This window comes from Pantherophis guttatus, chromosome 2 (assembly GCF_059756535.1).
Source record: "Pantherophis guttatus breed Tessera chromosome 2, ASM5975653v1, whole genome shotgun sequence".
Taxonomy (NCBI): Eukaryota; Metazoa; Chordata; class Lepidosauria; order Squamata; family Colubridae; genus Pantherophis; species Pantherophis guttatus.
In genome coordinates, this window is record NC_142064.1 from 118,764,857 (window position 1) to 119,053,214 (window position 288,358).

General features: G+C 41.2%; 4 protein-coding genes across 18 annotated transcripts in view; 3 read left to right on the forward strand and 1 right to left on the reverse strand.

Annotated features, from left to right (window-relative positions):
• Nucleotides 1–4,193: 4,193 nt before the first annotated feature.
• BGN (biglycan) lies at nt 4,194–60,530 on the forward strand. The gene is made up of 8 exons (XM_034434199.3): nt 4,194–4,777; nt 36,819–37,072; nt 43,301–43,413; nt 44,016–44,229; nt 48,406–48,516; nt 50,090–50,183; nt 55,211–55,349; nt 59,574–60,530. The coding sequence occupies exons 2-8, from the start codon at nt 36,835–36,837 to the stop codon at nt 59,769–59,771; spliced, it is 1,107 nt and encodes a 368-aa protein (XP_034290090.2). The 5' UTR covers nt 4,194–4,777; nt 36,819–36,834; the 3' UTR covers nt 59,772–60,530.
• Nucleotides 60,531–82,084: 21,554 nt separating this feature from the next.
• ATP2B3 (ATPase plasma membrane Ca2+ transporting 3) lies at nt 82,085–213,664 on the forward strand. Of its 7 annotated transcripts, none has more exons than XM_034434193.3 (23): nt 82,085–82,199; nt 82,776–82,839; nt 130,336–130,501; nt 130,602–130,906; nt 149,383–149,580; nt 151,689–151,946; nt 152,750–152,875; nt 156,436–156,561; nt 163,213–163,254; nt 166,406–166,570; nt 167,930–168,144; nt 169,234–169,476; nt 170,488–170,729; nt 172,688–172,922; nt 174,508–174,687; nt 175,644–175,731; nt 175,948–176,054; nt 182,778–182,969; nt 188,822–189,035; nt 190,523–190,734; nt 192,160–192,267; nt 192,853–193,035; nt 212,539–213,664. In XM_034434193.3, the coding sequence occupies exons 4-23, from the start codon at nt 130,702–130,704 to the stop codon at nt 212,860–212,862; spliced, it is 3,663 nt and encodes a 1,220-aa protein (XP_034290084.2). In that variant the 5' UTR covers nt 82,085–82,199; nt 82,776–82,839; nt 130,336–130,501; nt 130,602–130,701; the 3' UTR covers nt 212,863–213,664. The 7 variants fall into 7 exon arrangements, with proteins under 7 accessions (XP_034290084.2, XP_034290085.2, XP_034290087.2 ...); XM_034434194.3 differs by lacking the exon at nt 82,085–82,199 and adding an exon at nt 82,230–82,324; XM_034434196.3 differs by lacking the exon at nt 82,085–82,199 and adding an exon at nt 201,473–201,626 and having other exon boundaries at nt 82,360–82,839; nt 212,539–212,705.
• A 22,642-nt stretch (nt 213,665–236,306) lies between these two features.
• On the reverse strand, nt 236,307–246,389 carry CCNQ (cyclin Q). 8 transcript variants are annotated; one of them, XM_034434187.2, is made up of 6 exons: nt 246,104–246,389; nt 243,971–244,082; nt 243,118–243,301; nt 240,070–240,202; nt 239,647–239,874; nt 236,307–236,722 (listed from the first exon to the last, which is right to left on the reverse strand). In XM_034434187.2, exons 2-6 carry the CDS (start codon nt 244,056–244,058, stop codon nt 236,636–236,638), a joined length of 720 nt encoding a protein of 239 aa, XP_034290078.2. In that variant the 5' UTR covers nt 244,059–244,082; nt 246,104–246,389; the 3' UTR covers nt 236,307–236,635. The 8 variants fall into 8 exon arrangements, with proteins under 8 accessions (XP_034290078.2, XP_034290082.2, XP_034290079.2 ...); XM_034434191.2 differs by having other exon boundaries at nt 243,118–243,262; nt 246,104–246,368; XM_034434188.2 differs by having other exon boundaries at nt 245,902–246,359.
• Nucleotides 246,390–280,382: 33,993 nt separating this feature from the next.
• Nucleotides 280,383–288,358, forward strand: part of DUSP9 (dual specificity phosphatase 9) — a 17,143-nt gene continuing 9,167 nt past the window's right edge. The window contains exons 1-2 of one of the 2 annotated variants that reach the window (XM_034434185.3): nt 280,383–281,213; nt 284,661–285,521. In XM_034434185.3, the coding sequence (XP_034290076.1) occupies nt 285,164–285,521 (358 nt within the window). In that variant the 5' untranslated portion in view covers nt 280,383–281,213; nt 284,661–285,163. Of the gene's footprint in view, nt 281,214–284,127; nt 284,560–284,660; nt 285,522–288,358 lie in introns of those variants that run through there. The other variant, XM_087886588.1, reaches the window with a different exon arrangement.

The following is a 288,358-nucleotide window of genomic DNA, read 5'->3' on the forward strand; positions in this document are numbered from 1 at the left end:
CAGCCCTCATAAATATCAGTCAGTTGCCAAGCATCTGACGTTCTGAAATGTGAAAAACGGTCATAAGTCACTTTTTTTCCAGAGCTGTTGTAACTTTGAACAGTCACTAAATGAACTGTTGTAAGTTGAGGACTATCTGTAAATGCATCTTTTTCTCAAGTTCACTGCAAGCAAACTATCTCCAGAAGAACTACATTGTCAAGGCATAGAAGCTACAGGACCAGGATAGAAAGGTCTAAAGTCTAAGAAAACCTCTTTAGGGAGAGTCCAATCTGAGTCAGACATAAAGATAACCATACAATATGCCAACCTGAAAATGTATTTAACCATGTATTGTATTATGTATTGTAACTACGGGTATGTATAGTGTTATGGATGGTTCTTTCACTACAGTTAGCACTTTATCCTGTTAGCTATACTCCAAAAAGACATTAGAGTTTGTAACATAAGAAGAGGGATGTGGTGGCTCAGTGGCTAAGACGCTGAGCTTGTCGGCCATTCAGGGGTTCAAATCCCTAGCGCCACGTAACTGAGTGAGCTCCTGTTACTTGTCCCAGCTTCTGCCAACTAGCAGTTCGAAAGCACGTAAAAAATGCGAGTAGAAAAATAGGGACCACCTTTGGTGGGAAGGTAACAGGGTTCTGTGTGCCTTTGGCGTTTAGTCATGCCGGCCACATGACCACGGAGACGTCTTCAGACAGCGCTGGCTCTTTGGCTTTGAAATGGAGATGAGCATCGCCTCCTAGAGTCAGGAATGACTAGCACATATCTGCGAGGGGAACCTTTATCTTTACCTTAACATAAGAACAAATCTTGTGTAAACAGTCTAGGTTTGGGGGGGGGTCCAGACAACTTTATTAACTGTATTCATCAGTTTGCTGAGAAACTGATGTCCAACATACCTAAAAAACATAAAATTAAAGAAGGATGATCTAAACCAGGGGTGTCAAATTCACGTCGTCACGGTGGTGTCACATGATGTATTGGGACTTTTTCCCTCTTGGCTAAACCAGGTGTGGGTGTGGCCAGCGCATGACGCATCTGGCCCATGGGCCGGGAGTTTGACAGCCCTGATCTAAACAGAGATTAGGTTTTGAGACTTATAATATACAGTGCAAACATTTTATATTCCAAATGTTCAAGTATTGTGAACAAAATTCTTCCCTGGGATCTTCTATCTCCAACTCACAATTCTGATGGGCACTTTCCAACAGCTGTGCATGTCCTTTTGAGGTGCCCCAATTCCTACTTTTGTTTCCCCCAGTGTGCCTTTCGGATCGAGGTCATCTACAAACCCAGCTTATTGGGAAAATTGGTTCGATTCGACTGTCAAAGGAAGTTATATACACTGGATAAATTATGCTCCAGTAGTTGGGAACACATTTAAATAAGGTTATCAGATCTGAGCTACAACAATGAGGACAACCATTAGATGGCAGCATGGAACTAAGAGTTTTGTGTATTCTTTGGGTGCCCCCTTTTGATCATGGGATTTTTGCAGCCCAGTTCTGGGAAACCTCATTGAGGCACTCAGAGTTTATGATCGGTACGCATGGATGTGCAAATGTGGGCTTGTATGTTCTCAGTCAGTGCCAGCTGTTTTGATGCTGAGGTGGCTTGCTCACAAGAAGAAGAATGATAATAAATTAAGTGACTGTGTTTGGCAGGCAGGATTTTGGCATCCACAACCCTTTGTTTTGCAATGTTATCAATTCATCTTTGCAAAAATCTAGCCAACCAGCTGCTCCAATTCATCTTTAAGGGACAAAATTTTTATAATATTCTCTCAGGGCTAATGTTGCCTATAGGCAAAACGATGTACATGCCAATCGATATTGGTTTGCTTAGTTCTGATCTAGTATGTTGGCTGAACTCCGACATTGTGGTACATAAAAGATGGTTTATAGCTTAAGGTGTTCTATGAAGCCAGCCAATTATGGTTTATCCAAGAAAGCATGGGTAAACAAGCCATTGCTCGATGTAATATGTAAACCCTGTCATACTTCTTTTCCCATATTGCCTGGGGTAAAATGCAGCATCCTTTGCACAAATAGAATGACTGACTGCTTGCTCTCCTTTAACAGCATTCAAATTATATCAGCATAGGGGATTTGTAGTAGTGAGAAGTGAAGCTGCTTCTCCTGTTTATTGTGTTGGGTGGAAATGAGCTGAAATCAGTATTTCTGGAAGATACCAGGCTAGGAAAGGATAGTAAAGAATAAAACGAGCCTGAACGTTTTACTTATTTACTTATTTGCCCAATGTCAACTTTCTACTATCAATCAGTCATGCCGTAGTCATCACCCAAATGAACTATTGCAATGTGCTCTACAGGGAGCTGCCTTACAAGAGTATCCAGAAGCTTCGGTTGGTACAAAATGCAGTGGTATAGGCAGTTATTGTGTGCTCCAAGATCTGTACACAATACACCTCTACTATGCAAGCTGCATTGGTGGTCAGTTTGCTTCTGGGTTCAATTCAAAATGCCTTTAAAGCCTTACATGCAGTGGTGGGTTCCTACTGGTTCGCCCCAGTTCAGGCAAACCGGTAGCGGTATCTGCGGGAGGCTCCGCTCACCCTCCCGGACATCATCACGGATGCTCTGTGCATGCACAGAAGCACTGTGCACGAGTGAAGTGAGCACACACGCACGTACACGCATGCTCACAGTTCTGAACCAATAGCAAAGGTAAGTGAAACCCACTACTGCTTACATGGCATGTGACTGGGATATTTGAGGGACTGCCTCTCCCCATACATCAGGTTTGGCAGGGAAGGCATGTTGTGGGTCCCATTGGCTAGGGAATGTTATTGTATGGAACCTAGGAGGAAACCTTTTCTGCTTAGCCTCCTCCCTGTGGAACATCATTCAACTCAGAACTACTACTCAGGGTCACCTGGAACCATGAGATGGGCAGCAAATAAATTTAATAGCAATAAATAATAATCATTCCCCCCAAAATAAGGTTGAACCCAAGCCTATTGGCCATCAGGGAGACCCTTAAAATATGGCTTTGTCAGCCAGCTTGGGAATCCCATAGTAAAGTGGAACCTGTTAGATGGTTATATGGATTAATGGAATACACTCTCTATATGTTTTCCTTGCACCTTGTTTTTATTTGTTTTTATCATGTTTTAATTTTGTTTTAATTCCAATTGGTTGTTTTCAGAATTTTGTGTGTTTTTTATTGTTACTGTGTACACCTCCCAGAATCACTATGTGAGCTGAGAGACTATACAAATGTGATTAAATACTTTATTGTTGAATCTTGTCATTTCGCTCACCCATAAGATACAATCCAGCAAGAATTGCTGCTAGTAAATCTCACTGAAACCAACCAGTGTATACAAGAGCACAAGTGGTACAACATATCTTTAGGCTAAAGATGGAGCAGGAAAATGGAAAAAGCATTCGATTCATGATCTAACCACTTGCAATGATCCTTTCACACAGCCACTTCCTACCAAATTGGAAGGGAAACTATAAAATGGCTGATTTCCGTAACAACTGTGTACATCCAGGTGTGGCAATCTGTTTCCATCCTCTGCTTGTTTCTGACAAAAAGGTTGCCCATTGGTGGGATTAGAAACAACAACAATAAATCATTTTTCCAAGCTGGCACCTTCCCAACTCCCATAATTCTCAGAGGATTTAACTATAGATTTTGGGATTTGTAGTCCACAATAAATAGAATTGTAGAGAGCTAGATAAACGGATGCATAATTCAGCAGAGTTCTTATGTTTCTGTCTGCCTCCCGGGGAGAGGGGGAAAAAGGGCCCTCTGGATATTGTTAATTACTATTCCTCTCATCCATGTCCAACAGCCATTAGTTACTCTGGGCTGCTAGAAGCTGCACTCCAATGAATTACTATGCCTCAGCCTAAGCCTCTCCATCTTTATTCTATATAAAGAATGCGCTATAATCAACAATTCATCTCTTTCCCCTCACCCCCCTCATACTATATTTCTTATTTCTCATTCTTTCATATCCCGGGACTTCCCCTCACCCCCTTTATAGTTTATCTTCTTCCACTTATTGTTTCTTCAAAGCACAGAACCATTTCTTTACCAACAAGATGGCTTCCTTTCTTCTATGTTTATCACAAGCCAGGCTCTCCCAGTCAGGGAAGACAAATATTTTGCATGGCCTTAAACCAACACAAAAGCCATCCTTTCTGGCGCCACTAAGTCAGAGAGGGTTTTTTTTGTTGTTGTTGTGTTGTCCCCCTCCCCCCTCCACCAACTTTTTTTGGGACCAGTTTTGTCTTCTTGCTGTCCTCTCAACCCACTAACTCTTGTGACGACTTTGAAAAGAACAGGCAAAAAAAGTATGTCATTTTGGAGTGGAGGAGAGAAGTGGCTGAAAACTTCCATCCTTGAGGTTGAGCGGTTTTTTCTCTCTCTTTTAATTTTTTTCCCATTTTTGGCAGGTGGTTGATGGAAACCACATGATGGTTCAGCCCCTGAAGTCATTTGTGTGTCTGTGTGTGCGAGCGTGTGTGTGAGCTCTGTACCTCATTGAAACCAGCTTGCCTACAAGGAAGTCAACCCCTCTCAATCCCCTCTAGTACAGTACAGCCTCCTCCAGTCCTGCGAAGGGCTTGACACACTCAGCTCCAGTCTGCTGGCAAAAGGGGGGAAAAAAACCATACAAAAAACAAGCGGAGGAACAGAAAAAAGACGGACTTTAACAAGGCGGCCAAGGAGAAGTTGCTTGGGTGGAGAAGAAGGATCTGCTTCAGGTGTGATTTCGAGGACCAAACTCTGATCTGAAGGTACTTTTTTCTTTTTCCCTTTTTCTTCTCTCAACTCATTTTCCAAAGTTTGGTGGGTTTTTTTTTTTTTTTTGTTCTCTCTCTTGGAGAGTCTTTGGGGCAAATGGATTAAATGCAGTGGACCACACAGGAATTTCAGCCACGGAACCAGCAGAAACTGGGAATTTGGATTTTTAGATCCCTTGCTCTCACCCTCAACTTAAGCCACAGTGTTCTTTTACTCTAACCCCATTAGAACTTCCTCCTTCCTAATTTTTTTTAAAAAAATCCGCTCTGTTCCATTTACTGTCCTATCACTCTGTCTCCCCACCCCCTGCTCTAACTATTAGAGATCACTTCTCTTACGCTCTCAGGAATAAATTGTAAGAGTCCTGCATATCTACTTCTCACCCACCCTTTCTCCAGCTGCATACATTTTGTGTGTTCATAAGGGGTGGAATTGTTCTCTCCAGTTGTCATTCCCTACATTTTGCTCCCCCTCCCTGTAAACTGAAGAGAATCCTACTGTTAACAGCTTGCTCTTAAGCTCCCTTATTCTCAGGTTTCCTTTCATCTACTTGGCAGCTGCCTAACCTTATAAGACTTATTAGATTGTTTCATTCTTGTTCCCTGGAAAAGCTTTTAAGGAACCCCTGCGTTGTAACTGGAAAGGAACTACGATAGGTGTGTAACACAAGGAACCTAGGCTGATCTCAGCAGCTGGCCACACTTTATTCAGGCTGCCTTGTGGTGCATCCCCAACTTTTTTGAAGGATGGCTCAAACCCTACTAAGAAGGGAATTTGGGACCGTCATCTCAAACACTGTGTTTAGTCTGCACTTACGTGTGGCTAAGTAGGAGACAGAACAGCTCTGAAGCCCCAGGATCTAGTTCACTGGGGAGTTCAGCCTTGAGGAAGTGAGGAGAAATGGCACTTATTGTGGGATGGAAGTTGTGTATGTTCATTTATATTTTTGCCTTAGTTCCCAACATTTGTGGCAGTGGAGATCCCTGAATATGGATCTTTCTAATTTCTAGGTATAGATTTTCTGCAACAGAGTAAATGTAGGAACTGACTGGGGTGGATCCTCAACGATTCCCATAATTAACCAAGCTGGAAGTATGGAATTATAGCTGGAGCTATATTTGTGCTTATCTAGCTAATATATCAAAGGTCTCCGTGCCCAAACTCCTTGTATCCAAAGAGAGAGATGAACTGAATGTACCAGATTTTTTCTAAAGCAGGGCTTCCCAAAGGATTTGGTTTTGAAAGCACCTCTCTTTTATTCGTTTCGCTTTCGTGTCTTTCCCTTTCGTGTTTTTCCATCTCAGGGGTAGATGCAATCTCCCGTTCTCAGCCTCTGCAAACTAGTAAGTTAAAATTAAAACAAAGGGTGAATTTGGGGGGAAATGCAGCTCCAAAGGGCCTTTCTGAGTTCCCATGAAAAGAGAGCCTCAGACATGCTCATTGACTCTAGCGCCCTCTAGCTCCACTTGCAACTATGCAAGGTTGGGCATCAGAGGAGCGCCTTTTGGTCCAGGTTTGATCATATCCCAGGAGCAGCTAGAGGACTCTGCAAAACTCGCCAGAAGGGCAGAAACTGCCTTTCCCTGATGTTTTTCTTCAGTCTCTCATATTCAGAGTTTTTACTGCCTCTGGTCATGGTGATTTTAACTAGCTTCCAAGTCACTGCCTTCCCCGTCTAAGCCCCTTGTGGAGTCATTTAGCCTCCCATTCCATCTTGCGGGAACAGCTTCCCTAAACGAAACACGGGGTTGCAAACTATAAAAGAGCACTTTTATTTGTCTGTCTTTCTGTTTTATTGCTGTGCTTTGATTCGGCACTCTTTTGGATTTTATCTTCCCTAGCCAATCAGCACCAGATTTTTCTAGTAGTTGAAGAGCGTAGAGACAGATATTTATTGTTAAATTTATTTGCCGCCTATCTTGCCAAGGGGTTAACACTGAGACTCCCATCTTTTGCTAAGGGTATACAGAGAAACCCTGTATTCTCCTCTGTAGTTTCTCAATTTAGCATAGCATTTTTTTAAAAAAAATTCTTTCTTAAATCCAAGCTGTCTTAGATTTGTCCAGTGTGAGTCGAAACATGAGCACAGCAGGCTGGAAGGGTTTTTCATTCATAGCCAGCATAAATGTTTGCAAACCGGGACTGCAAAGCCAGCAGTGTCTCCAGGAGCTTCCTATTCCCACCCTTGGAAGCAATTATACAAGGAGGCCCCCAGGGGGAATAGGAAACCCACAATGTCTGCCAATTTAAGCAAAGCCGCCTCAATCCTTTTAGCGGATCAAGCACTAAGGAGGTGGGGAAGATGGTTATAGATGTTAGAAAGAGAGAACGAGAGGGAGAAAATTAAGACAGACTGAGCTGATCTAAGGTTAACACAGGAGAGGCATCCAGCTAAAATGGGAGATAGGGAAGAGTTGGTGGCTTTCACAGAGAAGGCAAGAGGGGAGTGGCAGAAGTGCTTAGGCCAACAGATGTGATAAGCAGCTCCTGACTGCTGCCTCCATCTTTGGGAGAGCAGATCCAGCTGGCTTGTGGAGGAAAGGCTGCTTGGGAGAAAAACTATATGCCTGCTTGCCAAGTCTGCATCCTTGTGCCAACTCTGCCTTTCTTGGCCATGCAATTTCCTTGGCAGCCCACTGCTTGCTGAGCTGGCAGGCATGACCCACTGCCTGCCATTAGAATCCTCAAGCTGGCTCCACACAGCCGCAGATATCAAAGCCACACGGGCTCCTCTGACCCACAGCATGTGGCATTCCCCATTCCCACCCCTACAGGCTTCTTATTTTTAATTGGATTGTTCCAGAGCTGTGTTGGTCAGTCAATCCTGCACTTGGTTTTTCCAGTCACCATCTTTTCCCCTTCTCCCATGATTGTACCAAAGGCCACATTGTCATGACTGGAATCAGGATACCTGGATGGATTCCAGCATCCACCGCTCGAAGCTGGCAGCCATAGTCCTGAATGGACTATGGAATTCACGTCCTGACACTTGAATTCTGTCCCCATTTTTCCTGGATCCTTACGTCATAGGGGAGAAATCAATTTGTCAGGCATTGTGTACATAATATCTCAGTCCTATGTTTTTTCCCATTCTTCTAGGGCTTTTTTTAGGCATACAATATCTCTATGGCATTGTGTTTTGTTTGGACTCCTTTAAAACATCCCTGCAATCTGGCAAAATAGCCTTACAGGTTCAGAGGATTTGTTTTCGTGGGAGTAAATATGAGAGGCAGGAGTGCTGCGCAGGCCATCTTGTTTTCCTGACCTCGTAGGAAAGTGGGTTATAAAGCAAACGGAGAAATGAGTAAGTAAAATGTTTCTGCGGTGCAATGGCTAAGAATGACATTAAGCCAATGTCACCAATGGTTAAGGTGACATTGGAACCAAAGTGTCCCAGCTTTGAGGCTTTAAGTTGCAATTAATTTGGAATTAAAATTTGCCTTTCTCCCCAAGTGACTTTCAGCCTCATCCAAGCATTATGACTTGAAGTACAACAGTAACAAAGGCAGGCTTGATTAATAGCACAGGGATGATGGCTACCACTATAAGATATCACAAATCACTAGGGAGGAAAAGGCCAGGGACATTCAATCTACAAATTGAGTGCTTTAATTATACACTCTCCCTTGCGGTAGGTTGACACTGTTGATCTAGACTTGTCAACTCAAAGAAAGCCCTGTTAAATATAAGTATAGGTAAGTATGCCTAGAATTTCAGATTGAATATCCTACAGAACAAGAAAATATATTGAGTATATACTGTAACTAGTATTTGTTCAGAAGGGAGGAAATCATTAAAAAAGCAAGAAATGCAGCAATAGTGACTAATTTCTTTATCCAATATGAAAGTAGTCTAATTATGCACATCATTCTCATGATATGTCAAAATTTCAAGCTGATTTATTTATCACACATATATATTTCACCTTTCCTCCAAGAGCTTGTGGGGAGGCGTTATTCCTTCTGTCTTTATAACAATCTGTGAGTTTCTTAGGCTTAGGGATGGATTCGAACATGCACACAATTCACATGAAACATTGGATAAGCATCATTTCTTGACGAGCAATACAACCAATTATGGACTAACGACACATCCTAACAAGGAGTAATCCAAGTAACAAGTAAACAACTCAAGGAATATTGTCAGGTGTAAGATATTTTTTTTTCATTCAAAAAGCAAAAGAAATACAGTTTGAAAACACAGGAATTTTCTGATTATTAGTCTATTTGGCCTATCATTATTTATCATAATTCCTACAGTTACTACAAGGCCTCCTATTTGAACATTTTTAATTGGAGATACCAGAAATTGGAAATAAAATGCCTCACCATTAAGCTACCACCTGTTCCTGCGTACACCCACCCATCCACCCACCACAAAATTGTCTCCTGAAACTCAGATATATGCTTCCATATTCTTCTTCTATAGCGTCACCTGGAAATGGTTCCCCTAGAGGGGAGTCATGAAATTCTTTGTCCCAATTGTACTTAACCATGATGCAAACATAATAAGAATTGCAAATACTGGTAATACCTAATCAAGATGAAAAGTATCTTGTTTTTGTTACATCTCCACGACCTCGCCCTCATTTTGTTCCCAACCTTTAATATAAGATTGTATTGCGACATCCTGAGCTGTACCTACCTGGGTTAGCACATCCGCCCTCCCCTTTATATATACAGGTAGTCCTTGACTTACAACAGTTCATTTAGTGATGGTTCAAAGTTACAACGGCATGAAAAAGGTGAGTTATGACCATTTCCCACACTTACGACTGTTGTGGCATCCTCATTGTCAACCTGAACAAAATTCAAACTCTTGGTAACTGACTCATATTTATGACGGTTGAAGTGTCCCGGGCTCATGTGATCCCCTTTTGCAATGTTCTGACAAGCAAAATCAATGGGGAAACCAGATGTTGGACTCAATTGCGGCCGTAAGTCGAGGACTACCTGTATTCTGACACTATCTTAAGGGCAGCTTCAAGATCAGTGGTGGGTTTCAAATTTTTTTACTACCAGTTCTGTAGGCGTGGCTTGGTGGGTGTGGCTTGGTGGGCGTGGCAGGGGAAGGATACTATAAAATCTCCATTCCCACCCCACTCCAGGGGAAGGTTACTGCAAAATCCCCATTTCCTCCCGATCAGCTGGGACTTGGGAGGCAGAGAATAGATGGGGGCGGGACCAGTCAGAATTTTTACTACCAGTTCTCCGAACTACTCAAAATTTCTGCTACCAGTTCTCCAGAACTGGTCAGAACCTGCTGAAACCCACCTCTGTTCAAGATGTATAACATGTAGGAGGCTTTCTCAGTCATGCCTTGGAGGGAGGGAACTCAGGGGACTGCAGTGATTCTGAAATAGGTGCAGCAGAGGCAGGATGGGGATCAGCAGTGGGAATACTAAATGTGATGCTGGTATAATTTTTTGCCTCTAATATGGATGCAGAATGTTGCAGCATAGCAGCAAAGAAAGGTCCAAAGGAAGCCTCATGCAGGAGATGCAAAAGAACAAAAGAGCTCTGCATTTATTTTTTAATAGTTCCTTTCATCCAACCGGAGCAATTTAGCCTCCCTTTTCAACATGCCCCCCCCCCCCCACACACACACACATTACTGAAATCTGGAATATTCCGGCGTCTTAGCCAGCTGGTTGCTGGCACGCTTATGTTGCCATTGTCTTCCAACTGGCACTATTGTTAAAAATAAAGTTCAGACCCTAAATGAGCATTTTGTATGGACAAGAAGCCAAATGATTTGAAAGGCAAGCTCCAATTTTGATACTTTATGTTGGAAATGGGTGAAGAGGTCTGCTGAGCTGCAGTGCATATGAGAGTAGGAACCAAAGCTCTTCTCCTCTGTTCATGAAAAGCAGAATTTGGCTCTGGCATGGTGGCAGCCACAGGGGGAAATGCCTGTAATTGACAGCTTCATGTAGAGCACTGCATGATGTTTGGGGAAAGCTGCAAGATCAGAGCCAAGATGTGAACATGTTCAAGGCTGGTTCAAGATCATTGGTTGCAGGAAATCCACCCCTACACGCTCTAATTAACAATCATGGAGAGCACATTCCACTCCAGAAAGGCTGCTGAGAAAGTGTCATTGAAATAAATAACAATTGCAAAATAGCTCTGCAATGGGGCACCAAGAGTGCAAGGGAGAACTTCCAATTAGTTCAGGAGTCTGTGCGTTGGCTAAGGTTGAATTAAAAGTCACTCAGTACAGGGGTTCTCCACTTTGCATAATCTTCCTTTCCTATCCAGAATGGACCAATGTTTCCTCCTGGTCTCAAATCTGCTAAAGAGAAAAAATGGAATAGCTAGTCCCTAGTCATTGGCTTTTGATGGGTAATACTCAAAGTCTTCCATTACAATTCTCCTGAAGGAGCTTCCAGATACAAACAGTCTTCATGTAATGACTGCCTTGTTTAATGACTATTCAAAGTTATAATGGCACTGAAAAAGTAACTTCATGACTGGTCATTTCACTTACATTGCACAATCAGGTGTTTGAGATTTGGGTCTTTGCAACCAGCAAACATTTATGACCCATGCAGCGTCTTGTGAATACATGACTGCTATTTGCATGCTTCCTAGCCAGCTTCTGACAAGCAGAGTTGGTGAAGAAATCGGCAACAAAATCGCAAGCCGCAGTCACATGATGTCTTGTTCAACAACTGGGTTGCTTAGCAATGGAGTTGTTTGTCCAAATTGTGGTAGTTAAGCAAGGACTGCTTGTGTGAACATTTCTATACCTTACCAGTCAAAAATATGATGTGCCTAATCCACGTTTCCATCCATAGAAGATCATTTTTTTTTGTCAGAATTAAAAAGGCCAACAAAGGAGTGGGAAAACACAGGCGTATTCCAAAGGGAGAGGATAAAATTTATGCACACATCTGTGTATGCACACGCTCACTGGAGAGTAGTATTCCAAGAAATAGGGCAAACACACAATAAAACCCTTGTTTGGAAAGCTCCTTCGTTTACATTTCTTTATATCGCATTCCTTATAACATTCCTCCCTATTACTGTCAAAGTGTGTTAAAAGTTAAACAAACAAAGAAAAGAGAATTTGGTATTGCCAGTTCTCAAGGCTGATGTGAAAGTTCAAATCTTATTAGTTCTTGCTTTGACATTCACAGCATGGGGCTGGTCGCTGGAATAGCTCTGTTTTCCCTTTCTAGGCCCTTTCTCCTGAGATTCCCTGCCCCCCCCCCAGTTGGAGTAAAATCATGCCATCTTAACATTGGCTGTTTGCATCACCAATTCCTATCCTACATCTGCAGCAATTCCAGATGCATGCACACTCTTTCCAGACCCTAAGGCTTTGCAAGTCACCAGCATGCAAGCAAGCACCAACCAGAGGGCTGCAGCCTGAATAGGGTGGGCCCGATATTCTTGAACTGCAAGACAATGCTTTGGGTTTCCCAGGTTGTCTGCTCCTCTTCTGACATCCTATCTGGGCATTGCATACATTATGATATGAAATGAAGAAACTTACAGGAAATCAAGCATAAAAATGTATCTACAATTTTTTTTTTCCTGTACTACGGTATTATTTTTTATTGAAGAGATTCTTTACAGAGTAAAAATAATATCAACTTAAAGAACGAAAAACTAAACTGATAAGTAAATAAGTAAGAAATAAAAGAGTAAAGGTAGAAAAGAAAGAAGAAAAAAGAGATACAAAAAAGCAGCTTCTGATCTTTACAGCAGTTACAGTAAATGCATTTATATTTTATCCTCTCTATAGTTATATTGTGGCTTTGTTTTTTCCTTATTCTACCCTAGCTATTTCTCAAACCCATAAATCACAAATTAGTTTTTTTTATAGTTTTAGCAAAAAGTACATAAATGGTTTCCAGTCAGAAAATGTGTCTATAATTTTTTTTTATTAACTGAGCAGATTATAATTTGGATAGGTAGGGAATGGAAAAACAGAACAGTAAATTCAGAGGGCTAATGACCAGATGGAAGAAAGTTATCTGTACCGTCTAATGCACCTCTGGTCATGCCTATATCTTGGTAACTTTGCCTTTGTGATCATGGGTGGTGAAGGGCTATAAATTCTATATACCTAGCCCGGGTATTGGCAACCCACAGCTCCAGAGCCGCATGTGGCTCTTTGACCCCCTCCTGCAGCTCCCTGCTGACCTGGTCACGTGACCTGCTCTCTGCCCCGAGACACTGGCCGAACCCGGCTGTGGCCAACACCAATCTCGCTAACATGAGGGCTGGTGGGGTGGGAATGGGATCTAGGAGGAGGGTACGACAGAAAGGGGGACAGGCCTGCAGCTGAGGAGCGAGCACAAGCCGTGGTGGCAGCTTCCCCAAAGATAACCCTCCTCCTTCTCCTCACGCGGCCCCCTGGCTGGTAGTTGCAGGGCTGGGAGGGCGCACAACCCTAACCCTCCTCCCGGATCTACGCACCTTCCGCCGCATTCTCAAGACCTTTTTATTTCACCAGGCTGGTCTGGCCTAACCTCTCCCATTCTCTTTTTAATGTAAATTTTAATTTGTTCTTAACCTGAGGTTTTAAATTTGTCTTGGGCTAAATTGATTTAATTCGATTTTACTTCTACTCTTAAATTTTTGTATTCTATGTGTTTTATCTAAGGTGACCAGACGTCCCGCTTTTGGCGGGACAGTCCCGCTTTTGAGCAATTTGTCCCGCGTCCCGCGGCGTTTCAAAAAAGTCCCGATTTTTCTTGAGCCCCAGCTGATGGCTAGAAGAAAAAAAAACTGTTTAAACTCTTGCCCGGGGCTTCAAAGGGCCGCCCTACAGGCAATCAGTGTAAAGCAGTTTTTTTTCCCCCTACCTAAGCTTCAGAAACGAAACCGAAACCAGGGTCTTTGGTGCAGGGTGACAAAATGAGGCAGAGAGAGATTTATTTTTATTTTTATTTTTCCTCTCCAAAAAAGGTAGGTGAAAAACTGCAAACAATGGGAAATTTAGGAGGAGAGTTCAAGATTTTAAAACACAAAGGAAAAAAAGCTGTATTTAACTAGGGAATTGTAATAATTGAGATACTATTAATTGTATATTGTGTTGAAAGCAGAAATGGTTAAGTTGTGGTTTGGAGGAATATATGGGAGAAATTATTTGGTTTATTATTATTGGTAAATATAATTAATTGATTTGTAAGAAATTGGATTGCATGGAAATAATTGGAATATTCATGTTCATATTGATTAATATACAAAAAAGATAGTTTTATAACTAATTGATTTATATTAAAATGTTGAATTTGTATTAAACAACTGTATTACATAATTACATAATTAACCAATGTGAGGATGGATATAAAAATAGATGACAATGGGAAGGGGTATAATATAGAATAGAAGGGAAAAATTGAATTTGATTAAGATTAGAGATGAGGATGAAGGGTAATATTGGTTTTTTTAAAAAATAGATGAGGAATAAATATGGCAAAAAGAAAATATAGAAATTGTAAATTTAATTGAAATGACTAAACGCTGTTTAAATTTGTGAACCAGCCAAATATTCTGTTCAAAGAAAATACATTGTATGTTTGTATGTGTGTTTCTAATTATTGCTATTTATTCATATTTGTTCTCTTTTATTCTTTAAAGTTTAACAATTCATTCTTTATCTTAATATCTTTATATTTGCTTGGGGTTGGCTTTCTTCCCTTTCATCTTTTTTATTGTACAGCAATCTTTCTCCTCAAACCTACCACCTCTCTCTTTTCTTTCCTTCTTACTTTCTCTTCCCCCCACCCTCTTTTTCTCCTCCCTACTTCCTCTTTCTTTCTCCTTCTCCTCCTCTCTTCCTCCCTCTCTTACCCTCACTCCTACTCTAATTTCCATTCCTTCATCCCTCTCTATTGCTGTAATCCTTTAATGCATATGGACTACTCAGAGGGCTGAAAAAGTTATTTTTGACTGGTCCTCACACTTTTGACCAGTCCTCGAACTTACGACTGTCCTCACATTTTACATTTTTGCCCTATCTTGTCACCATGTTGAAGAGAAGCAGTTGTGAAATGAGTGACATGGTTGTTAAGAATGCTGCACGGGCATAAATGTGAGGATGGTCATAAGTGTGAGGACCAGTCAAAAGTGCGAGGACCTGTCAGAAATGACTTTTTTCAGCTCTCTGGTTAGTCCTTTTGTGCATATGGACTACTCAGAGGGCTGAAAAAGTTATTTTTGACTGGTCCTCACACTTTTGACCAGTCCTCGAACTTACGACTGTCCTCACATTTTACATTTTTGCCCTATCTTGTCACCTTGTTGAAGAGAAGCAGTTGTGAAATGAGTGACATGGTTGTTAAGAATGCTGCACGGGCATAAATGTGAGGATGGTCATAAGTGTGAGGACCAGTCAAAAGTGTGAGGACCTGTCAGAAATGACTTTTCAGCCCTCTGAGTAGTCCCTATACACATAGCCATGGCCACCCGGTCACATGACCAGGTAGCCACGCCCACCCAGTCACATGGCCTCCAAGCCACGCCCACACAATAAGCCACGCCCACAATGGTGTCCTTCTTACCAATGTTAAAATCTGTTCACCTTACCCTATAGACATAGCCATGGCCACCCGGTCACATGACCAGCTAGCCACGCCCACCCAGTCACATGACCAGCTAGCCACGCCCACAAAATAAGCCACGCCCACAATGTCCCTCTTTACCAATGTTAAAATCTGGTCACCTTAGTTTTATCCTGTGCCTGTTCACCGCCCTGAGTCCTTTGGGAGTAGGCAGTATACAAATTAAATGAAATGAAAAATTTCTCTTTCGAAAAATGCTTCTTGGGGTGACAATCATGAAGGAACTTTAGGAGTCAATGTCTATGGAGATTCTCAGTCATCCAGGTCATGGTTGTCCCAAAGGTGCCTTTTCAAATCAATCTTGCTTTACATCTATTCCAAACCTTCAGGATGGCATGCCTAACAAAATGATTTTGAAAATCAACATTATCTTTAACTGAATCACTTGTCTGCCCCAACACCTCTTCTTCCAAACAGTTAGGCTTCCAATTGCCAATTGCTCAGCTGTTTGTCTTTTTTCTGCGAGAGAAAGACATCAGGTGAAGACTTACCCACTTTATCCCCAGTGTTGTCACTTTGAACCCCACAGGAAAATGTAAAAGGATGCCAGATGCTCCATATGTTGCTGGCCTCTAATGTGATCTTTGACGTCTATGGTGATCCTAAGCTGTATTAGTCCTACCATTGCCAAAGCATCAGCTACTGGAGTCATTGAGAGGTTTCCCTCCAATGCAAATAAGGAGCTATGGGTCTCAAATCCAGAATGACATTGCAAAGACCCTTTCAAATTTGGGAGCGTCCATATTTGCAATACAGGTAGTCCTCGACTTAGAACAGTTCACTTAGTGGCCATTCAAAGTGGCCACTGAAAAAAAAGTGACTTATGACCATTTTTCACACTTATGACCGTTGCAGCATCCCCATGGTCACGTGATTTACATTCAGACACTTGACAACTGAGTCACATTTATGACCGTTGCGGTGTCCTGGAGTCATGTGATCACCTTTAGCATCCTTCTGACAAGAAAGTCAATGGGGAAACCAAATTCACTTAACATCCGTGTTACTAATTCAACAACTGCAGTGATTCGCTTAACAAATGTGACAAGAAAGGTAAAAGGGGACAAAACTCACTTAACAAATTTATCACTTAGCAACATAGATGTTGGGCTCCATTGTGGTCATAAATTGAGGACTACCTATATTCATAAGGGCAGCTGTGGGGGAGGAACTTAAAAAAGTCAAGATGGAGTCTTTGATCATGTGATCAAAAAAGAGGTGTGACTTAGAAAGGGGTAGGTATTTAATCATATGTTTGCTTCTGCCATTTTGACTTTTTTGAGACCCTTTCCCCCAGATGCTGCTTAATGTGTATTTAAAAAACGCCAGTTGCATAGTTGCTAGTTAACTGACTTCCCATCTACTTTGACTCTGAACAAAAGGGAAGATCCGAAGGAAAAGCAAACTTGAAAAAGGGAGAGGTATATTTGTAAATGTGTAAAGTGGGGTCACACCAGTTCAAGAGACAGCGCTGCCAAGTCTGGTTTCAATATGACAGAAAGGCTAAATTATTAAATGCACATGGGAGAAACTTTTTAAACATATTTCATACATTTTAATAAGGTTTAAATGAAATGAATTCCATGTTAATTTTTTTTTGTCCTGGCCCTGTCTACATTTTTGAACTATGGCCCCCAGGATGCCATTCAAAACCCACATGTGGGTTCTGCTCGCAGAAAAAAAAAACAAAAACAAAAAACCACCACACCCTCCTTCTTAGGGTAAATGGAGAGATGCTTCTCTAATTGGATGTGGCACCAGGAGGGGATTCCAGGCGGCCTTTTGAATATTTTATCATAGAGCAGTGTGACTCAACCTTAGCAACTTTAAGATGGGTGGGCTTCCACTCCCAGAATTCCCCATTCAGCAGTGCTAGGGAATTCCGGGAACTGAAGCCCACACATTTTAAATTTGGTGAGGTTGAGCAACAGTCATAGAGAATGCACCATGGCAATGAGTGCACTATTGGAAGACATAAAATATCAGTCTAGGCCGGGATAGATTGTCTTACAGAAAAACTATTGATGTGGTCACTAGGAGTAAAACATGATTTGATGGCACAATCAATCAGTCACCAAAAAGAATGACAGCTACAGGAAGTACCATTTTTCTTCTGAATCTGCCAAGTAATGGCAGCTAGTATGGTAAAGACTGTGGATGGACCTTAACCCTTTCTGAAACCCACCCTACTCTTATAAAGAAGGAAACATGGTTTAATCAGGGCTGGGATTTTGAATTATGGGAGGAGTGTGCTGGAGAGTGTCATATCACAAACTCAAACCACGTTTAATGAAGTCCTAGGAGAGAAGCCAAGTAAACACTTGTGGAAACATCAGTGCTTTCTTTTACCTCAGCTTACTTTTCTCTAGAGTGGTGCGGTCAACCAGAACAGCTTTCCCCCAATGTGGTGTTCTTTAGACAGATTGGGACTACAATTTCCAAAATAGCCTATTAGTTATTCATGATGGTTGAGGATTCTGGGAATTGGAGGTCCCAGGTTGAGTACAGCAGGCCTATTAAATATATGCAAACACTGCACCTGGAAAGACTGCAATGAACCGGGTTTCTGTTCTATGCCCAGTTTTTAATTCTTGGAATTAACCCAGAAATATATGAATACCGTTTCTTCAGTCTCTGGTTCTTGCAGCTGGTGATTAGTTTCGAAAAAGAAAAATGCCAATGCTCTGTCCATTATGAAATGAATTTGTCTTAATCCCAGGGCTGTATGAGCATGAGCAGTTAAGCCACAGAAGCTCACTGAAGGACCTGTGTTTAGATTAGACCTTTTGAAGTGTTTTCTGTCCACAGTGGGCTCCCACTGTTTTCATCAGAATGACAAAAGCAGCATCAGAGCCTTGTGCATCAGGGTGACATGGTGTTGTGGCCCGCCAGCGGCCTGCACGGATCATGGCTGATCCCGACGACGAGGAGGCTGGTGTGGGGTCGCGCCAGCAGCCTGCGCTGCCGGCGCTCGCATCGGACAGCGAGGAGGCTGAAGAGGATGTGGTGCCAAAGGCAGAGACTCAGCCAGGGCCTTCAGAACCTCCAGAGGCTCCTTCAAGTGGAGAGAGCGAAGTGGAGGAGCCTCTCCTCAATGCTCGAGCACGCAGGGCTGCCAAAATGCAGGAGGAGGAGGTCTCCTCGAGAGTAAGGTTTGAGGATAATTGGACACTCCCTTAGCCTATTTAAGTCGCACGCAGTTAGTAATTTCTTGCTGGAAACAACTTGTAATTATTACAGAGCATTTTGGAGAGTGAGTGTCTTATTGTATCTTGTTTTCTGGGCTGGTTGCCAACCTTTGCCGGACTTTGTTTATTCTTGGTATGTTATAACTTTGATAAGGACCGTTGGTGTGTGTCATAATCCTTGGGAATCCGGAGCTGGGGCAGAACACATGGTCATAAATGTAGCAAACAGGTAGAGCTTAAAGTCACAATGCCTCAATGCTGCTTGCATTGCTATGATCCACCTTCCCCCTCCTACAGACCACACTGCTCTCCACCATTTTTGGAGCAGCATAGGAGTAAAGTAGTTTAATTAGGACACTGGGATATAGGTTTTAATACTTTGCCAAGCCACAAAAGTTACTAGTTGCTCTAATCCAGGGCTGTCAAATTTGCGGCCTGTGGGCCGGATGCATCACGTGCTGGCCATGCCCATGCCCGGTTTAGCAAAGGGGGAAAAAAGTCACAATATGTCACGTGACACCACCATGACAACATGGGTTTGAAACCCCTGCTCTAATCCGTCATAGAATTACTTTGGGGATAAATGTGTGGATATATCTATAATATAGATATGCTCTGAGCTTTCTTGGAAGAAAAATAAAAGTACATTTCACAGCTGGTTTTTTTTTTCGAAATGAAAACTGTTCTTTGAACTGTTCATTTAAATGCTGATCAAAGATCGTCTGAGAAACAATGGCTTTCGGCTGATAAAAATTAGGGGGATGAAGTGTGGTGCTACTCACAAAAGGTTGGCCTACCCCAACTGGGAGTCCTTCCGCTGTGTTGGATTACAACTACCATCCTACATCCTATATCAGTGATGGTGAACTTTTTTAGCGCTGAGTGCCCAAATCAGAACACGTATGCATGTGTGTGTGTGTGTGTGTGTGTGTGTGTGTGCATGGGCTGGAGCACTGAAAACCTGAAGACCAGCTGCACCTGTTTTTTGGCCATTTTCAGACTGTTTTTCGGGCCATTTTCAGGTGGTTTTTGGACCATTTTCAGGCCATTTTTGGGCCTGTTTTTTGGCCATTTTTCAGGCTGTTTTCTGGTGCTCCAGTGCCCGTGAAAATCAGCTGGCCGGTGCGCTTGTGTGTGCCAGAAACCAGAAGAGCAGCTGGCGACGCTGTGTATGCCCACAGAGAGGGCTCTGCATGCTACCTCTGGCATGCGTGCCCTAGATTCGCCATCACGGTCCTAGTTGGATGTGCTACAGTTTAAAACTAGGTAACCTGGTAGCCTGGATAAGTTTGGGACTGCATGAATTGCAGCTTTGGCCATACTTAGTTAGGGTTCATGGGAATTACATGAAGTAAGGTGGCTGGGAATTGTGGGCATTGAAGTCTGCAAGCCTTAAAGTTGGACACCCCTGCTCTACATTATCTAGGGATATCAGATTGCCAGCTTCTTCTATGATCCAACCTATCAGCAGGGCCTGAGTCCCACATTTCTGAGGCAATTAAGCTACTGCAGAACATTAGAGGCTGCTCTGAAGTCCTACATTGGTCTTTTTAGAACTTAATTTCTTGTGTGGACTTGAAGCCTATCTTTTTTATATGGAATAAGATGAGTAACAAAATTTTATTTCCCAACAATGGACATAATAAAAATCATATCAAAGGACCACCAAACACGTCTCATCCACCATCTGCCAGCAAAACTCCGGATTCCAGAATACTACTTGTATTTTTTTTCCTAAAAGTGCTTAATCTTGGACTCTGGCCAGACTTTGAATATTAATCATCTTGTACAAATTGTGCATATTTGCAAATGCTTCCTAATATTGCATTAATTAAAGCCCTGCTCCCCTTCATTTCAGAGAGGTTTGAGAAGGAAACCTTCCAATACATCATGTTTCATATTATTGAGGGGCTGGGGCCAGGCTTGGCTGGGGCCATCTCGCTTTTATGCAACAGTGGTCAAACTGGGTTGGTCAAGCAGCGCATCCTCTTCTTCCTTCCCCAGCATGTCCACACATCACATCATAGCCCAAGCTGCATTGGCTTGTCCCAGGCCCAGTGTGTGTACAGGTAGTCCTCGACTTACAAAAGTTTGTTTAGTGACCATTCTAAGTTACAAGGGCACTGAAAAAAATGACTTCTGACCATTTTTCACATGACATTTTTCACACAGTCATACGTGTGAAAGATCTGATCTTGGCAATTGACTCATATTTATGAGGTTGCCGTGTCCCAAGGTCACCTTTCATGACCTTCTGATAACCGAAGTCAATGGGGAAGCCATATTCCCGTAACAACTGTGTTACTAACTGAACAACTGCAATAATTCATTTGTTGCACCACTGTGGCAAGGAATGTCGTAAAAATGGGGCATAATTCATTTAACAACTGTCCCGCTTAGCAACAGAAATTTTGGGTTCAACTGTGGTCATAAGCCGAGGACTACCTGTACAGCCAGGGAGAGTTGCTAAGGGAGAGAGAGACTTCCACCAGCCTGGCGTCAGTTCCAGAATTGGAATAGAAAACTGGGTGTGACGCCACCTATAATCGCAACCATTTGGGACCTGGGATATAAAGGCTGCTATTGTGGGCTTTGGAGTGCGTTGTGGGTTTGGAAGGGACACGGGAGATGCTTGCTGCTTGTAATTGTTGGCTGCAGCCTGGGTGGAAAGCAGCTTTTACTGGAAGTAGCTCTTTCAGGAACGCAATCATTCATATTTTGGGCTGTCCCACTAAAGACAATCTGCTTGATAGAGTTGCCACCTTTCTCCCTGGCTTTGTTCCTGTGCCATCAGCAGAGCGGTCTGACAAGGAAAAATAAATAAATCATTGGAAGCTGTCTCCAACATGGAGATTAAAGGAGAGGAAAAAACTTCAGGGCTTATTTTCTCCCTGGCAGGCTGCTGTTAAAAATATAAGAGCGCAGATATTGGGAACAGATAAAAAGAAGGAAGGAAACCTCAAGTGTGTAACAAGGAATATTTTATTGAGGCCAATATGTTTGGAACAGAATAAACCTTCAGAGTCACTATTAAACATAACTAGTTTAACCGGATGTCAATCTGTATGATCATATAATATTATCCTGGCATTTTGATATCTAGCTCACTCATGTGACGTGTGATGGTCCCCATCCTATTCTTTTCCTTTTGTTTCTCCTTTTATATTCTATCCCTCCTTTTAATAAAGGTTTCTGCAGAATATGCTTTCCTTACATAATTAAATTACATACATTCTTATCCAAGACATAATTCATTAAATCTTATTGGTGGGAATGTATTTAAAAATATAGCATTTGCTTGACATAATTTTACTTTATCTTTCCCTTCCCATTCTGGCAAACTAGAAATCTGTGATTGCTTTTAATCTCCAAGACTATTTTTCTCTGCGATCTACACAAATTGGGCAGCTTTGAATAATAATACTTTGAATAATATTTTTGAATATTATTTTGAATAATAATAATATTGAATAGTATTTTCAAGCCTGCATATTTTTACCAGTTGCTTGTGTCTATGGGTATATAGCTGCCATGTTAAAAAAGCAAAAGAACAAAAGACATGCACACCCCAACATGATTATGCAACATGATTGGAATAAAGAAGAAACTAAAATTATGGTCTGAACTGGAAGTCGTTTTGTGCTCACATGCAAATAATATGTCAATTAAAACACTAAGGACACACTAAGGTGTGTGACATCAGGTTGAGTAGCAAAAGCAATGGGAAAATATATTGTATTATTCATTAATTAACATTCATTAACATACTCCCTCCAAATAACAATTGCAATTTGAACAAAAATAAAGCCAACACCTTGATAGCACCCACCAAAACAGAAAGTGTTCCAATGTAGGTTTAGCCCTGTTCTGTTCACGCTTTGTGCAAAATAAAATACCTTTGTGTAGGTATAAAAGTGTGCAAGCATGTGTTCTTCTGGTATGTCAATCACCTCAATATGTAAATGTAAATTACCCTAAGTGTAGTTAAAGACAATGGAAAAAGAACTAGCTATTGAAATCTGTCATCTCACTCAGCTGTTTCATTCTGCTTCACGGTTAAGCTGTTGGCTCTTATCTCTGTGGTTTGGTTGTGCTTTGAGTTGCTCCAGGGGAAAAAAAGCATGTGCAGAAAAGCATGGTATTAGTTTTTCAGTGACAACTGGGGAGAATGCTAAGATCATCTGGTTACACAGCCCATGAAATCTGGTCACTCCATGTCAGCAGAGTCTGCTTTAGTTGTAAATCTACCCATTGTTATTTTAATTTTTGTACTCTTTCTGACCTTCTGTGCTGTTTTTGTCCTCTTGCTGTCTAAGCCAAAGGCATTGGCAAGTACAGAGGAGCTCCCAAAGTCTCAGGTGATCCCTTTGCTAGCTACATTTGCACCACTTAGTCCGATCCATGGTGTCCTTGAATTGTAATACAATAAGCCAAGGTTAAAACTAACCAGGTTTACTGCCTTCAGCAAGCTGAGGCCAGCCATGAGCCAACAGCACTGCAGAGCCTTGAAGGGAGGGGGAAATAGAGCATAATTCACTAATTACTGCCCTCTTCCCAGATGTTAGTTTCTTGCATAATTTCAGTAGATCATATTGAAAACATTAGAATAGGAAGCAGATTCTAAAGGGAATCTGTTCACCACAATTTATAGTCTGTGCATGCGCTGAGCGTCTGTGATGACATCCGGGCAGGTGGGCGGAGTCTGCTGCCACCGCTACCGGTTCACTTGAACCGGGGCAAACCAGTAGAAACCCACCACTGGCTGGTACACTTATGCACACCCCCTTACAGACCTCTTAGGAATGGTGTGAAGTCCACTAGGGATAGTCATCTGAAGAAGTGGAATCTAGAAGCTTCCCTGGATGAATTCTGCCTCATATATAAGCTTGAATTAGAGAAAGATTTTAAAGCCATTTTTTGGGCTCAAATGATGGTCAATTTTGCTTTGTCAAAGTGGTCCATGGGCGAATCAGAAAATCCCTTAAACAGGGGCCCCTCTCTAGAAGAGACATGTGCCATGTCAACATTCCCCGCTCCCACCAAGTTTACACTTTCTATATTTAGATCTTTATCTTTCTCATCTTTCTCCTAATAAATTCTGGCTGTGAGGACTGAGCAGGGGTGTCAAACTTGATTTCATTGAGGGCCGCATCAGGGTTGTGTTTGACCTTAGGGGTCCAGAGTGGGTGTGGCCAGGGTGGGCGTTGGCCAGCTCGATGTCACTTGTGCTGGGGGCACCTGTGGTGGCCCAAGCTCTCTGCCAGAGAAAATGGACTCCCAAGCTCCTCCTGCAACTCTCTGCTGGCGAAAACAGATCTTGGGAGTACTGCCCGTGGCCCACACGAGATCCGTTTTCAGGTGCAATGGCTTCCTGCAACCCTCTGCCAGTGAAAACAGAGTTTGGGAGTACCGCCCGCGGCCCTCACGAGCTCCCTTTTCAGCTGCCATGGCTTCCTGCAACCCTAGTTTTCTTGGCTACAAAATATTGGGCTAATCTGAATCCCCACTCTCATCATTATTTTTCGAGGCATGAATGGAAAAGAGAAGATGAAACTGGCACAATGTGCTTATCGAAATGTGACCAAGAGGAAAAGTGATTCTAAAATTCTGCTTTGCTTTTATCAAAAGTGGTCTGTTTCCTAGCTCTTGAAAAGATCCCTGAAAACAAATTAAAACCAGTATTCCATAAATAGGACAAATCTCTACTTTCCCCATTATTTTGGGGGAATTCATTATCCTTCCATTTAGAGGACAGTGAAACAATGCGCTAAATACCAAATGTCCCACTTACAGTCAGCATTTCCTTTTGGGTTGTAAGGAATGTTTTGAAATATTCCATTCAAAACAATGGAAGGCATTCAAGACAGTAATAGAAATCTCAAGAGGATATAAACTTTCCTCAAAGGAAATTTGCTTAAGCATACGATAATATTTTCTCAGGCAGAGGTGATACTAACATTGTACTGTGTGAGAGAACAATCAAAACTGAAATCATTAGATGCTGAACTGGACTGAAGGAAGTGCTGCTTCCTTTAAAGCAGTGGTGTTCAATTTTGGCAACTTTTAAGATTTGTGGACGTCAACTCCCAGAATTCCCCAGCCAGCCATGCTTGGACACCCCTGCATTAGGGTGTCCAGCAAAATAACTTTTGCCCCTCTAAAGCTTAAGCCTCATATTCTGAAGAGCCCAAAGTGAAACCATTCTCAGAAATGAGTTGTCAGGGTTGGCTGTAGGAAATTCAGTTCCTTGCTAAAGAAATTTTGTTGCATAAAGAAAAGCAGAGGGTGACACTCATCTCTGCTACAGTCAATGTTTTCAACAGACTTGGGACTCCTTTTAAAGATCAGTTCTTGCCTTCATCTCTCCCAAATCCTTCCTCCTAAAATAGCCTTCTCCCTCCTGCTGTCTGGTAAGGCCAGGCCTGAATTTGCTTAGGCAGAAAAAGGGTTGGATAATCTCCTATGTTTGCACAGACACAAATTCGAGCCAGAAATTAAGAAGGAACAATTGGGCTTTTATTTCTAGAATGTGATTTCTATCATGTTTCAACATTTAGTTGTAAGGGGGTGGGGGGAGAAGCAAATTGGTAACAGTACATTATACTGGAAAATAATTTCTTAATTTTTTGTGTACACTCATATAATTCTAAATCCTCTCTAGAAGTTAAGAATATAGTTTTGATTCCAAAGATTTTTAGACTGGGCATTAACAATTTTGTCAGATCGCCCCCAACCTGTTGAAACTCTTGTGAATAATAAATTAGTGAAATTCATTATCACAAAATGCCAGTCTTTCAAGGTAGGTTAAGTCAACCAACAGATAAAGCAGTAATTCCAGGAATGGCCTTTATGTCCACAATGGAGCCCAAAATTTCCATTGCCAAACAAAACAGTTGTTAAGTGAGTTTTTCCCCATTTTACAACCTTTCTTGCCACAGTTGTTAAGTGAATGACTGCAGTTGTTAAGTTAGTAACACAGTTATTAAGTGAATCTGGCTTCCCCATTGACTTTGCTTGTCAGAAGGTCAAAAAGTAATCACATGACTCCAGGACAGTGAAACCATCATAAATACATGCCAATTGCCAAGCATTCAAATGTTGACCTCGTGATTATGGGGATGCTGCAATGGTTGAATTAAAAAAAAATGTCATAACTCACTCTGTTCAGTACCATTGTAATTCCAAACAGTCGCTAAACCAATAGTTGAATGTCAAGGATTATCTGCAATAGGGTAGAAGAGCAGAGTCTTGAAAGCCTAGTATAGTAAGAGTTTCTGACTCATTCTATATTAAACAAAACCAAGGCAGGTTTATTGTGAGTTTCTTTCTCACCCTTCCCCCTTACTCTGGATCAAATAATCTTTCCTCAAAGTCCCACTTCAATGGCCTATTCCAGGGGTCAGCAACCTTAAACACTCAAAGAGCCATTTGGACTCATTTCCCAAAGAAAACAAAACACCGGGAGCCACCAAACCCTTTCCATGCCTGACTATTTCACAAAACTAGCATATGTAGTTGAATTAAACATTCTTTCTTCTGAAACTTTTCTTTTCTTGGATTTATCCATGGTTGGCCTACCGGGTGTTGAAAAGCTCAATAAATTGTGTGCCAATGGGTGTCACACATTGGCAGTTGTGACTCATATTTTGAGCGACAGGGAGCTGCAGCAGAGGGATGAAAGAGCCACATGTGGCTCCAGAGTGCTGACCCCTGACCTATTCTTTTCTTCCATATGCTCAAAGCCAAGTCTACCTTCTTTTACAAAGGTATAGTGGTGGACAGTTGCTTGAGTGGCTTTGAAAGGAAGTTGAATAAATTCAAGGAGGGTGGGTCTCTCAAGGCTATATTAGTTGGTGTTTCCTCTAGATTGGGGTCAGTACATTTTCAAACATCACTTGCTGTGGGAGACTGATGGGAAAGGCATTATATTTACGTCTCACCAGAGGTGTCTGGTTGGCCACTGTAAGAAACAAAATGCAGAACTAAGAGGCAAAAGGGCTATTCCCAAAGTCTTATGTTCTTACTGTAATCTTGGGGTAGAAAATAAACTGGTTTTACTGAATGGGGATGGATGTATATGTTGTTGAAAGAGACTGGAGCATTTCGTAGGTATATTCTTCTTCATCATATTCCAATGACATTTTCCTTTCATGGCTCCCCAGCACTAATAATAACTTGAGGGGACAATTCTTTTTAACAGGGCAAAGCAGAGGAGAATTCCCTTTCCAGCAGCACCATCATCCTCATGATCAGTGAACACAACCTCCTCCCATATGCTGCTATTTATAGTAACACAGCAGGAACAGCACAAGTGACAGGTTTAACATCATGTGCAACTCAGTCCTTTAATACAGATTTACCACCTCAGTGACAAGCCTTTGTGGTAACAAATTACATCCTTTCACCTCACTTTCTGCAACTTAAGTATTGAAACATGTCATATCCAAGTCCCAAATTGCAACTTACAAAAGTGCACGAGTCGCCTGCTGCTTTTGACTCTTCCTGGCAACATGGGAATGAAAAGAAACTACCAATGTGGTATTGTTGCATCATCACCTAGAATAGCTTCCCTCCACTTGATGCTCTCCAGATGTGGCTAGGAATTCTGGAACTGCATTGTGGCATATCTGGAGGGCACCAGGTTGGAAAAAGCTACTTCTGGAGTATCGATCAATTGAACCGATCAGACAGCACAGCAATTGCTGGTGCATTGTGGCTGCATCCCTTTTTCTGCAATACATTAATGCAAAGTTGCAGGAGCTGTGTAAATTGGCAATAGTTGTTGTATTTTTATAGTTTGGTTGCAATTCTCTTTTTCATGTGTGAATCAGTCATAAATCTGTCCCAGAAGCATTCTGGCTTCTAATCTTTTACAGACTTGAAACATTTACCACAGCTATACTGAAACAATTTTAATCATAGCTAAACTTGAACTGAAATGAAGGATATTAAATGGTTTGATTCTTCCTGGTCAAGTTTAAAAAGGTTAAAATTAAAGGAAAGTAAAGAAGGGTGCTTTAGTGGACCAGCTGCCAAGGAGAATTTGAAAGACGGTTATAGCATACTGTAGAACCAAGATCCCTGGAAAGTCATGATGAATAAGAAAAAAAGATTGCTTCTATTGAACATCTGTACTCTGAATTATTGGATATACAGGAGTTTTAGTATCCCATGCAGGTGGATATCCACAGTGTTTGATATTCCATCTGAGTTAATAGGTTCAGGACTAAGACCCTGCTGGAGCAATGCATAAAGAATACTGAGTGATCACCATGATCACACAATTAAATGCTTCAAGCTTTAGAGGCATAGTTTCCAGGAAATGTTGAAATCTGGCATGCATTTCTTAGAGTAACCATCTGTCACTGGCTGCAATTAAAGCCTAATGTGATGTTTTGAACATTTGAACATTCATAGATATGCATAAAATAAATACAGGGAAGAAAAATGCTGCTGCAGAAGACAGAAGGAGTTCAACAGCAGAGGAGAAGTAGCTCAGAAACAGACGTTTGCTCAATATTTCTGTCCTTATCAGGGTTGCACTTTCTGTCCATCTATATTTAGTTGATGGTATAGTACTGTAGTTATTTCTCACCATTCAATACTTATTCCAGCCTCTAGAAAAACTGGCTTTCTCCATCTACATATCCAGAATATTGGATTACAGTCAACCTTAATTTGCCATCACTCCCTTCTCTAACACCAAATTAGGGCGTGTGTATGGGGTGGCGGGAGTTTAAGAATTAAAGGTAATGCTTACCTACTGCATTCCTCTGAAATGCTCCTGCTTTCCTCCAAGAAGGAGGACTTGATCTTCACACAGAGCATTTCTAAGCATGTTATGGGATATGTCAAAGCAGTTGCTTGTTTATTATTATTGCTCAAAACGTTGCAGGGATGTGGGTGGGAGGCATCCCAAGGACAGCTTCTTTTGCTCCAGTCCAGCTTTTCCCATCCATCTTTTTTTTTTTTAACCAGAGAATTTTTCATCTCCACTCACTGTATTATCAGCCTGTCTTGAATAGTTGCAAAGATAAGGGTGTGTTTATGCAAATGATATTTTTATGGTTTCCTCAAATGGTATGCAATTTATTCAGCTTCTTCTAGACCAGGGGTGTCAAACTCGATTTCATTGAGGGCCGCATCAGGGTTGCTTTTGACCTTGGGGGGCCTGGGTGGACGTGGCCAGGGTGGGCATAGCCAGCATGATATCACTCGTGTCAGGGGCTCCTGTGGTGGCCCGAGCACTCTGCCAGTGAAAATAGGCTCCTGGGTCCCATTTTTGGCCACAATGGCCTCCTGCAGCCCTCTGCCAGTGAAAACAAAGCTCGGGGGTGGGGGGCACTTCATTTTCGCTGGCAGAGAGCTGCAGGGGGCTTCTGTGATTGTACTCTTAGGTTAAGGAGGTTGGAATGTGTTTTCCCAAGCATTCCCCATTTTTCTTCTTTGGTCAGAGGAAAAGAAAGGGGGAAGCATTTTTTACTTGTAGAAATTATTGATGATTATAGTACTTGAATAAGATGAGGTATATTTTGTAACCCTGAAAGTGCAAAGAAATTGTATTAATACTGGGACTGTAAAATTTGAATTGTAAAATAGTAATTATTTGAAGGGGAAAGTTGGAATGAAATGGAAGTTAGGTTTACTTAAAAAGGGGGTTATAAAAGTGAATGGGAAGAATTGTATTGTTTTGGGTAAAATGGTAAAATGATTAATGATAAAGATGGTAAAACAAATATAAAGAAATATATACTTAAAATGGTTAAATAATGGATAAAGTAGTAAAATAGGATAAAATTTGGTCCGTCTTTGGGAAAAATTGACACTAAAGAAATAATTGTGAAAAATTAAATGTTTGAACGACTGTGCTTAAAGTAAGGGGTTTCAATAGATTAAAAAATTGTGATAGGTCAAGATAAGGAGGCGAGGGCGGATGGTAATATTGATTATATATTCTATAAAAAAATAGATAAAAGGGGGAAAGTAGAATATTGGCAGAAATTGGAGTATATATATAGTAAATATGGAGAAAATAAGCTGTATGAATTTTGACTTGGTCAATACTCTATTCAGAAAACATGTAATTTATGTTTGTGTGTCTGAAAAAAAAATTAAAAAAACCCCAAAACCCCCCCCCCCCATGTTTAGCTTCAGGTTGGAGACTGCTGCCCTGCTTGCCTGGTGAAAGGGCCCTGGATACACTTGAACCATAATCTGACATCTGCTCTCAAGAGCCCCACTTCCTTACAGACGAAAGAGAGGTGTGGATCTCTACAAGAAAGGAACACAATGATCTCAACTCTCCAGGCATTGCCTCTGGGAAGTTATGTCTCATTGTAGTTTTCCACATCTAAAGACCTGGGCACAAGCAGGGAGCGGGGAGTGGAGAAAGAGAAAAGGCCAGTGTGGATTCTTTTCCCTGTTTTTCCTGTCCATGGCTTGCTTTTCAGTCCAAAGTAGCCCCCCAAGGCAGCTCTGGGGATCAAGGGATCTGTCTGTTTCTCAACACCACAGGCCTACTGGCAGGCTAAAATAACGGCCAAATTACAGCCTTTCCTTTATGCAATTACAGGACATCTGCTTACTGCAAAAACCCAGGGAAAGCTACCATATTTTCTCCCAAGTATTTATAAACAGTTATAAACATGCTGATTTGCTTGCAATCTGAAATAGTAGCATAGATAAATCTGGGGGGGACTGGCCTCTCATTTAGTTGACTGTGGGTGCGTTTTCGATCTGAGATTCACCCGCATTTCAGCCTTTGCACAGTCTCCTATATAGCAAACAAATCAGGTCATAAGTATTAAGAAATTTGAAGGTATGGAATATTTTGATTCTATTCGGGGAGTGAGCAGTGGAGGGATCGATCCCTCTTCACTGCCTTAACTAGGGATTCTATGCAAGAACTGATTGCGCTGCCCATTATCTTTCTTTTTGGGTCAGAAGGGAAGTTGGCAGTTAATTAAACGGATTGTTATGCAAAATGTACTTTAAAAAAAAAGCTTCTAATTCTCATGACTGAAATGTAGGGCTCTCAGATTTCAAAGGTGAAAACCTGATTGACCAATGATAGTCAGCAAATCCTTTCAGTTTTCTCACCTAGCATATTATGATGGCGCAACATATTGTAATATGGCAGAGAGGTTATCATCAACATCCTAACTCATTTTAAAATTATTTTTTTAGCAGTATTTTTGGAAGTGGTTGGCTTTTGCCTTTATCCCAGAGCTGAGAGAGAATCATTAGCCCTGAGAGACCCAGATGACTTCATGCCTAAAAATCTCCATCTTCCACCAGTTTCTAGCCCAGAGCCTCGAATCGCTGTATCAAACTCAGTTGTTGTTTTTTTGTTTGTTTGGAGGGCTGTTGCTGTTGATTTAACATTAGTGGTTTGGAGCTGGATGTCACACTATGCAACTTATGTACTTTTTGTGATGTCATTATTATAACTACAAATCTACATTTAAATTTTATTTTGTTTTGGTTCGCTGTCGTCCTTTACCTGAATCTGACTGCAACGTTTCCAGCAAAGCTTTGTCTGAAAAAACTGGAGGATTTATTAAATGTAAATACAGGACTGAAAATCCTGCAGATTGTACATTCCTAACTGAAGCCAAAGCTGTGTAGGTTAAGAGCCTGTGTGATTGGTAAAAATGGCATATCTGTGGTACAAGGGGCAAAGTCAGCTCAAATTGGATATAGCTTGAGATTTTTTTTAAAAAAAGATTTATTTTAAATTCCATTTTCTTTTCTCTGGCCATCTACCTTTTCCTGTTTTAGTCAATCTTAAAATCATAAAATTTGGGAGAGAGGCAGTGGTGGGTTTCAAAAATTTTTACTACCGGTTCTGTGGGTGTGGCTTGGTGGGTGTGGCTTGGTGAGCGTGGCAGGGGAAAGATACTGTAAAATCTCCATTCCCACCCCAATCCAGGGGAAGTTTACTGCAAAATCCCCATTTCCTCCCGATCAGCTGGGACTCGGGAGGCAGAGAATAGATGGGGGTGGGGCCAGTCAGAATTTTTACTACCAGTTCTCCGAACTACTCAAAATTTCTGCTACCGGTTCTCCAGAACTGGTCAGAACCTGCTGAAACCCACCTCTGGAGAAAGGGTTTACACATTTCTTCAAAACTGGCAGCAGCTGCTTGAAGCGCATGGGCTGCATAAAAACCTGGGATGGCAGGCGGGGAGCTGCAGCTTTTGTTCCCATGCTCTTTCCACATCCTAACAATGCAAAAATGACATACGGTCAGTGTAGGCATTTTCAGCTGGCAGCTCAGTCTCCTGACACATCAGAAAAAAAAAAAAAACGAAGAAAAGATGGGAAATACCATGCTAAAAATAAGCAGGAAGTATGTTCCTTTGACCCTCTTTTCTTTCATATTGCTCTTTGATCGCTCACTTTTTGTGAAATATCCAAGGAACGTCATGTCATTCCATCCTGTTATTTCTTCTTCTTATGAATTTCCATTTTTGTGGAAATTTAGGGAATGGGGATGGCTGGTAGTACAATGCAATGGCAAGAGCAGTTCTTTTAGTGAAATGGACATATACTACTATACCAGTTGTAGTGTCTTTAATTAAAGAGTACTTGTTTCAGGATTCAGAGTTTTATTGCCATACACAAAAAACAACCCCCCTTTTTTAATACTACAAGACCTTTATTCTGAATAGCACTTGCCTGTAAGTAAATTTTCTAGGAGAATCATTTTAGGAGAATTGACATTTGCTTTCAGCTAAATGCAGAACATTCAGCCCATAATGACACTGAAGGACTCTGATACGAAAATAACTGCAATTAGGATAACGTGGAGGAGAATTTGAATTTAAAATTATAATTGCAATTAACAATTCTTAGACTTGTAGAGTCATAGAACTGTGGACTTGGAAGGGAACATAAGAATCTCACCCAGTCCTCTGCAAAAAAAATCAGTTAAACCACCCACCCCTCATATCCTGGACATAAATTGTTTCAATTTCTACCCTCAAGATGATGCTATATAGGGCATTGCATACCAGAACAACAACAGACACAAGGACAGTTTTTTCCCTATGCCATCACTCTGCTAAACAACTAATTCCCACAACACTGTCAAACTATTTAGTAAGGCTGTATTACTATTATTCTTCCCATCTTTCCTATTACCTCTCCCCTTTTCTACTTATGACTATAATTTTGTTGCTTGAATCTTTATGATTTACATTGTTTTTATTTAGTTTCCTAGTATGATTTATGTTGATTGCTTATTTAGTATCCTATGACTACCACTAAGTGTTGTATCTTATGATGTATGATTAATGTATTTTTATGATGGCTATGATCATGATTTATCACTTCTAGCTTTTATGTACGCTGAGAGCTTATGCACTGAAGACAGATTCCTTGTGTGTCCAATCACACTTGGCCAATAAAGAATTCTATTCTATTCTATTCTATTCTATTCTATTCTATTCTATTCTATTCTATTCTATTCTATTCTATTCTATTCTAAAGATGTGGCTGATATCTTATCTCCCCTCAATCTTCTCTCCCCCCCCCCCCCCCCCCAGGCTGAACAATCCAAGATCCTGCCACCTATCCTCATAGTCCTTATATTAACTCGGTTGGTGTCTTCCAAAATCTTTCTAACCTGTCAATATCTTTTTGGAAATTTGAGTGGTAAAAAAATAATCCAGGTGTGTTTTCACCAGTGGAAAGCAGAGGGGAATAAGCACTTCACTTGTTGTTCAGGCAGCAAATCTACGATGGAGCCCAGAATTGCTTTAAACATTCTAGCAACTGTCTCACTCTATTCACTGATGTTTAGCTTGTGGTAGGGGCCACGCCTTCATCCCTTTCCAATCTAGTGCTTTCAAGCCATCAATCCTATATCTTCTATATGTTCCCTATAGTATTTCTCTCTCAGGTGTAATGCCTCATGTTTCTTCCTGTTAAGGGGCATCTTAGTCCAGTCTTCCAATCTATCCAGAGGGTATTGGGCATTGTTCAGGCCTCCCTGCACATTTGATTACCTTTTAATTAACTAAGTTATTAATAAAAAGATTGAATGATATTGACCCGAAGACAGTTTCCTGTGAGTTCATTGATTACTGTTTTCCAGTTTGGTGTAATTGTTAGGGCATGAGTCTAGAGAGCAAGAGATCATGAAGCCAGCTGGGTGATTTTTGGATTAGTTCCTTTTTTTTTAGTCCTGAGAAGCAAGCAAGGGCAACCCACTTCTGAAAATCTCGCCAAGAAAACAGAAAGGTTTAGGCAATTACCAGAAGGCAAAACTGGCTTAAAGGCACAGACGCACAAAATTTTGATGGTGATATTTTGAATGAGATGATTTTTCACCTTCTGCTATATGCTGATTCCACTTTGAAATGTTTTTTTTCAAAGACACAATCCTGTGTATCATTGATCTTTAAATTTTTATTTATGTGTTTTGCTTTCGCTCCATTTGTGCACCGCCTGACTCCCAAAGAATCTGCACTGTAAAAATCCAGCTTCTTCTTCACTCTTGCTATATGTGATAAAGAAGGTTCCTAATCTATTTGTAGGCTGTATATAATACTTTCCTCAATGATGCCCCCCAAATGTTTAGCAGCACAATTCCCAGAATTTCCAGGAAGCACGGCTATTGGCTGCAATTGCTGAACTTGATGAGGATTTGTTTGTTTGCTTGATCATATTTCTAACAATCCTGGATGGTTTACAGTAAAAACAACCAATGATAACTCCCCATCCCCCAGGAGAGTCAAACCAGATAAAAAAAAAACATAAATTTTAAAAAAAGAACAAGACCTAATCATGCATATCATCCAACAAAAAAAAAACCTGTCAGGTCCTGGGAGGTGGGAATTCTATTTTCAAGGTTCACTTAGAAGATGAGAAGGTCAAGGCAATGCAATACAAACTTCAGGAGGGAGGGGACTAGTATTCCAGAGGACAGGTGTCACAGTAAAGAAAGCATACTTAGGTGCATTGCTTCAAAGATGGGACCTGCAGAATGCCCGCTCTGCTGAATCTTACTAGGGTGGTGGGTAAAAAACATGTGAGAAAGTCCATTCTTTAGGCAACCAAACTATATGCCATGGATAGGTCATCACCAATTCTTCGAATTGAACCTGAGGATCATGGGATGCAATACAGATTTTACCGTGGTAGGCACCAAACAGGGACAGCTGCCTCTGCAGTTATAGAAATGTTCTAAAGGCAAGGAGAGGAAAGATACGATAGAGAAAAGCAGATTCCATGATGAAGACTAGAAGAGTTAGAAGGATGAATGGCAATTGTTCTAAGTAGGATTAAAAGGAGAAATAACTGGCTGCATTGAAAATCTGTGGGGTATTCCTTTTGTATCCTGTACTGACTAGAGAAGGAGAGTCCCAGCAGGATAGCTGAGAGGACCACCAAGGCAGATAATAGAGATGTGGCAGGCCAGATGTGAGGTTAGCTCAGATCTGAAGGATGAAGCAGCTGCTGTGTAGAGGACAAAACTGCTTGACGGTTGCTTTGGCACAGGAGGAGAAATGAGGCAGAGGTTGACTGCTGTCTAGATGGTAAGGTACCTCATATAACAGAAAGTGGGGAATACATTTAACCCGGTCTACTGCCCTGCCAGAAACTGCTTTCGTTCAGTTACATAAACAAAAGTAAGGCAGCCTTTCATTAAAAGACAGTGCCTAGAACTGCAAAGCAGAAGTCAAAAACCAGAGCATGAAGCAATAAGAGGCTCCAAATGCAGTAACTAGAAGCATGGAGGAATTGTGGGCCAGGAACTAAGAGGCACTCTTTGTTCCCATCTCCCAGAAATGAGGATAAGAGAATACCCCAAATTAATTAGAAAAAGTTGGGTTTGAAAGATGGAGGATCTGGGTGATGGCCAGAGAACATATTGCCTTTGGTTGAAGTATGGTGTGGTTAATAATTGAAATAAGCAAGCCCAGAGGGCTTTAGTAACAAAGAGGTTTCCCCAGCTCAGCCTGGTTTCCTTTTCACCCATTTCCTTTGCAAACAAGAAAAAGCAAAATCTTCCATCAGTGCTCTCAAACGAGTCTTTCTTGGCAGACCGAGTTGGCACCCTCAGAGAAGCAGTGTTACAGCTGTTTGCAGGCCCTGGACTGAATGAAACTAAGCTATATGTTGCCAAGTCAACCCAGCTTTGGGGGATAGGCCATTGGCAAGGATTCAAGTGGTTACTCCAGCAATTCTGGGCTGAGTTTTGAAAGATATTTATTGCACAATCAACACTGGAGTGAGTATACTCACTCTCTCCCACATTTTCTGATGTTCCCGACTCATCACCCATCCCTCCTAGTTCGTAAGGGCTTGGGTTTTGTCTCGTCTCCTTCGTATAATGAAATAATTAACTGTACAAAGTCTCAACTAGGAACTGCTTGATTCAAATCTGGATTCCATTATGGAGTCACTAGGTTGCCACATCCATGTCAGTGTTGCATTAATTAAATAAAGTTCCCTATTAAAAACTAAACTAAACTAAATTAAATTAAATTAATAGAGTGTTACTGAAAATATCAGAAATAAATAAAAAATAAAGTTACAGTAATTTGTAACCTCCCTTATCCTGGGGCTGCCAGTAGTGTTGGCTGTCAGGACTCTGTCGTCCTACTAGATGGGTTTGATGAGACTCAGTTCAAACTTGTTTCTTAGCACCTAGCATCAGAGGGCAAGAATTGAAAATTATACCCTCTTGAACTTTCTGGAGAAAAAGTGGGTCCATTGCATTTCCTTCCTTCCTTCCTTCCTTCCTTCCTTCCTTCCTTCCTTCCTTCCTTCCTTCCTTTCCTCCCTCCCTCCCTCCCTCCCCTTTCTCCTCCCTTTCCCTTGGCTATCCATGGCAGCAAGATCTTTGTTGCACCACAGTTTCATGCAAAAGGACAACAAGGGACATTTCCATTTATCACATGGTCATCTGGGGATGAGAAGAAGTGGGGGGCAGCAACTCCAGATCTCATAGAGCGGGGAAAACGGGGGAAAAGTGGATAGTTGTGACAGAGCAACCAGTGAAACGGGTAATGTGGGGAGCTGTAGAATGGGCTTGAGCAAGGTTTGTCCCACCTTTATAATGTCACTGAAGAGGAACAAGAAAAATCCAAAGATTAGCTATGGTCCTCTTACCAAAGTATTGGGCTGTGCTAGGTGCCCAATGATACCATGCTTAGAGTTATTATTGTCAATAACAAAGGAAGTCTGATCCTGAGGACCTCGAGAAACTCAGCTCCAAGCACTCTCTGATCTCTGCCTATCTTTTCCATACCTTAGCCTGGGACCTCCCACTATGGAGCACTTCCTTCTTCTGCTACCCCTCCTGGGTCTGGTGAGCAGCGAACTGCCATTTGTACAAAGAGGATTCTGGGACTTCTCCATGGACGATCCCTCGGTCCAAGAAGAGGAAGAGGCTTCTGGGATCTTCCCTACTTCGAGTGGAGCTGAGGCAGAAGACATTCCTTTCTACCCAGGCCTCTGTCCCTTTGGCTGTCATTGCCACCTAAGGGTGGTCCAGTGCTCTGATCTGGGTGAGTCTCTTTCCTTGGGGGTGGGTGGGGGTGGGCAACTGGGCAAGTCTGTGATCAAGCATTCATTCTGGAGATCCTAGTGCTATGAACAGAGGTAAACGTCTATTGTTGGAAAAATTAAACATAGGAAACAAAAGAGTTTAAAATATAAAATGGTTGTTCCAAAAACTATTAGAACATTGAATAATAGGGTTGGAAGGGGTCCTTGGAGGTCTTCTAGAACAACCCCCTGCACAAGCAAGAGATCTATACCATTCCAGCCAAATGCTCTCAAGTGTGAGAAATCAGGAAACCCAAGCAGTTCAAATGAACATAATGGTTTATTGCAAGCTTAAACTTCTCTACAAGAATCTGAACTACTAAAAGTCAAAGCAAATTGGCAGTAGATAAGAGTCAATGGAATTCAAGGTGGGCTGGACTTAGATCTCTTGTGGGCATGCAGGGACGCAAGACTGATGACACATTTGACCTTACCCTCGGGCTCAGCCTGGTCATCTCCTGCAGCAATCTTTTCTTAAATAACTCCGGTGACGGAGCACTCATAAGTTCTGGAGGTGAGCCATTCCACTGGTTAATTGTTCTCACAGTCAGGAAATTTCTCCTTAGTTCTAGATATGCTTTTAGAAGATGGATGGATGGGTGGGTGGGTGGATGGATGGAAGGAAGGAAGGAAACACAGATAAGAGCAACGATCTGGAATCTTTAGATCTCTCCATCAGGCAAAGTATTAACAAATACAGGGAAGTGACATACTGCTGAAGTCTGCAGTGCGTCTCATGAGCCTTGCCAGAACTTCCTCCAACAGCTCTCTATCTGGCTCCCTTTTCCTTGCCCCCATTCTGTCTGTCAAACAGGCTTCTGAGAGTAAACAAAGACCTCTTTGGCAAACTCTAGATGCAGCTGAGGAAGAGAAGAGGAACCTGGCTATGTGGTTTATCCATTGCGCTAAGCCACATTGTAAATTACAGTTGATTGGGTTCACACCAAAGTAGAATTTCATAAGCTAGTTTGTCTTTTTTTTTATTAGATGAGCTGTATGAACAAAACAAGCCATTCTAATCGATAAGATGTTTACAACTTGTGGTCAGAGCATATCTTTATTAGGAATCAGCATTTTCTAGATTGCCAAGTAAGACATACTACAAAACATCCTTGTTACTTATTTCACAGCTATTATTATTAGCATTTGTGATAAAATAATATTTTGAATATATGAGATGTAGGGCTTATATGTACAAAGAGAAATAAAGTTCTTTTCCAGGGCTTTCTTCAAATTCTTCCCAACCAGGAAATATAATAAATGGTGCATCCAGGCAAATAAAACCACTCTCAGACTAAGAAAAAACAATACAATTAAATCAAAATCGAGTTGGCAGATTTATTCAAACATTAAGCAGTGATACATTTAGAAATAATTTGTTGCCTTGAAATTAAAATAAACTAAAAGATTAATCAGCTAAGGCCTAGTTGCCTCTTTGAAAATTGTTCTTTCCGATTAAGATTTTGCTGAAATGAAAGGGATTGTGTTACAAGAATTCTAAAGTATTTTAAAACCAATATATCTTTGGATTTGTTAAGGTGGAAACTTTGGGTCTCTTTGATAATGAGGAGCCTTGCAGCTGATTGTTTACATTAGGTCTCCAGAACTGTCTTTACAGTCTGGAAACTATTTCTTCTACTTAAACTTTAAAGAACATGAACGGGAAATCAATTTCTTAATATAGTTGCAAATGGAAGAAGGGAGCACTTGAGCTTCACTTCTTTGCACCTGCTCAAAGTCGCATTTCACATTCAATGATATTTCCGTGAAATACATGGCAGTTCAGTAAAGTCTCAAATTATTTGTCTCAAATTATTTTACTTCACGGTAAGTTGGTCTTCCCCCTCAAGTAACTCCGAGGAAATCCAGACCTTGGCTTGACAAAAGAAAAAGTTTGGCTTGAGAGTGAGGGGCTACAGCTGTCCTGATGCTCTTCACTTTTCCCTTGTGTTTCTCAACGGGATGAGTGTTTTGCAGGTGTAAAAAGTGCAGGGCTGCATAAATCATAGCTCAGAGTTGAGACAAGGGCACCATCCTGAGGATAAAAGGTTAAAATAGGATTGCCAGGCCATTCCAGTGGCTGCTATTGAAACACTAGTAAAACAGAGACTGTCTTTTTTTGTTTGTTTGCTTAAATAACTCTATTCAGTTTTGTAAATTAAAGAGATAGAAACTAACAAATACTAATAATTAAGACAGAATGTCCTGCAAGACTGATTGTGCTGTCACTCCTTTGCCTTCTCATACTAAATCACATTATATGATTTGTTATTCATATAATAAATCAGGGAGGATCTGCCTGAGCCGCTTCCTAATGTTATCTCATTGTTTTGGACTTATAAAAGGTTTCAGCTCCTTTCCAGGGTTAGAACAATGTGCATCTATGTATCTATGTACCTACACGTGCATGTATCTCCATTAGCAATGATAGGCAAATTTCAGGATTATGTGATTTTCAGTTTCATTTTTAACTAAAACTCCCATTACCCCCACCCCCACCCCCAACAACAACAAAATCTGGAGCCTTAGTTGAAATATATGCACTTAAAAGCAAAGAATTTGGAGACCAGAAGTTTGTTTTCGTGAGCAGAACTTAATCGAGCTGACAGTTCTTCCGCCTGATAATTCCAATCTAGTGATATTGTTGCTGCTGTGGTCAAACAGTGAGGACTCAGATATCCTTATTGCAGCTCCCCCAGAGATTTACCCTGTGTTCTTCCGATTGTACAAAAGGGCACACTGATTCCAAAGCATTTACAGGTACTCCTCAATTTTCAGCCGTAATTGAGCCTGGAATTACAGTTGTACAGTGAGTATCATTAAATGGGTCACTATATGACTGAATTTATAACCTTTTGGCGGTGGTGGTCATTAAGTGAACGAACACCTTGATGGTTAAATGAACCCATTTTCTTCAATTTGCAATTTTTTGACAGAAACTGGAAGTAAATGCCAGAAGCAAACCCACAAAAAATTGCAGTAATGTGGCTGTGGGATGCTGCAAACTGCTGTAAATGCGAGCCAGTTTTCAAGCGTCCAAAATGTGATCACATGACCACAGGATGTGTGGACATCAGAACTCCAGAAGTGGGATGCAAGCAGCTCTAGGGAAGTTTATCCTAACTTTGAATGGTCGCTAAGTGAGGACTACCTGTATAATCTAATAGAAATTACAGAGGAGGCTGTCTGAGGGGCATACCAGGGATGGCCAAGTCAACAGACTCTGAATGTGAAGCAATTTTTCTGGTTCCTAGGTCAAGATGTAGCCAGAATTAGCCAAGAAATTGAGTACTTAAACAAAGATTCCCAAAGAATAAATGTGAGGGAAAATCTTTATTTTAATGTTAATCTTTCAATGACTTTTGTCTGTAATGCGCAGCTGTATCTGAATGCATTATTTTGATATGGTTCCAACTTCTGTATAAAAAGAAGAGGGTGCTAGGAATGAAATTCTGATTGGCAGGTTATCTGTGTATTTGTGAAACTCACAAAGGCTTCGGAGCAAGTAATTTTCTCTTTTGGAAACCTCTATTTTGCTTCTGATTTTTTGAAACAGTCATTTACAGTAGTTTATTCATTCTTCATTGGCCGAGCTCATTAATGGCCTTGTTTGAAGCGGTCAAGGTAAAATACAATTCACTATTGACAATTCTGAGCTGTGCAACAGGATTTCTTCATGCTGTTGTGAGTTAGGCCATCTTAATCACCGTAAATGAATAGTTAAGACTTAGAGAATAAATCAGAGATAGACAAGCAGACATGGAGCAGGCAGACATTCAATAGATGCAGTTTTTGCATGAATTTAATGTTCATTCCAGACAAGGCATCCCCAACGCAATTGATAAAGAAAACACAAGATCTCTACCACAAACTTTTAATACAGCAGCCACAATCCTGTGAATATTTTTCAGGCATGTGCAGACACAGTATTTATCCCTCCTCCCTCCTGCAGCCTTGAATATCGTTTGCTTCTAGCACATTAATCACGCATGAGCCACACCAGATTTACCAAGCGTGACTTAGCATTGTGTGACTGTAAACAGGGTAAATAGATGAATGCAGTATGTGGGCAGGGTCACAGCGAATCCACGTGAGGATATTGTGACTGTAATAGCAACCCAAAATACAGCATGGTTTATTGTGATCCAGAACTCAGATCAGAATACGACTGTAGTGCCAGGGCTCAGGCCTGTATTTTACTGAGCTAATGAAGGAGTAACCTCTGCTGCCAATATTGTTCCACCCATGTAGGGAGAGAAATTCCTTGGAAAACTGACATCTGTTTGTTTTAGACATTAATCAGAGCCCAGGCACAGCTTGTCAGTCCAGATTGTAAGATTTGTTGGGAAGGAGGAGGAGGGGGAGAAGGAGGAGGAGGAGGAGGAGGAGGAGGAGGAGGAGGAGGGGGAGGAAGGACAGCCGGGTATGGAATAGCTCATGGTATATTGTACATGTGGAGCTCTAGGTCATAACATGTGTTGGGAAGATAATCAAAGGACGCTTCTGCATGGATTCATTTCCCATCTCCAACCGCTGCAAAATATTTCAGCGCTGGCCATGCAAACATCTTCGCTGCTGCTCAAAATGCTGAGATCAGAGCTCTCACCAGCTGAGCCTCGAAGGAGAGCCAGAACTGGCATTCCGCCAGTGGCCCATTTTCTGAGCACAATAGCTCCTGAAGCAACACACTTTTTGTTTTTTTGCTCTGTTCTAGAGAGAAAGAGGACAATCAAATTGCTGAAGGCATTTATGTTTTATCTACACCAGTTCTAGCTGGTGGTGGCCGTGTCCTTCCAAACTCTCAATTGGAGCTCTGCCACCCCCGCCCTCCTTCCCATCAGTTTCTTCCATGTGATCCATTTTTGGCTGCAGAGAGCAAGGAAAGAACATGATGTTTTCTGCATGCAAGGCATTTGCCCCTCTGCCCTTGAGCTATACACCATCCTTAAATACGCAGCTCCCCTGTAATATGACACGAAACAGCTTCTAAAGACAATTCAGGGGAGCCCAGCTCTTGAAAGTCACCAGACCATAACTGTTCTTGAAGAAACAGCAAATCTTGCAAAGGCGGCTTATGGCTTCCTATGGTTCAGTGGCTTAGGTACAATAGCATCAGCGAGGAATAACTGAGCAACAGCACTTGGTGGATCGTATGCCCTCTGCATATTGATGCAGAGCTACCGGTAACTGTAAGGCAGTGTGATACTCTAAAAGACGGAGCTATCCCATCTTTGTGCTCTCTTTCTTGTGGACATTTGCAACCGTCAAGTTGTGAATGTGATGCTTCTGTGCTGGACTGTCTCAAGTCATTGGCTCACAGGTGTGTGGAAAACCCACACACTGCTGCTTTGTGTCATACGTTGTTAGTTGGCAAGGAAACAATTGCAAGCAAAGGGAGCAAAGAAACTGGAAAGCATGCTGGACTAGAAGTGCTGCCCTTTTCAGTTCCCCTGGCCATCCATGATGCTTTCTACCTCACCCACCCACCCCAATCAGTGATTACACTTCATGGTATTTAGGAAGGGGGTGGGGAAGCGGTGGAATACTATATTGCTAATATATTTCTAGGGTTTGCAAGGTTTTTAAAAAATTCGCTGACAAATTGTAAAACAAGAAGAACTTGAATACTTCATTGCTTGGGTAGATGGTCTTATCAATGTGGGCTGTGACTGATGTATGGGGCTGAGTAGCCAAGTACGAAAGAAGCCAGGGCTCCAGAGTAGGGGTGAAATTCAGCAGGTTCTGACAGGTTCTGGAGAACTGGTAGTGGAAATTTTGAGCAGTTCGGAGAACCAGCGAATACCACCTCTGGCTGGCCCCAGAGTGGGGTGGGAATGGAGATTTTGCAGTATCCTTCTCCTGAAGTCAGAATGGAGATTTTGCAGTATCCTTCCCCTGGAGTGGGGTGGGAATGGAGTTTTTGTAGTATCCTTCCCCTGCCACGCCCACCAAGCCACACCCACAGAACCGGTAGTAAAAAAAATTGAATTCCACCATTGCTCCAGAGCCTTAATTTCAGCAAGGGCTAAATTCATTCTCTTCTCTGTGATTGACAGTACAGGGCCTCGTCCATTTTGGCTTTCCAGTCTTGTCTAGCTGATCTTGTTTCAGCCTCCCCTGGATATCCCATCATCTGTCTGTGTAGCCAATCCTGACTTTCTGACCTGCCTGTTTCTGTTTTTTTCCAGGTCTCAAGCAAGTGCCTAAGGAAATCTCTCCAGACACCACATTACTAGATCTGCAAAACAACCAGATTACGGAGCTGCACAAAGATGACTTTAAAGGGCTCTTTCGTCTCTATGTATGTACTGCCAAAGACCCCTCCCCACTTCTGATGGATATAAGCAGGACAGGAGAACCTAGCTGGGTCCACTCTGAATAAACAGTAGTTTCACTCAGGTGTAGCATTAAAATCTATTCGTTCTGCCAGGACTGGATCCTGGAACACTGAACTTCTGAACGCAAATGGCCTTCACTATTTGCAACCGCCATTTCTCTCAAACACTTGGGATTAAAACACAGGACCCCAGGGATTATTCTTCCTGGAAATCTTGAGCCACTACCTGTATTCTTTATCATGATACCCTGCTAAAAGATTTCGACAAGTCTCGCTCCATTTCTTAAATTGTATTTTCAAGTGCAAGCAATTGCATCTAACTTATCTACAATATTGCTTCTTTCTTTATATGTTGCCTTCTACAAGTAGACTTGGGAAGTGTGCAGATATCTTATTTGTACCAATGGGAGTCTGGTATTTAATTTCTCTGCAAGAGTTCCTCACAAATTTCTCTAGCTACAAAAATTAGCTGCCAGGATAATAATGGATTCCACCTTCTTACATCTATGCCAGCACATGCTTAAATGCTGCTCACATGCCATCTCTTTCTATGACTCTACCCACAGGCCTTGGTATTGGTGAACAATAAAATCTCCAAGATCCATCCAAAAGCTTTTAGTCCTCTGATTAAGCTGCAGAAACTCTACATCTCCAAGAACAACTTGGTGGAGATTCCTCCTAACCTGCCCAGCTCCTTGGTGGAACTCCGGATCCATGAGAACAAAATCAAGAAGATCCCAAAGGCCGTGTTCAATGGGCTCCACAACATGAATTGCATTGGTGAGGCATCAAACCTTTCCCCATTTTTCTTTCCCAAAGTCATGCTTTGTATTTGCTCCTTTCCTTTAGAAACATAAGACACAGATCCTGATGAATGGTTCTTTAGAATGCAGAAAATTGCACCCAATATTGTGTGGCATGTTGGTTGGTCCTTTAAAAAAAACATGTCTAATATCAAGCAAGACTAGACGAAAAGGCCATTGGAGCTCTGTGTTCCCAATGTTACCCAATATTTTGGAACTGCAAATATACATTAACAATTTCTTCAGTAGTTAGTAAGTCAATCTATATTCTGACTTTATTTGTCTTCCTGGCATACATTTTCATAACCATCTTCCCCTGCATAAATACATAGCATGCATAGAGTGATAAGTAATTGGGGAGAGAGTGGGGGGGAGGGAGAGAGGGAGGGAGGGAGAGGGAGGGAGAGAGAGAGAGAATGAACACTAACAAATCAGAGTCAATTGGCTAAATTTGCATAGAGGTTCTTTTCCATTGTTCATGTGAACATGAGCAAATTAAAAAAAATCAAGAACAGAGGGTTCAGATTTTTTCCCCCACCTTTCCAAAGAACTCTAAATTTGCAAGCCAGCAATTTGGGAGGAATAAATTAGGTTTTGGGTTCAGATGAAGTTTGAGTGTGTTCATTTCTGGTTTATTTAGTTACTTAGGGACAAAACATGAGTGGGAATCTGCATATACTTTTCTTCTTCACTGTGTTCGTTAAGTATGCTTAAGAATTGATTAAAGCACAATCCAGCAAAAGTTGAGCATTTCCATTAGAAAGTCAAATGTATTCACAAAATTATTCTACTGGCTCCTGAAAGGACTTATATATGCCTGGATCAGCTTTGGAAAACTTCTAAGATTTTAGAGTATCTTAAAATGAGGAGTTCTCTCACCTCCTCCAAATTTGACTCATTCAAAATATGATGCCATAATCTACAATATCCATTATCTCTTTAAAAATCCCATCAAGATTTTCCCATGACTGAGTTTATTTGCTAACTATTCACCCTTAAGTTAGCAGAAAACTGCACCACCAGTAAATTTATGTCCCCACCTCCCTTGCTAATCCTTGTCCTGTATCTATTGCATTGACTCAAAATCTGCTCCAAAGGATATTGCTCTAAATACACATCTGCAGTTTGTGATTGATCAAGGGATTGATCAAACCCTTCAGCACTTTTGTCAACAGGCAGGGAAAATATCTTTCAATCTCTGCAGAGCCGCAGGAACAAGATAGGTGTGACATCAGGGGTCTTTTAGGCATTGCTAGGCTACTTTGTGTACCCCTTCTTCCATATCCCTTTCAGGTGCAACTCAAGATAAATTACAGGTTTTAAAAAAAACAAATAAGAGTCACAAAGGGAAGTGAGTCACTTTTAGCATTTCCTGGGAGAGTGGGCCACCATTGCAGCAAGGCTACAACAATAGAGACAGTTCTTAGAACAATATCAGATGAACGGTCTATCCCTGTAGTGCAAATCTGCCGAACTACCTAGACCAGGGGTGTCAAACTCAAGGCTCATGGGGCCGTCCTCGAAACAGCAAAGGACTGGCCCACGGTGCCTCTGCCAGCGAAAACACGGCTCGTTTTTGCTGACAGAGGGCTGCAGGAGGCCATCGTGGCCGAAAACGGGGGGGGGGCTCCATTTTCACTGGCAAAGGGCTAGAAAAACAAACTAAAAGCCAAACAAAACAAAACAAAAGGAGAAATGTTTCCCCTTTTGCATTTGAGCATCCAAGAAGGGACAGGAAAGGAAAAAAGGGAAAGAGGAAATACAAAGAAAAAGAAGGAAAGATGGGAAGAGAACAAGGAAGGAAAATTAAGGAAAGAGGGGAAGGTAGAAGAAAGGAGAATGAAGAGGGAAGGAAAAAGAAGAAAAGGAAGGAAGGAAGGAAGGAAGGAAGGAAGGAAGGAAGGAAGGAAGGAAGGAAGGAGATTATAATGAGACGGAGGGTCTGAGGGAAGCCTTGCCTTAGCACATGGCCGCCACAGGTGCCCCCGACACGAGTGATGTCGAGCTGCCCCCCCCGCCCCCCCGCCCCGAGTTCAAACACAACCCTGATGCAATCCTCAATGAAATCAAGTTTGACACCCCTGACCTACACAATCATGGTCTCTACATTCTCCACAAGCATCAGATTCCAGGGCCCAAAATTAGGCGAAGCAAGCTATACATCTGACATAGCACAGTTAGCTTAGTATCTTTATTTACTGGGATGAAGACATCTTAAACAGTTGACTGCCCTCTATAAAGATAGAAAATAGATACAAATTCTTATCAATCCCAATCCCAATTCCAGCATTTCTCCCTTTCCCCTTGTGTCTATGGAGATTCTCAGTCATCCAGGTCATGATTGTCTCAAAGATGCTTTTCAAAAGGCAATTGGACTTTCTTGATTTTTTATTTTTTTGCTTCAAAATATTTTGCTTCTCATCCAAGAAGCTTCTTCAGAACTATTTCAAAATATTTCGCTTTGTGCTTCTCAGTTTTCAAAGCCAACTATTGGCTTTTGACATAATTGACATTTCTGTCCTGAGAAACTCTAGTTCCCAATGTAACTCCCACATCATATTTGCTTTCAAAAGTAATATGGTTTCCCCTATTGATCAGGATCAACCATAGTTAACAAGAAGGACATGTCCATGTAGTTTTCTTTAATAACTCTGTCCTGCTCTGTAGGGAGCACATAGCCAAATGGTGGCAAAAAAAGGAGACTGGGGACTTGAAAAGAGGGGGAAATCCATCATGAACCTGAAGTACCTAACTGGCACTTCTGTGCTCATTCTCACTACTAGTGACCTGACTTTTAGGGGTGGTAAATTGCAATGGATAATATACATCTTGAGTCTGTAGTTGGACAGAATCAGAATAACAGGGGAAACACTATTTTAAAATCAATTCTGATAAGGATAGTTTAAGACCACCCTGTCTCATTCATGGGCTGGGGTGCAAAATGAGGGCAATATCAGCAGGACAAGGGGGGAGGGGCGGAAATGGCATTTATCAAAAAATAATTGTATCATAGTTAAATGCATCTGAGTACCCCGCCTTTATTACAATTGCAAGACCACTTGGAGAAAAATGCCCAAATTGCTTCACCAATAAATTTATTTAAAAATGCAAATGATTCAGATTGAGTCAAAGCATAGAATCAAATATACAGTACATATCTTATTCTTTTAACATCACCATTGCATTTAGTGAACATTTAATTGCTTTTCCATAAGCTTTGAGGGTGGAACTGTATGTTTCAGGCAAGCAAGTACAATTTGCTTTTTCCAAGAGGAAAAAAAAAATGGGTTCAAGAAAGGGTAATTTGGAGCTGAGTTGGAAGAGGGTGGGAGGAGATGGGCCTTACTAATCCATAATCAAATAGAAACAGATTGTACTTTTGGCTCCTAAAGAATGATCACGATGTGCAATATCTGTCTCACCATGTTTGTAACTCTTTGCATTCATTCTTCCTTTACATGGCTATCTTAGAGAGAGAAGGAGAAGGACAAATAAATAAATAATGTAAGATATGCCATAAGCTGTGGAAGGGGGCTTGGTTGATTTTATTTATTTATTTTTTTAGTGTATGGCAAATACATGGACTTATAGTAGTTCAAATGTTACTATCCAGTCCTCCCAGCCATTCAAGGACAGGGTGGTCTATGTTGAAAAAAATCAGACATTAGGCCAGTGTAAGCTCTTGATGGACATTCGGACACAATGTGATGGATATTTTGTCGAGGAGCACCACAGTCACACTGAGGGGTGGAGACAAGACCCCACTTAAACAATGAATCCTGGCAGACACCATGTTGGGTACAGATCCTGGTGAGGAAGGTCAAAAACCTGGCACCTTTTGTATAGGGTCGTCTGCCTGTATCTGGGCGTTGAGCAGCCCATTTGGCTTTCCACAGTGGGTTGACGTCAAAGTTGTTAGACAGCTGTTGAGCGAATGCCAGAGAGGGCTTCCTGGATTTAAGACTGCCAATTGATAGATGAGGAAGATCAGCGTGCACAGGAAGAAGTGGGTTTCTCATAATTTGGTTGTATTCCTTCTGCCATGTATATAGAAAGCCAAGAGTTCTACAAAGATGTCCGATGGCTCGGTTGAATCTGGATCTGATAGAGCCGAACACTGTTGTTCTAATATGAAACTTATTTCTTTTTGCAGAGATGGGTGGGAACCCTCTGGAGAACAGTGGATTTGAACCCGGAGCCTTTGACGGCCTAAAATTGAACTACCTGAGGATCTCAGAAGCAAAGCTCACTGGTGTACCCAAAGGTGATATCTTCTCCATCTTCTCTCTTCTCCATATCTACCTCTTAATAAAATTCAGGGCTACGGCTTCTCTCAGCTTTTAATCCTAGAAGTAATGAATATGTCAGGGTTCCAAGTAATGAAGCTCAAAGCTCGGAGACCTGGAGTTTCCTCAAAGTAAAATTTTATTAGGAATGCCTTCTTGGTACAGCTGGTGAAAACCCAACTCTGAAGGACCTGAGGTTTTGCACACCGAAATCAAAACCAAAAGTTCATGCTGATATTCTTGTGACCCACTGGGGGTCACACATCAATCACATGGCCCAATCAGGTCACAATCCTCCTCCGGCTGTCTTTGGTACATGCCTTTCAAGGACCTGGTAGGGACGTCCTTGGCTCCCACAGGAAAGAATGTTATTTTGGTTACTATTTTGCTTTTTCAAAGAATACTGAGAGGTACCAGCTGAATTCAGGAACGCAACAGTGACTCAGGAAGGAGACCATATTTTAAAAAAATAAGACACAGAATTCTTTATTTTCCCTTATTCTTCCACTAGAACTCTGGTCTCTTTAACCGCAAAATCCATCTTTCCTTTTCCTGCAAGGATTCTTTTTTGAGTTCCCTAATTTTAGATCATGTGGGGTGGGAAGTATTTAATGTTAGACAATGAGAGGCGAAACTCCTTGCAATTTCCAGGAAATCACATACAATTCGACTATGAGGCATTGATTAGCCATCATAAGTAGTGGAGGTAACATATTGAATGGCATAGTAGCAATACCCCGATGAAGCTTTACGGGTCATTCCCTCTCCTTCCAGATTCTGTTTCTTTCCACTGGGATCAGAACTTTTTCATAAAGACTAAATAGAAATGGAATTCTTCTCCTGTTAAGGAAAATTTCTCCTTTTCGGTAGACCAGTCCAAATGTTGTGGCCTGGGAACATTTCAAAATGCATTACAGGTAGTCCTCGACTTATGACTGTTTGTTAGAGTGATATTTTACAACCTTTCTTGACAGAGTTGTTAAGCGAATCAATGCAGTTGTTAAGTTAGCAACATGGCTGCTAAGTGAGTCTGACTTCCCCATTGATTTTGCTTGTCAAAAGGTTGCAAAAGGGGATCGTGTGACCCTGGGACACTGCAACAGTCATAAGTATGAACCAGTTGGCAAGCATCTGAATATTGATCACATGATCACAGGGATGCTGCAAAGGTTGTAATTGTGAAAAATGGTCATAAGTCACTTTTTTCAGTGCTGTTCTAACAGTCACTAAATGAACTGTTCTAAGTTGAGGACTACTTGTATTGCTATATCCCATTTTATTTTGTTTGCCACATCATTCTCAGTTCAAAACATTGGCAAGGTTCATTCAACAAAACAAGCTTATTTGGTTAATGATGATTCAATGCTACATTGAATCATGAATTCAGGCCATTGAGTTAAGCCAGGGGACTATAAAAGTCGGCTAACCATTGTTAGTGCATTGTGTAAATATAGCTTCTCTCTTTATTGTTGCTTTACCTGTTTTGAAGCACTGTAGGATGCTCTGTATTTTAGAAAGGCTAATATTATCCTACTCTTCTCCTCCAACCAGACCTCCCTGAAACCTTAACTGAGCTACATCTGGACCACAACAAGATCCAAGCAATTGAGTTAGAGGATCTGATCCGCTACGCCAAAATCTACAGGTAGTGTGAATAGGAGAATCATTCTTGAAGAGCTTGCCAGGATTGTGCAGATGAAATTTGGGGCAGAAGTAGGAAAGTCACTTATCTTCAGAGGTTACAGAACAACTTATCTCACCATTGGCTAAGTTATCTGCAGCTTTTATGAGTCGCAACATCTGGAGAGCCACCAATTAGGGTATGACTGAGATACAAGGCAGTTGATTTCAAGCTTCGCAACATAAAGATCAGAAATGAAAATAAGCTTGAGTATTTTTTTAAAAAAGGAAATTATCCTACCTCAAGTCTGTCCATAGCTCCTCATTGTGCATTCTAAGCAAGGAAGTCAAAGCAGCTTCCTGCTTCAAAGTCAGTTGCTCAGAAGAAGGGAAAAAAAGAGGGGGGAATACAATAGTGCAGGGGTCTCCAACCTTGGCAACTTTAAGACTTGTGGACTTCAACTGAGTTCCTCAGCCAGCTTCAACTCTGGGAGTTGAAGTCCACAAGTCTTAAAGTTGCCAAGGTTGGAGACCCCTGCAATAGTGGGAGGCAAATCTGTGTTTTATCAAGTTGACAAAAATGTGTTGAGAAAATAGGGAACATGTTCAGAGTGAACATATAGTAAGGGTTCTTTTTTTTTTAAAAAAAATGGAAGGAATGTTTCTCTTTTACTGGTCATCCTCATGAAACTTTTGATACAGCTTTGAGTTTCCCTAGAGATGCAATTCTTAGCACGATGTAACAAAAATACTTTGTCTCTGGCCTTGAACCTTCTTCTGCATTTCCTTTTCCTCTGAGTTTGTAATTCCAAGATCTTTGCAGGGAATCAGTTCATGTTGACCACGAAAGTTGTAATGCCATATATGGAGTTAGAAGGAGCAAAGGAGGCGGTCCACTGAGTTTTAAACTTTATACACATATAAGCAAAGTTGTTCCATCTCTTCCATAACTTGGTAGTTGACAAATATTGGAGATTTCTGCCCCTTTCTATGCAGAGGGCAATCTGCCCAGGTACCAAATATGGGACGAAAGTCAACTTCTATCCTCCTAATTAAAACCTTCTACAAATTATAGCTAAAACTGAGGATTTTAGATCTTCAAGAAACATGTGTTTAAAGCACATATATCTATTAAGTAGCGAACAGTAACTGCAACGAGAAAACAATTCAAAACACAAAAATAGAGCATTTCACCAGCCGGTGCCCAAAAGATACAAACAACCATTCACTCTCTTGTTCCTGACTTGCAATCCCTACAACCGGGCAATAAATTCTGGTTCAGCATTTAAGAGGTACATTTCTTTAAAAAGTTTTACCAAATAAGAAAGGAGAAGAAATGGAAGGGATAGGATAGGATAGGATAGGATAGGATAGGATAGGATAGGATAGGATAGGGGAGGGGAGGGGAGAGGAAAGGAAAGGAGGGGAAAGGAAAGGAGAGGAGAGGAAAGGAGAGGAAAGGAGAGGAGTTCTGTTAAAACCAAGGAGAACTCCCTGGGCAGGCAAAGACTCATTCCACTTCTCTGTTTATAAACCTACATCTGCAACATCAATCTTCTACCAGTGTCAGAGAGGTTGGGAGTGCCTCCCTCTCATTTTCCTTTTTTGTGTATGTACCACAAAAGCACTCCTTCAGCATCTTTAACTGGTTAAAACGTTAAAATGTCTGAAGGTTTAAAATATCCACCCAGCTCAACTGTGGTCTCCCTAGCAACAAGCTCCTGAGAAATTTCTACTGCCACCCTCCCCCCTGCCCCCCCAGGCTGTAGGTGAAAGCATTTTCATCCATGCACGATGATTAGTTGAGATGCTTTCGTGACCTTGCTCCTCCAAGCTAGAGAAGAATTGCGACTGTATGAGGTCATCACAAGTAATCTTCCATGGTTCAGGCTAGCAGAAGGTATTCCAAGCATGAAATGGGAGGTAGAAATATGCAGACGTAGAGCCTACTAGCACAGCGTGCTCAGTATGGTGTATAATTAAGTGTGACCATGTGCAATTGTGCCAGCTGGTTCCTTTCTTTTCACCCTGTCATGAATGACTTAAAACAGCCAGCACCAGGCCGTTTAAGTTATTGAGTGGTCTCTATATCACTAACCAAAGAAACACATCTAAAACTGTCAATGAACAAAGATGATGGCCGTGTGGATGTGATAAACAAATTGAACGCACGACCTTGAGTCACAGAATGGTAAAATATTTGTTTTTCACCATATTTTATTATAGAGTATAATTTCAAAGAATTAAACAGTTTCTAGGCGGGCCGAGAAGGCAGGCCTGGGAAAACAACTGGGAAAAATCCAGTTTTCTTAATTTTTTAATAGCTTTCTGTTAATCTGATTTAGGAAATGACTTAATAACTAAAGTAAAATTGCTCTTGAAAGTAATACAGCCATATTAAATTGTCCAGTCAGGCTCTTGAATTTTAGTCTACCCCCCCCCCCAACTCACAAATTTATATTTGGAGATCTAATGTTGTTCTAAATAATGTAACATAGATACAATAAAGTCAGGGCTTCATCTGAGAAAAATGTGTGTGTGTGTGGGGGGGGAATAGGAGGTGGAGTTTTTTATTATACACTCTGTAAGTTTCACAAATACGTACTTAAACTAGGTCTAAATATGGTCTGGCCTTTTTAAGTTCAATATATATTTCAGCCACTAGAGGGGGAAAGAGCTATATTTGTCAGCAACTTTTTAATGGGTGTTCTAATTCTTTTCCTTGAAGCATTTTGATCTGAAGAAGCAAACTTGATCAGGAAAGCCTTTTCTAAGAATTTGCTTTCCCTGCCTCCCAAGGGGCCATTCCTTTCATCACTTCTATTGTATAAAAATCAGACAAAGCCCAAAGGATTAAGGTCTTTGATTCAAGATTGAATCCCTCCACTTTTGATTTTTATACATTGGTTTTGGGCTGATTTGGATGCAATGAAAGGAGAGGAAAGAATCTTTTGAGTTTTTTTTTTTTTTGTAAAAGAATGTTAATAGCAGCTCAGAAGCTTGACTGCAGTGCTAGAAAAAGGATTTAATGTTTCCCTTTGGGTTGCTCCCCATATTGAATCCCCATCCAAAGTTGTTACTGCCCCATAAGATCAAACTCAGTGCCCATTGGAGGCCCACATATCTTTCTGCATGGGGCAGTCCTAGCCTTGGATAAGACACAGTTAAGAGAACAACAAAATCTCACCGGCTCAAGGTTGACTCAGCCTTCCATCCTTCTGAGGTGGGTAAAATGAGGACCCAGATTGTTGGGGGCAATATGCTATTTAGTATACTGTCTTTGGTGTAAACCGCCCAGAGTCCTCGGAGAGTGGGCGGCATAGAAATATGAATAATAAATAAATAATAAATAAACACAGGGACATGATTTGTCCTCTGGTTTTGCCACACTGCTCCCCTTTGGGGACAGCTCCTAATAATTGTCAATATTTTAGAGGAAGAAATTCAAGTTGAAGCCATACCCAGGAAATTTGGCAGTCTTTCCATGCAGGGGAGTCACTTATCTTAAAGCTGGCCTTATTTCACACAAAGTTGCACATAGAGCACTAATACTTCTGGAGCACAGTTTTCGGACACGCAACTCTCTCCCCCCACCCATCGCCCCGTGTATTCTGAGGTGGTACAGCACTGTTTTTCAACTCAGCAACTTTAAGATGTGTGGACTTCAACTCCCAGAATTCCTAGCTTGCATTCCCTGGCCACCAAAAACACTGTGGCACAGTAAGAAGAAGAAGAAGAAGAAGAAGAAGGTTCTGTTGCATTCACTTCTGCTTAAATAGGCTCCCAATAGCATCGCCAGCTACACTCTAGAAATATGGACTTTTATATCTTACACTAAACAGCAGCCCAAATCCTTCTGCATCTCCTTCTCACCTTTTCCTTATTGGTCCACTTATCCAATCCTTAGCTGCAGTTGTTGTGGTGCACCGAGACTTCTGCTTGCTGCATGAAGGAATGAGGTAGCTGACTAGAGAGAATCAGACAGAAGATGGCAGCGTAATCATACATTTGCTTTCTGCTTCATTTGGAAATTGAAATGTCTGTACCCAAATGCCCTGGGCCCAAATGCTCTGTGTCTTTGTTTTCTCATTCATCACCATCTTCATCTGTCATCTGTAATATTTAAACATATTACCTGAGCTTTGATATGGAGTCTGTAAAATAGACAGATACGTACATCTTTGATGGATAAGCTGCAAAAAAGCAACCAGGACCGAAATAAATCTGGTCTTCCTATTTTACTTTCCCTTGGCCCAGAGAGAGAGCTGAAGCTTTATCAAAGGGCGGGATTTGCTCCTGTCTACAAACTTATGCTGTTTATAAGGTGGAAATGGACTGAGGTCACACACAACCCTAAACAAGTAAGAGCTAGAGTGGTGAAGTGGTGAAGATGCTAGACTCGGGCTGGGAAGCCCCAGCTTCAACTTTAACTCAGTTACAGAAACCACCTGAGTGATTTTGGCTCTGTCTCTTAGTGGTCCCTTCCCCAAAAGTTTATTAGAGGAAAAATTAGAGTGCTGTACACAGGTAATCTTCAATTTACAACTATTCATTCAGTGACCATTCAAAGTTACAATGGCACTGAAGAAAAGTGACTTATGACCAGTTTTCATATTTACGAACATTGCAGCATTTCCACCCCCCCCGGTCATGTGATCAAAATTCAGATGCTTGGCAACTGGCTTGTATTTATGACAGTTGCACTGTCCTGGGTCATGTGATTACTATTTGTAATCTTCCCATCATCAGAATTCCATGTACATTTCTGCAATCAAGACAGGCCAACTGCAACAAAGATTTCAGAGCTGAAGGAAGGAAACGTTAGAAAAGTCCTTATTCTTCCATTTCACGGCTCTTTCCCACCTCTGAATTTTGAGACGTCCAGTAATTTGAGGAAGAACTTTGGGGTAGAGTGGTGGCGTAGGGGAGGAAAAATACCTCACTGGCAGAGTGAGGGAGTGAAGTGAGGGCTGATTTCCTGCACTGTAAAGTACACTGTAAAGCATCACACTAAATCTCCATTTTCTTTATATCCCCTTTCTCTCCTCATAGATTGGGCCTCGGACACAACAATATTCGCATGATTGAGAATGGCAGTCTTGCTTTCTTGCCTATCCTACGTGAGTTGCACTTGGATAACAACAAGCTCTCAAGAGTCCCTCCGGGATTGCCTGATCTCAAGTTTCTGCAGGTATCCAATAAAACGCAGTTCTGTGGTGAGAAAAGTAACGCCCTGCACTTAGGCAGGAAAAATACCCCCAAATGCACAGGTACAAAATAGACAATAGCTGGCTCAACACCTGTGAGAGGGAACTAGGTGTTCCACTTAAATATGAGCCAGCAGTGTGCTGCAGCTGCCAAAATAGCCAATGCAGTCCTAGGCTGCATCAACACAGGGCTAGCGTCAAGGTAATGAGAAGTGATAGTGCCGCTCTATATAGTACTAGTAAGGCTATGCTTGGAATACTGTGTCTGCTTCTAGTTGCCATCAAACAAAAAAGATGCTGAGATCTTAGAAAGAGTCAGACAGAAGAACAACAAACATGATAAGGGGTCTAGAAGCTAGACTATATGATGAACGGCTAAGGAGACTAAGTATGTTTAGCCTAATGAAGAGGTGACACGATAGCCGTCTTCCAATACTTGGAATGGTTGACACAGGGAAGAGGAGGTAGCACCTGAGGACAGGAAAAGAAGCAATGGATGGAAGATCATCACAGGAAGATCCAACATAGAACTAAGGAGAGGTTTCCTGACAGTAAGAACAAGTAGTCAATGGAATGGCTTGCCTCCTGAAGTTGTGGATGCTCCATCACTGGAAATTTTCAAGAAAAAATTAGACAACCGTTTGTTTGGGATGCAGTAAGGACTCCTGCCTTGAGCGGGGGGTCAGAGTAGAAGACTTCCCAGATCCCTTCCAGCTCTATGATTCTGTGATCTCCTAGGTTTCAGGGAGTGCATGAAGTCTAGGAGATCATACTTCAAGCTTCAACAGTGGGCAACCTTAGAAAATTCATTGGGTTGACATAACCCAAAAAAATCCAGAACCCTGTTTTCTTGATTCTGTTTTGAAATACCTATAGAGAACATGCAAATGGAACGAGACATTGCCATTCTTTACATATTGCCACATATTGCCTTTTCAGTTCCAAACTGTCTTTCATATCCTTTTCCATACTGAATCTGCAGGTCCAGAACTATGATTCTGCAATCCAGCAAGCTGATTTTGCAAATTCTCTGTGGTGCATAAAAACAATATATCATAGTTATCTATATTCTGTATAGTTTCATGAGTATCTTGTGCTACTCTAATAATCATGGTTATTTGCTTGGAATTTTAAAATGTACTAGAATACCCATGATCTTTTCAGTTATCTTTTCAAATATACTTACCAGATCCTTCAATGCCTTCAACAATGGCAGAGCTTCTAATGTACCTGAAAAGTTCTTAAAAATTTAGGAAGATATTTATAAATGAATCTATCTTGAAATTAGCCCATGCTGAACTGTATAGTGCAGTCAAACATCAGGAGTCCAGCACCCGAAATGCTTTATGACATTTTTTAATAGTCATAAAATACTTTATGATAATGTTTATCATAAAATGTTGTACAAAATTTGCCAAATTTTAATCCCACAGGAGTCGTGGGTCCCAGATTTTAGATGCATTCTCTAAGTTAGTCCATTTGAGTTGCTTGGTTCAAAAGGTTTTGCCCTATGATACACCATTTTGTCCAGGTAAAGGTTACAGACCTGAGAGTTTTAAATATAGTTATCCTGCTAGGGGAAATGGATAGTGTACAATTTACAAAACTCAGTTAACAATACAAATAACAGCAAAGCTGGAAATTATTATGTCCTTGGAAGGACACTGTGTAGAAATCAATAGAGCTTATTTCTGGTTGCTGTAAAACTATTATATGAATTCATGATCTTTAGACACTTAACCTTCCTATGACAACCTGTATCAATTGAATTTCCCTCCCTTTCTCCTCCCCCAAAATCAAACCCCACCACATTCCGAACAAATTCTAATTGTTGCTAAAATAAGCTTTGTTAAATGGATATACAAAAGGACCCAATGACTTAACTGGGATTCTGGGTTTTTTTGTTCTTAATTTTGGCTTCCTAAAACCGTTGTTGGCAAAGTAAACAATGTCTGAAACAACTTTTCCTAGCATGGTGCCTTCCAGCTGTATTTGAACTATAGCCCCCATCATTCCCAGCCAATATGGCCATTGGCTGCTCTAACAGGCTAGTGCTTTAGGTAATAAATAAGCTGAGCTGAGTATTTTTTTATATATGATGGTCTACAAAAGAGTTTCCCCCTCAAGAATGATAGATTCCATGCGGTATCTCTAGCCATCTTATTAGCTTCAAGTTATCTCAAATTCAACAATAAAACAAAATAAATGTGATCTGAGAGAAAGATATGCAGGGGTGGGATTCAGCTGGTTCGGACAGGTTCGGGCGAACTGGATGTTAATTTTAATCTGGTTCAGGGAACGGGTAGTTCCAAGGACTAGCTGACCCCACCCACCCCGCCCCACCCCTCCCAGGAGTCTCCACACTGCCCATTTTGGATGCCAGGTAAGTGCAGGGCCTGCGCCAAGGCTCTGGGAGGGCAAAAAATGGGCCTACCGGAAGTCTGGAAACAGGCCCGTTTCTGGCCTCTGGAGGATCTCGGGTCCCCGGGGGAGACCGTTTTCACACGCCCAGAGGCTCAAGGAAAGCCTCCGGAGCCTGGGGAGGGTGAAAAATGGGCCTATCAGAAATTCCAGAAGTCCAGAAAGAGGCCCATTTCCAGCTTCCGGAGGGCCTCTGGTGCCCAGGGGAGGCCGTTTTCGCCCTTCTGGAGGCTGGAGGAAAGCCTCCGGAGCCTGGGGAGGGCAAAAACGCACACACACACAGTCGTGCTGGAGGAGGCTGAGTAGGCCTCGCACCCATGGCCATGCCCACTCAGCAACCAGGCAGTGAACCTGTTGAAAAAATTTTTCAGTCCCACCCCTGAAGATACATATGTTCCTTCTTGCTTATGCTCTTCTTGTTCTTACCACGTTCAGAAATGTTACTTCCTATCTTCTCATTATGGGGAGAGGCAAGGCTTTAAAAAGTAGCCTGTTTGTTTCCTCAAAATCTTAATCTTACCTTAATTTCTTGGGCTATGGGCCACCAAGTATATCTAAATGTGAAACTTGAACACTGGATCTAGTTTTAGCATACAGATAGGTCTCTATAGAAATTCTCAGTAATCCAGGTCAACAGATTTACATTCTTCAGTCAACATAACATACGTGTCTCCTTTAAATCCAAGAATACACTAAGGCAGAAGGCTTGTCCACCCCAAGGATAAAACACCCCGACATAAACTGAGCAATGTGGTATATGCAGTACAATGCAGTGAGACATGTGCAAATCTGTACATTGGGGAAACAAAACAACCACTTCATAAACACATAGCACAACATAAAAGAACAAACCTATCAGGACAAGTTTCAGCAGTCCATCTGTATTTGAAAGACAAAAGCCACTCCTTTGAAGACAGTAAAGACCACATTTTGGACAGAGAGGACCGCTGGTTTGAAAGAGGGCTCAAAGAGGCCATCTTTCTTAAAATTGAACAGCCTTCTCTTAATAGAGGGGGAAGGATGCAACTTCATCTATCTCCAGTCTACAACACAGTCCTTTCAACAGTTCCAAGAAGGCTCCACACCCATTTGCACTACTCAGGTGACCCTAAGGTGGCCTCAATGACTCTCTAAAAGAATGCAAATGACCAGCTGTCTGCAAGGAGTATAAATCATTCCATTCCCCACCATCTGGTCAGAGCTTCTTGGATGAGAAGCAAAACATCTTCAAAGAAAAACAAAGTCCAGTTGCCTCTTGAAAAAAGCACCTTTGGGATACCGATAGGTCTTTACATTGAAAAGTGTTAAGATCTGAAGTGATGTACAGGTGGTCCTCAACTTATAAACATTCATTTAGCGACTGTTCAAAGTTACAATGACACTGAAAAAAAATTACTTATGACTGGTCCGCACACTTGTGACTGTTGCAGCATCCCCATGGTCACATGATCAAAATTTGAGTCCTTGGCAGCCATCAAGTATGTATGATAGTTGCAGTGCCCTGGAATCATGTGATTGCCATTTGTGACCTTCCCATCTCACTTCCAAGTCAGTGGGAGAAGCTTAATGCCTATGTGATTCATTTAAGAACTGCAACCATTGCAAAAAAAAGGTCATAAAATCGGCCACAGTTCACTTAACAACCACCTTGCTTAGCAATAGAAGTTCTGGCCCCAATTGTGGTCGTAAGTTGAGTACTCCCTTTGTTCAAGACAAATGTCTCCATTGATGAAGGTAAGCCCAGTTGACCTTCTGCTTCTAACCAATTCTTCTGTCTTCTTCCACAGGTGGTGTACTTGCATTCCAACAACATTACTCATGTTGGCGTTAATGATTTCTGCCCTGTGGGCTTTGGGGTCAAGCGTGCCTCGTACCATGGAATCAGCCTTTTTGGCAACCCTGTGCCTTATTGGGAAGTTCAACCAGCTACCTTCCGCTGTGCCACTGATCGCCTGGCTATCCAGTTTGGCAACTACAAAAAATAAAAATCAAGAATAAACGAGGGTGGGAGGGTTGGGTAGAGGGACAAGGTAAACCCAATGGGGAAATGAGGGGGTGGGAGTAGGGAGGGGGATGTGAATCAGGCGATGGTGAAATGAGGCCCATTTTGGAGAAGTGGGAGTCACCAGTAGGGTCATGCTAACAGAAAAAGTCAAGAATTATTGACTTCTACGAGCCAGCCAATGTCCGGGATAGAGCAAGGGATGGGAAGGAAGTTCATAGAGCAAAGGGAAGAGAAATAGATGAAGATCTTACAATATGGTCCATTTAACTAGCCTACATTAGTCCTGCATTTGAAATCAGCTCGTTATGATCTGCAAACAAGTACTTGTCTTTCTAGTTCAAAAAAGGTTTGATGCTACTGCTGGCTTGTCTGGGGCAGAACAGGGTGGGAGGGGGTGGAGGGGTGGGATTTGAAGGGATTCTGGCCTATAGTTTTGTTTGCATGAGGAGTCCGCTCTGTCAGACCTGCTACACCGGTATATTGTTGATTTGTGATTGACTTATGTGCCCCCTGAATTTATCAGCTTGCAGTATGGATGTCATTTTCTGACCGCAACCTTCATATGTTATAGAATGTGTTGGGTGATCCAATGAATTCTGTTTCTGCATTTCTTTAACTTGCAAAATCAGCCTCTGTATATCTTTTTTTAAAAAACAAAAAACAAAAACAAAAGAGGAAGGCACCTCTATATAATGTACATCAATCTTATACCAATTAAACTATCATGGCTTCTGCCAAAGTGTCCTAGGAATAGTTTGGTGAGCTGGCTGCAAAACCTCAACAACTCCCAAGATTCCTTGGGACAAGGAAGGGATTAAACAGACTGAAACTTCTACTGTGGCTTCTATATACCTAAGCCTCTAGCCACTGGCAATCTGGCTTCTAAGGTGTTTGTCCAGTGTGGCTGGACAAACACCTATTATTCTACTCTTTATTACCGTCTTTATTGAAGAAAAATAGACCTTGTAAATTATCCTATACAATGTATAAGTGGCCTGTCTCGATATCTGGAAATGCTGGTTGTTTGAGAAGATTAAGATGTGAGCAACTGTAATGTGGGATTTTTGACTCATCCAACAGCAGCAGCAACAACTGCAACATCAACAATCCCGGGCAAATCCTGCTACCAAAGTTCCTAGCTTCAATACAAATCAAAGTACAGTATATCGCACTTTGTTCAACTCAGGTTCCAATTACCATAGCAAGTGTGACATTTTTGGCAAGGGTGGGCAGATGATGGAAGAAATGCCACCCCCTTTTGAGGGTTCTTTCTCTTAAGTAAGAGAGGCCCAGCATGTCTCCTATTCCAATTAGCCATGCCTTGCATCGAAGAAGAAGACAATAAGAGTAACTTGTGGGTGCACAGAAGATCCAGAAAAGTTTTCTCAGTTCACTGTCTCCATTCTTCTCTAACCCCTCCTTGTTCTGCCTTCATTTACTGCGGAAAAGTGAAGTGGAGACTTGGTCCCTGCGGCCACGTCCCCCTCAAAGTGTTTTGAATATCATTAGATGTATGCCCCCCCCCACACCCCCATGGTTGCTTGGTTTCCTGAGGCCCAGATGCTAAGACGCATTTAAAAGAGGTGTTCATTGCTATATGCAGAGAATATAATGAGGGGTCCAGCAATGCTGTCCTACATTGGTAACTCACCTGTCTTTTCCAATTTAGTTTTCTGTCTTACAAGAACATTTAGAAAAACCTGCTATGGAGGTAAATAATGGAATAACTGCAGGGGATCCTTCGGTTGGTAACTCCGAGAAGCTTTTTGTCCAAAAGTATTAGACATGTATCAATTGGGGTAGGCTGTTCAGCTCCAATCTGATTCATTGATCTGAGATTTGAATGGTTAATTTGATTAGCTTGGAACTGATTCAAGGAATTGAGTCTGCCTGATTTTCTGTATTAATGGGGGGGGGGGGAGATTTTCACTCATGCTCAAAAGCCTTTCTGTATAGGCAAATCAAGTTTTCCGGCATCCTGACCTTTTGATCCAAATTGTCAATCTGATTTGGAAGTTAATTTGATTCAGAGGTCCAGTCCAACTATTACATAACTGAATCGCCAATGTGAAGCTTTTGCACAACCCTATTATACAGTAGATGAGAAGTGGGCAGGGAATAGTTAGCAACGGGATTTCTCAAAATAGGAAGGGGTAAAAATAGGGCATTTGGGACCCAGATATACCTAATCGATCTAGATTAAAAAAAAATACCCAGCTCTGCCCAGTGCCATAGAAATGGAACCGAAGGACATGGATAATGAAACCAGAAGAAGCAGGCCCCAAATCCTGCACTTCTATTCTTCACTCTGGTGCAAGCTTGACAGCACATTGAGGATGATCAAAGAAGTAGAGATATTGAAGAAGCTGGGGGTGGGGGTGGGGGAAGAAAACTAGGAATTGAGGTGGTAGGACAGCACTTTTCAATTATCCAGAGAATGTAAAGGGTTAAAAAAAAGCACTATTCCAGAAAAGGGCAATGACAAGCCATTTCTATAACCCTACACTGAGTGTGACCCAAAGACAACTTTATCATTTCACAGTTGTGGACTGATTCCTCTTTTTTTTTTCTCAATCCACCTTATATCATTAAGTAGCAGATCTTCAGCCCAGACAAGGAACTTTAAACTCAGAAGCTTCAGGTCAGCTCTCAGCTATGACAATCCCAATCCTAATTCAGAAAATACATCTCCCTGTTTTTAATCTTAATTGTGTATGTGTGTGTGTGGGGGGGTATTTTTTGCTCAATCAGAGGCTGGAAAGAAAAGAAATAAATATAAGAAATCTCCAGAGAGGTTAAGAAAAGCTGAGAGAATTGTTTACCCACAAGTTTTGGGTCAAACAATTTTCATTTACAAGTAGGTATCAGAAGAGTTATTCTTAGAAGCAGTGCTGGGTTTAGGCAGAAGCTAAACAAGGAACAGCTTTGGACCCCACGAAATTTCAGAATGTCAGTTTTCTGATTTTGCAAACAAGCTCATTATTAGTGATATTTAAAAAAGTAATTTTGTCAGCAGTTTGGTATGTATATTAATGTATCTTAAAATTATTTTTAAAATTACATTTAATGATTATTTCCAGGGTATATTGTATTATAATCTATGAGCAAAATCAAGCCAGACCAGTGATAAATCACTAAACATTTGGAAATACTTTTTTCACTTTAAATATTATTAAATAATTTAAAGGCTTATATATACATACATAAATGCACGCACACACACACCTACAGTATATTGCACACACACACACACAGAGAGAGAGAGAGAGAGAGAGAGGCACACACATTTTCAATTTTTTTGTGGCAACCCAAGATCCTCTTTTGATATAGACCTTAGCAAAAAATCTTCTACAGTAGCCTTTTAACAAGGGATGTTTAGAACCTCACCAAGTCTAAATCCTGCAATGCAAGAAGATGGAACCTATGAGAAACTATGAGAAACAGAATTACACGGATGCATGAACATATATTTTATATTTTTTATTGAAAGTTTTAACAACAATAGTAAGAGCTAATGCACAGAATGAAAAAGAAGAAAGAGAAAGGGAGAAATAAAAGTTAAAGGTTAAAGTTAAAAGTGCTAAAAGAAAGAAGAGCGGAAGAAAACGAGAGAAAAAGAAAAAAAGATATAAAGATAAAAAGATGTGGTTTTCAGTCTTCTTCACAACAGTTACAGCTACAATTATATTTTAACTTCTCTCTCTCTAAAGTTACCTCATGACTCTCTTCTTTCTGTAATCTATCCTGTCTCATCATTAAAACTACAAATCAACAGTTCATTTTTACACAAAAAATCCATAACGGGTTTCCATTCATCAATAAATGTACGTGTTTCCATCTGCATGATTGGATACATATACCGTAGGCCCCATCAGTGAAGGATCCTATATCATTGCTAAGTTTTTTGCCCAGTTCTTAAGATTTTTTTTTAAATCAACAGGCAAGTTATACATGTACCAGAGGTGGGAAACTATGGTCCATTTAAGACTTGTGGCTGACTCAGGAATTCTGGGAGTTGAAGTCCACAAGTCATAAAAGGGCCAGTTCCTCATCTCTGGATACAAACAATGCTAAGCTGAGGCGGTAAAGAAATAATTTAAGAAAAGGAAATTTTATTTTATTCACCTCCTTCCTCTGGTCTTTTTTATAGTCCAGAAATGCATGATGGAATAAAGGGAACCTTAATTTTTTTTCCCAGCCTATTTGCTTCTTCTGCATCTTTTTTTATTTTTTTAATTTGATTTATATGCCACCCTTCTCCGGAGACTCAGGGCAGCTTACAATGTGCTCAGCAATAGCCTTCATCCTTTTTTTGTATATTTATACAAAGTCAGCTTATTGCCCCCACAACTGGGTCCTCAATTTACCTACCTTAGAAAGGATGGAAGGCTGAGTCAACCTTGAGCCTTGGCGAGATTCGAACCTGCAGTAATTGCAGGCAGCTGGTCTTAATAACCAGCTTAATAACAGGGTGCCTTAGACCACTGTACTACCAAGGCTCTTGTAGTGCCATGCTATGCATGGCCACTTCATCACCAATGACATCGCATAAGCGATCTCTGGGACTTCACCTTTACTGCATTAATGTTAACTGAGCAGCGCTGCAGTGTCTTGAATTGCATTATCATATTTTTAAACTGTCACCAGGTAGAACAAAGGCAACAGTTAACCACTCAATAAAAAAAACATCTAGTTAAAGGAAAGGATGCAACTATAGGGATGAGGGAAAATAAGAGCAATTATCCAGGTATGAATTCTTGATTTCTCACATTCTCTTGGTGAACTTTTTAGAAAAAAGAAACTCACTTTTTACAATGATGTCCAGTTCCTGTAGAGTCATGTAGCTAAAATCTGTCTAGCTGTGAATTGGATAACTAAGCCTGTCTGGTAGCAGGAATTGACTTCCTAGTTTTATCCTTCCTCCTGTTAAAAGTAGTAGATTTATGGGTTTTATATATATAAAAAAACATTATGAAGCCCAGTGCAATATTGACTTTTGTAGAAGTGTCCAATAAAGTTAGCAGTAATTGCCACCTTTAGCTGTTATCACTGGGGTTGGTGAATAAAACATCTTTTCGATTTAGAAACTCAAGCAGCAGTCCAATGCAGGGAGACCAAAAGCAACTTTGTGCATTATTTTCTTTAGATGTCTATGTATGCTTTTAGGACTTTTTAAAGTGTCCATCTAAAAATATAAAGTATGTAACTGGCAAAAGAACGTAACATGCTGTTGAATATTGTATGTGATGTGGCCATCTAGTTTACTACATGCAAATGTATTTCTGACTGAAATAAATTTTTGGCATTCAGCATATTGTTCCTGTCCTTGAAATAGCCGCAAACATCTATTCTACCACATATATGCTGAAGAGAGATTTACAGCTAAATTGGACTTCTTACTGGATGTACAAATAAGTGATAGGGGGAAAAACTGCCTGCTTCAAATCAAATTTTTTACAAAAATGAACATTTAAATAGCACAAATTCTTAATTCTTAACAAGGAAGCCATTATCACTGCACTATTAAGGCAGTTGTATAAAATGTGGAAAAAATACAAATTAGTGCATCTTCTAATATAGTTTCGTTGATAATTATAAAGATTAGCTGGTTATACTTAACTGAGGAGCTTTTATGACAATAGCTTGCTATTGGAAACATGTCAATTTCTGCTAAAGCTTTTAGAGTTATTAAGAAGTTACGATGGCTTTAGTAGTCACAACCCTCTGTACCAAATCTGATTGATGCTCCTGAAAGCTAAAATTCCAACATACATGGAAAGCATCAGGTTGGGGGAAGCTTCAGCATTCTAAGGGATTTCATTGGTTTATAGTTACTGGCAGGTGTATCCTCAAGGGTGGTGAAAAAAGTCAAAATGGCCACCTCAACCATATTAACCATATGTTAGCCCTGCCCGCCCCCTTTTTTTTTTACTTCTGTTACTTGGAATGACATAAAAGGGGCAACAGTTACAACCATGCAGTTGCAGCCAATATCTTGACACCCTTTTCCTGTGCATATCCTTGGTTAAAGACCAATGAGTGGCAGCTATGGTTAGAAGATCCTGGCTGAAACTGTAGAATAGGGATAGCTGCAAACTAACAAGGATGAGTTGGAATAATAGCTGAAGAAAGATCTATGAGGATTCAGATACTTGATTTTTATATTGTGCTAAACTAAGCCAAGTAGTTTGTCTGGTTTGGGCTAAGCATGTAGTATAAATGCAGTCATTATGGTCTGTAAATCAAAGTTGGTTTATGGCCTAGCAGTTTATGTGAACTTTCCCAATTATGAGTTCTTCAATAAACCAACTAAACCAAACCATGGTTTTTGGATTGTGCAAACCTGTTCAGACACCGCGAGGGAATAGTTGAGGTGATTCTTTACTCGAATGTCTGACCAAGATGATAATAGAAAACAGTTCAGAAACACAGCTATAATTTTTTTGTTTTGTTTTTTGGCTCCATTTTGGTCCACAAAGAAAGGCTTGAGGGGAAATTGAACAAATTTGCCAGAAAAAGAGCATCAAGGACTTTCATTCAGTTTCATTCAGGGTCTTTGACTGAGTCCATCTCTGACTGCCTATACAAATTCAACATTTGGAATGTTATATATTTGCTTAGCTATATAGCTGCCCTCAGCAGGTTAAATTTACTGTGTTTGATCTGCATTTCTGAAGTCCTATTTATTATGGTTAACTCAAGACCTTGATTTGAAAAATAATGAGGTTCTCCATGAATCTAAAGACTGGTCTTTTTTGTATTTGTTAATATTTATTTATTTGATTTATTTAAGAACAACTATATGGTCGCCCAATTCACTCTCAGAGACTCTGGGCAGCTTAGAAAGAAAACAGTGGTGTGTTTTCCATTGATTTCAATACAACTTAAGCAACCAATGATGTCTCACCCAATTTCCCTATGGCCAGGCTGCCTCCATTAAATAAGTGCAGGGGAAATCTGTTGGTCAGTTCTGGGATGGGGTTGAAGGTTCTTATTGGATCTCTTGAGGTCCTGACCTTGGGAAACAAAACCAGGGAGACATCATTATCAGGAGGGAGAACCTGAAGGCATATTAAGGAGAGATAATGTAGATCATTAAATTGATTTTAGGATAGGGTTGTCTCCAATTCCCATGTGCTTCCAGATAGATATTTCATCATTTGGCTCCATCAAAGGAGAGAAGGCCTAGGAGGGAGTAATGGCCAAGAATGTGATTGAAATTATTGACTGGTGAGTGAAGGCTATGTCCTGCTTTATGGAATAGTTTTCTATTCAAAGGCAACTTTTACTTGAATGGATGTTGGGCCCAAGTCCACTTCATCATGATCATTAAATGGGAAAGCAAGAAGTGGCAGACATATTGGTTATCTGGTTACAAAATTCATTACATAATGAGATGTAATTATTTCTGAATTTATTTCTGGATATATAAATCAATCTAGGCAAATGTTACATGAGGCCTGTCTCCCCCCTCCCCCATTTTTAAAATGTTGCATGAGTTGAGATTGTCAGTTGGAAAGCTGACACTCTGAGTTCAAGACCCAAATAATATAAAAAAGATGCTGAGACTCTGGAAAAAGTGCAGAAAAGAGCAACAAAGATGATTAAGGTGCTAGAGGTTAAAACATATGAAGAACAGTTGCAGGGGGCAGAACCGGTTCGGTGACATCATATCGTCACCGCTACCGGCTTGGGAGAACTGGGCCGTACCGGGAGGAACCAGTATAAGGTCTCTTGTTCGAGCAGGGGGTTGGAGTAAAAAACCTCCAAGGTCCCTTCCAACTCTTGTTATTCTATGTTCTACTTGCCTTAGCTCCTGCCCACCTAGTGAGAGTATAAATAGGTAGTACCACTTCAGTGGGAAGGTAACAGCATTCCAGGCACCTTGGCATATAGCCATGCTGGCCAAGTGATCGTGGAAACGTCTTCAGACAATGCTGGCTCCCTTGGCTAAGAAACATTGATGAGCATCACCCCTTAGAGGTGATTGGACAAGGGAAATCTTTACCTTTACCTTTATGCACAGCTATTTAAGAAAGTTCTGTTGCAATATTTTCAGGATCAGACTCAATAATTAAGATAAGAATTATATATTCAAATAAAGCTCTGTTTAATCACAGATGGCATTCTATATTCACTGAATATTTACAGATAGAAGCGAGGTAAAAGTGGTGATCAGCTTCTTATATACACAATGGGTGGAGCTATATGTACAAGTGATGAGTCATGAATACATTATAAGTCAGAGAGTCAGTTAACCCTTGATATTCCTTATATACATTATTTACAGAGTAGGGAAAGAGGCATTTATATCTAACAAATCCCCCTCTAAATGCCGATTGGTTGTATGACACCAATTACATTCTTGTTCAGGACTATACATTACATGCAGTTTGGAAGTTAGATATTTATGTTGTTTACCGGGCAAAGGCTTTGTTAATATATCAGCTATTTGTTCTGAAGTATCACAGTGCACAGCTTTTATAAATCCATCGTGAGACAGTTGTCTCACATGTTTAAACTTTATATCTATGTGTCTAGATCTCTGCCCAATAGCATCAGATCTAGAGATTTCAATAGCTGCTTTGTTGTCTTCATTCATGATGAAAGGTAAAGCAGGTTTCTTCCAAATTTCAGAGATCAAGTCATTAAACCATACAAGGTTATTTGCAGCTTTAGACAAACAAATGTATTCTGCTTCAGTCGTTGAAGTAGCTACTAGTTCTTGCTTGCCGGTGTACCAATAAATTGGACAGTTATTTAGAAAGAAAATGTATCCTGATGTACTTTTTCTGCAAGATGTATCTCCTGCCCAATCCGCATCTGCATAACATACAAGTCTCGGTTCCTTGTTACAATTTGGTTCTAATACAAGACAAAAATCTATTGTGCCTTTTAAATACTTTAAAATTCTTTTGATAGCTTCCCAATGATATATTGTTGGTTTACTGACATACCTAGATAATAAATTGAGTGGTAAAGCAATATCTGGTCTAGTCCAATTAGATATATAAAGGAGTGAACCTATAATTGACCTATAAAACGTGTTATCTTTGAATTCCAAAGATGGTTCATTAGTATTTCTAAGAAAGTCAGTTTGCATAGGTGTATCACAAGGTTTAGCGTCCATCAAATTACATTTGTTCAAGAGTTCTAAAATCTTATCCTTTTGTGTGAGCTGGAAACCCTTCTTTGTTTTACTGATCTGTACACCAAGATATTTGTTTACTTTACCTAATGATTTTAGTGAGAAATGTTCATTTAATTTGTTTACAAACATTTCTCTTTTTTCTTTGTGTTTACCAATGTACAATATATCATCTACGTAAATTAACACAAATTCAATACAATCATTACTCCTTTTGATAAAGAAACAGTTATCAGCAGAGGTTGCATTAAAACCCATGGTATTGAGTACTTTCACTAAACAATCATACCATCTTTTACCGGATTGTTTTAATCCATATAAGCTTTTGTTTAACAACCAAGTCTCATTCCTATTAGTGTATTGACTATGAGGGGCCCTTACATATATTTCCTTATCTAATTTTGCGTGTAAGTACGCAGTTTGTATATCGTATTGGAATACATCAAGGTTGAGTGCTGATGCTACCACTAAAGCTGTTTTGACACTCTCGGTCCTTACAGTAGGGGAATAAGTGTCTGTATAGTCCTCTGGATATTTTTGTGCGTAGCCTTGAGCAACTAATCTAGCTTTATATAATGAATTGCCTCCTTCCAAATTTTTAATTTTATATATCCACCTGGTGCCAATAATAGTTTTATCTTTAGGAGCAGTTATGGGTGTAAACACATTTAATCCTTGCAAACTTTCCATTTCTTTTTTCATAGCAAGCTCCCATTTTTCTTTTTCTTCCTGGGGAAGTTTTAGAACTTCATCATATGTATTGGGAGTTGTTTGTTCGTTATTCATGTTCATTATGTAATCCTTATATTTGTTTGGCATTTTATTTCTGTTGCTTCTAAAAGTTCTTTCTGGTTTACTATTGTTGTCATGCATATATCTTGCTTCCTTTTTTGTTAATGTATCAATTTTTATTTTGTGTTGGCTATTCGTCCATGTTTTTGTTTTGTTCTTATGTTTGTTAGTATTTTGTATGTTTACAGTTCTTTCTTTATGGTGTTTTGTTTCTAGGTGTTTGTTTGGGAATATTTCATTAAGGTGTAATTTAGACCAGTTGGCCTGTTCATGGAACACGGCTGATCTGGAAACTATAAACTTATTATTACTATCAATGAACCTATATCCTTTTGTGCCAGTTTCATATCCCATAAATTTAAGCCTTCTGGACACATTTTCTCCCTTCCTTCTCAATTGTTTAGGTATGTGTACATCTGCGGTGACCCCAAAGATATGCATGTGTGCCAATTTTGGTTTTCTATTATACATCACCTCGTATGGTGTTTTATTTATGATGCTGGACCATGTCCTGTTTTGTGTATAATTTGAATAGTGTAGGGCTTCTGACCAAAAATGTTTGCCTAAACCAGCATCCTCTAATGTACATCTAATCATGGTTTGTAATGTGGAATTCTTTCTTTCTGCAATTCCGTTCTGGAATGCTGAAAATGGACTGGAAGTGTAATGTAGCATTCCTCTATCCTTTAACCATTGAGAGAATTCTTGAGACATGAATTCACATCCTCTATCTGTCATGATCTGTTTTATTTTAATATTGTGTTGTGTCTCTATGCGTTTATAAAATTCCTTAAATTTTTGAAAGGTCTCATCTTTATGTTTTAATGTGTAAACAAAACCATAGCGGCTATAATCATCCACTATTGTTAAAAAATAACGTTTCTTATATGTGATTGATGGGGTAAGCGGTCCTACTAGATCCATGTGTACTAAGTCAAAAACTTTATTGGTTGTTCTAGTAGATTTTTTTGGTTTGGAACTAGTTTTCAGCTTTGTAGATTTACATACTGAGCATTCTAAATAGTTTTCACAATTTTTTATTTTGATACCTTCTGCGTGTTCAGTCATTTTTTGTACTACAGGAAAACTGGCATGTCCTAACTTTCTGTGCAATATATGAGCACATTCATCATGAATAGGCTTTCCTATTTTTGGTTTTTTTAAATTATGTGTATCATTATGATCATGGGTTATTTTACAATCATCATTGTCACTATTGCTGACATTTTCATCATCAGTTTCTATACATTCTTCAACATTTGAATCAACATTATGTAACCATTCTTCCTTTGCTATGAAGTAAGGTAGTCCCCCTTTAATCATTACAGTACCTATGTTGCATTTATTTTTCTCAAGGATTGCTTCTCCCTTTGAGAAAGTAATATTAATGTTAGATTCTCTGCTAAGTTTTAAAGCACTCAATATATTATGTGGTATTTTGGGTACTAGCAATACCCCCTCTATTTCTCCTAAACCAGGTAAAGTTACATTTCCTTTGCCTAATACTTGAACCTTTTCTTGGTTAGCTACTTTTATTATAAACTTATCTTCTGTGAAAGAAGACAATATACTTTTATTATTGGTGGTGTGATTTGTGGCCCCAGAATCTATAAGCCAATTATTGTTATCATTTCGCATTGTTTTTGTATTGTCATGTCTATTTAATCCATTTAGTGAACCAGATTTTCTATCTCTTGAATTTTCTCTACCCCCTCTATTTTCTCTGTGGTTTGGTGGGCTTCTATATCTGTGTCTGTCTACAGAAGATTGCCTATAATTATATCTGTTTGTGTATTCTGGTCTACGCCTTTCTCTTGAAAATCTGGGACAATCTCTTCTATTGTGTTCTCTGGATCCACAATTATGACATCTATATGATTCATTATGTCTGTCTTGGAAAGCTACTTTTCTGAGAGTTCTATGTTCCGTATGATTATTAGAGCGACTTTTTCTGTAGTTATCCTCAGTTATCAATTTATTGGATAGATTTTCTATTGATAGATATCCTAGGTTAATGGTATCTAAATGTGACATAAAATTGTCCCATGATGAATCAAGTGAATTGATAATAACACTTTTCATTGTTTGGTCAGAGATTACTTCCCCTCTTAACTGCAGTTCAGCTCTTACTCTGTTTAAATATATTAAATGTTCACTTATAGAAACCCCTGGTTTTACTCTGGATGAAAAGAAATCTTTAGACATCCTTGTTGTAGTGGCTACACTGTTGCTGTGAAACAAATTAAACATATATTGAATGATTTCTGAGACAGTCAAATTTGATTTGATGCTATAATACATTGCAGGAGATATACTAGCTATTATTATAAAAAAGGCTCTATGGTGTAGGTTATCTATCTTTAAAGCCCAAGGTCTTCTTGGGGGATTGGTAATGAAAAATAGCAGATTCTCTTTCATGAAAATAACCTGAAGCTGTTGATACCATTCTTGCAGGTTATTTCCATCCACCTTCAATTTTGGAAAATCGCTGGGCAAGTTCCCTATATTGTTTTGACCGTTACTCACAACTTGAGGCAGTCCGTGATCTTGTAAATGTCTAAAGTTGCAGAAAGGTGTGGGGATGTCAGCAACAAGTCTGTGTGGCTCTTCCAGAAATTCAAATCTTCCCGGGCTGTCTTCGAGTTTTCGCGCATGCGCAGTTCTCATTTTGCTCGTGGCTTCGTCGTAGAAGGTTCTCTCCATCGCCGCCCGATCGTTCGGCTCTTCCTCAGACGATTCGGTCTCAGGCTCAGTCTTTGGTGTTTTGCTTGCAGCGATCGTTTCTCTCTTTCTCTCCCGGATAATGTCGCTTGCTTCAGATTTCGGAGTGGGGTAGAATCGGCAAGGTTCTCTGGGCTCGGGCGTCGCTGTCCTCGAGTTCTGGGTAGTGTCAGGCAGTCTTCGATTTGCTGGCTTGCTTGCTTGCTTCTCCGGTGACTTTCTGGATATTTTTAATTTCGGTCCAAATGCAGCAAACAGCGTTTTCATGGCAGACTCTATTTGTAAATTTATTGAGTCTTCTTCATTTTCCGTCTCTGATTCTTCAGAGGTGTGCGATTTTTCTTTCTCATTTTTCATGTCGTGCAGAGTTTTTCGCGCCAGACATTTTGAATCTGGCTTTCTGATTGGCTCAGCTTCATCCATTATGGGAGTCAGTTGCAATGAAGATGGCCGCCATTCAAAATTTCGCGCGGGACCGCTGTTCTCCCTCTTCGTTGTATTTTTGTCTACAAATTCAGCACTTACTGTTTTTGTGTCTTTAGTCTTTTTATTGGTGATGTGTTTCTCTTTCGCTGCTCCGTTGTTCTTTATTACATCTTGGAGTTTCGCGATGAGATTTTCATCACTCTTTTGACTTTTCAATATCTTTAATATTTCTGACCTGAGTTCGTTGTTTTCTACTTCGCTTTGTTCATCATCTTCATTTATTATTTCTTCATCTTCTGTAGTATATTCTTCAGGTTCATTTGAAATAGCGTTTGTGGATTCATCTATTATTTCTGAATCTTCTTCCATCTCTTTACTGTATGCTCTGGTGTTGGGTCTATCTCTTTTTGGCATTATCGAGTCCTTATTGAGTCTATCAAACCATCCTCTGCTACCAGATTGTTGCAATATTTTCAGGATCAGACTCAATAATTAAGATAAGAATTATATATTCAAATAAAGCTCTGTTTAATCACAGATGGCATTCTATATTCACTGAATATTTACAGATAGAAGCGAGGTAAAAGTGGTGATCAGCTTCTTATATACACAATGGGTGGAGCTATATGTACAAGTGATGAGTCATGAATACATTATAAGTCAGAGAGTCAGTTAACCCTTGATATTCCTTATATACATTATTTACAGAGTAGGGAAAGAGGCATTTATATCTAACAAGTTCACTGCTCTCTTTGCTTCTGGATCCTCATCCTGAGATTGCATCACAGACACACACACACACACACACATACCGATGCCCCCGACAACCTTGAGAGAGGGAAGCTTCAGCAAAGGCCATGATACAGAAAACGTAAAAGAACCTGCAGACAACTCTTGGGCACTGTATACTTATTACAGTGTTTTTATCCTATCTGCTCCACCTCCACACATAAACAGAGCACAGTAGTTTTTCTAGCCTGTTGTGAGTGATAAACAAAAAGCCAATCCAGATCTTTAGTCAACTTTAACTCTAGGTTACCTTGACACCTTAATTTTTTTCCCACACATCCCACCTCTGTTAGCCTAACCAGGCATATTGGGAGTAATGATCAAGCTACCTTTGAAATGGTGAACTAAAGTCACCTCCTCGTTCCCCTGGTGCGCTTATGAGGGAGGCACAATTGAAGCAGTCATACAAAAATTTTAAAATGCAAAGTTTATTTATTTACATTCTTTTCATTGGTTGAATTACCAATGGACTGTTTCTTTTAGTCACTCCCCTATTCACAGTTAGGGTTTGTGTATTGCTGCCGAGCTGGCTGTAACATCAACAGGAAATTTATATCTTCTCCAGATGCTATCATGTGTAAAAAGATATAATGCAATTCTCTCTCTCTCTCCCTCTCCCTCCCTCCCTCCCTCCCTCTCCTTCTCCCTCTCTCTCCCTCTCTCTCTCTCTCCCTCCCTACCTCTCCCTCTCCCTCCCTATCTCTCTCCCTCCCCCTCCATCCCTCCCCCTCTCCCACCCCCTCCCTCACTCTCCCTTGCTCTCCCTCTCTCCCTCCCTACCTCTCCCTCTCCCTCCCTACCTCTCCCTCCCTATCTCTCTCCCTCTCTCTCTCCCTCCCTCCCACCCTCTCTCCCACCCCCTCCCTCCTTCTCCCTCCCTCTCCCTCTCTCCTGCCCTACTTCTCCCTCTCCCTCCCTCCCACTCTCTCCTTCTCCCTCTCTCCCTATCTCTCTCCCTCTCTCTCCCTCTCCCTCCCTCCCTCTCTCTCTCTCTCCAAGCTTTCGTGTTTCCCATCAATCATTTTAAATGTAAATGATCAAGTCTCATCTGTTCCTCTGCTTAAAGATGTTCACAGAATGAGAAATATGTTTCAAGCTCAGTGTTCAAACATTCCAACTTCTTGTTTTGAGTGAAACAGCCCATTCAGTTGCAAAGTTCCCTGTTGGCTCTGTCCCAACAGAAGAAACCATAAACCAAATATTTTAGCCATCTGAAACAATAGGAACTCAGAACAAGCTCTTTGCTCCTTTGTTTTTCAGCCCAAGGGCACCAGAACAGGTGAAGTTCAGTCCATGCTGATTGCTAACTACCACCCAACTGGAAGAAAAATGAGCCAAGATGATAAATTCAAACAACAACAATGCTGTAGTAAAACAATATGATCTTTTTTTTTTAAAAAAAAGTGGGGATTTTAAAAAAATGTAAACTAAAACTATCCTCTTGGCTATTTTTTTCTACAGATTAGGTAGCAGATAGCAGTCAACATGCTTCAAGTAACAATTTTGGCTCTTTTAAAATCTTACTGCTTTCTTGACATGTACAAGCCCTGTAAAGTATGGTTTCTCTTCGATAGATTTGCATGTACAAAATGACGGTGGCTGCTTAGTAATTCCATGAATAACTAATTGTATAGTTAATCAATTGTATAAATTTAGTAAATGTTTCTTAAATGCAACTTAAGAACAATAAATATTCCTCTGCAAGTATTTAATTTTTTCTCAATTTTATAAGTATGCTTTCACAGTTTAACCTGGTCATAAATTGTGCAAATTTATTTATTCATCTGTCAAATTTATAAAGTCCCTCATCTCACAAAATAAATAACTGTTGTGGAATTTCATGGAAAGAAAAACCTGAAAGATTCATGAGAAAACATAGGAGGATTACAAATATAGAAATATACAGTGTAGTACAGGTAATCATGCTAATTTTTAAAAATAATGCAGGGTGATTGAATGATATCAATGGTATTACTACTTAATGAATAATAATTAACAACTGTACATTTCCCCTATTAAATTACAATGTAAATGAGGTTCTCATTTTGGGTAAATCAATAAAGCTTTCATTCAAAAATAGGAACACTTTATGATATATTGACCTGGCTTTTGCTTGTAGTAGAAAGGATTGAGAAAATATACCATTCTATGGGAGAACAGATACTGTAGGGTCTTTGGTGCTCTCTGAGCTTGGTTTTTTTCCCCTTGCAGATGTTTCATTACCCAACTAGGTTACATCCTAATACTGATGTTGTTATCTAGTTGAGTAATGAAACATCTGCAAAAAAACAACCAAGCTCAGAAAGCACCAAGGACCTTACCTCAGTTCAACCCTAAGCTACAAATATTTTCTTCTCTCGGTAGAACAGATGTAACTGACACAAAGCTTTATTGGTAGATAACAGTTTTCAGAAATGTCATATTGAGAAAGTTTGCATCCCTGTCTGACTACTATGACAGTCATCTGGCTTTTGTAGGCTCATAGGACTTCTGGTGGCCTCTGTTTCTATTGTTGGAAGTATAATTCTTCAAACTCCACCCTGTAATTAATGAAGATGCTTGAGAGAGAGGGAAGATCCTTAAGGAAAAAAAGACCTATGGTGCTAGAAGAAGTTCAGGAGCATCTGCATGCAATCTGGTCCTTGACTTGGCTGAGTTGCCAAATCATACTCAAGATGTCTAGGCATATTGATTACGGTGCAGGCATTGTTGGCAAAGCCATTGTCATCTAACCCAGTAGTTATCATAATGAAAATCCAACAAAGTATTGTTGCTCCTCAGCTCCTCATGTTCAGACATCACAGCATAGTATTGGCTATCTATACTTTCTACTCCAGTAGAAAGCTATACAGTACTGGCCTTTGTCTGAAGTGTTTCAAGCTGGCAATGATCTTTTGCCTACTCAGTCTTCTATGATATCTTTCATCTGGAAAGCCATTCTTAGTATTTGTCTCTTTTTCCTTGATTTTCAATATCTTAAACTTGGTGGTACAATTCTGTTCTAAGCATCCAAGCTGCAAGGCCATACCCAGTCATTATTGAATCCAGAATTTCTGGTGCAGGCATTAAATCTTGCAATTAAGTCTTTTATGCACTGAACCAGTGTCATCTCACGGGCGCCTGTGAAGCCAACACGGAACATCACAGCACAACATCCATTTGATGGTTACTTTAAGCAAGGAATGGTTGCAATTTTAGCACATAGCTTAGGGGCCCTGCCATGTGGCATGCTAATTATGGTTCATAACTACTTTGCTGGAAGTATTTCTGACCTGCACTGAGCTGTTTTGATGTGAAGCTGATGTTTGCAGGAGATTCTATTTATTTAATTAATCAAATTTATATAGCTGCCCATCTCATTGAAGGTAACTCTGGGTGGTGAAGCATTAGCTACCGATCCACTACCAGAAAAAGGAGACATGACAAGAAGAGCAGCTCCATCTCATTGGGTCAATAGGAATGTTGACTCCGGGAGCACTGGAATGCTTTGTTGCTTCCTCCTCTTGCACTTTCCTCTTCTTCTTCTTTTCCCGGCTGGGACCTATTTTGCATTCTCTGAATAACACTTAGCAGCATTTCAAGCACTTACTAATCATCTTTTATTTATTAGGTTTTGTTATCTTGACCTTCCCCTTGGAGAGCTCAATATGGGTTTATCCCATGCTGTCCTCATAACAACCTGGGGAGACAGGTCAGTCTAAGAGATTATGGCTCATTCAAGAGTCGATCTGATAGCAGAGCTCCCCAGCCAATAATCCAATAATCTCATCTGCTCTACTGTGTGAAAAGAAGGTAGCTGAAGGTGCACAGAAAGTGCCATTTTAGAGATCAATATTTTCGTGTGCATTTTTCATTTCATTTTCATACTTTTTCCCTTTCCTCCAGGTAGATAGGATAATTTGCAGCTAGGTTGACTTCTCCTTGTATCTGTTCTTACTGGATTCTTGGTTGAATACAGTTAAGATGCACAACTTTACTAATGTTACCTTTTTCTTAATATTGGGGGAAAACAAGAGCAGAATCTGACATGAGTGCAGAACTTTATAGGATTCCACTAAAGCAAGAAAATCTCACATATACTTACATCCTCTGAGCGTTATAAGTCTTCATCTGGAATGAAAGCAGACAAGAAGACAGCAATTCTCTCCCTATTCCCTCTCTAGATAGAGGAATGCCTTGGCCTATCCTGAAGCAAATCCAGATTTCTCCCAGGGGACAACCTCCAGAGAAACCCACATGGACTGCTGTAAACCACCACTGTTATTTTTAAAGCATATTTCTGGGGTCGTCCGTAGCCCAGAGTTATTTTGGGAAATATGGAGGCTGGCATTTTGTTTTGAAACATGCCAGGGGGTGCACTTCCTCTCTTGTGCTGTCCGGTGGGATGGGGCTTGGTGGGCAAGCATCTTGTTGGGGGACCCCTGCTGCTGACTGAGGCCAATATGGGGCTTCCTTTCTCCACTTTGGCCACTCATCTGCATGTCTGCTGCTGAAAGCTCTGGTTTGATCAATGGGGTTCCTTCCAAAGATCTCTCTTATTGATGGCATGAATGCTGCTGACTGATGGACTTGAGGCGTGGGGGTGGGGATTGGGTTTGCCCTACCATCTGGCCAACAATGCCCATTAGCTGATCGCTCTGCTTAGAAGCACCTTCCTGGCAGGGCAAAAAATTAATAAATCATTACTCTTGGGGAACTTGGGGAAGCATTCTTGGCTGAGCTTTTGCCAACTTGTTTGGACAGAGAGCCTGCAGGAAGAGCTCTCCAGCTCCTTTTCTATCACAAGTTGTGTGCAAGGGTAGCCATTTAAAATCCAGTGAGATGGAGGTAAAAAATCAGAGTATGTTTTCTTCCTTATGAGACAGCTATTATGCCTGGGTAATCCACCACAAAGGGACATGGTGGCTCAGTGGCTAAGACACGGAGCTTCTCGATGGAAAGATCGGCAGTTCAGTGGTTCGAATCCCTAGTGCCGCATAATGGGGTGAGCTCCAGTTACTTGTCCCAGCTTCTGCCAACCTAGCAGTTTGAAAGCATGTAAAAAATGCAAGTAGAAAAATAGGGACCACCTTTGGTGGGAAGGTAACAGCATTCCGTGCATCTTTGGCGTTTAGTCATGCCGGCCACATGACTACGGAGACATCTTCGGACAGTACTGGCTCTTCGGCTTTGAAACAGAGATGAGCACCGTCCCCTAGAGTCGGGAACGACTAGCACATATGTGCGAGGGGAACCTTTACCTTTATCTTTACCTTTAACCCACCATAACTTTCTCTTGTTTCCTTCTATTTCTAGAAGCCTATGTAATGGCTATTTATCTAAAGTTGAACTTGTTAGTCAAAGCCACCATTTTGATCCTTGCTATAAGACATCTCTCTCCCAATCTCCACATTTTTACTGCACAGCTTTGGGGAACGGAAATAAATTTCCCCAGGAAGGGTGTTCCTGCCTATTCATTTCTATTGCTTATTCGGTTTTATGGGAATTCTTAGCAGAGCAATACTATGTGTGTCATCTCTGAGTCCTTCCAATTCCCCTTGATCTCAACGAGCATGTTCACCTGGCAATAAGAGTCTTCTAGTACTTTTTTTTTTTTTTAATTTGATTTATATGCTGCCCTTCTCCGGAGACTCAGGGCGGCTTACAATGCGCTAAGCAATAGCCTTCATACTTTTGTATATTTATACAAAGTCAGCTTATTGCCACCACAAACTGGGTCCTCATTTCACCTACCTTAGAAAGGATGGAAGGCTGAGTCAACCTTGAGCCTTGGAGAGATTCGAACCAGCAGTAAATTGCAGGCAGCTGTGTTAATAACAGGGTGCGTAGACCACTGTACTATCAAGGCTCTTCTGGTACTTGAAGGAAAGACTAAGGTCCACGTCTGAGGAGCTGTTCATGGTCCCATTATAAGCAGATATAGAATTCACAAAGAACAGGAGGACTCCTGAATTTATGGGACTAATACAGAGAAACATATCTGTGTATTTCCAAACAAAACTCTTAAAACATATTACTGCAATGTATGTTTCTTATTATTGTGTTTTCGATGTTTAAAGAGGTCATGTTGTTATGGTGTATCTTCAAATTACATAACATTCTCTCAGGATTACCGGTTTATATTCTGAAACACATTTTGAAATATGATTTTATCAATATAATACATATGTGTATTCATATATATATATATATATATATATATATATATATATATATATATATATATATATATACATGCATATACCTCTATGTGTACATACACATACAATAAACAGTTTTAAATAGTATCTGCCTCTTCCTTGAGGGCAGGACTGTTCTGTCTTACATATGTTCAACTAATGAAGCTGTCATCTTAACCATGATGATTATAATGATAATAAACATATTTTATTTAATTACCTGCTGCCTAACATGTTCAAGACAGGAGCTTTATTACATTTCTATCCCTCAAGGAAGCAAGGGAGCATAATGGGCTTTCTGCCTTGAAGTACTGCCACTTGTAAAGTATTTCTTCTTGCCTTTCCTACCCTGTTCCTCCCAAAGTAAGACATCCCCTGATAATAAGCCCAATCGGGCTTTTGAGCGCATGGTAATAAGGCCAAGCGGTTATTTCAGGGTTCAAAAAAATATAAGACAGGGTCTTATTTTTGGGGAAACATGGTATGTAGGACATTATTAAAAGATCTATCAACAGATCATAGATAGACCACCGCATAAAGGAATCTATGGAAGGAAGCTGTCCTTAATATCTTGATATGACACACAAGTTTTTATTCTAAAGACAGTGATGGCAAATTAGTGACACCTGTGTATCACATCTGCCTCTTGTGATCTTTTGGCTGGACAATCTTTGGCCACCTTTCATGTATGGTTCCCCCTCTATCTCTCAGACTTAAGGGAAGCAGGTCGTTAAACCTTGATTGCCCAGAAATTGCCCAACATTCATTGACTAGCTAACGTCAGAATCTTCACAGATTCAACACTACGCATAAGCCGTTTCACTGCAAAAGATCTGTCCACTACAGAATGGAGAATACCAGCCCTGTCTATATATCAACCCAAAATCCTAAGCTTTCACTCTCAGATTTTAGAGTCAAGAGACTTTGGGGCTATTCTGATATGTGATTGGTAGACACAATGCTTATATAATATCATGTCTGGCCTGAGCAATACTTCTTCAGCTTGCAGTTCACAATCTCATCCAGCATGATCAGCGATGAGGGGAACTCGATAGCAAAGGGAAGGCCATATGATGCATCCCACACCATAGAAAGGACAGACGATTCTGTCTTCAGCTACAGCCCTCCAAGTTAGTGTCATAGCTTTAAATCTTGCATCTGTGGGTTGACAACGTGGGATCCATCGAATTACCTGCATGAGAGGCAATTAATAAAGCTTCCAATTTTATTAAGAACATCTGGGTGACACAAATAGATGGGTCTCTTCATTCTACTGAGTCAACAATGGGTGCCACAATGCTAACATAAATAAAAATAAATAAAAATAAAGACAACATCAAAGAGGGTGGAAAACTAACTTTTAGCACAGGCTTTCTGTAGTCTCCTGCTTTCAATAGGCTTGACACAATAACAGCTTTCCCCTTCACAAGGTTGTTATAGGGAGGAAAAATATGGAGAAGGGCCTAAGACCTTCTTAGAATGATATGATCCTATCCTACAGATAATGAAAATTTATGTATATGTATGTACGTGTGTGCGTGTGTGCATGTGATGTACATGTGTGTATGCTTTAAATACATAAATGTCTTAAAGATATTACAGATCTTTGATTACAGGTTTTGGTTAACTTTCAGAATGCAGCAAGAGTCTGTTTTCCCAGTTCTAGTGACCATTCATCTCTATACTGCATGTGACAGAGCTAAATAGTAGGACTCCATTTCTAGAGAAATATTGTTAAAAGCTGAGCTGGATCAAATCTCAGTTCATCCACAAGTTCCCCTCACAGCAGTTCTCCACCTGCTATTTCAGATGCATTCGGCATGTCTTTACAAGTTGTCAGATTTACTAAGACAAATCTTCAAAAAAAGAGTACACAGAAATACAAGAATTTACTTTTAAAAAGGAGGGAGAAAAATATCCCAGATTATTTGTCCCCATGGTTTCTTTTATTCTGTGTCCACCCGAGAACGAAGAACTTCTTAATATATCTGATGCAGTGACCTTTAATCCTCAAGTGCTTAGGCCACGTAAATGTGTTGCGCTTTAAAATAATACAAAGCTTTTTTTAAAAAGAGTGCAACTTACAAATTTTACTAGCACAGGCAACGCGAGGATGGAAATAAAAGAATTGAAATGCATTTGACTTATCTGCTGTCTTCTCTGTTCTCTACCCCTCCTTCTCGACTCCCACCTACTTCCGTAAAGGGTACTCTGCCCAGCCCACCCCTCCTGCACTCATACACTCCCCCACACATACATACATCAGCACTGTCATAACCACCATCAGTTGGAAGCTGCCTGCCTGAGCACGGATTGGGACCGCGCGCCTATGGCTGGACTGCTACAGAAACAGGTAGTGGAAATCCTTCCATCGCTCTTAGCCTCTCCATCAGTGATGGAGAGGCAGCTTGGAACATACCATCTCATAGACCCGAGGGAGGGGAAAGCAACCATCAATGAAGTTCCAGCTCTAAATCCGTAGGTGTCTCTTGATTTCGAGAGGTGGGGAGGAGTTGGAGGAATGGATCTGGTTGAGGTGGAGGGTGGGGCAGGAGGTTCAAATCTCTACCATTGGCTTTCGCCTTCTTTCACCATTCCCCCCACCAAGCCGTGGTTCCCCTCCTCTTTCTCCTGCCTCCCCCTCCCCCCTCTGCTGAGATTTGCAGCTGGACCAGTGCTCCGCGAGCCCTCTCCATCCTTGCAGAATGTAGGCGCTGCGATGTCAAGCCGCAGCATCCCCGGGGCTGTAGTCAACTAGCAGCCCCCACCCTCGCCCTCCCCCCATCCCTCTAATCCTCTCTTGAAAGGGGGCAAATTGAGCTGAGGAAGTTCCCCCGCGTCTCCGATTCTCGACTGGATCCGGGCCAAGCTAGAGAGAGAAAGGGGGGACCCCTCGTTCCACCACCTCTCTCTCTCTCTCTCTCTTCAGCGGCCGATTCCCGAACAGCCTTCCTGCTCCCCACTTCAGTTTCTTCTGCTTCTGGCATGGCCCGGTGAGTACCATGCGGATAACCTTTCTGCGGGGGAGGCTGCGGGGGAGGGGGAGATCTGTGTGATTGATAAACAGAGACATGTATGTAATATATAATCTCATAGCGCCCAGTGGGGTTTGAGGAGACTTCCCTCCCCTCCTCCTTCTGAGAAGGGAACCCGGGCAGTCTCCGTCATAGGTAATGCAGAAGGGGGGGGTGGGGGGAAGGGAGCGGAATGCGGTTGGGATGGCGTGGGGACAAGTCACTGCAGAAAGCAAAGCTTGGTGGCCGTCAAATGGCGCCCCTCCCACCTTTTAAAAAAGGTACTCTCCCAGACGCAGCCTAAAATTACCCCGGGAGGTAGCAGGGGAGATAGGTGCTTGGTTACACCTGCAGGGGTCCAGCTTTCAAAAGCGGCTCTGGGATACTGGTTATTGGGATGCCAAAAGGGGGGGGGGATTGCAAAATAGAATGGGGAGTGTAGCAAGTCCTTTGGCCGCTTGAGGTCCCCTCCCAGTCATCGCCACCTTTTTTTTTTTCCACCCGACCTCCTCAATGTCGACTTGGCTTGGCTTTCTCTCCTGCTGCACCTTGCGCGCTCGCCTGCCGGCATCTCAAGGTGACAGCGACGTATTCTTGAGGTGTGTGTGTGTGATTGTGTGTGTGTGAGAGAGAGAGGGAGAGGGAGAGAAAGAGAGAGACTTTGCGTGCGCGCACACATGCTCAAGGAGAGAGGAGGGAGCGCCGGTGACGTCCCTGGCCAGATCAGTAAAGGGGTGTGGGTGGGTGGGGGCATGTTTCAAAACCAATAGGGATCTCCCGCCCACCTACCCACTGCAGAGAGGTACCTGCATTAAGTGGGGGCAGGAATGGGGCTGGGGCTGGGGGGGTTAAATAGGCAGTTTTGGCAGCCGCGAGCCGTCTCCATCCGCCATGCCATTCCCACCTTCGGCACCCTTGGTAACTAGAAAAAGAGGTGGAGAGTCAGACCATAGCATGTGATGTGTGAACATGAGAGCGAGCGAGCGAAAGTGCGAACCTCCCAGCGATCCTCTCGAGTCCGGCAGGCTCTTTCTTTCAATGGCTTGTTCGGGGCAACGGATCCCGGCGTGAGCTGAGCGAGACGGAATCAATAAGACTGAAGGGACCTGGTGGAGCGGGGGCTTGGCTGGGGAAAGAAGAAAGGAACGGCTAGATTCAGGGGAAGAGGGGGGGGGGGGACGGACCAAAAGCAGTTCGCACGAACTTCAGCAAACGGAAGATGAATCCCGCCAGGCCTGGAGGGGAAGGACAAGCGGAAAAAATTCGGGGAAACTGAGGTCAGGCAAGGGTATTGCCTTGCTTAACTCCAGGGGGAGGTAGGATAAAGAGGAGAGGGGGCGACGTCAGCATCAAGACATAAATGCCCCGTCTGGTCTAGGATAAAATCCAAAGGCTTCTTTGGTCCAGCCCTCGGCCTCAATAGTTAAGAGAAGCTGTGTACTTGGAGCGGGTCAAAGCAGGACAAGAAAAGGAGGGTCGGGCCGCCCCTTCGGGACTTCTATTCGGTGTCTCTTCCTCTTGCCCAGCTCTGCTGTTTCGACATTTGAGGGACACCTTTCCCCCCACCTCCCCCCAGTAGCGATCACGCCCCCTAGAGCAGCTCTAGTCTTCCCGCCCCCACCCGGCCACCTAAAAGCGAGGGGGGGGGGCGACCGTCACGACGCCGTCGCCTTCTCAGCCTGTACGGCTCTCGGGAGAGGCGGCGGTCTCTTTAGTGACCCGCAAGGGCTTCGGCCTCCCAGACCACTCTGAAGCCCGGAAGCAGCGGTGAGGAAGAGGGAAGCGAAGGGGGGGGGGGTGTAAAGAAGGGGAGGCGTCGCGCTGGGCCTGGCGTGGCCCGCCAAGCCCGCCCGCCAATCGCCAAGGGCAACCGGGAGCGTCTATTCCGCGGTCTGCTTTGGCGCATTGCTCGGGATGGGAAGGGAAGGGAAGCGCGTTCCGGCTCTGGCTTTTTTCAAGGCAACTGCAGGGGAGGGGGCGGGATCCACAGGCTGCCGGGGGGGGAAGGGGGCTGCCTTTCCCCGCTTCTGATTGGCTGAGAGGTCCTGAGTGGCAGCCGGCGCGAGGGGTGGGGTGGGAGAAGAGGCTGAGGAGAGGGAGGGGAGGGGAGGAGAGGAGCTCAGCCGGGAGGGAGGGAGGGAGGCGGCTGGGCTTGACCCACCTACCCGTCAGCGGTGGACTGGGGAGGGCGACGGAGCACCGCAAGACGCCCGACTGCGGCGCCCGGCCGGTAGCAGAGGGCAGGCTGGGGTGGCGGGAAGGATCGCGATGACATCGTGTTATCTGGAAACCAGTCTTTTCTTGTCCGAAGGGGGTGGGGGAGGGGACTCTCCAGCCCGGGCATTCGAGGAACGCGGGCTTTCTGTTGCACGTACCCTGTGGCGCTGACCCCACGGAAAAGCCCTTTGCTCGTGGCAACGGCAATCCGAGGCCACCCCCACCCCCCCGAGTCGTGGAGAGGACGTAACTCCAGTCCGGGAGAAAGATGTTGCGATCGTGACGCTGTAATATTGCGCTTGGCATGAACTGAGCCTCCTTGCTCAGGGACAGTCTACCTCCAACCAGCAGGGGTTGAAGGCAAGGCAGAGAGGTTGGCGGGGGTGCTGTCGCCTCTGTCTGTTTCCCCTCATGGAAACAGGACTGGCTGGCCCCTGATGCAGGAGTACAGGAGACCAGCGCCTAACTAGGGCACAGGGATTGCACCAGCACTGCCGCAATCATTTTGGGGAGGTGGGAGAGAGAAGCAGAGGACGAGGAGGCGAGGCGGAGGGGGGAACCCAAGAGGGAGAAAAATGTAGGCAGAGAGAAGAGGGAGGGGCCAAGAAATATTGGCAGTGGCCTCCTCCTCCCCAGCAGTACAAGTTCACTGGGTGATCCGGCGCCAGCCCCTCCTCCCCTGCCCCCACCTCTCTGCCAACCTACCTCCCGAGGTTGTTGTGACAAAAAAAGAAATCGAAGGAGGGAGTCATATATACACCACCTCGAGTTTGGGAATAAAAGGCAATTAATAAACCAATGCACCAGAAAGCTTTATTAAAGCATAAGCGCCGGTGGACCAGAGATTCGAATTAGTTCATCAGCCTGGTAAATGCGTAAACCATGCCTTATTCCCTCTCCTCTTCTACCCCCTCCTTTCCCCCCTCTCCTGTGGACCCCGTATGCCAATTTTATTTTTATACATTCTGCCCCTCTTCCCCATCTTTGCCTAATGTTCCCTCGATCCATCTCTGCATGCTGCAGAGCTCTGTTAGACCATTCATCCTTTTCTCCCCCACTGATCTGGAGTGGGTGGGGAGAGGAGGGGATGGAAAACTCCTGTTGAACAAGCAAAAACTCAGCACCCACCTACATCTTCTCCCTCCCTTCCTCCTTCTCTCTCTCTCTCTTTTCTCTCTCTCGCCTTATATAACCCTGCATTAAGTAACCTACTCATGATTTCCCACTCATTTTCATTCTTGTGTCACTCTTTCTATCCCACTCCTCCCCTCAGGATCTCTAGGTCCCAGAGCTAACCAGGACAGAGCCTCCCTCCCCTCTTCCCGAGAGGAGGCCGCAGCTGGTTATTCTCTGTCAATATTTCGGAGGCGTGTTCAGCCTTGGGGATGAGGGAAGGCAATATGATTTGCACCAGGCTGCCTGCATTTGCTGTGAGTTTGCAAAGAGCTGGCCGAGACATATTGGGCTTTTTATTTAATCATACGAAGAATCTTAACCTTGAAAGACAAACAAACAAACAAACAAAATAACAGGATTTGTGCATCTGGCTTAAGCGGTCTGTCCACTGGGCTTTACATGTTTTGACTGGAATTGTCCTCTGTATAGAACCCCAATGTGGGCAAGTAGCACCGATTCTTCTCTGCAATAAGGAACATTGCCTGAAACAGGGAGAAGGGCAGTGGTGGGATTCAAATAATTTAACAACCGGTTCTCTGCCTTAATGATTTCTTCCAACAACCAGTTCACCAAACTGCTCAGAAAGTTAACAACCGGTTCTCCCGAAGTGGTGCGAACTGGCTGAATCCCACCACTGGAAAAGGGGTTAATGTCTCTGTCCAGAAATGGCTCCATGATGCTTGTCTCTGCTGGTCTCTCAGACCCTTTTGGTCTTTTCTTTCCCTTTTGTGGGCTTTTCCCCAAGTGTATCCGACCACAGCACAAATATACTTCTTTTTATTGCCACGTCCTCTTCTTTTCACCTCCTAAGACCACGAGTGAGACAGGCCTCAGCCATCCCTAGTTGTACCATTGTTATAGTGGTATTTTCTCCCTCGTTCCAACCCTATCCAACGAATGCATGCCAGTCGGTTTGTCTTTGTCCCCTGTTAGATGACTGCCAGTGACCGGGAATGGGAAACTGAGGTGGGGATGAGATTCATCAATAGGAACAGCAGATTTCATGCTGGTCCCTGCAGTTTCCTACTGATTCAGAGATGGTAGACAGGCTTTAAATTTTCACAGTCCTTTGGGATTTCTGTGAACTGTAAGCTGCACAATTTACAAACCCAACCCCTACCCCCAATTCTTGGAGGCATCATCCAGATGCTTTTCATGAGCTTCTTGCAAAAATGTTAACTTCTAAAAGTAGAGGGATATATTAAGTACTTGGAAAATGTCAAAGACATGTGCATAGAAATACCAGGACATGTTAATTGCATTTGTTCATCTTAATCACATTTACAGCTGAAGTCAATTCAAGGAAACGTTAGGATTTTTTTGTCCTGGCTTTGTCCACTTCTTGCTGTGCTGTTCCTAGCATCGCATTTAAGAGCTAAGCAGCAAGCCAGACTCACGCTGCTTGTCAAGACAAACCAATCTGGAAGAGTCAGATTGCCCTCAGAGCACATAATCCAATTCTGTACACTTCTGTGTCCGCCCCCCCAATATCTCTGCAGATCCAAGTGGATCACATTCAGCCCTTAAACTCTCCCACTGCCTGCCTGTTCCTTATTAGTACAGGGATCCTTTCCTTTCCTTGAGAATTCTTCTCTTCAGCCATCTGGGTTCAAAGCATAGTTTCTCACCTACACTCACAAATATCCCACACCAGCAATGGACTACCATTTGGCACCTGAGAGCTTCATTTCATGATTTCTTGGGGAGGTGAGATAGTGGTGATCTGAGAGTTTCAGTGACCATGAAGAAGGAGGCAGCCTTTTTTTTTTTTAGACTGGGGTCTTTGCTTTCTTAATTGCCCTAGGCAAACTTTAAGCATATAGTTTTCATGGGCCTCCTTCCTCAAAATGATGGGATACGCAATTCAGTGGTGCAACCCTATGGAACTTCAGGGCGATATGTAACTTGCGAGTTGCCCATTCTGATCCTACATATTGTTTGCAAAATACTTTTCACAAACCAGAAGACTTCAACGTAATTGCTGTAGTGATGCATATTAGTATTGCAAAATTTCATTCTTGTTTGCTTCTCAACTACCTAAGAACCTAGCCTAGTCATATTTTGTTATGTCAAAAGGAAGACCTTTGTTTTTATTTAAGTATTTACCATTCCGAATTCCACCCTTGGCCATTTAGGGGGCAACCGTAATCTTCTACTGCAGCCATACAAATAGTCAGACTTAGCCAATTCTACTAGAAATCTACTAGCTATCTGCTGTTGATCCAGCAGCTGTTGCTCTAATAATACACACTATTTTTTTTTACGCGAGTGCTCCTTTCTGAAATGTATTTCTTCCCTTGGCAATGCCATGTATATCTATATGGGCAATTGCCATTGGGCCCAACTGGCCCTTAAAGGTGATCATTGCCGACCTTATAGATTTCTTGTCAGTCTTGGGTCCTCTAGATGTATTTGATCACAGTTCCCAACATCCTAGCTGAAACTGATGCCCTTGTGACCTTTCATCTCATTACTGCAATGTGGTGTATATGGGGCTGCCCTGGAAAAGCATTCAGAAGTTTCAACTGGTGCAGAATGCAGCTAGACAGGTAGTTACTGGTGTCAGATGTTTGACACATGTAACACCACTGCTGTGTGAGCTGCATTGGCTGCCAATGTGCTTCCAGGTGCAATTCAAGGTGCTGATTGCCACTTTTAAAGCACTTCATGGCTTGGGCCCAAACTACCTAAGGAATTGTCTTCTCCCATTCATTTTTACCTGTAGAATTTGGTGCAGCAGGTTGGACAAATTACAGATCCTGCCTGCCAAAGAATGTTGGCTTGGTGAGGACTAGGAGATCTTTTCTGCCATAGCTCTCACCCTCTGGAACATTCTCCTTTCAGAGATTAGGATGATGTCAACCCTGTTGGCTTTTCATAAGGCTGTGAAGACCAGGTTATGTTCCCAGACCTGGGGCTCCCAAGTGTGTTAAGAATCCCATTTGTTGGCTATATTGACACCTATGGCAATAGTTTTACTTGGCAACCACATATATTTAATTTATATTCCTTTACAAATTTAAAAATCGTTTTATGTTTTTACAAAATACACTGCTTGGAGTCATTTGTTCAGATGGGCAGCTATAGAAATCAAATCAAATTAAGTCAATCAAATTTTTTTTAAAAGAATAAAATGCAAAGGATCTTGCTGTAAGAAGTATCAAGTCCAAACAATTCCCAGCATGCTCAGTTCAGTCCAGGAACTGATGCTGGGCCTTCTTTTTGGCAGGCAATGTTGTTGCTCCATCATGTAGCTCTCTCTCTCTGACTTATCATTGGTGATGGGTTTGTAGGCAGGTTGGGTGATTCTGGATTTCAACTCCAGGTTCATGCCTTGGCTGAGTACTTCATCCTTCCAAAAAGTGTCTTCAAACATTCACATTCGTCTTGTAAAGAAAACATTGAACTAGGAGTCCCATGATGCCCTCACGTTGTGTGTTAGTCTGTAAATACCAGCACTCTACAGTACTCTCTGGTCTCTCAAGTACAAATGGGAGCTCATTCTACTTCTGTCTCCTGCCCCTTCCCAAATCAAGTTTCATCTAACCAGATCCACAATAATATAAGTGAAAGACCTGGCTTCAGATGCTATCTCAACACACACACACACACAACATACTGTCCTATTTATGCACTGATGTATTCATCAAAGTGGAAGATAATAATGAAGATGATGATTTACTCCCCACTTTTTATTAAGGAGCTGAAAGAGGCATACGCAACATCCCTTCCTATTTTTCTGCCTCTACCTTATGGTGTTGAGAATGTCTGATCTAAAACCACTCAATACATTTCTGTGTTGGTGGGGAGATTAGAAGCTAAGTCTCCCCATTCCTAATTCAATACTTTCACCACTATTATCACTGTCATGATTTTCATTAGGTTGGGGCATGTTTTAAGACACTGCGAGAGGGGTCAATATTCAGCCTGGCTGAATGTATAGGAAGAGATCATTCACCTCGATCAGAAAGCGAGACAGGTTACGTCACTTCTGCAATAATCGTATGCATTCTTTGTCCTATAATCTTCGAGAATTCTGCTCCTAGAAGCAGAATTCTCTGACCTATATAGCTTATGCAGATTCATTGTCATTACTTTGCATAATTCATTCTGTTTTTCTTTAGCTACGGAGAGGAGGGGAAAAAAAGAGGTAGTTCATTTTGGGACCACCTGATACCCTACTCAACAATTTATCTGGCTTCTGAGATTTCATCAGACACTGGTCTCATGTTCAATATAACCTTACAGCTCCCCACAGGCTAGAAAATCCTTTTCAGACAAAAAAAAAAGTGAGACCCTGAAGAAGTCAAATTTTATGTTCAATTTTTATACTCATGTCCATGAAATGATAAGATACTTTGAGTCCTCATTATATCGTACAGCTGGGCTTGCTTGTTCGCATCAATACTGTTGCATAGTAGTTCTCTGTTCTCTCCACTGCAAGCTATGGAGGTTAATCTACAAAAGGCAGGATGCTCAACTTGATAGTGTCTTGCTTTAATTCATCTGTCTGTGACATAAAATCTACATTGGACTATTGTAAAAGGTAAAGGTTTCCCTGTCAGTCATGTCGGCTCTAGGGCACAGTGCTAATCTCTGTTACTTGACCGAGGGAGCCAGTGTCCGAAGACACTTCTGGAGTCATGTATTCAGCATGGCTATATGCCAGAGGTGCATGGAACACTGCTATCTTCCCACCGAAGTGGTACCTATTAATCTACTTGCATTTGCATGCTTTCAAACTGCTAGGTGGGCAGGAACTGGAAGCAAATTGACCGGGAAACTCCATATGTATTGAACAAGAGCTTCTAAATGGCATTAGCATTTTGGTTAATGATCAAGGATGATGGAAGTTATAACTGAATAATATCTGAAAGGTTACAAGTCACTTACTTACTTACTTACTTACTTACTTACTTACTTACTTACTTACTTACTTACTTACTTACTTTACTTCCCAAATTTATATGCCGCCCAACTTGCTATCAAGAGACTCTATCATGGGATACAAGAAGCTGAGATGTGAATCTTGGCAGAAGTGGAACCAAGGAGCCAGCCTCAGAGCAGAGTGCTCTGTGGGCCAGAATTCAAGCTCAGAAATGCATTTCGGAAGGGTGAGAAGTAAGATTCAGGAAAGAGAAGTTGGCAGCTGCAAAAGGCAATGGAAGATAAAATAGAAGCATTGGTTAGTAAGACTGATGGCAACACTAATAGGGTCAGAGATGGTTGTTGTTGCCTAGGAAATGATCCAGAAGGATCAACAGGTGCACCATATCAGGAGAAGAGAAAAGATAGCTTGGAATTATTGGGGGCAGAACCGTACTGGTACTCAGTGCTGCCAATGGCTTCCTCTCCATTGTGATATCAAGTATAACCCAGTATGCAGAGATTAAAGAACTACTTTTAAGTCTTGGTAGCTCCTAGTAGCCAGATGTTCATCCTACAGAAAGCTTCTTATTTTTCCTTCTTACATCTACTGCTTGCAACCATTTATCATATGACATACTTTCTGGAAGCTGAGGGGACAATCTATTCCCAATGACTCTCCTTCCCTCTTTATGGTTGTCTTGCTTAGGGCTTGCCTAAGCAATTTACTGGCATTACTGGTCTTGTTTTTTCCCCTTTTGGCCTAATGCAACCAACCTTCCCAGACTTTCTTGACCAGCAACATCTGGTGCGTGATCTAGGCAGGCAGTGCCAATTTGCATCAAAGGAGAATAGTTGCTGTCTAGCAGCACCAAGGACAGTTCTTAAGCGTAAGACTACCATGGAATTGCTGGACAGGCGGGGGGGGGGGGAGCTGTCTGCTGCAAGAGGGCGCCGAAGCAACCTGCGTAGCTTCTCATTAGTTGGCCATCAAGCCTAAAAACACTCTTCCCAAAACAAATCTTAAAAATTATTTTATTTTATTCATGAGACAACAGATGAATAAATGAAGGCTCATTTGGTGTCTTTGAAAACACCAAATTTTTAAAAAGACAAACGCATGAGCTTCTACACATCAGAAAGAAAGGAAGCCGGCAAACTGCAAACTGAGCTGAAAACCTTTTTGTCTGTTCCTGAAAGAACCCAAATGCACGAGACGGGATGAGTGGCAATTTGAAGAGGTTCTCTGTAGCCGATGGCAGGGTTTGGGAAAAAGAATAGGACTCATTTTACTATCTATTGCTATAAAGGAGGGCCAAGGCTGCTCAGGGCAAATAGTGCTTCTATATATAGGTTATTTTAAAAGGATGGGCTGGGGAAAATTCCCATACACAGAAGCTGCTGTATTATGGACAATGTGGCAAGATTCTGCTACGCAGCAAGTAAAGGCAGAGCATGGACATTAGTAGGAAGCAGCGGATGTTTCGTTTGTTAATTGTTATACTGTGTCTGTTTTTAATATGATAGTGTTTTCTTCCTTGTGAAAGATGGACTTTGACTACAGTTAATAACATTTAAAGCTGCATGTGAATTATGAGAGGTATCACAGAGAGGAAGGTGGTCAACCTATTTTCCAAAGCATCTGAAGGCCAGACAAGGAATAATGGATGGAAACTGATCAAGGAAAGATTCAACCTAGAAATAAGGAGACATTTTCTGACAGTGAGAACAACCAAGCAATGGAAAAGAAGTTGCCTTCTGAAGCTGTGGGAGCTTTGTCAATGGAGGCTTTCAAGAAGAGATTGGACTGCCATTTGTCAGAAATCGTGTAGGGTCTCCTGCTTGGCTGGAGGGTTGGACTAGATGATCTACAAGGTCCCTTCCAACTCTGTTATTCTGTTTTAAAGTTACCATTTGGGTTTCTTGACCAACAGACCAACTGGGACTATCCAAGACAACTCCCCAAATCATCAACTAGCACAACTGTTTGGGTAGCACCTAGCTGGAGAAATCTAGCCTAAGATCAATTATCTTTGGCAATTACAATTCCAGTACAAAATAGAGCAATACATTATTATTATAATATAATGTATTATAATGTATATACAACTGCCAATTCTTTAGCTGGTGTTGGCCTTCATATACATTGAGTATTTCCCAAGAACCTTGGATGTTGTGATGTATTCTTGTAGTATCTGTGCAGATCCAAGTGCTGGAGTCTTCTGTAACCAGCAGGTAGAAATACACAGATTTTTCTATATGTCATCCAAGATTTTTGGGTATGGTACCCAGTGTGCCAGTAACCATTGGGACCACCATGACTGGTTTATGCCATAATCTTCCAACTTCAGTTTTCAGATCTTGATACTTTGTGATCTTCTCCAATTCTATGTCTCCTATTCTACTATTCCCTGGCATTGCCACATCAAATTATCCATACTTTCTTCTCAACCACAATTAAATCTGGTCAGCTTATGAGCCATGATTTTATCAGTTAGTATTCAGAAATCCCACAGTATTTAACCTGCTCATTTTCAACTACTTTTTCAACTATATGTTCCCACCAATTTTTTTCATTACCGAACATGATAATGTTTACAGGTGTTCCAGTGAGTCATTTTCATGACTGTGTTAATATAGTTGTTTATAATCATGTCATGTTTATTTTTTTTATCATGTTCATAATCAGTTTGTGTGATTATTATTATTAAAATTTGTATACCGCTCAACTCCCAAAAGTTCTGTTTGGGATTTGTGTGTGAACTATTTCAGTCTGGATGAGTTAATGCCATTAGACATTATTTCACTCAAAATGCGATATACCACCCCATAGGCATCTGGTAGAAGCCCAATGAATGCATCATGACATCATCGCACAAATGAACCAGGTGATGCAATTTTTCAGTCAGATTACAACATGATACAAGTAACATAGAGTACTTAATCCATTGTTATTTGACTAATGCACCTGCTGTCACTTGTTTCTTCTTAGTACTTAGTACTACTGTTACAGACCCATGTGCCTCTAAACGCTGCTCTCGTGGCACCTGTGAAGATGCCAAAGAATGTTTGGCAATAGCTTAACCCTGATCCCTGTTTTTCATCTTATGCAAATGAAACAACTTCCTGAAATACCCATTCCTTGCGATGCATCAGGCTTTTCCTCCTTCATCCACGGTTGTTTCAGTATTGCCTTTTGATAACGATGTTTCTTCATGAAAGTCATGGGGGGGGGGGGAAGCCAGCAAATTGAAATGGACACTGGGGGGCAATTAAGGAAAATTATTCAAAGGAGAATAGGTAATCCATTATTAATCCCCTACTTGTGTTCATTAGGAAGCAAACACCAAACAAGAAGCTTTTCATTAACATGCCAAAACCCCACTGTTTAATCGAATTGTGCCTAGATAGCACAGTATAGCACTGTATAAAATATTTGTGTAGACCTACAAAATCAAAGCATTTTTCAAAAGTGCAACATCATTTCATGATAAATAGGAATATGCTAAATGACCACGGTAGAACTAGGAACATTAGCTCCATCTCTTTACATTTTCACATGGTTTTAATGAGAATGAACTATTTCTCTAACATCCTTGGAGTGGAATAACACAACAGCAACATATTGGCACATGCTTTTAAAAAATAATAATAATAATCTGAGCTGCTCTGTGATATTAACATGTTATTAACCCAAGCGCAGCTTTTTTTATTAGGCTTATATTATTGATGCATTACAGGAAGAAGCAATAACTGACATTGTGTATAGTGTATGAAAGCATCTTTCATAATAAAATAGATGGTTACAGAAGGACTACAGAATTGCAATTGCAAGATGGGGAACAAGACAACATTTAAAAATAAACCCGTAATTGTTTTATTTTCTTCCTTAATGTAAAAAATAATAATAATGCCATTATGAAATTTGAAAATAATGCTAATAGAAATCTTTTACAGTTAAATTTATGAAAATCTATAGAATTTGCTTTGAAGTAAGTAACACTTAGTTCAAGTTTGTACCCTTCCTATGGATTAGAAAGTAACTCTATTTATTGGGAAGCATGCATATATTGGGTTTAGTAGCACTGATAATGTTACCTAGTTTGGGTGATGAAACATCTGCAAAGAAACAAAGAAGCTCAGAGACCACCAAGGACTCCTCATACATTGGGTCTATTTACTTTTTTTAAAAAAAATTTATTAATTAAAAAGTACAAACAAACATAAATACAACAATACAACATACAAAACAGACAAACGTCAATCAAGTCTTACGTCTTACTCTTAAAGCTATCACATCGGTAGACTGTTTTTCCTATTTTTATCTATGTATCTATGTATCTATATAAAATATAAATCTATGAAAATTTTCATATTTACATGTAAAACATTGTAATACGTTCCAAATTTAAATTGTTACCTTCCTTAATTGGTACTCAAGTTTTTGTCTCTAAATTAACCTCATTCTTTTGTGTTCCTATGAATGTATTTCTATCTTTTTCTCCAGCCAGTTATACCATTTTGCCATGCTAAGTAGTAATCTGTGTCATCTTTCTCTTGTAGTTCTTTTGTAAGTTTATCCATTTCTGCGCATTCTGTAATTTTAGTGATTATTTTGTTTTCTGTCGGTATATATTCATGTTTCCAGTTTTGGGCAAAGAGTATGCGAGCTGCGGTTAGAATATGGATAATTAAATATTTTATTTCTTTCTCTCTCTCTTTTTTTTTAAAGGTTTTTATTAATAATAAAAAGAAAATACAAACAAACATAAATACATTAAGACAACATACAAAACAAACAAACATCAATTCAGTTCCGTGACTGACTCTTAGAAGTTTCTACATCGGTGGATTATTTTCCTATTTCTCTTATTTTTCTCTATTCGTATCTATATCTATATTCACATATTTACATGATTGTGTATATATATATATATATATATATATATATATATATATATATATATATATATTTGACTCTTAATTTAATTCTATACGTTTCTGTTGAATATTGACTATTCAATATTTCTTTCTCATACTGTACTGTAATTATTCCAAGTAGAAAGGTTTCCGGCTTCATTTCCAACTTCTGGTTTGTGAGTTCTTCTATCATTTTCCTTATTTCCTGCCAATATTGTTTCGCCTTTCGGCATGACCACCATAGGTGGTAATATGTTCCTTTTTGTGAGTTACACTTCCAACACATTGGGGGGGTATTTGGAAACATTTTTGCTAGACGCGCCAGTGGGAGATGCCATCGATAGAACATTTTGTACAGATTTTCCTTGTAGGGTATAGACATTGTCAGTTTATAATTTACATTCCATAGTTTTTCCCATTTGTCTAATTCGATTCTATACCCAAACATTTTTGCCCAAATTATCATATTTTCTTTAACCACTTCTTCCTCTAATTTATATTTTATTAAATAATTATATATTTTGGTTATCATTTTCTCGTCTGTTCCTTGTAACATTTTATCCAATTCATTTGGTTCTTTTTGAAATCCGAATTGTGCCCAATCTGTTTTATACCTTGATTCTATTTGTAAATATGGCCACCAATCAATGTCTATACCCTGTTCTTTCAATTCTTGTCTCGATTGTAATTCTCCTCTGTTGTTCAATAGTTCTTTGTAATTTCTCATTTTCTCCATATCCATGGCGTTAGGTCTATTTATTAAGTAATGCAAGTATGCTTAGGAAATGTCATTTCAATGAACAGGAAGTTGCAGAGGGAAATGCTCTTACGCCAACTTTCACAATTCCACTTTTTTTTTTCTTTTAATGAAAAAGAGAAGGCCAGATTCTTCTTCGGATTGACTTTGGGATACAAATGTGCTTTTAATAATATTTTCATCTTCTAATGTTGCATATTGATTCTAATGGTAAAATCCAAACCCTAACCCAGCTGGAAAGTGTAGCTTTTCTCCCTCCTTTCCATTTCAAGTCATTTTGCTTTGCTTTGTGCCACTGAAGTTAAATGGAGTGGGATCTTATCAGGGGCTCAACTGAAAACTCTTTTTAGCTCCTTGAATGCCATGAAGGAAAAGCAAGGTCTTCATTTATGCAGTCAGTTTACCCATTTCTTCAAGAATCAGCTACCCAGGGATGCAGTGAGTCCTCCTTGAAAGCATTTTGGAGGTCTGCAGCATGATGCTACTGCTGAATTTATTCCTACTCCTTTTTGAGGCAGAAATCCAAGGAAACAATAATGTAAACCAAAAATAGACTTCAACGCAGCTCACAAAAACGAAAACACCCCCTATCACTATCACAAACTAAGAAAAAGCCAGAAATTCCCACGTGCCTGATACATTGCAACACTCTGGTATTTGCTCACCCTCCTGAACTACTCATTAGTAGTCTATCACAAGTATGTTCATTACTAAATTAACTACTTAAAATTAATTCAGGAACAACATCTCCAAATGGTGAGTGGAAAAAGACATAGATTTAAAGATTTAAATTTGCTAGATGGGGTTATTTTCTCTGCTTTTACAAAGAATCGGCATGTTTGAATTATGTTGGTCTTTCTATGGATTATGTCCAACTTATATATCAAAAAAGAAAAGAAAAGAAAAGAAAAAAAGACTTGTATGCCATCTTCACTTCAAGCATCCATTTAATGTTTCTCACACTGGTTGGGAAGAGAGATGGGACTGGAAGGAGCATCCTCTCTCATCCGAAGACAGGACCATTTTTAAATAAAGGCTGTTCAGTGAAGAAATATCAGAGGCATTCAATATTTAAACTAGTGATTCCTGAAGTGGCTGAAGGGGCCTCATTGACTGTGCCGCCTTGAAAGAGCAATCTCTCAGGCTTGATATGGGTTCTGTCCTCCTGGGGCAAGGAGTCCTTTTGCCCCTCCCGCTCCGTCAAAAAACAGTGACATCATTCAGAGGGAGGGAAAGAGGGAGGGACGACACCCTGGGATTTCCAGAGGCAGCTGACAGCTGCAAGGAATTCCTGCAGCATCACCATTATTAACTGGGCTTCTATCCTTCAGCTGCAGGAGAATATCTGCCCATTGTACCAGAAAATGGTCAGGCAGATGCACAAATCAGAGGAGGGGGAGGGTTGTTTTATTTTTTAAGCACAGAATAAAAGTGCATCACCAGTTTTTATCAAGGAAAAACAACTCACTTGGGCTTCAACTCCCAGAAATAATCTTGACTTCTGGCTGGCTTCAGCAGAGGAAATGGTTTCCAAATGCTTTGGAAAGGCAAGAGCAAGAGCCAGGGCTGTTGCTGCTGCTTTTACTATCTGAGCCACATCCTGGGGTCAGCAAGCCAAGGAGTTGAGAGAAAGGGCATGTTGGTCTGCTTCCCCTTTCAAGCTGTAGGCAGAGGAGGATCAGGGTGAGCAACCAAAGAGCTGGCAATGAAGGAGATGAATGCTATTGTTTTTTTCCCCTTCTGTTCCTATAGAGTGTAAATCGGTGCCAAAATTGGAAGAGCTCAGGTGGAGCCAAGCCTTCTGGGTGTCGCATAAACCTCTGGCAGAGGAGACAAGACAGCCCACCTCTTGGACGTGAGCCTGATTGGGTTGTAAACCTGTAGTCAGCTCGTATCCTCCCTGTGGCAATTCTGATCAAGCTTTCTCAGAGCTTATTCCTGCTCCTGTACACCAATCTAAAGGACTTATTTCCAGAAACTGACATCACGCATGCAATTATGGCAAGTGCCTCAGGTTGTATTCCAGTTCGGTGCTGCTCCTAAAATGCAGCCCTTCTAACTACCGGTAAGCTTCCGCATGCATGAAGGTCCCAGTAAGTCCATAACGGTCTTCAGTCGCACCGCCACTGATAGAAAACCAAAATGCAGAATGCAGTCTGATAAAAGATCCCTTTAACAGTTCAACCACGATCAAATGGTCATTAGTAACAATCCCACTGAAGCTGTTAATATGTGTCAGGGGTGGATCCCAGCGTATTATGCCTCCCCCTCCGTATCCAGCATGCAGTATGTTGCCATTCCTATTTTATTAAGGATTACTGGGCATTCTGACACTCTCACAATCTTTTAAGTTTCTGGATCAGCATCTTGCAGTCTTGAATCTTGAAGGCTTAATCATTTCCAGTGTTTCTCAATCTTGGCAACTGAAGATATCTTGCCAAGGTTGAGAAACGCTGATCTACGCTATATGATCTATTAGTTTACTTCCTCTGTAAAAGCGATGTAAAAGTTCTGTCTGCAGTGGGTAGAATTATAATGTTCTATTCACCTACACAGGTTGCCAGTCCAGTAATTGCTAATAAATAAGTAGTTTTACAACAGAGGGAGGATCATGAAACTGACAGAGTCAACCTTTTCAACACAGATTGCTTTCTGACACCCTCACATTGTGAATCGTCATTGTCCTTTCAGCAAGTGTGTAAGGCTTCTTATAAAGATAGTGGAACTGAAGCAGAGAGTTCTGAGAGTCTGCATTTTGCTGGTGCTGGTGGAAATGTGTACCTAAATATAGTTCATTTCACCCGTAGTCGCTTCTAGATTATTGAATTGCACAACGCTTGTTCTCTCAACTTCCAGTGAATATAAACTGAGATGTGTTGAGCTTTCAAGAGGATGTAAAAAAATTTTTATCTAGCACTTAATCCATAGATCAGTTTCATAATGTAGTTGGGATGAGTTTTAGTAAACAAGGCTACTTACTAAAATGCATTATTAAATAATGAGGTGGGTTTTGTTGATAATTTTCATAAAGTTCAAGAAAGCAATCGGCTCTTTTGCTTTTTTTTTTTTTTTTGCTTTTGACGAAGTGTATATAAGGGCTGAAAATATTGTTTCACAAATAAAGAATATACAGTAAATTAGAATGAGACAGTGGAGTTATTTCACATATGTTAGCTATTCCAAAAGAGAATATTTCAGACATATGACAATGCCTACCTACTCACTGAAATACAAATGTAGTCTGGTCCATCTTGGCAGGTAACCATATTTCTTAATGGAACTTTTTGGGGCTGAGGAGGGAGCAAAATTTTGTACATGGGTGAGAGACAGAGATAGTAATCTAGAATGGAAAAGGAAGCACAGCCATCACTTCTGGGTTCTGTTTGAGCTAGTGCTGGAGCTGGCTTCCCTTGGGATCATTGCAGTATTTTTAATTTGCCTGTTTCCTCTGGCTGCCTTGCACTTTCACTTGGGAACCAGAAATGGCTGTATGATTTTCTTGAGACTGTGATCTTTTAACCCCAGTTGTCACCATTGCCACACTTCAGTCCGTCTCGCAAGTTGCAACAAAAGTTTGTAGATCAGGATTGTGACCTGCTCCAGATGAAGGTGATCCTGGGCAGCTGGTAATCTGAAAGAAAAACCAAACTAGGAAAGGCCTCATCCTGCCCCTCCCCCTGCCCCTCCCCCCTCCTCCTCTTTGTCATTAAGGAATTCAGATTACAATCTTTCCACGGTACTACTGTGGGCATTGTTTTTTTGAATATCATTGGTAGTGTTGGGGGAGACCTCTTCCAAATGGAGTCAAAGAGACTGGAAAGAAAGCATTTCAACAGCAGGAAGGGTCAAAAGAGTTTCCCTTAGTAATGAGATTTTGTTTTTTTCTGGAGGTTGCTGAATCCTGCTCTAAACCCATCCTGATGAACATGAGTGGTCATGAGACTTCGTAGCATTAACTACAGCATTGCACACTATAAAATATAGAAACTGCTTGAGGAGGGGAGGTTGAAAACTGAAGGAATGATCAAAAATATTTTATGAGAACAAGCAAATTGCTAAATACCTGGAGGAGCCCTCCTCAGTTTGGTGCCCTCCAGATATACTGAGGTTATACCTCCTGTAATGATCAAAATGAAATATGGTGAGCCCACAGTCAGGAAGAAGTTGCTTGGAAACAGCCCCCTACCCCCTTTCCTGGCATTTAGCAAAAGCCATGCTGACTGAGGAACTCTAGGAATTGTGTTCCCAATGTGGCTGGTGGGGGGGGGGCACCAATTATTTACTTATTTATTATTAGATTTATATCCTACTTTTATTTTGTTCAGCTGAAGGCACCCTGCATAACGCTCCCACCTACGACTTTCCTCTCAGCTGTGACCATATTTTCTTGGGTTAAAAAACGACGACAAATTTGAAAAGGGGGCAAATCTAAAAGAGATTTTATAAGGATAAAAAAAAAATAATCGTTTATGTTCATACCTTTGCCTTACAAAGGAAGATTCAAAAGGCAAAACCAATGCAATAAAAAATTAAATAAATCTAAAGGGTAGCTTTCTCAAATAAAGGACTGTCTTTTGTGGTAATGGATGTATGGTCACTGTACCCACAACAACAACCTTGCAAGATGGACTGGGCTGAGAGAGAGCGACTGACCCAAAGTTACTCAGCTGGCTTTCATGCGCAAAGCAGGATTAGAACTCACTGTCTCTTGGTTTCTAGGTCAGCACCTCAACCACTGTACCAAACTGGCTCTCAATTTGAAGATGGCTACTCTGAAGTAAGGGCCCTTGATATAAGAGTAGACCATGTTGGAATGTTATAAAATTAGAAATTTGGAGCTTTAGTGCTTTCTGACTTCGGTTGTTTGCTTGCAGACATTTCATTACCCATCATCAGTTTTCTCCCTTTCTTCTGACAATCCTAAAATTCCTAGTCACCAAGCAAATTAAAATGATTTTTTTAACAAAATGCCCCCTCTCCACCAAAAGAGGGAGGGGTGGCCTGAGAGGTCCAATTACCTCAAGAAATCAATTGCCACAGAAGATGATGTGATATTTGGCAGACGTGATCATGGAGGGAATGTATAGCTAGCTAATAAGGGAACCTCTATATTAAAAGGCACTCTACCTTGAAACATGATATAGATGTACCTGCCCATCTCAGAAGAAAGCTGAGCTGAGCAATGGAATGGGGTGTTTCTAACATCAAATCTGCTGAGGGGCTATTATTTGCCAGCAATGCCTGTGATACCCCTCCCTCCAACTCCCTTTCATCTCTACCCTGCACATCCCATTCCCTGCACTGGGTGTTTGCCAAGCTGGGGAACGTGGCTGGAAACAGGCGGCTCCATCACCCATCGCTTGGCAACAAGCAGTAAAAATAGCTCAGGCTTCAGAGGAATCTGGCTCCACTGACACTGCCGATTCAGAACACTGGCCTGAAAGTCAGGGGTTGGTTTGAGCCACAGAGAGCTGCAATGTAGAGCATCTCAAACTTTTTTCTCTGCCTTTTCCTTGGTTTTTCCTACTTAGCAAGGAGCAGCTGTTCCTGCTGGGATCTGGGCCTGACTGAGCAACAGCTCTGCAAAGGGACCTCTCACACTTTGGCCCAGATGCCCTATTGTTCTATGCAAAACTGGCTGATCTTGAAGGCAATCTGATCCCTCCTTAAGTCACCACAAGCAAGGATGATTAGATCATAGCCACAGCACTGGGAAGAAACTTGAAGGGAAGAGGAGCAATCCCCACTCCTAAATCCCACAGGAAACCATGAAGATTTTCTCTTAGGCACCTTGGCACATGCCCTCCTATCCAGCTGGTTAGAGTACAAGGATCCACTATCCTTGGGATCCTCTCCTTCTCTGGACCTTTACCCCTGTTTTCTGATAAGCACGTGACTATCCCCAAAGACAACCTGGCTTAACTGTCTAAAACCCATCATCCCAAGAAACAGCAAAGGAGGAGAGAGTGCAGTGCCTCTGGGCAGAAAATGGTACCACTTCCCAGTGTTGAGTCAAGCACACTTCACCTCTCTAAAATGCTTCTGAAATCCATTCCACCTTCTTTGCTGAATCTGGCTCAGTTTATTTAATACATACCCATTAACCAAACCATGGCATTCACTCCAGAATCTCTTTGCAATACCCAGATGATGATGAAGACGATGATGATGATGATGATGATGATGATGATGATGATGATGATGACGACGATGTTTTTCTGAGCATGTGAAGACAGTTGCTTTCACCTCTTCTCTTCAGTGTTGGGCACATTAAACATGAATTTGCAGGGGCTTCTTCAACAGTGCATAGTTTTACATTTGAAGAGGAAGGATATAAGTCAACATTATCCTATCCTGAGCAGACACCTACAGCATTGCACAATGAGAAACTTACGCATTGAGAAGGAGGTCAAGGGCCTTTTTCCTCTGTGTGACTGCCCCAACCAGATGTGCTCCTGGTGTGTTTGATTCCATCTCCCATCATCACAGTTTGGCAGTCAGGAATGCTGAAAGTCATGGTCCCATCAAACGTGGAGAGTAGCACAAGGCAGGCCAGTCAGTTGCCTCTCACAAAGCACCCCTTATTGTGTAACTTTCAAACAAGAAGTAGGTAAGGATGTCTAGCAACAAGGAGTTTAGAGAGGAATGAACTGAGGCATCTTGCATATCTCGTGACTGAATTCCAGCATGATCAGGATGAACTATGCAAAAACAATTAATAAATGCTGTCTGAAAAAAGGGAGACCGTGGATGTAACTATGATACGGTCCTAATTTGAGATGTTTTGAGCATCAGGCATCTGTGGTTTAGTGTGTTGAGCTCCACCACAAATGATGGGAGAGATGGATGTGAGAGCTCAGGCATCTTCTGAAAGATTAGCCAGCTTGCCTACTTGAAGCTTAAGTAGCAGTCTTGGTAAAGCTAAGTCAGTGAAGTTGAAGGGCCACTGAGTTTCAATTAAACTCAGATAAATCCTCATGAATTACAGCAAGAAAATAGTTCTGAACTTGAATAAAGCTACCATATCTGAGATGCAAAAAAAATTCCAACAACCAGGAACTGGCAGCAAAGAGATACAGAAAATGCTAACTCTTTGTTGCCATCTGGATGGGAACATTTGACGATTGCACCTATGATAGCCTTAAACGTGAAAGTCTATGTAATTCCTTATCCTCTTTCCTAACTCTCGGTCTTCTACTCTCTGATGGGATGCCCTCTTGTCTTCTTTGGGCACCAGAGCCAGTGCATTAAGCTGCTCTGGCCTTCAACCAAGTATCTGCTCTCAATCTAACAACAGCTAATGGTACCATTAGAAGCCAGACCTTGAGATTATATTGCCCTTCCCAGCACCTTCTGGAATCACTCAAGGGCTGGATAATGACCTATATGGGGAAGAGAGGTTTAAGTCACTCCTCCTTTTCCAACTTTTCCATTTCTCTTGGCCAGACACAGTGAAAGATAAATTGTTCAATATAGCAAAGATGTATTTTGGTGCAAGAAGCTATAACTGAGGTTCGGTACTTGGAGCTTTTTAGGACTCCCAACTCCTATCAGCCCCATCCAATATAGTGTATGGTGAGGGATGGCGGGATAGATTTGGAAAGCCACGGATTTCTCAGCCTAAGGGTAGAGAGTGGTCAAGAAGGATTGTGGATTAGCAATGACACAAAACAGAATCTTGCTGCATGCACTATGGATCTGCTACTATGGAAGGAAGAGCCAACTATACTGAGAATAATGAGCTGATGGAAGAGGAGGAAAGGACTGTTCTCAGCTGGGCGCTGTCCTTGGTACTGCTCACTGGTTGCCTGATGCTCCTGAGGGGCCATAACAAAACAATACAAGTGGAAGAGAATGGATTGAAAAGTGTATTAGATCAATAAGCAAAGAGAGAGGGGGGGAGGGAGGGAGGGAGGGAGGGAGAGAGAGGGGGGGCCCTTAGCTAATTTGGGTCTAATCTGTGCCTCTATCTATGTATGCTTCCTCCCAATGAATCTATGGGAAGCACCCATAACTTCCCATGTCTTTCAAAATGTGACTGGTGGTGACTGCCTGGTGATGTTGGAAACCTCCTGCTCATTCATTTCAGTGACTCCTTGGACAGCAGTCCAGAGACTCACTCTTGGGAGGGGAGAGGTGCTGTTATTTTTAGATCATGTATCTGACTTTAATTTCAGCTTGCCTTTTCCAGGGCCTGACCTCTAACTGCCCACAATCCTACCCTCTACAACTGAAGCTGGTTATGCTCTGGACTTCCCACTTGCTACAAGAATGCCTTGGTAAACCCCAAGTTCTTACACAATAGTAACCTGGCTTAAACATCTTATATCTTTGTATATACATCAAAACAACCCATTTTTCCTGCTTAAGCTGACAAAAAGACATGGTGTCTAATCTTTATTCTGCTTTCCAACACACATTTTTTGGGGGAATGGTACAGATTGTTAATGTGACTAAGCCAGCTTTGATCAGTCATAGACTCCCAATGCTTGTAATGGAGGATGATGGGGTAATGGCTATAATCTCATTGGAAAATCAACAGCCAATTAGCACATTTGTAACATTCTCCCTACCACCAATGAGGACAACACATTCTGCTGGTCAACAAGAACACCAATATAATAGGAGAGGCATCATTGTCAGTCACAGTCATGCAACTCAGCATGCCAGTGCAGGTGCAATTTTTTTTTAAAAGGCTACAAAACTTTTGAGATAGCCATGTTCGCCCCAAAATTAATGAGATTCATGGGCAGAACGTCAAAATCTATGGACTAGTAAATCGTGGTTCACAAATACATATCCAGTCAGTAATGGCTTAAACAACAATCATGGTTAAGGAACTTCACAATGGAATATGAAGTATGAACTCAGGCATTAGATGAAAAAATTGGCCTATGACAATGAGACAAACTATACTCTCCTCCTGCTCCTCATCCCACACCCCTTTTAATGCATTTGTGGGTGATCGTTTGAAGCTACCTTGTTTCTCTGAAAATAAGACATCCTCTGATAATAAGCCCAATCGGGCTTTTGAGCGCATGCGCTAAAATAAGCCTCCCCCTCAAAAATAAGCCGTCCCCAAAAATATTTAAATGCAGAGCTGGAAATCAGGTAAGACAGCGAGAGGAGCCCCATTTTGCTCCACAAGCCCCAAAATAATAAGATCTCCCTGAAAATAAGGCCAAGTGCTTATTTTGGGGTTCAAAAAAATATAAGACAGGGTCTTCTTTTTGTGGAAACATGGTAGCTGGGGGCAGGGGGAGAGAAAGGTTATCTCATTAATATTTTGCAGGCAGCATCCCTGCAGCTTCAACACGTTCTCCAATTCTAATAATTACGCCTGTGAACGGTCTTGAGGAACAAAGCAGAACCATCTCAAGAATTCTCATCACTGTTTGAAGATGCTGGAACAGCAAAAAGAAAAGAAAAGAAATCTAAGAGCCACACAACACTTGTGGAATCCAAGTGGCATAGAATCTAAGTGGCAATCATGAATCTATCTTTCTTAAAATGTGTCTAATGTCAGGTTTCGAGGTCGTCTCAAATAAATTGCATTTCAAACAAAGTCTTTGATGAAAAACTCCCATTTATTAAGCACGATATTCTAACTCCGACTCCATCGTAGCCTACACTGACTTCCTGACCCAAAACCCTCCCTTTCCTTTCCCCACTCCTCTGCACTCATTGGCCATCTTCCAAGTCACTCTACCCCTAATCTACTGCTCCAGCTCAAAGGAATTTCCCCCCTCCCATCCCATCTCCTAGGGGATATTATCTCCAGGGAAAATAAGTAGGTGAAAAGTCAAACATCCCTTTCCAGATGCCTCCGCTTCTCCTTCTTATGTCAGCACTAGAGTAAATGCAGCTTGAAGTGCTGACATCTAAAAGGAGGGGGATGTTTTACTTTCCTTTAGGGATGGGACAATCTATGGCTTGACGTTTACCAGAAGTTTTGAACATCTTTTCAAGAGATCAGGCAGAGCCCCTCTGGCAAAAGCTATTAGTCCTTGGCAGTTACTCTGCAGTGCTAGGAAAGATGAAGAGAGAGTACCAAAGGAATGGTTTCTGGTTATCCAACAGGATGGCCCAGCTTTCCAAAATTAGTGAAAATCAGCCATACACTGTTCTAGATGAGTTCCCCTTTTCTGTTATGAATCCTTCCCATGCATCCTTCTGACAGATGCTACTACTAGGAGATGAGGCATATATGGGGCAATTCCATCTTTCCTGAGTTTTCTTGGGATGCAACCAAGAGATTAGAGTTATTTGGGGGGGGGGGGTGAAATGCAAGTGTGTTGCAAGACATATCTGGCAAATAAATACAGCTCCCCAAATGAAGGATGAGTAAGGAATTTGCCAAACTAGATGCCGAACTTTAATAAGCATGCACTCTGGCTCCGCTATTTGATAGGTTTTCGGAGTTAAAACTGGAGACAATTAAAATTATGTCATAAGGAAACATATACTGTATTACAGATATATTTATTTGCTGCAAGTATTTAAGCAGGGGGGTAATCTCTAAAAAGTAATCTCTTTAGAATGTTATATTCTCATCCAGTATTGCTGATCCTACATTGATTATGGATTTGGACTAGATAATTTCCAGAGGCCTTTCCAATATTTTTTGTAGTTCTATGTTTCTGTTTCTTATGTTTCAGCAACAATAATCTCCTGGCTGAAAAGAGGCAAAACCCAGAACTTCTGCAAAATTGTAACAAGTAATATCTGTCTACTGTAATTCTGCAGTATCTTTTTTGTTATGAGTTATTACTGCAGGTGGAGGTTTACACCAGACTCATTGTGCAGCAGTATGTGTGATGGTGGTTGGGGTGGTTGGGAGGGGGGGGAGAGGTTGTCCTGAATTCTGTCTGGGAAGAGAGGCAAAGCAGAACATTCCCAGACTTAGTACTTAGCATTGCCACATTGTTGGATTGTCATATTATAATAATGCACAAGGGGAATAAACCCATAATGATGTTGTGTTCCATCTTCTGAACTGAATGAGGCGTATCTTCTTTCTGATTCTGTTTTACATGCCTCCTTTCCTTTCCTTTCCTTTCCCTTTCCTTTTCCTTTCCTTCTTTCCTTTCCTTTCCTTTCCTTGTTTCCTTTCCTTTCCTTTCCTCCTTTCCTTCTTTCCTTTCCTTTCCTTTCCTTTCCTTTCCTTTCCTTTCCTTTCCTTTCCTTTCCTTTCCTTTCCTTTCCTTTTCTCCCCCCTCCCCTTTCTCTTTTCTCTTCTTTTCTTCTAAGGAAGTGTCCAGTGGCCTATGTTTCAGCAGATAATGTATGATTTTTGGTAGTCTTTTTTTTATTAAAAAAAATTCCACTAAACCAAGACAAATAAACAGATTTATTTTTGCAGCCCACCCAAATCAACCACTGGAGGAATTTACAACATTGTTTCATAACACCTCAAAGATAAAAACAGAAATGTTTGTATCTTGGTTTTTGTTGTTGTGATTTATCCCCAGCTTCTGTACCCTGGAAAGAATTCACAGCTTTCTGTCCCACTTGAGTTTTTAAACTTTTTAAATATTAAATCCATATCAAATAATGTGTAAGAAGCTCCTGTACTGCAAAGCACCAGCCTTGAAGATTATTTTTATTTTCAGCAATTAGGAGAGGGGGGCAAAATCTTACAGATATGTTTCAAAAAGAAAAAAAGAAAAACAAAGGTTAAGGTTCCAGCCTAGAGACAAGGCAAAGCTGAGCTGGGGCGATGGAAGTGGAGGGGCATACTGGATATCAATCAATCAGAACAGAGCTGGAAGGGACTTTGGAGGTCTTCTAGTCCAACCCCTTGCTCAAGCAGGAAATCCTATACAAATTGAGACAAGTGGTTGTCTACTCTTTTCTTACAAACCTCCAGTGATGGAGCACTCACAACTTCTGAAGGAAAGCTATTCCACTGGTTGATTGTTCTCACTGTCAGGAAATTTCCCCTTAGTTCTAGGTTGCTTCTGTCCTTGATTAGTTTCCATCCATTGTTTCCTTTTTTGCCTTCTGGTGTTTTGGAAAATAAGTTGACCCCTCTTCCCTCTTTTTTGTGGCAGCCCCTCAAATACTGGAACATTGCTATCATGTCACCCTTAGTCCTTTTCTCTAGACTGGCCATACCTATTTCCTGCAACCGTTCCTCATATGTTTTAGTCTCCAGGCCTATCAGCAGTAGTCTGAAACCGGCCAGATCCTCTGTGGCAGCTCTTTGGAGAAAAAGGCCCAGGCGGGAATCCAGGCTTGCAAATACACCCACCAGACCAAAAACCTGCTTATCCATGCAGACAAAGGGGGGGTGGGCTGGCTCCTCCCCCCCCCCATTTCCTAGGTTAGAATGAGACACAGGAAGGCACCTGAATTAAAAGCTCTGGATGGTTCCTCCCTGCATCTCTGCTATTTTCCCAAATAGAAATTAGCTGCCATACTAGCTTGGATAAAGCGAGCTCTGCGTTCTTTCAGCATTATTTTGTTTCCTACTGGCTCGCTTCTGCATAATGATTGTTTTATATTTTTTATATTGACAGTTTTTATATATTCATTATTTTCTCTCGATCGCTGCACACCGCCTAGAGTCAATTCTTGTGAGATGGGCGAATTTGATTTAAAAAAAAAAATATTGTACCGTGTTTCCCCGAAAATAAGACCCTGTCTTATATTTTTTTTGAACCCTTAAATAAGCGCTTGGCCTTATTGCCATGTGCTCAAAAGCCCGATTGGATTTATTATCAGGGGATGTCTTATTTGGGGGGAAACAGGATAGTTGGTATATTCATTCTTTTCTGTGCCTCATGGTTTGTATGTTTCCATTTTTAATAATGAGTGTTTGATATTTTTATAAGGATTTCTATGTATTTGTTGTTTTGTTTGATTGTTGTATTCTACCCAGAATCATTTCTTGTCAGAGGGGCAATTTATTTATAAATATATAAATAAATAAATACCCGCAGCCTGACTTCGCAGTGCTGCAGAAAGAGCTGGCAGCCTGATGAGCTTCCTTCCCTCCAGAGACTTCTGGTCCTACTGCCTGGGCTCCTGAAACTGTCAGCTGTCCCACTTTCAGAAACACCCAGCTGTTTATTGTTTCTGGGAGAACCCTTTTTTTTTTTTGTAGAAGCCTCATCCTTAAAATGGATGGCGTTGGCAGGGAAATATACTTCAGCTGTTGTGAATGTTCTATTTATTGCATAAGGCTAGGCTAGACGTTATGCCTCTCCAATGAACCTTTAAGTATGCAAGGCTTCGGAGATATCAACCCCGTGTTTCCTAGTGTTGTATGCTCTGGATTATCTTGGGCGTTTGACCACCACTGTCCATTTGGAGGATTTCAATCTCGTCATATTTGGAGGGTGCAAAGTTGAAGAATATTACAGGGCTGACTGTTCTAAATCTCTGCATACAATAAAATGGCCAGCCATGACCTGGAGCAGGGGTCTCCAACCTTGGCAACTTTAAGCCTGGTGGACTTCAACTCCCAGAATTCCCCAGCCAGCTTTGCAAAGTTGGCTGGGGAATTCTGGGAATTGAAGTCCACCAGGCTTAAAGTTGCCAAGGTTGGAGACCCCTGACCTAGAGGTTATTACTGTATTAGAGAAGACCTTTCAAAAAATTTCTGAAGACCAATATGTCTTCAGAACATATTGGAATGCTTTGCTTTTCTATTTAGCTGACAATGAGCAATTTTGTAGGGAGGCCACCTATGTGGAAGAGGAAATGCCTCATCAAACAAAGAACTAAGGACAGCATGAAATTGCATGAAATATGCATAAAATATTCATCAGGATATGTGCACTTCTGGACATAATTGCTGCAATTTAAATAGAGATATACTATACCTTTCCATATTGGAAAGAACATAGCCATATGACCTCTATCTACTCTCTGTGTTGCAGCTGCTGAGTGACCAGTGCTGTCCTATTGCATTGGCTTTAAAATCAGATTTGGACTGTTTGAATTGGACTTCCACTTCAAACAGCACTAGCAGTAGCACTTAGATTTGTATACCACTCCACAGTGCTTTACAGCACTCTCTGAGTGGTTTACAATGTCAGCTTATAGCCCCCAACAATCTGGGTCCTCATTTTACCGATCTTGGAAAGATAGAAGCTGGGGTGAAATCTATTTACCTTCCCTACCGATTCAGAAGTGCGTGCTCTGCATGCTCGCGTTCACTCCACTCGCGTGCTTCACATGTGATTTTAGACCCTCTGCGCATGCACAAAGCCTTCTGCGCATGCGCAGAGGGTCAAAAACAGGTTACTTCCAAGAAGTAACGATGTCCGGGTGAGTGGGCAGAACTTTGCGCTGCCGTCGCTACCAGTTCACCAAACCACGCACCGTCGCCGCTACCAGTTCTCCCGAACCGGTGCGAACCGGTAGCATTTCACCCGTGGATGGAAGACTGAATCAATCTTGGGCCCCATCTGGATCGAACTCCTGGCTGTGGGCAGAGTTAGCCTGCAATACTGCACTCTACCACCATGGCTCTTACTCTCAGTCGGCTTTCAACCCTCTTAAATAGAGGGCCGTCTTAAAAGAAGAGGGCACATACTGATCTCAGACCAATGGTTTGGGTGACTGTATATTTAACTATTACTGAATTAGTTGCTGAGAGATTCAACTTGAGTTTGAGACAACATAAGGATACTTAATCTACCCTTTCCCTGAAGATTAAAGGAGCTGGTAAAGCATCAATTTGTGAAATAATGTTTTATTCTAACTTGATAGCTTCTTTGGAGAAAAGGCTTTTTGCGTGAAAATGGGGTTGTGTTCCACAGAATTGTTCCCTCTCCTTTATGCCTGAATTCTTTTTTTTTTTTTTAAAGGCAAGACTATAGACGGGAAGTGGTTGATGAACATGCATGGAAATCCTTAGTGAAGGATGCTGGCTTTGGTGGGGAAAGGTTTTGGTACAGTAAATATTTATTGTTTTGAACCCATTTCCAGTGGCTAGGTTCAAGAGCAACTGCCGTGTTCATTTCATACAGAGATTTAATAAAGGTGAGTCAAAGGGGCAACTAATTAGGAAGCTCTTCTCTGTTTTGAATCCCCCAAGAGGAGGCAATTAGAGGCTTCCAATACTGTTTCTACAATTGGTAGAAAGTGTTGCTAATGGTGAAGGCAGCCTCAAGTTGTAATTCAGCAATTGCTAGAATGCTACAGATTGCCTGAACCTGAGAAAGTGATGCTGTTATCACTTAGGCCCCAAATTCCAGTAGGCTGCTAGGTAGAGAGCTTTTAGTGGGCGGCATCCCTTCATTTTGTCACTGTCACTGCTGCCACTGCTTTGCCCTTTCTTTTCAGCCCAACCCACACAACTTCCAAAAGAAAAAAAGGGGGTGGGAGAGAGAGAGAGAGGGAGAGAGAAAGAGGGAGGGAGGGAGGGAGGGAAAGAGGGAGGGGGAGGGTGGGGGGAGAGAGAGAGAGGGAGAGAGAGAGAAAGAGGGAGGGAGGGAGGGAAAGAGGGAGGGGGAGGGTGGGGGAGAGAGAGAGAGAGAGAGAGAGATGATTGATAGTATTGCTCTGATTTGCCTCCCTTGCCAATGCATTCTTGCAAGAGTGGCAGGAGCAGAAAGTACCACAGGGGGTGGGGGTGGGGTGTTCCTTGTGGACACATTGACCTTGGCAGGTGCCTAATTACATATTGCACTGCCCCATAAAAAAATACGCATTTGAACTGCTATGGGAGCTCGTTTTGTACCAGTCTGAATTATATCCCTTCTTACTGAGCAGTATCATGAAAGAGGAAGTTGGATCAGCAGTGCACAGTGTGTCCCTAAATCTCTAGGCAACAGAAGCCCCGAATTGGTTGAGATATCGTATGCTTGTCTAGGGTGGAATCAGAGCCTTATTCAGTTCAGAAGCTGTTGGCATGGCCATGGGCCAAGCACTCTCCTTCTACCCTAATCTGAATCATGGGGGTGTCGTGAAGTGGGCGAGAACCCTGCAGGTTCCATTAGAAGAAAGCTTGGAAGATAAAATGAGATGGAAAAAGAGAGAGATTAATAGCTTGATCCTTCAACTAACCTTGCCTTATTTTAGGCTTCCTCTTCTTCCCAGCTTCCTAACACAATGTTGGGCTACCAGACTCTGATCAGAATTGACCCTCTAGCCAGCCACACCATCGGAGCATTTTAATTCCAAAAGGCAATCAATCTTGGGAGCCCGCCTTGCCTCTGCTACATGTGGAACATGCCCTTGGGGTGAATTTGGATAGTCCTCTGGACTCAGTTTGAGCCCGATGTTTTTCTTCTTTGCATAATTCTTTTTGCAAGCTTCTGAGTAGCAAAGTGCAAAGGAAATTGAGCTCAGCAGTAAAACAGAAGAGCGGAATTTCCTGCTGACTGCTGCTAAATCTGGCCAGGACTCCCCGTGTCCACCATGGGGTGGAGCAGGAGGGCCAGCGGGTGAATGATCAGGGGGGCCTTGCCAGATTATTTCTGGAGTCCATTTAGCCGAGCAGCATCTCATGTATGAGGAACTATGGCTCCTATTGTGCCCTGACAGCTTGCATAGCTCCTATCACCCACAGCTGACCAGGTGTGATTGGAATTGCCAAAGACATCTGTGGAATTCAGTGATGGCTGTTATGGACTTTTGTATAGCTTTTATATAGCTTTAGCACTTAAGTGATGAAGTGATTGGTTATTGGTTTAGGGTTTTGTTGTTGTTGTTGTGTTGTTAAAAGTACCATTCTAGAGCCAAGCATCTATAGCAGGGGTCTGCAACCTTAAACACTCAAAGAGCCATTTGGACCCGTTTCCCACAGAAAAGAAAACACCGGGAACCACAAAACCCTTCCCGTGCCTGACTATTCCTTGAGCAGCCACAAAACTAGCATATGTAGTTGAATTAAACATTCTGTTTTCTTCTGAAACTTTTCTTTTCTTGGATTTATCCATGGTTGGCCTACCGGATGTTGAAAAGCTCAATAAATCGCGTGCTGGTGGGTGTCGCACATTGGCAGTTGTGACGCATATTTTGAGTGTCAGGGAACTGCAGCAGAGGGGTGAAAGAGCCACATGCGGCTCCAGAGCTGCAGGTTGCTGACTCCTGATCTATACCAAACAAAACCACACCAAAAGAATAGAACAATTAAATGTGAAGACAGAGAGGGGTGTAATTGTATAAATTGTACAAATCATCAGGGCAAATTAAAATAAGCAACGGTTTGAAAAACACATCTTGGAAACTTGCAAAAAAATAGAAAAGCACTAGAAAAATAGAAAAGAGGTAAGTTTTAGGTGAGGTTTTCCTGAGGGACAGTTCCACAAGCCCTGAAAAAGGCCTCCTTTTGGGTAGCACCCTGCCCCAAGTCCCCTTCTGCCAAAACCATAATGTAACCATGGGCAAATGCAGAGCCCATTCAGACCTGAGTGTTGATGGCAAGGCAGCTGATGTATATAGACCCTATGCCACCTATCACAGCCTTCATCTGTGCTGCAGAAAAGAGGTGAAGAGGAGAAGGAAAGGGAGAGGGAGGGAGGGAAGGGAGGGCAGAGAGCAAAGTGTGGAGGAAGAAAGGCAATTCTGACTTTAACAAAAGAGGTAAAATATTGTGTTTGGCAGCTTAGAAGACCAAAGGTAGCCATCATTTTTGCAGATTGACAGTCCTTTCAAACTAGACAGATTCTCTGTTTTTATCTTTTCCCCCTTTGTATAGAATAGAACAAGTATGGGGGAAATGATCCAAATATCCTTCTACAAGCTGGACGGATTGGAATGTTCTGCTGGTTGGGAATTATGGCAATTGTAGTCCCAATATATCTGAGAAGGCAGTTGCTTGGAGAAGCCTATGATTAGGTTTCCATACTCTCCCTCCCCCCCTCAAAATTCCCTTTCAGTAGGAACTCTTAAATATAACCCTATTATTTAGAAAAAGGGGCTTTGTAAAGATAGGGTGCCTGGAAGTAATTCATACTTTCAGTTATTTATAAAGATGAATTCCAGATCCTGGTAAGCTCCCTCCTCCGCATATTTCACATGTGTCATATAATCACATTTTGCATTTTTAGGATTGAACATTTTCATGCTTTTTAATTTAAATCAAAGTACCATCTTCATGAGGACTGCCTTCTTCAAATTTATGCTAAAAATTGTGTTACCTCAAGGATTGTTTGCTGTAGGTTAAATCAGTTTGGGTAGCATTACAGGGACAATAGCATGGCTAAAAAGGGTTGAAAATAAGGTATTTATTGATTCCTGTAATCAATGAATTTATCAATTTCCCCTTGATGAAAAGAAATTTACTTGTCTAATATTGATATTCCATTTTACAATGAGAGCTTCCATTTTAATTCAAATTATCTTAAATATAGATCTGACAGATTTCTAAACAGCTCTGAATATATAGTTTTCTGCTTCTCAGGGTCTCCAGTAGAAAGAATAAAAGTTCAGTACAGATAGTTCTCGACTTATGACCACAACTGAGCCCAAAATTTCTGTTGTTAAGTGAGACATTTGTTAAGTGAGTTTTGCTTCATTTTACGACCTTTCATGCCTCCGTTGTTAAGTGAATCGCTACTGTTGATAAGTTAGTAACATGGTTGTTAAGTGGATCTGGTTCCCCATTGACTTCGTTTGTCAGAAGGTCACAAAAGGGGATCCCATGACCTTGGCACACAGCAACGGTCATAAATATGAACTAGTTGCCAAGCATGTCAATTTTGATCACTTCATCATGGGGATGCTGCGAAGGTCATAACTGTGAAAAACAGTCATTTTTTCAATGCTGTTGTAACTTTGAATGGGCTCTAAATGAACTGTTGTAAGTCGAGGACTACCTGTATATCTTTTCTTAATTAAAGTTCTTGCTGCCTGCCTCATATTCAGGTCATTCAAACTCCCCTCCAGAATCACTAAGCAGACCCATTGTTTGGCCGTCGGCCAAACAATGTTGACTGGTGGCCCCCAGGGGGAGAGCCTTCTCTGTGGGGGCACCTACTATCTGGAACGAGCTCCCCCCGGAGATACGGAGGATCCCGGATCTGCGTACCTTCCGTCGCACGCTCAAGACTTTCTTATTTCATCAAGCTGGCCTGACCTAAGTTTTTCCCCTTTTTAAATGGAAATTTTAAAATTTGGTTTTAAATTATTGGGGTTTTAAATTAGTTCAGCCAAATTATTTAATTCATTTTATTCTATTTTAAATCTTGTATTTATATGTTTTATTCTATGGCTGTTCACCGCCCTGAGTCCTTCGGGAGTAGGGCGGTATACAAATTCAATAAAATAAATAAATAAATAAAATAAATCTCCACGCATGGGAAATTGGTGGAGCTTTGACCTTCCAGATGTTGCTGAATTACAATTCTTAGCAACCTGAGGCAAGGTGGCTAATGCTAAGGGATGCTGGGAGTTGTAGTTCAACAACAAATGGAAGGCCTCATTCGTCAGACACCAATCCTATTTCATCAGCCTCACTGCATATGTTGAGATCTGACAAACATACTCCAGGGCTAAAATACAACCCACCAGCCCCTGTGCAGCATCATATGACAATGTTTCTCCAGCCTATTAACTGTGATAATCTGGACTGCCACACAAACAAAATCTGCATGAACATTTTACCTGCTGGAATGTAACATGGCAAGACTGCCATGTTACATTCCAGCAAAAGGCTGGGCATGAGGGGGACTATTAGTAACATTTAAATTCATGAATATATTCAAGAATAAACAGCAAAAAAAAAATCATATTATTTCAATAAAGTGTGTTTTAGTAACGTTCTGTTCCTATTGAGCCTGCTGAAGCATTGACTCTTGTTTTATCAAGAATGTCCAGTTGGTCAAGGATAAAGCAGTTCAGATTAGCTGGGGAGCTGTCCAGTATGAAGAATAGTGTGAGAGATGTTGCTTCAGCAATGGCTAGGTTCCAGCTGAGCAGTTGTGTAAGTGACTTTGCTGCCTTATGTCTTTCTTACTTGCTTTTTCCTGGCTTGACTGGTCTCAGAGAGGCTATTTTGTTTTATCTTCATCCTCAGAAAATGGTCAGGGAAGAACTCTTTTCAAATTCATTTATTGAGGCTTGACATGTTTTGGAAAAGAACAAGGCTTTTCTCAGGGCATTCAGCAAGCTGCAAAAGTAAAATTTATTTGTTTGTTTATTTCCTGCCCTTATTATTTTTATAAATAACCTAAAGCAGCAAACACGCACAATACTTCTTCCTCTTCCTATTTTCCCCACAATAACAATTCTGTCAGGTGAGTTGAACTGAGAGAGAATGACTGGCTCAAAGTCACCCAGGACTAGAACTCACAGTCTCCTAGCTTCTAGTCTGGTGCCTTAACCACTAGACCAAAATGACATAAGTCTCACTTTGGAGCTAGAGTAACCATATATGATCTGGAACCCAAGTATGAACTGAAAAAATAGAAAAGTATATTGCAAATACTCCATGAGACAGTTTCTCCTCTGGCAATGTTGATTGGGAAAAAAAAATAAGTCAACAGTAGATTTGTCTTTGTTGATCTGAGAACAAAGAAGGCAAAAGCAGAGTGAGTTGGAAACTCACACAGATTTCAGCCTCTGGCAGTTTTTGCAATCTTCAAAATCTCATTAGAGATGCTGGCTTACCATAGGATGGTTACTCATTTCTCACACTGGAAGCTCAGTATTGGAGTTATTTACCTGATACCTAGGTGTCTACTTCTAGTGTCTCCAATGCATTCTGGGAAATAATTCCACTAGGGTGGTGTTCCTTAACCTTGAATTATGTCACTCATCTTCCTCAGCAATACACCATGCCGATTGTGGCTGATGGGTATCATAACTAAGATAGAAGGAGCTGTGTGGAGGGAAATGATATGGAAGGAATAGGTAAAGGGAAGCAGAACCAACCAGCCTGCAGTTTAGACGGGGAGAGGTAATTGGGTAAAAGGCTACCCCTTGAGGCTCAGTTCAGGACTGCTCTGTGGGAATCTGAAGCAGGAACAGAGGGTGCATTGCAAGCTGCAAAATTGTTCGATTTCCTCTGCATTTCCTTTTTTGCACATATCTGTAAAACATACACACAACCCTGCCCGAGAGCAAATATCATAGAGGCAGCTCAAAGGGAAAGAAGGAGATCTAAATTACTGCCCAGCTTGGGATAATGTGGAATGAGTAAAATACATTTTATAAACTGTAAAAGCTAGAAGAAGTAGAACAGATCGTGTTAAAGATGTACGGCCTACTGTAAAGAGAAATTGGAGCGAAGGCTAACCCAAAAGGCAGTAGCAGCAGCCATATTTATTGTGATGTAAGCTTTCCTCAGAGGCAGAGCACGTTGTTTGCTGCTGTGTCAGGGGTGTGTGTGTAAGTATATTTGCCAGTGTAATGAAGGAGAGGGATTGTCTAAAAAAAGGCCTTAAAAGGTGAGGGGCCCTTATTACAATTGTGCCCTTCCTGCTAGAAAGCCTTTGCGGAATTTCTGTGAAATACAGCTTCCAAGTTGTATTTAGCTGATCACAAAGAGAAATCAACGATTCAGGCCAACCGAGTCTTGTTCCTCTAAGGGCTCTTTCTCATCCTGATTCAGCGTAGGCCACCGCTGCCATTCATCTCTCCTTGCCTCAGGCCTTAATGAGGAACACCAAGGCAGAGTCGGATCTCCTGAAATCTCTGAAGGGCTCTGTCCTCTGAAGACGAACCTGATGGAGCTGCCACTCACAGGGGGAGGAATCTCTTTAAGAACAGCACCTTTAACTAGAACAGGGGTCTCCAACCTTGGCAACTTTAAGCCTGGTGGACTTCAACTCCCAGAATCCCCCAGCCAGCAATGCTGGAGACCTCTGAACTAGAGCATTGCTAGTTCTTCAAACATGTTTTATTAGCACACACTCGCTCCCAGATTAAAAGGATGGTTGAAGGTCCAGGATGTAACTATTTGGATGGCTGGTTCATGCCGTCGATGCAGACAGTGAGTAACCTTTTTCTCGGTCTTCCAGCTTCAGGCTGCTGGTGGGACATTCCCTGCTAATAAAAAATAGTGCAAGAGCCAGAAGGCTATGATTCTTTCAGCCTGTTGTTCTTCCACATGTAATAATATTTTCCCTGTGAAAGAATGGGAGAGAACTTGGTCTATCTTTTCTGGATAGGAGAATGACATGCTTGCAGCATTTTGGTGCCCCTGCTCAGTTGAGCAGACTCTGGAGCAGACTCCCTCGCTCACTTGTGCCGATTCAGCTCATGAGCAGGAGGCTCAAGGAGACCACTCAGGTTGCTCCTTCCACATTCTCGCCAGGGGTTTCCATGGTTTTAACTCACGTTATCTTCTAGAGTGAAATGAACTTGAAATCCTAATGCAGTCTGCCAAAAGTAAAAAAGAACAACAAAAAAAGGAATAAGCATCACATGATGCACTTCAGTGCAATTTGAAGTTCTCTAATTTAAGCTAATGCATTTTGAATAAAAATAGGAATTGATTGGGATAGGAGAGTCAAGAAGGAAGAAAACAAGGTTGTGGCAGCCAAATACGTGCAGCAATAGCTTTTAAAGCCCCTCAGCTGGTTCGCAGAATTACATTAATGCATTGTAAAGCCGTCAGCCCAAGACTGACCTCTTAGAAGTACAGGCCCTGCACTATGGAGAAAGACCAGGTCCCTTCTGTTTCCTGTTTCATTTAAAATGGTCTTTGACCATTTGGAAGCCCTCCCCCCAATTTAATAACTAAAACTGTAGAGTAGAGTAGAGTAGAGTAGAGTAGAGTAGAGTAGAGTAGAGTAGAGTAGAATAGACAAATGGAATGGAATGGAATGGAATGGAATAGAATAGAATAGAATAGAATAGAATAGAATAGAATAGAATAGAATAGAATAGAATAGAATAGAATAGAATAGAATAGAATAGAATAGAATAGAATAGACAGAGTCAAGAGAGGAATTAGCCTGGAGTCATTATATTGCCACAAGCAATCCAAGTCTAATCCCCACTCCTTGAATTCCACTGACTCTTATCTAGTACCAATTTAGTGCTGAACATTAGCTGATTAGATTCATGTGTATTGGCATCAGCAATACATCTTCCTAACTGGAACTTAACATGTGTGATCCTGATTCTTAGCGCTTGATAACGGAACAGAACAAACAGAACAGAAGAGAATGCTCATGGGACACCAACCTTGAAAGTCAGAAGCTGAGCAAATCCAGACAAGGGTTTAAAAATCCTGTCTGAGAACAGGAGTTTTGCTGCTCCATCTCCAGGTAATCTACTGTCATACAGAGCAATGCTCTGACTGAGTGTGGAGCTTCCTCTTATTTTTCCGATATTGGTGATACAGTGGCAACCAGAAGGAGTCCTCATTCCATATATTTTGGGTCTTTTTCTTAGGCTGGAGGGGTGTTTTTAAAAATGTAAATAGATGATTAAAGCCTCATGCACCTCAACTACAAGCTGCACAATGTCACCATTGAACTAGGTATTACTTTCATCTTCCCTCCCTTTCAGTCACTTGGTTCAGCTTGAAGGCTGAGAGGAATGCTTAAGGAATCAGAAAGTATTGACCAATATTCATTAAAGCAGTACCTTTCTTGCAGGCTTAGATTTTAGCTTTAGCAGGCCCTAAGAAAGGTCTATTTTCCCAAACTGGGTGCCATCCAGATTATATCTTTAGGGAGATCAACTGGGGGAAACTTCTGAAAGTTGTTTTAAATTGGGCTTAGATAAATCTGGAGTGAGCAAAAGTCTCTTAAATTGAAGGTGGTGGAAGGAGAGGCACCACAAACATATTTCCCATTCTTCTCTGAACCTGACACAACACTAAGACTCTTAAAGGTCAAGGGTATCATATTTTTCCTCTATTTTTAAAATTCCAAACTGCCTTGCATTTGCAAACAGTCCATTCCGTTCGGAAATCCAATAGTGATTTAATCAAATCACTGGATCAAATTAAATTTCCACATCAGATGGCTGAATCAAATTCGTCATGTCGCTTTATGCACATACAAAAATACCTTTTCCCTGGTTGAATCCACTTTCCGAACAGAATGAAATCAGTTTAGGAGGGCTCACCTTTAAAAAAAAAAAAAAAAAAAAAAATCCAAACACGACCAATTTAGAAATCAAATCACCATGACTGTGAAATCTGCATCCCAATAACTAAATTGAAATGGATCTGATCTGTTCCCCAACCCTCTCCTGTGTATGGAGAAAAAGTAGCTGTAAAGGTTTGGAAAGAAAAAATTAAGGAGAGGATATAATTGCCGAACGGAAGCTATGCTGTGCATTAAAGTGGGGAGGGGTTTTTATATCAGTCTATGTCTATTCTCTAGGTAAAGCTTCATAGACTGGATTTGAGAGGCTAAAAATCAGCTTGCAGTAATGAGCTGGCCAAAAGGGACACTGGGACAAATTCCCACAATCCTCTTGCATTTTCCTGTTGTCCTCTTTGGTCTGCTCCTCTTCATTTACAGCCAAGAATGCTGAGATGCCAGAGATAGAAGAGGACAAAACTGACTTTCATCCCATAGAGTCAAAGCCAACTTTTGACTAAGCTGCTTTTAATCTCGAACTGTGCTATTATTAGCAAAACACCTTGCCAGGGTGAAAGAAAATGAGCAGTCTCTCTTAGCCAAAGCACTGTCAGGTTAGAGATGTAACAAAATGATGAGAGGAGAAGCAGCAAGAGGGAAAATTACAGATACAGTCTATAGAAGGAAATAGATGCTCCCCGTCACTGCGATAAGGGTGGTGCATAAGCAGGATAAGCAGGGATGCCAGATTTAAATTTAGAAAATCTCTGGAAGAAAGCAATCGATTCGGAGATGTGATTTAGTGACAAGACAGAGTAGTCCAAAATCCAGAATCGGTTTCCTTGAATTTTGCTTAGTAACTTTAATTCTGAGCTTAACCTACTGCAATAGCATTCTTGTGAGTATATTCTAAGGTGGCAAGGGGACAGCGTGAATCTTGATGCAAGCTTGGGGGAAGATGGACTAGGAAGAGGGATGCTAAATTGTCAACTGGGAGAAAGAGAAACTTTCCTTTCCTTTCCTTTCCTTTCCTTTCCTTTCCTTTCCTTTCCTTTCCTTTCCTTTCCTTTCCTTTCCTTTCCTTTCCTTTCCTCTCCTCTCCTCTCCTCTCCTCTCCTCTCCTCTCCTCTCCTTCTTTTCTTTTCTCTTTTCCTTTCCTTTTTGTTCTGAATGGCAGCACTATTTGCAGAAATGCAAACAATTATTATGATTTTTGTGAATTCATAGTGATAAATGCAATTATTGCATTTTTAAATCATAATTGCTCTTCTTTCCCCAAGAAAGCTTCCCTGCAAAGAAGGCTAGAGTGACAGATAATGACTAGCACTTTCTTAGCACAGTATTGGCCCGGGTCTTCTTAACTGAATTCCAGGAGTCTGCTCTACTGTATCTACACTACAGTATGCAGGTAATCCTCGATTTATGACTAGAATTGAGCCCAAAATTTCCATTACTAAGCAAGACAATAGTTAATTGAGTTTTGTCCTATTTTACTACCTTTCTTGCCACAATTGTTAAGTGAATTACTGCAGTTGTTAAGTTAGTAACACTAACTTAAGTGAAGGTTAAGTGAAGGTTAAGTGAATCTGACTTCCCCATTGACTTTGCTCATTAGAAGATCATAAAAAGTGATCACATGACCCCAGGACACTGCAACCATTATAAATAAGAGTCCATTCCAAGTGTCCAAATTTTGATCATGTGACCATGGGGATACTGCAACAGTCATAAATGCGAAAAGCAATCATAAGTCACCTTTTAAAGTGCAGGTGTAACTTCAAATAGTCATTAAATGAATGGTTGTAAATTGAGGACTACTGTATTGATAGTTATTCTAACCACAGGATTTTTGAGAAGCATGGCACCAGAAGCTCATTAAAAACTGGCAACCCAAAATGTAAAAGTTCATTTAATCATAGACCAAAGATCCTTTTGAGATATTTTAAGATTAGGAAAACAAAATTTCAGTGGTATGGCTTCTTTACAGATGTTTAAAGTGAAGAGCAAAGTTGCATCTGCCAGAATCCTATCTCATATAGAAATGCATTTAAAGCTTTACTCAGTATACCTGAGACAGGGTCTGAGAAGACTCAGTTTAAATATTCCTTTTCCTTGAATACAGTACAATAACTTGCTGTTTCCTTTGCCAAAGGGGAATAATAATAATAATAACAACAACAACAATTGACTTTTCATGGCTCTTTCAAGGATTATTAAAAGTCATATTGATATATTTGTCTCCCTTGAAAATATATTTCCTGCAGCCTTTTCTCAAATGAAATCTACATTTAAAAAAAAAACACCATGCAATATTTACCAGGAGATCATATGACAGTCAGAGTGCTCCCTCCACATACACCCACCCACTTCAATCAATGCTAGCAAATAATATACATTGGGGGAAAGTATTTTAAGCCAGTCCTCTCAATGATCAATGTGCAGTGATGCTGGGTCAATAGTAGAATATTAACCAGTATTTCTCCTATAATTTTAAAATAATACAGTCATAGGGCACCTGGGTTGCCCAGTATATAGGCTTTTTGTTTTGATCTACTGCAGCAGAACCCTGGAGTCCAGTGTCACCCTATAGACCAACAAATTTAATATTGTTGCATAAATAGGTTATGTAATAGTGAATACATTAACCCTAAAGGTGCCAGAAGATTCTGCTGTTTTTGCAAAAAGATATAGAGTGAGATGGCTGCTGTTCTCCCCAAATACCTCAAAGCCAAGGTCATGGTCATTAATTCTGATTACATTTCTTTCTGCTCTCTTAGAGTTTATGATTGATTTTTCTATTCATTATTTTATTTAACTGCTTTCCGCTGAATATTTTAATAGAACAAAATCATTCTTTAAAGGATGTATGTCCTCCATAATTGATTGCAATTTGTGTATCTTTTGTATCATCCCAAAATCAGATTTGATTCTTTCTTCCCTGTTATTAACAGGTGGTGAACACTCCTAGAAGCCTCTAAAGCAGGGGTCTCCAACCTTGGCAACTTTAAGGCTTGTGGACTTCAACTCCCAGAATTCGAACTCTGGGAGTTGAAGTCCACAAGTCTTAAAGTTGCCAAAGTTGGAGACCCCTGCTCTAAAGAATTCACTTGTTCCCTTCTAGTGGGGGGTTACCAAAGGTTGTTGACCCTGTTTCCAAGGAAAGAGATATGACATACATTTATTTTGTTGGTCAAAATTCTACTTGTGTTTTAGTAGACAAGTTAGTCCTATAAGAGTTTATCAGTTTACCTATTTATTATTCTGGATGGAGCTATTATATGCAAACAGTTTAAATATATCTTTCCAACAAATCAGATATCCACTTTATAGTTGAGCTTCTAATTTTCCTTTCAGTGGATTGTTGCTATCATTATTACTATTCCAGTTATTATTGATGATCCTATGATTATTTTTATACAGCCACTGCTGAATATACAAAGTATTTAATATATATTTTCAATTCCAATGTGGAAAAATGAAAATAACACACACTGTCCAATGGAATGTATGCCCATGGGATATCCCCAGCTGCTGCAAAGATACCTCTGACTGCCTTCATCATAACAAGGGATGATTTTCTGCCTCCAAAATTATGTGTTAAAAAAACCTCCCAGTGTCATCTGTATGGCCATTCTCATGGCCAAAGGGGATAAACAGTCAATCAATTGGACTAAGCATTGAGATTCTGGTGGGTGTAAGAATAAAAGTTTGTTCATTTATCCATTGTAAGGAATAGCCTCCCCAAATGATTTACAGAGGTAAAATACTTTGCCATTATAAAGGCATTCTCTCTTCCTAAGGGCTCTGATTATCGAGTCTACTTGCAGTGTGGTGGGGAGCAGACTTTAAACCTTCTGACCACAATCTAGGCTCAGGAATTCTGGGTTTTGTGATTCTCAACAGGAATGGGAAGGCTGGCTTTATATGTTGCTTTAGAACTGTGAGGTGCCACGTCCATATATCAATATGTCTATCAAGGAGCTTAGTTCTTGATTTGGCTACTCAGATAGCAGAATGGTTTTTGCCTTGCCTAAGATATAAAATAACCTTAGAACATTGTGCCGGGGGAAATAGTGGCATATGTTATCTCCTTGCCTCCCCTCCTTCTAGTGCTATGTTTACTAGAGGGAGTTCTTTCCTAACGGTAATACTCAGGCTCATCCCATGAAATGAAATTGATGGGTAAGAGATTTGGGACAGAGAGAAGAAGCTTTTCTTTGCTAAGCAAATAGATTTAAAGCGGACTGAATAAATTCATAGCTGATAAACCACGACCCCTAGATAGAAATCTCAGATTTTATGACAGTATTTCTTTACATGCTTATTCCTGGAAGACAAACGGAAGAGGCCTATTACTTTCACCTCCTATCCATGGCCTTGTTTTTATTTATTTACACAATTTATTTATTTATTTATTCCTTTCATTTTAATTATCATAATATAAAATACAAATGAAAACAAAGATAATAGGGAAATGGGGAAGGAAACAAATGAGGAAAGGGAAGTGTGGAGTAAGGGGAACAAAAGAAGAAAGAAAACGCATTAATTTCCAACTTTTTTCAGTGTAGTAGAATAAAAATAATAAAAATACAACTTTAACTTTTTACTTTTATATACTTAGTATATACTAGAGATTTCAATAACAATACATTCTTGAAGATATCTCATCTTATAGCAGGTTTCTTATGTTCTCAGTGCTTATGCCAAATAGACTTGGAAACCACTTCTGAACTTTGTGCTTGAGGTGGAAAAAAATGAAACTTTGATTTTGGTTTTTACCAATTAATAGGTTTGTTGTTATAGAAATAGCTAGTTTATATTACTGTGTAAAAGTAAAAAGTTGAGGTTTGATGCTATTGTCTTATTCTACTATACCAAAAGGATTTTTTAAATTTTATATTATAAACTAATAAAAAGGTACTTATAGACTGCCTTATTTCTCTTTCCTCCCACAGTTGCATTTCCCATCACAATAATTATCAACTATGCAAATTGTGTATTAATATTGTTGATTTTCTAGAGCAAAAATGTAACTGTTGATGTGAATTCTTAGTAACTATAATATTTAGGAATGCCCCCTTTAAATGATGGCTTTGTTAAAGTGATGCAAAGGGATGAATGTTTTTACACTTGTCCTTGTAAGAGATTGCAAGACATTTCAGTTCCAGTGAAAAGATACTAAAACTCCTCACTCTCATTGCCTCTGTTAGTCACACTTGTGTGTGGCTGTGTGTGACAATATATGTGTGTATACGTTAAATGTGTGTTTGTGCCTATGCACATATGTAGATCTGTAAAAAATAGCAGTCAACAAGAAAAAAAATCTTGCACATGTATTTTGTGACATGTTACTTCAGGTAGGTTATTTTGTGCTTCCTAAATATTTAAAAACAAGATCCCCTCACACTCTGAGGGAACTGCCTCTAATAGGCATGTATGGAATTACATTGTTGCCTGTTTTTAAATATTCATATCTGACTCTCAGCAAAAGTTCTAAGTTAGCTGACAGGAAACCAATAGCTTTCCTTCTACCATATTTAGAGAGAGTGGATTTGTTTCATTATTTGGGGAATAAAGACTTTCAGGATACATGTAAAGTTGACTTCTAGTTGGGCTAAGGTAGGGATAGGAAATTGATTTGAATTATTCTAATCAATATATTTGTATCCCTGTTCCCATATTGCTTGAAGAAAGTTAGAAGGGGGATTTCTGCCAAATGTTCATGACAATCATTTTTGGGATAAGATAATCCAATCTTAACCTAGCTTCTCCTACATTTTACTGGGAATTCTGGGAATTGTAATCCTAGTATATCTGTGTCTCACTCTTTAGGCATAGCTTTGGAATCAATTTATTCGGTTCCTTTGTACATTCATCTAGTTATGTAATGAGACCAATAATCCAAGTTCCATTGAGGTGGCCTCATTTTAGTGACTGTGTTATGCAGATGCATAATGCATACACAGATTCACACTCCTCTTGTTTCCTTATGGCAACTTAAGTATATAAGTAAGGCAAAGGAAATTCTTCATGCATTGGGTGGGATGGATCAAATATGTGTTGTATTTCTCTGGTTTATGGTTTGGCTCCAATTTAGATTACCCATGGATTTGATCATACTAATTAGGGCTTCCTGTGAGTCCCTTGAGTTCTAAAGAGAATTGTATGATGCCTTGGTGGTTTCAAACTCTTTTTGGGGGGGATGACTTAATTAGCTGTATAGTTGCATAGACCCTGCATGGTGGTTTGGCATTCCAGGCTAATTCCAGTGGATAAGAAAATTAAGTTGGCAGAGAAGCATCTATTTTGGACGGAATTCCTGTTTCACTCGACACAAGTTTTTAGAAATATTTTTAAAACTACAATTTTGCTGCATTCACACAGCACAGTAAACCACAAAGTAATCAACTACTTTACTACTAAGGATCATCTTAATTATCAGTCCTTTTAGAACTATAAATGAATACATAGAGAGCAATTAGTTTGCGAAGTCAGAAATTCTCCTTGTTGAAATGAAATAACTCTATGATGCCACAATGAGCCAGAGCTATAGAGCCAAAACAACTCTAAACCTTTAAAATACTAGAATTGACAAATGAAACCCAGTTTATACAATTGATAAAATCAAAAACATTACTGATTGGCCCACTTCTAAAAGCAAATAATAAATTGCACACTGGACTACAAAATCAGTCTCTTTTGGACATATAAGGGAATGGCTGGTGTCTTTTTTTCACTGACAGGATTACTGAACAGTACAAGCAAATTCAATATGAGAGAGGAATCTTTTTGCAAACCTGTATCCTGTATACAAACTTTTTCTAAAGCATCCCTCTTAAAATAAAAATGAACAGTGCAATATAGAGATATGGTATTAACACAAAATACCTTACAGTAGATTTCAAAGCAACTTCAGGAATAACTAAGGGAATTTTCTACTGGACTATGATATAATATTACACATATAAATTATGGATGCAGAATAGATAATAAATCATGGGGGAAATGTGAGCATGGATACTATATTAGCCACTTGTCTGAATGTCTTGGAATCAATAGTAAACAGAAAATTGTCTGAAAAGTCTTTTTCAGAACCCTGGACAGCTCCTTTGCCTTGTCAATAACTTGCTGTACAGTACAATCTATGTTTTCTGCCTGTGCTTGGAGGACCACTGGTGGTCCTTGAAGATACTGCAGGTGGTCCTGGGTTTCAATACCATTACACTTTCCCAAGTGCTACCAAAATTCGAAAGATGTTTTTGGTTCAGCCAGTGTTTTTGGTTGAAATCTTGTAAACTATTGGCATTTTCATTTAATTTTTTTGCAAGAAATTAGCATCCTCGCTTGAAATTTCACAATATTTCAGATAGCTGAATAACTTTCTCCTGAAAGTTGGATATCTTGCAAAATATTGATCATTTTAATTTTAAAAATACATTTAATTTTGAAGTTCCATGGGCACCATCAAGAAGTCACATACACGTAAAGCAATTTACATAAAGGAAATAGTTGGGAATCACTATCTCCATGCTATTATACTGGGTACAATGCTTATTCTGTTGATTTGGGAGGAAGAAAAAAATAATAGTTTGTATGGGAGGAAGGATGGAAGGACTTGAAAATTGGTGTTTCATTCCTCAATAGCAGCAGCCACACTGGGCCAAAGTCTTGTTTCTCTGAAATCCTATGAAGAAAATGTTCACCCTCAAGAGATAAGCAGGAGACAATGAGACACAGATACCTTATTTACATTAGGTGTTTTGTGTTTAGATGCAATTGTCTCTTTTTGAAGACAAGAAGACAGCACTGGAAGTCAAACATTTGATTGCTCAAATATTCCATTCCCTCTTTCTGACCATAGTCTCAAAATGTTGCTTGTTGAATCTTGATATGTTAGCACTAATTACATTTACTACTTATAAATCATTTAGTATGATCACCATACACCTTAAAGCCTATATATTCTTATATTATGCCTACCAACTCAGCCTCTATGATACTCTTATCTCCACATATGAATATTTATTCATAACATTGGCTGATTCGGTTGGTTCCTGATCCAGGTTTAAATCCACTACTCACTGAGAGATGTCATGTCTTTGTGTTGGATTTAGAGCACTTGGGAAACATACTCACACATACTTATATAATTAGGACTGAGGAACACTTCAAATTTGTTTCTAAAAGTCAAGTGGAGGGCAGCCATGAAACCATTGGAAAAGACACAGCTGTTTTAAGGAATTTGAAAAAATTAAACATCTCCATGTTCCAAAGCACTTTTTAAAATTAGAATATGAAGCACTATAGAGCCCTGAGGTAAATTTACCAATTTCATGCTGGTTCCTTAAAAATTAGGACTCTTACTTTCTTTTTCAGCTGAAACTCACAGATTTATATGAATACTGTAGGCTTTGTTTGCCTTTCATATTCAAACATGTTACCTGTTTTAGTCGGAGATTAATTGACATTACAGCCTGAACTCTGCAGATATCCTATTTTTTGCTCCAAACATTATGCATATTTACCAGTCAGATCTAGAAATAAGCACTTATTCACCTTCTTTTAATTGAATGTAAGAAAATTCCTGTTACCAGTTTATCAATTTTGCTCTATAATAAAACCCTGATGTGGGATAATTTGTTTGTTTGTTTATGCATATGTGTGTGTGCGCGCGTGTGTATGGGTGTGTTACATATTACATTCTTATATCTTTTAAATGGTATGTTACAAAGAATATTGAGGAATTTCTTTTTATTGCTTGATTCAAATGCTTGAAGCTTTGATTTATTAATCTGGTAAATTTGTAACCCACTTTTATCAATATATTTAAAAAGACAATGGAAGGTTTGGATAATATGCAAAGTAGTTTATATTTAATCCCTTGATTCCAAACCCTGCTTGTAGTTAAATAATCACCTTGCTTTTTTTTTTTTTTTTATCTTGATGTCTTTTACAATATATCAACATGTATTCAGGCCCTTGGGATCTGCAGGCTCTTCCTGGGAAAATAGCATTTTAAAGAATATCAACAAATTAAATATGATTAACCAGGAAAGGTTAAGGAAGCTGGAGAGACAGCAACGTATTTTAAATTGCACATCATACTACACTGTGCTATGTTTTAATCATAGTTCTTGACTGAGGCACATTGATTGAGTTAAGCCATAAAATTTTGATTGGCAAACATTAATGTTTGAGTTCATACAACAAGTTGACTTAAAATTAAATATAACACATGGGGCTTAGCGGAAGGGTACAAAAACCATGGGCCACCAACACTCTTTTTTGCAGATCTCTGGATTCCCCCCAAAGAAAAACATTTAGGAAAAGAAAAGGAACATAAAGTCTTAGAGATATCTAAAGGCACCTATTACGCTTCTATAAACTCCTCACACAAAGAGAGACATATATGCCCTGGCCAAGCCTATTTGGGGGAATTAGCCCTTAAGACTAGTGTATCCGTCATGCTGATGAAAGGTATACATTCCTGACTTATTTCTATGTGCCACTGCAGACATTGGTTGACCTGAGAGCTTCAGGCTTTGTTGACATGAATGAGTGGCAGGACCTTGACTACAACTATTGCTTTTCTAACAGGTTTCCTTTGGGCAGCAGGAACACCCTTTGTGCCAAGCTCTAAGAAGGCCTTCGTCTCTGCTTCTTCCATGGCTTGGCCCCCTGGCTGGCTGGCCTCTAGAAAACCTTGTGGCCCCACCCCTGAGGCTCTATAGAATGAATCCAGGAGACAGCCAGGACTGAGCAGGTAAGGGAGAAGAATTTGCAACCAGGGGACGGACATTCTTTGCAGAGATGATATTTTCTTTCTGGCCAATGTCTGCCTTTCTCCGTTCCCCTCCAAACAGGTTTTTCATTCTGTCTACCAGACTAACCTAGCTCAAGTCTACTCTTCATCCCCCACACCTCTGCCCAGTGTACCCAGCTGGGCTGCGGCTCACGTCCAACATGGGAGACATGGCCAACAGCTCTGTGGATTTCTATCCCAAAAACCAGCGGCGAGAAATGAACCATGCAGGTGGTTTTGGCTGCACCCTGTCGGAGCTACGCTCCCTTATGGAGCTGCGTGGGGCTGAAGCTCTCCAGAAAGTCCAGGAGACCTACACAGATGTCAACGGGCTCTGCAGGAGACTCAAGACGTCCCCCACCGAAGGTACCAGATAAATGACTTGGGCAGGCTCATAATCAGTGGGATCATCAGGTCAGGGTTTGGGAGCAGGACCCAGAGACAGAATAAATAGGTGCTTCTCTAGGACCCACTGCAGATGAAAGGAAGGGAAAGAATGCATAATTAGCGGCATGAAATAAAGGAAGTAAAATGCATTATTATACAGCAAGAATTGCCAGAGGATTGCACATTTTAAGGAATGCAAAGTAGTAAATTTTATCATCTTAAGAGGGTCCTTTACAAAATGTTTAAATCCAATTTCTTTTTCATGTACATCACTTTCAATAATCTCAAATTGTTCTTGTTGTTATTTAAGGATGCTTCAACCTCTCTTTATACCTGTAGCCTCAATATCTCAATGGAAACTTGTTAAAATGTAGCCATTCCTTTCATTTAAAATGCTTATATTAAAATTGTTCTATGACTTATAACCCACCATCTCAAAGTCAACTACACATATCTTAAGAGTGCTACATATTGTAACCCATTAACCCTCTAAGAATTAGCTCTAATAATCTAGCCTGTCCCTAAATAGTCTACTGCAGGGGTCACCAACCTTTTGGACCTCAGGGACCACTAAATTCATAATTTTAAATCCTGTGGACCACTAATATGATCTGCCTAATGACCAGCTTGGTGGGCATGGCTAGGTGGTCATTTGACTGGGTGGGCATGGCTAACTCAATGTCACTCATGTTGAGGGGTGCCTCGTCAGTCTCTACTCGCCCCTCCCCTGCCAGCCACTCCTCATCTCCCCACCCGGGCTCCTTAGGGCCCCAACAGGAAGCAGTTGCTGAAGCTAAATAGCCACTATGAGAAAGAGTTGACAAAACATCTGGCTCAGTTCAAATTGGATCTGGCTGAGAAGGAGGCTCAGCAGAAGCACCTCACTGAGGACTAGGAGCATACACTTTCCAAGCAGAGGGAAGACTTGCAGGAGCGCAAGGCCAGGTACTGGCACCTGGAGACTCAGTGGGCTGAGATGGTCAGCCGATTCCAGGACATGAGGCAGTCCCACTGGAACAAGGTCCTCCGGCTCTTCGCCACCAGCAGTGCTTCCCTCCAGCCTTCACCCAAAGCCCCACACCAGGAGGCTGAAGCAGACCCCAAGTCAGAATTTCTGCCCCCCTCTGACCCACACAAAAAGACCCCGAAGGGGGAGACTCTCTGCAGCAACACAAACATTCATTGCATGTATCCAGCCCAGGGGCCATAGTTTGAGGACCCCTGATTTATGCAATATAAAAAATGCAAATAATTTTTCTGCGGACCACCAAAATTTTCTCACGGACCACCAGTGGTCCACAGACCACCAGTTGGTTACTGCTGGTCTATTATTCCAAGAATTAAAACATTATTTTCTTAATAAATTAATCAGACCTACTGATTTTAGTAGCAATATTTATTTAGGAGCATATATACCTGCATTGATGTTGAGGCACTATCGAAACCCCCTTCAAAACAAAGTCAAAGGGGAAGTTGTGTTCCCCTTCAAAGCGGCACATTGGATTGGCTACCCAAACAGGAAGTCAAAATGATTGGGAGGGATATGCTATGCATGCAGAGAGGCTTCTTCCATTGATAGCACCTGGTCTCATCAAGTTGGATCACCTCAACCCTTTAACTTTGAAGCATCAAAGTGGAATTGCTTGATTTTCCAAATGAAGGCACCACCTCAAATTACATTGCTATGGAGGTCTAAATCAATGTGACACATGAGTTAGAGAAAAGCCATTTCACACAGACATAAGAATTATAATTTTTAAAAAGCAAAGTTCCCTTTACCTCACCATCTGGAAAATGCTTCCTAGAGTGCATAAGTCTAACTGTCTGTCTGTCTGTCTGTCTGTCTGTCTGTCTGTCTGTCTGTCTGTCTATCTATCCATCCATCCATCCATCCACCCATCTATCATCTATCTTCTGTCATCTATCATCTATGTACCCATCCATCTATCAATTATCTATCTATCATCTATTTATCCATCCACCCATCTATCATCTATCTTCTGTCATCTATCATCTATGTACCCATCCATCTATCAATTATCTATCTATCTATCTATCTATCTATCTATCTATCTATCTATCTATCATCTATCTATCTATCCATCCACTCATCTATCATCTATCTTCTGTCATCTATCATCTATGTACCCATCCATCTATCAATTATCTATCTATCTATCTATCTATCTATCTATCTATCTATCTATCTGATTAATTGACTAAGAATTAATTATATTTTCAGTAATTGGATGCTTAGCATCCTTAAAATATCCGGTCCTGGCACCTGACACAGAAATATAATTAAATCACTTATTCCCAAGTGGCCAAGGGTGAACTTTGTCAGGATAGTTAGTGTCTGCCTAGATCATTTATTTGTCATCATTTCTAGCAACAGCCTCCAGAGACTTGGGTGGGAGGGTGAACATGATTAAAAGGAAGCAGTTTGAAGCTTCTGAAAATGTGTGAAGGGTGTGATTATGTATTGCCTAAATCTGCCAAGTGTTTTGTGCAATCCTGTTCTGGAATAAAATAACCAGAGTGCTATATATGTGAGGGAGCTGGATATCTGTGTTATGAGCCTTTGTAAGAGAAAGGAACAAAGCCATGTAATTTTCCTTCCTTCCAAAGCTACAGCGATAGACCAAAGGAGAAAGTCCAATAACCTGTCTGCCCTGTATATTTTCCCAATAGTTTTCATTTAGATCAAGGGTGGGCAATCTACAGCCCTCTGGGCCCTTTTTTCCCCAGTCTTCAAAGCCCACCCCCGCACTTGAGATTACCCTACCAAAGACTGACAGTAATCACAGATAACAGCAGCAGCACAATTTTGCACAGAATGCCATTTCCTTACTTCTTTTTAAAAGCCCTCCAAGTGAGAGCTGAAAAATCTCCCTAGTGATGACATTGCAGCGATCCCGTTCCCCAAAAGTCCACAATTATCCATTAAACACCGGAGTGCATCTCCAAGACTTAGATGGTTGGCCACAACTCATTTGGACCATGTCCCCCTAGAGTTTTATTTTCTTGCCGTACTCAGATTGCTTGGGAAAAACTCCAAATCGCTTTAACAAGTAGCACTCTTGGCGAAGCGTGCCATCTCACCACTTGAGTGATAATAGCAACAACCACAAAAGTGACTATAGCGGTACAAGGCTTTTCCAAGGAAGCTCTTTGGTGGGTGGTTCGAGGTAAACTAAAGGATGCCCTTCTGCACCCAGAACTTGGTTGCGCTGTGGAATCCACCCACCAAAAAAGCTGTAGAGCTTGTTTCCAGATTGGATAGCTTTAAAAGTCATATTGGAGGAATTTCAGACTATAAATAGCTGTCCTTCATTATTGCTATATGTGAGTTCCAGCATGACAGGCAAGGTGCTGTGCAATACAAGAAGGTGAGGTCCAAAGGCTTTATGCTCGGCTTAGAGATTGATTGGGAGCATTTGTTTGGCCACTATAATCCAACATATTGTTACTATATCTGGGCTGCAGAAATCTAGAAGACTGCTATACGGCAGCAAAGAACTAGAGGTTTTGCTAACCTCTTTGCTAACATCTTAATGATAGTCTGTATTTTTGCAGCTCAAATGTGATAGTCCAAACTTGGTCATATGGATATAAAAATGTGACTTAGTACAGGAAGTTTCTTACATTCCTGACAGGAAAAATATTCTTTTCTGATGTGAGCGATTGTTAAAGCAAAAGAAAAGGCCAGAATCCATGACTAACTCTGCAATTCTATGCATATTTGTGCTTCTATATTGCATTTTAGTTAGTATGTTTAGGGGCCTAAAGGAACTGAAAGAAAGATTTACCAAAATAGTCCAATTTCACACTATTGTGAATAGAGTAGTGGAGACAGATCAATCTATATTAACCTAAATCTCCCGGTTTTGATTCCCTTGACATGGCAAGAATTATGCTGCTTGACTGGAGTTTATACAGTCTAAAGCTTGCAAAATTCAGAAAGGCTTGATTTAGTGACCCATGGAAGATAGATGGCTTAACTCTTCTAGAGGTGGTTTGACTCAGTGCTTTATGTCCTTCCCCGATGGTTGAACAAAACAGCTCCTTTTCCTTCGCTCCAGTTCATCCCCAGAGAAAAGTAACAACCAAACACAGAGGTTTTGGCTCTGGGCTGCCCTACTGGATCCCCAGGGCCTTTTAATTATTCCATTTCACAGGGCTCTGATACATTCACCCATTTCAAGGCCCATCCAGTTGTGACTCTTCCTCAGGTGACTAGAGCAAGAAAAGAAAATTGTATTTCCAAGCAGTGGTGAATAATCATGTCAGTCCTTGAAGTTCCAAGAAACTGCGAGATAATTTTCTCAGCAGGGGCAAAAAAGTGTCTAAGGTTTCTCTTAAACCTAACATCTCATGGACACCCAGGGAAAATGAATTCTAATTCACTTCATGAAATCTTAGCCTGCTCATTTCTGTAGGATCCCCAGTCACATAAAACCTAATCAAGGTGGTAATCAAGCTGTATAAGCAGAACTGGTCAATTATATGGTTGACCTGTACTGTAGCTCAATTGCCTAAAAATTGCCCACTGGTTTTCTAAGGCTAATTATCACAAGGGCAGAGATTGTAGGAGTTCTAAACTATAGACTTTAGGCATTCTTGATGCAATTCATGGCAACTTGTCTAAGGGTGGTAGAGTCAACATTTTCTCCTTGGCTCTATTTACTTTAGCTGTTTTCCAAAAGGGTTTTGAACTTTTCTTCTCCTGGTAATGGCAGTGATACATCACATGCACAAATTTCTTGCTCAAGGGTGGAAGGGGAAAAAAATTATTAGCAAAGAAATTACAAGTATGGTTTTATATAATGCATCCATATATTTCCTGGTGTTTGGTGCAAGATTTAAGATATCAGTGTTCTTGTTTGATCTAGAACCAAAATGTTCTTCCAAAAGAGAAGAACCTTTCCTTCAAGTTGAGCTCAACTCTTGATGAATTCATGGACACATCTATGTAGTTGTCTGGCCAACAACATAGAACTGTATTGCCTTCTTCTGGGATGCTTGTTTGACTTCCCAGTCTATTGTTGTCAGGCTTAGCCCAAGAATGACATAGAACAATCTATCCAGAGTTCAGTTCTTTATTGTCTTACACATAATAAACAAAATCTTGCCAGACTAAACCTTTACTACTCTCACCCAACCGGATATCCTCTGGGACATTCTAGGGAGTGGCTATCTGTACTCTCTTCCTCTGACTCTTGTCCACATCCAGGCTGTGTTGCTTCTTGTCTTGTCCCCCATTCTGGAATATGCTTCCTCCTTCCTGGGAAACTTCTTCATTATTGTAGTCCATCACACCACTTCCCTCTCCATGAGCACCATCCCTCACAATTATACAGCCCTAGTTTGCTCCCGAAGTCTTCTATCCAAGAATTATCAGGCTAGAACCTGTCTTAGTTCCACACCCAGATAAAGTTGGCCAAATGCTGAACATTGTTTAGATTACAAAGGTGAGAGAGGCCAGCTTTGAGAATGGCATCTGTTTTTCTTTTAGTGACAGTTGTTGTATTTGCGGAAGACCAGACATAACTGGTTAAGACTGAAAGGGAGCAATCAGTAGTAGTATTAGTGTCCTATTCTAGGGTGTGTTGAAAAACACACCCCCAAGCACCAACAACTGGCAAGGATCCAAAGAATCCTTTTATTAATTCTATAGCTACTGTGTTTCCCCTAAAATAAGACCCTGTCTTATATTTTTTGAACCCTGAGATAAGGCCAAGCGCTGTAACAAAAGCTACAAAAGTAAACTGTAAAATCGGTTGTCAGGAGTGAAGAACTGGCTTTTTCATTTGTTTTTAATACCCCCAAGTGTAAAAATATTACTTTTCTGAACTAAATTGCCCCAATCTGTTCTCTTTATATAGTGAACCAGAGGATTTTTGTTCAGGTGGACAATTTATTTGGCTGCTGAATTTGTTAGCATCTCAGTTCTTCTTTCGTTGGCCTTTAATTACTTTAGGACTACAGTAGTTTCAAGGGATGTGGTGGCTCAGTGACTAAGACGCTGAGCTTGTCGATCGAAAGGTCGGCAGTTCAGTGGTTCGAATCCCCAGTGCCGCATAATGGGGTGAGCTCCCGTGACTCGTCTCAGCTTCTGCCAACCTAGCATTTCGAAAGCACATAAAAAATGCACCTTTGTTGGGAAGGTAACAGCGTTCCGTGCGCCTTTGGCGTTGAGTCATGCCTGCCACATGACCACCTTGGCCTTATTGCCATGCGCCTCAAAAGCCCGATTGGGCTTATTATCAGGGGATTTTACATTGAATCACTGGTCTCTTACACACAAAGAAGCCTAGAGCAAGAACCAAAAGTTTGCATAGACCTTAACAGATATTGATCAATAACAATTTGAACATGTACTACTGTAAGCAGATCCCAAATACAAAAGTAATTTCTTTACACCTGATAAGGAAACAAGATAACTAGAAAGGAAGACATGGACAATAATGTGAAATCTTTAACAGATTTAAAAGGAAACCTTATAGCTTTAATATATAGGTTGAGCCCAAATCCTGATTTTCTAAGAAGCTAACTATGCGTTTACAAGTGGGAAAGATAAGGAAGCATGGCAGAATATATCCTTTGATCCAGGGATGCTATTCAGCAGGTTCTGACAGGTTCTAGAGAACCAGTAGCAGAAATTTTGAGTAGTTTGGAGAACTGGCAAATACCACCTCTGCCTGGCCCCAGAGTGAGGTATGAATGAAGATTTTGCAATATCCTTCCCCCAGGAGTGGGAAGGGAATGGAGATTTTGCAGTATCCTTCCCCTGCCACGCCCACCAAGCTATGCCCACAGAACCGGTAGTTTAAAAATTTGAATTTCACCACTGCTTTGATCCCTTCAGGGTGTAAACTCTATAATCAATTAAGTCATAACCCGGCCCAGATTGGCAAAATAATAAAAGTTCTATTCCCAAGGAGCTACATAGGAGATACAGCAAGAACATACAGCTAGTAACATTATATTCCAAAGCATCATTATACGACCGATTCAGTCTGAGTTCTATCTTCCAACTCCAAAGTTGGGCCAAAGATATCCCTGTCTGCTTGCAGAGGCAAGCAATGCTGGACTAGATGGACAAAGAGCACTAGAGCTTCTGGCGCTCTTTGGACCCTGCAGTACCTGAGGAGAACAAAGCAACCACCTCAGGCAGCAGATGCCGGGAGCACATGAAATGCCACAGAGTTTCAAGGCCCACTTGGTCTTGATCTTGGGATCAGATGATCTGAATGACTATCTCTTTCCCCAATTCATTGCTTTGCCAATCTCGGTGTGGTGATCTGTTAGGCTTAATGCATGCCTTCTGACGCATAATGTCAGAATGGAAAGGCTGAATCCCAGAAGGGATGTCTCTAAGCATGGGTATGGTACCTCCCCTTCCCCTTGATAATAGAATAGAATAGAATTCTTTTTTAGCCAAGTGTGATTGGACACACAAGGAATTTGTCTTGGTGCAAACACTCTCAGTGTACATAAAATAAATAAATTATGAATAAATAATAATAAGTTACTATATAGGAATTGCAACATTTACCAATTGTTTTGAGGAGAATTATTTCCTTTTTTCCCCTTCAGTGTGTGTATGCAGGAGGGCATGGTGGGGTGGGGAGTGTGGAATGATGCCCTTGAGCTCCCACAGATTCAGAGGGTCTGAGGTTTGGGCAGCCTGAAGTCGTGCCCTTCCAAACCATTATCTGCACCTTGAGATGCAGCTGTTTCTGTTCCTTCTAAAAGGACAGGCAAACTAAGGGCTTCTCTTGCCTGCTTTGCTCAGTGTATAAAACAATCTGGGTTTCCAAGCGTAGGAAAGCAACAGAGCTCCAGGCAAGCACCAGAGAATTCAAAGCAGACCCATTCTGCCTGCTTGCCTACCTCCACCTCTCTCCCTTTGCTGCTTTCTCCTTGAATTGTCCTTGAGGTTGCTGCAGCCAAGGCTGGTTTCATTCTCTGCTGCAGGGAGCTGCAGGCTTTTTCCCATCGTACTGAGAAGGGAAGGGAGGAGGGGAACCAGGCAAGGAAGAACAGGGCAGCAGGCAAGTGCTACAAGGAAGGAAGGAAAGAAGGAAGGAAGGAAGGAAGGAAGGGGAAGGAAGGAAGGAAGGAAGGAAGGAAGGAAGGAAGGAAGGAAGGAAGGAAGGAAGGAAGGAAGGAGCATAGGAGAGGAGAAAAAAGCAACCAAAGGACAACCAGGATGAGAAAGGAGTTAGACGATCATCCAGACAGAGAACCCAAGGCAAAAATTGATCTTCCTGGCTCTCGCTGACACAGAACAAAAATCAACAAGCATTCCTGGATGATCCATATTTCCTGTGCCTGTGCCCTTACCACTCGGCAGACATGCTGTCTTTTGCCCACCCCACTCCTGTCCTTTTCTCCTTTCCATTTCTTGCCTTCTTTTTTAGTCTTTCTTTCTGTTCATTCCTTCCTCCCAGGCATTAGCAATTCTACTGAGTTTTCTCAGCCCTGGATTTGAGGGCTGTGTCTGATAGGGCACTCTAGTGGTGACCTGGTGGTTCATTCTGTATACCTATTTGTTTGGGGGTGGAATTTGGGATGATGCAGTTGTTGCTGTTGTTTTAAATTTCATGATAAATGGCCCAGACTATCATTCTTTCATTTTTATATCTGTTAACTGGCTGGACAAGGGACAATAAACTGGAGCTAAATTCTGATCTGATCTGACCAAGGCCTTTGTAGTTATCTGGTTACCATGAGGTTCAATAAGCTTGGCTGTCTAGTTCCTCAACCATGGCGTACATTGGTCACCATGGATCATCCTTGGGTCCCTTGTATTGGATTCCTGTAAGATCTTTTATTGGAAGAAGGATCTTCGAGAAGGATTCTGATTTTGACAGATTACATTGCCTTCCTATTCCCTATTGAGCCCAGGTCAATGTGCTAGATCAGGGGTTCCCAACCCTTGGGCCTTGGCCCACAACTGGGCCATGCAGATGGTGGGCTTTCTTGCGTGAGCAGTGGACCGGCAGGTGTGCACACATATGCACAATTCAACTTGTCAAGCTCACATAAATTGAGCAGCATATATGCATGTGCATGCTCATGCAGCCCGATTCCCCTTCCACCTCCCTGGGCTGCCAAGCCACAAAGGTTGGGGACTGCTGTCCTAGCTGCCTGAGGCCATGTCCCCACTTTTATCTAACATGCCCTGATGATATCTTTCTTTCTTTCTGTCAGGTCCTCCTGGCATGGCCTTCATTTTATTCCCTGTCCATGAACAAGACAGTCAAGTTATTCTTAGCTGTACTAATGTTAAAGTGATGCCTTCCCTTATTCTGACACCATCCAAGGGCACCTTTGAGTCCTATAAAAACCTCATAGGTTTTGATTTTCTGATTGTACATCATCAGGTAGGGGTTGACTCTTAGCAATCACATATAAATCTTCTCCAGAGTGATCTAACTCCAACCTGCCTCAGATTTAACAACACAACCATTACCACTGTAATTTAGTCCATCTACTTTGCTGCTGGTGGTTGCCTCTTTTCTCCCATTTTCCCCAGCATTACAGAGTTCTCTGTAGAATTTGGTCTTTGTCCATCAATTATCTTGGGAAAGACAGATTGCTAAAGTTATTTGAAACAGACAGTGGAGTAGAATAGAGATTGGCAAGGAAGTCAGCCAACTTCATGCTCGTATAGATTTCTGCTGACTCAGGGATGGGCGGAGAGCAATAGAACTTGGTGGTGGAAAGGCCCTGAAACTATACCAACCTGCCAAAAAACTGTCATCATCATTCCTCCCACTGCTTCTTTCCAATCCTATTCCTCAAGTGGAATAAGCTGCTGATCTGAAGGTAGGGGAGGACCAGAAAAATGACTGATGGGCAAGAATCTAAGGCAGGAAAGATTCACCTTTTCAAGGAAGAGGAAAATTCAGAAGACTGTTGGAGATCCTTCTGAACCATAACTACGTAACTACTGCTGCTCTGATCCATGGAAGAAACTGAGCATATTCTATAGGTTCATCCTATAGCCATGATGGCGAACCTATGGCACGCATGCCCAAAGTGGCATGCAGAGCTATGTTGCCTGACACGTGCAGCGTCGCCCGTTCCTCTTCCGGGCTTCTGGCGCGCATGCACACACGATGATCAGCTGGCCTTTTTGCATGCGGCAGCGCCAGAAATTGGAAGAGCTGGTCTTCCGTTTTCCTGTGTGAGCATGACTGCCAGCCAGCTGATCATCGCACAAGCATACCCACCAGAAACCCGCAAGAGTTGCTGGCTGAAACCGGAAGTTCATTTTCGGGTGCACGCATGCACCCTGGGCAGCTCCAATTCCTGGTTGCGGCCCAGATGCATGTTCAAAGCGCAGGTGTGCGCAAAGGGCCGAAAAGGTTCACCATCACTGCCCTAGAAGAACAGAGTTTTGCAAAAGGGTAGATCAAATGCTTTGAATCCAATGTAATGTACTGTATACAAAATGGGTGTTAGAATAATTATTGTTTTTCAGGAAACAATAATGATACTGCTTGGGTTTTTGTTTCAGAAGAAAATCACATTGTGCAGTGGTGGGTTGTCCCTGGTTCGGACCGTTCTATAGAACCGGTAGTAAAACCGGCGGGAGGCTCCGCTCACCGACCCCAATGTCATCAGAACGCTTCTGCACATGTGCAGAAGCTTCTGCACATGCGCAGAAGAGCACGCGTGTGTGTGAGCAAAGCAAGTGCGCACGCGCGCAGCCCCATTGTGAACCGGTAGTAAAGGTAGGTAGAACCTACCCCTGACATTGTGTTGAAGTGTTCCCTTTTAAGCATGTTCAGTACTATAATATTATTATGAGTTGAAGACATATTATACAGAGGACATTCCTCTGTTTTGTGAATGCACAAGTTGTCACCCAGCAAGGGGTCAGAAGCAGTTGCTAAAAGTTGCATTAAAGAATCATAACTGATTTTGGGGGTAAAATTGATTACACAAAAAAAAAATGAACAGGCAGAATAGTTTAATTTAGTTTATTTGATTTGTATACCGCCCTACTCCCGAAGGAGTCAGGGCGGTGAACAGCCAAACAATAAAATACATAAATACAAAAAATTTAAAAACCAGATAAAATCAAATTAAATCATTTTGGCCCAGACAAATTAAAACACCCCAATAATTTAAAAACAGATTAAAATTTACATATTAAAAGAGGGAGGAGATTAGGCCAAGCCTGTATAGTAGAACTACTATACTACTATAGTATAGTAGAATAAAGTATAGTTTATTTAACATTTATTTAACATTTAACATATGGCTTTTAAACCTGCATGAAATGTATACATGGAAGTGGATGTACGGTGTGTGTACCTTTTGGAAAAAAGAAAAATAAATGGCCCCATTCCCTTGATGGACTGTCCAAAAGGTTGCCCATCTCTACTCTGGACAAAGACTTCTTCACTGGAAGCCCTGTCCATTCCCAGTCAATTTAAAGACGGTGCTCTGTGTGAAGGGGGAACACCAAAGGCTTTTGAGATACCTACCCAAAATGGATACTTGGTCTCCAAACTGAGTAGCAGTTTTTCTGATTACAGTCTTTTCTACTCATTGGAAATTTATTATATTTCTTCTTTTATCCATTTCTGAGTTTATAACTCTAGTTTATAACATCACCAAGTTCTATGAGCTTTTTAGAGCAAAAGAATAGGAGATCAGTCCATGCAAATGAGTATACAATCTATAGGTTCGTCAAGCAAGAGGTGAGTTCAATACAACGTGAGAAAATGCTGGATTTTGGAACGTGATATTGATGAAATCCATAAGCCTGAAGACAATTTTCTTGCCTTGTGCTGGGCCCTTTGCCCCTCCTGATTTAACTAATAATAATGCTAGTTCACAAAAATATTTCTGTTAGGAAGCACCGACCTTATATGTCCTTTTTATTGCCTGTCATGTCTCCAGGCTCCAAGAGTAACAATGGGGGGTGGGGGGTGAAGTCTTTGGAAGAGTGCCAGAGTCGGAGGAGAAATTTTGCCTGGGCTATATCTATGTTTGCATCTTGTTTCAAAATGCAGTAGGCCGTGTGGCGTATGAGTCTGTGTGATGTAGTTGGTTTTTCATCTGGCTTTGGAGTGTACAGCATGAATGTTTTGTCTGTTTGTATTTGCTAGAGATGGTTCATTTTTAACATGTTGGGCCTCTGGGGGCATTACTAGTCCCCAGGCTTCTGAAGTTCAGACCCAGCTTCTATTTTGTATTCTGTCAGGCTTTTTGTATCTCTCTGTATATCCCTCCATTATCCTTCTGTGGAATGTGTGTTAGAACAGAAAACAGCAATCAAAAGAATGGATCTGTATTTTGGCATTTTTATAACCGTTGGGGCTCTCTTTGGACAAATACTTTTATCTCTTTAGTTTACATTTGGGGAGGTAAATGATTTGTGTTTGGTAGAAAACACTCTTACAAATGGATCTACCCATCAAAACATTGGGTACCATTTCACCATATGTTTCCTCCTGATGATTAACATCTGATCCGAAAAGACTGAGGTACTTTAATTCCTGATCCTGGCATCCATGGTGCTACTTTTTTTAAAATTCTGTGTTTTAATCCAGAAGCTTCTTTACGGACAATAGTGAACAAAATTATTTATCATCTTGCCAAATGGACTTTTTATTGTCTTTTATCTTGTAAACTGTCAGGAGTAGGAGCAATTCAATGGCATACACCTTTAATAAATTATATTATCATCACCACCATGTTGGGAAAAGTTTCTGCTTCTACTTGCTTTACCTGAACAAGATATTAAGACCAGTGGGTGGGATTCAGCCAATTCGCACCACTTCGGGAGAACCGGTTGTTAACTTTCTGAGGAGTTTGATGAACTAGTTGTTGGAAGAAATCATTAGGGCAGAGAACCGGTTGTTAAATTATTTGAATCCCACCACTGATTAAGACCACAGAGGAATAAGCCAGATTTTTTGTAGTCAACTGGTAAGCCTAGAAGGCAAAAAGAAATTGCACCTACACGTTATAATATCCTGTGAAACCGTACTAGTTAATGAGAGAGATAGCTCCGTTGTGGCTGTGTTAAACAATTAACCCTCTTTCAGGGTTTGTACAATTCACTGAGCTTTAAGCTGACTTTAAGCTGAATGAGCCTCACAAGACATTCTCAACCACATCCACACACACAAAAACCCTTACCAAGGTTAATATTCTCCTAGAGTGACAAGTGCGAACAAAATTGATAAATCTAACTAATCTGATTATGTAAATACAGTCTGTAATAAAGGGTGACAAGCATAATACAAATTATATGTATCATATTCTTAGCAGATAGCTTTTCTTTTTTTTTTAAATAAAAATTTGTGCCCTCCTGTTTCTATTACTATTAGAGTTCATTTGGGAAGTATTGTCTGCCATCCAGTGTCCAAAATCAAATGATTTTGAACCTAAATATCAGATTTAGGAAAGAATTGATCAACACTTAACCATTTATGTTTAATATAATTGCTTAAACCAAACATGAAAATACACTATTATTACCCTTATATATACAAAAATGTGATGTCATATCAGTGGTGGGTTCTACATTTTTTTACTACTGATTCTGTTGGCGTGGCTTATTTTGTGGACGTGGCTTGGTGGGGAGTAATGCGGCTGGGTGGGCGTGGCCAACTTTTTTTTCTTTTTTTTTTACTTTTAAAAGCATTTTTTCTACAACCTTAAGCGATTGCAGAAAAAAAATGCTTTCAGGAGCCTCTGATGATCAGGCAACTCAGCTGGGATCGCCAGAGGCTTTTAAAGGCATTTTTTTTTCTACAACCTCTTCGGCTGGAGAGGTTGCAGAAAAAAATGCTTTCAGGAGCCTCTGACAATCAGGCAACTCAGCTGGGATCGCCAGAGGCTTTTAAAGGCATTTTTTTTTCTATAACCTCTTCAGCCGGAGAGGTTGCAGAAAAAATGCTTTCAGAAGCCTCTGACGATCCCAGCTGAGCCACGCGATCATCAGAGGCTTTTTTTTTTAACTTTTAAAAGCATTTTTTCTGCCGAAGAGATTGTAGAAAAAATGCTTTAAATTTTTTTTTAAAGCCTCTGATGAGGTGGGTGGGGTAAGCAAGCGGCGACTGGGCCGGGAACCGGTTCGGGGGCATGGCCAGCCAATGTTATTACCAGTTCTCCGAACTACTACAAATTTTTACTATCGGTTCTTATGAACCGGTGTGAACCAGGAGCAACCCACCACTGCATCATGTACCTCCCAGTTCTTTAGCTAGTATTTGCCTTTTGATACCTTCCCAAGAACCTAGAAAATTGTAATATGTCAATATAATATACCTGCAGATTCAAGCCGTGTGTCTTTTTGTAATTGACAGATGGATTTTTTGTCAATGCATAATTTCTAAGTGTCATCCAAGGTTTTTTGGGTTCTGACACGCAATATGCTGATAGCCATTGGGCCCACCACTTCCAGTTTATGCCATAATCTTTCAATTTTTTAAAGATCTTCATACTTTGTGATCTTCTCCAGTTTTTTGCTTTCAATTCCACAATACCCTGATATTGCCATATCAGTTATCTGCACTTTCTTCCACAGTTAAATCTGGTGTGTTATGGGCAAAGATTTTATCAGTTTGTTATTCAGAAATCTCACAATATTTTAATTTGCTTATTTTCAACTACTTTTTCAAGTGTATATGCCCAGCAATTTTTCATTACTGGCACATGATAATTTTTACGGATGTTCCAGTAAATCATTTTGGCAATTCTGTTATGTTATTGTTTATAAGCAGTTTGTGCAATCTGCTTGCATGAGCTGAGTATATTATCTACTATTTCTTCTGCTTCTTTGCTCAATCTGCATTTTGAATAATTTGTTGGGTTTTTTTTTCCCAATTCTGACATTGGTTGCATTAACTTGAACAAATTCCTCTTGTGTAGCCAACATCAAGCCTTCACTTTCTTTTTTTTTGATGTTCCAGTTGTAAGCCATTCCCAAGTTGTATTTTTATCCACTTCATTATTATTATTCCTTTCAGATATTAAAGGGCTTACTGGGCTGAGCAAACACACTGAAGCTCACCCAAATCAGCTTGCCAGGCTGACTAAAATAACACCTTAGTTTCTTTTATTAAACAAACTACATATTTTTTTAGCATCCAGAGTACCCAGCCTCTGTAATTTGAACTGCTGCTCTATTGCCTCCTTGTCTTGAAAAGCAGAGGCACTGCTCTGGCATCTCAGGGCCAGGTGGGGAGGGCATTTGAGAGCAAACTCCAGGTTGTCATTCCTGCTGCTTGCCTGGCTCTCTGGCATTTTTAATATTTAACAAGGGCCTAGCAAAGCTAAGGAAAGGTGAGCAAAGGAAGAGAAGACAACTGCAGTGCCACCCAGTTGGCCCTTTCATTTCCCAGGAGCTACTGAATCCCACCTGGGGTGAAGTCCTCCTCCTTCACCGCAGGTGCCAAGTCTTTGAAGTGCCAGCCTATACCCATTGGCTTGACATTCACAGCTTCCAGAGGAGGCTAATGTCCTAACACTGCAGAGAGGGAATCTGAGGGGATAGCAGCCCAATCTGGGGCAAGCCTGCCCTGCCTCAGTATGGTACTCTTGCTTGTTCTATTGGTAGACTCTGAAATCCTACCCTTACTTGACCAGACGTGTTCAGGCTGACAGTGCTGTGAATGAGAAGTTTTTCAGTTCCTTTCCGGACTTCTCCTCATGAAGAGGAGAAGGGTCCTTTGTATATGGTAGTTTTGATTGGGTGAAAACACCCAATTTCACGATTTCATCCACTTTCACGAGACGAGTCCTTCACTCCTCTGCTCACAACAGAATACCTTATACCACCAGGCTTGAAATTTTGGGCTTAGACAGCTTAGAACTATGTCGCCTTCGACATATGTCGCCTTCGACAAAATTATCTGCTCCAACGTCCTATCTGTCAATGACTATTTCAGCTTCAACCGCAACAATAGATACAAACTTAAGGTACACTGCTCCAAACTCAATTGCAGAAAATACGACTTCAGCAACCGAGTGGTCAATGCTTGGAATGCACTACCTGACTCTGTGGTTTCATCCCCAAACCACCATAACTTTAACCTTAGACTGTCTATTGTTGATCTCACCCCATTCCTAAGAGGTCAGTAAGGGGCATGCATAAGCGCACCAGTATGCCTACCGTCCCTGTCCTACTGTCCCCATTTATTTCTACCGGGGGTGGGTTCTACTTACCTTTACTACTTTAATTTGCAATGGGAGCGCGTGCACGCATGCACATGTGCTGATCATCAGTTATGACATCGGGCAGGTGGGTGGAGCCTCCTGCTGCTTTTACTACCAATTCTAAAGAACCAGACAGAACCAGGAGCAATCCACCACTGATTTGTACCCATTTCCTGTATTCATAATCATGTTTATACTTATACCTGTTATCTTATACTTGCTTGACAAAAATAATAAATAAATAAATTAATTAATTAATTAATTAATTAATTAATTAATTAATTAATTAATTTTTAAAAAAGCCTAGGAGCACCCCTGGCTAGGAAGGAGGTGGAAAACAAAGAAGGAATATTTAGGTGTGAATTCTGGGGATTTAATAAGCATGTAATAGTGAAATGCTAGAGAAAATACTTTCTTCACAAAGATGAACTACCATATGTAGGCCAGGACGCAGTTTACATAGCTTTATGCTCTGGACTTAATAGCTTTACTGAGGGTCTGTTTTAGATGACCTTGTGTTTTCTTTTCTTTTCTTTTCTTCAAAATACAATAGAAGCCATACTCCCTCTGGGGGAGGAGGGCCCTCCTAATCATTCTGCAGTGTGGGGCCTAGACCACTGTCAGCTTACCTCCACCGTTTATCCTGGATGGTAAAATTACTTGTGATTTGTGATCCAGACCAAGCTGATACAAAAATCATGGAAAAGGAAAGTAGTACCAGGCTCCCCATTTGGACTGAGGCATGGTGTCTGTTGCTTGCTGAAAATGACTACTGTTACCAAATTTATTTTACAATAAATGGGCTTTAGTACACTCTCTAAAAGTCAGAGATTATTCTTGCTTTGTCCTGATGAAATGCTGACAGAATTCCAGAAAAGCGTTAACTAACCTAGTTCTTCTATTCCTCTGAATCGGATTTTAAGTTGGGGGGGGTAAAGGGGGATGGAGAATAGAAAGCAGAAATGTGTTGCCTTTCCTTTACAATTCTGCAGTAGAAGGAAGACCCTTTCTCCCCCATTAACTCCACTTAAAACTGAAACTTATTAGATATGCAGGATCTGTCCTCCAAGCCATAACTGAGCACTTAAGAATATAGAGTATCTCTTGCTGATTTTTGAGCGGGCAAAGCCATTGGCTAAGAATCCCTTCTTTAGACTTAAACCCACACTTACTTTCTTTTATTTTGTTCTATAGGGCTTAAAGTGTTGGGTTGACATCAGGGCATCCAAGTTCAAATCTACACCCCAGTTCAAGTCCATCCCAATCCAACCTACCTCACCAATGGCTGTTGGTTGGGGGAGGGGAATGGGAGAATTATGGGAACAAAAGGTGATATAGGCATTCCTTGACTTACAACCATTCATTTTAATCACCATTCAAAGTTACAATGGCACTGAAAAAAGTGACTTATGACCGTTTTTTACACTTACAACTGTTGCAGCATCCCCATAACCACGTGATTAAAGTTTGGATGCTTGACAACAGGCTCATGTTTATGACCGTTGAAGCGTCCTGGGGTCGTGTGATGACCTTTTGTGATCTTCTGACAAGCAAAATCAGTGAGGAAGCCGGATTCACTTAAGAACCGTGTGACTAACTTAATAATTCTAGTGTTAACAAATGAGGCAAGAAAAGTTGTAAAACTGAGGTAGACCTCACTTAACAACTGTCTTGCTTTAAAAAAAAATTGGGCTCAATTGCGGTCATAGATCAATGACTACCTGTAGAAACAAGAGCTATAAATTAGATATAAATCTAAATAGATAAATGAACATAGCTTATCTTCCTGTTCCTATGGCATTGGTTACTTCATCCCAGATCATGATATAAGCAGCCTTATACCGCTCTTTTCTATACTGGAAATCACCCAGCAATCCACTAACAAGAGAACATCTAGAAAGCTAGGAAACTTCACCTACATAGCAACAGTAATTTTAATTTCCAAGCAAGAGCTAGAGTTATCTGAGGTGGGTTGGTAAGTGCATACCGTAAACCTTTCCCTTCATCTGCAGAACTCCACTTAAAACATTAAAAGCATAAACCTGGGTCATCATAGAACGTCTGGAGAACACAACAGCCTTCTCCCCCCTGGTAATTTATGGCTGGGGACAATGGGCATTGTAATCTAGCTCCTGAGGTAACAAATTGGGAAAGCTGATTAATGCATTTTTCTCCTGGTACATTGACATTCTCTAGCCTCTCACACAGAGGCCTAGCAGACTTGCTGCTTCATTCTTACCACTCTCTTTTTTTGACCCCAGGTCTCTCTGATAACACAGCTGATCTGGAAAAGAGAAGACAGATCTATGGACAGAACTTTATCCCCCCAAAGAAGCCCAAGACTTTCCTGCAGTTAGTGTGGGAGGCACTTCAGGATGTGACCCTAATCATTCTGGAAATTGCTGCGATCATCTCCTTGGGACTGTCTTTTTATGCTCCACCGGGTGAAGAAAGTGAAGGTAAGGTTGGATCCCTGCCATCTCTGCCATGACAACCTCACATGGATGGAGTTCCTCATTTCAAGAAATTGCAAAACATTGCTCTGGAGTATTATGGAAAATATAACTGAGTGCCTCCATTGAAACCTCCCACAATGCCCCATGGCCATCCAGTGCCAGAAAATGTTTGATTGATTAGAGTATTTACTGAATATACCATTCTTGTCATGCAACCAAGGCCAATTCACAAGACAGATCCCTAAAATAAATCAAGCAAGCTCCTCATCAAAGCCATAAAATAGTCAGTAGAATTTGACCCATCATCTACAGCAGTAATTAAATCATCCGCAGGTCACTACCAGTTCGCTGCCCGGATATGTGTGGTGCACGCCAGATGCGTGCTCTGCGCACGCATGCGCAGTGCATGCCAGATGCACGCTGCATGCAAATGCACAGTGCGTGCCAGATGCATGCTGTGTGCACATGCACACCAAACATGAGCTTCACACGGATAAAGGAGCCGTTTGAAGCAGTGGTGAAATCTAAAATTTGTTACTACCGGTTCTGTGGGCGTGGCTTGGTGGTGGTGGTAATGTCACTGGGTGGGCGTGGCCAATTTTTTTTACTTTTAAAACCATTTTTTACATGTAAAACCATGTAAAAAAATGCTTTCAAAAGGCTCTGACGATCCCAGCTGAGTTGCCTGATCATCAGAGGGTTTTTAAAAAACCCTCTGACGATCAGGCAACTCAGCTGGGATCGTCAGAGCTTGGATCGTCAGAGCCATTTAAAAGAAAAAACTTTTTTTCTTTTAAATGGCTCTGACGATCCCAGCTGAGTTGCCTGATCAGCAGGCAACTCAGCTGGGATCGTCAGAGCTTGGCTCGTCAGAGGCATTTAAAAGAAAAAAAGCCGCTGATGATCGCGCGGCTCAGCTGGGCATGGGGGGCAGGGGCAGGGATTTTTGCTACCGGTTCTCCGAACTGCCCGCCACCATCACTACCTACTCGCCCGAGCCAGTCCGAACCAGGAGCATTTCACCCCTGGTTTGAAGGTAAGTAGAACAGCGATGGGGGGGGGGACAGCTGTGCAGGATTTCCTGCTTTCTAGCGAATATAAATTGTGCAGCACAGCTGATCGTCGGAAGTACCAGTTCGGACCAACCGGTAGCTTTTTTTTACTACTGGTTTGCTGAACTGGTAGATTTTATCACTACCGGTTCGCCCAAACTGGTGTGAACTGGTAGGATTTCACCACTGATCTACAGATAAAACAATAGTACAACAGATAGTGCTTGGATTCTGAATGCCCAAGGGAACGACATTCTTTTGATCATTCTCTAAAAGCTGTCCAAAATGGGGCTGTCCAAATCTCAGCAGTGGAGAAGAAACTGTTCCAAAGGGACATGACAGCCATTGAGAAGACTTCTCAACTCTTCTCAACTCTTAAAGCAGGAAACCTGAAGGAAGTCTTCTTGAATAAACAGATAAACTCCCTTCAGAGGAGATACTCCCTAATATAATTTGTAGATGAACCATGGGAGGCTTATTTTAGCAGTTTTACCCAGGCAAGATCAGGTGTTCACGTTAGTTTAATTCTGTTACCATCCATTTACTTTCCTATTGATGAGTTTAACAGGTAAATATTAAACTCCAACATCTCCCACAATCCATTTGGAATAGATAGGAGAAATATCCAATTCTATGCAAAAACCTCATCTTGACAGTTGTATGAGACCAAGGACTATTAATACTGGAAATTGAGTGGTAAAATCAGCAACCTTTATAGCTGTTGCCTCATTCCTAGGAAATCTCAGGTCTGTAGCTGTTTGAGAAGGAGACTGGACTGTAAGAAGGAGGTAGGGACCCCTTCACTATTTACATCAAGATGTGTGGATTCAAATCCCAGAATTCCCCAGCCAACATGATGGCTAGGGAATCCTGAGAGTTGATGTCCATATAGCTTAAAGTTGCTGAAGTTGAGAAACAGACAGTTGCACCTCTACTCATCTGCAGCCCCAGATATTGTGGCTGATGGATTCATGGCACCTCTTCCTGATTTAAGAAGAAGTGATGTGTGATCAGAGGAGTCTTCCTGTAACCAACACTTTCCTTTTTTTCTCCTTCCAGTCTGCGGGAATGTGTCAGGGGGTGGAGAGGATGAGGGTGAGTCAGAAGCTGGTTGGATTGAAGGTGCTGCTATCCTACTGTCAGTGATCTGTGTAGTGCTGGTCACAGCATTCAACGACTGGAGCAAGGAGAAACAGTTCCGAGGTCTGCAAAGCCGCATAGAACAGGAACAGAAATTCACTGTCATCCGCAATGGCCAACAGGTCCAAATTCCCGTGGCTGAGCTGGTGGTGGGAGACATCGCCCAGATCAAATATGGTAAGAGGGAAGGCAGGAGGTAGACGATCACTCAATTTAGCCCAGTCCTGCAAAGGCAAATTCAGCTGCATGGAGATACCCCCAGGGACTGGATTTAAAACAATTCTGATATCTAGTTTCTGTCTCTGGGAACACCAAACATACTTGATAAACAAAGCGTTCCATGGTACCCCAGAGGGGGCTAATGGTTCAACTTTATACGAGCTTCTTTTACAGTTGTAATGCAGAGATGCTTAATCTCAAAGCTTATGATGGGGCATCAGGGATGAAAATTTAAGATTATCTAAGACTATGTCTAGACAAAAGCTTTTTTTTTCTCATTATGCCACTGCTCTTCCATTTCTTGTTTCTCAAGGAATGCAATGAATTGACCACAGAACTCTGTTCATTCAAACAATCTGCACAACAGAAATTTACACTATTTTGTCCATCCATCCAGGATTTAGATAAACTTTCCCTTCCCCCATTCACTTCCCAATAAAAATGGCAGTGGCAAATATGTGCACAGCTTTCTTCACATCTGTTTTGTTGTACTTCTTTACACTTAATTCCAGAAATATAATTATTGCAAGTATGCATATCTTTTTCTTTTAAATTCCCACTGAAATTCTGGAAGCACTAAGAAGCAGCACTGTGTATCGCTGTTTATTGAATAGCAAGCATGCTTATTGCTCACTTAGTAATTACGGAAGCAAAATGGGTATCTCTGCGTGGCATCCATTGTATATAATGGGCATAAGATTGTAGGCTACCAGTATTTGTTGATGGAGTTAATTGCTTAACCCGTTTCTCTTCTCTCCTAGGTGACCTGCTTCCTGCAGATGGAGTGCTTATCCAGGGGAATGACCTCAAGATAGATGAGAGCTCTTTAACAGGGGAGTCAGATCATGTACGCAAATCAGCGGACAAAGATCCCATGTTGCTATCAGGTGAGGTACATCTGACAGTGCCAAGATGAACTAATTCTACTTTGTTCTAAAGCTACATTAACATTAACAGAACCTTGAGTCCTTCGGGAGTAGGGCGGTATACAAATCAAATGAACTAAACTTACAAGTCTAAAGGCTCAAACTTTTAACGAAGGCAAGTCTTTCCTAAGTTTCTTTCTCTGACGTTATGCAACTGTGGGCTCCTACTTCTCTTACCTGATTGTTTCCTAAGCAGCACCTCTTCCTCTCTTTTCCTGTATATTCCATTACAACTCTGGCTTAATATAGTTACTGAGACAGTAAGATTTGGCAGGTAAGGCACTGGGCTAGAAATTAGGAGTTCTAGTCCTGCCTTAGGCACAAAGTCCTCTAGGTGACTTTGGGCTAGTCACTCTTTCTTAGCCCTAGGAAGTTTGCAATCGCAAACCACCCCCGAAAATCCTTGCCAAGAGAACTGCAGGGACTTGTCAAGAGTTAAAACGAATTCAAAGTCACAATATGTATGTCTTCAAAAACCATTACAGTTAACATTTCTTTTTACAAAGGTTAAGTAGGAGACTACATCAAAACTAAGTAGCAACATAATAATATAACCCAGGGGTGAAATCTACTTACCTTCCTTACCGGTTTGCATCACATGCATGCGCAAACCTTCTGTGCATGTGCAGAAGGTAAAAAAGACATTACTTCCTGGTTAAAACCAGGAAGTAATGACACCCAGGTGGGTGGGTGAAGCTTTGCTCCGCCATCGCTACCGGATCGCCGAACCAATGGCCAAGATTGCTACCGGACTGGGCGATTCGGCCCGATCCGGGAGCATTTTACCCCTGATATAACCATATTAATACCGATAGATACCAAATCTACTATTTTATATGTAAAAAATAAAGTGAAGAAAATATATCTATTCCTTTCTGTAAATGACTCCTGCATGTCTCCCATAGGATCTCTTGTAGCATGTAAAGGATGCCTGGATCTACAGGTTTCCTTTGTTTTCTGCACATGTGCTATTTTGTGATTTATCATTTTTGTCCAAAATGTGATTTGGGCCAGTGTAAATTTGTATCAAAACTCTGGAAGCATGCCAAGGTTTTCCCCACTGAAACTGCTTGAACATTTTCGCTCAAAAAACCCTTTCTGCCCTCTAAAAATTTCTAGCACTTTTGTTGATGTATTTAGGTTACAGAATTTGGCACCGTATTCCAGACAGCCCTTTTTTTCCAGGGGGATGGCATCTTGCTTTCTGCAAATTCCTTTTTATGAGTGATTTTCAGGGAACATCAAGTTTGGCACAAAGTGAGGGAAGCCTATCGAGGCTTAAGTTTAACTGGAACATAGGCATGGTGGAAGGACACTCATTTCTATTTTTCACACTGAGTACCAAATGCTTCAGAGGCTTCTGGGCCCCATGAAGCTCTTCTAAGAGTTAAATATATCTGTAGTAACTACATTTGAGTTCTGCAGACAGTTCACATGATGTAACAGCAGAAAGGTCGCACTCTATTGGCCTTACATCCTTCAACTCCAAGTCCACTTTTCCCCAGAAAAATCCAAAGGTTGGTGTTTTTCTAAGCCACAAAAGGTCCCTCACACCACAGGCATGGAACAGCCAAAAGCCCATTCATCTTTTGTTTTCTGCTCACAGTCAGATCACATAATGATTTGGATGAATCACCAGCATGAATCATACAAGTTACTGACACTGATTAGAAATATGGAGCTTTTAAAAGCAAGATGCCCAAAGAAAAGTTTCAGCTCAGCCAAGATGTACATCTTCATATTGAATCTCTCAAGTCTGGAGCAAGTATCAAAGTGCCTTCATTACTTGCTAAGGAACAGCCCAGGGACTGAGTCAGCTCCAAAAGAGCAGGGACCACATGAGATAGATGAGCTGTATAGAGATGAGATTCAATGCACTTCAGGTGATGCCCACAAGCTACATTCTTTTGTCTTCAAAAAGGACTACATCATTCTGGTGCTAAGGCATTCCCTGTATTTTGGGAAGTGCTTTAAACTTTACCACTATTTTATAGCTTTGGGGGCTGAGCCTTAATTAGTAATATCTACACTTAAACAGCAGTATACTTCATTATATGGCCAAGATGATCTCAGGGAGTGATCTAATGGGGCAAATCTGGTTCAGGTACACTAAATCTTAAATCCCAGCCTAAGAATGTGTAATTGTTGTGGCTTAATGTGATGGCCTGTTTCAAATGATACGACTGAGCAGTTGCTAAGATCTTTCAAGATACTGAAACACAAAACTCCTAACACAATTTTAGCTCCTCTAGTGATTTGTCTGAAACCAGCCATGGAGTGCTAGCCAAGCCTCTCAAGTTTCATTGCCATACCTCTTGAACTGAAACTACGTACTTAATAGCAATAGCAATAGAGCTTAGACTTATATAGTGCTCCACCATGCTTTATAGCACTCTCTAAGGCTAAGCAGTTTACAGAGTTAGGATATTGCCCCCAATAATCCAGGTCTTCGTTTTACCGACCTCAGAAGGATGGAAGGTTGAGTCAAGCTTTAGTTGATCAGGATCAAACTCCTGGCAGTGGGCAGAGTTAGCTGCAATACTGCATTTTAACCACTGCACCACCAGGGCTGCTAAATAAATTAAAAACTCATCCAATAGTTCTCTGTGGCGGCAGATCACATAGAAAGTTCCAATGTTTTTTGAGAGGAATTAGTCTTACATTATGGTTAACTCTTCAGGTTAAGCTTCTGAGGAAGCATAGATCTCTTTAAGGCAAGGGTGTCAAACTCACTGGCACGCCCACCCCCAGTTTAGCGAAGGTGGGGAAAGTCACGATACATTGTGTGATGACATGACACTGCGAGTTTAACACCCCTGCTTTAAGGCCTAGACTGACAATCAGTGGCTTACAGCAGCAGATTTCAGATTTGCAAAATCAACACTGTTATGTAATTACTGTCATTTGCTAGAATATTGAGATTTATCAACTGCAGCATATTAGTTCTGGTGAGCCTCTGAACACAGGCATAGTACCCATCAGTAATTCCTTCATCCAAATGTCTCTTTTCCCATGATGTTGCTGCAGCCAAGCAATTCAGTTTGGTCTACTGGTTAAGGCACCAGGGAAGAAACTAGGAGACTGTGAGTTCATTGTCCTGCTTCAGGCATAACTTTGGGCCAGTCATTCTCTCTCAGCCCAACTCACCTCACAGGATTGTTGTTGTGGGGGGAAAAGAGGAGGAAGCAGTGCTGGATATTTTTGCTGCCTGGAGTTATTTGTAAAAATAATAAAGTAAAAAAATAATAAAGGATAGAAATAAACAAACAAAAAATTCTGGAAAAATTCACATCTGCTTTTAAGAGTTGCAACAGGGGCTCCAAAACATATCTTTCCCTTCAGGTCCAAGTACTGCAATATGAGAGCATTTTACTAACATTTTGCTAATCATGCTATCAGTAGATGTCAAATAACGCTGTACCTTTTCCAGAATAGCTCAGTTTGTAATGAATCCAGAAGATCTACTTCTTGGGTTCCTAACATTTCCATTTAGTATTCTTCTGACTTTTCTTTTGATTTAGGCACCCACGTCATGGAAGGCTCTGGGCGAATGGTTATCTCTGCTGTTGGAGTCAACTCACAGACTGGGATCATCTTTACTTTGCTGGGTGCTGGTGGGGAAGAGGAGGAAAAGAAAGAGAAAAAAGGTAAGGTCTGCTCTCTGGTCCAGGTAAGCACTTCCCCAGTGTACCTCTGGATCCATTGTACTGCATGCTGGTCTTCATGCTCATATCAGCTCTCTTGTTGGCTGAAGCCAGGGCATCAAGATGCATTTCAGAGCTGCTCCACATAAATGTCTTCAAAAACATCCAGCATTTGCAGAAGGTATCTATAGTTTCTGCATAACTGGCACGAAGATGACTTCAGGTTGATGGAGCCTTATTATAATTTGTTCCTTTTCTGATCACGACATTTATTCATACACCGTCCTCTTGAGCATTGCTTGCTTCCCCTTGTTATCTACCAAGGCTATCAATATGCCATTTAGATCCCTTCTGAACCTTCTGGTTATTTTACTCCAAAGCCTAACAATCATTCCCAAATAGTGCTCTTTGGGAATAGCACTGCTACATCTCTTCCAACCCTAGCAAATTCTACCTAACATGTAGACTACTCAACTGAAGTAGTCTACATGTTAGGTAGAATTTGCTAGGGTTGGAAGAGATGTTTATGGGGGATGTTTGCACAGAGGAGGTTGGTCATACTCTGGAGCAGTATTTCTCAATCTTGGCAACGTTATGGTGTTTGGTCTTCAATTCCCCAAATACTCTAGCCAACATGTCCATGCACCTTAAAGCTGTCAAGGTTGAAAAACACCGCTCTGGACTATCTAAGAACTGAGGTAAAATAAATATTCTGGAACCATTGCTCAATGCTGGCTCAGTAGGATTGTTCCATATAACTATTTCCCCAGCACAATGCTCTCTACGATTAGTACCATGATTCTTAAATTCTCAAGAGAACCCTGGCTGGAATTTTTCGAGCTATAGTTTCAAAGGCACTAGGTTGGGAAAGGCTGTTTTGGTAAAGCTATTTTATCACTTCTCTCTACTTTGCCTTCTTTTAATTGGATCCCATTCTTTTCCAAAGATGCCTCATTCAGTGTTAGGAACCCACTCATCTTTTCTGCTCTCATCATTCCTTCCTTCCTTGGCTTCAAAAGCCTTTCTTCTCCTTACTTGCCAATGCCTCCTTACTTGCCAATGACAACCCTTGGCTGTCCTTCACTGTATTCTGACCCCTGCTTTGTCCTCGTCATCTCCCTATGCGACTGGGAGAAGGGATAAAGAATCCAACCCAACCAATCATAGGCATTGCTCATGCAAGTCATTCACCCATGTGATCAGTTTATTTGAAATATTCTCCCAGCAATAGACAGAAAAGTGACTCCCACACAGTTGGGAGAACACTGAAAGGGCACTACTTGTGCAATAACACTTGAGTCAGTACATTTGGATGAATAGTGCTGAAGTTTGACTCAGCATGCTTGAATTATGGTTCATCATTTTTGGAATCTGCCTCAGCAAGGAACTGGGCACAACTCAAAGCTTTGGCATTTACTTCATTGTTGTTGCATCTTCCACATAGCAAGACTTATTAACCATGTTAACTCTCTAAGAAATTAGAAAAACTGCTGCAGCCTCTTTCCCTATCAGTGTAAAACAAATAGCCAATGTTCAAAGAAAAAAAATGGTGCAAGAGAAAAGTGATCCATTCTGCCTAAATTCCTGTTTTTATCCCATCTGAATAATAAGCAACCTATTTCTGTGTTAGCTTGTTAATTATGTTCAAAATTGTAGATTTAGTGCTGGCCCATAAAAATCTACTACAATACAATTAATCCCTATTCAAAGAACAATTGAGCTAAGGGGATAGTAGCACTGAATCCCTCGTAGCAAAGGGATTTTAAATAAATGGCATCTTAATTTATTAACTTATTTTGTTATTAACTTGTCTAATGTGGAGTTTAGGGGTTTTATGTTGTGGATTTTTCATGTTGTAAGGCTCTTGGAGTTGTCGTGTGTGAGTCAGGTGGCCATGTGCATTTGTTTAATTAATTAATAAGATAATTTGTTCACAATCCCTGATGGTTTCTACAACACTTTCATTTTTTTTTGACAAAAACCCATTTATGTCAATCTGAAACTTCTGCTGGCTGAAGCATTGCCAATGTGTCAGTCAAAAACTATGTTAGCCAATCACTGTCAAGCAATCTTCCTCACCCAATAAAACTCACAATAGTTATTTAACCATCTCTCTCCATAATAAGTTGGTTTTCTGTTTTATCCTTTTTCCTACCTGCATGTCTTCCTAACATTCCCTGTTCCCAGGTCATTGTCAGAAGATGCATGTTATACTGTAGTGACATTAGTTAGTTATTTATAAGTTAGCAGACATAACTCTGGTCAGAATCTGGATGTGAAATTGTTTGTGAGTCCCATCCTACGTACACTTTGCCCATCACAGCCAATTTAAATGTAATGGTAAATTGGCCCACTGTCATAATGCATTAATAATTAGCATAGTGCATTAATTCAAGTGCTAAGTGATTGCATCCAAAATGATGCAGTATCATCCATCATTAACATCAACCATGATGAGTGTTTAGTACCACAATAATTATTCATTATTTTACTAATATAAAATATAGTTGCTTGTTAGTAAATGTGGACTGAAGACTGGCTTATTGGCTGTTTGTCTTGGAGGGCTCTGATGTTGACACTAAGATATCATGTATCTGGTAGAGCAGAAACCTTTCTCTGCCTCTTTGATGGAGCAGGGAAATTATTTATAATAGCATAACCTTAAGCAAAAGTAGAGTTAGAGCTCATTAGCACACTGTTGACTCCTCACTTCAAAACTTTCATTTAGTTGTGAACAATATAGGAGGGACATTTTCTCCCATGACCATTCTGGGGAAGAAAGATCATAAGTACTTTAAAACAATACCCTTCAAACTTGGTTTTGGTATCAAAAGTTGGTAAGAAATCCATGAGAATTGGCAGGATAACACCTCCCCACCCAGCTTCCAGTTAAGGTCATCCCTAAGTCAGCGAAGTTTTTAGCAGTTGCTAGCCGAAGATGGCCATGAGTTTAGTCACTGTTTGGGACTATTCTCCTTACACTATGGCCTACAAATTATCTATTAACAATTTAGCATCAGAGAAAACTAAGCAGAAATTAGCAATTAGCCTAACCAATTGGTTCTGGCTCAACAATCTAAGCAAATGTCTTTACTAATAGTCTTATCTCTTTTTCCTATTATCTCCCATCTCCCTTCAATTTTTTTAAATTTTTCTATGGCCTAGGCATATCTCAACAGAAAAAAATTAAGAGATGAGTGAACAAATCTCCTACCCACTCCTTTGTCTTCCAGATCTAGCTTTTCGGTGAAGACAGGTATCAAAAATAGTGGATATGGTTGATAGCATCTCCATAATCTGTACAAAAACATATAAAGGTGCAGAGTTCTCCTTCTCCTCCTCCTCCTCCTCCTTTTTCCTTTTTTCTTCCTCCTTCTTTCTTCTTCTTAGAGAAAAAGTAGTTTTTCAGTGTTTTGTGTTGATTCATCTTGAAGAATGTTGGTCTTTTTCTGAACATCAAAAAGACCAAGCTCATGACCGCTGCAAGGAATGGAAACATGAAAATAAAATTTAATAGTGAAGAGATAGAAGGCATGGAAAAATTCACTTTCCTAGAATTGCAAATTGTTCAAAGCAGTGAATGCAGCCCAGAAATAAAACATCAGATTGCACTGGGTCATGCAGCAATGATGTACTGTACATGAGTCGATTATGGAAAAGCAAGGACATCAGCCTGGCAATAAAATGTAGGTTAGTGTGCTCTAATGTGTCCCTGTAGTTACCTATGGTTGTGAAAGTTGGACCTTAAAACAAGCAAGAGAGGAAGAAAATCAGTTCATTTGAGCTGTGGTGCTGGAGAAGGCTTCTGCATATTCCTTGGATGGCAAAGGTGACAAGCAAGCACTGGAGTATATAACATCAGATATGTCACTGGAAGGCAAAAATCACAAAATTTTGCCTCACTTATTTTGGCTGTGTCATGCAGCGGGGGGATTCATTGGAGAAAGCAATTATGTTTGGACAAGTTAATGATAAAAGGAAACTGGGCTGCCAAAGAATACGATGGCTGGACATCAAAGCTGACACCAGCCAAGCAAAGAACGACTCCGAGAAGTAGCGCTAGATCAGAAGACATAGAGAGACCTGGCCCATAGAATTGCCAAGAGTCAGGCATGACTGAATGGATAATATCAGCAGCAGCAGTAGCTTGAAGGGAAAATACTAGGGCCACTGGAGAGAATATATCAGCACCTGCACCCTTTGTTGGAAGAATTGATCAATGAATGATATTTCCTTTAACACCTGCAGATGCCTATACTGCTGAGGCAGAAAGGCACTTTAGCACAAAACCAGCGGTGCCCCACAATGCAACATTCCTTGGCCAGGCCTGCCCCTCACGATGGCTGCCACTCCGGTTGTCAAATTAATGTTGCTTCTGTCTTCCCTGAGTCCCATTACTTCTGGCTCCTGTTGTGCCTTCCCTTGTCCATACATAATACCAACATCCTCTCTGTGCTGGGTTCCTTCTTTCTCTGATTCCTTCTTAAGGCCACATCAAAGGTCACCAGCACTGAGAGTATAGGGCAGAGGTCTTCAAACTTGGCAGCTTTAAGATTTGTGGACTTCAACTCCCAGAATTCTGGGAGCTGAAGTCCACAAGTCTTAAAGTTGCCAAGTTTGAAGACCTCTGGTATAGGGGATATACTCTCAGTGCTGGTAACCAGTGTGGCTATATCGCTGAGTATCCAAAGAATGCATAACCATCCACACAAGCCAGTTATGAGCATCCATAAGAACATAAGAAGAGTCTTGTTGGTTCATATCAAATGCCCATGTAGTCTCACAGTATTCCAGGAAGATGATAAGCAGGAGCTGAAAGAAACACTCCTTGTTGCCTCCTGAAAACATAATTGCAAGCAAAAGGTTCCATCCCTGGTGGAAATCTATGCATCTTCTTTCATTCTGGCATGTTCTTTAATGATGGTTCCTCTATATAGAAAGAGATGCATTCATCAGGCATCACATATTTCAGTTAAGTCTACAACAGAGACATGCATGCCACTACAGTTGGGCAGCTGATGAATTCTTGTGTAACTGTGGTTGAAAAGAAGAAAGTGGATAACTGATCTTGCAAAACCAGGGGATGCAGAACAGAAGACAAAGAATTGGAGAAGATCCCCAAGTATTGGGGATTGACAACATTGACAACATTTCCATCTTTTAATAGCAAAAGGCCGCACTGTTTAGATTCACACATAGACTATGCATATATACATCATGACATACTGGATTCTTGGGAAGAACCTGTTATATATGGAGGCCAATACCAGCTAAAGAACTGGCAGCTGTGATTTTACATTGTTGTGGACAGATAGGCAAGTCTCAATAGGTGGAGAAAAGTGTTAAATTCAGTCTAAATATCTAGCTAGTTCTGTGGACAACCATAATAATGTAATTTGGACTCAACGCAGCTCCTGCTGTTCCTCTTAGTAGTTATCTGCACTTGACTGCTCATTCTAAAGGTTGTTTTTATAGTCTTCCCTGAATCTTAATCCTAACCATCACAAGGAGGATACAATACATTACAGGGGCTGCTTACATAACACTAAAAAAGAGAACACATTTCGCTTCTTCTGGATAAAAGGAAAATAAATGTATAATATATCTCGCCTTCTAACAGTTGATGAAGAACTCCAAGAAATGTATCCATTCTTCCTTTTTAGCCTATCTTGTCAAAACAAACTCAGGCTGGACAGCTTTTGTAGCATAGAATCCATTCCAATAAACAACCATTTTTTAGAAAGTAGAACATCTGGTACCTTAAGAGCAGGAAGCCAATAAGTGTATTAAGGATGAGGCCTTCTCTTGTTCCGGGCAAAAAGAGGTCAAACAAGAGAGGGAGGCAACAAGGCAGAGAGATGGAGACAATAAGATGTTTTGCCTGAAGCATCCACAAGAAGTGATGCTGTCACTACTAGCATCAACCAAAATCATCACATGGTCAGTTGTGATTTATGAAGAAGATTTTATCATCTTTTTAAAAGTCATGCTGGGACAACCTTGTTGGGTTTAGTTCCTTTAAGGAGAATGTTCTTTGATAGAAAAGGTGTTTCCTTTTTTTAATACATTCCACTTTAAACACTAATAGATTTCTCTATGCTCGTTGCTATATTTACATTTCTCCCAGTTCTGCAGATCCCATACTATTGTTTTCACTTAGCCTGTTTGAGCATCTTATCCTTGAAATTGGACGAGATTCCATCCTTTTTCTTTTTTTACAGGAACCTAAAACTATCCCCCCTCTTTTCAATACATACAATTGATTCCAATATAGCGGTAGATTAAACCCACCAAATTAGGCTCGTTTCTTCTAACTACAGCTATATTTTGCTTGCGCCTGCATTAATGATCCTCAGCCATGTGTTCTCCAAATGTGGGACTACAAAACTACAACCCCTGCCATATCCAACCAGCCATTGCCTGTTGGTTTACAATAATGGAAGCTGCAGACCAATATAATTGGTGGGGATCAGATTGGAAAAGACTAACTACACCCTACAGAGCATATCGGGAGGTGCTTTATCACAATCCATGCTCTCCATAGTATGTATGTGTGTTTGTGTGTGTGAGTGCATGAGTGCGTGCATGTTGCACTGGTGCTGTGTTGTCTGTTCTCAAGCGTCCTGTGTTTGTCGTTCCCTTTTTCTGTTGTAGGGAAGCAGCAGGATGGGGCAGTGGAGAATAATCAAAACAAAGGTAAATGTTTCCCCATCATATCTCTTGAGTGCCTACATTTAGTTGGAATGCCAGCTATATCAGAAAGACATAACATTCTCCAGATCTTGATAGTCTAGGTCAATATTTTTTCAGTTATACCATAAGATCCAATGCATTCTTTTTAACAACTTTTTTTCCCAACAGTAACAAGCCCAGATCTGATGATCTGAGGTCAAGATATTTAAAGCTTGTCTATTTATTTATTTTGTTTATATTTCCTATTTTTTAAATTTGCAAATGTTTCATGGACTATTAAGCAACCATATATTCCACAACAAACTCTATTTCTCCGAGACCATAGTGCAGAAGATATTAGCTAGATGGTTTATAAAAGTCTGCACATGAAAAATGAAACTCGGAGAACCTCTACAACCCACTTAGTTAATTAAGTGCTATCAAGTTCAGTTCATCTCCCAGTCACGATAGGAATAAATATGTGTCATTTTGACCAGTCTTTTAGCTATTCCAGGAACATGTCAATCATCCGGTACTAGGACTAACTAAAATACAGCAAACTAGCTGAATTTAGGGTCATAATATATAGTTAGCCTCAGATGTTTGAATTACATCTTTAGAGGTGCTGTTCAACCCTAGGATTCTAGGGTATAGTAGCGATTGATATTTGAATGACTGTGAATTTAGTCTTCAGATTTAAATAAAACACTTCTGGTTAAGCAAAGAACAGAAATGTTTTAAAAAAGAAAGAAACATGGTGGATGTTGAGGTTTTAAGTGGAAATTGTCTGTTGGATATTGTCTTTAGGTTAGATTGGTAGATAAGACCTCAGCACATCCCATTCTTTACAGCCACTGGCCATGGTCACCATAGCTGATAAAGGCTGTATTTCAACATCTGGATGACCACATTCCCACCTTGAGCTAACATACAGAGTTTAAACGGAGACTATGACCTCACCTAATCCTGGATTTTCTACCAGTTTACAACCTAGTACTAAAGGCATGCAAATATGTTTTACTTAGATTCTATTTTTCTCTTCATTTCTAAGCTAAAAGAAACATGGTTCCATCTGCCAGACAATATCAGAGTTGCTTTGATTAATCAACATTCTCTGTAATATTACCAGAAAAGGAAAATGAGATATATGATACTAAGATACTATACTAGATTTCTGTATTGCTGGACTTTGAACTGAATGGTGAACTTTTTGAACATTGAACCTTTTTGGCAGTAGGCCTGTCAAATGAGCTTCTTTCCAAGGAAGAATAAAATGCAATATGACTGCTTAGAAAAATAAGCATCTTGTGCAAAAGACAGTGTAAGCAAAACTCCTGTTAAAGCATCGGAAAGCTAGTCAGCCTTAAAAGAGATGAGTGTCTTCTTCAATGGATACAGTATATTGTATTTCTCTAGGTTCAATATGTATTGAATGAATCAGAGAACAGTATGTCCCACCTGAGATGCAAAATTTCTGGACCTGTCATGAAATAAGTTTTGTTCATAGCTTTTCTATAAGCTTGTTTGTTGAAAATCTTTCTCTTTCTGGAACTTACATTTCTAGAGCTCACTGGGAAATTCATTGCAATTAAAACAGGCTAAGTTGGTTATAAAAAAGATGTGGTGGCTCAGTGGCTAAGATGCTGAGCTTGTCGATCGAAAGGTCGGCAGTTCAGTGGTTCAAATACCTAGTGCCGCATAATGGGGTGAGCTCCCGTTACTTTTCCCAGCTTCTGCCAACCTAGCAGTTCGAAAGCACACAAAAAATGCAAGTAGAAAAATAGGGACCACCTTTGGTGGGAAGGTAACAGCGTTCTGTGCGCCTTTGGCATTTAGTCATGCCAGCCACATGACCACGGAGACGTCTTCAGACAGCGCTGGCTCTTCGGCTTTGAAATGGAGATGAGCACCACCCCCTAGAGTCGGGAATGACTAGCACATATGTGCAAGGGGAACCTTTACCTTTACCTTTTAAGTTGGTTATGAAGATGTGTTTTATACATTGGAAGAACTTCCATGAAAAGAATGCATGGGAATGATGTTCCAAAGGTGCTTTTTCAAGAGGCAACTGGACTTTCTTTGTTTTTCCTTGAAGGCATTTTGTTTCTCATCCAAGAAACTTCTTCAGTTCTGACTGAAGTCAGAACTGAAGAAGCTTCTTGGATGAGAAGCAAAACGTCTTCAAGGAAAAACAAAGTCCAGTTGTCTCTTGAAAAAGCACCTTTGGGACAACCATAATCTGGATGACTGAGAATCATAAAAATGATGGCACTTTTGTTTAGATAACTCGTGTGCATGGATGTACGTGAGAAAGCTTAGACAATAAGCAATGATTTAATTACTGATGGTTAAATAAGTCATAGTGACTTAGTCCACAGGTTTTATATATATATATATATTATATAAGTGACAGCCAAACAAAGTCATAACTCATTTGTAGTGTATAAATCCAGGTCACTCTTAATATTAGCAATCAAAATATATTTTACAACAACACCATTTCCCTTAAACAAGTTGTTACATTCAGAACAGAAATACAGAATAGAAAAACACAGGACTATTATAATGATTTATGATGTTGCCTGGGAACACGCTTTATAAAATTCCAGGAATGAATCATGCAACTTGTGGTAAAAAGTGATTTTGAAAAACCACAACAGCCTTAGCTAACATTGGGCAAATGTTCTGTTTTACCCAATATATCCATTTTGATTATGGCAACAGTTGCAAAATTGCAAAAAGAAGGGCAACTTATTATGCGTTGCTTTTAGGCCTTCAAACCTCTTGCTAAGACCTAAGATTTTTTAAAAAGTACTTTGTTCACTGAACTACAATTGGTTGGATTTATATTTCACTTTAAACCATAACTTGTGGTTTATAAATCGCTATGTCTGGCTTCACATATCTTGCTCACCCAAAAACTGAACATCATAGTGGATTACTTCCAAACATGATTTCAGTTACAGGCAATAAATTACTTTTTTTATGGAGATCAATACACTATATCTGCCTTATCTTTGGTAGCATACCAGGATGTTGTTTATAAACAACTGGATCAAGAAAAGTAAAATGCACACACATGCACGCACAAACAAACGGGCAAGCATAGTAGCAGAGTTATAATAAAGAGTCAGCAATTCTGGGTGAAACCATATTTGCTCCTTTCTCTCTGCAGCCAAAAAACAGGATGGGGCAGTTGCCATGGAGATGCAACCCCTGAAAAGTGCCGAGGGTGGTGAGATGGAAGAACGGGAGAAGAAGAAAGCCAGTGTGCCCAAAAAAGAGAAATCTGTCTTGCAAGGGAAGCTCACCAAACTGGCTGTTCAAATTGGGAAAGCAGGTACGGGGGCCGTGAGGGTGGCAGATGCATTGTAGTAATGGTGGACACTTCCCTTTGGGAAGGGAAGTGAGCTTGGATGCACCGTTGCTAATAAACAAATGAATAATATCCTTGGCTGAGAGAAGGTCAGTTGTGCAGGCAAGGATTTGTCTTTTCATTGATTCCATATTCATTATTTATCCATTGTTACTCTTTGTCAATGTTCTAGTCCAGTTTTAACAGTTCTGGAGGGAAAATGAACTAACCCTGGCACTGAAACCACACTCAGGGTCATGGGAAGCCGAATTCATCCTTCTCTCTGCCTTCTGAGATAAGCACACACACAGTACATGAAGCTACAGGGATGCTTTTAGTTCTTATGAAAGGCAGAACTGCGAAGTTATAGTTAAGGCAGCTCAGCTAAGAAACTGTAATATCAAACAAATTGGGATCTCATGTAAAGGTGATGAATTTATCTGAAAGCTGATACTACATATCTGTTTTATTACTGCATTTAATCTATTTTTTTGTTTATTATTTTATCCTACTTTATTTTGTTTTGTTTGATATGACTGTAAGACTAATCAATTAATAAACTGCTTATTAAAGCTAACTCTTTGCACTCAGGAGGATGGAGTGTATAAATACATACAGTATTCTACATCTGGTAGATCATTTGCTGCCAATTAAATTGGAACTTTCGATCCGCAAAGGCCTTGCACCCAGTTTCCCATTACTTATGGTATTAAAAACCATCTATTCTTAAATGGATCTGTTACCTGTAGTATGGAGGGGGCGACCCTTAAAAGCTGGTCCTTTGGTGGAATCAACCTTGCCGAGGTGCCGGGCAGATGCTGCTGAGAAGCTGAATTTCCCATCTCTGTGAGATGGAAAAAGAGACATTATTATAACGTTACCATGAATCTCCAGTACTCCCTTAGGTTCACATTACAAATATAGTAGAAAGGGAGTGAGATTGCTCTTCTTTTCTCCAGGTACCTGTTTTGTTTCCTTGACCAGCCTCCCGACAGATGTTGATTGCCCGACAGATGTTTTGAACTCCTTTAATAGCTCTCACTCCCATTCTAGAGATATATGTTGCTGAAAAGAGATATAATCCTGAGGCCATCAGCCTGGAGAAGGCTGCATAGACAGCAACAGGTCCCATCAGTTCTCATTTTAAGAATGGAAATTTGTGGAATTGACTGGGCCTGGTGCCAAGAAGCCCTTTGGGGACTTTTCTTCTCACATTCTGGCTTTTAATACAAAATGTTCTCAAGACACAATCTTATTTGCAGGGTGTGCGATTTCACAGATTCAGGTCTTGCTGTCGCATCTGACTGTCTCTCTTCTTCTTCGTATTTTCTCCAATCCTGCTAGGGCTGGTGATGTCAGCTATCACAGTCATCATCCTCGTCCTGTATTTCATCATTCAAACCTTTGTTATTGATGGGAAGACGTGGATGAGCGAGTGCACTCCTGTTTACGTGCAATACTTTGTCAAGTTCTTTATTATTGGGGTCACTGTCCTGGTGGTGGCTGTACCCGAAGGCTTGCCACTGGCTGTCACGATCTCTTTAGCCTACTCTGTCAAGGTGAGCATTATATCCTTAGTGCCTTCACTGGTTTTCACTAAAATAAATGGCTAGATCCTTGGCTATGCTCTTGTGTCATCTACTCCCATAAATGCTCTCTGATGGCCATCTCCCTTTGAAGCTCTGGTGGAAGTTAGCCTAACAGGAATGACTGAGAAGATTGTGGACTAGATCACAAGGGAGATCATCATCAATCACCTTGAAAATTATGCAGCCATTATTAGGAATCAGCATGCATTTGTCAAGACCTATTTTCACCAGATTACCGATTAAGGTAATTCATTTTTTAAATCAGTAACTTCCTTAATAAATTATAGGAATACCACCTTTTGAAGAAGTATCCATGATACACTGATCAGCAAGCTACTTTAAGCATCAGTGAAATAGGACAATTAGGTAGATTGTCATTAATGGTTAGCTCTCTAATGATTCTCATCCAACTGGAGGAAGGTACCATTCCTGTATCTTATGATATTTAATTTTTGGATTAATAAGTGGGATGGAAAGGCTAAAGGGATGCTTTTCAAATGTGCAGAGGAAACAACAGTGTGTGGGATGCCCATCATTTAGAAGACAGAAATAATATTCAAATAAAACAAAAGCATTATGATAAGTTATAGAAATAAAAGTAACAGCATGAAATGTAACAGAACAAATGCAAAATTCTTTAGGTAGGAAACAATAATCAGTCATTCAGATACAGAACGGGCTGTGAAAAAGATCTTAGAGGAATTTTATATTTTTATTTATTTAGCGTATGACATCTATAGAGGTCAAGCTCCTTAGAAGAGTTGTTTACCAACTGAATATAACTTCACAGCATGATGTGGTTTCATAAAAATACAAATGTATATTTTGGCACTTGGAGAGGATCAAGATTTTCAAGGAGTGCTCTGGATACACTAGGCAGCTGGAATTTTGTCCTTTAAATCCTCCAATTCCCCCCAAAACAAGGACTCAAAATTTGCCCTTGTCTATTCTTGGAACACTGTAGGAATGCAAATGGGTGGGATGGTGGGCTCTAATTTGCTCACTCTTCTCCTTTGGAAAAAAAATATGTATAATTTTAATCTCTTTTCCTGACTATAGAAAATGATGAAAGACAACAACCTGGTCCGGCATTTGGATGCCTGTGAGACCATGGGCAATGCCACAGCCATCTGCTCAGACAAGACAGGGACTCTCACAACCAATCGCATGACAGTTGTGCAGTCCTACCTGGGTGACACTCACTACAAGGAGACGCCTGAGCCCAGTAGCCTGACATCCAAGATACTGGATCTGCTGGTGCATGCCATTGCTATCAACAGTGCCTATACCACCAAGATACTAGTGAGTAGTAGCCCCTGTTTGGAAACACTCCTTCCTAAGACTACATTGGTCCATAAATGCAGTACTATTATGCAAGTAGGGAATCTATGGTCCCCAGGAAACTGTTGAACTATAGCTCCCATCACTTTTACCTATGTTGGCTGCAGTCTTGGGAAATGTAGCTCCTTGTGAAATAAATAAGTATTATTATCTCCATGATAAGCAGGTTAAAGATGTTCAACAATAAGAGTGATATGGGGAAGGGCTAAGACTAACATCTAACACTGGTGTAACACTACCTCTGTACCTTGACTTGAAATGACATTTAAGTTGGGAACAATTAGCAGTAAGTAAAAAATTGCAGACATGAAGAAGAGCTAAAATCCCCAACAGCTGGAATGCTAACAAGCTGTGCTCTAAGTTTCTGGAGAAAAGTCCGGGTGGAGAAAAATGATCTCTAGTTAATATTTTGAATGGCAAGCAGGAAAACAGGTGGAATCTCAGGGAACTTGCAGAAGAGGGCAGGTTTCTTGAATGTCCCTACAACCACTGGCGAAATCCCGCTACTTGTCCCAGCTTCTGCCAACCTAGCAGTTTGAAAGCACGTCAAAAATGCAAGTAGAAAAATAGGGACCTCCTTTGATGGGAAGGTAACAGCGTTCCATGCGCCTTTGGCATTTAGTCATGCCAGCCACATGACCACGGAGACATCTTTGGACAGTGCTGGCTCTTCGGCTTTGAAACGGAGATGAGCACCGCCCCCTAGAGTCAGGAACGACTAGCACATATGTGCGAGAGGAACCTTTACCTTTAGACTTCCAAAAACAATTATTAAATCAATTTTTTCTATAGCATAGATATGCCTTAAATTCAAAGCCTATTTACAAACCTGAATTCTGGCAGCCAAGAATTTGATTCAACCGATCCACCACCACCCATTCCATCATGCACACACTACTTGGCAGAGAGAAGTGATGAAATTAGAAGAACTGAACTGGGTGTCTCTCGTTTCTGACCTTCCATTTCCTTCAGCCTCCAGAAAAAGAAGGGGGTCTCCCACGCCAGGTGGGCAATAAGACCGAATGTTCACTGCTGGGCTTTGTGGTTGATCTGCGACGTGACTACCAGCCTGTCCGTGAGCACATCCCAGAGGAGAAGCTCTACAAGGTTTACACCTTCAATTCTGTCCGAAAATCTATGAGCACCGTCGTTTGCATGCCTGATGGCGGCTATCGCCTCTTCAGCAAAGGCGCTTCCGAAATTGTCCTCAAAAAGTGAGTCTGCTCTGTGTTATGAATGGTGAAAGGGACCTTCATACAGGCAAAGGCTACCATCTTAAAGTGGGCAAGACTATCTCATATTGTGAAACTTGTCCTGGCGTGGTCAATATAAGTGCACTTAGCTCCCTATGTTAACCTTGAAACATTTCCATACAATATTCCAGGAATTCTTCCAACTGTGAAAAAAGTGGGCATTATTATCTGCATGCTATTGGAATCCAAACAAAGAATTTATTTTAGATGGAGAAGCAGGCTAAAGAAGCTCAAATAAATATGAGCAATATGGTGATGAGCTAAGACCAAGGGCTTGTCTAAGGCTACCTATGTACCTCATTTGAGGATACATTTGCAGTGGAGACAATCAACAATGAATAAAATGGTCAGTTGTGGGGGACAACAACAACAACAACAAAAATCAGGCAAGAAGCAAGGAGAAGCAGGAATTTATAAATAAGTTCCATCCCTCTCTTCAACACTTACAGCTGTAGTTAATAATGTGGTTAAGTGCACGCCTAGAACAGTGCATGTTAACACCTTTGTTCTGAGAGCTGCATTTTGTTGCCAGTTTGCTTTTGAGTCCAGCTCAAGGTTCCGTTTTTGACCTATAAAGCTTTTCATGGCATGGAACCAGGCTATCTGAGGGACCACCTCTCCCCAGTGAAATCTGCCTGCCCCATTAGATTTACCAGAGAAGGAAGGCATGCTGCGCATACCATCATCCAGGGACCTACATTTGATGGGGTCCACAGATGTGGCTTCTCTGTTGTGGCATCTATCTTATGAAGCATTCTTCCCCTCCCACTCCCCCCCCCCAAAAAAATTAGATTAGTTCCATCCTTTTTGATATTCTGGAAGGCCCTCCAGACCTGGTTATATTATCAGGCCTGGGGCTCCCAGGGAACCAGAGACATGCTTAGATGGCTCAGTTACTAAACTGGCTATTTTTATTCCCTCTTTGCCTAGGGTTTGTATCTTTGTTTTTATAACATTTACTGTTAATGTGATTTTTATACTTTTTATTATATCACTGGTTTTTATAAGAGGCTTCACCCACTGTGCACCACCTTTGACGAGATGTGCATCTATATACATTTGATTAATAAATAGATACATAAAAAGAAACACTGTGTGACCCACCATAATCATAAAATCATCAGCAGTCAATTGCAGAAGGCAGCTTTACTCGGAACAGCTTACACCTGCGATGATACATTTAATGCCATCAAACTATGACATCTGCCTATCCCAGGTCCTTGGGAAGGGTTCAATAGGTGGACAAAAATTCTAAATCCAGTCTGATCATCTGGTTGACTAGGCGACAAACTCTAATAAATTAAAGCAGCATTTCATGAAAACAAGAAAGCAGCAGAGCAGTATGAAACTAACATGGGCAATGCCGACTTAATTAAAACTTTCAGGATGATGGTCATTGGAGAAGCTCTGACATGGCTCAGAAGTCAGAATTAGCAGAATTCCTGAACATGAGATTTCATTTCCTTTGATCTGCCTTTAACTACCATTATAGCCTTTTGCAGAGGCTTCTTTATCAAGGAGTAAGTTTGATAAGGCCTCACATTAGAAGCCGGGAGACTTTGAGTTCTACTCCTACCTTAGACACAAAGGCAGCTGGGTGACCTTGGGCCAGTCACTCTTTCTGAGTCCTAGGAAAGGAGCAAGGACAAACCATAAATCTTGCCCCAAAAAACTGCAGGGACTATTCCAGGCAGTTGCCAGGAATCAATAAAGGCTCAAAGGAGCAACATTTTTTTCCCCTTTATCAAAATGAGCCAATTTTGAAAAGTTACTTTCTTTAATAAACATCCTGGATAAATGAGTCATTGCATACCTTGTATGGCAGAACTGATACCTAAGCAGGAAGGATTCTGTATAAACTCCTTTTGGTACACGTATGTATATGTGTGTGCGTGTGGGTGTGTTCGTCCCTCTTACAGGTGCACAAACATTCTAAATAGCAATGGAGAGCTTCGCGTCTTCCGGCCCAGGGACCGAGATGAAATGGTAAAGAAAGTGATCGAGCCCATGGCCTGCGATGGGCTGCGAACTATCTGCATAGCCTACCGTGACTTTCCAGCAGGGAAGGAGCCTGACTGGGACAATGAGAATGATATTGTGATAGATTTGACCTGCATTGCTGTGGTGGGGATTGAGGATCCTGTGCGACCAGAGGTAATGGCTGGATAGAGGTGGATTTTCTCTGAACAAACCTGTGTTTTGTTTTTTGTGTTTTGTGTTTTGTTTTGTGAGTCAGGGGAAAATCAACTCTTAAATTTCCAATCTCCCATTTCTTCCCAATGGCTGATCAAAGCTGAAACAGAACAGGGCTATAGGTTCTGTTGGCTAGTAAAAACAAATTGAGGTGGTATGGGGATGGAATAGGGTCTTCTGCTTGAGCATGGAGTTGGACTACAAAACCTCCAAGGCCACTTCCAACTCTGTTATTATGTTATTCTGCTTTCCACAGCCACTATGGCCTATCAGACAGGACGGTGGTTTTGGATCCTAAGAGGATTTTGCCAAACAAGCAGAGCTGCTTCAATTCTGTAATACAGATAAAGTCAGAGTTGTCTAGAAATAGCCCAGAATTAAGCTTCATAACAATAGTTTCCTTTGCATTTAAGAAAAATAGCAATAGCAACAGCACTTAGACTTATATACCACTTCATAGTGCTTTCTAAGCGATTTACAGAGTCAGCATATTTTCCCCAACAGCCTAGGTCCTCATTTTACTGACCTTGGAAAGATGGAAGGCTGAATCAACCTCAAGCCAGTCAGAATTGAATTCCTAGCAGGTCGGCAGAATTAGCCTGCAATATTGCATTCTAACCACTGTGCCATCACGCAGGGGGAATCATGTTTTTAATCCTTTGGCTACAAAGACAAGTTTGGAAAAGCTTAATACATTTTTAGAGGCCAGAGAGAATCTTGGGAAGTTGCTAAAGGAGATTTCCATTGGTCAGATCTGTTGGGATTTCTGTTCTAAATAACAGCTCTCCCCCTTTTGCTAGCACTCGTAAAATCAGCATAATTGCTTCAACATTTTAAAAGACATGAAGCACTTTACATGATAAAGTATTTGGATGTTAGTGCAAAGAAGAAAGTACTAAGACATACATTTTAATTATCCTGTGCAAGGAAGCATTTTCGTTATTTTGTGCGAAAATAAGATAGAGCTTTGCATCGTAGATGGGGAACATGATTAAATAGAGTGAAGTCAATGAATAGTTTTCTCTCACTATATACATATATAGATAGATTGTTTTCATCCTCAGTCTAATGACAATGAATTTCAACAAATCTGGCTTTAGCAGAAGGCTTTTAAGATGAATAATATGTCTCCTATGCAGGATTGTGTCCTCCTGACATTAACCATCTATTTTAGTTGAGCATTGTGACTGTGACACAATATCAGGATATATGGGTAGATATATCTTAGCAGCCTGAATGAGAAAAACAAAAATATGCTGAAGGTGGCCACTTTTATTTTAAAGAAAAAGACTGGGGTTATGATTCGGGGGGTTTTCCCTGGCTTCTACTTTCCCCAAATTTGCTAGATGCTTTAGAGGTGAAATAGTGATTAGCTGATGACTTTGGTTATGAATCCAGCAAGGAAATCTGATTATGTTTTGGAAATATAAAGCTGAGATTCCCAGTCTCGATATCAGATTCAATACTGAGGTAGAAAATCAAGAAGCGTGTTATGTTATAAGCAATCAATGCCTTTAATTGGCTATACCGTGTGTTCATTTTCCAGGTGCCAGAGGCCATCCGCAAGTGCCAGCGTGCTGGCATCACTGTCCGTATGGTGACAGGAGACAACATCAACACAGCTCGGGCCATTGCTGCCAAATGTGGCATCATCCAACCAGGGGAGGACTTCTTATGTCTGGAGGGAAAGGACTTCAACCGAAGGATCCGCAATGAGAAGGGAGAGGTATCAAAGAAGCTGTTTTAAGTTTTTGGAAAGGTGCTATTCCTGCAATTCCAAAGTCAGGGAGGTACGTTCTGAAATAGCAGCTTTCCTCCTCAAAGGGCTTGCTCAAATGGAAATTCATTTGGAGATCAGGAAGAGGATCCCCCTTTAAACAAGAGACCTTCAATTTGAACAAATCTCAGTTTTTCATGAACTCCAATCATTAGGAAGATTCTAAACACCCTTCACCATTTTTTAAAAAAAAAAAATCCCCACAAACAAAAAGTTCTCATACCAGAGGGAAAAGCTCTTCCCTTTTTTACTGTTTGCCAAGCTATTTCTAGACTACCTAGCTCATTCAACAGCATAGGAGAAAGGATGTCACTTTTCTTACCTTTGATGGCCCAAGCATTTGATATTGCAATTAGCAAAAGATGACGATGAGTGGCAGACTTGGGAAAAACTGTCCCAGCACTGTTTGGAGAAAGGCTATAGCACAAAATTCGTATGCAGAAAATTCTAGTTTTTGGCAATAGATCTTCCCCCGCCCTCCACAGTCTCTGAATGGACTGAACCTAAGATTTTTTCCATATGAAGTTTGTGCTGATGCCCTTCTCTCTCTTTTTTTTTTCTTTTTCTATCTATCTATCTATCTATCTATCTATCTATCTATCTATTTATCTATCTATCTATCTATCTATCTATACCTATTGCTATCCCTGTACCACCTATCAGCTGAGACAATTGAAAGCTAGAAATGGTGAATGGCCAGACTCAGAATTTCCACACTAAGGACTTATAGCACCTCCTGAGTATCATCCAGTCATCCTAGAAGTGATATAAAGTCTGAGTGCATTATTCTGGCCAATGATGGTTGGATGACTCCAGAAGATGCTATAAATTGATGGTGCAGAAATGATCTAAGCCAACTTCCTATGTTCTCTTGTACTACACATACTACTTCTCTATGTTTATAGATAGAACAAGAACGTCTTGATAAAATCTGGCCAAAGCTGCGAGTTCTGGCTCGATCATCACCTACTGATAAGCATACCCTGGTGAAAGGTAAGATCCCGCCAATCTCTTCGTCCTCAGTCAAAACGGGGTGGTGGGAACTAGAATTCCCGGGATTTGGATTGATTTCCTGTTCCAAATCAAACTCCAGATATGCAGCCCAGAATTTCTCTGAAAGCATGTCCACCTAACGATGCAAACAGCTCTGGGATGTATTTGGATCGTAGCCCACTCGCCACTAGCTAACTCACATTCTTGACCTTCAAGGCATCATTGACAGCACTATTGGGGACCAGCGCCAGGTAGTCGCTGTCACTGGGGATGGAACGAACGATGGACCCGCGCTCAAGAAGGCCGATGTGGGCTTTGCCATGGTAAGAGGAGTTGAACTGAATTCCCTCCCCTGTGTCCACAGGGACATCCACTTCACAGGGAACTAGGGTGAAGACAAACATAATATAAAAAGAGAGCTCACAGCATGTCCTTCATCTGTGGGATGAGCCCAGCATCCTCCTGGCGTCGCAGCTGCAATGACAGATGTACGTACTAGTTAACTCAATGCTGGCCCAGCCGCCATCAGTCCTTTCTTTCCCCTATGCTTGGTACAGGCAGTCTGCCTTTTTAAAAAGCAAGCAAGTGCTGTATGTATGATTATCTGCTTATTGCCATTTTCCGTGGAAATGAATATAAATTGCATGAGGGACCTGGTGGGGAGGAAGGTTCCAGAGAGACATCATAGTCATCAATTAATGCTGCGTGCATAAGCCATTTCTGCAGATTTGCAAGGGTTTTCAGGATTTGACCTTGCAGATGAGCAGGTGACCTTGAACTGAAAAGAGAGGGCCCAGATCCAAAGTAGCCTGCTACTCTGTATCAGCATTGATGCCAAAGTTATGAATTAAATGGATTACATCCAACTTAAGGGGCTCAGCCATGGGAAACCATTAGCTAATTTAAATGTCAATCAAATATTTGGTGCTGGAACTTTTAAAAAAGTATTAATGACTACAAGCTCAATAAGCACCAGCTAGCCCATTCCTACTGACCATCAATACCATTCTGGATAAGCAGTTGCCAGTCTGCAATATGAGGGAGGAAATATTGGAAAGTGTAGCTCTGTGGTTGTTGTTTTTTCAGATCAAGAGCAATGATGTCATTTCCATCTCTGCTCCATCCTTTGCTCCCTCCTTTCTCTGGCAAGTAAGCGAGCTGATAACAAGCATTTCAGAATTTCTTATTCTTTGTGCCAGATATTCATACAGGAAGTCAAAAGAATAAACAGAACAAGTGCTGGTTAGATGTTTCTTTTCTTGCGTGGGATTTCTACTTCAAACTGGATCCTTTGCAAATTACTTAGAAATCTAGCTTAAAACCCTAAAGGTTTATTTCAACTAGCTGAAGAACTTTGGTGTCTGTTTTTTTAAGTCAGAATATGTTATCAATTGAACCAATTCAATGGGAAATGAGCATGACTTCTTTCTTCCAACATACTGCTTGCCATACTGCTCAGAAAGTTAACAACCGGTTCTCCTGAAGTGGTGCGAACTGGCTGAATCCCATCACTGTGTATATTGCATACTAGCAGTCTATGCTAACAATGCTTTAGAGTAGCTTCAGTTAGGGTTGGGTTGAAAACAGTTGTCTCATTTGTATACAAGAACAAAACATCAACATCTGGTCACCTTGATTCCTCATTCTGATTTGTCTTTATGATATCGTGGCATGATTGACTATACATTGATGCTGTGACACCATCATGTACATTCTAGGAATCCTGATTGAAATCTCTAAGCTAAAAAAAAGGTACAAACATTTGTGTTTGTTTGTTTTAAGATTCCAAAAAGCCTGCTGACTGAGAAGTGTCAGAGAAGTAGGCATTGGGAGGCATTACATTATTCCAGGACTTATTTTTTTGTTATTATATATTAGTAAGTAAGCTTTTTTTTTATTGCAGTCAGAGACCAAATTAAAATACACATAGAAGGGGAGTATATTTTACAAATATAGATAGATCATGTGACAGTACACCATCTACTGCCTCAGATACAATCTGTACTGTCAATACTAGTGATCCTCTGCCGTAGGGTTATCCGTCTCTTCCCCCGTTTTTTTTCAGCCACGACTGCAGCAAAAATTTTTGCCACCTTTGGAGTTATATTGGGGTCTGTGTCCTGGAGTAGGAAATAAAGGCTGAACAGATCAGGTGAACCAGGGAATCTCTGGGAAATAGGAGAAATGAATCTTGATCTTATGTCTCGATAGTGGGGACATACGAATGTAATGTGGAACAGAGATTCCGGGGATCGGCCATCACATGTACAATAGATGGATTTTACTCCCCCCGAGAGCCTATTGTCGAGGACATTCGAGGGGATCACATTAAATCGTGCCTTCATTCGTGCCTATGTTTGATAGAGTGTAACGCGGAGGGATAAGGGGGAGTGGGAGGCGAGGGAACAATACCAAGGGAAAACTGTTAGCATGATCCCGATCCGTTTGCCAGATTTAATTGTCTATCAATGTCGTCCAGCCATTGAAAAATCAACGATTTGGCAGCATCGGGGCCTAAAATAAAAGCTTCAATGGGGGAAATCCCGATCTTCAAAAGTTTTGTATGGATATTATGGGCCCAGGGACTATGAAAAGGGTCCCACCATAGGCATTGGCCTAGGTAATAGCCTGGGAGTCTAGTCCACAGGGACAACCAATAGCCAATTGCATGTTTCCACAAGATTGTAGCAAGTGAGGATATGCCCAGTTCCAAACGAATTGCGGCATTATTTACGCATATAACTCACTCCTAGACAAGATCAGCACTAAACACATAGAAATCTTCTGAACATCTGGTCACTAACTGGTATGCCAAAACAACAATAATGACACTATTTCTTTCCCTTTTATGAAAGTGGGGTGATGATGGTATCTCAGAAGGGGTCAAGATTGGAATTTTAGCAGACTTTTATTTTTATTGGGGATTTTTTAAAAATGTGCATTGAAATTATCAGTGGAAAATATTGTGACAAAGGCCAGCAATACCTGTAGCCTAGTTTATTTTCTTGGGCTTTAGAACAACCTCTTTAAATGGGATTCAAGTATGTTTTGTACATGAAAAAAAATTCCTGGTAAAAATGCCAGGAATAACTTTTTATTAGTTTTATTAATCCCACCTTTATTACTTTATAAGTACATCAAGGTGGCAAATAAACATACAATATCCTTCCTCCTCCTATTTTCCATACCATGACAACCCTATGGTGGATTTGGGCTGAGGGAGTATGACTAGCCCAAAGTCACCCAGCCAGCTTTCATGCCTAAGGCCATATATTAAAGTATATATTATGAAGTTTGCTATGTGATTGTTCTTTAGGGAGGTGAAATAGTTTGATGCAACACTTTATTTTCCAGTCCACTGAACAATTGTACCTTTTCACTTGACAAATAGGCTCCAGGATATTAAGCCCTGAGAAGATCATAAGATGAATGATTTGTGTAGCTGCCAAGCAGTTCCTTCTTCTCTACCTCTTCCTTCTCATATCACTTAGCCCAATAAAAATGTTTTGGGAAATTCAAAAGCTTGCATACTTTTTTGTGCAATTTAATTTGGTCCTGATTTCTTTAGTGACTAGAAATTCTCTAAAATGCCAATGGGCTTTGCAGAATTGTCTGAATTCACAACTCTATAATACAAAACATATCTGATTAGGAAGAAAGGGTGACATGGAAACATTTCAGATGGGGGACTATGAAAAACATTTTTGAAGTGTTTTCCTGGCGATTGTTGAAAGCTTTCAAAACAAGCTTGTATCTCATACTTTGTAAAAGTGTGGTATTGATAAATAAGAGAACTTTTGTAATTACAATACAGCCTGGCTAGGGACTGTAGACATTCCCCTTGAGGATCAGATGCCTCGTAGCTGCAGAGCACCAGGAGAAGAGCAGTTGGTGGGAGATCAAGGCAGTTTGGAAGGAGCAGGCTGGCTGCATTGGTAGTGGGGGTGGGTGGGTTTTAATGTTTAGTTTGTTTTGAGTGGGGTGAGGGGAGTTGGCAGGTGTGAGAAATATATGAATCTGGAACAAAGGGAATGGAGAACTGGGGGGGGGGAGATTAGAGGGAAGGCAGTATGATTGAAACTGTGAGGGGCAGGGGTAGATATGTTAGGAGGGGACTATACTTATAGATGCTGTGAGTGCTGATCTCTTAGCACTTTTAATACCATCAACCATGGCATTCTTCTGGACTGGCTGTGCAGGTTAGGAGTGGGAGGCACTGTGCTGCGGTTGTTCACTTCCTTCCTCAGTAGTCATTCCCAATTACTGCTAAGAGAGAGGAAGTCCTACCTGCAGCTCTCACCTATGGGGTGCCTCAAGGTTCAACCCTCTTGTCCCTTCTCTTTAACATCTACATGAAACCATTGGTGAAGCCATATGTCAGTTCGGGGTTCAGTATTATCACTAGGATAGAACAGAGCTCTATTTCAGTCATTAACTAATAACAGTGTATCGTCACTATGCTGTCGATACCCAATTGTACATCTCAACTTGAGTAGTGCAGTTGAAGCTGCCAATGTAGTCAGTCACCCTATGTCTGGAGGCTGTTCAGCTCTGGATAGAGAAGAATAGACTCAACTCTGACAAGAGTGAGTGGCTAAGGCTGAGTTGATTTCATTTTTAGTCTTGGTTGGAGTTATACCTCCCCATCCAAGACTATTGGACAACTTGAGGTGGGGAGGTGTTCTCATGGAGTTGTAGCTTTTCTTTGACCAGAAGATCCTTCATGGTCACTCATGCCTGGTCACCTTGCAATTTAACTATTGCAATGAACTCTACATGGGTTTCCTGGAGCCACAGCTGATCCAAAATGCAGTGGTGCAAGTAGAATTGGGTGCCTACATTACACCTTTGTATCATCATTACTTTAAGGAGCTGCATTGGTTACCAGCTGGTTTCCAGGTGCAATTCAAGGTGCTGCACATCACCTATAAATCCCTTCATGGCACAAGGCCTGGTTATTTGAGGGAGCAGCTATCTCTGATAGTTTCTTGCCTATCTGGTACAATTGGACAGAGTGGGTGTATTCCAGTTCTTTCAGTTAAATGTTGTCATCTTGTGGGATTTAAAATGTATGCCTTCTCTATTGTTGTGCTTGCCCTTTGGAACATCATAACCCCAGAAATACATGTGGATCCCATCTTTAAATATTCTATAAATTTCTAACTACCTGACTCTCTTCCCAGACCTGGGATTAGAGAGTTTGTGGAACCTCTGGCATTCTTTGGTTACTTGTGTGGTTTTGTCTAGATGTTCTTGTTTTTCTTTTATATTATGCATTCTTTTAAAATTGTAAATCACCCAGAGTCATTTTGGAGTTGCTACTCTAGAACACGGAACTGGGTTCCATGTTCTTGAGGCATTCAAATGTGTGTGTATGCATGTCTATGTATTTGTATCAAAGTTTCTGTTTCTCTTCTTATTCAAGTTCTCCTGGCTGGCTGGCTGGCTAGTTAATTATCTTTCTTTAGCCTTGTAGAATACAATGCAGTTTTATCTTTTTTTCCCCCTTTCTTTAATGTATGGGTCTAACTCTGGTAGCATCTTTTTCAACTAACACATTATAAAAAATCAGCTTTCGTAAACTATAGCTCACTTCACCAGAATAATGGAGTAGCTAAACTGATATAGAATTTAAGTTGGGGAGCAAGGGAGGAAAGGAAGCATCACCCCAATTTAAATGCTGCATCTGCTTAACCACTCCACACTTCTGATGAAATAGTTCACAAAAACTTATGCTTTTTAATAAAATTTCTTAGTTGGAAAAATTGCTACCAAACTCCTAATTTTTGGCTACCATAGAGTAACATGGTTCTCCTCCTACAGTATTTATTAGAGCACATAAGGAAAGAAATGTAGTAAATAAATCAGGAGCTGGTGCTTATTTCTCCTAAGGAAGAGGTGATGTTGGTAGAGAGAGAACAGAGGAGAGAAAAAGAATATCAAAAAGGAACAACTAGTGAGTGGGGAGAAGAATCAGGGATACCCAGGAACACCCGTGGGGAATCTCTAGCAGGTATATTTTATAGGACCAGTCAAACCTAGCTGCATTCTCAAATGGAAGGAGTATACATCCAATAATATGTCACACTGCAGAGTCTCAACCCATACCCTACTCATCTTGGTCCAGAAAAAGCTCTGCCCGAAGTTAAGCAGACAATATTTGATTTAGATGTGCAAAACAAGTCACAAACGTCCTACCACGACTCTAGAGACTTTGGCCTCTAAACATTGTATTCATCCTGTCCTTGCTCTTCATAAAAGGGAGTTCGCATTGGCAAGATCACTTATTAGGAATGCCTACCCATGTGTTGAGTGATAGAGGTTAAGGCACTTGTACATGTTTTATTGATTTGCCCTTTATACCTGACCTGGTGTGCAGACTTAATTTCTCCCCCGACTTAGCCAATGCTTGTGCTGCTCTTAATCAGAGATTGCAAGTGTTTTAATTAAAGAACCCATCTAGTGAAATCTCCAGAAACATTGCCATTTTCTCCCCATTACTGTTCAGAGGTACTGGGTTTGAGCTCTGTCAAGAAAATAATAAATTTTGATAAACATGCTAGCTTATAAAGTTTGATTCTGTTATGATTTCTCTCCTGGCTTTATTGCTTTCAGGAATATTGTTATGTTATAATGTAGATTTCCAGTCTACAACCATACAGCAAATCAATAAATAAACCTGAATAAACGTATCAGGGGTGGGTTTCAAAGCCCATCGCTACCGGTTTGCTCGTGGGCGTGCTTGCACGCTCACACAACAGAACAACAGAACAACGCAGAAGTGTCCGGGTGGGTGGGCGGAGCCTTCCACCGCCGACGCTACCAATTCACCCGATCAGGGACAAACCGGTAGCAACCCACCACTGAAACATATGTGTTTTAATTGGCATAGGATTAGAAATTGATGAATTAGATCAATGAAAATACTATTAGAACACACAACTATTGGGATCATTACAGTCCTTAAGAAAAAAGGAGAGAGGGGTTTTTTTTGCCCCTCACAAAAAGAAGAATGTACCAACCCTCTACTTTTGTGTCATCCTCAGGGCTTAGCAGGCACCGATGTGGCGAAAGAGGCCTCTGACATCATCCTGACTGATGACAATTTCTCCAGCATCGTCAAGGCGGTGATGTGGGGTCGCAATGTTTATGACAGCATCTCCAAATTCCTGCAGTTCCAGCTCACTGTCAATGTGGTGGCCGTCATCGTAGCCTTCACCGGGGCCTGCATCACCCAGGTGGGCTGCATTGCAAGGTGGAGCAGTAAATGGAAGATGGAGGCCTGGACGGTCTAGAAATTGGGAAAATACACAATGGGGATACAATGGAATGATCTGTTCCAGCTGTTTCTCACATCCCGGGTGGAAAAGTATGTGAGTGTGTGTCTTAGATGACTGTATAGAAAATGAATATTCAAAAATGAGAGAATTTAAGAGAAGGAGATATAATCCCTCATCAAATCATGATAACATATTTAGAACCATAAATTTAGAAGGAGCCACTAAACCAACAAATCTGGATCTATGATCCACGCAAGAATACAAAAAGATTCCCAACTGAGGGCTGTTCAATGCAAGTCCCATTACTTCCCTGAGTAATTAGTTTCACCACTGAACTTCTCTTACTGCTAAGAAGTGTTTCCAATTCTTCAGCTGGAATTTGCCTTTGTGTAAATTAAATCCATTAATCTTCCCTCTGGGATGATAGAGAACAAGTTTTAGTATTCTTCTGTGCAACATCATCTTGGAGTGTTCCAATCAATGAGAACACAATACATTGAACGCAATACGTTTCAGGGAGAAACCCTTGCAGTTGGTATGGCAAGAGTTAGTACATTCCAACAACTCTCTGATTCTCTGCCTAACTGAATTTTATTCGTTTTGACTGAAGAAGTTACTTGGATGAGTAACAAAACATCTCAGTTTAATAAACTTTGGCTCTGTTGCCATGATTTAACCTTTTTAGTTGCTTTTGGCCTGGATGATTGAGTCTTCCTTTACACAGTGAAGCTACATCCTCATATGTGGCTGGGGGCAGGGGACTTATAAAGCCATTCTAATAAAGGAAATGCATATGTCTTTTGTGATACACATTCTCGTAAGCTTGCTGGGGAAATTCTGGGAGTTGAAATCTACCCATAAGGTTGAGAAACACTGCTCTATGGTAAAATTCCCTGATGTCAAGGACCATATAGGGCCTGACAGTGGACAACGAAGTTAGATAAATCAGCTTAAAATTGTCCCAAGATCTTAGTTCAATCCACGCAATTGGTGATAGATACATGACATTATTAGGTGGAGGGGAGGGTTGCTCCCACACAATTTGCTATTTTCTGCAAATGACAATTTTGGGTAAACAGTCAGCAAAGCATTTCTAGCTAACAAATATGCATGCAGGGCAGGCACATAAAAACCAGCTACTTCTCACTTTTTTTTAAAGATGGATTTCTTTCTTTAAATTTAGCTTATACCTACAGTCAAACATGCTTCAGCTTCAATTACTCACAACTTGTGTTATTGGGTCAGTCCATTTAAATATTATATACTGGATTGAGGAATACAGAACAGTATAGAGTCAAATAACCCTCATGAATTTTAAAGCACAAATGCAAAGGATAATAATAATAATAATAATAATAATAATAATAATAATAATAATAATAATAATAATAATAATTTTATTTCTATACCGCCCTTCTCCCGAAGGACTCAGGGCGGTGTACAGCCAATTTAAAAACACAAGACACAACAATAATTAAAAATTAAAATAATTAAATAGATTTGGCCAATTTAAAACCCCAAAAATTTAAAATACCCCAATTTAAAATTATTAAGTTGATAGCCCGGGCTGGCGGAACAATTTTAAAAAATGCCTTTTCAACTTTCCTTTCTTTCATTAGACCTGGGATGAAGCTTGATTCTATTTTATTTTTTATTTATTCCACTTTCTTTCCATACTACCCTTCATGAAAACTCCCAGGGCAATTTATAAAACCTACTTAAAATGCTAATAAAACATGACAACATGTAAATAAAACTGAAAAGAAAGCCTTGGAAAATAAAAAACTTAACACAGTCTCCTTCGGGTTGCCATCTATGTGATCCCAGATGAAAATATGCTGTAGAAAATGTAAAGAAATAGCCTCGACTTACAACAATTTGTTTAGTGACTGTTCAAAGTAACAACGGCACTGAAAAACGTTTTTCCCACATATGACCCTTGCAGCATCCCCATGGTCACATGATTAAAATTCAGATGCTTAGCAACTGACCTATATTTATGACAGTTTCAGTGTCCAGGGGTCATGTGATCACCTTTTGTGACGAGCAAAGTCATTGGGGAAGCCAGATTCATTTAACAGCTGGGTTACTAACTTAACAATTGCAGTGATTCACTTAATGACTGTGACAAGCAAGGTCGAAATATAGGGCAAAACTCACTTAACGAATGTCTCACTTAGCAACAGAAATTTTGGGCTCAATTGTGGTCATAAGCCGAGCACAAGTACCTATATATTATATCCTAAATTGAACTTATAGAATGTAGAGTTTTTTTGTTTTTTAGTAATCCAAGAAACATTTTGAAACCTAAAGAATTAATAGTTTTCTTCTTGGTTGCAATGAGATAGTAGCAAGACCCTGGAAATCAGGAAAGGATCTGAATAACTCTATATGATGGCAGAAATGCTAGAAAATTACTCTAATGGAAAATCCAACTTAAAAAGATGGTAGTACCGTATTATGATAAAATACAAGATGATTTTTTTTTATTTCATCTGGTTTAAACACAGACATAATGATTGGCTACTATCCAGGACCAGAATTCTAAATAATTTAATTAAATAAGGCTATTAGTATTTTGCTTGTATATATACTCCACTGTATTATCATTTGTTACTTGTTAATAAATTAAAATTTTAAACAATTTTAAACAAACAGATGGTGAGGGCAGCTGGAGGAGACCTTCCAACATTATCATGACTATACAGGTAGTAAAGCAGAAATTTTTTCAGATACTTGATTCCTAAATTTCCTGCACTGGTCATAGCTTTCTCCAGTTGAGTATCTGTCCAGGTGTGTGACAAATCCCAAAATTCTGTCCCTAGACATACAGATTCAGAAGAAGGCTTTAGAAAGAGACGTCTTCCTATTCCTTCCTTACCAGTGAAAAGATCTGGCTGTTTGCTGGTTCATGGAAATAAAGTCAAAACTAAAACATGGACTCCTCCATAATTTTGTGTGTGTGTGTGTGTGTGTGTGTGTGTGTGTGTGTGTGTGTGTGTGTGTGTGTGTGTGTGTTCAAATCAGTGTTGATTCCCGGTGAATGCCTGGACAAGTCCCTGCTGTTTTCTTGGTAAGATTTTCACAAACAGCTTGCCCTTGTCGCCTTCTTAAGAGACAAGAGTGAGTGACTGGCCTAAGATCACCCAGCCAGTTTTTTACCTTGGGCAAGTTTAGAATTTATGGTCTAGCTTGGTGTGTTAACCACCATATCAAACTCTCTCTTTCCATAATATCTATTGGGATATAAAGTGGTTGAATGTTGGGAAATAGTTGAGTTACTGGAATGCTTCCAACCCTGTCCCTTTCATCTCAGCACATCTTGCCAAAGAGACTGTGAGAATCGTGCTTGGAAAGAAAATTAATTTGGGTTTAATTAGAAGCCAGGAGCTTGACACCAGACAGCATGCAGTTCTAACACATCTGGAAGGCACTGAGCTCAGAAAGTTCTTAACATTTTGACATGTATTTAACAGAATGGAAAATGACTTTTGAAAGATACCATCTGTCATGTGTAAGATTTTGCTGAAAATGAGGCTGACCCCAAATTCCACCTCAATTTAGCAATTTCTCTTATAGCAATGAACTAGGATGATGGGAGGATTCAAGAGCGGGGATGACAGTCACACAGACAGCCATCATTAGATAGATAGATAGATAGATAGATAGATAGATAGATAGATAGATAGATAGATGATAGATAGATAGATAGATAGATAGATAGATAGATATGCCAAGGTTGGAGACCCCTGCTCTGGAGACATCCTGGATTACCCACTTACCTCCCAGTTAGTAGTACCTCTCATAATTTTAGTCTCTGAACTAAATGCATTTATCACCTTTTCATTTCAGAAAAGACAAGTGTGTGTTTGTATGTGTGTGTAAAAATAATTAGATGAACATCTGCAAATGTATACTATTAATCTGACTATAAAGCATTTTTAAAAAATGATGAAAAATTATGCCATATTAAAATGAGCAGAATGAGCCCCGGCAGCCCCCAATATTAATAGTGGGTGTGTTGGTTGCTCTTCCCGATCATCTGCCACACTAAGTAGTCATCTAAAAGGTTGAATCATGACAACTGGACAGGGATGAAATGCTACCGGTTCGTACAGGTTCGGGTGAACCTGTAGTAATAAAAGCTAGTAATAAAAAAATGCTACTGGTTCATCCCAACTGGTATTTCCAACATTCAGCTGTGCCACACGAAATCCTGCTTTCTAGCAAATCAAAATCACATGGCACAGCTGTTCCCTCCCTCGCTGTCCTACTTAAGCCTCCTTTTTCCACACAAAGTGCACATTTGGTGCGCACTGCACATGCGCATGCAGCGAACCAGTGGCAAACCTTGGAGGATTTCACCACTGCAACTGGACCAAAATTTGTTAATCTGAGACATTTCCCTTCCCATCCAGGAAGCTTCATCAGTCAAAAATTTTTTTAAAATGTAAAAAAAAATCTCTGCCTAATTTTTTTATTTTTTGACTGAGGAAGTTTTCTGGATGGTAAACGAAATGTCTCAGATTAACAAATTTTGGTCCAGTTTCCATGATTCAACTTTTTAGATACCTTTGGCCTAGATGATTGAGTCCTCACTGACATATCTAAGTAGCTATCTTCTTCCCCCTGGCCCACCCCCAAGCATCCTTAGTCCTTCTGCTCTACCACTCAAGGAAAGGAGCACAAGAATTGTGCTAACAAGGATAGGCACTGCACCCAATCCTCCTGTTTCTCCCATAAAAAGGGAAAGAATCTGCTTATTACCTCAGTGACAGAAACATGCTGCAATTATTGAAGTAAAGGCGTTTTCATTTGCATTATTGTTGTACTGAATCACTCTTTTAATCCAGATTATTACATACCAGATCCTAATGAGACTGTGAAAAGCAGACTGAATCAATAAACATTTGAAATCTGTACACCAGGTCATAGTTCTGGCTAATCTAGCCCAATGATTTATTCTCTAGTATCAATATATCTCACAGATCTCCAAAGTAGAGTCAGAGCGACTCAGTTCAAGGCAGACACTTGGTTCCCAACTTCTTGTTAATTTTAATGATACTGCAGAGATTTCCAGAGGGAAATAACAGGCAGGAGATATCACAGGTGAAAGAGTTAACTTTCTCCCTACCTGTCAATTTTACCTTGCAAGTTACTCCCAAACTGTACAATACAGTACTCTGTTCACTGTCATCTTCTATTTAAAGGACTATCCAATTCAATCCAGTTTAAAATAAAAGAATAAAAATGGAGCACAAGGACGAGTCTTTGGAGCTGTCTATCAACAGGTAAATTCAGGAAAGCAAGACTTGCCTTGTTTTGTCCTTTCATTCTTGATGGATTCCTTCTCCTTCTCCATTTCCTCCTCCTTTTGATTTTGAGACAGCTATTCATAAACTCGACTCTTAGTTGAAACACAGACCCAAGCTGAAATTCAAAAGTAGTCTGATAGCAGCTTTTTTTGCCTAACAAAGTTGCTACCAGATACCTTCTGAATTTTGATTACCATAGAATAGCATAGCTGCTCTCCCACAAGGCCTCAATCTCTCTTGAGATCTTCTGCCTAGAAATGCCCCCTGTGATGATACATACATCAATATATTGATGAAGTTCACCTAATACACCCCAAGTACCAGAAACTTTGACTAGTGCTGACTGTGTTACAAAAAAAGTTTGCTCATTTCTAAGCAAGTCCATTGGTATCTTAAGGTGGATAGAGTATGTTTAGTATACCTAGAGGTGGATGGGTATATGTTTCCTTCACTTCCTGGAGATGTTACAATTTTCCTTCTCAATTTCTCCTAAAGGATTCTCCTCTCAAGGCAGTACAGATGCTGTGGGTGAACCTCATTATGGATACATTTGCTTCCTTGGCACTTGCCACTGAGCCCCCAACTGAGGCCCTGCTGCTGCGTAAACCCTACGGACGCAACAAACCCCTCATATCCCGGACCATGATGAAGAATATTTTGGGTCATGCTGTGTACCAGCTCATTATCATCTTCACTCTCCTCTTTGTGGGTGAGTTTATAAGTGAACTATAGAAGGGTAGAGGGTAAAAGGTTGGAGAACTCCACTTACTGTCCCAGAAATTTTCTGGGTTTCTATGGCCTAGTTTTGCCTCATCAAGGCAATTCAGTAGTGATGACTGTCACATCTCTCTTCCAGGGGTATTTTATCCCTAATCCCTGGCATGTGTGACAAGAGTTTTACAACCTGTGCTACCTTTTTTTTCAAATTTAAAGGGAAGGAATGAGAGAAAGGGGAGAAAAATAATTCCATAGCGCCATCTGTTTGTCCTGTAGCATTGGGGCATTCAGATGGGGGAGTGGGGGGGAGAGTTCAACTTCACAAGGTATAAATAGAATCAAACTTTAGTTGGGGGGGGGAAGGAGGAAATAAAATTTTCTTTTCAACTTTAAATAGTCACTTGTAACACAATTAGCGATGGAGGGGATAAAAACAGAGAATTTCTAAAACCACGGTCAGCATTCTGAAAGAGCTACTAGAAAGTTCTGATGAAGAGGCTGCTCCTCTAAACTAGGAAGCAGGAAAGATGTTCCAAGTTACAAAGTTGATGTAAAGAAGTTCCAAGTTACAAAGCCGCAAGCGACTGAGCTTGTACAGAAACAACAGATACCAGAAATGATGAACATTCAGTAAAACTAAACTTAGCAGAATTCTTAGCTAACCTTTTCCCCATTACTCTAAAGCAGGGGTGTCAAACTTGATTTCATTGAGGGCGGCATCAGGGTTGTGTTTGAACTCTGGGGCAGGGGTGGGCGTGGCCAGGGTGGGCATGGCCAGCTTGACATCACTCATGTCGGGAGCGCCTATGGCGGCCTGATTGCTCTGCCAGTGAAAACAGGCTCCCAAGCTTTGTTTTCACTGGCAGAGCACTGCGGACCAGCCCTTCACTGTTTCCAGGGCAGCCCTGCGGACCAGATCTAAGCACCCCACAGGCCAGATCCGGCCTGCGGGCTTTGAATTTGACACCTCTGCTCTAAAGAATAGATTGGGCTTGAATCAAATTCCTTTAGATTCAACTGTTAACTGGAAATTCCACTCTAATCAGAGCTGAAGGAGAATCTTAGTTCCTTCTCTCCCACCCACCATAACACACGTCTATGTATTCCTTTTCTCCTGGAGTACTGCCTGCCGTTTCCAAGAGAACCAAAGCTCTTCCCCCTGGAAAGGGAGGGGCTGAGGGAGAAGCCCTTTTTTTACATGCTAAAGTAAGATCCCTCCTAATAAGAAGTCTTGCATCTCTCAAGAAGATCTAGGATTCCAATCCCAACATGTTGATTTGAATGTCTGGGCTGGCAGCTTGTCGTCTGTCATGAGGGGCTGATAGGTAAGCAGCAAGAATGAATCTGGGGGTGGGAGCTTACTTGTCCATTCGGTATAACACCAAACTGGAACTTCAGTGGAGGGATGCATTTGGCTGGTTGGAAGTGACATTCTCTGTCCGTGATGCAATTGCTTTACCCCCTTTTCTTACCCCGCAGGAGAGGTTATATTTGACATCGACTGTGGCCGCAACGCTCCCCTGCATTCTCCGCCCTCGGAGCATTACACCATCATCTTTAACATCTTTGTCATGATGCAGCTGTTCAATGAGATCAATGCCCGCAAAATCCATGGAGAGCGCAATGTCTTTGATGGCATTTTTAGCAACCCCATCTTCTGCAGCATTGTTTTGGGCACTTTTGGCATACAGGTATAAGCTTGCAGCGAACAGTTGTGAAAAGCTGGATGGAGTTAGAAAAAGATAGGAAAGAGGCATGTACTTCCTCTTTCTGTGGACTTCCACAATAGCAATAGCACTTAGACTTATATACTGCTTCACAGTGCTTTACCAGCCCTCTCTAAGCGGTTTACAGAGTCAGCATATTGCCCCCAACAATCTGCATCCTCATTTTACCAACCTCGGAAGGATGGAAGGCTGAGTCAACCTTGAGCCACTCAGGATGGAACTCCTGGAGTGAGCAGTGAGTTAGCCCTGTAGTACAGTACTGCATTCTAACCACTGTGCCACCACAACCTGGTGCCCTCTAGATGTGTTGACATGCAACTCTCAGATTCTTAGTCAGTATGGTCAATGTTCCCATCCTAGGTAATCCCAACACATTTAAGGGTAGCTAGTCAGGAAAACTGATATGTGTGTGTGTGTGTGTTGTGCCTGTATCTGTGTCTGTATGAAATGTAAATGTTTATGCATGCTTTTGTAGATCATAGTTATTAAAGGTCCCTGACACTTCACAGATAGACAAGGTAGACATACTGTATAACTGCCCTAAACATGCATCCTGACAGTAAGGACTGCAACTGAAGGAAAGACTTGGAAGACAGGGAGAAGCAAGGTTGACAGAAGACAAATTCACTAAAATACAAATTGTGTATACACAGATGGATAGTATGTGCATCATGGAAATAATGCACAAATGGTTTACCTGGACAAATAGACATTGAGACATTTTTAAGCCCGTTTTTAAGGTAACACTGGGAAGAGGATCAGTCAGATGCTTTCCTGACTCACAGGAAATATAAGAAGTGGGAGGAGGGGCAGCACAACCGGGATTGCAAGATTATATTATATATATTATATATTATAGCCAATCTCTCTTAAAGTAGCTTTAGCCTTCTAGTGGCATTGATTTCATGGTCTAGTCCACCTAGTGAGGCTGGTGGGTGGGTGGAGGGAGGGAAGGAGAGAGGAATGAATGGATGCACCACCGGTTTCACCCCGTTCCAGGTGGTTAATGGGGTGGAGTTCCTGCCCATACCTGAGTGCCCCCGGGGCCCTCCTACCCCAAGCAGCCCAATGCATGCATGGATTATTTGTATATAGACAGTTTGTCTCAGATATTTTATTTGCTTTGAGCTTTTACCTTAGACCTCTGGTGCTTCTTGCCCTGCAACACATAATATTTTGGTCCCTTGGTCCTTTGTTTTCAAACCCTTTTCTTACATTTGCCTGAGGATCCAGTTCCTCAGATCCGGATCTTGGATCTGTTCCTATCTGTTCTTTGTCTTGCATCTGACCCAGATTTTCCTTCTGTCCTGTTCAGGCAAGCCTCTTCTAGTGCGAAAATGTTGGTTATCAACTTACCATCCCTCTCTTCTCCCCACTCCCACCCCACAGATCGTCATTGTGCAGTTTGGGGGGAAACCATTCAGCTGTTCTCCACTGAATACAGAGCAATGGCTGTGGTGTCTTTTTGTGGGCTTCGGGGAACTCGTCTGGGGACAGGTAAGGAAATCATTTTCATTTACACCGGTATATGCTCTATCTTATTTCTCCATCTGTATTGGTATTTCCTTCCAGGTCTTGTTTTCAGTTTTATGCTCCCAAAAAATATGAAACAGGAGAGAAGAAAAACTTCTCTTAGTCATTTTTGCTGCACCTTTTTTAGAATTATATACCTCTCTCTTTCTTCCCATACTTATCTATCCCACCTTCCTTCTTCTTTTTTCAAGTGAAAGTTCTTCATTTCAAATTTGCTCATAGATAGGATGCTCCAGACTTATAAAACTGTTGCTCTCTTTTTCACCCATTGCCCTATATATTTACATAAAATTATTATACTACTTTTCTATTACAGCTGTATATTTTTGCAATGTAGTATAATCTAGAGTACTTCCTAATCACCCCTAGCATGGAATATGTCTTTTCCACATCCATGGTTTACTGAGCTATTGTTTTCATTAAGCGATCTATGGTTGCCCCATGTTACTATTACTATTTTTTTTTCTGAAAAACATTGAAACTGAGCAATAGATATCTTCTACAGAGAAAAGACTGAAAAGTAGCCTAGGTATTTACTCCCCGCTGCAGGTCATTGCCACCATCCCTACCAGCCATCTTAAATGCCTGAAGGAAGCAGGACATGGCCCTGGTAAGGATGAGATGACAGATGAGGAAATGGCTGAGGATGAGGAGGAAATTGACCACGCTGAGCGGGAGCTACGCCGTGGCCAGATCTTGTGGTTCCGTGGCCTCAACCGCATCCAGACCCAGGTATGAGACTGTGAGGAGGAGCCTCCTCACCTCTGACTCCGACTAATACTTCCCTCCCCACCCCCTTACCCAATCCTTCCTTTGCTTTAGCGGTGACTTGAAGACAAATCTTTCATCTGGTTATCTCCTACCCCTTCCCAGGGCATGGTGGATTCACCCTGATGCTCATGCCTGGTGGAGAGAGAGAGAGAGACCTTTAATGCCAGGCATTTCCACACTGCCTTGTTTCAAGAGAATAAACTAATGAATGCCGCGCTTGGATGCATGAATAGGGGCAGCTTATAGAAGCAGAAATGGGATGGTGATTTTTATTTATTTTTGGGTTGTTGTTGGGCTACTTAAAAATTTTCCACGAAAAAGACAGCAAGTCTGTAACTAAGACAGTGACAGCAATTGTAACAGTAGTGCCATAGTCATTGTAATACCAGTACCAATAAGAAAAATTGTACCATGTTTCACCGAAAATAAGATCCTATTTTATATTTTTTTTGAACCCTGAAATAAGCGCTTGGCCTTATTGCCATGCGCTCAAAAGCCCGATTGGGCTTATTATCAGGGGATGTCTTATTTTGGGGGAAACAGGGTAGTAGAGTTAGTGGTAGTAATTTATACAGCAATAGGTCATGCTAGATACTCTTAAGATAAAGGAAGAATAGAATAGAATAGAATAAAATAGAATAGAATAGGATAGGATAGGATAGGATAGGATAGGATAGGATAGGATAGAATAGAATAGAATAGAATAGAATAGAATAGAATAGAATAGAATAGAATAGAATAGAATAGAATTGGAAGGGACCTTGGAGGTCTTCTAGTCCAACCCCCTACTTAGGCAGGAAACTCTACACCACTTCAGACAAATGGTTATCCAACATCTTCTTAAAAACTTCCAGTGTTGGAGCATTCACAACTTCTGCAGGCAAGTTGTTCCACTGATTAATTGTTCTAAATGTCAGGAAATTTCTCCTTAGTTCTAAGTTGCTTCTCTCCTTGATTAGTTTCCACCTGTTGCTTCTTGTCCTACCCTCAGGTGCTTTGTGGCAGCCCCTGAGATATTGGAACACTGCTATCATGTTTTCCCTAGTCCTTTTTTTCATTAAGCTAGACATAGAAAGAAAAGAAGCTGAAACAGGATGTCTTATCCAAGGACATCCAGTATGAGTATGGCAACAAATTGACTCAGCTCCGACCACACGGTTATTAAATCCCACCATGTGGCTTGTGCATTTCCATGGAGAAAGATGATAATGGTAAGAGCTACATAACATGTATTGTCCAAAGCGGCCCAAATATAATGCTGGCTATGGCATGTTGTATCTGTTTTTTGGGGGGAGCTTGGTCCAACTGTCCATGATGGTACAAGAGCTGGGGCCTCACGCATAACAGCCTGCTGAATCTTTATTCTATTACTTCACTCCTTGCTCATGTGCAGGGTCAGGATATCACAAACAGCAGGCTTGTGTGTTAGTTCACAAGTGGGCCTAGTGTTAGAAACAAGCCCAGTTTGCAACTTGTATTACTATAGGTACCTAAGATATAAATGGGCATATTCCTTGTATAAGTGTAGTGAGACAAAAACAATGTGAAGTCAGTTTAGGTTCTTTCAAAGCCCTTCTTTCTTTGGCTGAAATGGATTTTAGGAAAGAAATATTTGCATATGAAAGACAAATCTATGTTTATCAGTTGAAAAATGAAAGAATATTGGGGAAGGTAAAACATTATAGCTATATCTTGACTGCCTTCTGGTTAAAAAAAAAATTGGCCAATCAATTTTTGGTTGAATCCTTGAGTATCAAATGAGAAGCAGGAGAAATCTCCCTGCACACGCACACACACAGTATTTCCTTTTGTGATGGCGAGCTACATGGAATACAATATAATAGATTAAAATGTAAGCAGGGGCTTTGCTTTATCAGTAAGACAAACTCCACAAAGCCAGAGTTCCTAAGTTTTCCACAAGAAATTTAGATTAGATACATGCTCCATCTGGCATTTGTAACTTGTCTGATACAGCGAGAGAACACTCCATTTAAGAGGAAATGGCATTTTGACAGAAAGAAAAAAAAAAGGGGGGGGGGTCTAGAAAGAAATAGGTCTGTAAAATGTAAAAGATACCATTCCACCCCATTGGAAATACTTCTGTTAAGGATGCTTCCCCACTGATATTTATTTTGGAATTCATATAGTCAAAACTTTACTACCCAGGATGGAGATGGGGCAGTTATCAAACATCCAGCTCAAATTCCCGCTCTCATATATTTTTCTTGTGCCTCTTTTACGTTCTTTTGAAAATTCATGAAATTTTATTTTATTCATTTTGTAAGGAGTGGAACAACAGCACAATCTCTCAAATTCCCCATTTGTTTTTAAAAAGGTGTGGCTTTGATGAGTACAGAGATGTTTTGGATAGTTAATGCTGCTCTTTTCTTAGTAATATATTTCACTATTATCTTTTCAGATAGCTGTTTTGGCAGTATTTTTAGTAAGCCTTTACATTTGGACTAAAATCCATTTCAGCTTTTCTTTTTTTAAAAAAATACAATTCAATAAACTTGAAACATTGTGCCAATCAGCCTGCTAAATTTATAAATGCATGACTTAAATTACCCATTACCCACACAGTTAAATTACATCTTCTAGTAGACTGGGGTGGGGGGAATGAAATATCTCCCCACACAAGTATTGTACAGCCTGATGGTGAAAAATCAATTACCACTCAGCATATAATTTATTGCAGAAAAAATAATGACTGAATAAATTTTAGAATCCTGCAGTTTGGAAGCAACCCGAAATCATTCTAATTAATAATTCATTTGATTTACCTGGGCTTATAAAGATCTGCATTGATTTACCTGGGCTTATAAAGAATTGTTCCTTTTAAACAAAAATTAAAGCAAGGATTATCAGGCACATAAAAGTTGCACTCATAAATTTGTGGGCAATGTCAATGCAATCATAACCCAACAACAAGGGAACAACAGGTCCCTGGAGAAAGGGTAGGACACAGAACTCATCGGAAGGTAGGCTGTTCCTCCTCGGGTATTTATAGCATTTGTACACAGGTATGAGTGGTCACCAGTGGTCCATGTGAACAGCATGATTCCAAAGACACCCATGTCTGGCTTCTATGTTCTAATTACATGCTTTCTGGTTGCAGCCTTTCCCCACCCATCCCTTCCCACTTCCTCCCACTGCCTCAAAGAGGGGGCGGGACATGTGCCTTGTTGCAACTCTTTTTTTTTTCTTTTAGCATGTAAAAAAATGTTCCTGCCTTAAGAGTTGATGCTCTTGGATCAAGGATGTTCCCTGGCCGGGAGCATGATGAGAAATGACCAATAGCATGTGATGTATCAAAATTGCTGTTGAATGGTTAAAATGAAATGACTGCCACTCAAGCATCATGTCTTCCAACCCTTCCCCAACAACAGCTCTTAATCAACTTACACCAATGAAGGGTGCCCATGTGCCCCATCTTTCATGACAGAACCCAGGAATCTGGCTCCCCTCCCAATCTTTCCCCCTCAGGGGTAAGAACCAAGGTTTCCAGGATGGAATGTAGACGTTTCAGGCACGCTTAACCCCCAGTTCCTTTCATTCAGTGCAGACCCCTCATCTCAGCTTACTAAATCAACTTCATCCCCTTGAGATGTAAGTTGTAGCAACAGTGCCACAGCCATCTGAGTCAAATGAGTCAAAAGAAGAACAGCTTCTACAAGGCTGATTAACCAAAGGAGAGGGGAGCAGGGAGGTTCCTGTAGTTCAAAATGCCTTGCACCAAAACCCACTGGTATCCAATTGGAAATTCTCCTGCTTCTGCCTGCTCATACCATTTGCACCAGCAGGAGATCAAGAATTCAAAACTGGTTTGTACCGATATTATATCTCCAAGCTGACTGATTCATCTGGATCTATACAGTATGTCTAATTTAACTATCTTGTGACCTCATAAAGACGTTTTAGTACATGCCAGTATAAGTGACATGTTTCCTATTGCAAAAGTGGGGAAGTAAAGCTCAAAGAGTGATTTGGCAAAACCCATCCTGGTAAGTTCATGGGTCTTTCCCCATTTCTGATGTGCTATGCAGCCATCTACCAGTCAGCAGATAACAATACTGGCATGATATTTGCTGAGCCCTTTGTTAATCCCTATTTTATCTCTATTCCCAGTCTCTGCCATTACCTCACTTTCCTCCAAGTAAGGGGTGAGAAAGCTTACTAAATTTTAGACACCTTGAGGCTATCTGTGTCAGAATAAATATAAGAAAAATATCTTAATCCTACTGGGAATAGGATGAGCAACATGGGGACACTGTGGAATAAAAAAAAGCTGTCAATGTATGTTTGTGCCATGGATAGATGCAGGTCATATCTTACAGTGGGAACATTCATTCCACTCTCTACTAGGCTCCCTTTGGGCCATGCTGATTTTGTGATACTGTCCAAATACTATTGGTAGTCATGAATTATATGGAATGAGGAGAATGTAATACTTCTCAAACACAATTATATTTGTAACAGGGTGCATCATATAAGTTTTCCTTTTTTGAGAACTTCTATGATCTTGGATTAACCATAATATGTAAACAACAACAACAATAATAATAATTCCTCACCAAGCATGGTTCCCTAAGAAAAGACTTTCCCCCTTCCCAGCTATTTCTTCCTTTGTGACATACCTGACTACTCTTAAAAATAGTAAGTTGGGGTTCCTTGATATAATACATCCCATTTATAAATTCAGTAGAATTCATATGAACAAGCTTTTCTGTGAATTACATAATGTCCCATTGCAAGTAATATGTATATATTCACATTAGAAGTTTTTTCATGTGAAACATCACCAAAATTTCCCCACGCGTAGAAAAGTAATGCTGAACATCTACTCTAATTTTTTGGGGGGCGAGGTTACATGTGCACATAACACATCCTTTAAGTCTAAAAGTGCTAGGGATAGTTTTATGTGCTGATCCCACTGAATATATCAATATCCTGAATGCATAAATTTGCTTCTTTCTTTCTTTCTTTCTTTCTTTCTTTCTTTCTTTCTTTCTTTCTTTCTTTCTTTCTTTTTCTTTCTTTCTTTCTTTCTTTTTTCTTTCTTTTTTTCTTTCCTTTTCTTTCTTTCTTTTTCTTTCTTTCTTTTCTTTCCTTCTTTTCTTTCTTTTTCTTTCTTTCTTTCTCTTCCTTCCTTCCTTTCCTTTTTATTTCTTTCTCTTTTTTTGCAGGAAGTGTGGGAAGACATGTAATAAATGGGTGTAAATTCATGCTTAGAATTTAAGGTAGAGTCTGACAATGGACATGTTTCAGGGTGACAAAAGTGGATCCTAAGTTGCTCCTTCCCCTTCACATTTCCTTTTCACACGGATACAAACATATCCATATATGCAACTTTGCTGTCATTTACTGTGACGTACACTCTCTTTCCAACCAATCTATTTCATGTGTGGGAACGAAAAGGTTTACTTATCCTTTCTATGCATACTGAAATCTCATACTTTCCTTTGTCTAGTCAATAGTGCAAATTAAGAAGCTCACCCATTCAGTATCCTCCTCAGTTGTTCCCAGTTTTAATCAGTTTATGCATACAGTGGCTGGGACTATGCATCATGCTAAGCCATCATTTGGTTTCCTTGATTTTGGCTTAGAACAATGAGTGAACCAAACTAAAGTGATGAAGTAGGTCCTTTCCATCATCCAAGAACAAGAACCTGACCTACCTACATAAATAAGAGAGAAACATCACCAAAAGGATTGATCCATTCATTTTTCACAGTAGATATTACAGCATAAGAAGGGATGTTTGTCTCAGTATTTATATACATAAACTATCACCAATAATGCAACAATTCACTGTATGGTGAAGCCCAAAGATCAATTACCTACTTCATGAATATGTTACAACCAACACATCTGCATGAACTAGAAATAATAGCTAGATTAAAATGTGGGGTTTCTTTTTTTTTTTAACTACACAAAATGCATGATGGGTTTATGAAAGACATGATGGTTTATTTTCTTTTAATCTTTTATTGAAATCTTTGCAGGTTTTTCTTGTGCACTGTCTGATGTAATATGGCCATCCCTCTCTGTCACACTTCAGATAAATTGGGATTTACCACAATTTCCAGCCAGTATGGTCTTCTTGGATTAGAGAAAGATGGGCCAGGCTTCCCTCTTGTAGGGGATGTCTGGGTCACTATCATGCTATGTCATAAAACATGGCTTACTAACCAGGTTGCCTAGTTTCGTATTTCCCAGTTTCATATTTCATGCTAAGACGAAACCAAACATTTTAGCTTAGTGAGCCAAAGAGTGTATATATTCACAGATAAACCAAGAATTTGTGGTGCCAAAATACACCCCCAAAATTGGGTTCAGTTTATCTACAGATGGGCTTATGTGCAAGTATATACAATAGGCTTTCCCCTCAACTTTTTAAAAGTACCTGTGTCTATCTTGTATATATTCACAGATAAGCCCATCTGTGGATAAACTGACCCACAAAATTTGTGTATGTTTAATTTTCACAATAGGCTTATCCATAGTGGCACATTTTTCAAAATAGTTTGGTTTAAAAAATTGAGAGTCGGTTTATCCATGGATGGGTTTATCCACATGTATAAACAGGAATCCCATTAGAATTACTTCTGGGATTAAGGAGTAATTTCTTAAACTGAGAGGAGAGAATTAAGCCTTTCCCAGTTCTGTGATTCTGTAATAAAGATGGGCTCAGCCACAAAAGATTTCAGTTATATCTGGTTAACTATTATTCATATTGATAATTTACAATCCTTTGCTCTTTCTCCAAGGTTCATACTTGCATAACCTAATTTTGAACCAAGAATTTTTTTTACTGTATCAACACCATGGCATATTATTTCCTCATATTTCCTCTTATTTATTTTCTAAGTGATTGTATAACTGTATACTATCCAAAGCTTGCACTGCAGCGATTTATGGATTCCCAGAAGGTTCATGCTATTTCCCAAGTAGTGTATTTAGTAGGCCTTCTGAGTTATCATGCTTATTCAGGTTTATGTCAGGTCATTTTGAAATTAAACATTTATTTGAAAACACTGTGGAAACATCAGAAAAGAGAAGGATTAGAATTTCCTCTCCTATACATGGGAAGTAGACCTCAATGTTCCATTATAGGCCTAGTCCTAATAATTAGGCAGAGTAAATTGATGCTTTGAGGGCAGAAGTGAAGCAATAGTGAGCAGGGAAAGGGAGCTGGGGGGGTGCTACTCATCTTGCCCTAAACTGCTTAGGACAAGGTATGGAAGACCTTGTTTTATTTTCAACCTCAAACTAAAATTCAAATGCCAGTTCAATCTATTTCTATACCTGGAAGACCGTGCAGGATGGAGTTCTTGGCCTCAGGAGAAGTTTCAGCCATGTTTAAGTGAAAATATGTACTGGACTCAGCAAGTGTGGGTTTTTACAAGTAGGAAAATTTAGAGTGTTGTGCGCATTTATATACTGTAGTAATCCATGCTCGGAAAGAGTCAAACAATGAAGCACAATACCATCCAAGGATGTATCACTTTGAATGAAGAAATTGCAAAATTCTAGGATTTCTGGAAGCTGGATCTTTCTCAATTCTTATTGAACCCATGCAGAGTTATGATTGGAAACCAGGGCACAGATGTGAATTGATAGTAATAGTATGCTTTTTGTTTTTCTTTTGAATTTCAAAACAGGAAGGAATAACACTAATGTAGGATAAATTGAGCTCCTCTGAAATACAACCAAGTTGCTGTTGAAGCTTCTTCCTATCCTTGGCCATCCCTCAAACCTGATATTATTTGAATTTACCTTTACCTCCTCTGTACTGTTTGCTCTTCAATATGCAACTCCTTAGTCACACTAAAAAAAGATACCAGTGAGAAGGGAGGAGTGGGTTTTTGAAGATCGAAATTATAAAGTAATTCAAACACAGCAATTTGAGATTTTGGAAATGTTTTATAACCCTTTCTCCTTGCCTGGTGATACTCAAAGGTGGAATTATGTGTCTTTATGATTCATCTTAAAGCATAGCCCTTCAGCACATCTTCCGGCAGTGAGTTTGACAGTTCAGGTGTGCCTTGTACTCTGTTCTTAATAGGAGGGTTGGCATCTATTTACCCAGTGATTGGTTTTCCCTGAACAATTCTGGGGTAACATACCATGGGTTTGTACTTTGTGTCAATGATCCAGAAACGGAGCCTTCGGGTGACCAGTTTCCTCGATCTTCTGCTGGTGCAACTTGCTTTCTCCATCAAAGAACATCAGGGTGGTGCCAACTCCACCAGCTGGTCTCTGGCACATAATGCTTCACAGTCTTTGGCAGGAGGCCAAATACCCAGCATGGCCAATTTTGGCTGGCACGGGCTGTTCCATTTGCAGCCACTGTCCGCTGCCACCCAAATTTTCTATCTCATTTTCTCTCCTGCAGATGGAGGTAGTTAGCACCTTCAAGAGAAGCGGCTCCTTTCAGGGGGCTGTCCGACGCCGCTCTTCCGTCCTCAGTCAACTGCACGATGTAACCAATATTTCTACCCCCACTCACGTAATTCTCTCCGCCGCAAATGCCAGCGCCGGTGCCGGGAGTGAGTCTTGATTTCCTCTTACTGCTTGTGATTTAAAACAAAAAGCAAAACAAGACCAAAAAACCCCCCCACCCCATTCTATTTCTGCCCCTCCTACAATATCCCTTTCCTTCTCTCTATCCACCCACCCACCCACCCATCCCTCAGTCCCTCGTTGCTGCAGCCACTGTTGCAATATTATTTCTTTCAGTTTTTAACTCTGTCCGGTCTCAGCCAGGCCGGATTTCCAACTTCTATAAAGCCATACAATTTCTGCGCTTTGCCTCTCCTTCTTTAACCACCTGCACCCCTTCTCTCCTTGGTTTGCTCGTCTCGTTCACTTTCTCCGTGGCTGCTGGTTTTTAATGGACTGGAGTCAGATCCCCAGCTGGTGAGGTGGGGCTGGGCCAGGGGAGCGGCTGAGCGCTCACATGAGCAGAAGCAAGGGAAAATGACACCAGCTGGGGATCCAGCCTCATTTCTTGATCTAGCCACGCATTTTGACAGTGATTGGTGTTTACTGTGTTGTTTGGTGTGTGTCACTTGCTGTTGCATGTAAGAGATGGGGAAGGAGGCACAGAGAGAGCAAAGGGGCAAGTTCCAGATCAGGGCACAAAACATTTGGAGTAGATTTTTATATTCCTGCCTCAATGACTAATAGGAAGATCAAGGCAATTTTGGTCTGGATTAAATCTGGAGGCAACCAGAGCACCCTTTAGAATAAACTGAAATTGCTCCAAAACAGATTCTCGTGGAGACAGCTCCACAAGTTCAAATATAGTTTGCCATCCACACTTCACACTAAATTGCCATAAAAACAGGTTTAGAGGTATGCCTGCCTCCAAAGAATCTTTGGAGTTATATAATTTTGCTCCAAATGTTTTTCCCAGCCGGGGGGAGGGGGGAGGAAAATAGAGCTGTCGTAAATTTATGCTTCTGGGCACATCTTCGCTAGAGACAACTGAAACAGCATTCTCCCACATTTCGATGGACCAGATGAACTAAAGTAATGAAGGTTAGTAGTAGAAAGTGCAGATCTCTAAAAGAATCCTGGTCTGAAGCCATGACAATTCAAATAGCATTAATACAACCTTAGAGTGAAAATATGTTCTAAGGTCCCTGATGGATGCTTGACAGTGAAATGGATTAAAAACTGATTCAGATTTGTAGTCTAGATAGCAGATAGGGTGGAAGAAATTGCAAAGGGAATACTATTCATCTATCATTAATGACATGGGTTAATTGTAGGAAGTTTCTGAGCAAACAAAAATCCCTTTGGAGAAGACGGATTCTGAGAAAAAGAATGCCTGCTCTGTAGATGGAGATGCTGCCTTGGGTGGGACATCTAAGTGTTTTAAAAGGTGTCCGTGGAAAAGACTAAAATATTGATAGAAGTGCAGGGAAGAATTCTGGGGATGGGGCGTCAGGAAAGTGGACCTCTTAAGTGAAAGACAAGAATGTGTTTCTTGAAGGCACCTCTGTGATGTCATGGATCAGTTCCTCTGTATGTCGGTGAAAAGAAATGGTTCCCCTGCTCCTTTTATCCCCCTTTTCTGTTCCCTCACCCACCCCATCGCTCATTAGAAACTGTACCAATTCTTCCTTGCCTACTTGAAAAGAGTTATTTCTCATTTCTTTGGCACAACAATGAAAGATCCACAAAGGTAAGCCGCCTGTTCTTCAGCTGCCGGTCCCAGGTATTCTTGGCAAATTGGTTTGTTTAGAATATTTCAATGATTTCTTTTGTTTTGGTTTTTCTTTTAACCAGTCAAAGCCATGCTGGTGATCATGCCGGCATTGTGGTGTGGTGTGGTAGATTCATGGTGCCTTTTGGTATGACATGCACTGATCTTGCTTTTCAATGGGGGCATAACCTACAACGTAAACCTTCGAGTATGGCCTTGTCATCTTTGCTGCACTTTTAGCAGCTCTCTCTCTCTCTCTCTCTTTCTCTCTTTCTGTCTCTCTAAAGGCTGCCTTTATATTAAACTCTTTTCCTCCCTTCCAGCGAGCTGCTGTCGCTCTTTGGGCAATTGTTATCCATCACTTTAATGTCCTTGGGAATCTTTTCCCACCTTCTGCATCTTGGAAATGCTGTTGTCTGTTTTTGTTCCTTTTTCTTTTTGTTTCTGATGATTATATTTCTTTTTTTAGGAATCATGTTATGGATGGCAAATGGGTTTCTCCTCCCTAAATTTTCCACAGGGGAATCTTGTCTTTTCAGGCTCACAGAATAGATTGAAACATTTTTGGTCTGTGAAACAGAAAGGAAGGCCAATTAGCAGCTTCCACTGTCCGAATGCAGTCTGTTAACACGTTCTCCCAAGAAAACCCTCTGAGGTCATAGACCCCATGTAATGCTTTATTTCAGTGCAGTTTCAGCAAAAAAAAAAAAAAAGAGCTTTCCAGCAGGCCTATGTGGTAACACTGTTTTGGCACCCAATATCTCACTTTACCTTTCAGCGCCCCCCCCCCCCAGCTCTATTTTCGCTGGCAGAGGGCTAGCAAAACAAACTAAAAGCAAAACAAAACAAAAGGAGAAATGTTTCCCCTTTTGCATTTGAGCATCGAAGAAGGGACGGGAAAGAAGAAAGGGAAAGAGGAAAGAAAAGGAAGGGAAGATGGGAAGAAAGCAAGGAAGGAAAAATAAGGAAAGAGGAGAAGGAAGAAGAAAGGAGAATGAAGAGGGAAGGAAAAAGAAGAAAAAGGAAGGAAGGAAGGAAGGAAGGAAGGAAGGAAGGAAGGAAGGAAGGAAGGAAGGAAGGAAGGAAATAATGAGAGGAAGGGAGGGTCTGAGGGAAGTCCTGCCTTAGCACTTAGCCACCACAGGTGTCCCTGACATGAGTAATATTGAGCTGGCCACACCCAGCCTGACCATGCCCCCCACCCCAGGTCAAACACAACCCTGATGCAGCCCTCAATGAAATCGAATTTGACACCCCTGATTTAAGCAGAATCTGGTCTGACTTCCAGCTATTTCCCTTCCTCCTTCTCCCCATTCTTTTTTTCCTGATATGCTCCATGTGCCTTTAATACTAATAGTCAAGAATTTGGTGAATTAATGTTTCCTCAGTTTCTGCTGAAATTTTGTTTGATGCACTCTTTAAAGAGAGTCTGCTTTGAGAGTACAGATGAATTGAGTACAAATGAAGCCTATTTTTCCTTGCTGAAAGAACCAGGCAATTTTTTTTATTATTATTATTATTATTATTATTAATAATAATAATAATAATAATAATAATAATAATAATAATAATAATAATAAAAATAAAAATTATACATTCCCGAGGGACTCAGGGCAGTGAACAGCCAAAAGATAAAATACACATAGTACAAACGTTAAAAAACATTTAAAAATACATTAAATACTTTGGCCCAAAAATAAATTTAAAACACCCCAATTTATAAAACAAATTTAAAAGCAATTAAAAGGGAGATTAGGCCAGACCAGCCTGCTGGAATAAGAATGTTTTGAGGGCACGGCGGAAAGTGCGCAAATCCGGGATCCTCCGTATCTCCAGGGGGAGCTCGTTCCAGATGGCAGGTGACCCCACAGAGAAGGCTCTCCCCCTGGGGGCCACCAGTCGACATTGCTTGACCGACGGCACCCTGAGAAGACCCTCTCTATGGGAGCGTACTGGTCGGTGAGAGGCTACTGGTGGCAGAAGGCGGTCTCGTAGGTACCCCGGTCCTAAGCCATGGAGCGCTCTAAAGGTGGTAACCAAAACCTTGAAGCGCACCTGGAAGACCACCAGGAGCCAGTGCAGCTCGCGTAGGAGGGGGGTCACATGGGAGCACCATGTCGCTCCCATAACCACCCACGCAGCCGCATTCTGGACCAGCTGGAGCTGATTTGCTTCTCAAATCAGAACTTTTTTGCAAATAGCCTTATTTTAGCAGACGTTTAATATTTTAGACTTTGTTTATTTCATAGCCTTGATAGATTTTAACACACAAGCCTGAATTATTTCAATTGGGAACTTTCAGAGGTCATGATTTTGAGAGGCAATGGCAGCGTAAGTCTATTTATTACAGAGTAAATCCCTCTTTTAAATCCTATATAGACTGTGGACTGTGATAGGAGTCACACCAACACAGTAAACGGAGTCACTATTGTGAGAGGGGCATTCAAATGAATAAATACGTCTTTCATTAAAGACATTTCATTTGTTAACTGAGTTATGACACATTTTGAGTGTACATAGTTGAAATAACTTACTGGTAGCTCTCCTATTGCATTCACTTTACCAGCAAGATCAAAGAATGATTCAAACATGAATCCCCTCTCTCTTCGAAAGTGTATTAAAAAAGCAGAATTATAATTTGTTTATTGTTCAGAGAACAATAGTTCAATTTCATTTAATCAATAAGCAATATCAAGGTATTATAAATTGAAGGAATTACAAAGGAAGGCTAGTGGATGCTCACAAATTCTCTAGCAGTGTTCAGTTGGAAGACTGCAAATTGCAATACTGTATATAAACTGCAGACATAAACCTATTCAAAGAAATAAGAAAGGCAGCCATAAGACCTTTAGACTTGGCTTAGAGCTTTGTCAAATTAAGGTACTGCTTTGGCCTGACACAACAGCTGCTGTCCTAATAGTAACCAGAATTTTAAAAATCTTTTCTCTCTGGAGCCTGAAATGAATCTCCTGTCTTAGTGCCTGTCCTGGGTACCCTCCCCTTATGAAGTTCCCCTTCCTTTTTGCTTTTCAGCTTCCAAGATGTCATGGATGGAACCACCTCTATACCAGCTGGAAATTTCCTTTCATGTTTAATAAAAACAAAACAAAACACTCCCTCCCTCCCACAATTCCTTTATTTTTATTTTTTCTTCTTCTCCTAAAGTCATCCCATCACTGCTGCTTTTTGCTTATTCATGGGGACTTTGAGCACTTACATGCACCAATAGGATCTAGCCCTGGCAGAGTTTCCCCAAATGCCATCAAGAGCAGAACCCCTAATTTATAATATGTGAAATCTTCTCTCTACACAAGGCCACATTTTCCACAGCAGGGATTCATTTGGAGTCACATACCAAAGAAAGTGATCTAATTTATCTCCCTTGCCCCCAACCCCCCCTTTTTTTCTTTCTTTTTTTTTTCTTCAGTTCCAGAAGTTTCAGAAACTGTGCAGCCAAACTGCTAAGAAATTAAGATGAAACTGCCTAATAGTTTCTGGTACCATAGTGAAAATGCTGTTTGGGTTTTTATTTCACCTTAATATGCGCCCCAAAGGAGCACCTCTCAAAAAAAAAAAAAAAAAACCCAGACAAACAAAAGCCACAACTATATGAACCACTTGGAAATTCTATTCTCACCCCCTCAGTGTTTTTTAAATATACAGTAGGTAGCCCTCGACTTACAGCAGTTCATTTAGTGACCATTGAAAGTTACGACGACACTGAAAAAATGTGACCCATGACAGTTTTTCATACTTATTACCTTTGCAGCATCCCCATGATCATGTGACCAAAATTCAGATGCTTGACAACAGGTTCATATTTATGACTGTTGCTAGATCCAAAGTTCATGTGATCACCTTTTGTGATAAGCAAAGTCAATGGGGAAGCCAGATACACTTGACAGCTGGGTTACTAACTTATCAATTACCGACTTATCCCTTAACAACTGTGGCAAGGAAAGTCATAAAATGAGGTAAAACTCACTTAACAAATGTTTCACTTAACAACAGAAATTTTGGCCTCAACTGTGGTTGTAAATTGAGGACTACCTGTATAGCTCCTGTCACTGAAATATTGCCAACTCAATCTTTGATGATTTCATTAACCACTGATAATTATTATCCACAGATAATTTTATGAGTGTGGTAATAAAACCCTAATGAGAATTTAAGCAATAATATGCCAGATTCCCATACTTAAATAGCTTTACATACCTTTCATTTTTCAAGTGTTGAAACATGCAAATATTGTAGCACTGTAATAGTAAAGAAGAGGTGTGTTTTCTGAAATCTTGTCCCGTATATCTCCTGTGAAATTTGGCTCAGTGGTGAAGTAGCTTGTAACAACTCCTAAAAATGCATGTTCAGCTTATCTCCATTCCAGAGATTTGCTAGATCCCAGTCATTACAGCCTAGTTATCACTTCAAAATAGCGACAGGCTGTATCATTTAGGGATCTCTGCCTATAATTTAGGGATTTTAAGGAAGAGCTGGACACATGCAGGTTTTGCTTTATTCCTGAGGAGTGGCAGCAATTTTCAAGACTGAGCTAAAAGAGAAATATGAAGTCATGCCATTGGAGTCAGGCAAAAATTGCTTGCAAAAATTGTTATTTCAGATATGAGCTCATGTACTTTGGGTTCAGGAATTCAAAATTAATCAACCTCTGTTTGCAATAGTCCTGCTCTTTAATCTGCCCACAGTTCTACTTCTGGATCATGTTAGATCCTAGCAGCTAAAATGTGGCAGATTGATTGATCTTTGGCTTTTAATGGGAGATGGCAACAAGCTGTTTTCCCTGGTTAAGAAAAGGGCCATAAATTCATGCAAAAGTCCCATCATTGTTTAAACCCAGATCTGAAACTTCAGCTAGTTAATAATACAGACACTGGTAAGACCTTTTAGCACACATCACTTTCCCTTGGGGAATATTAAGCAAAGCTGGTGGCTCTGAACTAAAGTCTTCCTGGAAAGGAATGCTTATTAAACCAGTTTACCTCTATAGTGGAGACATAAATATGAGGAGAAGATGGCAACACTTCCACTCAGTTTTTCCAAACGCATCGGTGCAGGGTAATACTAAAGAACCGAATGCCGATTGCAGAGTGCCTGAAGACTGGATGTCCTGGAAGGGTTCCTCATCACCACCTTGTGCTTTTTCACCTCAACTTGCTGACTCATCTTTTCTCTTGTGTCCTACCACTCGCTTCTGGCCACTGAAGGGGTAGGAGGGAAGCCTGTGAGGCATGGACAGAGGGCCCGATGGCCGAGCATGAACTCATTATCCCCTCTTCCCTCGTCTCCTCCCCCAAACAGCAAGGATGGGCCTCAATACTCGAACGTTTACTGTACTGTTGCAACAATGCATGGGTCTTTCTCTTCTCTTCCTCTCCTGCGGCTGTAACTGGAGGCGTTTTCACTGTATGTCTGTGCCGTTCCGCTTTTCTGAAGTCTCTCTGGGACTTCCTGCCCTGACTTTCTTGCAGCATGAAAGCCACCTCTCCCACCCACCCACCCCACATCTCTGCTTTTGCCACATGCACCTTGAAGTCTCCCACAGGGCTTTTTGCTGTATGTGTCAGCAGCTGCCAACCATTATGCACTTCCATTTGCACAGCACTGTGTGCTTCTTTCCAAGAGGTCAGCTTGCCCACAGGGTCCATGGCTTGATTTAGGGATCAAGCCTGATGATGTCAACAACAAAAATGAACATATACTTGGGGAATGCTGGTTTTGGTTGGTTTCTCCTTCCTCCCTCCCTTCCCAGAATAACAATTATTTCATGTTTCCAGTCATTTTAAGGGTGAAAAAAAGGCATTCTCTCATTTCATTCTAGCCTATCCACTGAAATGTTTAGACCAACTGGGTAGCCTATCAACCATCCGTTGGGTTTGGTGAGGCATATATAATAAGAACATACCGAAGCCACTCCCAAATGGAGACTGGCCTAGCTGAGGTGTCATATATGCAGGTAGGCAACTCAAGATACCTCTGCAAAATAAATAGGGGTGCACTTCTCCTTCCCAATTTGCAAATGAAGAATTGAAGCATATCATTAATAACTGACAGATACTTCTCTCTCCTTCTGCCCTCTGAGTTGTAGATCCAAAGTCACATGCAGCTATTTTTCTCCTTTTGTACTTAAAATTATCCCCTTCCTAAAATGTTCTCCACCATCCTCAAAGTGATTGTATGATCCAAGGAACTGTCAGCAGATCTGAAAACAAGAAATATTAAGGAAACAAAACAATAATGTTTAGCTTAAATAAAATTAACAGAAGCCATTTTGAGTTTAAGCAGAAAATCAAAATGGCTCCCCTTCCAGAAGTTAACGCTTCATACCAAGCCTCTTGAAATGAACAATTTAACAATCAATGTCCTAATTTACTTTGAAGATATCTGTACAGAAACTAGGATTATATCCAACTTCACAATATGGAACATAAAATCTACCTGGTCAAGGTACTGAACTGAATTAAAATAAATAGGGTTTACCAGATATTGTCGGAGGGAACAATCTCTATTAAGGAATTATGAAATTAGCAAGATATTTAGAATTCAATCCTGACATGATTTTGGTGTCAAAATAATTTTCTGTGATTAATTTAAGGTTTGGACCAAAAGCCAATCGTTTATTCATTTGTGCCATTCAGTCACAGTTGACTCTTTGTGACTGCCTGGATATGTCCCTGCAATTTTCCTGGCAAGATTTCATAAGTGGTTTGCCCTTGCCTCCTCCCTAGGCTGAGCATGTATGGCTGGCCTAAGGTCACCCAGCCATTTTTGTGTCTAAGGCAGGACTAGCACCACAGCCTTCCAGTTTCTAGCCTGATGCATTAACCACTACATCAAACTGACTCCCAGATAATTGAGTTGCTGGAATTCTTGCAACGCTGTCACTTTCATCTTAGCACAACTGGCCCAAGATCACTCTGCTGGGCTGCATACGTAAAGCAGGATTAGAATGCACCATCTCTTGGTTTCTAGCCTGATGCCTTAACCACTAAACTAAACTGGCTCTAAAAGGCCAAAACAGTCGTTCCAAATATGGTGCAAAGTAAACTGAATATATTTCCATTTCCTCAGATCCTTTGGCTAAAGCTGAGGGAATTTTAGCTTTGAGATCCAAAGTCTCTGTTGAATTCCAGCTTGAAGGTAATGTCTCTCCAGTTTACAGGGTTGCACAGCAATCTGCCTCCCTCCCTCTCTGCAATAGCCCCCTCCTGCACACATACATACATAAAGACCCGGCAACCAACTGAATACTTTTAGAATTAAATGTTTTATTTTCCCGTGTCTTCTCTCATCTCTCTCTCCCCCACCCCACTCTCTCACACACACACTCATACACATATTTCTCTCCAAGATTAGGAAAGATAATTAAGGAACTTCCCAACATCATGTTCCTTCTGCTTCATTATTTATCTTATAAATTGCCTTTGGGAATCTGACCCCACATTTCTGCCAGTACTGCATGCTTCCAAATTGCTTTAGTTTGGGAGTTTTGTTCTTCATTTGATTTTGCTTGCAATTTGTTTCCTTTTCTTAATTTTGGAGGGCTTTGCCTTTCTCTTTTAGACTTCTCAGGTTGATTCTCCCCAACTCATCGTTTTGATAAAGGAGCTGGATCCTAGTCCCCAAGCATGATGTGGCAAGAAGACAGTCAAACGCATGCAATTGCCTAGGATTGCCTCAATCTTTCTCCTCCCCATTAAGCATGCAACCTTATCAACATTTATGTATCTCCTCTTCATCACCAACCTTCTGGGCATTCATCAAATGGGCTAGTCCTATACAAGAAGCATGAGAGAAGTCCCTCCTTCTCCACACCAAAATTCACCATAAATTATAAGACCTCCATGCTATATGCAAAGTACCCAGAGATATTTATTCACAAAGCACTATAGCCACAATGTCTTGAGATGTAAGCTGGCAGTCAAGTTCACTGGGATGGAGGTGGGATGAAATTTCCCCAGTGCTTCCTTAAAAGAAGCAGCAGGTATATTTCTGTTGCTGAAACAAGCAAGAGACAGCCAGGGTCGACTCTTAGTGATCATTTGGTTAGATTTTTCTCCATGTTTTGAAATGCTGGCATCCATTTTAGAGCAAGATTCAGATCGCAGGAAAGAAGCCAGCACGGAGAAAGTAAGACTAGCTTACAATAAGCCACAAGCAAGTGTGAAATACCATTCCCAATCCTTCAATCAGAACATGGACATTTCCTGAATGAGGCTAAATCCTTCATTTTTCACTCCCATTACTTTAGATTGAACTCATACCACCACCACATAGCACACATATACAAACACTGTTTTCTACAATTGCTAGATTGTCACTAAGCATAATATTTAGTTGCCCACATAGTCCTCTCATTTCCTATGCCTCTTTTTTTACCATTCATGTCTCATTCATTTAAGTCCCGCACCCATTTTTGTTTCATTCCTTGTGACCAACGAAGGCTCCTCTCTCTTCAGCTACATGTTAAGGAATTTGTCACAGGACCAATTCTGATTAACCCAAGACAAACGATGGACAATAAAAAAGGGGGGCACTGGACAAACACCAAGAATAGGGAAAGGACGCAGAGGGGCTGGGTAACAATACGTAACTGAGAATCTGGCATGGCAGCATTAAATTGATGTCACCCATGGCCCAGCTGCTGTTTCACAAGCTTATCTTAGTAGTTTTAGCTTCTGCTCCTTGGAAGGTAGGTAACCATAGAGCTTTCAAGTATTCTTTCAGTTGCTGGCATCCTTAGTAAAAAGTTTTTCACACATGTTGACACAATATTTATATTGGCTTAATAGTCATTCCTTATCCCAAGGGAATTGCAATGTTTTAAATGGGGAAGGGAAAGCAATTCTAACAAATTTTTAGTCCCATCACTAAAGTACAGTCCCGCAGGATTATATCAGAGAAGTCACAATTAAAACAATGCGGATTTAACACATATTTGTAGTGTCAACTTGCCTTCAGAGCAGAGAACCCCTTTACTAGGATATCTGCAACAAAGTGGAGAAACACTGACAACACTTGGTCAGCACTGCCTTATGTCCAGTGGCTGGAATGAGGTGGAAATTATATTTAGGATTAATGGTTCCTATCCCATCTCTTCAGCCTTCTCCTAGATCAAGCTGAGATGGCAAAGGATGACAATTAGCAAGATCCACAAATGTGGCCTGGCATTGGGCAGCTCTAAGTTAACTTTTCATTGATTCTCTTTTCCTTCCTTTTGGCCTTCTCTGCAGATCCGCGTAGTGAAAGCGTTCCGTAGTTCACTCTATGAAGGGCTGGAGAAGCCAGACACCAAGACCTCCATCCATAATTTCATGACAACGCCTGAGTTCTTGATCAACGACTACATCCACAACATTCCTCTCATTGACGATACAGACGTGGAGGAGAGCGAGGGTCCCCTAAGACAGCACTTCAGGGCCAGTCCCCCACCATCTCCCAACAAGAACAACAATGCCATTGACAGTGGCATCTACCTTAGCACCGATGTCAGCAAGACACCTACCTCCTCATGCAGCCCAGTTAGCCCACTCCACAGCATGGAAACCTCCCTCTAACACAACCCTACCATGCAACCAGTTGAATTGACTTTGTTCACAACAAGAGGTGTCCAGTTCCTCCTGGGAGGTAGGCTAGCTAAGGAAGGATGGAAAGCCGACAGGAGATGACACTTCACCTCTTGACTCAGTGGAGTGGAAAAGGACAAGGTTTTCTGCCATTGGATGGCTCAGGCAACCAGAGACATGCTGATTTGATGCAAGGAAAGCAAATCGTAGAGGGGGAGAAAAGTTTTCTTCAATCACTCGAGAGATTTGGGCTGAGTCCCAGAGAGTGTACAGGAAAACCACCATTTCTCTAATCTGTTCTTTGGGGTATTTTTGGACACAGCCACACTCACCAAACCCACAATGATCCTGCAATTGGGGAGTTGCTTTGATTTTTCTTGTGGGACCTCTTTTTTCTCCTCTCCCCCCTCCCCAATGTTTAAAAAAGAAACTATATTTGCACCAGAAAAAGGAAGAAAAACAAAACAAAACAAAAAAAAAAGGAAAAAAGAGGAATAATCTAGACAACTATTATCCTAAAATATATATATATATATATATGATACCAACCGACAGATGTATTAATGGATTTTCTGACCATAACGCATGCCTGTTATCAAACTCTCCTTTCTTCTTCCCCCTCCCCCAATGGAATTTCAGTCTGGGGCAATTTTGCTTTTTTTAAAGAAAAAAGAAAAAAAATACATTGTTTGCTGGAGCTTGTATTTTATATCAGGACTTGCCAGGAAAAAGAAAAAGATTCCTTTCTATTAGGAGGGGAATTGGCTGTGGAACAATGAGTAACCAAAATGGATTTTTGTTGTTGTTGTTGTTAGATAGTGCAGATATAGTGTGACTGAAAGTAAGGTATGATTGCAGTGACGCAAATTTGGGCCTTTTCAGCAATTTCACAAAAAGTGACCAAAAGGCACTTCTCTTCCTCCCCCCACCAGTGCTCACGATCCATATGCTTCCTTTAGGTAGTGATTTAACCAAACATCCAATAACTGAACAATACAGAGAATTTAGGGTGGAAAAAGAAGATAAAGTTTACACTTTGTAAGAAAGAACAGAACATCTTTCCTGTTGCATAAGATCACTAAATTAGAGCATGCATTATTTGATAGATTTGTCAGAAAATTATATTTCTGAGAATCGTTTAATTTTCCAAACACCAACTACCACCACAAAGATTTCTACCCTCATGGTTGTGAAGAAACTTAGAAAAATATACATGCAGTGATTGCACAAGACCGCATGGCCTATTATGGCTACTCACCTCCACACTGCGGCTTGAACTTACTACTTCAAAATTACTTTTATATTCTATCTTATTCCAGAGACTAGTTAAGTTACTATGACTTCGAAATGCCCACTTTGCACTGATTGGGAGGATATTTCCCTTCAGCCAGTATGTGCTAATTCTGAGGTTCTAAATGGATTCTAAACTTTCATGACGAAACTTGCCTTGGGTCCAATTCTTTATACATGAGGAACTGAGCTCAGCCTTAGCAATTTTCTCAATCAAGCAAATTCAAACTGCATCTTGGAGGGGGGAAAAGGAAACCCTGCTAATAAGACAAAATACAACAGTCAATGTACACAGACGGTTTGGAGGAACATTATGGAAAACAGATGTAGTAATCCATAGGTAACACTGAAATGAACTCCATTTCAGGGAAGCTGCCTTTGAAAATTTCCAGTGCCAATACTAATTTGTGGAAGAGTGCATATTAGGAGTCCTTTATATCTCCTGTATCAAATGCTCAAGAGCACAGAAATAGCTCCTGAATATTCGTGATTTGTATATTATCCTAATCGTCTGAGTAGACTAACCCTTCACTTATCTCCTCTCTGGAGCTCTGAGTAACCTGCTATGGATTGTTTCATGTTAACTTTACAATAATCCTGTGCTGGCTGAGAGGAAATGAGCAAGTTGTCTAAGGCACTTGTGGTTGAGTGAAGTCCACCGCATTTAAAAGTTTCAGTAATATAAGTTAGGCCAGTTAAGGAGGGACAAAATAATCGCACAGCATCAACTAGGCCCTATGCTGATCAAAATTCAAGAGAGTACCAGTATATTGGATTTTGTCACATATAACTATAAAATTATTTTTTATCGCCAAAAGGGCACTGGGTTAAACATGATTTCAGCATTTTCCCCCCAAACAATATAAATCTGAAATATCTACATTAACAGTAAAAGTCGATGTCATGGTGGGTAATAGAATGCTGCACAAGAGGTAAAGGTTGCTCTAGCCAGGGATAAAAATTATGTATGGTCTTAAATGAATTATGTGGGTCCAAAACCCTTTCAATATGAAAGTTTGCTAAAAAGCATAGTTTTCAAATATGGAGTGGCACCAACTGCCACCTGAAAGGCATTCCTGGTTCTCAGTCAGATATGATGACCAAGCAGTACTTGGTGGTTAAAAGTGGATTGGGCAGAAATCAGGCAGCAGAGGGGTGAGGGGCACACATCCTCAGACTGTTTGACTTAGGCTGCAGAAATAAGACCCTCTAGTACTCTGGCAGTGCCATTTTCCTCCACCCATGACATTACAGCTTACCATTCATCATGATTCAATATGTTACATGTTTTGTATTTCCTAGGGCAAGCCTGCTTGAAAATACCAGCTACAGCACTATCAGAAAAGCCATCCCTCCTTCGGAAGGGCAAATGCCAAACCCATCTGTAAATCTCTTTGTTGCCGTCTTTTCTTTCTAAGAACAAAATAACAAAAGCAAGCTTTTTTTTCTTCTTTTTTCTCATCTGAATGTTTTTTAAAAAAATCCAAAATCTTAAAATAATTTAGTTTTCAGGGAAGGGGAATGGAGCCAAGGAACACTTTTGTCTCAACCTGGGCTTCTTTTCATTCAATATTGTAGATATTATTGATAGAAACAATTATAAATATTTAAAAAAAAATATTCAAACAAAGAAAAGGTCACTTTGTTGCTGTAAATTTGCCAGCCATTTACAAGTGAGTTTTGTTCACAACTTGGGAAGGGAAAGGACGTTCACTCCAAAGGGGAAGAGGGGAGAAGAATCCATTCTTGTTGGGGACATTTCTTTTCTAAACCATATTCTAATGGGAAGAGGATGAAGGGTTTTTTTAAAAAAAAGAATAATAAATAAGTTTAAAAAACAGTGCTTGTACATTTGTCCTAATGAAAGAGACTGCAAAAAATCCACAAGCATAAAGCTGGAAGTAGCCAGGAACTGGCTTTATTAAAATTGACCTGGTTATTACAAAAGCCATCTGGTTATTGGGAGAAACTAGCCTCATTCAGTAAAAGAGCTCACATGAACAAAACCTATCATTTCTTATAATAGTTTTTAAAGCACTCTTTTGTTGTACTTAGCTCCATCCTATACTTATTTCCGTATAGCAATCCTTCTGCAGATCTGTAATTCAATACCGGAGTCAGGCTTTAGAAGCTGAAAATCTCTGGCTTAGTCCTTGGCATCAATAGGAAGGACTAGGAAAGATCACCACCAGGAATTCTGGAGCATAATGAACTGCCAAACAATGAACTAGTAGGTATTACCAATCTACCTGAATCTGTTCCTATCACATCCCTTTATCCCTGTTCCCTCCTTTCAATGGATGTTTTATTTATGTACAGCTCCTTAGATTCAGAAAGAAGACAGTTTAGGATCTGTGGGTAAATCTCTGGATAATCCAAAGTAGATCACTAAACATTTCTGATTTCCAGCTGCTTAAGAGCATCACTACAGAATCTGGGGCAATAGATTTTTTTTTTCATGGAAAGATTGAAAAAATCCATTTAAGTTTCTCTGTCCTGTATCTGGAACAAATTCCCAATTCAATTTTTGAATTCAGCACCAAATTCTAGTTGATTGCTTGAACAGATGTATGTATATGGTGTGTGTGTTTGCATTTGTGCATGTGCTCGTATATTGCAAATGCCTGGCAAAGTCAGTCAGTTTAGAAATGGCTGAAACAAAGGGTTTCAGAGTTCATGAATGGCCAACTGGCACAGACAAGCAAGCACCGGAAACAGTGGGCCATGTTTAAAGAACAGCTGACGCTCCAGGGAGACTAGTTGCAGTCTAATTAGGATTGCATTAATATCTATCTTTAATTTATTTACTTATTAGATTGATTTGTTGCCCATCTTGCTTCAAGGTGACTCTGGGTGGCTTACATTAATGCACTGTTACCCAATTCCTAGAGAGAAGGTAAAATTCAAGAGTAGCTGACTTGTAGCGTGTTTTCTTTAAAAGTTGGGTCAACTTTACTCAGAATGCCAGCACAACCTTCTCTGCTTGCAGCAGAATAGTATTTGTAGTAACTATATCTAGCTAATCTGTTAAAAGAAGAAATATGCAGCAACTGAGGTACAAGATCTGTAGCTCTGTAAATATGGATGGATGTTTGGAGGGCTGGGGGGGTGGGGTGAAAAGGCAACCAGGTGTACACAAGAACTGCCTTGCAGGATCTGACTAAAGATATGTCTCCTTCAAAATTCTCTCTCCAACACGGATTAGGCAAAAATTAAGGGAATTTCATAATAAAGTATGGGCAGCATGATGGCTCAGTGGTTAAGACACTGGGCTTGTCAGCTAGAAAGCCAACAGCACAGGTTTGAGAACTGATGGGGTGAGCTCCTGTCTTCGCCCAGCTCCTAACAGTTTGGAAGTATGCAAATGTGAATAGATAAATAGATACCACTTCAGTGGGAAGATAAGCAGTGGTCTGTGATGTCATGCTGGCAACAGGACTGCAGAAACATCTTCAGCCAGCTCAATGGTTCAATGGCCCTTGAAATGGAAATGAGCACTGCCCCCTATAGTCATTATGACTAGCAGAGTAAATCCACAGGGACTCCTTTCCTTTCCATAGAAGACACAAGTCAGACAGATGCCCCATTGGGTGTTGCCAAGAAATAGTGCTCAAATGTATACCTAAATGTGGAAGATCAATTTACCATCATTACTAATAACTAAAATAATTGGCCTCCACTGTCTTCCACTGGAATGTGTGGTAACTACCCTAAATCCACCACTATTCAGTATTACTGGATCAAACTGAGCTTCACAATGTTTCAAAAGTATAACCCATTGTTTCTTTATTTAAGCTTGTCTCTCATTTTTCTAAAGTTCTAATCCTGCTACTATTTTTCTAAACTAACCATGCAATCCTAAACAGATCTACAGTATTTGAAATCCATTCCAATGAAAGCGGGACTGAACCAACACCTACAAGATTGTACAATAAAAATGCTAAATTCTTAAACCTCTGTAGAAAACTATCACAGCAACAGACATTTTTTTTCTCTCCAAGTCAGTACAATGCCAGAAAGAAACTATGAAAAGGGGCTCAGAAATCTGTTCATATGTCTCTCTGTCCATCAGCCAATTCTCTGAAAATCGAACAGAAGGAAGCCAAATGTGGCATGACAAAAAAAGCAAGCAAAAAAGCTTGAGTTTGAAAATAGACTGAACCTGGCCAGGGGGTAAGAGAAAAAACATTCCAGAAAAAAAAATGATGGATGAGAGAGATAGTTGGGCAGAAATCCAGAATTTGCTAAGCTCCTCTCTCTTGTCCCAGATTATTTATTTATTTCTATTCCTGCCATACCACAGTTTGCGGTAATTTCAAGCAACCCAAACATTTACATAAAATGTCCATGGCAGGAACTAAAATATGTAAAATTCTAAAACCTCAAAACTGTAAACATTACAAAAACAATCAAACTGAATATCCTTTTACTCATCACAGGACCTCCAGAAAAACTTAAAAGACATAAATTTATAAAGCGGAACGAAAGTATAAACAGAGAAATTCAAAAAGTAGGAGCACTTTCTTTGTGTGCTGAAACATTCTTCTTGTGTTTAAAAAAAAAATCTTTATTCGGGAAAATCCAAATTCCTTAAATTTAGCTGCAGGAAAGTATCTCCAATGTGCTCTGTTCCATTAAAGGAAATCTGGAGCTGCTTTGAACTATTTTCAGTCAGAAGAAAGTGACAACCTGAGTGAGAAAGAAGTGATGGAGAAATATCATAGTCTAACAACTGGAGGCATGTCTCGTGGTAAGAAATAAAAGTATTTTTGAGGAGAAAAAGATACCAAATTGGCAGCATCTTCTACGACAGTCCCCCAATCACATGACCCAGAATGGCACATGCTTCCTCATCCAAACAAATAGACAAACATAGAGACAGGTAACATGAGGAGCAGCAGAAACACAAATATACGCAAGTACAGAAGTGACCCAGAAGAAATGAGAGTTCTCCTATGGGCTTAAAAAGAATTCCAGAAGTGATGCTTGCTAGGCTTTTCACCCCATTTTATAATCTTACCATGTTCTTTCTACATAAATTAGAAATGTGGGTCATGAACCAAGTTCTATCTCAAAATCCCTGCAACGTAATCTGATGGCACTGAAAACAGCTCGCAACTCTAGAGAAAGGAGGCCTGGACTTCAATTCCCCAGAATCCCAATGTTGGTTTAGAATGACACAAGTTTCTACTCTTTGTGGTTAAGAAGATATACTTAATGATGAAAACAATGCCTATTGAATTTTTAGAACCAAGGAGAGTGGCTGAGTTAAATAACAAGGTGGATTCAAGTGCTCCATTTAAGACGCTGCTTTTTCCTATAATAACCAAAATGTTGTGGTACATAAATAAGAGAAATCATATATATATTGTTGAACGTCAATTTTAAAGGGGCATGTTTTTTCTTTGGCATAGAATCAGAAGCCCTTGCCTTGTATCAGGGGTGAAATGCTCCCAGTTCGGACCGGATCACTCGATCCGGTAGCGATGGCGGTGGGTGGTTCAGAGAACCGGTAGCAAAAATCCCTGCGGCCCCCCCCCCCTCATATGCCCAGCTGAGCCGCGCGATCATCAGAGGCTGGGTTTTTTACTTTTAAAAGCATTTTTTCTAAACCTCTTCGGCCGAAAAAATGCTATTAAAAGTAAAAAAAAGCCTCTGATGATTGCGTGGTTCAGCTGGGATCGTCAGAGGCTTTTAAAAGCATTTTTTCTACAACCTCTTCAGCCGAAAAGATTGTAGGGAAAAAAAATGCCTTTAAAAGCCTCTGGCAATCCCAGCTGAGTTGCCTGATCGTCAGAGGCTTCTAAAAGCATTTTTTTTCTGCAATCTTTTAAGGTTGTAGAAAAAATGCTTTTAAAAGTAAAAAAAAAAAAAAAAAAAGTTGGCCTCGCCCACCAAGTCACATTACCCCCACCACCAAATCACGCCCACAGAACCGGTAGTAACAAATTTTAGATTTCACCCCTGCCTTGTATCCATAGCATGGAGTACGAACTGCTTGGAGAGTGCAGAGTGTATTGCTTGGAACACCTTATTCACGTTCTTTCCATTATCTCAAAAATACCGAAGTTAGGGAGGGAGTCTTATTTCACCATCTCATGTTTATAAACTTCAGACTCTATTTGGAAGCTCCTAGTTAAAACAAAGGCCAAGTATGCAAAAGGGAAAGACCAAGCTTAGGTTTACGACTAAGTAATGTTATTCACACAACACAAGAAACTCCATAATCCCTTGTCCCAGTCAGCTTCATCCACCAGCAAATCCACCAGCAATTTTTACACTCTCTTCCCAGCTGCTACTAAAAAAAAAAAAGGTTGAGAGATTGCCAGCTATTTCCTGCTTTCTGGCTTGGTTATTTTTTCCCTCAAGTTGAGGATATTTTTAAAAATTCATGACTATGAGTGGTGTCCCCATGACAGATCTGAGTTTCTTACCTCAGTTGATTGACTTAACTGCAGCAAGGAAACATGCACACACACACTTGAAAAATACTACTATTGCATAAGTGAAAATTGTAATCAGAGTCAGTGTTTCTAGACAAACACTGTATGGTGTTTGAAACATCTGTATGGTGAAACATTTGTATGGTGTCTCTGTAAAATGCTATTTTAATCTTAAAGAGATTAAATCGAAATCGGGGATGTCCAACCTTGGCCATTTTTAAGACTTGTGGGCTTCAACTCCATAATTTCCCAGCCAGGATTGCTGGCCAGGGAAAATTTGGGAGTTGAAGTCCACAGGTCTTAAATTGGCTAAGGTTGGACACCCCTGATCTAGATGATGCAGCTGATTTGCAAGAATTATTTTACTTTAAACAAGTAAACAAGCCTGTCCGGTGTTAAATCTAAGCTCCTGGCATTAAAATGGCCAATTAAACAAAATGTTCTGCTCATATGAAATGCAAAACATTTCCAAACTTTCTCAGTGCTCCTAGGCCAAAATTCTATTTTATCGTGCCTTTAATGTCCCCCTAAGCCAAAACTGTGAACTATCTCAAGCTATTAATTGTAGTGTCCAGCAGATGTTGCACATCACTATTTTGCTCAAAAATTTAAAATATCCTATAGCTCTCTGAATTTGCTGTGGCACCTTAGGGTATTGCAACACAATTTGGGAACCACAGTGCCCCATACGTGTATCACACATATTCTACAAATACAGTATGTATTTATACTGAGAGATGCAATCAGCTGTCCAAATATTCACCTGTCTATGCCCACTTATCTAGATCACTTACTTCAATAATACACTGTATTTTAGATACAGTATATGTTTAAAAAACATGAATGTGATAATCCTCCCAGATGTTTTATTTATAGTTTTGGCATTGCATTGCTTTTAATTAAAAGAGCAAGGATACAGTCTAAATGATTGGAATGCCTGTCCTTGGAAGGACAAAATTATGTTACATAGAAAAAGTCAAATCTCTCCTTGCTCTTATGTGAAGTCTTTCTTGCTTATCTCTGCTTTGGTCCCTCAAAGGTGAACAAGTTTTACACTGCATTCCCAACAGTCTAAAAGATGCAAGTAAAATGAGATATAAGTTTAGGGAGATTCAATGTTATTTACTTATTTATTTGTTCATTTATTCATTCATTCAATTTCTATAGTAGGGCATCTCAGCCAATAACTCTGGGCAGCTTACAATTATGTAATTGTAAAGAATAAAAATACTGAAAACATCCAGATTAAGAACAAGATATTTGGTCAGTTAGCAATGTAGCCTGGATATGGGGTCCTTAGCACCCCAGGCATGGGAACATAGCCAGGTTTTTAGAGCCTTACGAAAATCTAACAGACGAACAAGATCACCTCATGCAGTGAATCATGTAAATGTTACATTGCAGAAAAGAGAACCCTGAGGCAACCATAAAGGGGCCATAATCTGGATCTCTCTCCCTCTGTCAACACCGACTAGAACTGGCCCTGAAGAAAGGAGGAGAACCAACTCAATACCGTGTCACCAACCCCCAATTCCCAGAGATGGCCCAGAAGGATACCATCATCAAATGGCACTGAAAGATCAAAAAGAGCAGGATGGATGTTCCTACTGGAGCCCATCCATGAGCATGATCAATGCTGTCTCAATCCCAAAATTGGGTCTTCATCCTGATTGAAAGGATCTAAATAATCGGTCTCATCCATGGTTCTTTGAAGCTGCTAGGTGACCATTCTCTCCAGCACCTTCCCTAGAAAGGGGAGACTGGAGACTGGATGAAAACTGACCAGCCTAGCTGGGTCAAGAGGGGGTGCACCACTATCTCTTCAAGAGCAGTAGGACCAGTCCCTCTCTCAAAGAGTTAACTATTGCCCAGACCTACTCACACATTCCCTCCATGAGGCCTTAATTAGCCAGGAGAGGCACGGATCTAACACACAACTGGCCAAAGCAGCAGCTGAGAGAGCCCTGTCCACTTCCTCAGGTTCCACGGGCTTGAATGCTTCCCAGATTACTTGCAAGGCATAGCCCCCATCAGCCTCCATTGACTCTGATATAACGTAGGGGTCCAACATACAGTGACTGAATGTGACCAATTTTGACTGCCAGATGTATTTGCTGCTTATTCTTCACAGCAACCCTTTAGGTGAACTTTGGCATTGCTCCCTCCAAGGGATTGAGTCACCTGAAACACGGCTACTGGACAATTATCAGCAGACACAAAAAGGGCATAGAAGTAGTTATATTTCGCCACCGTTATTGCTATAAGGTAAGCCTTAATAGTGGCTCTTGCTGTGTCCAATTGACTTTGCTCCCTGTCTTTTGTCAGCGACACTTTAGGCATCTCTTAGCCTGCTTAAATTCCCTTAATTCCGTCATATACCACAGGGAATGGTGGAAACCCTGGGCAGGGAGAGGCCGTTCAGGAGTGATCCAATCTAAAGCCACCAATGCTTTGGTATTCCATGCAGCCAAGGCTGCAATCAGACCAAATAGCAGGTTTTCTAGAATAACCATAAACTCCCTCTGGAACTCAATGGGTTCCATTAGTCCTGTGGGGCAGGCTGATCCAATAGTTATTCCAATCACAGCATTAATTCTGTAGGATTGTCTATAGAGTAGCTCCCATAAAACCATGTAGTTAGTGGAAAAGGGGTTTCTATGCCTTATCATTGCAGAGAAAAGCATAAAAAATGAGAAAGACAATTTCTGCTCAACACTTTAAAAACACCAGATGGCATTATCAGTCTTTCTCTAAATTAGGAGATCGGGTTAATGGACCTCCACAAGTCTTCCCTTCCTGAAGATATTAAATTATTCCTTATAAAGCGTATAGACCAAGTATATTCCAATCACACTACATAAAGATGGGAGTCGATTTATAGTCAGTAAGAGACCTTTAACACGAATCAGAAAATTGGAGAACCAAAAACCAAGACAGAATTGGAATGAATCATAATTCCTCTGCACAATTAGCTAGAAAAATGAGAGGGTATGGTTGTTATCCTCAACTTCTCACCCCAATTCCTTCTTTCAATAAGTATTTCTACTATCCGAAGGAACACAAATTCAGAAGATTACAAACGGTACAGATGTCTTCTGGACATGCAGTATCATTTGACCCAGAAACACAAAAATACAGCAGTCTAATGAACCTTCTTATTTTTTTTAATCTACAGCTGAAGAAAACGCAACAATGGAATCAGACTGTCCTTCAGATCCCACTGCATCACACATGAGATTTACCTATTGTTTTAATATGCCATACATCCACCTAATTAATATGCCATACATCCACCTCATTCCAGAGGGCACCCGCCCTCTGGAATGAGCTACCCCCAGGGATACGACTAATCCCGGACCTCCGGACCTTCCGCCGGGCCCTGAAGACTTTTTTATTTCAGCAAGCCTGGCTGGGTTAAAAATTTTTAATTGGGTGAATTTTATGGGTAATGGGGTTTTAAATTGGAGAAGCCTAAGATAATTTAATTTTGTTTTAATGTATTTTAATATTTGTATGGTGTGTTTTTAATTCTGGCTGTTCACCGCCCCAAGTCCTTCGGGAGAGGGGGCGGTATAAAAATTTAATAAATAAATAAATAAATAAATAATTGAAAATATCCTTTTAAGGATCGTACAGTGTGATGATCAAGGACTGCTAGCAAAAGATGAAAAAAGTTGGAACCAAACTAAATTTGACGTCAGGGTGTGCCTTAAACGTTTTAAATTGGCTTCTGGTGTACCTTGAATCTGTTAAGTAAACTAAACAATAAGCTGGTGGTGTTTTTACACAGAGGCGCTGAGGTTCGGCTGCTGCTGACCTGTAAATGCCAGGTCAATCATCCAAGACCTTATTGAGGAAGAGCATGCATCACCAAGACCTGGCTGACTCTGAAGGGGCGGGTGTTCCCCTTTTGGAAATGTGCCCAGGGGTTTAGGGTTTGGCACAAGCCAGGACCCCAGGGCCTGGGGAGGGGGGATCTTTTTTGGCCTTCAAGAGGCCTGCTCTCCAAGTTTCTGGCTGTGAGACATTGTTCCTGAAGCTGGGCTCACAGAATCAGATGTGTTGCTGCTGTACCAGCTTCCCTGCTGCATAGCAGCCACTCTGATTGAGCTGCTGGAGGCCCTCTCAATGATGGTAGAGGAATTCCTCAAGGCTTATGGTCCTGGAGGACTTTAATCTGCCATCCCTGGGCTTGGCCTCAGAAACAGTTCAGTTCAATGACTACCATGACAGATCATCTCTGGTCCGACTCAGAACAGTAGAGTAGTCACATGCCAGACATGATTTTCTTGTCAGAGCAATGGCAATGTGACCTGGTGGACCAGTCTGTTTCCCCCTTGTCATGGTCAGATCACGCCCTGACCTTCAGATTCTCCTGTGCCATTCCCCTCCACAAGGAGGCTGGACTTAATCAAGTAACCTGCCTCTGGCAACTGATGGACCTGGATGGGTTCCAGAGGGAACTGAGGGATATCGTAGGGGCTTTGCTGCAGTCCTGCCAAAGGTCCAGTAACATTCTGGAATCAAAGGGTGGCTGAGGCTTTGGACAGGATCACGCCTGTGCAGCCTCTTGACCCATCGCTCCTAGCCGTCCCTGCGGTTCACAGAGGAGTTGCAGATTCTGAAAAGGATTAAGAGATTCCTAGAGCACCACTGGTGGAAAACGAGAGATCACTATGACCAGACACAACTTAGAGCTGCTATTAAGACTTATCTTGTGGCAGTAAGAGCAATAAAACATCATTTCTCCACCCTTCAGGATCACTCAGTCCCTCCTAGGCCTTGTGTGTGTGTGGGGGGTCATCTCCAAGGCCTCACAGAGGAATTTGTTCCACATAAAATTGCTCGGATTTGTTCCCAGTTGGAACCCCTGCTTGCTGTTGGTCCATGTGAGATGCTGGAGAAAAGTCTTGCCCATTTATCTGGGAACAGTTTGATCCTGTTGGACCTGATGAAGTGGACCGGGTCCTTGATGCTATCAGTGCAACCACTTGTCAATTATAACCTTGTCCGTTCCAGTTGATGAAAGCCTCCAGGATGATAACTGCCAGGTGAGTTCAAACACTGATAAAATTCCTCACTGCAGCAGGAGACATTCCCAGGGCCTTATAAGGAGGTCCTGGTTTGCCCCCTCCTAAAAAAAAAATCTCTTGATCCCATCTCTGGACAATTTTCATCCAGTTTCCCAAAAGGTGGTTGCTTGGCAGCTTCAGCTTCTTCTTGGATAAAATGGATTATCTTGACAATTTTCAGTCAGGATTCAGGCCGTTACGGGACAGGAACAGCACTGGCCTCACTTGTCAATGACCTCTGGCAAGAGCGGGATGTGATAGTGCAACCATCCTTACTCTCCTTGACCTCTGAATGGCTTTGGATACCATCAACAATGTTATCCTTTTGAGCCAGCTGCAGGGTATGACTAAGGTGACCAGATTTTAACATTGGTAAAGAGGGACACCATTGTGGGCGTGGCTTATTTTGTGGGCATGGCTTGGAGGTCATGTGACCGGGTGGCCATGGCTATGTGTATAGGGACTACTCAGAGGGCTGAAAAAAGTCATTTCTGACAGGTCCTCGCACTTTTGACTGGTCCTCACACTTATGACCATCCTCACATTTATGCCCGTGCAGCATTCTTAACAACCATGTCACTCATTTCACAACTGCTTCTCTTCACCATGGTGATAAGATAGGGCAAAAAACGTAAAATGTGAGGACAGTCGTAAGTTCGAGGACTGGTCAAAAGTGCGAGGACCAGTCAAAAATAATTTTCTCAGCCCTCTGAGTAGTCCATATGCACAAAAGGACTAACCAGAGGGCTGAAAAATGTCATTTCTGACAGGTCCTCGCACTTTTGACTGGTCCTCACACTTATGACCATCCTCACATTTATGCCCGTGCAGCATTCTTAACAACCATGTCACTCATTTCACAACTGCTTCTCTTCACCATGATGACAAGATAGGGCAAAAAACGTAAAATGTGAGAACAGTCGTAAGTTCGAGGACTGGTCAAAAGTGCGAGGACCAATCAAAAATAACTTTTTCAGCCCTCTAAGTAATCCATATCCATAAAAGGATACAGCAATAGAGAGGGATGAAGGAAGGGAAGGGAAATTAGAATAGGAGTGAGGGTAAGAGAGGGAGGAAGAGAGGAGGAGAAGGAGAAAGGAAGAGGAAGTAGGGAGGAGAAGAAGAGGGTGGGGGGAAGTAAGAAGGAAAGAAAAGAGAGAGGTGGTAGGTTTGAGGAGAAAGATTGCTGTACAATAAAAAAGATGAAAGGGAAGAAAGCCAACCCCAAACAAATATAAAGATATTAAGATAAAGAATGAATTGTTAAACTTTAAAGAATAAAAGAGAACAAATATGAATAAATACCAATAATTAGAAACACACATACAAACATACAATGTATTTTCTTTGAACAGAATATTTGGCTGGTTCACAAATTTAAACAGTGTTTAGTCATTTCAATTAAATTTACAATTTCTATATTTCCTTTTTGCCATATTTATTCCTCATCTAGTTTTTTTAAAAAACAATATTACCCTTCATCCTCATCTCTAATCTTAATCAAATTCAATTTTTCCCTTCTATTCTATATTATACCCCTTCCCATTGTCATCTATTTTTATATCCATCCTCACATTGGTTAATTATGTAATTATGTAATACAGTTGTTTAATACAAATTCAACATTTTAATATAAATCAATTAGTTATATAACTATCTTTTTTGTATATTAATCAATATGAACATGAATATTCAAATTATTTCCATGCAATCCAATTTCTTACAAATCAATTAATTATATTTATCAATAATAATAAACCAAATAATTTCCCCCATATATTCCTCCAAACCACAACTTAACCATTTCTGCTTTCAACACAATATACAATTAATACTATCTCAATTATTACAATTCCCTAGTTAAATAGAGCTTTTTTTCTTTTGTGTTTTAAAATCTTGAACTCTCCTTTTTGCCCTAAATTTCCTATTGTTTGTACCTACCTTGTTTGGTGAGGAAAAAGAAAAGAAATCTGCTGCCTAATTTTCCAACGTTGGAGAAAACAGCAAAGCCAACAGCCTGCTTACTTTCAGTTTCATTTTGAGCTTGGTTTGCACAAGGAGAAAAAAAAATCTGCTCGAGCAATTTAGCAAGCAGCAAGAGCCCTGCGCAAAACAGCTGAGAGCAAATCAGCTGAGAGTGGGGAAGCCGAGCTAATCAATGTGCTAATTAACCTATGCGGAAGCTGTAGGGGGCTGTTTTTTCTATTTTTGCAGGCATTGGTCTACTCATTTGTTTTCTTTTAACACAGAACAGCTGTAGGGCGGCCCTTTGAAGCCCCGCAGCAAGAGTTTAAACAGTTTTTTTCCCTCTAGCCATCAGCTGGGACTCAGGAGGCAGAATGAAAAATCGGGACTTTTTTAAAACGCCGCGGGACGTGGGACAAATTGCTAAAAATCGGGACTGTCCCGCCAAAAGCGGGACGTCTGGTCACTTAGGTATGACGTTGGGTGGCACAGTCTCGCACTGGTTTGGCTTCTTTCTCCAAGGCCAGTCCCAATCAGTTTTGATATGAAGAGATCCAGCCAATGGCCGCTCCTTTGTGGGATGCCACAGGGCTTCAGGGTGGATAAAAATCAATTTTTTAAAAAAATTAAAAATCGGAAATTTTTATTTAAATCAGATTTTTTAAATTTAAATCAGATTGTTTTGATTTTTATCAAATTTATTTTAATAAAATGCTTTTGGAGTAAACATATATCTAACGATAGTTTTCTATTTAAGATGCATTAATAATTTAGTTTATTCAGCATGAAATGGGCTTATATGAGGCTGTATATTCTGCAATATTGGGACTGTCGGTGAGTCAACAGCAGGTCAGAGGAGGAGCCACTATGGGACAGAAATGACAGTTGCTCTTTAAAAATTATGATTTAAATTGAGTTGATTTCAATCAAGCCTTTTTACAAGTGATTTTGTCAAGTATTTGCAAGCCATTGGCACGTGTCATATAGACACCAGTGGAGGCAGAGACTGTCTCCACCCCTATGCGGAAAGGAGGGGCTTACCCTGAGTATAAAATCCACTCCAACCTTTTCCACCTTGCTTTCTCTCTCTCACTCTCTCTCTCTTCTTGCGTTTGTTCCTCATGAAACTTGATCTCTGATCAGGGTAGTCACACACACTGTGTGCCCCCTATCCTATAATGAATACTGAGACAGCCTTTGTACATAGTTAATATGCTTTATTATATGAATAAATACATTTAAGACATTTATTCATGCATCTGCCTCTGAACTCTTCTATGCTCCTGGGTGTTTCTACGATCCCAATTCCACAAAATGGTAGCAGAGGGAATGGTAGCAGAACTCCACTCCAGGAGCTGTTGAAAAGGCAAGATGCCCTCCAAAATAACCTGTGAGAGAAGCTCCCCTGTTGTGACCAGAGGCCTTCAACAGAGGAGAACTTCACATCAGCCCCAGTTTGAATCGCCGATGGAAAACATTGAAGGGGATTTCCATCCTGCTACAACCTGGCAGCCAGAGGCCACCCAGATGCAGCAAGAGATCCCAGGGCTGAGCCAAGAAGCGATGCTGGAGAAGGCTTCTTCAGCACTGACAACGAGTGGGCAGAAGGACAAGATGAAAGCTTGGAGAGGCAAGTGACTGAGATGTCTGAAGAGGAGTGCCAAGCAGCGCTCGCCTCCCTCCTGAAGACAAGGGCAGCAGCCAGAAAGAGGCCTGAGAAGGCAGCACCAGAGATACCTGCCATCCCAGTAAGGACTCCCCTGCCTGATCTCTCCAAGATGGCGCCTGCCGCCAGAGAGACTCTCCCCTCACACAGTTTCCCGCCAAACAAAATGGCCACCAGCTCCCTTCTGGAGCCAACTTCCCCCAAGATGGCGACTCCCCTGGGCACTTTGCCAGAATCACGAGCCAGGCCTACCCCAGTTCCACAGTCCAGGTCTACAATGCCAGCCAGTCAGTTCAGCACTCCAGCGGCCCAGAGGACCACTCCGAACCTACAAGCCCCTTGCCAGGCCGCGCCTACCACAGCAAGCATCAAAGAAGCCATAGAGACCCTGGTCGCCGCCCTGGAAATTAGGGAGCAACCACCCACCAGCCATCCCGAGGTCCCAGACCCACCTCATATGATGTGCCTCCAGTCTCCTGAAAGATCTCCAGGCCTTCTTCCAGCTCCTCCAAGGTTTCCCCGCCACACAGCTGATTTTTGGGCTGATGCTGAGGCTTTAGTCAGGCCTGACTTCAGAACCCAGAGAAGGAGATCAGAGCTCCAACAAGAAAAGGCTTTGGAGCATGCTCCATTTCCTGCACGTGCCCAGTTGCTTCAAACTACAGAAAGACTACAAGAAGGAGCCAGACCTAAGCAATCGATTCCAGGCTTAGGGATCCCAATGCCATTCACAACAGGCTCTTTTCAGCCCTTTGAACAACTCCCAATGCAGTTTAATGGTAATAGTTTTGTAACTTTGCCAAATAATTTTGAAAAATTACATTTAAGTGATCAGAATTTTAAAAAATGGTGTAAAGAGATTCAGATAATTCTCTTAAGAGAAAATACCCTGGACATGATCAAAAGACTACCTCCTTTACCTTGGAGCCCTGAAATTGAGTTCCTGCATAAAAGAGCTTACACAACCCTGTTAAGTTCTATAGACACAGCTCTTTATGCCAGTCTTTCAGACGGTCTCACAGCTCAGGATGTTTGGACTGCCCTATATAATTTGTTCCATAGTGACAATATGGCTGCAGCCAGCAGATTGTCAAGAATTTTTCACAATTATAAACTCAAACCTGGTATCAAGATGGGGGAACATTTGGCAACGCTTAAAGCCATGAGGAATGAGTTTATACAGAGGGGGGAGCCTGTTCCTGAATCCACTTTAATTAGTGTAATGTTGAACTCCCTAGACAAATCCTGGAGTCCCTTCATTATTTCTCTAGAAGGAGTTTCTAGGGAACAAAGAAATATAGAATACTTTTCTGGTCGCTTTATTGAGGAAGATTTAAGATGCAGAGATGAGGAACAACAAGAAATGAAGGAGGCATACCACAGGCCTAGGCCTCAGAGGAGGTGCCAGGACACAAGTGAAAAGATTAATACCCTTCCCACCTGCTTTGACTGTGGCATGCAAGGTCACTTTAAAAGGGAGTGCCCTCGCTCTAGGGCCAACATGGCTGGACCTAAGCATACTAAAAATAAAAGAGGCTGTGGAAGAGGGGGAGGTGGTCATAAAGGATACCAATTCTGTAGTGTCACAGGTGACAATCCCACTTCCCAGGTACAGGATGCTGAGGGGCTGTGGCTCCTTGATTCAGGTGCATCAACGCATATAGCTAACAAGAAGCAACGATTTAAGATTTTACACCCACTCAAGTCCTCAGTAAAAGTTGCCACTGGGGACAAGGCAGAGGTAACTGGGGAAGGCGTGATCAATGTGCCTGGTATAGGAGATGTTACTGGGGCACTCTATGTTCCCTCAATCAAGAACAACCTTTTAAGTATTTTAAAATTGACTGAGGATAAAAATGTAAAACTGGTATTTGAGAAGGGTGGAGGTTATATTTTCAAAAGTGGGGATATTGTTGGCGATATTGTAAAAATCAACAATTTGCCTTATTTTTCCCCAAAAGCAAAGGTCAAAAGGCAAGACACCTAATAAGAGGGCACTGGGGGCTAGTGCCCAGATGCTTCTGTGCCAACCCCCAGGTTGTTCAAACTCAAGGATGCTGGCCCTAATACCAACGAAGCTCCTAAACCGGCTCCTAGGACATCGAAAGCCATTAAGGCTGAGCCCATTAAGATCACAATTCCTCAGCCAACCCTGAGAAAGTCTAAGGTGACCATTAATCCAGCGCCTACTGTTATTACTGCACAGACCAAGACTGGTAATGATAAGATACATAAGGTTGACAAAGTGTGCATGCGTAAACATTTACATTTGGATTGTGCACATATATTACACTGCAGGCTCGGCCATGCCAGCTTCCCGGTTATTAGGAAAATGCAAGATTTTTCTGATGGCCTTAAGATAAAAATTGTAATACCTATTTGGAATGTGCCATCTGTAAGGCAGCAAAATCAAAAACTGCTGCTATACCTAAGGTCTCTTCCCGACGTGCAAGGTACCCTTATCAACTGGTACACATGGATTTGGTTGGTCCTTTTAGAACCTTCCTTGGCAAGGGGCGTTATTTTTTAACGGTAGTCGATGATTACTCTCGTTATGGCCATGTATTTATTTTAAAGGACAAAACTGAAGTCTTTACCAACTTCAAATATCTTTACAACCAGATCCAAATGCAACACAAAGTGTGCATCGCTCAGGTGCAGAGCGATAGGGGGACTGAGTTTACATCCAGGAATTTTGAAAAGTGGATGAAGGAGAGAGGTAGCCTCCATTTTAAATCATTGCCTCAAACGCTGTCAGAGAATGGCATTGTAGAAAGGAGAAATGGTATGCTGCAGAATGTCATGAACTGCTTACTTGCAGATGCCGAGATGAGCCAGGTTTTTGGGGCAGAAGCAGTCAAAATGGCTAATTATCTAGTCAACAGGACATGGAGCAGTGCCATTAACCAAACCCCATACTTCCTGGTCCATGGAAGGAAACCTAGCTTCTCACACCTGAGAATTTTTGGTTCCTATGCCTGGGTCCATATTCCCAAGCATCTCAGAAGAAAGGGGGGCAAGGCATCAAGGAGGCTCAGATTTATAGGTTATGCAACCGGCAGCAAGGCCTCTAGATTTGTAGACAAAAATAACCTTGTCATTGTCTCAAGATCAGCTTCCTTTGAGGAGGGGTCAAATTGGTCAAGAATTCATTCCAATGAACCCAGTTATTCCCCTATTAGAAATGACACTGAACTACAAGCACCACCTAAAGAGGATGAACCAACATACTCCAAACTACAGACCAGCGAAGATCCGGATAGTGATGAATCCCTACTTGACTCTGACGATTTGGACAAGCAATCCCTGGGTGACTTCACACCTCCTGCCTCACCAAAACGTCCATATCTTCGCAGCACCTGGGACAGAGGCCCACCTCATTTCGATTGGAAAGATGCATCCGGCAGCTCCAATTCTGACACCGATGCTCCGGATGACAGTGATGATGGTGAGTGGCAATTCCCCAGACGGTCAAAACGCTCCAATAAAGGGGTGCCACCCAAAAGATTGGACATTGGCTGTGTGGCCTCGGTCAACAGCATTACCATGGCCCCTAAAACATACACAGATGTCCTCCAGCTTCCCGAGGAAGAACAGCGCAGGTGGAGGGTGGCAATAGATTGAGAAATGGACAGTCTCAAAAAATTATAAGTCTTCATCCCCGTGGAAGTCCCCAAACAGAGGAAGGCAATTGGCACCCGTTGGGTCTACAAGGTCAAGCCAATGCCCAATAACAAACTCCTTTATAAGGCCCGGCTAGTAGCACAAGGCTATGCACAGCGCTACTTGCAGGACTTTGATGGAACCTACTCCCCCACCATGAGAGCAGAAAGTGTGAGGGCTGCTTTGGTCACCGCAGCAGCACATGGGGAACACATTTTTCAATTCGACGTGCAAACTGCTTATTTACACGCACATCGAAAACAAAAAATTTACGTCAGAGGTGCCCCTGGATTCCAGCAGCAGGAAGGCCACGCCTGCCTTCTGAAGAAAAGTTTGTACAGCCTCAATCAATCAGGCAAAATGTGGTACAAATGCCTGACTACAACACTCAAATCACTGGGTTTCCATCCATCTCCAGCTGATAAATGTACCTTCACAAGGTATACCAAAGGGGGGCTGGAGAAAGTCCTAGTGTATGTCGATGACCTTTTATATATAGGGCCTGACAAGGGATGTAATATATTTGCCAGGACCCTACAAAAAAGGTTCACTCTAAAGTCTTTAGGATATGTGGACAAGTACCTAGGCATACAAATCATCACTACACCAAAAGGTTTTGCTCTCTCCCAAAAGGAGAAGATAGAGGAACTTTTGGTGAAATGTAAAATGGAAGATAGCAAGCCAACTACTATCCCAATGCAGACCGACTATTATGGTTTGGCACACAAGGATAGCCCAGAGTTCCAAAATAATACTCTATTTAGGTCAGTGGTCGGCTCATTATTATATATAAGTAATTGGAGCCGTCCAGACATTGCCCTGGCCGTGAACCTGCTATCCAGACAAGTGGAACATCCTACCCAGTTCCACTGGTTGGCCATTAAAAAGTTATTAAGGTATCTCAAGACCACAGCAGATTACGTGCTTCGCTTGGAACCTGAGAATAGAGACAAGGCCCAATTAGAATGCTTCATGGATTCGGACTGGGCCAGAGATACTAAGACCCATAGGAGTACTTCAAGCTTCTTGGTACTGTTGGGGCACCCATCCATTGGCATGTGGGGCAACAGAAATTTGTTTCGTGCTCCACCGCTGAGGCCGAATTTGCATGCCTATCAGAGGCAGGGAACAATCTGATATGGTTTGATGCCTTAATTTCTAGCATCTGGACACCACCGACTTTGCCCATCCAAATTATAGAAGACAACACTGGGGCCATAGGCATTGCCAAAGCTTATGTGGTGGGGAAAAGGTCGACATATTGATATCCGTTATCAAAATGTTAGACAACTAGTAGAGATGGGGTTTATTTCTTTAACACACTGTCAGACCAAACATCAAACAGCTGACATTTTCACAAAACCTCTACCAGCGGATAGGCACAAAGATCTGTGTAGGAAATTATGCCTCACAGGGTAAAATCTGTTGTGCATTGCATTAGTGTGTTGCATGCCATTGGCTCTCAAGAAGGGGAACTGTCAAGTATTTGCAAGCCATTGGCACATGTGTCATATAGACACCAGTGGAGGCGGAGAGTGTCTCCACCCCTATGTGGAAAGGAGGGGCTTACCCTGAGTATAAAACCCACTCCAACCTTTTCCACCTTGCTTGCTCTCGCTCTCTCTCTCTCTCTCTCTCTTCTTGCATTTGTTCCTCATGAGACTTGATCTCCGATCAAGGTAGTCACACGCACTGTGTGCCCCCTATCCTATAATGAATACTGAGACAGCCTATGTACATAGTTAATATGCTTTATTATATACATTTAAGACATTTATTCATACATCTGCCTCTGAACTCTTCTATGCTCCTGGGTGTTTCTAGGATCCCAATTCCACAAATTTAAATCGTGATTTAAATCAAATCCATCCTGCAGGGCTTGGTACTCTGTCCACTCCTTTTTAATATCCAAATGAAGCCACTGGATGAGGGCATCCATCACCATGGGTTGAAGTATCTTCAGTATACAGATGATACTCTGTTGGATATTTATCCTACGGTTGGGAAGGTAATATATAGAAAAACTATGTTTGTGACTTTAAATGATATAAGAAGAATGATTGGCTGTGCTATTATCAGGCAGCCATAAAAGTAGACAGGAAGCCCGGGAGCTCCTGCTCCTGCTATTTGATGATTGATCTTCTGAAGAGGGACTGTGTGTGACTGAAGAGAACTGTAAGCAAACTATGTTTTGTGTTGGAGAGTGATTATTCGAAGACGTGTTATCATTGTTTTGAGAAACCAAGTTTGTTTTTTCACTAAGAGTAAATAATGTTTTTTTTTTCCCCACCGTTCAGAGTCTGTGAGTATCTGTGTGTTTAACCAGCGACGTATCTCTTTGCTGTCCGGTCTGTTGCCTACTATGCAGAGGGAAGTTTTACCCTCAACATACTCAACTCTGTATCTCCACCCTGGTGACCCAAGTGATGCTATTGCTGCCCTCTCACAGTGCCTGGAGGCTGTGGGGATCTAGATGGGGATTAAACCCTGGCAAGACTGAATGGCTTTGGGTACATGGAGCGTTGACATCTGGGGACTTTGGCATCTTTAGTTCTGGGTGGGGTTGCACTCCCCCAAATAGACCCAGTGCACGATTTGGGGGTTCTCCTGGACTTGCGACTCCTGCTCAAAGAGCAGTTGGCAATCGTGGCTAGGAGAGCCTCTGCACAACTCTGTGTTGTACCAAAGTTGTAACCTTTCCTAGATCAGGAGTCCTCCAGTCATTCAAGCCCTGGTCAGTTCATGCCTAGACTATTGCAATATGCTCTACACAGCGCTACCCTTGAAGAGTATTCAGAAGCTACAACAGTTGCAGAATTCTGCAGCATGGGAATTTTTGTGGCTCTCAAAACCCACATCACACCACTGTTACGTGAGCTGCACTGGCTGCCGTTTGTTTTGGGATACCTTGTCAGTTAAGGAATTTCTGCTGGCAAGGTCCAGGAGAAGAGCCTTTTCTGCCGCAGCTCCTGCCCTTTGGAACTCATACAAGAGGTGAGATCTGCACCCACCTACCAACCTGACAGTTGGCATGGGACCCCAATGGGGGTACACCATTCTGGAGATGGCTATCGGATTAAGAGAAGATCCCAACTCTCCTCATGTACTTGATGCTCCGCTCCACCCCATCTTTTAACTTTTAATTTTTATTGTTGTTATATATTATTTTATCATTTTAATGTTTACTGGATTTTAATATTTGTAAGTTGCCTAGAGTCACATCTAGATGAGATGGGCAGCACACAAATCTAATAAATAAATACTTTCACAACAAGGTCAGCACAAGACAATGATTGCACTGAGGCTTGGGAAACTACTCGAGAAACACAAGGTAAATATCTTGCCAGCACATTTTACTTGAAATAGGTGAAGAATCTTTTTTGCTCATTTCCTCATTCCACAAACTTCAATTCAGAACATTGTTCCTTTTGTGGGTGATGGAAAATTAGTTCCAGACGAACTCTCCACTGGAAAGTGATTCCATTAGAAGATCCTCAGCGCTATCAAGGTGCTTTGCTTGTTCAACTCTAGTGCTGTTCAGTGGGATGCCTCAAAAGAACAGGATGCACTTCTGGTGTCAATCCCTTCAAGTATCAGTAATACTTCCGCCATTATCCCAGCTTGAAACATGACAATTCAGTACAGACCCTTGGCTGGAAGTATACTTAGATCTCTGCATCCAAAGTGTAGACCCGTATCAGTTCCAAGACTATCTGGTCCATAACAGGTTTGGAAAGATCTTCACTGAACACCTAAAATGTAAATTAAATTAGAAAAGTTTTAGCAAAGCAGGGAAAAAACATCCTAGCAGGATCAACTAAGCAAAATACTCTTCCAGAATATAAAGTACCCTGTAGCCAATTGGGATGCATATTTTTTTGCATACTTTCCCTCACCAAGAGAGGTTTGAAGAATGCAAAAATTCAACCTGACCACAGCTGGCAAAAGGACAGAAGATATGGGTGTAAATACATAACATAAAATGATGCTTCTCTCAATTAATGCTCATTCCACTAGCAACTGCAATCCTATTTCCAACTTCCTTGTGAGCATCACAGCCCTGGCTTTTCTTCTTATCGTGCAAAGAAGCTCCAATGCCTGAATTAGAAGATGGATCTGCAAAGCTAAATCACATATGCAAGTACATTTTGGGTTTTTGGAACATTTTGGAATTTCTCCATGTTTTACAATTTAGCATTCATCATCATCTTTAGCTGTGAGATTCCAGAGTTTTGATAGAGGCAAGCCTAAGTCTAAACAAGAATATGGCTAACTGTCTCAATTAAAGCAGATCTGAGATTGATTCTCTCATCTTTTTGCAAACAAATGGATTTGGGTGAACTGGGTGAAGATTACCTTTCCTGCCCGATGTTATTTATCTAGCTGAAATTGCTCTGCATATGATATAGATGTTATTTGCTCCATAGAGTTCATGTATGTTTTAATTCAGTTCAAAAGAACCATGGCTGTATTAGTCACTTAAAAACAAAAACATGTAACCCAGCTATGAATAGCTCAACTTCATTTCACAACTCAAATTTTTATTATTCAGTTAACAGCATGCCCAACTGTAAGTATGGACCTAATGGGCATATTTTTGAAGTTTTGACTTAGCATATAGTGTGTGCACTTAGCTATTGTGATTTGTAAGCTATAGGTTATGTCTCCAACACTGGAAATTTTTAAGAAGATATTGGATAACCATTTGTCTGAAGTGGTGTAGGGTTTCCTGCCTAGGCAGGGGGTTGGATTAGAAGACCTCCAAGGTTCCTTCCAACTCTGTTATTCTGTATTCTTATTGACTTGTGGGTGTTTACCTATATAATTTATAATTCACATACTTCGGTAACTCTGGTTGGCTAAAATAAGGTTAAAATTTCCATATTTCAAAACATTATGAGAAATATCAACATCATCTTCAGCTAACATTGCCTGCCTCAAATACTCAACAGAAAAACCAGATTTTCCCTGTTTTCCTAATATATCTAGACCTGGGAAAAGACCACCAAGAAACCCCAGTTCCATCCAAGAATCTGTCTCCTCAGCCTCCCAAGGAGCAGGGACCAGAGCATCCCCTGCAAACTGATCAAACAGGACAGACAGATTCTATCTGTGATCTGAACCCAAGCCACAGAGTGACTTTATAGGTTAAGGCGAGCTTCTTGAAAGTCCTCAAAACCATACCGGCAACCATCGCAGTACCTACAATACAGATTTAACTCTGCTATAGCAGCTCTCACTTGCCAACATGTGGGCTGCCACAATCTGTACCAACTGCAATTTCCAGGCAGTCTTCAAAGACAGCTCCAAATAGAGAACAGTTCCAGTAATCCAATGTTGACATAATGAGGGCATGAGCAACAGATGCTAAGGTTTCATTTTAAAAGAGGGGCAGGCACCTAAACTGGCAAAACAGTCACAGCTGGACAAAGGCTATTCCTAACCTTCTAGGAGGAACCATGAATCCAGGAGAACTCCCAAGTTGCAGCCTACATCTTCAGAGGGAACACAACACTATCCAAAGCCAGTGAATGCTTATGTACCAATAGCAATTCTGTCTTGCTGGGATCCATGTCCAAAGCCCTCATTAACTCCACATTTCAAAGAACGTCAAGACTTGTAACAAAATTATCTACCACAAATGCTGACAAAATCCTCAGGTATGAGGTGGAAACAGAGCAGATCAATAAAATGTCCAGGGAAGATCATTTTCATCAAGGAAACTAACTACAAACTGAGTATGACAAAGATCTAATTACATCATTGGCATTGAAGCCATGAACTCCCAAGTTATTCCAGATCCCATCCTCAGAGCATGGAAATTGAGTTATCCTGCATAAGAACCAGTTCAATGGTAGCCCCGTAATGAGATCTAGAAGCTCAATAAGATTGCTGGACAGCAGGAAGGCAGCAGATTCTCTAGCTTGTTACTGAACAGAATTTCAGAAAACACAATTAACCCACATGCAGTAGGGTAGCTAGGAACAGTTAACCCTAACCCTAACTCCTGAAACATCTGAAACCCTGGATAATTCTCAGATGGGTCTAGTCTCCATTCTCAGCTAACCACATCACAATTATACACATTAAGTGCAACCTAGGGTTTGTTCAAACTAATCTGATTAAAACCATTTACAGCTCAGCATGACATATGAACACAGCCAAAATGCACAGACCAGGATTGAGGAATTTGTATCTTTCCGTGTGTGTGCTTTTCCTAAACCTGAATAATGCTGGCTTGGGTTGACAGATACCAGGCAGCATCATAGTTTTGTTTTGTTTTTACTAAGTGATCTTATTTTAAAAATGTGTAAGGTAAGGATTGTATGTAGTTTAACATTTGCTTTGGTTTTGGTATATTACTGTATACTGCTTCAAAATTTTCTCCTAATATGGAAAGTTGTAGATAGGCTGATTAAAGAAACGGCTGGAAGATCAGTGGGAGGTTTTCCATTTCTGGCGCAGGTCAGGTGATAGCAATGACTTAATATCTAAGAAACTGTACTACCCACATTTCAGTGTAAAGTGCGGAGGCTGTGAAACAAGGATGCTAAATAAATAAGCAAACAACCATATAAACAAAATCCCAGAGACAAGCTCCAAAACTGGACCCAATTAAGAGCTGAAGGACACAGAACGCCTTTGAGCTGTTCACTTCCCACCCTGTCTCCCTTACCTGCCACCACGGTCGCTCTGCTTCAGCATCAGCAGGTACTTCCACTCCATAACACTGCAGAGCAAGGTAAAGGACTGTCACAGCAATATGCTGTGGAGGGTGCTGGAGGCACAGGGGTCCATGGTAACTGTCCCGCAACAGAGCCCAAGCTGCTGCCGCCACCGGGGTCCGCTCCCAACTATGCCGGTTCATCCAGTGCTTCAGGGACAGTAAATAATGGAGAAGGTACTGCATAAAGAAAAATACATCTTTCAGAGGAAACTGAAAACATGGGGGAGGAGAAGGAAAAAACCTGGTGTCAACTTCTCTTGTAACAGGACTGTCCATTCAGTGCCCAAAGGCAGAGAAGACTTAACCCCCCCACTCTCCCATGTACTTCATGCACCCCATTTCTACCCTATGTCCCTCCTATGTAGCCTAGACCTTATGGGGCTGCTGGAAGGAGACACGGAAGCAGAGCACACGTAGCATGAGCAGCTCACACTGGACAACGCTGTCTCTCAGCTCCCAGAAATGTGTGTCCAGCTCCAGGGGGTCACTCCGAGGATGCAAGTACCTGAGAAAAATAAAGAAAAATGCTGAAAAGTTTTCTGTTTGCAAGTAAGCTGACTTGAGCCTTCCCCTCAGCTCCCAAGTTAATGGTGACCTTACAATCTTCTACGGCTTTCTGATAGGTTGGCTCATTTATGAAGGACATTTTTTAATAGGAATAATTAATTAGGAATTAATAGGAATAAATTTTACTTGATAGAGCAGATGTATTTATTTTTCAAAATTATCATGGTCTGAAGTTGTTAGAATATATAATTATAGGTAGTCCTCGACTTATGATTAATAACCTCTCCCACACCACCTTATAGTTCAATATATAACATTATTTAGCTAATTCATAAAAGCAACCTAGCAACCCTTTGAAGTTACAACAGATCAGAAAAAGAGGAGTTACGGTTGGTAACATGACCCCAACCTTAGACACTCAGCAATATGGCCACATTTATGGCCGTTTGCAGCATTCCATGGTCACATGCCCATGTTTTATTATGGTTTTGCTAAAAACCAGCACATACATCCAGTTAATCAACATTTATGACTGCTGCATTCACTTAACAAGCACCACAAAAAATGTTGTAAAATTGAGTTGGTTAGATGGCCCAACCCATTTTACGACCATTGCAACTTGACTGTAGTGGGCAGGCTCCATTAAGGTTGTTTGTTGAGGACTACCTGTATTAGAAAGAGGAAATTGCCATAAAGCCAGGAAATAATTTCCCTTCAGGTCATGTTGTGGCCCGCCAGCAGCCTGCGCGGATTGTTGCTGATCCTGACGATGAGGAGGCTGGTGTGGTGCTGCGCTAGCAGCCTGTGCAGCCAGCGCTTGAGTCGGACAGCAAGGAGGCTGAAGAAGATGTGGTGCCAGAGGCAGAGATTCAGTCAGGGCCTTCAGAACCTCCAGAGGCTCCTTTAAGTGAAGAGGATGAAGAGGAGGAGCCTCTTCTCAATGCACGGGCACACAGAGCTGCCAAAAGGCAGGAGTGGTTCCTCAGGAGGAGGTCTCCTCGAGAGTAAGGCTTGAGGCTAATTGGTCACTCCCTTAGCCTACTTAAGAAAGAATGCAGCTTGTAACAAGCTGCAGGAAACAACTTTAGTTCGCTAATCATCGTGTTGGGATTTCTCTACAACCTTGTTTCTGGGCTTTCTGCCAACTCCAGTAAGACTCTGACTATTTTATCTGTGGAAATCTGGCAGGCTGTTAAGAACGCTTATTAACAGCCGGCATTTGCTAAAACTGCATTATTTGAGTAAACGTAAGTTTTGTTCAGAGTTTGTGTGTGCTGCGTTCTTTGGGATCCGTAGCTGGGGCAGAACAGGTCAGCTTTGCTAATCACTAGGGAAGAAACATCTCTTCCTACACCACCTTACAGTTCAACATGCAACATTCAGCTAGTTCATAAAATACTCGAAAGCTATTTACAAACATAATCATTTGGTTCAGATCCCACTTCATCTCAAGGAGGAACATATAGTATACGTAGCAATCCTCTCCTACTTTATCCTTCAAAGCTCCCCAATATTATTATGACTGAATAGAGGTTTGAAGCTGGCCCTGTAATGTAGAATGTTTTACCCAATTCTGTTTTCCTTATCTAGAATCAAGGCAAGGAAATTTAATTGGGAGGAGAGGGATTGGACAGATAAAAAGCTACACTTCAGGTTCTTCATAGAATTTCAAGGTTTTTTCCAGAACTATTATTTGAAAGTTCAACTGGACTTATGCCTGCATCCTACTTCATGAAGATAAACTTGGCTGTCTAAGTTTAACTTTTTTTTTTAATAGGAGTCTGAGCTCTCTGCAGGTTTAGGAGATTCTACCAAATCCCACTAAATTCTATATTAAAACTTAATTTACCTAATGACTAATAACAGTGTTGGTGAACCTTTTCCGCACCAAGTGCTGAAACAGGAGTGCATATGCATGCCGAAAACCAGAAGAGCAGCCGCCCAGTGCATATGCACACGCTGGGAAGATATCTTCTGGTTTCCGGCATGCACATTGGCCACCTGGTTTTTATGGTTTCTGGTGCGCATGCGCGCACGAAGACCAACTGCCCGGTGCACATGTGCATGCTGGAAACCGGAAGACCATCTTCCCAGCGAATGCATGCGGCTGTTCTTCTGGTTACCGGCACTCCCACGTACGTGAAGGCCAGCTCCAGCGTGCCAGAACCTGTAAAAGCAATGGGTGACAGCTCACGTGCCCGGAGAAATGGCTCTGCATGCCACTTCCGGTACATGTGCCATAGGTTCGCCATCATGGGACTATAATGTGCACTGATATTTCTTACAGCCTGAAACAGCTTATGGAATTCACATCACAAAATGCAGAAAAGACATTTGGCTTACATGATGTTCAGAGTTTAGATCTCCTGGGCTCAGAGGCAATGAATAACAATTGTTCAGTACTCAAAGTCGACAAGTGTAATCTTCCTGTTCTATTTATGGACTTCCTGAGAAAACCTGACCAATATAAGAATGGATGAGGTCTTTTTCTAATCCACAAGGTCTTTTCGTGAATCTTACAAGGAAGTCTTGTGTATTGACTTAGCACAGCTGGAACTAAAGAATCATCTGTTCATAAAGGATAAAGTGCATTATAATTTAAAGCTAATGGACCTATGACCTAAACCAATCTTCTTCAATCTGCTCTTCTTCCAAGTATGTGGGGGATGCAATAGCCAGAATTCCTAACTGATATGACCAAATACTGGGAATTCCACATTTTGCAAAACGCCAGGTCCACCTGGCTACCCATCCCTTGATTCAGCAACTACTTTTGCTGTAATAGAGGCTCTCTTTGCAATGGGAAATGCCAAGCTGCAGGAAGTTGGTTTTGCTGATTCTAAGCAACTACTTACTCCTCATACATCCAGCCTACCCTTCATAACTACGTATCCTGATCCCAATGCTTATTACCTGTGGCTCACATTGATGATGTCTCTTATCCGCAAATGCTGTTCTTCTACCTTCCCAGCCAGATACAGTGCAGCCATAGCTACCAAGTAAGGATCATATGGCCCCAGAGGCACCTCCATAAAAAATCGGTGATAAATGGTGCACGCTGTAGCAATAGGGACAGAGCGCAGGCTTAACTTCACACCTGTTAGCAGAAAGGAGATTCAGCAAGGAAATTCTAGCCCTCCCATTAAAGAATAAGGAAGAATCAAGACACAACTTCTTGACTCAGAGATGACCTGACCACAAGCAGAGAATGTAAGGTAAAGCCCATCGGGAAGTTCATCTACACAAATCTCCCTGAAATTAATGGAAGTTGACAAGATTTGTCCTACTTGCAGAACTCTCATTGTAAAGCAGTTTAGGAATGGGAGACTTGAGGCCATGTGGGATATGAAGCAACACAGCCAAACAACACAGCTAAGATTCTGGGAAAATTGGAGTTGTAGAGGTTCAGAACCCAAGTATTTTTATCCTGTTCCTCCATCAGAAATAAACCAGTTCCCATTTTCTAGAATTCTCACAAATAAATGCAAACACACTGGAAATGTCTGCGTGTGTCTACTCAAGTATAAGACATGACTAAAACTAAATAAGAAATAGAATAAGTCATACTTATTTCACACTACTTCATGAAGCTCACCAATCTAACATCTTGCATTGTCTTTGACTTTAGGCCTATCCAGTAAGACCCTCTAACTCCAAGTGCCTCACAGATTGGCACTTTCTCCCAATACAGCAACTCCTTTTTCATAGGAATTGGACATTACTAACCAAGGAAGGGAGAGTGTTTAATCAGCAGTTCTTAGCTCACCTGCTTCCATGATGAACCTGCAGACTTTGAAGTGAATTCTGACATTTGCAGATAGCTGGCTGGTTTCCTGCAGTCTAGTGGGATTCATGGATGTTGGTTAGTCTCAGAGGATCTGCATAAGCAAGAGAAACAGATAGTCAATTTAGGAAACACTTTTCCTTTACAAAACTTCTATTATTCTCTCTGCAAACAAAAACCTCTTCACAAGTTGTTTTATTTGGTTCCACTTTTTAACTGAAATTCAAACACCAGCTACCCATGTTTTCTACTCCAGGGTGAAGACAATCTAAGAAGTGTTACATTTTCTCAGTAAATTAAAGGACGCTTGTAGAGGAAAGATCATAGCTTTCCATCTTCTTATAGAACCAACTACAAATTTGGGGCAGGAACACTATAGAACTCCTGGGGCACTAGCATTCTCAACCCTACTGAGCCGGTGGAATATTAAAAGTTAAATACTGCCTCTGAAAAACTTCCCAATATTCCTTTGAATCTACATTTAAGGGAAGGGGTGAATAGTACAGCAATATGTTTTAGAGAGAGATCTTTGGCAGAAATGGACCAAAAGTAAGACTGTAGTCCATCAATGGAGCTTTAGTCTGTTTTTTTTTTTCGGGGATTGGGGATTGCAGACAATGGTTGAATTGATGCAGTCTAGTGTTGTTGTTAATTGTGAAGTCGTGTCCACCCATCACGACCCCATAGACAACGTTCCTCCAGGCTTTCCTGTCCTCTATCATCCTCTGGAGTCCATTTAAACTCACACCTACTGCTTCAGTGACTCAATCCAGCCACCTCGTTCTCTGTCATCGCTTTCTTCTTTTGCCCTCAATCTTTCCCAGCATTAGGCTCTTCTCCAGTGAGTCCTTCCTTCTCATTAGGTGGCCAAAGTATTTGAGTTTCATGTTCAGGATCTGGCCTTCTAAAGAGCAGTCAGAGTTGATCTCCTCTAGGACTGACCGGTTTGATCGCCTTGCAGTCCAAGGAACTCGCAGGAGTCTTCTCCAGCACCATAGTTCAAAGGCCTCAATTCTTTGGCGCTCAGCCTTTCTTATGGTCCAACTTTCACAGCCATATATTGGAACTGGGAAAACCATAGCCTTGACTATATGTCTGATGTTATAATGTAATTAATTGATTCATTTAAAGGCTACTGCAACTGTGCTATTAGTTCTGCACACAAAAATAGCAGCGTTAATTTTTAAAGGGATAGGTCCTCAACAGTAACATTTTGAGAAAGATGGAGGGAAGAGGCAAAGAAAGATCATTTAATAACTGTTTCACGGGTAGCAAAGGTAAATACATCAAATGAGCTCTACAATACTATAGGCATTATACACCTTAAATGAGTATAGTAAGTTCCTCTTCTAACAGGTATGTGTGTGTGTGTTACAAAGATAATTGTGTTTTCATTATTTACAAAATCCTGAGAATGAATTATTGCAAGGGAGGGAAGGAGGGAAGGGGGCATGATGGGAAGGAGATCATGCCTAGTTATAACAGACCCTATGGAAGTGTTCTTCAATCTGGGGTCCTCCACCTGCCATTGAAATGAATTACCATGATTCTTAGACAGAATGAACAACAGTAAGTTTGGCCGGGACACATCAGCGTCACCATCCCCAACATCTGAACGGCACCCTAGGGGCAAATGACCCCCAACCTCTTGGGCACCAGGGACCGGAGGGGACGTGGTCTCGCGTGCTGCCTGCACCCCACGGATGGGGCTTCTCCTGTTTGCGCGGACCGGTTGTTGGCATGCCACGGACCGGTGTCGATCCTGGGAAAGGGGGTTGGGGATCCTTATCCTAGTGACCCCCGCCCAATCTTTCCAGAGCTGGAGGGTCTATTCAGGACCGGCCAGAAGTCGAAACTTTCGCGACGTCGTGAATTTGGCTCCCCTTGCAGGAGATGGTTGCATTTGATCTCACCTACGCTCGGCCACTAGGCTGGCGGACGATTCGAGACCCGGGAACCCCCGGGCACGAGCAGGGAAGAGAGCACGAGCACGAGCAGGCGCCAAGCCCTTTCCTGCTCAGTCTGTGTCCCGGTGGTCTCCTGGCGACTCGTGCCCGGTTCACAGCCACTCCCGGACCACCCTCGGACATGTTCCCCCCGCCTTTTGTTCTCTACCCTGTAACTCGGCTTGAGAGAACCGGGGAACCGGGGAATCCCTCTCGGTAGTCGCGTTGGGCCGTCCTCCGGCTTCGGCGGTCACCCGCAAAACGCCCGGGACGAGGCGCAAAGCGGAGCCTCCCCCCACCCCGCCGCCGAGACACAGAAGCAGCGGCGGCCGAGCGAGCCGAGCGCCCACGTGGAGCGTCACGTGAGAAAGGCCTGCGAGGGCGCGCGCGCTCCAGCCTGCGCTGCCCCCTTTGCACGGAGGATTGCGTTCGGCGCGCCACTCTCGCGCGTGCGCAATGCTTCACGGAATCGATCAATGGAAGGGACCCGTCTTGGTCTTTTGTTTTTCCGGGTTGTTGTTGTTGTTGTTTCTTTTCGCATCGTCCACAGCGGGAATAGTATTGTGAACAGTATTATAAAAACATTTCATTACAAATAGCATTATTGTAAAAACTGGATGCTAAACCAAAAACCATTCCTTGGTTGCGTTTAAAACTATTGTGCGTAAAAAGCGTTATAACTTGTTGGGAAAATCCTGCCAACTATGCTTAACCAGTCAACTTTGTTTAAACAAATGCGAATACAGCCTAAATGTGAATACAGCCTAACTAGTGCATTTTTCTTCCATAGCTTTTGTTAGTGAATAAGGCGCACCATGCCAGTTTTTGCTGCAAAAAAAGTAAAATGGTCACTCATTTGACTCTCTGGGTCAGCAGAGGCTGGCTTTCACCAAAGTGCAAGCGTGAAATCCCGAATTCCACAGGAAAATCATCCCTGGCAAGCAGTTCAGTAACGCTGAAAAACATTAATTTTGATGATCCTTAACTTTAAAACTAGTTTATAGTTGTATGTAGCCAACTGGAGATTTAAAAAGGGAACATTTTTTTCCAAAAATAAATATATACAATATAGTTACCAAGCTGTGGATTGCACTCTTTAGTGAGTTACACTTAGCCATTTGTCAAGACTTCCCTCTTCCAACTTAGCTGGAAGTTGGAAATTAGTTTAAATGGTTACTTATTTATGTATTTTATCAAATTTGTACAACTACCCATCTCCCTAAAAGTAATTGGGTGGTATAAAGCAACAAATATTTTAGAAAATTATAAGCATACCAAAAGCATTCAGGGGTCAGACGGTGAGGCGGAGGCGGGTCTTGTTATTTGGGAGGAGTTCGATCCTGTTACCCCTGAGGAAGTGGACAGGATCATGAGGAAGCTGAATGCGACCACGTGTGTATTGGACCCGTGCCCCTCCTGGCTAGTTTATTCAGCTCAGGAGGTGACACGTGACTGGATCCAGGCAGTGATAACTGCTTCCTTGGGTGAGGGAAGCTTTCCTGCCACCTTAAAGGAGGCGGTAGTTAGGCCCGTCCTCTAGAAACTTGCCTTAGATCCAGCTACTTTGAGTAACTTCCGTCCGTGATGCCCAGTGATGCCCTCGATGTGATGTCCCGGTGCTTGGAAGCGGTACGGGTCTGGATGGGGAGGAACAGGCTTCAGCTCAACCCACACAAGAAATTTGTCTCCAGTGCATAAGCGCTCAGTGTACATACAAGCAACATACAAGCAACTTCCATCCGATCTCCAACCTTTGCTTTCTTGCGAAGGTTGTTGAGAGCGTGGTGGCACGTCAGCTCCCGTTGGCCCTGGATGAAGCGGAGTACCTAGATCTGTGCCAATCGTGTTTCAGGCCCGGATACAGCATGGAGACGGCATTGGTCACATTGGTGGATGATCTCTGGAGGGCTCGGGACAGAGGTTATTCCTCTGTTCTGGTCCTATTAGATCTTTCAGCGGCTTTCGATACCATCGACCATGGTATCTTGCTACGACGCCTCGAGGGGTTAGGAGTAGGAGGCACTGTTTTGCGGTGGTTCTCCTCTTACCTCTCAGGTCGTACGCAAGTGGTGTTGACAGGGGCAGAGGTTGGCCATGAGGCCCCTCACTTGTGGGGTGCCCCAGGGGTCAGTCCTCTCGCCTCTTCTGTTCAACATTTATATGAAGTCGCTGGGAGAGATCATCCGTGGTTTCGGGGTGAGATATCATCAGTATGCTGATGATACCCAGCTTTTTATATCCACCCCAAACCAGCCCAGTGATGCCCTCGGCGTGATGTCCCGGTGCCTAGAAGCGGTACGGGTCTGGATGGGGAGGAACAGGCTTCAGCTCAACCCTGCCAAGACCGAGTGGCAGTGAGTACCGGCATCCTGGTCCGATCGAGAGGTCCCATGTTTGGCTATAGGGTGCGAGGTGTTATCCCCTGTAGACCGGGCACGCAACTTGGGTGTCCTCCTGGACTCATGGTTGAGCTTAGAAGATCATATAACAACCGTGACCAGGGGGGCGTTTGCCCAGGTTTGCCTGGTGCGCCAGTTGCACCCCTATTTGGACCAGAATGCCCTACACAGCACATGCACAGTTACTCATGCGCTAGTCACCTCCCGTATTGACTACTGCAATGCTCTCTACTTGGGGCTGCCCTTGAGGACCACTCGGAGGCTTCAGCTGGTACAGAATGCGGCCGCGCGGGTTGTGATGGGAGGGTCCTGATACTCCCATGTTACACCTCTCCTGCGCGACTTGCATTGGCTGCCAGTTGCCCTCTGGGTGAGATTCAAGGTGCTGGTGATGACCTATAAAGCCCTACATGGCTTAGGCCCAGGATATCTGTCAGACCATCTGCAACCAGCAACAGCTTCCCATCGCCTGGTGCGTGCTCACAGGGAGGGCCTACTCAGGGTGCCGTCGGCTAGACAATGTCGGCTGGCGACCCCCAGAGGTAGAGCTTTCTCTGTGGGCGCACCCACCCTTTGGAATCAACTCCCCCTGGGGCTCCGGGTGGCCCCTGACCTTCGCACTTTCCGCCGCGAACTAAAAACATGGCTGTTCAAATTGCCCAGCCTGGACTGATGGGGTTTTGATTATTTTTAATGTGTTTTATGTGTTTAAAATGTATTTTTAACATGTTTTTATTTGGATTGGGACTGTATTTCTTAAATGTTGTGAGCCGCCCTGAGTCCTATGGAGATAGGGCGGCATACAAATCAAATTAAATAAATAAAATAAATAAATTCAATTAATAAGCTTTAAAAAGCATAAAACACACACAATTAGATCAGCAGGAAGTGACTTCCAACATTTCACCATTCTTCTGAGATCCGAAGGCCAGATGACTTCGGGAAAATAAGTAGAGATGGAGATAGAATGGAATTCTTTATTCGCCAAATGTGATTGAACACACAAGGAATTTGTCTCCGGTGCATAAGCGCTCAGTGTACATACAAGCAACAAGTGATAAATCATGATCATAATCATAAAATACATTCATCATAATCATAAGTGATAGTCATTCGGATACTAAATAAGCAATCAATATAAGTCATATTAGGAAACTAAATAAAACAATACAAATCGTAAGATACCAGCAACAAAGTTTTGGTCATAAGAAGATTGGGTAATAGGGAATACGAGAAGGATAATAGTAATACAGCCCAACTAGGTAGTTTGACAGTGTTAGTTGTTTAGCAGAGTGATGGGATGTTGGGAAGAAACTGTCCTTAGGTCTGTTGTTTTGACGTGCAATGCCCTATAGCCGTGATGGCACGCATGCCAGAGGTAGCACACAGCGCCCTCTCTTGGGTACATGAGCCATCACCCCAGTTCAGCTCTGCTGCGCATGCACATGCACCTCCCACCGGCCAGCTGGTCTTTGGGTCCCTGCTGCGCATGCTCAGGGACGGGGCATGTGCAGGGAGCCACGCATACATGTGCGGGGCTCAGGGTGCATGCAGGAGCGCGTGCATGCACAAGGGCGGGGTGCATAGGGAATGCATGCAGGGGCAGGCATGCACAGGGGCAGGGCGCATGTGCGGGGCCGTGTGTGCATTGCATTTTGGGAGTTCGGGCATGCGCGCGTGCATTCGCGTGTTTTGGGCACTCGGTCCAGAAAAGGTTAGCCATCACTGCCCTATAGGGAAGAAGTTGAAACAGTTCATGTCCGGGATACGAGGGGTCTGTAGATATTTTCACAGCCCTCTTTGACCTCACTTTGGGGATGTGGGGGGAGGAGAATATTGTATAAATTGGACACCAGGGCAGAGAAGGCCTGCCTCCTTAGCCCTGCCAAGTGTAGTTCCTTGACAGGACCCACAGCATGTCTCTCTTGCAGGATCTGATGGGATGGGCAGATGTAATGAAGAGAGTTAAATTTTAAGTGGAAATGTTTTTATTTCTCTTTTATTGTTAACTCACTTGACTGCCCTATGGATGGATAGACAGATAGACAGAATAATATACATTGTACATTTTCTGCAACAACATGTTGGTCACATCCAAATAAAATAAAGGGAATCAACCAAAGGGCTATATTTGAATCGATAGTCCTGCATGTTGCAATGTGTTGTTTCATCCTTTTCTTATTGGGTGTGATATAATCCTGTAAACCAGACATAAAATTTTTAGGTTAACCTTCTGAACATGCTATCTTTTCTGATTTCAGATCATTTATAGGGGGGGACATTTTTTGTGAGCACTCATTGATTGAAGTAGTTTACTACCTTGGGTAAAGATACAGGTAAGTTTCTGAATATATACCACTAGTGGCACACCAAAACATTGTACATATGATAGAAGTGTTGGAATATATATCCAAGTCCAGGTCCAAGCCGAGAGAAAGGCACTGGAGACAAAATGGAGGCTGGAGACTGATTGGAAAGAGGGTCCATTTATTGATGAAGCAGAACCACCAAGCACATTTGATTCTGGGTAGCTGACCACAGGGAGTTGAGAGTGGGTGGCTTTTATACCTCTCTTGGGCTTTGCATTTGAACTTCCTGTTCCTGTGCAAGAACATGTATTCTATTGGCTGTTGTCAGACTCATGGTACCATGTCTTGGCACCATGGGACAAACACTAGGTGTTTGTCTGAGCTACATTTGGTTGAGGTTTGGGCTGATGCAATGAAGGGGCTTTGGGCAATTCCTATTGTGGCTGAGGGCTAATCCTACCTTTGTTGGATCTTGGGTGAAGGCATTTGCTTATGAATAGAGCTAGCTATCTCTTTATCTTTTAAGGGATGACATCTGCTGAGGGCTATTATGAAAGGTGGGGGCTGCTTTCCAAGAGCATGTTTCTCCATTTCTCATCCAGGGAAATATAATATTTTGCCTTTTTAATATTTCTCAAAATATTTCATTCTTCTAGGAAAGGGGTGGGTGCTAACTTTCTACAGAAGACAGACCTAAAAATACTTCTCCTTGGTTGCATTCCTGAAATAATGTTATATGATAACCTCCTTCCCACCCCCAGCAGCCTGTGATCTTTCCTCTGGTATCCTGCAGGTGTTTGAGTCAATGAGTCAGCTTTCTGCTTTTACTTTTCTATCCATTTTGCCTCCTTCAACACACTACCTTGGCATTCACATGCAGCATCTCAGGAAGCAGAGATGGCAGCCAAGGTCTGTCTTGGCAAGCCATCAGTTTCATTCATACCATATCAATGACAGAGTTGAAGGGAGAGTAGACTGCAAGAAGATAGGTATGAGGAAGAAAGCTCGGTCATTTGTGCTATGCCAGGTGTGTCAAACTGACGGGCCACGTCCACTCCAGCTCCACGAATGGGAAAAATGTCACGAAATGTCACAGGACGGCAACGTGACACAGCAAGTTTGATACCCATGTGCTATGCTGAAGACCCTGCTCTCATAATTTAAAATGCAGATGATTGGCAAGTTCTTGCAATGGAAGTCAAGCAACACAGTGAAAAAAATGGGACTAACTATAAAAGAGACCAAACTAATGGCAATAGATAAGGCAACCAGTTATAGAAGTGGCAAAAAATGAAGTGGTTTCTGCCTTTATATTCTACTATCAACTGTAAATGAAGCAGTAGTCAAGAAATATGCTGCAGACAGGCACTTGTTAGCGCAGTCTTGAAGACCCTCGAAAAGATACCATGTTTCCCTGAAAATAAGACCCTGTCTTACATTTTTTTTGAACACTGAAAGGCCTTATTGCCATGCGCTCAAAAGCCTGATTGGGCTTATTATCAGGGGATGTCTTATTTTGGGGAAAACGGTATTTTGATGCTGAGATGTGTCTCCATCTACAAAGATCAGGATTGTGCAAGCAATGGTGCTTCTGTGACACTTTATGGAAGTGAAATTTGGAAAAAGCTGGATAGAAAGGATATTTACACTTTTGAACTTTAGTGTTGCAGAAGACTCATGAGAATATCATAGATAGTCAAGAAAACAAACAAAGGGTTCATTGAAAAAATAAACCTGGAAATCTCACTCAGGGCAAAAATAACAAGATTCAAGTTATCATATTTTGGACAAATTATACAATGACCCAGCTTCATTGAGGAGTAGTCCATAACACTGGAAGGGTGGAAGAAAAGAGAATAAGAAGAGTTTCAACAACGTGGATGAACTCAATGAGTAATGATGGGCACTACTGAAGGGCAAGTTTGAGGACAGATCATCCTGAGAAAGTTTATCTATGTGACTGTTAAAAGCTGACACCAACCTGATGGCACATAAACAATTCAACTGAATGAAAAGAGGAGGCAATAGTTATGGCTCGATATCTAGAATTAATTCACTTTTTTCAAACTCACGGATGTGTTGGCAGCTCTGTTGCTGGATGCTAACTAGTAACAGCTCCTCTTCCATATCCCTTTAAGAGCCTTAAAGTACCATAAAAACTATCCAGGTTTTAGCCCAAACCTTCTCAAAAGTAATCTCCCCAGATTTAACGTCCCATTTCTACTCCCTTGTGTACACATCTAAAATTTTACTATGCTACCACTTTATTATTTGTAGCAGTGTTATTATTGTTTTTGAAGATTATAGCAAGAAAATGCTTGTAAATGTATAACTGTTCTCAGAAGAATATTTTTTTTCTGGTGGGATCCATGATTGCTGGGAAGTAAAACACGAATGGTTGAGAACCACTGAATTAGAAAAGCACAGCTAAGTAAATAAGTACAGGTATAAGTAAATAAGTACAGCACTGAAAAAAGTGACTTATGACCATTTTTCACAATTATGACCACTGCAGCATCCCCATGGTCATGTGATTTACATTCAGATGCTTGACACCTGACTCATATTTATGACAATTGCAGTGTCCTAGGGTTATGTGATACCCTTCTGACAGGTAAAGTCAATGGGGAAACCAGATTCACTTAACAACCATGTTACGAATTTAACAACTGCAATGATTCACTTAACAACAGTGGCAAAAAAAGTAGTAAAATGGGGCAAATTCACTTAACAAATTTCTCACTTAACAACACAAATATTGGGCTTAATTGCGGTCCTGTACTGGACTACCTGTACTGTGTAGAACATAAATTAAAAACAATTGTAAAAGATGTATCAAAATAATTCACTGGAGGGTGCTGTTTAAAATTCATTTACAAATGAATGGTTTCATTTGCCAATGCAATTTCAGCTTTTTCAATATAAACCAATTTTCTAGAAGTAAAATCCATTGCCTGAAAGCAGTTAGTTTTAACATTTAAGTAAACAGAAAAATTGTGCGGCACATGTAGAAATTAAGTGATTTCAACCAAACCTATTTTGGTTCAGTCCTTTAATAAAACAAAACAAAAATCAATGTATAGCTACCAGGTAATTATGAAGAGCATGAAGGGGCGGGGATTTGAAGCTTGGGCATGATCGAAACAGAGAATAAATCTGTTGAACATAGAATCCAGAATTTAAATCATTCCAGTTGAATATTGGGAATTTTTTTCCTAACAAGAAGAAAAATCAGATAGGGTAACCCATTGCCAAAAAGGTAATGGACCTCCTTCTTTGGATGTGTTCAGGATAAATGTCAGTCCCACCAACTCTCCCAGTAGACTAAACAGCTGGATTGGTGCATTAAGTCAGAGGCCTAATGGCCATTTCCAGCTCTGATTCTGCAAAGAGCTACTCAGCAGCTCACTTTACAGCATAAATTAAACCATATTTTACAAAATCTATTGGAACCAAAACCACACCAAACACATGATTACTATATGTTTTGTGAATAACGGCATTTCATTAAGTAAAAATGTTTGCTTTGGCTTAACATGTTATGCGAACACAGCCACTGCAGTTTGTTAATGGGTTTGGGGGCCGATTGGGTCATTTGGAAAGTTGAGAGCATGTGATCATATTTTATTTTTATGGGTGCTGTGAGATTACTCAGTCATTCACAAACTGCTCTCACAGGGACTTGAACAATTACAGGGTGATATAGCAGAATACTGTCTATGTACTATGGTACTTTTCTGTGTTACTGTGCATATATCCAAGCAAACCGTTATAGCTCACTTCCCAAAAACTATTTGGGAACCATTTGTAGTATGCAAACTTCCTTCTTTTCCTCCCTGTCTGTTTCAGATAGGGCAGGATGCCTGCTAGTTGCCAAGGGAGAAATAATAAACATGTATTGAAAAAAATGTTTATCCTATAGAGAGTGTCCATTTATCTTGCCTCACTGGAAAATCTCTAAAAAGGATATTTAAAATGTTTGTTAGCACCCCAGTCAGATTCTAGATCAGGGATAGATAATCAATAGACCGTATGTACACCCCCCAACAAGAGACTGTCATAGAGGTTTGGTAGTGCAATTTAGGCCCGTTTTCAGGCTTTAACATAGTTCCAAGTATAGGAATGGAAGTAATGTTTGGGAATCCACATGTTGCTTTCCCTAACTTTAATCCACCCTCAAAGGCAGAGAAATGTCATCTATGCTCCTCCCAGTGATGTCATAGCATCAACAGAGGGCTTAAAGTAGCAGTCCCCAACCTCAGGTCCACGGCCTGTAACCTTTTTGCCATCGCGTGCCAGGAGAGGGGGGGGCGGGAGAGGGTCGCGCGCGCATGTGCCCACGCACATGCGTGCGCAACCTCCTCCCCCCCCACACGCTCCTGGCACATGATGGCCTGGTAGGCCCGTTTTTCTTTCTTACCTGTCTCCAGATCCTCTCTGTATATCTAGGAAGGGCGAAAACAGCCTTTCCCACTCCCTTGGAGGCCCTACGGAGGCTGAAAGGGCCCATTTCCCCACTCCCGGTGGGACAGGAAGTGACGTTTTTTGCTGTCCCCAGCCTCCAGAACCTCTCCAGGAGTCTCTAGGATAAGGTGACCAGACGTCCCGCTTTTGGCGGGACAGTCCCGCTTTTGAGCAATTTGTCCCGCGTCCCGCGGCATTTTAAAAAAGTCCCGATTTTTCATTCTGTCTCCTGAGTCCCGGCTGCCTCCTGAATCCCCGCTGATGGCTAGAGGGAAAAAAAACTCTTTAAACTCTTGCCACGGGCTTCAAAGGGCCGACCTACAGCTGATCAGTGTTAAAAAAAAATGAATAGACCCATGCCTGCAAAAATAGAAAAAACAGCCCCTGTTAACAGCTTCCGCTAGGTTAATTAGCTGCAAAAAGCTGCAAAAAGTTCCTGGAGCAGATTTTCCCCCCCCTAGCTATACTGAAAACAAAGGCGAAAGCGAAACTAAACCTGCAGTGACAAAATGAGGCAGAAAGAGATTTCTTTCTTTTTCTTTTTCCTCACCAAAAAAGGTAGGTACAAAACTGCAAACAATGGGAAATTTTGGGCAAAAGAGGAGAGTTCAAGCTTTTAAAACACAAAAGAAAAAAAGCTCTATTTAACTAGGGAATTGTAATAATTGAGATACTATTAATAATTGTATATTGTGTTGAAAGCAGAAATGGTTAAGTTGTGGTTTGGAGGAATATATGGGGGAAATTATTTGGTTTATTATTATTGGTAAATATAATTAATTGATTTGTAAGAAATTGGATTGCATGGAAATAATTGGAATATTCATGTTCATATTGATTAATATACAAAAAAGGTAGTTATATAACTAATTGATTTATATTAAAATGTTGAATTTGTATTAAACAACTGTATTACATAATTACATAATTAACCAATGTGAGGATGGATATAAAAATAGATGACAATGGGAAGGGGTATAATATAGAATAGAAGGGAAAAATTGAATTTGATTAAGATTAGAGATGAGGATGAAGGGTAATATTGTTTTTTTTTTAAAAATAGATGAGGAATAAATATGGCAAAAAGGAAATATAGAAATTGTAAATTTAATTGAAATGACTAAACGCTGTTTAAATTTGTGAACCAGCCAAATATTCTGTTCAAAGAAAATACATTGTATGTTTGTATGTGTGTTTCTAATTATTGCTATTTATTCATATTTGTTCTCTTTTATTCTTTAAAGTTTAACAATTCATTCTTAATCTTAATATCTTTATATTTGCTTGGGGTTGGCTTTCTTCCCTTTCATCTTTTTTATTGTACAGCAATCTTTCTCCTCAAACCTACCACCTCTCTCTTTTCTTTCCTTCTTACTTTCTCTTCCCCCCACCCTCTTTTTCTCCTCCCTACTTCCTCTTCCTTTCTCCTTCTCCTCCTCTCTTCCTCCCTCTCTTACCCTCACTCCTACTCTAATTTCCATTCCTTCATCCCTCTCTATTGCTGTATCCTTTAATGCATATGGACTACTCAGAGGGCTGAAAAAGTTATTTTTGACTGGTCCTCACACTTTTGACCAGTCCTTGAACTTATGACTGTCCTCACATTTTACATTTTTGCCCTATCTTGTCATCATGGTGAAGAGAAGCAGTTGTGAAATGAGTGATATGGTTGTTAAGAATGCTGCATGGGCATAAATATGAGGATGGTCATAAGTGTGAGGACCAGTCAAAAGTGCGAGGACCTGTCAGAAATGACTTTTTTCAGCCCTCTGGTTAGTCCTTTTGTGCATATGGACTACTCAGAGGGCTGAAAAAGTTATTTTTGACTGGTCCTCACACTTTTGACCAGTCCTCGAACTTACGACTGTCCTCACATTTTACATTTTTGCCCTATCTTGTCACCATGGTGAAGAGAAGCAGTTGTGAAATGAGTGACATGGTTGTTAAGAATACTGCACGGGCATAAATGTGAGGATGGTCATAAGTGTGAGGACCAGTCAAAAGTGTGAGGACCTGTCAGAAATGACTTTTCAGCCCTCTGAGTAGTCCCTATACACATAGCCATGGCCACCCAGTCACATGACCAGCTAGCCACGCCCACCCAGTCACATGGCCTCCGAGCCACGCCCACACAATAAGTCACACCCACAATGGTGTCCTTCTTACCAATGTTAAAATCTGTTCACCTTACCCTATACACATAGCCATGGCCACCCGGTCACATGACCAGCTAGCCACGCCCACCCAGTCACATGACCAGATAGCCACGCCCACCCAGTCACATGACCAGATAGCCACGCCCACAAAATAAGCCACGCCCACAATGTCCCTCTTTACCAATGTTAAAATCTGGTCACCTTACTCTAGGAGCCTCTCTAGGAGTCTGTAGGAGCCTCTCTAGGAGTCTCTGGAGGCTGGGGACAGGAAAAAACGTCACTTCCTGTCCCACCGGGAGTGGGGAAATGGGCCCTTTCAGCCTCAGTAGGGCCTCTAAGGGAGTGGGAAAGGCTGTTTTCGCCCTTCCTAGATACACAGAGAGGATCTGGAGCCAGATAAGAAAGAAAAACGGGCCTTCCCCACCCCACCAGGCCCTCCAGAGGCAGGAAACAGCCCATTTCCCTACTTCTGGTGGGCCCAGAAGGCCCGAAAATCAGCTGGCTGGCGTGCGCATGCGCCCCAGAGCTGAGCTGGCGTGCCCACTAATATGGCTCCGCGTGCCACCTGTGGCACGCATGCCATAGGTTCGCCATCACGGGTCTATGGAATACCAAAAACCAGGCCACACCAACAAGTGAAGCCCCATCCGCGGGATGCAAGCAGCATGCAAAACCATGCCCTCTCCAGTCCATGGAAAAACCTTTCTCCATGGAACCGGTCCCTGGTGCCCAAAAGGTTGGGGCCCACTGGCTTAAAGCCTCTCAGAAGGGTAGAAATTATGAGTTGTGATCTCTGTCCTCTCAAACATTGCTCATTCCTGAACTAGATTTCAGAGGTATGCAAACAAGTCAGTTGAATTAGAAAATAGGAGAGCATATTTCCAAACTGGCCAGGTTTAGCTCATATTCAGTTCCAGCAAGAGAGTAGGATAAACACTAAATTCAGTAGAAGAACTCAAGAGGGTTTTTTTTTTTTTTAATAGCTGGTTATAGTAAGCCACTATTGACAATGAATTGTCTCCTCTTCATACTATGAGATGAGAATTGGAGGAGCACAGTGCCAATTGACTGCAAGCTCTTTGTGTATATTAGCAGAAATACACTGGGTGCGTAATACCAAGTGGGAGACAGGTAATGGCTTTTAAAATACAATAGTTAACTGTACCAAAGGAGAGAAGGTTTATTTTCTACAGTGTACCAAGGTACTTTCTTTGTTCTGTTGTCTTTGGTTAAATAATTGAAAAGTGTTTTTGGTTAAGTTAACTTGTTTAACTTGGGGTGAAAGCCTGATCAATAAACAGGCCACCAGCAGGATCTCAAACCATCTTTGAAGCTTTTCCAATCCTGGCAGCCAACCTAAGTTCCAGAACAGCTGAATGTGAGATAAGTTTACCCTTGAATCTTGTTTCATTTTTCTGTCTCTCTGATGACCTCCCATTTGTGAGCATTCTAGATTGCAAAATTTTGTGGGACATTCTACGTGTAATGAAAGTAGATTTTAGGAGAAGCCCTCCTACACTATCACCACTCACAATACTTGACAACACAATAGCAACAGTAGAGACCTTCAAGTTTCTAGGTTCTATTATAACTCAAGACTTAAAATGGGCACCTAACATCAAAAACGTCATCAAAAAAGCACAAAAAGAACGTTCTTCCTGTGCCAACTCAGAAAGCTCAGACTGCCCCAGGAGCTGCTGATACAGTTCTACAGAGGAATTCTTGAATCTGTCAGCTGCACCTCTACAACTGTCTGGTTTGGCACTGCAATCAATCAAGACAGACACAGACTTCAACTGATAATTAGAACTGCAGAAGAAACTATTATTACCAACCTGCCTTCCATTGAGGACCTGAATACTGCATGAGCCAGAAAGAGGGCTGTGAAAATATCTACAGACCCCTCATATCCTTGACATAAACAGTTTCAACTTCTACCCTCAAAATGACGCTACAGGGCACTGCATGTCAGAACAACTAGACACAAGGACAGTTTTTCCCCCATGCCATCACTCTGCTAAACAACTAATTCCCACAACACTGTCAAACTATCTAAAAAGGCAGTATTACCACCATTATTCTCATCTTTCCTATTACCTATCTTCTTATGACTATAACTTTGTTGCTTATCTCTACTGTTGTATGTACATTGAGAGTTTATGCACAGGAAACAAATTCCTTGTGTGTCTAATCACACTTGGCCAATAAAGAATTTTAAATCTATAAAATAAAGTTCTTCCCACTTCCCACCATGATAGCTGACGATAGCTTTAGCACCACATTCATTGGCTTCTTTAAAAGCCCTCCCTGAGATTTTATGTGTTGTTTCTCTTTTACAGATAGAATAAAACACCCAAAGTCTACAGGGGAGAGGATGGTATGAGTATCTGTTAATAACTGCAAACCTTTAAAGAGATCTAATAAAAGTTTCTTATGCAAATGATTCCATTGCCTCATTAAAGTCTTCTTGGCTCCTTTTAGGCACACCTATATAGTTATCTTGGCAGCAAACAGAAATGCTTTGCCGTCTTCCTTTTCCCCCCTGATTTTTCAGTCTAGCCCTAAAACTGTTTTTTCCTAGCAGTCTCCCATCCATGTATTAATTAAACCCAACTCTGCTTAGCTTTTGATCCCACACAAACTTCTCCAGATGCTGCCTCCTGCTGAGAAATACCATATTTGTCGCTCCATAAGACTCACTTCCCCCCCCCCCCAAAAAAAAAGTGGGTGGAAATGTCTGTGCGTCTTGTGGAGCAAATATGGTGAATAGCAACCAGGCTACAGTGGTGAGGTCCTTTTACAGTGCTGAACCCCGCCTCTTCTCTCTCTTTTCCACAGTGCAGGAGTCAATAGGCAGAGCTGGCACATGAAAGGACACCTATCTGTGGTCCTCTCAGGCTCCGCCTCCTGCCCTCATTACACTGCTGCTCCATATTAGGTGCTCCATATTCACAGTGAGACAGTAATCCATATTCATATTTTTTTTCTTGATTTTCTCCTCTAAACCTAGGTGCATCTTATGGTCAGGAGCATCTTATAGTGTGAAAAATACAGTGATTTTTTTTTAACCATTCCGTCTTATCTTGCAAATAACTGAAGTTAGTACAGATAGTCCTTGACTTACAACCCTTCTTTTAGCAATCATTCTAAATTACCATAGCACTGGAAAAAAGTGGCTTGCGACCGGTCCTCACACTTATGACTGTCACTGCATGCCAACAGTCATGTGATCAAAATTCAGGTGCTTGTCAATGGGCATGTATTTACGACATATGCAACACTCCTAGATCACGTGATCACCATTTGCAACTTTCCCAGCCGGCTTCCAACAAGCAAACTCAATGGAGAATGCCAGATTGGCTTAACAACCAGTAATTCATTAAGAACTGCAGTGGAAGTATGTCAAAAAAAATCATAAAATCTGATGCACCTCACTTAACAACCACCTTGCTTAGCAACAGAAATTCTGGTCCCAACTGTGGTCATAAGTTGAGAACCACTGTACACATGCCTGTTCCCAATATTTCTGTGGAGTAGATTAGACCCAAAAGTAGTGAGCTTTGATAAATTTCTCTACTGAGGATTTGATTAAGAATTTTGGCCTTAGGGATAATCTATATAGAATAAGGTAGGAAGTGAGACTTTACACTAAAAATCTATCTTTATTACATATTATAATCAAAAACACAAGAGCAGGATATTACCCAAATATTTACACACACAGTTCCTTTTCAGCTACTTTCACCAGAAGCTTTTTAGATCACAGATGTTTGTGAAAGGGATTGGCCAGCCATGTTAGTCTTACCAAAAAGCCAATATCATGGAAAAAAACCCTACCCTATTAAGACCTCCAAGTTTCCATCTTTCATTGACTTGAATATCATTCCAAGACTGGCATCATACCTCTTGCTAAAACATAAAACAAGGGTGACAAACTGCAATTACTGGCCTCACAAAACAATCATAGCTAAAGTCAAATGTAATTATGACTTAGTGTGATGTGTGCCAAAAGTTTGCTAATCGCTTCTGAAATGGTTCTCAGTATTATTGTGGCTGTAAAGGCATCTGGAGGTTCAAAGCAGATGGAGAGATCCCGGTAGGTGGAAACAAGTCTGGCTGAAAAAGTATGTTGCCCAACCTTTGTTCCATCTGGTAAAAGAAACGAAGGTTACATATCAAACCCTTTTTCCTTAAGCACTGATCTTCCCACAAAACTATATATCATCCAAAGAAGCATGAAATAAACTCTACATATAAGGAGAAAGAGAAAAAGCCATAGAGTAAACTGGTTCCCACATTTCCTGTTACCATGGTTTCCATTCCCATATGTGCCAGTTTGCTACTAAAAAGGCTTTTCCCCCCGTTTTCTTCCTCAGTCTGGAGGAAGGTAAAGAGAACAGCCTGAGAGATGATACCACTTAACTAGAAATGATGTTGTTTTCCAGCATCCTGCAGGAGATTGGGCCAGGGAGGGAGGCAGAGATCTACAGCCTAAGAATCAATCAGACCCATTAGAGCTACATCAAGCAGCTCGCCTTTTAAATATCTCAAGTATCAAGTCTCCTTGAAGTCACCGCAGATCATAGGAAAGTGGGCAGAAGGCTAACTGCACACCAGAGTCCCCTGGGGGAGGATGGAGAAGAAAACATTACAGGTCATGGGGGAGAGAGAGGGAGAAGGGGAAGGAGAAGAAAGAAAAAGGAGATGAAAATAAGTTTTCTGAGCAAAAGTACTGACAGCATACATCTTTGCCACCATCACCATCCTGCTGTTTGATCGTGATCTCACAAAGGGCTTGTTCTACTATTAGGCAAAGAGACATGATGGCCTTAGATAGCAGACAGTGAGGAGAGCAGTAGTACTCCATATTGTGTTTGCAGGAAACCCCTCTATTTTAGTCAAGTCCGGTGGTCTCCAAAGTGGAGGCCACACACATTAAGGGGTGCGCAAGACTTTCTGTCAGGGAAGAAAATAGTTGCCAGCCCCACTGCATATACCAGATCAAGAAAATAACTCCAAAGGAAAGGTTAAAACTACTTGATCAGCTATAGCAACATATTCTGATTAGTTTTATGTTGTCCCGTCCCCCCCCCATATATACTCCTGTGAGGTGTCTGTCTTAGGCATGTTCTCTTCCGTTCAGATTTTTTTGCATTTGAGTTGTGCTTCTCACCTTATCACCATGGAAATGGATCTGGCTTATCTCCATCAAAGTCATCTTTTAATGCTCTGTTAATAGAATGTTTATTTATATTTATATATCATATCCATTCTCTCTTCCTTTTCCATTTTTATTTGGGGGGTATGATTTATGATATGCATATGTTAGTCTAGTGCAGGATTGTTAAACTTGCGGCCCGCAGGCTAGATGTGTCATGCGCTGGCCACACCGATATCCGCTTTAGTGAAGGAGGGGAGTCGTGATACGTCACGTGACGATGACGTTACAATGCGAGTTTGATACCCCTGGTCTAGTGATATTGCTTAACATTTTAATTGATCAATTCATAATATTATTATAAATGACAACTGCCAGTCCTGTCAGCTTTTATATGAGGAACAAGATGAAGGTGGCCATTTTGTCCATCAGTGCAATAGCCTGCTTCCTAATATCATGGCTGAGGAAGAATGCTACGCTAGTGACAATCTCACCAGACCTCATAAGTAATTGGCCATATCCTATGGGCCAGGTCACTTTAACTGCTCTTTTGCAATATGGATTATAGTGTGGATAACCTTTTGGTTTTTATCCAATTTCCATAATTCTTTTCAGCTTTTAATCATACTCTCTAGCATAAACAACAGCATATTGCTGCATTTCAGCTACTAAAATTTCATGGGCCAGCCCAAATGATTGGAGTCAGAAGATGATGAAGACAGCGCTCTGGTTACTACTAGATAGTAACAGAATAACAGAGCTGGAAGCAGGGGTGAAATCCAGCAGATTCTGACAGGTTCTGGAGAACCAGTAGCAGAAATTTTGAGTAGTTCGGAGAACCGGCAAATATCACCTCTGGCTGGCCCCAGAATGGGGTGGGAATGGAGATTTTGCTATATCCTTCCCCCAGGAGTGGGGTGGGAATGGAGATTTTGCAATATCCTTCCCCTGCCACACCCACCAAGTCATGCCCACAGAACCAGTAGTAAAAAAAATTGGATTTCACCACTGGCTGGAAGAGACTTTGGAGGTCTTCTAACTAGCCCAACCCTTGCTCAAGCAGGAGACCCTATACCATTTCAGACAAATGGCTGTCCATCTTTTGTTTCCTCCAAACATAAACAAAAATGATTCAGAGGTCTGGTGAATGGCTGCAAAAAGTGCAGAATCTGCACTACCAAGTTTTATGGAACACTCTCCAGAAGTTTGAGAGGCTGGCTTATCGCCCAGTTGTTAACATTTTTCAAGAAAATGTGTTGCTGGCCAAAGAAAATGTGTTGCTGGCCCGGACTGTTTATTTTGAGACAAATAGTTTAATGGCAATATTTAACAAGCTTTCTCTGATCTGGAAGTTAAGCATCAGCAGAGATCATAATTACCAGGGAATTCTAAAGCTAAACTGAAAATCAAAAAACATCTTGATGGAAGAAAATAATCCATTTCAAAACCTTGGCCAAGAAAATTCATGAATGTCAGGTCTGTACAGTGCCTTGGAATAGATCTCTAAAAAGGGCTGCAAAAACACTGATATTGCATCTTTGACGATACAGGCGTCCCTCATTTAGCAACTGCCTCATTTACAACTCTTCACAGTTACAACAGTGATGAAAAATAACTTTGCAGCCAATCCTCACATTTAGGACCTTTGCATGCTCTGTAAAGCAAAGAAAATCTGAAGTAAGATCTTTAGCACAGTTGCAGTTTTACTTAGCAACTGCTTCATTTAATGACTAAATTGCCAGTCCTGAATATGGTTGCTAAAAGAGGACTACCTGTACTTTAAAGCATCTGCACTTTTTCCTGGGATCCGCTTTAACACATTCTAGGGCTGGTGTTACATTCATGATCCCATACACTTCAAAGCATTTTTGAAGATCTAATCCAAAAGCTGTGTACAGCTGGAATGGAAGTCAAGGGGACCTTGTCTTCCCAGTGGTCTTAGTTATAATCAAAATACACTGCACAGTAGAAAAAGAAGCTGGGAAACACAGTAGAAATGGACCTCTATCAGAGGTGTGTTTCAGCAGGTTCTGACCAGTTCTGGAGAACTGAAACTTTGAGTAGTTCAGAGAACCAGTAGTAAAAATTCTGACTGGCCCCGTCCCCATCTATTCTCTGCCCCCGAGTCCCAGCTGATCGAGAGGATTTTGCAGTAACCTTCTCAGGGTGCCGTCGGCTAGACAATGTCAGCTGGTGACCCCCAGGGGTAGAGCCTTCTCTGTGAGCGCCCCCACCCTCTGGAATCAACTTCCCTTGGGGCTCCGGTTGGCCCCTGACCTTCGCACCTTCCGCCGTGAATTGAAAACCTGGCTATTTATGTCCCCCGGCCTGGTCTGATGGGGTAGTATATTTTAAAAATTTTAAAAAACTTTTTATTCTTTTGTGTATATTTGTTGTTTTTAACAGTCGCTTGGTCGATTGTCGTTGTGAGACGCCCTGAGTCCTTGGAGATAGGGCGGCATACAAATTTTATAAATAAATAAATAAATAAAAACCTTCCCCTGGAGTGGGATGGGAATGGAGATTTTACAGTATCCTTTCCCTGCCATGCCCACCAAGCCACGCCCACCCAGCAATGCCATGCCCACCAAGCCACGCCCACAGAACCAGTCGTAAAAAAAATTTGAAACCCACCACTGACCTCTATCCCTGTCCCCATGAAATGACAATTCTGAAACAGTGGCAATTGCATTTTGAAAACCTTCAGTGAGTGCTCCCATTAGTGCTTCTAATTCATCACATGTAGCAACTGAATAATATAGTAGAGCCTTAAGTGGGACAGTGGCACATACATACGGTACTTGCACTTATTTCTAATCAGGTTATCTTCTTGGAAGCTTTTATCTTCATAGTTAGAGAATGGGAGTTTTATTTAGCATTGAAGATTATTTTAAAGGGTTTTTTATCACCCATAAATTTCTTTCCTTGTAGAAATTCTTTACTTCCCAAAACTGTTCTACTAAAAATGATTCTTCTGTATATCGTGCCACAACTTACTATGGATAAGTCACTGTCCTCCCTTTGCAAAACCATTTTTGTAATATACATTACGATTGCAATTTGGTTATAATGCATATCTTAAAAATGGATAAATTCACATTAATTTCCCACCACAGTTTCTTTAATTTTCATGGTAATAGTAAGCCTGTGTGTGGATTGCCCCTGTTAAAAAAAAGGCTGAATTAAAACTTTTCCTTGTTATCTGCTTTGTTTTCTAGATATAGGGCATTTTTAATTGGGAAGAACATTCTGTCATTTGAGCCTCCACCTGAAAGCTGAAGTGGTACAATTTGGAGACCAATCTACCACCTCTTTAAGGTCTACCTTATATCAGTCTTCATCTTTGTAAGCAACCAGGAGCTTTTTGTGCATTCAATAAAGCATCTGAACCTTTTTCAAAGCCAGCCCTACATAAAGTATATATCAGAAACAAATGCTTACAGCTAAAAAGATTCTACATCTGTTAATACAGTGAATGGGTGAATACGTAGACATCACCCCAAAACAGGGAAAAGATTTGTCAAAACAAAATGTGGATTTAAACGTCATGTGCGTGCAAATTTAGAGGTGATTATTGTAACTAAAATAAATTTCAGTTTATTTCAATTATAATTTGGCGTCGTGGTTAAGGCACGAAACCAGGCTAGAAACCAGGAGATTGAGACTTCTAGTTCAGTTAGATATTTTGGGCCAGCCTCTCTTTCTCTCTCTCAGCCCTAGGAAAGATGCCATGGTAAACCATTTCCAAAGGACCTTGCCAAGAAAATTGGAGGGATATGTTCAAGTACTTGCCAGAAATGAAAAAAACTGACTTGAAGGAACAAAATTATAATTGAAATTAAACATTTGAATATAGTGGACCAAGCAACTTAAAGTATGTACCTATTTGGTCTGCTGCTCCAGGTACTAAATATTGATGGGCAAAGAATGTTCTTGTGCTTTCTGTTTATGGTTCTTTAGTCCTGAACAGGTCAGTATTTCAAACAGAAAACCAGTTTTTCTCTTTTTTCATAGAGGGTTGACTTCTGAAAAGCATATGATCCCCCCAACCCAGGCAAGACACTTATTACATATAACACAACCAGGGGTAGGGTTCTATTTACCTTTACTACTAGTTCACAACGGGTGCGCAGATTGTACCTTATGACGTCCAGGCGGGTGGATAGAGCCTCCCACCACTTTTACTACCGGTTCACAAGAACCGGACAGAACCGGGAGCAACCCACCACTGAACACAACTCAATATTTGTATGCTGTGAACTTGAACATTCCTTGCCAGAGAAAATACCGGTAAGTGAAAAATATCAAAGTTTTGAAATGGAATGTCTTCACCTGCTAGCGATTTAGGGTTCATTTGAGGACATGCTTATTGGAGAATTTCTCAAAGAAGCAGTAGTTTCTTACTGAAATTAGAGCCTGTGGGCTGTTGCACTCTCAAAAAATAAAATCATGCTTAACACGTTCTCGGGGCCTGCAAATACTCTGCCTTCAAGTAGAGTGCCATCTTGGGCTTGAGGCCAATGGAAAGCCAAGAGAAATAAGCAAAGCAGCCAAGACCTGAGATGAAGAGGTGGTGAAGAAAGTGCCAGCCATAGGCGATGAAAGGGTGGTTTAAATTGCATTCTGTCTGGCCTCGGAGTTATTGATTTTTTTCCCCTTTCTCTATTTATAGTCAGTTCACTCAGTATCAGAACTCTTCCAGCAGTCACAGACTCCAGCAAAAGCAGGCCAGCCTGCCTCTCCCTGGGAAAATATCAACAAGGAAGAAAAGGGGATCAGTCTGAGCAAGGAGAACTCTGCCAAAGAAATGCTATCAGATACTGAAGAACCCATAACTGCAAAATTATTCATAGTAGTATTACTATTGTCTCTAGTACTACCAATAATAAATGTTGCAGCTCAGAGCGCAAATGTTTTCAGGCAGTTTGTTGCTTAGAGGTGCGTAGCAATGGAAGGACATTACACTATACCTCCCTTGGGAGAATTATGTTACTAGTATTAATGCCCCAGAACCCTGGACTCAGCATAAGATTATTCTATAGCATTAAGGTAAAGGTAAATGTTCCCCTTGCACATATGTGCTAGTCATTCCCAACTCTAGGGGGTAGTGCTCATCTCCGTTTCAAAGCCGACGAAGCCAGCGCTGTCCGAAGATGTCTCCGTGGTCATGTGGCTGGCATGACTAAACACCAAAGGCGCACGGAACGCTATTACCTTCCCACCAAAGGTGGTCCCTATTTTTCTACTTGCATTTTTTATGTGCTTTCAAACTGCTAGGTTGGCAAAAGCTGGGACAAGTAACAGGAGCTCACCCCATTACGCGGCACTAGGGATTCGAACCGCTGAACTGCCGACCTTTCGATCGACAAGCTCAGCGTCTTAGCCACTGAGCCAGCACGCTACAAATTCCTATTCCTATCAGGTCTTGGACACAGAATTTGCAAATGTCCCTTGACTGAACTAAAATGCTCTCCAATCATCCTTCAGTCAGAAGAAAACAAAACTGGCATAAACATGGCAGCCCCCATAGCCTCAACCCCCTACCTTCTCTATTTGATCTCTTTTAAATGATGTTGGCTGCAGCACATGACAGACAAAGCATTTGGCTGAAGAATGGACTGCCCCATGCCCATCTCTTTCAGGTTTTGCTAGATTTCAGAGTCAGTGCCCCAGACAACCTCTTAGATGGTTCAACTGATAAAAATCTTAACCCTTGAGATTTGGTTTAGGTTGAGAGTTTAGATTTTTTAAAAATGGATGGGAGGTGGGGTCAACTTGCACACAGGGAAGAATAAGAAGGGTCCAGGGAAGAGCAACAAAGATGATTAGGGGACTGGAGGATAAAACAAATGAAGAACGGTTGCAGGAATTGGGTATCTCTGGTTTAATGAAAATAAGGAGTAGGTGTGACATGAAAGCACTGTTCCAGTATCTAAGGGGCTGCCACAAAGAAGAGGAGGTCAACTTATTCTCCAAAGCACCTGAAGGCAGGACAAGAAGCAATGAATGGAAACTAACCAAGAAGAAAACCAACCTAGAACTAAGGAGAAAGTTCCTGGCAGATAGAACAATTAATTAATGGAACGACTTGCCTCCAAGTCATTGGAGGTTTTAAAGAAGAGATTGGACAACCATTTGTCTGAAATGGTATATGGTTTCCTGCTTGAGCAGGGGGTTGGACTAGAAGACTTCCAAGATCCCTTCCAACTCTATTATTCTGTTCTGTTCAGTATTACATAACTTAGCAGTGTAGGCTAACTATAGGATACAGTGCACATTTTATCTATGTTGTTTTGTAGTTTTAGTGCTGGGAAAGCAAGGAATCCGTGCACTTTAAGCGTGTGTTAAAATAAGAATAGAAAACCTAGAATAATTGATTAGTCATCTCTCCCCAAACTTCATAATAGCAGGGAGCCATTTTTGCTTTGTGAAGGCGGTTGAAGGCCATAGTGGTAGGGCCATGATACAAAGTGTGAAAGGCCAGGGGAAAATAAAGATTAAGGGCAACATTAAAATCTAATTTTAAAACATGAAAACTGGTGAGTTAGTTTTGTGAAACGCTTCCTGTTCTTTTATTATTTTCTTCCAGGTACAATTTGTGTCTGTTGTTCTTTCTTCCAGGTTGCTATGATGCTTATGAGAATTCCTCTCGTGTAAGTTTTACTTGTTTCCCATATGGTTGTCTCTGGCATCCCCAGGAGTCATATATATTTCTAAAAAGCATTTTAATTCCTCCTTGCATTTAGTAGTATATCTTCTTGAAGAAGTAACAAATCATCATGGTATATTTGGTCCAGTGACTAATACAGGCTATGTATCATCAAATAGAAAATGACATCACTGTCTGTTTTTCTAGGATAGGAATGAGGTCTTATTTAAAAATCAATACCCAGAATTACTTGCTTTTCCCTTCACCACTAATCTATGAAAAAGCCAACAAGTGTTGTCGAATTGCCTCTTCTTCACTCAGTGTTTTTAGTTTTTAATATAATGTCTACTTCTATGTGTTTTAACTACTCACTTACCTACCCTATCCTGGATTAATGTAGCCACTGAAAGGAAAATATTTCCAATAATCAACTTTTATTGCTGCCTGTCCTTCTCCATTTTTCTCTTACTCATATAAACATGATGGGTATCATCTATTAATCTTTTTTTTTTTTTTTTGAATACCATAGCAGCATTATAAAAAGTAGAGCCTCTGCCCATTTAAATCCTGGGTAGATAACTTGATAACTAAATCCGTGTTTCTTAAACTTTTTTCCCTTCAGAATCCTTTCCCATTTTTAAAAATTATGGAAGACCCCAAAAGAACTTTTGGTGTTATGACTTATACTGGGTTTAATTTAATTTAATTTAATTTAAGAGCCTTGGTAGTACAGGGGTTTAAGGCACCCTGTTATTAAGTTGATTAAGACCAGCTGCCTGCAATTACTGCAGGGTTCGAATCTCGCCAAGGCTCAAGGTTGACTCAGCCTTCCATCCTTTCTAAGGTAGGTGAAATGAGGACCCAGTTGTGGGGGCAAAAAGCTGACTTTGTATAAATATACAAAAGGATGAAGGCTATTGCTGAGCACATTGTAAGCCGCCCTGAGTCTTCGGAGAAGGGCGGCATATAAATCAAATTAAAAAAAAAAATGTGGTTTACCGCATTAAAAATTAAAACTGATTTATTTGCTGTCACTATCACTGCTCATTATTATTTGATGAGATTTTAATACTGTATTATTTTTCAATATAGGTTGCAAATAATTTTCATTTTTCATATCCCTGAGAGAAACTTAGGGGACCCCTGGGGAGTCCTCAGGCCACGCTTTGAGAAACACTACAATAGGTGTTGCCACTAACTAACCTGGGCTCATCTTGAAAAGCTAAGCAGGGCTGGACTTGGTTAATGTTTGGATGGGAGCCTATTAGGCTGTAGGTGAGAGCTAGACTGAGAAGTGAAATTGAAAAACTTCCTTGAAAAAGTCAGTAACAAAGCACTTCCATAATGTGGTAAAGAAAACTACACAGTTGCATTCATGATGCCTTTAGCTTGATCTGAAGGTTCAGATTGCATCTTTCTAGATGCAATAAACTCCAGTTCTCATCTAATTAGCATGGCCAGAAATCAGGTATTATGAAAACTGACGTAAGCTACACATGGAGGAGCAGAATTCATCTCTCCTTAATTTTATCCAATGATTGCGAATGAAGAAAGGATTCTAAGGGTTAAATCAAAAGGTCAAGATATGTGTACCTAAATGGCCAAAAGAGCTTCCCATCAAGATTTCTTTGAGGCTTTAGCAAACCTCTTTTTGTAAAACAAGTAAGCAGTCATCATCCAGGTCAATCTCTTCACTTATAATTTGTTTCCACTTTAACCGTTATCTGGATTTTATAATCCACACTTCTTTTTATTTTCACATATTTCAACAATTTCTTTATATTCTAATATTTCTGCATGAGGTTTGTTTCAGCTCTTTATCCTGACTTCTTTCAAGGTGGAAATAGAATATCAACAGAAACAGACATCACTGCTGATATTGTAGCTGCTAGTTTCTGTCCCCATTCTTCAAATATCTCCAGGAATATTTCAAATGTCATGCCTTGTTCTGTTGTTCTGTCTCAATGCTGACCGAAAAGGGAGGGGGGGAAGCAACCCTGTCTCTCTCTCTCTCTCTCTCTCTCTTTTCCTTTTATACTGGAATCTCATCCAGTGTCCAATTTCTGAAATCATAAAGCCTTAGGTTTCTGTTGTGACTTAAGGGAAACCAAACAATTTAGTTCCCACAAAGGTGCTATTTATTTGTATAATTATTTCCAAAATCTTTTAGCAAAAGTCCTATGGTTCCAAATTTATCTGGTCCCTTAATTCACTTATAACTTTTTTTTTAAATGAAGTCTTATTTCGATTTTTGCCATTTACTTCAAAATCCTGACATTCTTGTGCTTATAGTTAATTTTTCTTTTACTTCGGAATGAGGGTAAACTCATCAGGTGGCTATGCAAATTTATCATTTTGAAGATCTTTATTAGCCTTAAAATAGTTAAATAGATAATTTCCAAAAGTAATTAGAAAGTGAGGCTAGCAATATAAAAGGCTCCATTATGGTTGAGAGCATCATGGCTTTCCTTTGTCTCCTGGTAACCAAACTCATGAGAAACCAATATTCTGCAGTCTTCTCATGAAGAAAAGCTAATAGAAGCATAAGTGGGCAATCTCTCATCCTCTCCTTATTTGGGGAGGTTTTGTGGGGCCAGCTTATTCCCTGGTGTGTTTTTTTTTTAGCATTTCCCCTCATTTGGAGACATGCTGACTCACCATTCCTCATCTGGAAGTTCCTGGCAGATGAAGAACGTTTCAGTGCTAGATTTAGGCTTTTGTTAGGCACTGAAATTGGGTGCATGAATGAGAAGAAGAAGCAAAGATGAGTCTACCAGTAGCTCCCATCATCACTGGAAAACCTAAAGAAAATCAGGAATTGAAAGGGGCTTGGCAGCATCAGCATTTAGCTTACGTTGTCTGGTCTCAAAAGCTAAATAGGGTTAGACCTGGTCACTGGTGAAATCCAATTTTTTTTTACTACCGGTTCTGTGAGCGTGGCATGGCTTGGTGGGCGTGGCAGGGGAAGGATACTGCAAAATCTCCATTCCCACCCCACTCCAGGGAAAGGATACTGCAAAATCCCCATTCTCTCCCCACTCCTAGGGGAAGGATATTGCAAAATCTCCATTCCCACCCCACCCTGGGGCCAGCCAGAGATGGTATTTGCCAGTACTCCGAACTACTCAAAATTTCTGCTATCGGTTCTCCAAACTGCTCAAAATTTCCGCTACCAGTTCTCCAGAACCTGTCAGAACCTGCTGGATTTCATCCCTGGACCTGGTTAATATTTGGTTGGGAGATCACCCTCAGAATATCTCTTAAACTGGGAAGCTGAAAAATAGCCAGAAAGACAGCAATGAAAACTGCCCTGACATATCTATAATGAAGTCATCAGAAGCTGAATTCAACTGGAGGAAGACTTTACTGTTTTTTAAGCCACGACATAGCCATACAGTCATACAGTCACCATCCAGAGATCAGTGTAAATAACTATGGAGCACGGGGTAGTGAACAATTTTGTTTTGATGTCTCACCACTCTATTAATTAGGTTTAAATGAAATTGCAAACATCTATATAGTACAAATATGATGGATGCTGTTTGAGAAGGCTCATTCTGAGGGCATTTCCAAAATTTTACATTGGTGGCCTCACTGCTTGCTTGAACGCACATTAGCCATCTCAGGTCACCATGTAAGGATCTATAAAAGCTGCTTGCTAGAGCCAGTCACAAAACCAGCCAAGGGAAGAGTACCAAAACAGGAGGCAGCCTGCATGTATTCTCATCCCCACTCTTCCATTTGCCATGCTTTTTTAATGGAAGATAGAAAGAGCAAAGTCCCTTTTGATTACAGTATGTTAGGATGGGAGTAGAAGCCAAACTTAGCTTAGCTTCTAAGAGGTGAAGAGCAGGGTTGGGGCATGACAGGAATTCCCACTGATAGGAAGCCTCCCTGCTCTGTAACTCCAGAATAATTGCCATGAAACAGTCCTTGTCATTTTTCCTTTGGACTGGAAGCTGAGTCAATTAACTTCTGGAATGAATGAACTCATTTTTCATTAAACTGGTCATGGCAAGTCTCATGCTGTCATGGAGATGTGCAATAGCAGCTCTGAGCTCACATCTGTGGCCCTAAGCCTGGACAGCCAAAAGCTGTCAAAAACCACCTAGAATCCTGGCCTCTAAAAGTTGAATCTTTTCCCGAATAAGAATACAGTATACAGTAATGAGTTAGAAAATGTATTTGAAGACAGGTGCCTTATTAAGGTCTAATAAGAGGGAGACTATCAGCACATGATCATTGTTTTGCTAATTGTTTTGGGTTTATTCTTGGCACCCATTGTAGGTTCTTTATGTTGCATAAATACCGTTCTTTTTATTGTTTGTTAAGGTGTTGTGAATTGCTTAAGAATCACATCTGCAAGATGAGCAGCAATATAAATCGAATAAATAAATCTTGGCAGTTGACTCAGATCAGAAGTAATTCTTTTCTCAGCACAAATCGTATAGAATCTGCTTAACAAGATTTACTGAAATGAAAAGGACAGGGCCACAAGAATTTTTATTCTAAGGTAGGCATTCTAAGAAGCAGCTTCCCTCCTGGGGAATAGTTTGCCCCCCAAAACAAGAGTTGACAACACTCTCATGGCCTTTTGGAGATTAGCTAAAATCAGGATCTTTCAGGAGACCAGCACCAGGTATGGAGAAGATGCCATCACATTGTGATTGTGCATCTTACATTATGACTGTACTGTGTTGTGTTTATTTCCTGCACTGCAGTCCCGTAGAAAAATGGTTTATAAAGGTATACATGAGTAAATATAAATAATTTGAGAAGCGTCACTCCAGACATTCACTGTCTCTGGAGCAGGGTCTTGGCAGCAAGCAGGCCAGTTTGTAATGAATGACATGGGGCCTAACACAAAACCATACAATATACTATGTTTGCTTCTCTTCTGCCAGCATTCACTCTAGTGCTCTTGAGGTCTCCGTCACTGCCTGATTCCATCCTCTGACCCAGCTTTGTGGAGAATACGGGAATCACACACTGGCATCTCTAAGCAAGTAATGGAGAAACCAAATGATCCAGCCAAGAAATGAGATCATCTGTTTTTACGTACTGCATCTTCCATTAAACTGGTGAGTAGGGGAGGGAGGCTTTTAAGGGCTGATGAAACCAGCCCTTTGTTTATCAGGATGATTCTTGCTGTCTCTCAGCTCCTTTGTGTGTAAGGCTGATGTGCTCCTGGCAGATCTTTCCCTTTCAAAAGAAATGATGTCATTAGAGAGGTAGCCTCAAAGGGGGCAGTAGCATTTCAATGGAGAGAATGGTCCACTGACCACAGAAGAATGCATGGGGAAGAAGAGGGGTGGTAGCTATTGACCAGCATAAGAGCCCAAGTGGTTCAGTCCAAGGTCACCATCCTGTTTCCCACAGTGGTCTGTGTGGGATGCCCACAATTATTTGTATGTTTATTTTTAAAATAATAATAATAATAATAATAATAATAATAATAATAATAATAATAATAATAATTTTATTTCTATACCGCCCTTCTCCCGAAGGACTTAGGGAGTCCAATTTAAAAACACAAGACACAACAATGATTAAAAATTAAAATAATTAAATAGATTTGGCCGGTTTAAAACCCCAAAAATTTAAAATACCCCAAATGCACACTGTATATCCTGACCTTCAAAGCAGTTTTCCCAAGGTGGTTTAGTGATCCTTCAAAATTGCAGTTAAAATACTGAAGTAAGAACAGTAGGTAATAATATATCACTTACAGACAGCAAAAGTCAAAACCTCTGGATGAAATCACTTTAAAAGTTCCACTGTAGCCTAAAAATTAATATATTTAAAAATTAAATAAAATGTAATTCGGGGGATGGATTCTCTACACAGCAAAGCACCAGGTATGCTTTGCTGGGTAGAGAATTTCAAAGTTGGGAAACCACCACTGAAAAGGATTACTCTAACTAGTGTATCCCCAAAAATAGGGACAACAGAATAAGGCCTCTGATATAACCTTAAATTCAGTGGTGGGTTGCTCCCGGTTCTGTCTGGTTCTTGCGAACCGGTAGTAAAAGTGGCGGGAGGCTCTGCCCACCTGCCTGGATGTTATAATTGACAATCTGTGCATGCGCAGAAGTGCGTGTGTGCGTACTCCCGTTGCGAAGCAGTAGTAAAGGTAAGTAGAACCCACCCCTTCTTAAATTGTCTATATAGACTATCAGGCTTCCTTTGGCTCCCGTTTTTAATTTCCCAGAAATTCTACACTGCATGCTAGAACTGATGTTCATTAGAACATCAGAGCCAGTGCTAACTAGCTCTGATAGTTACTGCAGATATCTCAACATATATCCTTACATTCAATGCCTTCACTTCCTGCTTTTTCAACATACTTTACAATTCCACACTTAGTTCCAAGTGACAAATCCCTATTTACATTCTGCACATTCCTGGACTGTAAAACTCTAACCCCAACACAATCAGTCCCAAACTGTAAAGGATATTTAAAGTTAATAGCAGAATTGCATCTTGAATACAACCAGAAATGAACTGGAAGCCATTGAAGATGACCACAATCCATATTTCACTTGGCACTCTAGCTTTCAAATTACAAGCTAATGGAAGTTTCTGAACAGTCTTTTTTAAAAAAATATCTGCAGTTTTAATTAAGACATTTTAGGGAAAATATAAAAACAGGAAAGGGGGAAAAAAGCAAAAGAATGGAATACAGGGTAGGATGCAAATATACAAATAAGGAAATTACAAATGTACATATTATAATGTTGCAGTAAATGTTAATTGATTATAAATAACTGAAACCATTATTTTGTTTTTAAAAGCATGTGAATCATTATTAAGCTCTAAGCAGAGCATAAATATCAAGGATCAAAGTATGAGTCATAGAATTACCGTATTTTTTGGACTATAAGACACACCGGTGTATAAGACGCACCAAGATTTCAAAGAGGTAAGCAAGAAAAAAACTTGGAACTTCTGTAAAATATTTAAGGCGGCTCCACAGCGTACAGGTACTTCTTGACTTACGACCGCAATTGGGAGCAGTATTTTCTTTGCTAAACAAGACAGTTGTTAATCGAGTCACGTCTGATTTTATGATCTTTTTGACACGGTTGTTAAGCAAAGCACTGTAGTTGTTAAGTGAATCATGTGGTGGTTAAGCAACTCCAGCTTCCCCATTGACTTTGCTTGCCAGAAAGCCAGTTGGAAAGGTCGCAAAAGGGGATCATGTGACCCCAGGACTCTGCAACCATCGTAAATACGTGCCAGTTGCCAAGCACCCAAATCTTGATCATGTGACTGTAGGGACCCTACAATGGTCATTAAGTGCAAGGACCAGTAATATCTCAGTAATACATGCCATTGTAATTTCAAATGGTTACTGAATGGATGGTTGTAAGTCGAGGACTACCTGAGATTTAGGCAAGAGAAAGGCCTGACCAAAAATGATTTGTGGAGACTTCAGGAGAGAATAAGGAAAGAAAATTCCAGAGGTATAACATCACTGAAGGCGCTCTGGTTCACATTTCTCTGATTTCTATTTCAAATCGCTTCTTCTGATCACTCAAGATGGACTTTGGGAGTGGGGGATGAGGTTGTTTGATGCGAGTATATTGATCTTTTATCTCTCTGGCAGGCCTATTGATCCTCCAGCAGCTTCACAGTCCTATGAATCAGGTTTATAGATTTCATTATTAGGACTATTGGTCATCTGGGAGATCAAGAGTCCTGTCAGAAGAGGCATTACAGAGAGGGAAAGTGGGGGTCAGTGGCTAAATAAATAAACCCAATTAAGATTTGAATCCCCAATTCATTCCAGCTATACGTTCAGTTTTCCCACAAGTAGGTGATGCTGGGTGGAAGAGGAAAGGACCATAGGGAATCTACCAACTGCCACTCTGAAAGATGCCCACATTGCACAATTATATGAGCACGGCTGCACTACCTGGCATTGTTGCTCAGAAGTGGTAAAGGTTGAGTTTTAAACACAGTACAAGTTATGTCAATATACTTGCCCCACAATAGGGAGACAGACAGGATAAAAGCACATTAACATGGCTGTGAGGAAGAACTCCTGGCACAGAGTCTTTACTCCCTCATGTTATATTTGGTTACCACAATGGTAAGCTTGTTCATTGATTCAGAATAATCCTTCCGCCCCACTTTTTAAATTTTTTTTAAAAATATCAAAAATGGTAGAATATATACAACATGAGGAAGAAATGGGAAGAGGGTTGGTACAAATATCAGTGAATTCCTCTGATGGTCCTCCTCCAGGTCTGTGATCTTAAGGATTGCAAAGTGTCAGTGCCACATTGCAGAGTGCATGTCTTGTGCAGCTTTTACTGCTTGGGAAAGGACACATAATGGAATCCACTGAGAACTGAAAGCATTTAATAAACTCCTCCAGGGCACTTATCAAAGTCAAGCACCTGGAAGTAAAAGGTCCCAGACCCCAAAGCTATAATTGCCTCCTCCGCTACTGCATCTCTGATGTTCTGTCACCCTCAGGTTCTCACCATCTCTCAGAGAAAACCCTGGAATCCTTTATGTGCTTTTCTGAAACTACTCAAGATCAATACAGGAACTCTTATTGGGAACTGTTAGGGGATGGCCTCATTGCCTTGAGATCAGTGGCCAAGATCTCCCCAAAAGTCAGCCCCACCTGATCCTGTAGAAAGCAAGATGAAAAAGACAACATCTGCCTTTAATCTACTGTTGGAACTTCCTTTCTCAGGTGTCTTCATACCACTACCTTTATTGTGAGGTCCCCCAGTCTGAAGCTTTTATTCCACTGAAAGCACTGAAGCAATGCAGTAGACTCGTCTCTATTATCATATGCCATGTAGGCCTAATCCAATACTAAATTTATTAGAATAGCTACATATCCTCCCATTCTTCAAGGCTATTCCCTGTGCCTTTACATAGGAGGAGATTGTGAATTAGTAATTAACAAGGGCTAATTTTGAAAGCATCATTCCTACTCAAATTAGGGCCTTTGGCCTTCGTCATAGGACATTATTATCATTAGCTCTGCAGCCAATCACTATTGGGGAACATTTTCCTCCAGTGATCCCTGTTATCCAGCACATCAGGAACCCGATTGCTGATAGTCTTCCTAATTAACTTCTCCATCCCTTTAGTATTACAGGTGACCTCAATTAACAACCACTTATTCAGTTTGAATTTATGACAGTGCTGCACAAGTGATAGTTAGGTCTAGTCTTCAAACTTATGTAGATTGCAGCATCCCCAGTCATATGATTGCCATTTGCAACTTTCTTTGCCAACTTCTTGCAAGCAAAGTCAATAGGAAAGCTGGCAGGAGGTCACAAACATGACATCTTTGCTTAAGGTTCACTTAACAACAGCAGCTGGAAGTGCTGGAATTTCTGCTGCTAAGTGATGTCTTGTGACATCACATTTTACAATTGCGTCAGGGTGATGTCAGAAGTGTGACTTCCTGCACCAAACTTTGGTTAATTTTATTAAATTTATATGCTGCCCATCTCACTCTCACAAAATCATAAAAAGATATTAAAAACATTAAATACCAACGACAAAAAACAAAAAAAGGCAAGATCAGCATGGTGTTAAATCTTCTCAGTAAATCCTCAATCACTTCCAATGTTGAGTACCCCTCTCAAGATCCCAGGCTAACTGGCAGAGCTAGGTTTTAATGCCCTTTTGGAGGGCCAAATGGACAGGGCAGACCTCATCTCAGGCTGAGATATTCCATAGAGTAGGGGTCATGGCAGAAAAGGCTCTCCTTCTAGACCCCATCAGCCAAAACTATTTGACAACGTTTGCAATATGCCCTTTCTGCCGGACTGAGTGGAGTATTTTGGCCAATACTATTGGACCAAACCATTTATGACTTCTGGATTGTCCTCATCCTCCTCATTGCCTCCTGATGGCTTCCAAAATACTCTTGGTAGGATTCTGATTCCTGAAGGAAAAGATTGACCTCCGACAAGTTCTTCCATTGATTCTCTCTTGGCTGGACAAACTTGATGATAAACATGACTTAAATAATTATTAATAGAGAAAATCACCCACTCATCATAGGAAGGGAAACTCCATTTTTGTTTAACTTTTCCTACAAGATGAAAATGGGTATGTTGCCAAGGTGATTAGAACTGTAAGAGGAGGCTATGCCTCTCTTTGTGTGTGCATTGTGCTTTCATAAACTATTTTTGGAGATTTGCTTTGTCTATTCATTTGCTGTGACTCACAAATAACACTCCTACCCAAGTTGGAGGGAAGATGGGATTCTCCGTGACAGAAATCAGGTTGTTGATGCCTATGTTCTGATATCTGGTGGAAGAAAGTAGAAAACGTAAAAAAGTTAAAAGCTTTCGTGCACAGAGACATACAGCTCTATCTTTAGGAAATCTGAAAAAACATTTTGCTTTTGTTCAAATTCCCATGATTTTATAATTCGTGCTTTAATTTACTTGCCTTCATCTTATTTTGTTTCTCTTTTACATTTTCTGTATGTGTAATTTTAAATTAAGTAATATAAATTAACTATCTAAAGCTGATTTATGAAGCAACAGGAAGAAGAATGGAGATGGCAACCTGATCAAGGTCTTGAAGCAGTAGCAAAGGTGTTTTAGAAGAAAGTATCAGACAGCTAGTAATGAAAGTTATACTTGAGAGAATACCATCAAGTATAGGTAGTCCTCAACTTATGATCACAATTGAGCTCAAAATTTATGTTGTTAAGTGAGAAATTTAAGTGCGTTTCTTCCATTTGACGACTTTTCTCGCCACATTTGTTCAGTGAATCACTGCAGTTCTTAAATTAGTAACATGGTTGTTAAGTGAATCTGGTTTCCCCATTGACTTTGCTTGTCAGAAGGTCGCAAAAGGAAATCACGCGACTCCGGGACACTGCAACTATCATAAATATGAGTCAGTTGTCAGGCGGCTGAATTTTGATCACATGACCCTGGGACACTGCAACCATCATAAATATGAATCAATTGCCAAGCATCCAAATTTTGATTGTGTGACCACAGGAGTGTTGCAACAGTCGTAAATCTGAAAAATGGTCATAAATCATATTTTTCAGTGCCATTGTAACTTTGAATAGTCACTAAATGAGCTGTTGTAAATTAAGGACTACCTGTATACCTTTCCTATCTATTCCACCCTTGGCATCCGATCGAATCTGGATCAAGTTATAATGTATTCAGCAATACTTGGTAATACTAATACCCTCCCCTCCCTTCCCCGCCAGCCAAAGGCACCGCCTTGAAAACGTTTCCGGCTCCAGATTCCCCTCGTGCGCGCGCACGGGAAAACCTCCGCCTCCCGCGGAAGCGCCGTCCAATCAGGAAGCCGCTGGGCGGCGCTCCCGGCTGTACACAGCCACCACGTGCAGCTGGGGTGGGGACTGGCAGCCGCCGAGCATCCGAGGAGGCAGAGTCAGCAGCGGTGGTAGCAGCAGCAGCGACGGCGGTGTCGGGAACCTTGGTTCGAGGCTCTTCGAACAAGGAGCGGGTGGCCGCCGGGAGGATCTCGGCGATCCCTTCATTTGCCCCATCGCCCATTCTTTCCTCCTCTGCTCTCTTTCTCGGGGGGGGGAGAGGGAAATCTTAACAAAAATAAAAACGTCGCTCCCGTCGTTGCAAAGTTAGATGCGCCGATAGAAGTTAGCCCCTAGCAATCGAGTCAGGTTGCCGGCCAGCCTTGCTGGAGGGGGTCCATCCTCTCGCCGTCTCCCCCGCTGCAGATGGAGGCGACCGAATACTTTGTCGCTCCTGCTGCTGCTGCTGCTGTTGAGACTGCAGCAACCGCGGTTCTCTTTTTTTCTTGGTGACGGAAGCAAAGAAATGGACTGAATCGGGGCTGGGGGTGGTGGGTGGAGTAATCGTTGAGATTCAGAGGAAATCGGCCGAGGTGGTTGGATCCAACAGCATCACCGACCGGAGCAAAAACACACTCGGGCTGCACAAGGTTGGTTGGCTGCCCCTGGATCATCTTTGCGGAGATTTCTCGTTGCTCTCGCTCTCCTCCTTCCGAAAAACCCGGCACTTGCTGCGGGATCCGAAGAAACGGCTTCTAGGGCGTCTCTCTACGGCTGAAGTTGCGTGCAGGCGTGTTTTTGATCTGCGGTTGCCACCATCCAACGCGACGAAACGGACTGCAGGGCGAGAAACCCGGGTAAGACAAACGCTTGCGCACGTTTCAGACAGTGGAATCCTCTTTTTAGAAGCACTATAAAGTTTTATTCCAGTTATGCCCCTCCTTGAAAAAACAGTTCCCGTGTTAAGTGTAGGGATGGTTTCTGGGCACGCGCAGAGGTCCTTCTCCCTCCCCACTGATCGTGAGCCGTCTTGCGTGGTGGAGTTCATCTCCCAGGCAAAAGGTTCGTTTATAGCACGTGCGGCGTGCCAGTCTTTGAGCCAGGCAGCCTTCCCCACGAAACTAGCATCCAGGGCGGCAGAGCAAAGGAGGTGGAGACAAACGTCGTTTTAGAATCTATTCTGAACGCGTGTGCTCATTTTCCTGAGGAAATTTGAATTGCATTAGCTTACATCAGCCTTATAAATGAGGCCATCATTGTTCCCAGAGATCTACTTGGGGCAGAGACTGATCCGGAATAAAGGACTTGTCTGAGGCCTCTAGATAAGCAATTATTGGGGAAAAGCAAGCCTCAAAACAGACTTCTTGATTGACCGTTTATACTGACAGCAAAAAAAATTGCTACTGTCCATTCAGTACCATCATTACCATTGTCCCCAAATGGTGGTAATGAATTATGACAGCTAGTCCTGCTATCACTTTAATTCTGGAGGCTTCTAGCAGTTAGAAAGGAGTACAGTTTGCGGGCATGAAAGAAACATACCCTAATTCTCCCTGTAGCGTATGAGGGAACAGTCTTCAAGAAAGTTTTCCAGTTTATTCTCCACAGGGGCTGTCACAGGAGAAGTTCTCCACTTTGTCATCTTTAATGGCTTCTCAGCTCTAAGGAACATGGAAAAAATCAGCAATAGAAACCCAAGCTTGTGTTTCATTTTGCTGTGGGATGACTGCATGGCCTATGGGGAGCGGCACAGTTTTGAGTTCTGTGAACTTGACAACATAACCCACTTCATAAGGCAATAAAACACTTGGCACAGTAAAAGTTCTACCGAACTGATAAATGGTCATTGCTTTCAAATTCTCCTGGGTAAGTCAAGTTAACTTTTAAAACAGAGAGCACCCCATTTGAAAATAGATTCTGAATTCTGCTTCCTAAACCTTAAAGAACTAGGAGTAAACTGCTTGATTGGCCTATTCATTTTCACTACATAAAGATAACAAAATTAGCACCTATGTTGTATAGCATTGGCTCCTGGAATATAGCAAGCCATGGCCTACTTAACCATGAATTATTAAATAATGCTTAAATCCAAACCAAACCAAACCAAACACAAAGCAATATAATTGCATGATCTCAGCCTGTATTTCTGTTCTGTTTTATTCCACTGGCTAAGGCAAAAATAGAGTTGAATCATAAGAGTTGAGGGGAGCTCTAATCATTAATCAGCCTACATATCTTCCTCTCTTATTCCCAGATCTTGGCTTAGTGGATTGTCCAAACATCATTTTGTTTTACTAAATCAAGACTTGTCATAGATTAAATAGACTCAGCATGTGGTGGAAGCATTACCAATTGCTCTTTAGGTGTAAATGAGGATTTCAGCCTATGTAGCTACAGCTTGTTCAGCTTAGCTAGATCTGGCAATCTGTAGCAGAAAGCTTGACATTTAAAGCTTGACACTTAATGTCAATTTTTATGTTATTAAAAAAGCTTTCCTCCTGAAAACATAGGGATAAAACAGGTTGCTGATTGGTTGGCGACCCAATATTATGATTTATGGATTATGAAATCTGTAATTAAATCTTAAGTGCTATTGCTTGTTCATAGATTTGTAATTGGATATAGAGGATTGCTTATAAAATATACCAACAGTGAAATAGTTTTCAGGGATACATCACATGTATAAGCAAAGCCACACTTTCTCTGCTTTTTCTTTACAACTATGAAGTTGGGCGGTTGGCCCATTTCCTGGGATGTGTTATATGTCAGTTCTTGGCATTAATCTGCACACATTCAAGCTCCTCAAAACTTTATATAAGGCTGTAACCTCTACTTAGAGCACAAACCATGATACAAATGATCTTAATACTGGTTCACCAGCAGCCATCATAGTAGAACAAGTCCTGGCCTCTCCTGTTCTGCCTCCCCAGGGTTACAGCTTTTAGGAAAACAAGGGGCCTTTCAGCGTGAGGAGGGGAGAGATGACAATAGGAGTTATTTCAATGCTCTACTTTGCTGGCAGGATTACTCCTAACCCCAGTTTCCAGTGGATGTTCTTGAAAAAGTGGCATAGAGTTGTGAGAAGTTGCATTTTACTGATATTCTGGCTGTGGTCACAAAGATGCTTAATCAGTGCAAGGAAAGTATGAGATACCTTCTGATTAGTCCTAAGTTTGCTCATATTTAGCAAATGTGCTGTGCAGATCCTGTCCAATCCCACCCCCGTAGTTTGTTCATGGATCAGTGAGTTGTGGGAACTCCATAAATACCGTAAGTTAATCTTCTGTGACAACACTCAACAAGGCAGATTCTAGTTCATATAACTCAATTATATATCCTCTTATTTTAGATAGGGAATTGTTCCCAGCTTTATTTGATATTCCAGAGGTTACACTTGGGACTTTTTGAATGCAACACAGATGTTCTGTCACTGAGCTACTGCAATCAACAAACTCCCTTTTCCTGCTTCCCTTGCTATAACCTCAGTCATGACCCATTCCTTGTGGATCAAAGATGTTTCTGACAGGCAGGTTGAGGCTGGCCACCTCTTCCCCTATGAATGAAACGGAGGGGCTGCTGTGGGGGCTCTCTTCCTGCTACCCTCCAGTTCTTGGCAATTGCAGCTGTCTTCCCTTTGGTTGCCAGGAAGTCTCCTGTCAGTATCTGGCCAGGATGGAGGGGGACAGCAAGGTGCCAGGAAGGGAACACGCACTTCCCGTATTTCCCTTATCCAGCTGCTTGCTCTCTTGCTGTCCCTCTTGTTCTCCACTCCCCCTCTGTCCCTTTGCTTTTCCGCTGCAGGTTTGTCCAGGGATGGCTTTCAAAGCCACCATAACAACACACTGTCCTCTGGAGTCCTAAGGCATCCCTCACTGCTCGCTTGCTCTGTCTCACTGCCTGTGGTGGTCCTTCATTTTCCATTCCCCGCAGGCTTATGTGGATGCCTTCTTACCACAGAGCCACTTGGCCTCTGCTCCAGCACATTCTCTCCAGGGGAGTTGGATAGATTGGATTTGGAAACACCAAAGGAGGAACTTCTTCAGGCTAGCCATAAATGTGGTGGCTCTGCTCAGCCTGCCAAGCTGAGGCAGTAACTCAAAAGAGCAGCAACAGCACAAAGGTTATTTCAGATAAACAAGATAAACACTCTGGATTTACAGAGATGAAGTTTCATCCGGTAGCCTTTATAGCGGCCGATCTTTGGTAAGCCACGCTAATCAGGGATATTGAAAGCAAAGCAGAGCAGCATCTGAATACCGCTAATTGTTTGTGGCAATTCCTTCATCAGACCTTTTCTTTTTCAGACCTTCTTCGGGAAATCCCAGCCTTGTTTGATGTCCTCATCTTTCTTTGGAAAGGCTGCAACTCCTTTTTTCCTGCCAGTAGAACGAAAGATGACTTCGGCTCACAATGTCGTGCTCTGGGATGCCCCTTTCTTGTTTTTCTAGCAAAAACTGGATGGAGGACAAGACCATCTACACTGGCAGCACAATGTAGACATTTCTCTGGAGCAAGAACTTGGGATCTTCCAATCCCCTGGTTTGGAACATTCTCCTGCCTTCTGGCAGAGCCATCCCCTACGTGTGTGCATTCGCTCTCTCTCTTTCTCTCTCTCTCTCTCAAACACACACACACCCTTTTCAAGCACTGGAAGAGGGGGAACAAGTTAAGTGGCAAGTATGATTTCTCCTCTTGATGCATTTTTGTGAGTGGGAAAATTCAGACACTACCCAGAAATTCTGCCAAGGTTGACCCAAAGCTTTGGATCAAGACAGTTCTGGCCACCTAAACTGTGGCATACAGCCTTATGGAAGACCTGGGCAAGTCGACGGTGTGGCTGCAGGCCGAGTTGGCCTCTCCTTCTCCGTGCTTGCATATCCTTGATTGCCGCAGCCGGGACCTATACGATTCATCCCATGTGGAGCGGGCCCTGAGCGTGGCCCTCCCAGGACTACTACTGCGCCGCCTTCGGAAGGGGAGTCTGGCGGTCCGGTCCTTGCTGCCTGGCCCCCCTCAGGGGCTCTGTGAGAATATGGTTTTGCTGTACGATGAGGGGACAATCCAGCTCTCTCGGCCGGACAACCAGGAGGAAGAAGAAGAATCAGTGCTGCTCACGCTCTTGCAGAAGCTCCGAGAGGAGGGCTGCCTGGCCTACTACCTGCAGGGTAGGTGTGCATTAAAAAAAAGCTGTCTCTGTGGGAGAAAGAAATAACTGACTAATGCTAGCTTCTAGATTGATTCTTGACTGGTGCAGCAGAGTAAACATGGAGCGGGGCCAAAATTGTGGTTGCTGGAATACTCCCTTCTGAGGTGTAAAAATCCACCGATAAATTGAGGGATGAGGAATACAACAGGTTTTCCTTTCTCCTACTTATTTGTTGTCTTTCCCTGCCCTGCTAGTTTGTACTTCCTCGTCCTTCAACCGTTCAAATGGGTGAGATCCCAGTGTGCCACAGAGGAAGCAGGTGACAAATCCATTGGTTTGAATTAATGCAAACTTAATTTATTTTACTTATTAATATAAAACATTGATATAGCCACCCATCTTATAACCAACTCTGAGCTGCTCCCAATCAAAGAGTTAAAAGCACAAAACCCATATTATAAAACCTAAATGCATTAAAAACAACAAAAACCTGGCACCAAGGGAGACTTCTGATGTGCAGTCACTTCATCTTATCACAGCACCTGGAGGTAAAACCAGGTCTTCCAAGTTTTACCATGTGGCAAGATGGGCAACTAAATACATTTTACAAATAAATAAAATAAATATGTGGACAGAGGTTTATTAAATTTCAGGGGACAAATTCGATAGGGCAAGGGTGGCCCCAAAATGGCACACTTCCTAACTCATCAGATGGCAATATTTAGGGGAAGGGACTAGGAACATGCCCACCTTAGCTGACTTGAATTACATCTCCCTTTTTGGCCCAGTTAGAACCATCTATTAAGCATCCCATGTTATGGTGACCAGCCAGCTACATCTGAGAATTCATGACTAAGATCAAGAGCACAGTACCATTCTCACATGCACAGATATGTTACTGGAAGTGATACGTAGCCATCAGGATTAATAGCCACTGACGGAGCTAATGTCTATTATTCTTCAATTGTCTTTCAAAAGTAGTAGGGTTGGTGGCTTTCTTGCAATAAGGAATTTCAGGTAATAATTACGTTCTGAATGAAGGTCTCATTATTCTTTCTTCTGAATGTTTCACTGTACATCGAACGTGGAAATAACTTTTCTGTGCCCACTTCTACAAGGAATTATTTTCCAGAGCTCCATTACATTCCCCATTATTTACTTTTTTTAAAAGCTAGAAAACGCTAGCCATTGTAAATTTTCAAGCTCAACAATACCTTTTTAAAGATATGATAACCAGATTCATGCACTGGGTTCTAAGCATACTCACATAATTTGCTTATAAAGACAATACAAGTAGTCCTTGACTTGCAACCATTCGTTTAGTGACCGTTGCAAGTTACAACAGCACTGAAAGAAGTGACTTATGACCTTTTTTTACATGACCATTTCAGCACCCATGGTCACGTGATCAAATTTTGAGTGCTTGGCAACTGGCATGTACTTACGACAGATGCACTATCCCGGGGTCATGTGATCACCATTTCTAACTTTCCCAGCCGAATTCCAACAAGCAAAATCAATGGGAGAAGCCAGATTCACTTAACAACCATATGATTCACTTAACAGCTGGAGTTTGCTTAACAACTATAACAAAAAAAGTCATAAAATGAAGCACAACTCACTTAACAACTGCCTTGCTTAGCAACAAAAATATTGGGCTCAATTGTGGTCGTAAATTGAGAATGACCCATATTGGCATTTTAGCTTGGCCACTTGTATAATAACCTCTGAAATTTGTATTTTTCACAATAGTTTGATCTATAGATTATTATAATGATGGCTCATTAAAAAAATGTAATGACTTCCCCCAAATCCTCTTCCCAGCCAGCTGCTACTACATTAGACACTATCAAGTTATATGCATGTACAGATAGTCTCCAAACTTATGACTATAACTGAGCCCAGAATTACAGTTGTAAGTCATACTGGTCATTAAGAAAGTCATCATGTGACTGTGCCCAATTTTGCAATCTTTTTTGCAGTGGTCATTAAGCAAACCTATTGTCCGCAATGGGTGCTTTTTGTAGGCAATCAGAAGTAAACACCAGTTTCTGGAAAAAAACTGTTGTAAATCATTGTCATGTGACCATGGGTTTCCAAGTGCCCAAAAGGTGATCACATGACCCCCAAGGGGGAGTTCAGCCATTGGAACTTGAAATCCAGCTGATAAGACAGACCCTCTTTTGAGGGGGGGAGGGGCTCTGTCATAACTTCAAACTGACATGAGTCAAGGACAATCTCTATGTGTATATGTATATGTACATCATTTTTATGTCAAACTAAATAATTTGGTTATCTTCACAGTTGGACATATCATTGCCCACTGCTAGGAGGAGGAGATCACTAATAAAAACAGATAAAAGACATTTCTCCCATCGTAATCCTTGTGCTTATATCCCTTCACTAGTCATATTTCTACCCTAGGACTTCTAACTTTGCTTCAAAGGGCTTGGTCAAAAAGGTTTGAACATTCAATTAAACAATGGTCACTCTGGTTGGACAGCACTGGTCTCCAGAATTGCAATGGAGAAGGATCTAGTTATTGAATTAAATCATAGGGGTCTGAGGTTTGCCTCAGGAGGGGCAATGGATCTCTAGAGCAGGGGTGTCAAACTCGATTTCATTGAGGGCCGCATCAGGGTTGTTTGACCTCGGAGGGCTGGAATGGGCATGGCCGAGATGGGCGTGGCCAGCTCGACGTCACTCATGTAGGGGGCGCCTGTGGTGGCCTGAGCGCTCTGCCAGAGAAAACGGGCTATCGAGCTCCATTTCTAGCTGCGACGGCCTCCTGCGGCCCTCCTGAGCTCCGTTTTTACCAGGGTGGATAAAAATCAATGATTTTTTTTAAAAAAATAA

Coding starts and splice junctions, on each gene's coding strand:
- BGN (XM_034434199.3), top strand. CDS start 36,835: ATGGAGCACTTCCTTCTTCTGCTACCCCTCCTGGGTCTGGTGAGCAGC. Junction 43,414..44,015: donor AAGGGCTCTTTCGTCTCTAT/GTATGTACTGCC, acceptor CTCTACCCACAG/GCCTTGGTATTGGTGAACAA. Junction 55,350..59,573: donor CTGATCTCAAGTTTCTGCAG/GTATCCAATAAA, acceptor CTTCTTCCACAG/GTGGTGTACTTGCATTCCAA.
- ATP2B3 (XM_034434198.2), top strand. CDS start 130,702: ATGGGAGACATGGCCAACAGCTCTGTGGATTTCTATCCCAAAAACCAG. Junction 168,145..169,233: donor CTTTAGCCTACTCTGTCAAG/GTGAGCATTATA, acceptor TCCTGACTATAG/AAAATGATGAAAGACAACAA. Junction 193,036..201,472: donor TCAACCGCATCCAGACCCAG/GTATGAGACTGT, acceptor TCTCTCCTGCAG/ATGGAGGTAGTTAGCACCTT.
- CCNQ (XM_034434187.2), bottom strand. CDS start 244,058: ATGAATCCCACTAGACTGCAGGAAACCAGCCAGCTATCTGCAAATGTC. Junction 243,302..243,970: donor CAGGTTCATCATGGAAGCAG/GTGAGCTAAGAA, acceptor TTCTGCTAACAG/GTGTGAAGTTAAGCCTGCGC. Junction 236,723..239,646: donor CAGAGCGACCGTGGTGGCAG/GTAAGGGAGACA, acceptor TTTACATTTTAG/GTGTTCAGTGAAGATCTTTC.